Source organism: Mustela lutreola, chromosome 3 (assembly GCF_030435805.1).
Source record: "Mustela lutreola isolate mMusLut2 chromosome 3, mMusLut2.pri, whole genome shotgun sequence".
Lineage (NCBI taxonomy): Eukaryota > Metazoa > Chordata > Mammalia > Carnivora > Mustelidae > Mustela > Mustela lutreola.
Genome location: NC_081292.1, coordinates 162,375,879 through 162,664,236, shown reverse-complemented (window position 1 = coordinate 162,664,236; position 288,358 = coordinate 162,375,879).

Sequence of the window (288,358 nt, the reverse complement as noted above, 5' to 3'; positions counted from 1 at the left end):
TCATCATATATTCCAGATAATTTTCATTTTTTTATGTTTATTCCACTCATGTGAATTATTTTTTTTCTAGTCGCCGTGTTTTTATGTTTACACAAAGCAGCTGAGTAAGAAATTAACACTTCCCGTTAAATATAGTGGGGTGAATTTCTAGCTTTATATCAACCTCTCCCAAAGCCCTGCTAAGACCCAGAGCCTCTTCTCCTGCTCAACAACACAAATTTTAAAAAGGGCTAAACAGTGCTGGGCTGGAACCAGTTATCACCTGGTTCAAGACCCATTGTTAAATATTCAGGTCTCTTGAAAGTCATTGTTAAACTATCAGTAACTTGAAAATAGTAACAGTGAGAGTATGCTCCGCTAAAATTAGCAAAGGCTACAAATCAGAGCTTTTTCTTTTTTCCTTTTCTTTCTTTCATTTTGCCAAATAGCCGTTTATCAGCACAACACGAAACATACCCACAAGGAAAAAGACCATCAGAAAGAGAAGACATCAGGTGGGAGTTACTGGTATGAATTCAGAAGCTAGGAGATACATATTAAAGTGATCACTGACTTTGTGGACTGAAGGAAAGAAGGAAAGCCTTCACTGGGGGAAGGTCTACCTCCCCTTTCCCCCAACATCCCCAAAAAGTCATTCAATGCAGAAAACTCTGGAAAGGTTTATGTATTGAGGACCTTGGTCCCCTACGAAAGTAGAAGCGCAAAGTAGGGCTGAAAATAGGAAGAAAGGTTATTAAAAGAGAAATTGGATCCTTGTGTCCCCTTAACTTCTACATCCAACCCGGCGGTCACTCCTCCCATAACTTGAAGAAGAGAGGAGAGCCTAAATATGACGGGCTACAAACCGTGGTGCCCCAGGCTTCCTGAGACTTGAGTGATGTGCTGTAATGAAACCAGAGGAATTAAGTGATGGTTAACACTCTGACTGGAAAGACCTGAGCCATCTTATGCTCAGCTTATAGGACCCTAGCAAACAGATTTGATATCGAAGGACCAAAGGCTGAGGACATTGCCCTCAGGGGTGGACTGAGTTAATGATACTCCCCATTCGGGCTTTCCCAGTAATGGCCTGGTGCCCCTTATAAGCCCCGTGATGAAGGCCATGGCAACTTCCACTGATGTGAAAACCAGAGTTTCTAATCAGCATCTACTCTTAAAAACTTCACTCTGAAAATGTCAACTGACAACCAAGAATCAACAGATATTACAGGAAACACTGACAGACAAGGAAATGACCCCCCCACACACCAAAACAGATGAAAAAAGAAACTGGAGGAAACAGAGACCATGTAGAGATTAAGAAAATATTTCAAAATTAATTTTCTCAGAGCTGCAGAAAAAGGTATTACATCCGCGAACAAGAGCAGGTTATGTAAAGGACCTTACGAAGGAAAAAGACAAGATCTTTGTAATTAAAGGTAGGATAACATGACTTAAAGTCACCAGGAAATTTAAAAGCTACCATTGAAGATAAATCTCAGAAAGCAGTAGCAGATAAAAGGAATATAAGAGAGAAAAATTATAAGAGATACAGGATAAAGTCTAATTTCTGAATAATCTAAGCTCTAAAAAGGATGAACGGAACAAAACAGAATGTGAAAATTGTCAAATAATGAGCACATGAATATTTCCTAGAATGAAAAATGAATGAATGTTCAGATTGCTAGCATCATGGATTCACACCCACAACTGAACATACTCAAAGGCCCATGTTTGTAAACTACCAGCATGCTAGGGACAGAAGCTTCTAGAAGGAACTGGCGTAGGAGAATGGGAGACAGTGTTAGGGCTACAATTTCATCAGAAGCTCAAGATCCTTCTTCAGCCTCTGGGGGTTGCCATGGGAATCCACTTTCTTTCTTGCAGCTGTAGCTCTCAGCTTGCTTCTTCAAGGCTGGCAGGAGAGTACACTGCTGACCACCAGAGTCTCTTTGAAGTGAATCACTTGGTTAAGACAGACACTCTCAGGATAATCCCCCTTTATTTAAATCACAATCAACTGATTCAGGGTGCTGATTACCTTGCCATAATCTTTTCACCTTGCCAGGCTGGCTAACAGACTGATAAGAGTGACACACATTCCGTCCCATTTACAGTTCTCATCACACTCAAGTAGGGGGAGAGAAGACCAGACTGCAGGATGTACAGGGACCTCCAGGGCCGTCTTCTGCCCACTGCACCTGGTTTTAGATTCTTACCTACAGGGGTATCTGCTCAGAGTCAACTGCAGAACTTTGGAACCCCCAGGAAAATAGAATGGATTACTTTTCTGGTATTGCACATGTTTTCTTGTAATTTGCACTGAGTTTTTTCTGTTTCATATAATCTAATGATACTCTTATTCTCTATTTGAATATATATTCCAAATTTCTATGAAAAACTGAAATTGGGAGAGAAAAATCCTAGGATTTCAAATCCTCAAGGCCAATCTCTAAGGTTAGTTTCTCCAGGATCTGCTAAATAAAGTTTTAGTTCTTTTAAAATATTATTGCATATGCCCACCAGCCTCCTCCCCAATAGAACAGCTGTTCCTGAAAAGGCAAGGAATTCATGCTTAGATATTATCTGAACAAGTTTTCCAAAAGAAAACATTGCAAAATAAAGCATCCACGGTGGTGACCTTTTCATTTCTTTAAGGGCAACAGTTCATTTGAATTAGATAGACATAATTTGTTTTTGTGAATAAGCAATGGCCGACAAGACCTACATCACTGTTGAAATCCATTGTTTTTAATACTAATACCAGAACAAGTTCAATGTTTTCCCTCTCTGGAGGTACAACGTCTGCCAGTAGTGCTTTGTACTTAAGCACTGAAAGAAGTAAATTTTCTTGGACTCCTAGAGCAATAATCTTGGAGGATTCTGATTCTTTTAGAAATGTGCCTGGAAAAATAGTGGATACAAAAATAACAAAAAAATTTGGAGGGTTTACAGGCCTTGGACAGCACCTTGAATCCTGCCTGCATTTTTAAATATATGCAGACAAATTTATGCTAAAAAGGAAAGATAAAAAAGTAAAGGTGATTTTTGAAATTCGATTTTAGAAACACATAAACAGTATTTTTATTATTTTGAAATCAAGACATATATACAATTTTCACATTGAAGGAAACTTCCCCATTTTCAAGTGAATTCTTTTTGGAATACAAATACTTACTTTTTGTCTTATTTGTTTAGAAATTTTGAGGATAAATTTTTAAAATGGGGTGTATGCAGTATAAATAGTTTAACAGTATGCAGCGTGTTTTATGAAAAGGCACAGCCCAGCTTGGAAATTGTGATTTCCCAGCTCTAATGAGTGGAAATTCACCACACTTCTACTCTAAAGTGGCATCACTTTTCCAAAGGGGGGGAATGATAAATGATTTCAATAACTCTTAGTCTGTTCTTGGAATGTTTCATAAGAAAAGGTAAATGAAGTTTGGAAAGAAATTGCCCTTATGAATTTCAAAGAGTATTGCTAAGCACTTATTCTGAATTTCCTTTTGTTTCATTTTCTGTTTTTATAAAATCTTCTGGAAGAGCGCTGCTAAAATAAACTGAGTTCTAATCAGCTATGTTTCAGCTTAGATATATGCTCATAGTCTCCTTAATTGGCTCTTAAATCAATTCGATTTTATTTTTTATTTAGATTTTATTTTTATTTATTTTTTTCTAAATATGTCTTTCTCTAATTCTAGATTATTCCATTTTTCTCTTTCATACCAGTCAGCCCATTTCAGAAATAAGATTTTTTTATGCTAGTTTCCCTCCTTTTTAAAACTCTTTGTGTAATTTACAGCATTCAATAGTTACTAAAATTGCAAGTCTGATCAAGAGAATAACTAAGTGGTGTGGTCTAAGGGGCAGTATATTTAGCATAAGATAAAGTCTCCAAAATTGAACACTTGGATTCTTTTAAACACTGGTAGCAAAGCTACCTTAATATGCTGTTCTCTACAGAAAATTTTTTTATACTTAATTAAAGTTCACTCCTTTTATTTGGTTTATTATAAAATAAAATTAATCATCCTAAGATAGACATGTTAGAATTTTTAGACAGTGTGAAAGCCTGAATAAGGAAAAAATAAATGCATAGTAGTGATAATTACCAAATTCAAAATAGCAATAATTCTTTTTTTTTTTTAAAGATTTTATTTATTTATTTATATGACAGAGAGAGATCACAAGCAGGCAGAGAGGCAGGCAGAGAGAGAGAGAGAGAGGAGGAAGCAGGCTCCCTGCTGAGCAGAGAGCCTGATGCGGGACTCGATCCCAGGACCCTGAGATCATGACCTGAGCCGAAGGCAGCTGCTTAACCCACTGAGCCACCCAGGTGCCCCAAAATAGCAATAATTCTTATCAGGAAGTTAAGTAGGTACAGTTGGGGAAGAATATACAGGACATTTGATGAACTTGATAAAATGTTATTTTTTACTTTTATGTATTTATTTTTAAATCTTTAAATTTATTTGAGAGACGGAGAGCATAGAGGGAGAAGCAGACTCTGCTGAGCAGGGGGCCCAGTGTGGGGCTCGATCCCAGGACCCTGAGACCATGACCCAAGCTGAAGGCAGACTGAGTCACCCAGACACCCCCCAATTTTTTTTTTGTTTTGTTTTCTCTAGTACCACATTTTGTATGTGTTCTAATATAGTGTAGTAAACTTTTTGTAAACACACACATACACACCAGGAGTCGGCAAAGCACATAAAGCTTAAAGTAGCTCTCCTTTCATTGCATTCCTGCAGATCACACGGAGCAAAGCCAGGATTAGGACACACAAGCCATGTGGCTTCATTATCTCCTACATGAAGATTGCGGTGGTGCTATCTGAAGGCAGTTATTCGGCTAAAGCCCAAGAGGCCACCACCTGTGGGGGACGGTTTCGAACACGAGATGAGGATTTTACTCGTCTAGAAGCATAGAAGCACATAAGAAGAGATTACTCAGGTGGGATGGGGAAGTAGAGAAATCTGAGCTCTCTCCCTTTTTACTCTCTCCGGCTTGGAGGTCCAGCAGGATAAACAGCCTCGGGTGCTAAGGGCTAACATGCCGTCTTCTATGATAAACCAATCCCAGAGCTATGAAGGAGGGACTTTCCTAGAGCCACTGCTTTTTTTGAATTGTCTCATTAATCTATGTAAATGTCTAAGGCGCATTACCTACTTATTTTCTTTTGCTGTCTTAGAGACTATAGTATTGTTTATTTTCTCACGCCCCAAGTTCCTCAGAGCCTAAAGGTGAGGTCAAGCCAGATCTGAATGTCTCTACATTACTTGAAGAAGTTTATGTCTCCACCTTATTTGGGTAATATGGTTCAATTTAATTTCTCTTATAAGAAATAACACAAATAGGGTCACCTGGGTGGCTCAATGTGTTAAAGCCTCTGCCTTCAGCTCAGGTCATGATCTCAGGGTCCTGGGATCGAGCCCCACATCCACTTCCTCCTCTCTCTCTCTGTCTACTTGTGATCTCTCTCTCTGTCAAATAAATAAATAAAAATCCTTTAAAAAAATAACACAAATAGATTTTAATAGGTGTATTCCTGTTGTGGAAACTTGTGGATAAGGAGATTTTTGTGAGTGTAACAAATTTATCACATACTACTCAACAGTACTACTCAGGAAAACATGAAAGAATAACCACTATTTATGAGGTGAAAAATTACACAAATGAATATTTAAAGAGAATTATTTTTAAAATCCTTTACAACTATATTGGTGGTATTGACTCCAGTTCTTCTAAGTAAGTTGCCAGAACTTGTCAGCCAAAACTTCCTAATGTAGTGTAGTGTCATGAACTTCCTAACCTAGTCAGTGGGGTTAATCTGAAAGTTTAACCAGTCTATTCATGACAGGCAACCTGTAAATGACCCAGTTAGAAAACCTATACTTTGTATGTAAATTGAACAATGGAAAATTTGCCATTTCATTCTATTAAGTCGGGATAGACCCAAATAACGAAACTGTAGTACAGCAGTTCTTTCCTATTTAAAAACCAGACTCTCAGAAGCAACAAATAAAATGGTAAAGAGACCACAGTCTAGTACAGATCATCTGTTCATTTTATATTTTGCAATACAGATTATCCTCTCGCCAAATGGGTCATGTAATAGTATGCATTAGTGTCGAACTGTCGAAAGAATTACACAATCTTCATTCATTCAATTCCTAATTAGAGTTTGGGGGGAAAAAAAAAAAACTTCTCTAAATGCTCATATTTTATAATGTAGATGGTTATCCTGTGTTAATGAACACTAAGGTAACAATCAGATTTCTTAAAGAACTTGACTTAATAAAGTTTTTCTTTCCACCAGGCATCTGTGTAAGAAAAGTCATTTTATTTCATTCTTAAAAGGACTTCATGCATGAGATTGCCACTTCACTGTGTATTTACCAAACATGGTCCAGCTTTTTTTTTTTTTTTTTTAATTTTTTATTTTTTATAAACATATATTTTTTATAAACATATATTTTTATCCCCAGGTCTGTGAATCACCAGGTTTACACACTTCACTGGAGGCTTAAATGGTCCAGCTTATTTTTAATCAAGGTGTTGGGCGAGGTAGGTCAAAGGGCTTATAAACTTCCACATAAAAGGTAGGATGACTTTTCCAATTGTGACATTAGAGAAGTGTCCCACTCTCAAGGACTAAGTGCCTTCCACTGAAATTTCCACCATCGGTGTGTACTCTTATGCAACTCGGTTAATGAGAGAGCATTTCCCACTTAGAATTATGGGAAAGGGAGTTCATGCTGATTTAAAAGATCACAAATCACAGACACCTAACATTTTAAATAAATTTCATCTTTCCTAAGCACTTTTAAAAAGTATATATTTTATTTATTTGGGAGAGATTGAGATCACAAGTAGGCAGAGAGGCAGGCAGAGAGATGTTTTGTTTGTAAGCAAAACAAAACAAAAGGAAAAAAACCTCAGAAAGTCAAGCAGAGGGATTTATGGGGAAGGATCAACAGTATCTCACAAAACCCCAGCGCGGGATGAGTTTCTCCCTTCACAAATACTTAATTCTTTCTTTCTGCAGACTCATTCTCACTTTTTCTCAGCCAAGCGTGAGAAAGCACTCCTATCCTGGAGTGTTAGAAGGGACTCTGGGAAAGTTGTCTCGAGGAGTTTGTGCCTGTCCCCTTCCGCTTGCTACCTTGAAGCAAGCTTTCTGCCTTAGGTCAGACTATCAGATAATCTACTCCAAGCCTGTCAGCTTTCAGTCTAGACTGAATGATCTAAACTGATTCTAAATACAGCATCCATTTTAACATATCTGTATGTTGCCTGGCAAGGTAAGAAGCTAGAGTCTTTAGTTCTTATATAGCTAAGAATGCTCCGCTTTTCTCACACTTGGCTTTGGGGACACGGGAAAATATTAAATTTCCTTTAGTGTTATTCGTACTATGTGAGTTTTTTGTTTTTGTCTTTTTCTGTAAAGATATCTTTACCTACCTCTCTGTCTGTTTGTCTATCTATCTATCTATCTATCTATTGTAGTTCCAGCTTTGGGGCTAGGAAAGTCATCTTTAACCAAGTCAATGATTCATTTATCATTACTCTCAGCACCCAGCAGAGGTTAACCAGTCTCTGGGTCTGAACGACAATTCACCAGAGAATGGCTCAAGACCCATTTTGGTTCTGGGGAACATCTCTGTTCTAATTAACCATGGTCCATAGTTGAGCCTGTGGGCCCTGTAGGCACAGGGTGAAAGCAGGTTCCTTAGGAAGGGGAGGAAAGATTGGAAAAGAAATTTATAGGAGTATCCTCCAACCAAAGAAATCCTACCACCTAGGCCAACAGTTTTCGATTTGGGCTATGTATGAGAATGACCTGGGACATTTGTTAAAAATGCAGATTCCCCCCCACCTCTGGAACATAACCATTTGTGTTGAAATAATGAACACAACACATTGGCACTTGAGAAAAAACATTTATCTTTTCAGCATAAATAGGCACTTCTAAAATAACATCTTTTAATTCCTAATGGGACCAATGACGTGGGAGTGGCAATTCTTTACATTAAAAAAAAAAAATGATACATGAGGTGACGTTGTATTAAATTGAGTAAACAGTCTATGCGAAGTAACCCAAAGCTTAGTTTCAGGGCTGCTGTGATTTGATTTTTGCTGGTGAATATTGTTGTTTAAAATTCAAACCATCTTTCATAAGACATTATCTTTAAAGTTCAAATTTCCTTTATTATAACCCAAGAGCAGTGAGGAATTATATCTAGCTGTGGGCAATATGTACTTCTGGTGCATACTTTTTTGATGTCGTGATGGTGTGTCAGCTTGGAAATATTGCTTTATAGCTAAAAAAAAAAAAACATGCCTGCTTGTTACAACGATTTAAAAAAAAAAAAAAAGATTTCTAGGCCTGTGCATTCCTGGACAACAAAGTTAGTTCTAGAATTAATAATGTCCATCATCTACATAAAGAACCAAAGAACTCAATCAAGTAAATGTTAAAATCATACATTCCTGTGATAAGATTTGAAGTAATCCCTTTCTAATGTATCAACACACTGCCAAAGATTATGCAGCTATGATCTAGAAATGATGGAGTCAGAAGAGAAACTCAGGTCATCTGTTTCCCAAAGTTCATGACCTCTGTGTCCTGGTAGGCTGCTTTCTCAGGCATTATTATTATTTTTTTTTAAACCTTAACTAGCTTCTCTAAAACCTCTTCCTTAGACAATATAAAAGGAACCACTTATGACATTACTAATTATTAAACCAATGTGGATAAATCTAGGTCCCATTAATATTAACATATGACTCTGCTTGTAGGAAGCAGTGCCACAGGTATACTTGGCCAAGTTGTTTTTCTAAGCCTATTGGCTGAAAATGGGTATCATAATGGGCTCTGTCTCCTTAGGTTTCCTATAAGGATTAAATGATATAAGATGTATAAAGTGCTCTGCATAGATAGTGGCAGGTGAGAAACAGTCAATCTTGGTTGTTACTTTTTTACTTACAGAAACTGGACATTACATAGTAATAATGTGTCCACTTGCACTCTGTCACTGTATATGTTTTTACCTCTGGATGAGTAACAGATTTATTAAAAACCATTCACTGATGTTATAGAAACTTCAGACTATAGTTACCATCAACTTATCCTTTCCTCTAAAATATTGTTTTTACAGCTCTTCCTTCTCCAAGGATAGCTAGGTAGAAATGATAGCTGGACAGATATACATGAATTAACACATAAATACATAAAATGAATGTCTACAGTACAATTAATTATCATGCAGCTTTTCGTGCAACATCTTATGCTTTTCTAGGTGTTTGCATACATATTTTTAGGTGACAATTTAAGTATTTTTCCAGTGAAAGGCATATACATTTCGGGTTACTGTTTCTCTTCTTAAAAATATATATTTAATGGCTTTGTACATCCAGTCCTGAAACCTTCACCAGACCTACTTAAATTTTTTTGTGTGTGAATGGATCCTTGGACCCTGCTCACAGCTGAAAAAGTTGGAGAGATTTCTACTCTGGAAGGAAGCAGTGCCACAGGTATAATGGATACGTAAAGCCTGTTAGGCCTCTCTAAAATATTAGAATGGTGGCTCTTCAACACTGCCTTCTATTTCTGTGCTCCTCTTCCCTCTCCAAACACATCTTCTTTCCAGGAGTCCCTCTCCATGGCCTGTCCCCCACCCTCTTCTCCAACACGCTGAGGTGGTTTCTCTGTTGTCTCCCCTGCCAGTGACTAGCTTTCCACTTGTGCAAAGGATCCAAGGGAAAAGAAACCACAGTCTACCCACTCGCCTTCCCAAACCAGCTCTTAGTGTCTGGTAAAAAGAATACATAATGTTCTATCTGCTACGATTATTATTTTGGAGCCATGCTGTAAGCATTCCCCTTCAATCTACACCATGCAGAAGTGGGGGGGGGGGGGCGCTGTGTGAACTCCAGCCTGTGTCTTTGGGGCTGCTCAGGCATCAAAGGTTGACTTCACAGTGGCTTCCCCCACAGGGCTTAATTACAGGGTGAAGCATTGCCATGAGGACCAGTGTGTTTGCATAGAGCCTTGTCTACCAAGAGTCATAAATGTGACACACAAGCTCTAAAGTTTCCTAAGAAGTGTTAATATTTAAGAACATGTTAGACCCAAGAATCAGTAAGTCAGTAGTTTTACTTTGAACACATCTCCAGTCGGTTGTGACATTGTTCAGTAAATTGGCAGCCTATTTGCTGTTGTTTCCTCTTTCTGAAATTTAACCTCTTGGAAAAACAGCCGTCTGGGCTGTTACATGTCTCAACATAGGCCACCAGCAAAGACCTCTTAAAGTTGTTTTCTTTTATCTGGAACATGAATTCCCCTCTAGCAACTTTCTTTCCTCCTTTTAAATCATTTTGACAGTGCATCTTTGCTGCGTGCAATTTCTGGGCCCTTTGAAAAGCTGGGGGCAGAGGATTTAGAATGGAACATCCTCTGTTGGGATTTCCTTCTGCTCACATTGTAAAGGCAGAAAGTCTCTCAAATTTCCATGCCACGAATGGACCTTTTTTAGCTGGTTAACTGATATTTCATTCCATGCAATAGTATATCAAATGTCAGAATTTTCGATCTTGTCTTTTAACGCATTCAGACTCAGAGTTGGCTGTGTGTGAATAATCAACAGTAAGAGAGATAACCACAATGATTAGTCATTGGTGTAAATAATATATAATTTAATATGTCACAGCTTTATTGCTTTTACAATGAACCCCAAAGTTCTCCATTTCCAAGTGGATTCAGGGGGAAATTTTTTTGGGAAAGAATCGGTTTTGAAAAGACATCAATTCTAGGGTTTTCAGACCCTGAACAGGTTTCTCCATGCAACACAGGAGATCTGGAAATAATAATATGAAGACATGATATTTCCAGTGGATTAAAATTGCTTGATGTCTTTCTCTGCCAGAAGTAACAAACTATATAGCTAGTCAAAGTCTACTTTTTTGGCTTTCAGTCTCAAATTTCAGTTGGTAGAATTCCGCAGAGAGACTTTGTTTGGAACAATCAACCATGTTGGTAAAGCAATGTTTCGTTTGGAAATATACAGATTGCTGCTTCAAACTGCTTAATGAACGGGTATGTGTGTTTCTACAACATTTTTTAAAGAAAAGTAGAAGACAGGAAATACAAACCTACATATTAAAGAGTTCTGCCAAATGAAGAGCTCTGTACTTTTTTTGTGAAGAAATTCTCTGCCAAGAGTTTGCCAAAACCTGAATGCAAATGAACATCACAGCTTCTCACAAACAAATCAGGAAATCCTGTGAATGGATGCCCAGTGTTTTCATGTGCATTGCCAAGCAATCACTGCCCACTGGGTAGAGATAGAAGAGGACTAGGTTGTGATGCCTATATATGGGTGTAGCAATATTCTGCAGCTCAGACCATAGTTTCATAGCTATGATAATCCCTCATTTACAAAGCTTTTGATAATTTCCTTAAATGGTGGGCAAGTAGCAGTCTAGACAGAGGGGGATTTTATAATTTCTAGTTTCTCGTAGAAAAACAAATGTTGGTGCCTCTTTTCTGAAGCCCAGGAAATATGGATTATAATTTCTTTTTAATCTACAGTCAATTCAGTTTTATTTTGGGGATAAGAAGCTAGAAAATCCCAACTATTAGAACATCAACTTTATGGATTTTTATTTTTAAAGCAGTACATAATGAGACAAAAATTAGTAAAATATTTTTGAAGCCAGATTTTCATTGACCACAATCTAAACACAATAAATGTTATTTCCCCGGTACTTATTTTGTGATAGACAGTACGCTTTAAATACTTCCTGTAATTTTAATATTTTGGAGGTCTCAAATTATTTGGCTAACCCATGACAGGTCTAGATTTTGAACAGAAGTCTGTCTTACTCTAAATTATGTGCTCTTGATGACTATATTTTAATGATTTCTTTATGTCAATACTAAGGCAAAGATTCTTGCTTGACTCAAAGATATTTTTTAATTCCACTCAACTTCATCCATAGAACCAAATCAGTATTTATTTTCAAAATATCTCTCATACCTTCCTTATCATGTCTCATGCTATTGCAGTGGCAAAATTCCATCCACTATCTTCAACCTTAATCTGACCCAGAGCCAATGAATGAAAGGTATAGAAACTACAGCCTCTTTTTCTTTGCCTATGGCAAACATTACCAACAGAAAATGGCACCCATCTTCCCACAGCCAGCCTCATCCTGTATTCTTCATGACAGTGTTCTGGGAAACTAGACAGGTATCTAATTTGCACCCCACCAAAAAAATATATGTGTGTGTATATATATATATATATATATATATATATATATACATATGTATATATATATATATATATTTGCCATCGAGGAGTCATCTCATCCTTTGCACTGTTACCAGAAAAATCTCCTTAAAATACTTTTTAAAAACAATTTCACTGTCCTGATCAAAATTAGTCAGTGGCTCAATATTGCCTACTCCCGAAAATCAGATCCCTTAGCTCCTCCAAGATTTTTCTAAATGTTCTTCTCAGCCTTTTCTTCCCTTCTCTTTAATCTTCTACAGAGATTTTTACCTCTCATGGCCTGAATTTTGCATTCTCCTCCCCTTTGTATGTTTTTTCTCTATCTAAGAATGTTGCTTTCCTGTTCTGCAGTGATACAATTGTACCAATAGTTTTAGGTCAATCCTCCAACTATTTTGAAACTAACTGATTTCTTTTTCCTCCAAATTTTCAATAGTAGAAGTTCTCTAATCTGATGAGATTGACCAGTAGTAGCTAACTGGTCCATCAACTACCGAAAAAAAAAAAAAAAAAAAGAATGAAAGAAAGCTTAGGGAAAGAATCATAGTCATGATACATATATTTCATAAATATTCCAATATAAAACTTAAAAAGCTATACATTAATTCATAAGCTTTTGGTATAGGACCTTTTTTATCTTTTTATTTTTAGAAGGAATGAAATCTTTTTTTTTTTTTTTTAAGATTTTATTTGTTTATTTGGCAGAGAGAGAGACAAGAGAGAGGGAAAATAAGCAAGGGGAGTGGGAGAGGGAGAAGCAGGCTTCCCATTGAGCAGAGAGCCCGATGTGGGGCTTGATCCCAGGACCCTGGGATCATGACAAGAGCCAAAGGCAGATGTTTAATGACTGAGCCATCCAGGTGCCCCAAGCCTTTTTTTCTTTTTTTTAAATGAAGTGTCTGCGAATAGAATTTTACAGCATCTCTCTTTCATAGAACACATCCCTAATGCATCCTCCCTGATTCCCAGTTTGGTTCATTTGAAGTGAAGCAGGGGCACCTGGCTGGAGCAGTTGGTTAAGTGTCTGACTCTTGATTTCAGCTCAGGTCATGATCTCAGGGGTCATGGGATTGAGCGATGTGTCAGCCTCCAAGTTCAGCTGGGAGTTCGCTTGACATTCTCTCTCTCCTTCTTCCCCAACTTGTGCCATCAATCAATCAATAAAAATCTTTAAAAATAATAAAGTGAAGCAAGAACCTTCCAAATATTGTGAGTGTAAAAACCTCCTACTTCTGTGTTCTTCCTCCCTAATCTTTTAAGTTTTTGTTGTTGTTGTTTGTTTGGTTGGGGTTTTATTGTTGTTGTTGTTTGGTAATACTTCATTTGTTAACGATGGTTTCTAGCCATTTATACTTAAGTCTTTATAAAGCAATCAGCTTCATTTCCATACAAAATCCCACACCTGTCTTTATGCTCCCACATTTTATTGATTTAATTTTGTGATTTTTAATAACAAGTACCACTGACATGTGGAACAGACATGCTTAGACAGCATAGTACTCAACTGCAGATATCCTAGAGGGTGGCAAGCTCACTGTGAACAGGGAGCCTGCTATGGCAATGTATTATCCTGAGTGGATAGAGAGCTGAAAGTCTTCCAGAGAGCTAAGTGAATGGTAAAGAAAGATTCTTCTCATTTATATTTATATCTATCATTGCTTGACTCTGATGATACCCAGCTTTCGAAGGGGAAGGGGTGGAAATTGTCTTTCTGTGTAGACTGTTGTGGTTGGCTATAGAGGGCAGGACAATTGTTTAAGAGTCCCCTAGATTCTTCCTCACAACAAATCATACTGACATTATAATGAAAATAGAGTATTCAATAAATCCTTTTTGCTGATGAAACTCATCTGGCAAGGTAAAGTGAGAAAACTTTCTTGAAATCCACAAAAAAAGGAAACGCTCTGGAGGTCTACACCATAAATGAACATAAAATCATTTAGGAAACTAAGGGTGCGGTTCCTATACTAAAATTTTGAATGCAGATTTTAAATATGGATAAAATTTTAAATATGGATTTAATGCAGTGCTCAAGGCACAAAATAAATTAGCGATAAATGGGGTAATTGTTTAAATAAATACATAGGAGTTTACACTGAAGAATTTAAATAATTTTCTAGAAGCTCAAAAATTTTAAAAACCTTTCTGTTTCCATGATCCAGGATCTAGACACGTCACTCTAACATTTCAGCTTAACAAAAGGAAGTGGAAAGGATGGGAGATTGGCCCGAGGTCACAGAGCAAGTGATCTAAACATAGCCAACCAACCACAGGGTACCCAAAATGTTCTTAGTCAAAAGACTTAAAAGCTTTTTCCCCAAAATAACTGCTTCAGTCAAAGAGAGAAGGATAATTGCTACTTCTACAGACAACAGAAGAAACCAGCATCATTTCATCCCAGAGAGCAGCCTTAAATGGCCACCCACACACTCCATCACGTTATTTATCTCCTCCAGCTGTAAGACCCTCTTCTCTCTGGCTTCCCATTGACCTACAAAGAAGACACTAATGAATAAACAAAGTCTCAAACAGATGCAAAGGCGGAATGCATAAAAAGTGCCAGTGCACTTTAATTGAATGTCTGGGTCTGCTCTTCCCTGCTCACTGGTGCCACAGTCAAGGAGCCACGCCAGCTCTTCACAGACTGTGGTGGCTCTATGGCCAGTAAATAGCAGGCTGTGTGGGACAGGAGACCTCAGCTGGACCTTCAAGGGTCCTCAGTTTAGGTGACCACAAACACCAGTGAGGGTGAATTTGATTCCCTTCTTTTTGTCTCACCAGCAAACTGTTGGTGGTTCCTGAAGGTGATCATGGTTGACCAGATGTATGGTTATGTCAAATGCTTACTCTCGACAGAGCACTCTCAGGGCAGTGGACGATTCATCCATTAGAGATGCATTTCTTTAAGGCAGAGGTCAGACACTGATGGCCCATTCAGCCTTCAGATGGATTTTGGGTAGGCCACACAGCTGTCTGTTTAGTCATTTGAAAAAGATGGTCAGTGTGTTCAGATGCGGCATTTGCCAAGTTCTGTAGCGTAAATACTCTTCCAGTGTCTGATTTTAGGCCACCAGCATGACATTCACAGACGCGGAATTGGGAGGAGGGGTGCGGTAGCAAGCCATTCGCCATACTATCGTATCTCCATCATACACCTATAATGGAAGTAAAGAAGCTAATGTGCGTAGGTTACAGTAAAATAATTACGATGAGCTTTGAATATTTATTATCTTTGTTTAATTTGACTATAAGTTTTTATAATTTAAATTTTCAAACTAGCTGTGTTTAATAACTAGCTTTCAAAATTCTTGAAAGCCCCCCCACCCCCCAGCTCTCGTGGGTCAATGCGAGGCAGCTGCAGGACCACCTGGAATGGCATATCATGACCACAGCAGCCACGGCCACAGTCGTTCAGGCTCCGGAAGCTGGATCTGAATCCCAGCTGGTACATTTACTAGCTGTGTGAGTTTGCATAGCCTACTTAACCACACAGAACCTCAATTTTCTCAAATGGAAAAATAAGCTGATAATGTTTATTTGGTGACTCTCTTGTGAGGAGTAAATAAAAAATATATGTGAAGGGCTGAGCACTGTGTCTGACACATAGTCATCACTCCGCAAAGAGTGACTTTGACTCGAGGTAGGAATTACTTGATTAGATTTGTTTTGCTCTACCTTGAAAATCTGCCATGGGTACCTCAAATAAATGAGAAATTTATGAGTAGAAGAAGGAAGGAAACCAGGGAGATGGAAAGACTGGATGGTGGGTGATACAAGGGCATTGAGAAAGAATGGGAACAAGATAGGATCAAAAGACACAAAATAAGGATGAGAAAAAGAAACTCAAAAATGCAGTTGCTTTTCTTAGGTCGAACAGTGTCTCGCTCTATAATCCATTAAGGATTCATTATCAATTTCTCATGAAGGCTGTCTAATTTCTGCATAAATTACTGAAGTCATTTCCTTGAATGGACAGTGCCCAGTATCAAGCCATCCCATCCTATCCATTTTGTCCAGAAAATTCAATCAGTAGTGGACGTGTGACCCACACCCAGCCAGTTAGACAGGCTCTCAGCTTGAAATTTGGAATTGATACCCAGAGACTGAAGCAAGGTGGTGCTGGGAGCTGCTGTGCTGGGCAGCTCTGACTGGTCATGAGGAAACAAGGCAAGGAAGCCAATCCGCAGAGGTGGAGAAAAGCAAAGTAGCAAAGCAGAAGTAGAGCTGGCTAAGAAAAGGAGCCAGGAGACCGGTGACAGCTTTTCAGGTCCTGTGAAGTTTGGGTGTCCCCCTCAAACTTTCTTTCTATAAGATGAACCATTTTCTTTATGATAAGATTCCTTTACCTCAACAAGCTGGAATGGGTCTCTATTCCTTACAACCCAATGATTCCTGACGAGAAGATCTCTGCCCTTTCTGTGAAAATGTACAAAATCACAGTAGATTGTAGCTTGAAGAGATGAGATTCCAGACCCCTCGGTCAATGTATGATCAATTTCAACATTGCCCAGAGAAATTAAATGACTTGCACTGAGTCCCATATTAAACAAGTAATAGAGCTAGTCTACAGCATGGTTCCGCTGGGTCCCCAGCAGGGCCATGGCCCTCAGCAGTCCTTTAATGGTCTGCTTTCAGTTTGGGATGGGCAGCACACTCGAAATCCTCTTGAGAGTGATAAATTCTCAAAGACCAAATCTCAGCGTCTCTTTTCATGGATAAGGTCAAAAAGAACAGAGCAGAGCAAGAAGTTGGTCTACTGAGAGGCAGGGTTAAAACACCGGCTTCTCGGTTTGACTGGCCCCTGTTCAAATCCTGACAAGCTATGGGACTAGGGAAAGAAACATGGCCTCCCTAAGCACCAGTTTCTCCTTTGAACAATGGAGACAAAGAAAATTATCGAATTTACAGATTCATTGGAGGGGTAAATAAATTCATGAATGTACTTAGCATATTCCTCCCACCCCCCACCTGCCACGTAGTAAACATCCCCTAATGGTAAGATTGTTCTTGATCTTACTTACTGTCATTTGGGCAGGTAGGAGTCAGGAACCAAGCCCAGTGGGTTCTGTGTCATTTTACCTTTGGATGCAATGATTTCTTTCCTTAACATAATGATGTGAGTTTATATAATTTCCATGACTTAAAGAGGTAGGTGTATACATTCAGCAACAATGGCTACACATGCATATTTCTACCTGATACAAATCAGCCCTTCAAAAGTAGTTATTTAGCAAATCTTTTCTTAAGGATAGGAATGACTTCAGTCCAGAATATCATTGAGATTTCATGTGCTTTGAAAATGGAAACTTTTGGGACGCCTGGGTGGCTCAGTTGGTTAAGCAGCTGCCTTCAGCTCAGGTCATGATCCCAGCGTACTGGGATCGAGTCCCACGTCCGGCTCCTTGCTTGGCAGGGAGCCTGCTTCTCCCTCTGCCTCTGCCTGCTATTCTGTCTGCCTGTGCTCTCTCTCCACCCCCACTCTGATAAATAAATAAAAAAAAAATCTTAAAAAAAAAAAAAAGAAAGAAAATGGAAACTTTTATACTGGGTGGTTAAAAATGTAGCACTAAATGTAATAAACCATGGATGCTAAGAGTCAGCATTAAAAGCAAGCACTATGTTTCCTAGTGCTCCTATGAGGCAGAGCTAACAAGAATTACTAAGCCAGCAGCTCAGATCAGGAGACAGTATGTAAGCACAGCCACACTTCATTAATGCAGAAGCACCAAACTGTTTTCAGCCAGAAGCAATGTAGAATGCAATGTAATTAAACAAGTGGCGATGGATCAACCTAGGAACTTTACAAGTCACGATTACAGCTTCAAAATTCCAGGATGCAGTGTTTATTAGCAAAAGCATAGTAATCTAGGGCAGCAATTCTCAAGCTTCTGTGGCATAAGAGTCAACATGAGGAACTTGTAAAAAATGTGTTTTTTTGGATCCAACCACTGGACGTTCAAGTGCAGTGGATCTAAGTGCTGAACAGTTACCTCTACTATTTATTTATTTATTTATTTATTTATTTTTTAAGATTTTATTTATGTATTCAACAGAGATCACAAGCAGGCAGAGAGAGGAGGAAGCAGGCTCCCCACGGAACAGAGAGCCTGATGTGGGGCTCAATCCCAGGATGCTAAGATCACAACCTGAGCCAAAGGCAGAGGCTTAATCCACTGAGCCACCCAGGTGCCCCTTACCTGTACTTTTTTTTAGTCGAGCCTTCTAGTAATTATAATCCAACTAATCTTAGCATAATTCACTCTGAGAAACATTAACAAAGAATCTTAGATAGAACAACTTAGTTTAATTTATTTATTGGATAGACTAAGAGAGAGAGACAGTGAGTGAGAAAGCACAAGCAGGCAGAGGAAGAGGGAGGAGCAGACTCCCCGCTGATCAGGGAGCCTGATCAGGGGCTCGATCCCAGGACCCTAGGATCATACCCCAAGCCAAAGGCAGATACCACCCAGGCGCCCCTCAAGTAACTTTTTTGACAGGAAGGAAACAAAATTCTGCATCTTCTCCGCAGTCCTAGAATGGAGGCATATCAGACCCTTAAAGAAAAAAGAAAAGAAAAAACAGAACAGCTCAAACTATGCAAGTCTTTTCAATTAGCTGTACCCTGACTCTCACTGAACCTTAGAGGGCAGGTTCTGTGGGAATACCAGGTGTTAGCGTTAGCTCAGTCTGTCTCAAGGGAGTCAAATGACTCATGTGGAACAGCAGAAGCATAAAGGAATCTGAAGTTCAATGAATCATCCAGTAGACAAGAGAGGTATTTTTCAATAACCTGAAGATATAAATAACCGAACACACATTTCTGCAATAGTGATTACCAGGGACTTATTTTAAAAACATCTCAAACATGAAGGGATTCTAAATTTTAGCAGTAATATGCTTCGCCTGATAGACTCTTGCAACAATTACCCAGCTAAAGAACACAGCAGCAAAGCGGGTCTCCAATAGTCACCCGATGGCTATTTCGGACATTCGAATTCTAATCTCATCTCTGATGTCAACTCACTCTGCAATTTGTGGCAAGTCAATTCACTTCTCTGGATCTCAAAGTAGTCTTGATATCTCAAAAATTCCTTTCTTTTCCAACGATCCGTAATAAAGTGCTTACTGTGTGCAGGAACTGTTCCCCACTCTTCACTTAGAAGTCAACCTAGTTAATCCTCCCAGTCATCCTGTGAAGTCTGTGCCCAGACTTGAAGGCCTCCTATTTTATGGGCAAGAATACTGAGGCACAAAGAGGTTAAGTAAGTGGCCTAAGGTCACCATGCTGGTTTATTTTATTCGTCAGCTTGATTGGGCCACAGTCCCCACATATTCCGGCCAACATGACTGTTGTTTCTGTGAAGGTTTTTGGATGAGATTTACACTTGAATTGGAGTAGAGCAGATTACCCTCCGTAATGTTGCTGGGCATCATCCAGTCAGTTGAAGGACTGAATGGAATAAGAGCTGATCTAGAAGCCCCAGGTTGCCAGCAGACCGCCTTCACGATTCTTCACAAATCTACAGCACCGGGTCTTCCGGGAGAGCCAGCAGACTGCCTTTGGACTTGAACTGCTGCTCCTTCCTGAGTTTCCAGCCTGCCAGCCTCCCTTATCAGATTCTGGACTCTGTAAGACTCCAAAATTGTGTTAGCTAATACATTAAAATAAATCTCTTTGTACCATATGCACATCCATCCTCTTGGCTCTGTTTCTCTGGAGACCCTGACAAATACAGTCACACACTATGCTACTGCTACTAGTGGTAGAGCCAGGTGGGGGCCCCAGGCAGCCTGGCCCCCCAGAGGGAGGATAACAAAAATTCTAGAATGTCAGAGGTTGGCCAAGCATCCCTTCTATGAATCCAGAGCTATCAGTGAACACACACTTGTAAATAAATTTATTCTTAAATTTCCACACTGATGACCTCACTGAACTGGGCATAATAAACCCAAGAAATAGGAATCTCCAAGCAGTGATACTGAAGAACCTAACACCAAACATATTTGATTACAGAAAATTATGTGTTTGCGGCACATCCCTAATCTCTCAGAGTTTGATTTTAGCAAGTAACTGCCATCTTGCAAAAATTCCCTGATTAACAGGAAACCCCCCCCCAAAAAAAAAAAAATTGGCAGAAGATAGTCTGACCCAAAGTGACCATTTGGGGTTTTTTTTGCTTTGTTTTATTTTGTTTCATTTTTTCCCCCTTTATTTGTTAACCTTGCTCTCTCTTCAGTAGATGCTGTCCTGGAAGATTCTTGAAAAACTTGTAGGTGGCAGGTGAATTTAAAACTGTTGCTATAAAATTTCATCTCATTTAGTTCAATTGAATTAAGTGATAGGAGGCCCTTACACTTTTTTTGTAATGGGTACATATATACCAATAATTGTTTCTTTTTCAAGACCCAAACTGAACTCTTGACCCTTAAATAAAGGTGACCTTGGAGACAGGGCTTCAAACTAGTCCAAGAATGGACATCATCAACCAATCAATCATCACCACTATCCAAATATCTAGTACGGAGAGAAAAAGCCATCTTCTCTTCACTAGGAGTTAGTTTTGGGTTTCTAGGGAGAAATCAGCAAAAGTTTCAGACACTCAAGAGAAATCCCTGCCTTCAAATGTGCTCAGGAGTAAGGCTTATGGGGCTTCACTGGTGGGGGTCAGCTGTCTCCACCAGGTATATCTGGTTTAAGAACCTGAAGGCTGATAGCTCAGGAAAGACAGGGCACTCCTAAATAAAGGAAACATTTAGCTAAGGTTCAAGATCACCGGGCTCTTTTTTGGTTTTTATACAGGAGTCAAATGTTGTTTATAACTATACCCTGACCCCGACTATGAACTCTGAAACTTAGGTAGCCACGGAGAAAGAGGGAGAGGAAGCATGAGCTGTTCTGCTTAAGGCAGAGGCTAAGTCATTGTAGCCAAATTCAATCACTGCAGGAGAGACAGGTTTGGAACACTTGGTGCTTCCTTCCTTCCAAATGTCTAGACACCCAAAAGAGTGTGCAGACTTGCCTCTGACCATTCTTGTTGAAGGCCTCTCTGCACATAAAATATCACCAGTTATAGGGGTTTGTTTGTATTATCTTTGAACTTGATGTGTATTATTCTACCTTTGTCAACATCCATTCCCACTTTCTATAAGCTTTAAACTCTCCCAGATGCTGAGCAAATGTGAATTCTTTGAAAGGCAGCCGGCCTCTGTAATCTAGTGGCACAATCACTACTCCCTCTCCAAATTCTGTTACTGTCAATTTTAAGCATGCATTGTCTGGGGCATTTTATATGCTGTAGTTGAAGACAGACGCCAAACGTGTAAAAATGTAACCTTGACCGACCGCTATCGGCGTCTATGCTGTTTAAAAAGGAAAATGGGACTCTCAAGGCTGAATAGTTATCTGCCTTTCACAATCGCTATAGTGCTCCAAAGTGTATGCTCCCGATGTCAGCTCTTTAGTTACCTGTCAAGGAACTTCCCATTAGGCATGTAGCTTCCAGTACATTCTATACAGAATATAGCCAGATCTTTAAGGATGTTGATATGGATATTAAACAGAGGAATCATGATCAAAGCCATGCGTTGTTTACTTTTTCTTGGCACCATAGTGTGACCAACCTCTGCAGACTTGACATGGGCATAAAACAAAACAAAACAAAAAACGCATGGCTCACGTGACTTCTGTGGAGATTTCGATCTGCTTCCTTATCCTCAAACCTCTGCTGTACTTCTACTACTACTATTATAATTTTTTCTTTTTTATCTTAAGCTCTAAGCATGAAAGAAGGAGGGATAGTCACAAACAAATGAGAAGAAAGAGAACAAAGCTAATGCAGAGAAGCAGTTTCCTGGTCTCAATAGACATTTTGCAACAGGGTTTTGTGTATTATTTATGAGGCTATATTAACAGACCAAGGGAAGAAAGAATATTTTTTAAAAAATCAGATAATTTTAGAATACATAGGGTGGGCCTAGGGAAAATATTATCAGTTTCTGTCCAAAGAAAGATCAATAACCTACTTTTAAAGGAAGCTTTGGGGGAAAAAAAAAAAAAAACCCAACTCTGTATGATATATAAACTTCCTGAAGCTTCCTAACATCAATGACTCTGTCTCTATGCCGGTATTTGCATTGATTTTCTCCCATTCTTTGTTTTCTTTTTAGGGGGTCTTTTTAATGAGCAATTTCGTGCAGTTTGGCCATGTAATAGATCTAATTCTGCTGATAAAGAAGATTGAAAATAAATATGTTTCTAAAAATCCAGCAGAAACTATTAAATCATTGATGAACCAAATAAAAACCACATCATATTTTTGGTTTAATTACTTGTTTAAGTTATGTGTGAGACTTACTTCTATAGGAGTTGAAAATTTTGATTAATGAAAGCTGGCCTCTGTGGAAAAAAAGAACTTAGCTGTTCCATATGCCATAAAAAGGCTTGATTGGAGACTGAGAAGACTATAATTTTTCCCTTCCTGGAAGAAAATGTGAAATTCTTTCCACAGCTTTTAGACTCTGATCGTGAAGCTAAAGGAATTATGCTCACATTCCGGATTTTTCTTCGTGTGAGCGCAGCCGTTTCAGGGTGGATTCATGACAGGTGGAGGCAGGCAAAGGCTACAGTATAAACTTCAGACTCCTGAGCTTACCCCACTCCTCTGAGTAATATCCCACTGGCCTAACACACCATTATTAACAAGGTAGCGGGTCTTTAAATCTTCTGAGTCTTCAAAAGCTGAAATCATCGGTTAAAAACTAGTTTGATCAAAGCTTTGTGTGAAAGGAAAAGGGTGTTTAAAAAGAGAAAACTTTTTAGAAAAATCATCATTTTGCCTTGGGCAAGCTCTGGAGCACTAACCTGCTCAGCTATCCTCTTGGAGTTTAGGAAACGACTAACTATGTTTTCATCTCAGATATAGGCAGGTGGTGGACTGCATTTGATCTCTCTATGCCCTGATTGGAAGCAAGCAATTTCGAGAGTCTATTCCAACTGTAATCCAGCCAGTGCCCAGGAAGGAGATGCCTATCGAACTCCTCCACATTCCGGATTTCTTCACTGCCCATTACTGGTTTGTTGGACAAGGAGGTGTAAAGTTGGGAGGGGAAAAGGGAGCAGGATTTCATTGGACAGAGCAGAGGGTTGTCTATCACTGGAAGAGATATGATTAATATTGCCTCTAAGTATGTTCTTATCCCAAAACACTGCGATGAGGGAGTGATGGTGGATGGGGAGTGTGGCTGGGAATATGGAAGGTAAGACCTCTCAAGACTTGAGGGAGAAGGGGCTCCTAGGGTGGCTCAGTTGGTTGAGTCCCTGCTTTGGTTCATGTCATAATCTCAGGGTCCTGGGATCAAGCCCCACATCAGGCTCCTTGCTCAGCGAGGAGTCAGCTTCTCTCTCTCTCTTTCTCTCATTCAAATAAATAAATAAACAAATAAGATCTTTTAAAAAAAAAAAAAAGAAAGAAAGAAAAAAGGACTTGAGGAATGGATCAGCTATAGCAGTCCTAATATTTGCCAAGCGTTACACTATATACTGGGGATAGAAACATAAGTGGGCTTTCCTGCCTTAAATAATGACAGTATTGTCAGAGAGACCTATATGCAAATAGATAACTTTGCAAACATATACAATGTGTGTGATGATATTTAAACTACAGAAGAAGTACAAAGACAGGAGTGATCACTTCATTGCCTTGAGAACAAGTTCAAAATTCTCATACATTAAGGTAAGAATCTTTATTCAGAATGTACAGTTGACAAAAGATCTTAATAGTAGATATGCTGTAACTTTTTTTTTAAAGATTTTATTTATTTATTTGACAGAGAGAGATCACAAGTAGATGGAGAGGCAGGCAGAGAGAGAGAGAGGAGGAAGCAGGCTCCCTGCCGAGCAGAGAGCCCGATGCGGGACTCGATCCCAGGACCCTGATATCATGACCTGATATCAGCGGCTTAACCCACTGAGCCACCCAGGTGCCCAATATGCTGTAACTTTTATCTGGACACTAATGTCCTCATTTTTGAGGAGTAAGTTATAATATTGGGGGGGCTGTTGTGCATGCACTAAGTGAAAATGTTGATTGAGCAAATGTTTTTCTTCCTCTGCTTCCCGGTCTTCCTAAATGGGCCAAATTATCCTTAGATCTCTTTGCAATTACTTCCATTTGTGGGTAAAATCTGAGTTTTATAGGCTTATGCTGATAACTAAGCTGGGATAAGTGAAGTGGGAGCCATACGGATTCATAACTAAGATATGTAATGGATTGCACAAAATCATACAATTTTTTGTTCAATTCCTTGAAGAAAATATCATATGCAAGGGAGTCATTTTTTCATCATCCCAGCTGAGAAGAAATTGAAATAAATTCTGAGAACATGGAAGAAATCAAGCCAGTTTATAAAAGGTCTTTGAAAAATCATTTGCTCCTTGTTATTTCTGACGCAGCACAAACACCAGAACTGACATTTGTAGAAGCAAGTGAAAATAAATGACAAAAACTCCAAAAAAGAAATAGGAGATTTCCTTAATGAGGAATGTGTTATCAAGCATATCCTACAAAGGGAATAAAACAGTGCTGTTGAAAAGAACTTTCTGTGATGATGTAAGTGTTTTGTATCAGTGCTTTATCATCGACTCTGTTCCCTATGCTGTGCCTTTTATTCTGATGATTTATTCATGCCACAGCTGGAAGCCTGTACCTCTCACCCCCTTTCACACATTTTGCCCACGTTTTCCCACACCCTCCCTCTGGCAACCATCAATTTGTTCTGATTCTGGCTTTATTTTTTTATTCACTTGTTTTGTTTTTCTGAATTCCACACATGAGTTAAATCATATAGTATTAGTCTCTTGGTCTGATTTATTTCACTTAGTATAATACCCTCTAGTTCCATCCAGTTGTCGCAAATGACAAGGTCTCATTCTTTTTTTATAGCTGCATAATATTCCACTGTGTATATGACATTTGAATAGTTACATTTGGCTAGTGGCTTCTGTCTTAGATATCCTAAGTCTCAAAAATAGCACTAACAATAAAGAGTACTGAACTCTATTCCGAAATCTTTCACAATTTTATTACTTTTCATCAAATATTTACTTTGTATCCCTATTCTCTTATCTCTAAAATAGTGCTAACAATTTACAGTCCCGAAGTAAAGATGTCAGTGACAATATGATTTGACCTGAGCTCCTTAAATATAGAAGTCTTAGTGATAGATTTCTAGTCCAAGATATAAGAGATTTTGAGATCGGAAATTTTATAGAATTACTTTAGGTAACATTGTTATAGAAATGATTATGAGAGGCTTTACTGATCAAAAATTCTGAAAGGTGGCGCCTGGGAGACTCAGTGGGTTAAAATAAAGTCTCTGCCTTGGCTCAGGTCATGATGCCAGGGTCCTGGGATTGAGCCCTGCATCGGGCTCTCTGCTCAGCAGGGAGCCTGCTTCCTCCTCTCTCTCTGCCTTCCTCTCTGCCTTCTTGTGATCTGACTGTCAAATAGCTAAATAAAATCTTTAAAAAAAAATTCTGAAAGGTGATAGAAAGATAGACTTTTATGTGATTTCAGCTAAATATAATAGAAGATAAATGAGGGAGCAACACACTCTGATTGGGAAAGGTCCGGAGCACTGGATTTGGGCTGACAGGGATGGGGCAAGGAAGGAAGGCCATCCTGAGCATAGCAGCACAACATGAGCAAGGCATAAAGATTGGGACAGGTTGGGGCCTTGAGGGCTTTTGAATTCATCTGGCACAACTCCAGTATAGTCCATTATGATTAGGACTGATGAGAAAGGAAGACTGACCTGATTCTTCTGAAGGTCCTAAAATGCTTACTCAGGACTTGTATTGTTATTCTACAGGCAATAGGGTTTGTGAAACTAGAGTTTCTGAGTAAAGGAAAAAATAAGATCAGATCTGAGATTTGGAAAAAATACGGTGTCAGTGCTAATGAACTTGCATAAAGATGGGAAGGAATGAAGACTAGGTAGAAGGTTGGAAGGGGTCAAGCAAAAGGTGAAGATGAACTAGGATTCTAACAAAGGGTCAGTGAAAAGGGGAGGACTATGGTTGAAGAGAATGCACAAAATTTGGCGACCTGACAGATGTGGTTGCTTAGGGAAAGACAAAGGTAACTGAGAGGCTTTACATCTGAGGGAGTGAGTGATAATATTCATCAAGCTATGAAAGGAAGGCTTGTCAATTTTGAGTTAATAGTTTGAAGTCCACTTAAAGATGAATCAACTAATATAGAGATGAGTCTGAAGTCTTCAAACGGGTATTGGGCCAGCATCTGAAAATCAACATATCCAAACCTAAGCAGGCACTGATTGGATGTCCAAATGGGTATTGGGAATGCAAGTCTTGAGTAAAACTGAGAGATCAGCAAGAGAGACGTGATTCATCTGAAAAAAAATGATAGTTTGTTGGGAAAACATCATGTAGCTCCCAAAGGAGGATAAAGTGAGATAAAGACTCTTACTGGGAGTTGGGGGAAATTGGAAGGGGAGGTGAACCATGAAAGACTATGGGCTCTAAAAAACAATCTGAGGGGTTTGAATTAGCGGGTGGGTGGGAGGTTGGGGTACCACGTGGTGGGTATTAGAGACGGCATGGATTGCATGGAGCACTGGGTGTGGTGAAAAAATAATGAATACTGTTATGCCGAAAATAAATAAAAAATAAATTTAAAAAAAAAAAGACTCTTACTTTGGGGTATGAGTCAGCAAGGGAGATTGAAAAGTCAAAACAGAGTTTGGAGAAGAACTCAGGAATAACATGACCAAGTTAAGATAGAATAGGTCTCATGCAAATACCAAAACAAGTTGTTAATTATTCTCCACATGAGTAGAGCAAAGATGTAGAAGCTCCATATAAACAGGCCCTGTTTGACAGAGAGATGAATGTCTGTGGTTGGGCAGGTGGGCAAAGTTGCAGATGCCTTGGACACAATAAAGGAAGCATTCCCTACGGTGTGCGTTACTACACACTGAGGGGAAGAATGAGGAGTGGAGCCAAAACTCTACAACTGAGGCTTTGGGATGAGCCTGTGATAGTTACCCACAGTGAAGTATGATCTAGGAACTGCTGCTGCTTTCTATATAGACCCTGAACAAGTAGCTTCAACTCTCTGAATCTCCATTTCCTCTCATCTGAAAGAGGTACAATTATAGGATTCATAGGACAGTTGTATCGGATGAGATGATGCGCCTGGCATGACCGGGGTTTGGTAAACGTTAGTGTACTTCCTGTCTTGCCCTCTTCACAGTTGCTCTCAGGTGTGGCCAGCTCATTTTAATGTGTCATTTGAATGCATCTCAAGGTACTTGGACCAGATCCCAAGCTCCTGGAAAAGGCCAATTTCATCTCATCCAAGGCTTACCTCACCATAGTGCTTTATACCCTTAAATCATCTCAATTCCCTGGAAATCAAAATTGTTTGAGTCAATGTCACTGTATCCAGTTTGAAGCTTGTCGATTCTGGCTTTTAGGGCACAAAATTTTTTAAAAAAGGAGGGGGATGGCCCAAGTAAGTAATTATCCATATCACAGAAGTTTGGAATTAATCCATCTTGATATCCATAAAGCAGCAAAGCTATCAGCGACTATTTTCCAGGAGAATAGGAACAGGATGGGGGTGTGGCCAGAACTGAAAATCTTTTTTTTTTTTTTTTTTTAAGTTTTGCTTGAGTGGTCGTTCAGCCTGGATAATTCAATGAGGAAAAATATAGGGTGTCTGGGTAATCGAAACTGATGCCTGCTTGGTGGTTAGAGAAGAGAGGAGACTTACAGGTTGGGTTGATCTGTCAGTCTGATTTGTATTTCTCCACCGCAGGTTAAATATAAGTATAGATTTAAAAAGGTATGTTCAAAGCTTATAGCTGAAATTAGCGCTTCTCTGTAATGAGAGAATGAGCTCAAAATATGTGATTTACTTCAGAAAATTGACACATCAGGGCCCTACACGAGCAATCTTGATTGGATGATTTATTGATTCATTCATCCATTCATGCAAAAAAGTATTGAGCCATACTGTGTTCCACTCCACTTACTAGGAGCTGGGATAAGGTGTGGATTAGACCCAACAGTGTCCTTGTTCTCATGGAGTGTACATTTGAGTACGTAAAATTGGCATTGTAATGGTAAGTAATGGTAACTAAGAGAAGAAAATCATAATGGACACACACCAAGGGGGACTATCAATCTTGTGGGTGTAAAAGTGATAATAATAAGAAATAAGACTTGTAACGGGGTACACTATGAACTGCTCTAAAAACACTTTACATATGTCATTTTATTTCATCTAATTACTTCCACTTAACAGAGCAAGAAACTGAGTCACAGAAAGTTTCAGTAATTTGCCAAAGTCACATGGTCAGTGTGTGGTAAAGGCAGGATTTTAATTCGGGATATAATGCCTAAGGGCCTATGAGCTTAATAACTGCAAATTAGAAAAACAGATACACCTAAGTAGCCTACAAAAGTGATCTATTTCTTCTTGTTTTAGGCCAAGAAAAGGCACAGAAATCCACTTTTTAGTGACTTTTCTTTTTAAGTCTGATTTATGAGATTGTAATTGGCAATACTTTGACAGCCACAAATCTGGTATTTTTTTACCTGTGTTTCCTAGACTGGATCTAGTCTTAGTGTCTGTCTCCAAAGTCAGACTGCTCGTCGGGCGCTAGCGTGCTCCATCACCAGTCTCTGGCCTGTGTTTGTTCTCATGGGAACAAGACGAGCAACAACAGTAGCTGTAGCTCAGAGCACAAAAGAGAAGATAAGCCGGAAAGATAGACGGCGTGAACCTCTCAGCCTTTTCCAGCCTTTCCCACACCTGGCTGGTGCCATAGAGAGGATGCAACCTGAGGCTCAAGCATAATATCAATGCCCGGTTGATGCTGCAGAAATTAACACCCACCCTTCCGGAGACGCTGCAACAGGTGCTTCTGGGGCTTAAGTCACATCCCAGGATCCACTTCTGACTCTAGGGCAGTTGTATGGGCCACTCAAAGCACGCTCTAAGCTTTTTTGCCTCTGGGCTTCATCACATATAGGCATTATATCCCGAATTAAAATCCTGCCTTTACCACACACTGACCATGTGACTTTGGCAAATTACTGAAACTTTCTGTGACTCAGTTTCTTGCTCTGTTAAGTGGAAGTAATTAGATGAAATAAAATGACATATGTAAAGTGAAGGAAGCCTCCTCAACCTAAAAAGGAAGTTGCAGCTGGGGAAAGCTCCCAGGGGCAACATTCAACCCATGAGGAGTGCATGTGCAAGTTTATTTAAGTCTGCACAGGTAAGTAACAAAGAACGATGCATATTTAAAGATATATGATCCTGCATAGGACTGCCAAAGAAAGGGGATAGGCAATAGAACAATACCTATTCTGACATTGCTAATGCAAGGGAATTAAGAGAGACTTTCAAAAGGAGTAGAGGATTAAGGACATTGTATAAAGCTATATAACGGTAATCACACAGAACAAACATGAAAATCTTACAAGTTTCAAGAATAAAGGTACACACATAGCAGGGGAAATACAGATCTTAAAGAAAACCTTATAAAGTAAGAAAGAAAAGAGAGATGATCATCTAAAATGTTACACATACCTACAATCAAACATTATTTTCATATTAGTAAATGTACTAAGGGGAGGGGCACCTGGGTGGCTCAGTGGGTTAAAGCCTCTGCCTTCGGCTCAGGTCATGATCCCAGGGTCCTGTGATCGAGCCCCACATCGGGCTCTCTGCTCGGCGGGAAGCCTGCTTCCCTTCCTCTCTCTGCCTGCCTCTCTGTCTACTTGTGATCTCTGTCTGTCAAATAAATAAATAAAATCTTAAAAAAAAAATGTACTAAGGGGTAGATTGACCTATTAAAAGAAAAAAAGGGTTTTATTGGAATTACAAAGCTAAACTCAATTATATGCTTTATATAATACATACTTCAAATGATTCAGAAATCATTGACAAGATATGGGAACACGCACGTGACAAAAATGTAAATTGGTGGAAAAGCAGGGGTCACTATCTTAGTATCTGAGAGAATTGAGAGAAATCTCATTAGATGACAGAATTATGGGCAACTTAAATTAAAAATGAATTTTGCCACGATATTTAGCAGTTATGAATACCCATATACCAAATAATCTAACATTAATAATTTCAAAGCAAGTAGTACAGGAACTGCAAATAAAAATAAGAAGAATCACATTAGGAGAAACAGAATCTGATTTAGTATCATTCTGTAATACAAAATTAAAGAGAATAAAATAAAGTAAGAAAAAAAAGAGAGATATTCACATAAAATATACGTATCACTCAATCCTTGATCAAGTTTAACAATTAGAGCCCAGATGTCCATCAACCGATGGATGGTAAAGAAGATATGGTATACATATACAATGCAATACTATTCAACCAACAAGAAATGGAATCCTGCCATTTGCAACAACGTGGATGGAACCAGAGGGTATTATGCTAAGTGAAATAAGTCAGAGAAAGACAATTATCATATGATATCACTCATATGTGATATTTAAAAAAAAAAGCAGAGGACCATAGGGGAAAGGAGGGAAAAATCAAACAGGATGAAATCAGAGAGGGAGACAAACCATAAGAGACTCTTAATCATAAGAAACAAACTGAGGGTTCCTGGAGGGGAGGGAGAGGGAGATGGGGTAACTGGATGCTGGACATTAAGGAGGGCACTCGATGGAATGAGCACTGGCTATTATATAAGACTGATGAATCACTGAACTCTACCTCTGAAACCAATAATATATTTTATGCTAATTAATTGAATTTAAATAAAAAATAAATTTTAAAAAAGGGGGAAATAATTAAGGATATGGGAGACCTAAATAACATAATTAATAAGAAAATTCTACCCAATTTTTAACTCTGAGCACAGACCATATTTTTCAGGTGCTCATGGAATAGTCACGAAATCTAGCCATAAGAAAGACTGGATAAATTTGTAAAAGTAAACAATAACAGAGGCAACATCCTCTGATACCATGTAATAGTACTTAATGTACAAATTAGGTAACAAACAAAAATATAATGGTACTTCTAAATCAGAGATCTCTTCTTAAACCAACACTTGGAGCAAAGATTTGAGTACGTAGTACAACTATGGATTTGGTTAGATGGCAGTGAAATCTTAGGTCAACCAACAAGAAAGAATACAAATGTGTAAGTTAAATATCCAAATAAAAAAGCTAGAAAAAAAAATCAAAACAAAACAAAACAAATGAAAGCAAAAATAATTAAGGGAGAGACAAATGTGAAGGGGATTAAGAGGTACAAACTTCCAGGTATAAAATAACTAAGTCACAGGGATGAAAATTATAGCATAGGGAATGTAGTCAATAAAAAAAGTAACACAAGAGGGCACCTGGGTGGCTCAGTGGGTTAAGCCGCTGCCTTCGGCTCAGGTCATGATCTCAGGGTCCTGGGGTCGAGTCCCGCATCGGGCTCTCTGCTCAGCAGGGAGCCTGCTTCCCTCTCTCTCTCTCTGCCTGCCTCTCCGTCTACTTGTGATTTCTCTCTATCAAATAAATAAATAAAATCTTTAAAAAAAAAAAAAAAAAAAAAAAAAAAAAAAAAAAAAGTAACACAAGAAAAGCCTGGGTGTCTCAATTGGTTAAGTGATCAACTCTTGGTTTCAGCTCAGGTCATGATCTCAAGTTCAGGAAACTGAGCTTGGGGAGCCTGCTTAAGACTCTCTTTCCCCCTCTTCCTCTGCCCCCACCCTCAACCCTGCTTGTGTGATGCATGCACACATTCTCTCTCTAAAAGACAGTAAGATAAATGCAAATATCTCTATTAAAAATTGTTAATAACAATTATAAAGTGACCAAATTCATGAGTTGTTTCTTAAAATAGTCTATAAAGTATGAGTATATTAGCTAGCATAATTATTTAAAAATGGAGAACGTAAAAATACATGAACAAAAAAACCACAATGTGGGAATAACCAAAGAGTTTATTAAAAGAAACATGAACACAACTTAAATATTTTGTAGTTCAGTTTGAAGAGGTTAAGGGAATAATGACCATCCAAAACTATCAAGTTCAAATCCCTAGAATTTATAAATGTAACCTTATTTGGAACAAGGGTCTTTGCAGATATGATTGAGTTAAAGATTTTGAGAAAGGAGATTATCCTAGATTATTCAGATAGGCTCAAAATCCAATGACAAGTGAGCTTATAAATGGGGCACTGAAGAGGAAGAGACAGAGGGGAGGCGGCAATGTGGCCATGAGGCAGAGATTGCAGTGATGTGGCCACAAGCCAATGAATGCCTCTGACCAACAGAAGCTGTATGAGGCGAAGTGCATGTCTTCCCCTGGAGCCTTCAGAGGGATTACCGCCCTGGGGCACCATGCTTTCAAACGTCTGGCCTCCAGAACTGTGACAGAATAAAATTTATGCTATTTTAAGCCTCTGAGTTTATGATAATTTGTTACAGCCGCCCCAGAAAATTCATATGTGTAGAATTCAATGTATGAACCTTAAGTGCACAATTCTCAATTCATTTTTAATGTATTGTTCCAATTTCTTCCATTCCCTCTCCTATGCCACCTACTGCCATTACAGTCTCACCTTTGAGCCCCAAAAGACAGCACATGCCAAGGCCCTGGGGCAGGATAGAAAGTGGCTGGTTTGAGGAACTGGAGGAAAGCCAGTATGTCAAGAGCCTGGTGAACCACACGGCACCTAATGAGGCTTTTTCCTGATAAAAGAGTTTCTACTCTAAGAAGACTTCTGGTACCAGCTATTAAAATAATATAGATTTTAACTCATTTTCACATCTTTCATCTGAAGTGGTACCCCAAGGTCTGGCTGAGCTAGATCATGAAAGAATCAATGATTCACACAAAGGAGAAAGAAATAAGGACAAATTAGCCAAGCAGAAAGACTTTTTAGGTATAGAAGAAAAGTAGCTATGTTGACTTTCCATTCTTCAGCCCCCAAATGGAATTAAAACACACACACACACACACACACACACACACACACACATCCACACACACACACATCAGTGCTACAACAGTGCTGATGATCTCCAAAACACTAACAGTTATTTTAACATCTCAACACACTCAGTGTATTCAAATAAAATGGAAAGAGTTAGAGCAAATGATTGCTTCTGACTGTTTTCATTTCATTATTTGGCTGTTTGCATTATTGTACACTCAATATTTTTGTCATGGATTATTAAAAGAAATCAGGAACAGCTGCTGTCGGCTGTAGGATTATTTGTTTGAAGTACCATACCACTCCTCTTAAAACACTCTCTCTCCCCCTCTCCCTCTTTCTCTCATACACACAGACACACACAGACACACACAGACACACACACACACACACACACACACACACAATTAGCAATAAACCATGACGGAGTAGGCAGTGAAGAAAAATATCTAATCAGAAATGATCTGCATCTCAATCTTGCCCTGACTCCAAGATAAATACATCAAGTTTCTAAAGGACAAAGAATTAATAATTGTTTCCATCTCCTTCCTTCCTATGCTCTCAAAATAAAGGATACCTTTATTGTAGTCTAAGATTTTGTCGAATCTGGAAGAACACCAAGCCCGCTTCTAAATTAACAACACAGAAATCAGTTGCTTTCTTATGTACTAACAATGAAAATATAGAAAGGGAAATTAGAGAATCGATTCCATTTACTATAACACCAAGAACCATAAGATAGTTGGAAATAAACCTAACCAAAGAGGTAAAGGATCTGTACTCAAGGAACTACATAATACTCATGAAAGAAATTGAAGAAAACACATCTTGAAGAACAAGATGGAAGAGTATTCCATGCTTATGGATTGGAAGAAAAAAAAAATTGTTAAAATGTCTATACTGCCTAGAGCAATCTATAGTTTCAATGCCATCCTGATCAAAATTCCACTGGCATTTTTCAAAAAGCTGGAACAAACAACCCTAAAATTTTTATGGAACCAGAAGAGACCCAGAATTGCTATGGAAATGTTGAAAAATAAAAACAAAACTGGGGGTATCATGTTGCCTGATTTCAAGCTTTACTACAAAGCTGTGATCACCAAGACAACATGGTGCTGGCACAAAAAAGACACATAGACCAGTGGAACAGAGTAGAGAGCCCAGATACAGAAACTCAACTCTATGGTCAAATAATCTTTGACAAAGCAGGAAAAAATATCCAGTGGAAAAAAGATAGTCTCTTCAATAAATGGTGCTGGGAAAATTGGACAGCTATGTGTAGAAGAATGAAACTCAACCATTCTCTTATACCATACACAAAGATAAATTAGAAATGGATAAAAGACCTCAACATGAGGCAAGAATCTCTCAAAATCCTAGAGGAGAACATAGGCAGTAACCTCTTCAACATCGGCTACAGCAACTTCTTTCAAGACATGTCTCCAAAGGTAAAGGAAACAAGTGAAAATGAACTTTTGGGGCTTCATCAAGATCAAAAGCTTCTGCACAGCAAAGGAAACAGTCAACAAAACAAAGAGGCAACCCACAGAATGGGAGAAGGTATTCACAAATGACACTACAGACCAAGGGCTGATATCTAAGATCTATAAAGAACTCCTCAAACTCAGCACACACAAAACAGATAATCATGTCAAAAAATGGGCAGATGACATGAACAGACACTTCTCCAAAGAAGACATACAAATGGCTAACAGACACATGAAAAATGTTCATTATCATTAGTTATCAGGGAGATTCAAACCAAAAATACATTGAGACACCACCTTACAGGAGTTAGAATGGCCAAAATTAACAAGATAATAAACAATAAGTGTTGGAGAGGATGTGGAGAAAGGGGAACCCTCTTACACTGTTGTGGGAATGCAAGTTGGTGCCGCCACTTTGGAAAACAGTGTGGAGATTCCTTAAGAAATTAAAAATAGAGCTACCCTATGACCCTGCAATAGCACTACTGGGTATTTACCCCAAAGATGCAGCTGTAGTGAAAAGAAGGGCCATCTATACCCCAATGTTCATAGCATCAATGGCCACAGTCACCAACTTGTGGAAAGAACCAAGATGTCCTTCAACAGACGAATGGATAAAGAAGACGTGGTCCACTGGGTGTGGTGCATAAACAATGAATTTTGGAACACTGAAAAAAAATAAAATAAAGTTTAAAAATAAAACAAAATAAAAAGAAGATATGGTCCATATATACAATGGAGTATTATGCCTCCATTAGAAAGGATGAATATTCAACTTTTGTACCAACATGGACAGGACTAGAAGAGATTATGCTGAGTGAAATAAGTCAAGCAGAGAAAGTCAATTATCATATGGTTTCACTTACTTGTGGAACATAAGGAATAACACAGACGACATTGGGAGATGGAGAGGAGAAATGAGTTGGGGGAAATCCAAGGAGGAGACAAACCATGAGAGACTGTGGACTCTGAGAAACAAACTGAGGGTTTTGGTGTTGGGGGTATAAGGGGGTGAGCCTGGTGGTGGGTGTTATGGAGGGCACGTACTGCATGGAGCACTGGGTGTGGTGCATAAACAATGAATTTTGGAACACACACACACACACACACAATTTAATTAATTAATTAATTAGCAATCCAGTATTATTTTTCAGTGTCCACATCTGCCTTTTGTCACTTAGAACTGTCTTGTTTTAAGTAGTTGTTTAATGAGACATATGATAATTCATCTGGGACAGATTATTTCTCCTACATAATTCTGCAGATGTAACTACTCCTCCTTCTAATAAGAGCTTCAGCTTTTCAGATCCAGAATTTTCAGATCAATATTATCTTTTGTGTTCTGGAATGCTAGGATGTAGTTCCAGGAATTTCTGTTACTTATTTACTACCATTTTGAAGGTGTATTTGGAAACCTAGATCCTTTCCCTTCAATATAGTTTGATTTTGATTATAAGTATGTATGGGAACATGATTTTAATTAAAAAAGAAATTGACTACATAATTAGATTCTATAAGATGTTTCAGAGACCTTCATCTTCATCACCTTACTTCTGATATGATTTTATGAAGATGTGGAAGAAATATTATCACATTTTACAAATAAGAAGTGTAATACACATTGAAATAAATTGACTTGGGAAAAGCCACCGACCTGGATGGGGAGACTGGAAGAGAGCAGGGTACCTTGGCTCCTTACCCAGGCTTCTCTCTACTTCATCATGAGGCTCTGCTTGCAGATCCCACCCCATTTTACCATTTCTGTATAAGAAATACGTGCTTGTGCTCATTTCACATCTGAGAGAAACTTGCCAGGTAGCACAGGGCATGGGACTCATTGGACAAGCAAATGAATTGTCAATAAGAGAAGACACAGGAGATAAAAGTGACATCTGTCTCTTTTATTTAGGTATTTATTGAATGGTTTTATGTTCCGCAAGCTTGGCTTGGCACTGGGAATTGAGAACGGGACAAGCAGACACAATTCCACAACTAAATGAATTGAGAAGCTTGTGGGAAGAGTATGAAATCACAGTCACATCAGTAACTATATAATTAAAAATAGCAAGGAGTTATGTCAAAGAAAAGTGCAGGTTTTACAGGATATATATATATATATATATATATATATATATATATTCAAGTCTGCAACCAGGGGCAATTTCCCAGAAGATGTGACATTTAAATTGAAACCAGGCAGCAAGTTGAAATAAAGGGACTTTAGGCAGCATGTGCAAAGGCCTGCAGGAAGAAAGAAAGTTGCGGGGCGCCTGGGTGGCTCAGTGGGTTAAGCCGCTGCCTTCAGCTCAGGTCATGATCTCAGGGTCCTGGGATCGAGCCCCGCATCGGGCTCTCTGCTCAGCAGGGAGCCTGCTTCCCTCTCTCTCTCTCTCTGCCTGCCTCTCTGTCTACTTGTGATCTCTCTCTGTCAAATAAATACATAAAATCTTTAAAAAAAAAAAAAAAAAAGAAAGTTGCATGGGCAAGGAACCGGAAGAAGGCCAATGTGTAGAGAGCGTAGAGAGCATGGGGGACGGGGGTGGGTGGTACCTAACGAGGCTTCGGAGGTAGACCCAGGCCAGTCCATATGGAGCCTTGTGGGCATGTTACAAATTTTGTGTATTTCCAAAGTGAGATGGGAAGCCACTGAAGAGTTTCAGGGAGGGGCGCCTGGGTGGCTCAGTGAGTTAAAGCCGCTGCCTTCGGCTCGGGTCATGATCTCAGGGTCCTGGGATCGAGTCCCACATCGGGCTCTCTGCTCGGCGGGGGGCCTGCTTCCCTTCCTCTCTCTGTGATCTCTTCCTCTCTCCTACTGTGATCTCTCTCTGTCAAAATAAATAAATAAAATCTTTAAAAGAGTTTCAGGGAGGTGAGTCATGTTTCCATGTGTAAACCAATCATTATAGCTGCTAGGGACAGAGAGGGTGGAAGTAAGGAAGAGGGTGAGTCAGGGGCTCTTTCAGTAGAAATACTGTAATGATGAAATAGGAACACACAGGGGGCTCTTTCAGTAGAAATACTGTAATGATGAAATAGGAACACACACACACACACAGAGTTCAGTGGCTCGCTCAAACTAGGGAAGCAATAAATAACTAGTAGTTTCCCTCTTCCTTTCCCACGTGACTTAATCTCATTTTGCTAACTTTCATAATCTGAGCTCTCAAATATCTTGAAAGATACCCATTTTGTCCTTTAGCTATAGCTGATCTCTTTCTTAATGTCAAGCTTCAATCCAACTGGGTTTCACAACCATGCCAGGCTCAGTTTTTTTTTTTTTTTTTTAAGAAAACACTATTTTTAAAAGCTCACTTTTATCTGAAGCTGTACATATCTCAGGGACATTCATATCACATATGATTTATGCAGAGACATTTTGGTGGCTGGAGATAATATCCATTTGCCGGGATCTTTGGTTGACTTACAATGATGCAGGACTCACATTTTCACAGGATCCACACTTCTTTCTATTGGACATTTTCTCAAGAAGCTGTCTGGTAACTTTGACTCCGGATCAGTGACAAGGATGACAGAGATTGTTGCTATGGTAGTTCATGCATACACCAGCTGAAACCAGCCGGGAAGAGGGTCCCAGAAAAATAAAATGTGACTTAAGAAAATAATTCTCTTTCCACTTTGAAAATGACATGGAGGAAATCTGTTCTCTGATTTTAACAAGTGGGATTTGTAAGAGTCATCATTTTAAAGCATCCCACCCCCACTCCCTTCTTCAGGGTTGAGTGGATGGATGTGGCTTGATCTACAGCATTTGAGCTTCCACAGTGATCCTTTTCTCCACTGGGTGTCTCTCCTGGGAATACGACAGCTTTGGGCCAAAAAAGCAGTAGCCATTAATTGGACCTTGGTTACTGAGCACACAGATGAAGAAAAACATAGCTAGAGATTGTATTTGTTTTCCTGACACATGCCAGGTCAGATAATTGGGTTGACATATAATAAAAATAAAGTGTGGAAATAATACGTATTTCCCTGGAAATACGTATTATTTACAAAGTTCACTCAAATGGGCATGAAAAAGCTTCCACATGATGCTCTCCGCCTGAGAGATGAGATTTGTATTAGCGATTTAGTGGAGAAATGCATATCACACAGATTTAGAGGAGCAGTGTCTCTCCATCTAGAAAAGAAATCTTCCCTTTTCCTCTTCCGTTGGCACAAGAGGAACAGCGGGGTGTGTTGGCTTTGTTTGAGCGTTTGCTTTCCAAATGGTTGTCACTCAAAGAAAGTCTTCCTTTTCTCGAAGAAAGCCTACTTATACATGACCAGCCTTCTCACTGGAATTCAAGTTCACAATCTCTTACTCAGAATTCCAAAATTGAAAATTCAGAAACTATATGTGTTTTTGTAAGTTTGGCTCTAAAGCTCACTGAGTGTCAAAGTCTGACCTAAGGTTATTAATAAACTTTACCCTACTAAAAATATTCATTTCATTGCAAAAATATTAATATATTTGTTATGTGGTACTACCTAATGTTCATGTACATATCTATCTATCTATAGATAGATAGATATGGTATTCAGAATATAATTATATTTTTTTCCAAAACCTAAAATATATATAATTTTGTCCAAGAGTTTTAGACAAGGGAATGTGGATGTGTGCCACAAGGAGCAGAAAATTCAGCTTACAACGCCTGACCACTTCCTAGCATCTATCGTTTCAGAACAGTCCTTATCCAAATGACTTGAATCATTTCCTTGCTTTTTCAACCAGTTCAATTTGCTCATGGGTTACTAAAGACAAGAGTCAAAGAATCACTGTTTTAGAACAAGCGGACTAATCTGAATTTTAGACTCTAAATATGCCATCTTCATGAAGCTATAATATCCAGTAATAAAGACAATAACAAGAAGATTACTCATTCATTCAATGAGTATTTATTGAACACCTATAACAGAATTGCAACATGGAATAATAGAAAAAGAATAGAGCTACAAGTCAGGGGACTTGGGCTCTAACCGGTTTACCATCTAAACCAGTTTGGCAAGTTATTTAACTTCTTGAGTCATTTAATGCTCATTTATAAAAGAAAAAAGAAATGTTTCCTCTGACTTCCTCTTCAGACATTTGTAATAAAAAACTTTTTTTAATTTAAAATAATATTTGTCATAATTAAATTTAGTAATATACCAAAAAGGCACATTTGTACATTTTATTGACCTTATGTACCATATAAAGAATTACTATGCCCAGGGCATGAGATTGTATGGGTATGCTAGGATGGGTAAAACACATTACCTATCCTCCAAGACCAAACCGACAGAGTAGTAATATGTGAAGTTACAGGACTATTGCAGACTTTTTTTTTTTTTTAATCACTCATATCCAGAGCCAAGAAAATTAGGAAGAGAAGCTTCTCTGAGTCCTTGCAAGAAAAATATGGAAGGGGGAAGGCAGAGAGAAACATTTGGAAGGAATTTCATTTAAAACAGCTGCCTCGCTAAATCCCTGTTTCAAATAGCCTGTTAGCTGATCTGACTTAAGACTTTTTTTTTTTTTTAAATCAAGAAACAAAATCTGTGGGGTTTGCTAGTTTAATTCATTTGCACATTCCACACAGCTACATACGGCAGGCCTGGAATGATCAAGTTTCCTTCAGCTTTATCGTAAATCACAGAGATTCCAATGTGTCCTTCACAGCTTTAAGTTTTCAAAACCATCATGACTAGTGAAATATTTATTCTAAGACTTACAGCCCACTCGCAAGGAGTCACGTTCCTCAGAAGAGAGATTCTGACAGAAAGCCCATCGGGAAAGCAGCTGGAGGCCCCTGGCCCCCAGCCCCACCGCCTCCCTCCACTGTTGGCCTTCACATCTGCCACCTTCAGGTTACCAAATGGCATCCCTCATAAACTGTGAACACAGGCTTTTTGCTCAACTTGACAGCTTTCAGTTGGAAACTAATCAAACTTTAAGGATTCTACTTAAGAGCAGAGAAAGGCTTTCTCAAGGTTTTATTACTTTGTAAAGTGTATTAGGTTTCAAATCAATTTAATTTTAAAAGAGAACCCAGTTATTTTTACTAGATGGTTTTAAAGTTTTCGCTAATCTATAAAACCAAACAATCACAATTAAGAAGCTCTTTCTCTACAAATGGGATGTCGGCCAAGTGTTTACAGACAGACTCGGTCGCACACATTCTCTGTGAAAGCAGCAGTGATCCAGATGGCGAGGGGGCTGGACTTAACCCAGAATGTTGTCCTTACCTATTGAAACTGACAGCCTGGGGAAGGGCCCTTTCGAAGATGGCTATGGCACTGTCTTCCAGCGTCCTCGGCAATGGGACTCGGCTATTTCTCTCATTAAGAAGTGAAGGCATTTCTCCTCCTTTTCCATGATCTGTCCTTAGAGCTAATTTTGACCAACGGAATAGGACAAGAGGGACACTGCCAACTCTGAACCTAGGTCTTACGAAGGCTTGCAACTTTGGCTTTTGCTCTCTTGGACATTGATTGAGACTGTCATGTAAGGAGACTTGTCCAGCTCCTTTGATAATGACAAGCCACACAGATTCCAAGTGGCCCAGCTGACAACCAGTACCAACTACAAGGCAGGTGAGGAAACCCATTGTGTTCCATTAGGCCCACGTGACATTGTAGCTAAATGCAACCATGCATGTAAGCCCAGATGAAACCAGCAGAAAACCCTCCCGGTCAACTAAAAAAATCATGAGAAATAAATCATTGTGGTTTTAAGTCCTACGTTTTGGCGTGCATTTTAAATAATAAAGAGATAAAGGAAATATCTCCATTCTGGTTTGGGCCTTGCCCCTAATGAGTTGTGTGATGTGGACAAGATATTTGATTGAGTCTATGTATTTTAGCGACCTCACATTTAAGATGTGGAAATGCTTGTTACGCAAAGCTGGAGTCCCTTCTTGCTCCAATGTTATGGGAACTTCCCTCAAATTTGCTAGCTTGAATCCCTGAGCTGTGAAGTTGTTTCATCAAGAATGACCAACAGGACAAATCTGAAAGATGGATAGACAAAGTGGCTACCTTGGGGTAAAACAATATGCTTCAAACACGCAGGCAAACAAATATAATAGTTATTTTGTGCCTCATTGATATGTAAATTAGAAATTTGTATTTTGAGGAAAAACATGGGGTCTGGGCAGCCAAAGTCCAAGAGAAATAGAATCCATTTAAATAATCATTTCTCTGCTTTGTTCACCATCCCTGTGGTTGAAGAGCCTTTTGTAAACGAGTGTGGGTAATGATGAATGTCACAATACAAGCTGGTTGTTACCACGGGTCATAATCTGTTTGAACCTGTGTATACAGTTTGGATAAGTCAACTGTAAGGAGCCAAAATGGGGCCATCTGCTTCCTTTAAAATCCCATCTAGTTGTTCACTTCAGCACTTTTATGAGCTAACTTCCTCTCTTGCAGAAACTCTGCATAATTGGTGATTTCTGATTGCCTGCCTGAAATTCTCTCTTGATGGTGGTTGTAATCATTGCCTGATGGCAACATTTCATTCTCCAGCATGTGTAGTCATAATTATTTCAGAGTCCCATGTAAAGTTAATCAACCCTGAAGAAGATTCCCCGGATGTCACCATGAAGGTAACATCTAACACTTTTGCTCTTTTACTTTGTTTGATCTCAGCTGAATAAGTAATCATCTTCTGTTTACACAACTAGCCTAGCAAAATTGGACATATTATGTGAAATGCAATCTGCATCTTTGGCAGATATCTACACCTGGTTATTGATATGTGCTGAATGTCATTATCAAAGAAATGGGGTTATTCTGAATGAAAGAAATATGCACAAAGTAATGTATTTCATTTTTTTAAAATTGTCTAGGAAGGTTAAGTTAAATGAAGTATTAGCAATAGCTGCATTCCCTACTTCTTTCTCAGATTTTTCTTACCTGCCGTGACTGTTACCAAGAAATGTTGAACTGAAAATCTGTGACATTTTCTATAATAAGACAATTTCAACACTGACATAACATATAATCTCAAAGATATTTCCAGCTTCAAATACCTGCTGCTATGGCAACTTTCAAAGAACTCACTTTTCACAATATTTGGCTATACTGAGAGCTCTTTAAAAATTTACTAACTTTTCCAAAACTCTCTGATAGGAACTAGGAAAATGTTTATCTACATGTTAAAAATATTTCTGTTCATTGTAAGTTTTGTCAACTTGTTTTATAGAGGTTAAACTCTACGGGATGAAAAGCAAATAAAGCAGTGTTGTGAGAAGCAAAATACGAAATGTGGGAAAACATTACATCAACATTGAGGTTATGATGTAATTAAGGCCCACGTGATTCTGGGTTCTAGATTGCAAAACAGGCTCAATACATGTCAACTGGTAGGATTTATATTAAGTTTTTCAAGGCAGTTTCATTTACAAGGGAGATTAGCCCTGACCCACAACTTTTTCTCAGAAGGCATAGAGCAATTCGGGAAGAGGCAACAGGTTATAAAAATTATAAGGAAATTACTGATCCACATGAGCCACAATGTCGCATTTGAATGGCACTGGGCAGCATCCACTGGTGGGACAGTCCATTTTCTCTGCAGTGGGAGTTTTCTCTCTCATCCCTTTGAAGGAAACTGTATAGTTTAGGAGAGGAGGCAGTCACTATGCTGTCACTGCCCCGATATGGCTGTGTTTGCCTCCAACATTCACAAGAGATCAAGCCCAAGAAAAGATATTCCAGAAGACTTAGTAGTCTCCATAACTTCTAAAGAAAAGCATTTTTGTGATGCCTTCTGCATAGTAGATGAAGCTTGTTGTACATAAATGTATCAATCAGATGGAAAAAATTCACTGTGGGGAAACTTTCCCCATCTGAGGAAAACTTAATGGCAATCAGCTAAATCCTATCTTGATGTCCTTCCTTTCAAGCTTCTAACCCCCACAATAAATCCAGATCAGATATAATAGTTGACCTTGATATTTAAAAAATAGAAAGGGTTTATATGATGTATGTATAAAGTCATTATAAAAAGACATGGGCTTTAAAAAGAATTTGCTTTATAAACAGAATCTCCATGATTTTTCTTCCAGAGTTCAGGCAATGTTATTCATTATCTGTGAATTGTTACTACGCTAGAACTGAAATTGAAATGAGTTGAAACAGAACCAAAAAAGTCTTTAGAATGTTCCACTTTTAACACTGTTTAATAACTTCCTCTTCATGCAAAGCCTGGCCTCTTAGCATATTCACATTTCCATAATACTGATAGCCAGTATAAACCTGCAAACAAAAGCAAAACACAAAACCCACAAAGGAGCTCAGACACAGAAGGCGGGTTCTAGTCTCAGCTCCTTCACTTCGCACACTCTAAGTCTAGGTGAAGCTCCTAGATCACCTCCTAAAATCAGAGATCTTCATGGCACCAACTAGCTTTCTGTTAGAAGGGATCCAAGATATTGTCTGGTCCAGTGCTATCCTGTTAGAGACTGGAAAATTAACGCTGAGAGTGGATAAGGAACTTGCCTGAGATCGCACGTTTACTTTAAAGAAGGGCTGGGACCCAAGGCCCAGTTTCCGGGCATGCTTTTCTCATCCATAAGATAAAGAGGTGGCTTGGATGTACTTGAACATTCACTTTATTCTATTAGTTATTTCTGCACACATTCAGTGCTGGAAGAGACCACAGGAGGTGGACATCATGGTGCCCCTGCTCTACTTCCTCGTTCTACCTAAGGGGAGTGGGGAGAATGCAAATGCACATTATGTACAGGCAACTCCTTTTTGTACCCCATTACTGCTGTAGTCAATGCCCAGCAGGCTTCTCCTGAATATTCATGAGAGATTAACTCATGAAAATATAACCCCAGCATCCCAGGAACAGTAGCCAGAAAAGCCCTCATTAAAATTGCATTTCTGCTTATGCAAATGGCTGGTTTTGCTTCAGAAAGTGGCCCGTCCATGCAGGGTATGAGTTTGCACCATGGCTAAGTGATGGATCATGGATAAGGGAACAAACTTCCGCTTTCAAACCTCTCTGGCAGGAGTCGGAAGTTATAGGACAATATAGTACAGAGAAATAGTTGCCCCTTCCCCCCAGGTCCATTCTACCTTTTTTAGTAATAAAATCCTTGATTTTTAAATAGGCAGATAACCTCTTAGAATATAGACTATAATTTTCTATGTTCCTAGCAGCTCAGTATAATCATATGATCAACTTACAGCCAGACTTTGTAGGGTTTCTCAACATTTCTGCCATCAACAATTTAGGTCAGATAATTCACTGTTGTGGTCACTGTCCCGGGCAGTGGGCAATGTTTAGCAGCAGATACCTACCTACCAGATACCAATTCCCCCGACCTTCATGCTATCCCAGTCGTGACAACCAAAAAGATCTTGAAACATTGTCCAGTATGTCCTGAAGGCCAAAATGTTCCCCAGCTTAGAACCAATGAGCTAAAGGAATATAAGTGGTAGCGTCCTGTTCTACTTCCAGCAAGTATCCTTAAATGGTTCATCCTTTGCTCCTTCCTCTGTCCTGCTGTGATAGCTCAAGCTTGAGCAGCTATTCTGCTCTGAGGAATCACATTATTAAAAACAGAAGGATAACAAGATAGGAGGAGAGAACATGCCTTAGATATGTGGAACCACCCAGGCCTTAGATCTGTGGAATCACCGAGTAGCCATCTCTGGATGTGTTACTTAAGAACAGCATACAGGTCTATCTCCTTTACATTATGGCTATGTTGGATCCACTGAAGAAGACACAATTCCCATACCTTACCTTCAGTTTGTAAGGGCCTATTCAGCCAGAGCGGCCCAACCCCGGTTGAACTGCCATTTTGTTGTTTCTGCAGTAAAACTTAAATTGACCCTGCCCCCCTCCACCCCGGCCCACGGGAATTTACTTAAAAGCAAGTCCTGGAAACCAGTCCCAGGTAACAAAGCCCAAATACAAGAATGAGTCAGGTCAGGTGGAGATAACAGCCCAAATGCAGGGATGAGTCTTGTCAGGTGGAGTCATCCAATCAGCAAAGCGTGCATACTGTCTCCCTAGTTACCAAGGAGTATGGGCCCTGCCCTTTGGGCACCTTTTGGGCGCCAATTCTGACCAAGGTGATAGGCTGGTTCAAATATCTACTATAGGGTAAATTGTAATTTAGTTGGTCACCTAACATGACTGTGCAGCTTTCTCTGTGTGTTACAATTTCATTGGCTACCTGTGTGTGGCCAGGCTCAACCACATGGCCTTTGCCCTTAAAAGCTAGTCTGTGAAACAGAGAGAGGTTGCCCTCTCTGTAAGTGGCACGGCCCTGAACGGTCGCTTTGATTCTCAGTGCTTCGTGCGAAATAAAGCTTTGCTTGACCTTCACTTTGTATCAGTCTCATTCCTTTAATCATGGACCCAACATTGGGGATCTAATAACTTATTTTCTGTAACACAGTAATCTAAAGAGGGAAGTATTTATGTTCATAGTTCAGAAACAAATGGTTTGTCATTAAGGAATCTAAATTTAATGCCACTTCTCCCCTCAAAGAATTTTTTGTAAGTGAACTTGGAGGTGCGCAGATGTAGATCAGCGATCCTCAAACGTGGCTACCTATTAGAGTCACCTGGAGAGGTTTTAAGAATCTAATGCCTGGGGTACGTCTCAGACAACTTCTAGCAGAACCTTAGGGAGCTGGACCCAGACATCAGTATTTTAGAAGCTCTTCAGGTAGTTCCCAGGCCCAGCCAAGTTTGAGAACCACCCATACAGAGCATTTTTCGAGTTCTGTTTGTAATTAATTAAACGTGGTTGCTCTTATTTGCCTTGGAAAGGTAAAGCATGTGTTATACTCTCCATAGGAGACATTCTTTTGCAAGATACTATGTTTCCACTCCTGGATATACTCATGTTCAGGGTGCAAATGGCGAGAGGGAATCAGTTATAATTTTGTACCAGTCAGCAAAATATGGCTGGTGAAATATTTTGATATCTCATATTGCAGAAAATAACTGAGTTCATTAGAGGTAAACTCCTTCTCCCTATTCCCTCAACTCACACACATATACACATACAAACGCACACTTAATGTAATCAGTAAAGACAAATGGATGACTTGGAAGACGCTAGTTTTGCTTTGATTTAAAAAGTAAATGCAGAGTATGAAAATCGAGTGAAGCCCCCTACAGTTGTGTGTTGGGCTGTATTGGGTTTAAATGTAATTTAACACCAAACTAGACTTCTTAATTTCTATCAGAATAAGCAAAACAACTCAAAATGGGGGTCGGGAACCAGCCATAAGGCAATCCTGGAGTAAGTCGAGTCTTTAACACCATCAACCACCCCCTATCCCAGTGATGAGCACCTTGACCAGGAGAGCAAGGACAATTGATATTGTTATTTCCTTTCTTCCCATTATCTTTAATGAACAAGCCCTATTTCTTTTCCAGTGTTTATTGCTAAAGGGCTCTTAATTAAGTCGCAATACGTGAGGGATCTAAGAATTACAATAGACCATCATCACAGAAACCATTTTCCAATAATGCGATTCCTCTTGATGCCAAGGGAGGTAAAAAGGGTGACAAGAATCAAGAGGAAAAAAAAAAAAAAAAAACCGATTGCATCCCTACTATAAACCAGGCCCTGTGGGAGACAATTTATTTGGGTTATACCAAAAGATGATTTCAAAGAGGTATTCACCTAGCGATATGTTTATGAGAGTCACAGCAGACTGGGGGTGAAATAAACCTGAAAGATCATCTACAGGCAAGAAAACTGGTGGCTTTTCCACACTCATCCGGGAAAAGCTGGGACAAAACTGGGTCCAGAATAATGATCTCCTATGTCAAGCTGGGTGTTCTCAGTCCCTGCCTCTCTTTCCCCGCCCACCCCCACCCACTCACAACTTACAAAATCCAGCCCCCTGGGACCTCTCATCTTGACCAAGAAAAGAATAGGAAAGTAGGTCCAAACTGCAACACGAAAAGATTTAGGTAAGATGCAGACACGTTTCCTGGTGCTAGCATCTGCCTGTCATAACAGGAAGTTGTGGAATAGCCTTTTCCAGATCTCTTTCAAGATAGAATTCTTTATCATCCACTTATGAGATTGAAGCACAGTAAAGCCTAAAGATAAAGGGCAGATGATCCAGTGTGATGATTCCTTGAAAAGTCTGTAGCATCTAAACTAAGTACAGAAAATGTCCAGAGTTCTGCCTAGACTTAATTTATCTCTACTGGCCTGACACTAGTTAAAGATGACCTCAACAGAGTCTATACAAAACTAATAAAAGTAATAGCGAATGTTCATTTTACATTTGCCAAAGGCAAGCACTGTCCAGGGCACTTTACGTGTCTTTTTATTGCTTTCATTTTATTTATTTTTTTCCCAAGATTTTATTTATTTATTCGTCAGAGAGAAAGAGAGAGCACAATCAGGGAGAGCAGCAGGTAGAGGGGGAGGCAGGGAGCCCCACTCAGGACTCGATCCCAGGACCCCGACATCATGACCTGAGACAAAGGCAGACGCTTAACTGACTGAGCCACCGAGGCGCCCCTATTCTCATTTTATTAAAAAAGAGGTTTAAGTAACTTGCTTAAAGGTCATGCAGTGCAGGGGCTTCTGGGTGGCTCAGCTGGTTAAGCAGCCAACTCTTGATTTTCACTCAGGTCATGATCTCAGGGTCCTAGGAACAAGGCCTGCATCGGGCTCTGGGCTCAGCAGGGAGCTGCCTTCAGCATTCTGTCCCCTTCTGCCCCTCCCCTGCTCCTCATTTGCTGGCCTCCTCTCTCTAAAATAAATAAATAAATCTTAAAAAAAAAAAAAGGTCACTGGCAATGCAGCCCGCAAGGGATGGATGCAGGCTTCAAAGTCACATACTCTGTATTCAGTTTGGACTTGACACTGCTCTGCAGTTCTGCCTCCTAGCTATGAATTCTGTGCCATAAACACAAAGACTACTATTAAATAGTACCTATGTGGTTCTAGAAGAGACATGTGTCCCAATAGCATGAGATCATTCCCAAAATCACAGTAACATACTTTTCAGATACACAATAACATACTTTTCAGCCTGTTAGAGTGAAGAAGACTGTGGCGACCACCGTTTGTACTGTCCTGCTAGGGCTGTGGTAGTACATTCCACCCGTGGCCTTTAGCCGGCCAGCACCCGCGGCAGGGTGATCCTACAAGGACCAAACCTTGTCTTTTTTGGTTTGGTTTTGGCAGTTGGCTTGGTGGGCACTGCAGAAGTGAACCTCTGAGAGGGTAAAACTGGAGGTGATAGAAATCTACAGAGATGGCAAGAAGGGTTCTCTGCATATCGAAGGCATCCATTTCTAGGTAGCCTCAGTCTGGGCCCCCTCTTACCTGGCTCACAGAGAACTGGGACTTACTGATAATTGGTAAGTCCAAGGTAAGCAAATAACAGAGATATTTATAGCTCATTTAATGCGCTTCCTTCAACATCTGCTACTGCTGGTGAGATTGGGAAAGGCAAAGGGGGTGCACAGACTTGGCACCAGCGGGTAGACTGGACAAAATAGCTTTAAATCTTCCTGTGAGCCCAGAGTCCTATAAGCCTAGAGGAAATGGAGAATGAAGTTAATAATGCAATAAATTCTGGGCATGACACAGCAAAACAACAAAAACAACCCCATGCAACACTTAGGAAACGGAGTGGGTATGTTTCCATAATCAATGATCTTTCATCGCTGTCAGTGTTTGTGAGCCGTCAAAGCTCATGACGAAACGATGGAAAGCTCATGCACTTCAGCACCATTTTCCCGAGCTTACTGCCTTACTGATTTAAACACATGTTCCAAAAGTGCTAAATGAAATCCTATTCCCAAATTATGAAACTAAATATTTTCCTTAGACATATCTCACATTGCTCTGTATGCCATGGAAATTTCCCATGACCCTTGGAGTCACCTCCATTTATTTGTTCCCATACACACTTCTTCTGGGATGTAAGACAATCCAGTGGAAGGCTAACGTATAAGTATCCGGTAGCATGTCCAACAAAGCTGTTATTTTATCAGGAAGAAGTGAAAGCTCATTTCAGAAACTGAAGCTTCTCAGGAATGGAGTAAATGGTTTGGTAGACATGACTTGAAGACTATCAGAAAATTAAGAGTATTGTTTAGTTAGGAGATAGGAGTTAACTAATGTTTCTAAAATGCCTGAGTTTTAGATCAAGAATTTCAGCAACTTGATGCATTCAAGATGGAGAACTCAATTTAAAAAAAAAAATTGCACCTACACAGAGTTTTCACTGTAAGAACAACGAATGGGTTTGAGCTATTATATTAACAGGTATCTAAAGATAAACCAAAGAAGGAGATTGCATTTCAAGCAGTTAAATTTGGTTTAATTGTTGATTGCTTGTCAGAGGCAGAGGCAGAAAATTAATTAAAGTCAATACTCAGTAGACTTAGTTGCTATTAAGTAGCATTTGGAATCTGATTTAATTCACCAAGTGACTGATGGAAAGAACAACAGTCTAATTTTTCAAATCAAGCAAAATTTATTATTTAACTCGCTGATAAATGTTTAGATCTAAATGAGCAGAGAACATGAACAGGCACAATTGGCAAAACTAATTTAAAATCCACAAAGACCCACAGTAATTATCAGAGCAAGTGACAATGGTAAATATTTCCATGACATAACAGCAAGGGGTTATTTTCCTGACTACACCCATTTCAAGCTATTCCAATCATTTACATTCATCCTGTGTCCTCTAAGTAGCCAGCCTTCTTTTTCTTTCCCTTTCATTTGCCTTTTTACTTCCTTTCTCTCTTGTTACCTTGAGAAATAAAGGAATTATTTCATCTCCATGCTAGAGCGAAGAAACCAGATTGAGGGAAATGCTAATAACTATAACTTACTTGGTCTTGGGGGAGAGGGGCTGTTGAATCGGGGGTAGAAAACATTTTAAAATATTAGTTCATGGCTTTCATCCTTATTAAATTCTTATTTGCATATAACATGTTGGCTGACAAAAGTATCTGTCTTCAAGACTCTCTAAATGTCCACATCCAAATGTCTGAAATATTCTTCTAATGTTTTATGTGCTGAATTTTACTATTCCAAATGTACTTCATCTTTGTCTCGTTATTTCTGCAACTATTGCCCTGAGAATGTACCATGGACAAAAACAACAAAGAATACATAGATGTTCTGAATTTCAACACTAAATTTTCTATTTAACTTGAGTGCTGTTAGTGATGAGTAAAACATGTATGCAATTCCTATTTTTACGACTTTTGGTCCTGAAAATATGTTATAATTTTTTATTTCATTTTACATGATGAAATTATACTCATTCAGCATTGAGTTTTCTTTAGTATATTTGATTCTGTATTATTAGGTGACATGGATTTCTTGACTATTGCTTGTTGAAATACTGATCTATAGGAATGTAGGTGCCATATATTATTTCCTCCTCACCTCTCTTTACTATTTATCTCCATTATTAACCACTGCTAGATATGTTGCAATCTTTGATTTTGTACATACAGAACCACTTGCCACCCTTCTCCACCTTATTCTCTGCCCCTTGACAGAAGCTGGTCTATTGGGACTACATCATTAGGGTCCCTTGCCCTCCATCCATCTTCCTATTGGGTTTGGATGCTGGCAGGAGATCAGCGAGCCAAAAAAAAAAAAAAAAATGTTGAGGTGTTTGTTCCTTTTTGGATATGCCATTCTTCATCACACCCTGGACTGACAGAAAATCAGCCTGATGTATTTTCATTCATTTGAATACTTTTAAAATACATGATAATTAACATTTATCTAGTCCATGAATTTTCTACAAAGGATTTGGTGTATTTTTAAATAATGCATCAAATAGACAAGATAAAATGAAATTAATATTGTTTGGATAAAATAAGGCAAAGGAAAAATAAGGGGCAAGGAATTCAATGGACCAGGAAATCTATTAGCATATAAAACGGAAACCAAGAAATCCTGTGCATGTGCTAAACTTGTCTTTGAACTTACTAGTAGTAGCCAAAGCAAAAGAGGAAAAAAAGTTGAAAAAGCAGGTTATAGAAGTACAACATTCTTCATACCTAGAACAGAGAAAATTCCATTAAGGAAAAGAAGAAACTGTAATGTTATAAATGGCAGCTTTAGCACATTCTCAATGACCTCATGAATCAGATGAAAATATGTTTTCTAATACCTTATTCCCCAAAGCATCAAAATGTTACTGTCTGACCTCTATGATTTTTGCTAAGAAAAATCAGTATATAATGTACTAACAAAATGATGTTTCCAGTTTTAGGGGGAAGGAGGGCAGGAGTGGCTGGTTAGGGAAGTAACTTTTTTTTTTTTAAGATTTTTATTTATTTATTTATTTATTTATTTATTTGATAGACAGAGAGCGATCACAGGTAGACAGAGAGGCAGGCAGAGAGAGAGGGGGAAGCAGGCTCCCCACTGAGCAGAGAGCCTGATGTGGGGCTTGATCCCAGAACCCTGGGATCCTGATCTGAGCTGAAGGCAGAGGCTTAAACCACTGAGCCACCCGGGCGCCCCGGGAAATAACTTTTGGTGGAATGATGAGCAAGTTTAGAGTAATATGATACTTGTCCATTTTTTGTTTAAAAACATGTTCAAAATATTTTAAAAATTGTTAGATACTATCAAAATGATCAGGCATCAAGATAAACAAAGATAGGCTGAATACACAGTGCATTAAAACTACTTATTAATCAACCCAACATTAAAATGATCATAGGCAAAATTGTGGTATGGGATTGTCATATAGATAATGAATTAAGAAAACTTAAAAAGCATTTTTTCCCTTAAAAATTTGCAGTTATTACCACAGCCTACAGCTAATCTAGACAGTTAACACTTCTAGAATATAAACCTGTACTCACCATATTCATAACAGAGGCATATAATGCTTTACAATATAACACTGTTTTAGCCCCACTATATTTGGTGACATGGACACAGTTATCCTTATTTTATAGATTAAGAGAATGAGGTACAAAAAGGTGAGGATGGCATATGGAGGAGTTCAAAGGAGAATCCAGAAAGTCTGCCCTCTTTGATCTAGAATCTGTTTACAACAGCATGGCTTATGACTCTATGCTTAAGGAAATTAGAAAAGAAAATCTGGGTGTGGAACAACAATGTGCAAAGAAAAGAACTGAGTATATAAATTCCAGCGAAGTTTAAGAAGAACTTTAGAAACCATTTAATCAGAAAAAAGCCGGGGGGAGCTATGTAGTCCAGCTTCACGTTTTTTTACAGAAGCCCCAAAATAGCTGAGACGCAAAATGGCTTCTCGTCATGGCATTTCCACTGATTTGTAACACTCATCTCTAAGGAATACTAACCCAAATGAGAGAATCCCTCACTTAAATATATATAAAGCTTTGAATTAATGAAGCTGGCAACATTGAATATAATTTTACACTACTTTTTTAATTAAAAATAATCACAATTCATTCCCCTACTGGGTCCTGAACTCAAGTGGCAATGTTCCCCCATAAGCCACAGTTCCCAAACTGCACTGAGATGCCCCAGAGTTGTACAGGGAACTCACAGGGGCTACAGGGGGTATTTTAAATTTTGGAGGGAAACACAGTAATAATTAACATCTGTCGACACAGGAGAACTGCTAGTTTGAGGGAGTTCAAACTTAAACATTAGATCATGCTATATTTCTTTCAATGATAGCTTATTATTATAAAGCTGAGTTTTTGGCAGTTGCCATAATAAAAAGTGGATGTGGTGCCATAATTGATGGGAATCCAAAATAAGTGATTGCAACGATTCCAAGATTTGAGAAGCGGTGCCATACCCAGCAGGTGCACACATTACATTAGCAAGAATCGTGGCTACAGGGGCGCCTGGGTGGCTCAGTGGATTAAGCCTCTGCCTTCAGCTCAGGTCATGATCTCAGGGTCTTGGGATCGAGTTCTGTATGGGGCTTTCTGCTCATCAGGGAGCTTGCTTCCCTCTCTCTCTCTACCTTCCTCTCTGCCTACTTGTGACCTCTCTGTCAAATAAATAAAAATCTTAAAAAAGAAAAAAGAATCGTGGCTACATAAGAATGAACTAAGATATCTTTCCTTTCACCACACTCGTATTCTTTTTCAAAATGGCTAGCGTATTGCATGGAGCACTGGGTATGGTGCATAAACAATGAATTCTGGAATACTGAAAAGAGATTAAAAAAATAAAATTTTTTTAAATGGCTAGTAAATTGTTAAGACATAAAATTAGTTAGTTTTGACTCGACTATTTAAATAAAGGAGACCATTAGGTTTTTCTTGTGGCCTTGGAGTAATTTAAAAAATCTCCTGAAATACTAAGGTCACTGGAACAAGAATGTTTGAGAATCTTTCCCAATGGGTAAGAATGTGGACTCCAGACTTGGAATCCCAGCTTCATAACATATTAGCTGTGCCACTGTGAACTTAACCTCCGTTCTTTACCTGGGACCATACTGGGACACACCTCAGTAGGGTTATTGTGTGCATTCATTAAAAGTCAGTTTATGTAAGTGAGGGAGATGAAAACCAGGTACAGAGCGCGTGTTCTCTCTGTAAGTATTAGCTCTGTAAGCAATAAGCCTTAACCACAGTCAGTCTGGTTGCCCTGCACCTGCTGCTGCTTCGGTCAAATGCAGATGCCATGAGGTTAGGGCCCTGTGCATGAGAGCCCATGAGCTAGGGACTTCTCCTCCCCCATTCTTTTTCTAGTTTATAGACGAGGAAACATGCCAGACATTTTAGGAGACATTTCAGCTAGGGTTGAGTGCTCTCTTGGTCACAATTTCAAAAAACGTAAGGAACTCAAATGTCCACATGTATTTCCAGGAGCTCTTTATGTGCCCCTTGGCTTCATAAACAGCTGAAATTACTTCAGACCCTGAAGCTAGGGTGGCAGAGTGAGGGCCTCTACTGATCATTCCTTAGAGAAAGCAGACTTTAAAACTATTACCCATTTCTACATTCCAAAGTTAACCTTGGTTTTATTCTCTCTGGATCTTTAAAGTGACTCACAGCTCTATTTTGGAAAGGTCTCATCGCTTACATTGTGTTTTGTCTGATTTCTCCCTGTAATGATAAGTTTCTAGAGGAGAGGTTGATTTTAATTTCCCTTAAAAGTTTCTTTAGTCCTAATAATTACTGTGTATCTGTTCTTTCTCCTGAAAGCAGCATCATGCCTTTCAGGCAACCAATGTTTCTGTCCCAAACACTACATAAAATAGGGAACGATACATTCTGTTTAGGAATATGTAAATTAGGATGAACTAGGCTCTGGGGATGAAGTGTACACTTGTCGCAATGAGCACTAGGTAATGCTGGAGTTGCTGAATCACTGTATTGAACACCTGGAACTAATAAAACACTGTGTGGTAACTATACTGGAATTAAAACAAAAAGATTTAAAAGATGACTATGCAAATTAATTATGGCAATTCATATAGTAAATCATGGCTTTAGAAACTTTTCAATGACACTCCAAGACAATACAACAATAAGTAAAAAGCAGAATGCAAAACTACATGTCACTATGATACTAGTTTTATAAAAATAGAAATTAAATATATTTGTATATATGCATAGGAAAGTGTTTGAAAGGAAATGTGGCAAATATCTTGGTTATATCTGGTGGGAGATACTCACGGACTTCTTTTTTCCTTACATTCTGGGTTGGATATAATTATTTTGACAGAAGGAAACAGAATCTACAACTAGTATGGCTTAAGTAATAATATTTTATTGTAACACGTATCTGGAGATGTGTGATTCAAGTAGTTGGTTGAGTAGCTCAATAATGTAAGCACTCAAAACAATACTTCTGAGTTTTCTGGGCCTGCCTCTCATAAAGCAAGGTGCCTATAGCAGCTCCAAGCTTCATATTACCACATGACAACATTCAAAGCAGGAAGGAAGGCACAGCCCTTGGGATCAGCCCTTCCTTCATTGGGGAAGAAAAGATTTCCCAAAAGCTTCTCACCCCTATTTCACATTGGCCCAAACCAAGTCAGATGTCCTTCTGTGGACATAAGATTACCCCATATGACACAGGTCAATTATGATCCAACCCAGGAAGCTAAGGCGCATAACCACTGGGAGAAAACCAAGGTTGCATCACCAAAGAAGAGGAGGAGAACTGCCCCAGGATGAGCAATGAACAGTATGCCCTATATCCCTTAATATACTTCCTGAATAGACAATCATGGTCAAGTATTTTATCAAAAAAGATTAATATACAAATATATTTATACATATTTCATTAAATATATAATAGTTTAATATATATTAATATAAGAAATAATAAATATATAACAACATAAATTAAAATTAAAATAAGTAATAAATAATATAAAACTAATATATAAATATGTGCTATATAAATAAAGCAAAAGGCAAGAAATACCATCTCCAGTTCTGAAACAACCCATTTTAGATTAAGAGAAATAGAACACAGGAAAATATGAATATTGTTCATCTTCTACAGGTACATCTACAGGTACACCTCTCCTACACGGAGAGGAAAATTCTGCGATTCTATGCAGGACACTCAGCCAATATCTGTGATCAAACTGGTTCTTATAAAAAACTACAAGAGCTTGAGCATCTCAAGGCTTGACAAAAGCTGGCCCCCGGATAAAAAATACTCCCAAAAATTCTGAAGGAAAGTGCTACTTTCCAAATACTAACATGACAGGAGAAAGATCTCTCAGGCACAGTAGACTGTCGTCTGAGGAGATCAGCTCACTGGGCTGGCGAAGCCAAAAAAGATGAGCAGAGTGCTGGGTGTGGTCAGAAAACACTGTGCAAGTGCCTTGGAAAAGAATAGGGCAGGGAGCACCAGTCAACGGACTTCAGAAATAGACAATGGACACCAAGGTAACTGACAAAAAAGGGTTGAGATCATTAGTAAGGTTCACAATAGTTTAGAAATTTGTTTCTATAAAAATGGTGGGCTAGAAGGAAGACTATACTCCAATTCCAGGATTCTAGAACAATAAGCAGCCCTAGGATTGGCCATGACTTACAACTTTATAAAGGACTGAGAGGCTGGCTCGCATGATGGCCTCCATGACCAGAGAAGGAATCAGTCCCAGAGAGATGCCACTAAAACCACCAGATGACTCGGAGAAGCGAAGGTGAAAGTTGGAAGAGAAACCACGGCCAATGATAAAATGCTCTTAAGCCAGATCTTGTCGGGAGGGGAGAATATCAAAATAGAATGAGATCGTAAACACAAAACTAGAAGAGACAAATTATGTAGTCAGAAGAAAAGTAGGACCATATGAAAATCTGACAGGCATTACTCTTCTAGTTCACAGCTTTCATTAAGGCAGAGGTTCCTGGCTTTCCTCCTGCACTCCAGAGCATTTCAAAGGCACTTTCCAGCAGCATCTGAACCACAGGAGGGAGGCTTCAGATCATTTGATGAATGGATGGTGCACAACTGGGGTTGGTTAGGATCATAGTTCTCATTTTGGTTTCTGTTTTAAAAACAACTTTTCACAGGGTACCTATTATTTGTTCATTTAATAAGTGAAAGCTATACTGTTGCAGTGACTATTCAGTGTTGTGAGGCTAGTGTAACAATAAATCAAATTTCCTGTTGAGGGCCAGAATCCAGAGGAAAAACCCAATCACACCCAATGAGGCTCAGTCCATAAATGTTCATGCAGCAAATGTCCAAAATCACATAGGGTCTTATTAGAGTTCTTCCCTGGCCTCTTTGTGACCAGAACTAAACATAGGGAGGGCATTTAATGTTTACAATGAGAAAGTCTACCACTTCCTACGAGCTCTGTCACTCAAACAATTGTTTATTTATTATATTTATTTGTTCTCTATGAGAAAAGTAGCTCCCCAATTGGCTTATGGAGGTAAAATGAAAAAGGGAGAACATGTTTTTGTCCTGTAGAGACTTAAAATCTAATGGGGGAAGACATTCCTGCCATGTAATTAAAGAAGGCTTAGAAGTATATCATGGAATTCAAATATGTCCTTTTACTAAGCTCATCTTAATGATATACAGTATATGTACATGTGAACGTTTGATTTCTTAAGAAGTTCCTCATGTAAGTCCATGGGTTTGGATTTGTCTAACATATAGACTATAGCAAAGTACTTGCTCTAAGAAACCTATCAGGAAAATGTGTAAAATAATAAAATAAATGAATCAGTTTATAAACCAGGCATTTGTGTACTTATTCTCATATAAAACCTCAACCAGAATTAATCCTTTTATTCTATTTGAACATTGAAGCATAAAAGCAGTAAAATTAATGGCATGTGCATGATAAGGTCTCATGACTTGAGATTATTGTCAAATTGTCCCAACAGATGTTAGTTAATTTTAATAATCGTGGAGATTTTAATAATTATTTATTTGGTTGATTGGACAGTGTGTATGGTAACATTAAACTGGTAATATTAATTATATACTTTAATTATTTCTAGGCTCTTGTAGCTTTTATTGTTACCTGGAATACCATGAAAATTCAAGATATTAATTAAATGTGAGCTTTGATATGCTCCCCAGGGCAGAGACCTTGTGCAGCATGTGCTTATAGAAGATAATAACAATTAATAATACAAATAATGAATTATGCTAAAATCGGTTAAAAAACAATGACTGATTTTTTTTTTAATTTCTCAGTTTAAGAAATTATAAAACAATTCCTAGTCATTAGGTTAATTAACCACTACTCTGATTTAAAAAGACAAGAAGGGGAATTAGAGATACAAAGAAAAAGATGTGTTCAAGGGGTGCCTGGCTTGGGTCCGTTAAGTGTCTGTCTGACTCTTGGTTTCGGCTCAGGTCATGATCTCAGGGTCCTGGGATCCAGCCCCCTGATGGGCTCCACCCTCAGGTCAGAATCTGCTTCCTTTGCTCTTCCTCCCCCGCACATCCTCCTCTCTTCTCTCTCTAATAAATGGATAAAAAAATCTTTGAAAAAAAGAAATGAAAATGTATTTAACAAGAATAATTAGTAAGCTAATAAGTATTTTGCCAGATAAATCTGAGATATATAGTATCTCATGTAGCTATATAATTATAAGTAGTTCATAGGGAAATACCCAAAGCTTGGTCTAGTGCAATCAGATGAAATTATTTCACTACCACATTCTATGATGAGAATTTTCAAAAATACAGAAGACATTGAAACATACAAAAATTTGAAAGACTTGTACGGCAAATACCAATATACTCATCATCTAAATTCTATCAAATAATATAATTTTATGCCTGAAAGACACATGAGAAAACATTAGAAAAAAGAGGAGAAATCACTCAAGGTGGCAGTTAAAAAAATAAACACAGTGAATAATTGTCGTTTATAAAAATAGGAAAAGAAAATTAACCATCAGATCCCATTCAAAATAAATGTTAAAAATATCAAGAAATCAACAAGATATACACAGGATCCATGTGAAGAGAAATATTTCTATTCTACTTAGTCACATAATGGAAGGCTTGAGCAAATAGAAAAACATACAGTTGTTCCTGGGGCGGGGATCATTCTCCAGTACAAAGATGTATATTCATCCTAAAATAATGTTGAAATTATTTGTAATCTTGGTTAAAAAAAATGAATTATTTCTATAAAAAATATTTTTAAATTTATTAGAAAGAATAAACTCATGGAAAGTAAAGAAAAATGTAAAAACCTAATAAGGGGAAGAATAATATACAAAATGTTAAAATATATTAAAAAGAGATAATGTTTAAACAATGATACAGGTATAGATAAGGAAATCAATGAATGAGAATGGGAAGCCTGGAATTATATTCTTAGAAAAATGGAAATTTTTATATATGTTAAAATGGATTTTCAAAACAGTTGGGGAAAGATGTACTATTCAGGATATGTTGTTGGTTCAAATGTGTAGGCATTTGAACAAAATACAATACTTGCTCCTTACATCATAACAAATTCTAGAGGGAATAAAAGTTTAAACATGGTTTAGAAGTGTAAAACCCTGAGGGAAAATAAATGAACTCTTTTTTGGTAATCTTACACTAGGAAATACATTTCTTAGCATGACAATAAATTCGTAAGTATACCAGAACCTACATAAGTTGACCACTAAAATTTAGTAGTTATTTAACAGAAAACATAAATAAAATAAAACAATAACATAATAGCCTGGATAAATATAGTTGCCACACATGTGACTCTTAGGGGTGAAATTGAACAAAGTTCTTATAAATTAATAAGAAGACAAATCATCCTATAGGAAGTTTGACAAAATATATAAGGATGCAGAAAACCAAACAAACATTGAAATTGCACAGTCTAGCTCATAAACATAACAAAATACATTGCTTAAGTCTTTTAAAATTATTTTTATTTTTTTTTATTTTCTAAAGATTTTATTTATTTACTTGACAGACAGAGATCACAAGTAGGCAGAGAAGCAGGCAGAGGCGGGGGGCGAGGGGGAGGCAGGCTCTCTGGCGAGCAGAGAGGCCGATGCAGGGCTCCATCCCAGGACCCTGGGATCAATACCTGAGCTGAAGGCAGAGGCTTAACCCACTGAGCCACCCAGGCGCCCCTTTTCTAATTTTTAAAAAAGATTTTATTTGAGATTGAGGGAGAAAGAGAGAGAAAGTAGGTGTGTGTATGAATGGGGGCGGGGGCAGAAGAAGAGGAGGAAAAATATCTCAAGCAGACTCTGAGCTGAGCCCAGAGCCTGAAGCAGGCTCCATCTCATATCCCAAGATCATGACCGGAGCCAAAATCAAGAATCAGACACTAAAAGAAAAAAAAAAAAAAATTCAGACACTAAACAGAGTGAGCCACCCTGATGCCCTTTTAAACAAGTAAGTTTAATATAAATTGCACGATGGTTAAAAATTAAGAAAATTTAAATGTCCTCGTGTTGCCCAAAAACACATGCTAAGGGGAAAAAGTAAGTCATTGAACAGCATGTGTCGTATGAGATAGATTATGCAAAGAAAAAGTACATATATTCACATATATGCATGTTTACACATGGACAGAAATATGTCTAGAAGAGCAGGACCAAACTCTTTATCATGTCTCCATCTCCAGAGCGGGAGGATAAATAGTAGGGAATAGAGTTCATGGGGACTTATTTTTTTTACTTTATACAATTTTATACTTTTGAGTTGTTAAAACTTAGCTTTTTACTGTTTTCAGATGATTTTAGATTCATAAATTGTTTTAACACTGAGCATTTGGTTTATATAATACAAGAACTTTTTAAAATTCTGAAACATTTCAAGAAAAAAAGGAAGAGAATAATAAAAACAATTGGGAAAAAAGAATCAACTCTATAGCTTTTTTAGTGAGAAGACTGCATGTTAATATTACATGCTTATTGTATCCTAATGTATCTGAGTTAACTGTATAGTGACTTGTATATAAATTTTCATTACATTGGGTGGGCCCCATCATTTTCAGCTAATAATTTTTTATCTTCATAAAGTCCTCACTTAAGAATTATACCAGGCATTATTATAGATAGGTATCTGGAATAAGAGGTCCCTACCTGCCAACTGTGGTTGAGATTCTGTTGCTCAAAAAGAGAGGAACAGAGAAGTGCTCCTATAGCATGATTCTTTCTTAAGCCCCATTTATGACTGGCTGGACCGCACCTTCACCTTACAGCAGATATTTATTAGAGGTTATTATTGATATTCACAAGAAATACCCTTTGCCGTGTACTTAGTACGTGTCAAAGGTGCTCTGAACTCTTTATATCACTAATTTGAAACTCATTAACCATCCCATAAGATTATTATTCCTTTATTATTTTCAGTGTGCAGATAAGGAAAGTAGTTAAGGAGGGTCAGTAACTGCCTTGAGGACACTTGACTAGAATAGAGCTCATCTCCTAAACCAGGAATTCCTAATTCAAACATTCACACTTTGCATCTATGTTATACTCAGGATAGTGGGGTACCTGGTGATGGGAGTAGGAAAACAACTGTTGATATATGAACTTTAAGGATGACTATGGAGAGCTTTGGCAAATTTGCACAGAGCCACGGCTCTTCTTACATTTCTGCTCAATTTCAAAGCTTCTGTAGCCAGTCATGGTGGTGTTTACCAATGCCCAGTGGCTGGCAAGGGCAACAAAAAAAGCTCCAGAGGAAAAAAAAATTCTTGATAGTAAGAAAAAAATAAGAACGGTGATATGAAACATGTGCTGAGTACCTGAACATCAGAACCTGCCTTGGTCTTATTCATGTTCATTGGAAAGTGCTTCTGGGAATACAGATACTTGGGAGCAGACACTATCTTGGAATGGAATGCCCTTGGATGAAATGTCAAGTCTTGAAATCTTTTGGGCCTGGGCAGAGACTTGCATCAATGGAAGGGACTCAGTAATGAGTTTCAGATTCACGCAGTTCAGCTTCGGGTATGAATGGCACACATTGACATGCTGCTTGAGACATGGCACCAGACCTCTTTTGTTTGGGTCTTTAGATGCCTGGTGGTTCTCTAGCTTGTCAGCAACAGTCATGATAAGATGGGTGGGATCCCCTCTGTGGCAGCTGGTCTGTAGAGTTGGCTGATGTTCTTCAAATCTAGGAGAGGGTGGGGGCATCACATCCCAGGGGCAATCACGTGCAAACAGAACCAACACTTTGATACATGGAAGTATACCCTGGGTCATACTTGGAAAGATCAAAGGGGGACGTATCTGGAGGAGGGAGCTAATCTGGACTAGAGTTTACTCAGTGATGCACTCGGGGCAAATGATTCATAAACCATGTTGTAAAATAGCATGCCCCAGATACATTTTCCACAGCAGGATTTTTGAAGGCACAAAAACTGCCCTGCAGAAGATCTAAAGTGACATTTTTCCAAAGAAGACATATAGTTGGCCAAAAGGTACATGAGGGGGTGCTCAACATCACTAATTATCAGGGAAATACAAATCAAAAGCACAGTGAGATATTGCCTCATACCTTTGAAATGGAAATATACATTGGCAAGGGTGCGGAGAAAAGGGAACCTATGTACATTCCTGGTGGGAATGTAAATTGGTGTTGTCCCTGTGGGAAAGAGTATGGAAGTTCCTCAAAAAAAAGAAAAAAAAGGAAGAGAAAAGAAAAAAGAATTACTGTATGATCCAGCAATTCCACTTCTGGGTATTTATTCAAAGGAAACAAAAACACTAACTTAAAAAAAAACATATGCACTCCCACGCACATTGCAGTGTTATTTATAATAGCCAAGGTATGGAAACAACCAAAGAGTCCATGGAAAGAGGAATGGATTAAAAAAAAAAAAATGTGGTATATATACAATGGAATATTATTCATCCATAAAAAGGAAGGAAATCTTGCCATCTGTGACAACATGGATAGATCTTGGGGGCATTATGGTAATTGAAATAAGTCAGGCCGAGAAAGAAAAATACCATATGATCTTACTTATATATAGACTCTTAAAACAACAAATTCATAGATACAGAGAACAGATTGATAGTTGCCAGAAACAGGGGTGGGAGGTGGGCAAAATGGGTGAAGGAGGTGAAAGGTACAAACATCCAGTTATAAAATAAGTAAGTCTTAGTGATGTAATATACAACATGGTGACTATAGTTAATAACACTGTATTACACATCTGAAAGTTACTAAGAGAGTAGATCATAAAAGCTCTCATGATAAGAAAAAGAACGATAATTATGTATGATTATGGATGTTAACTAGACTCCTTATAGTGATCATTTCACAATATATATGAGCAACAAATCATTATGTTGTATCCCTGAAATTAATATAATATTATGTGAGTTATATCTCAATTAAAAAAAAAAAAAAAAACCCGGTCGCTTGGGTGGCTCAGTCGGTTAAAGCCTCTGCTTTCGGCTCAGGTCATGATCCCAGGGTCCTGGGATCGAGCCCCACATCGGGATCTTTGCTCGGCGGGAAGCCTGCTTCCCTTCCTCTCTCTCTGCCTGCCTCTCTGCCTACTTGTGTCTACTACTACTGTCTGTCCAATGGATAAATAAAAAAATCTTAAAAAAAAAAAAAAAAAAACCTGCCATAGATTGGGGCACTCTCCTATACATTTTGAGGAGAAAAATGGTATCTGATAGTCAGGAAGTGTGACTATTGACTTAGTTCCCCAAAATGAAATACATTTCTAATTTGACAGAAGTTCCAGAATATTGAACACAATGGAAACATCGCACAGAAGCAAACGTAGGTGGGATTTGACCTAAATCATGAAGACACTGGCAGATACTGAACAGTAAGTAAATAACAGCCACTGCCTAGCATATAATATGGCTTACGGAGTGAGGGTAAAGTGGCAAGTAATTAAAACTCATTTCCACCATTGAAGTATAAATGCCCCCATAGGAAGGATATTTTCCAGCAGGCCACATAAATCTGAAGACTGCTTTCACAACTGATATACTCCTTTCTTCCTAGCATTTTCCACTGAATCGCAGTCTGAAGATCTGATGCGACGATTCCTGATTCAAAGCCTGCCCTGGCAAGTAAGTCACGAAAAGTGAAGACTTTCAGGACATAGGTGAGCAAAGGAAACAAAGCCTCCAAAGACTCTGACGATTTATGGCATGATTGGGCCTGTCCCTTGTGTCCCTGGACACTCACTGTAACCTGCTACACTCCACACCTTCACAAGCATGAAGAAAGCTAGTTTGTTTTCATAGTTGACTAATGTAGAGAGCAGCCATCCCAAATATAGAAGGGATTTACTAATTTAACTCACTTCCTGGGGTTACCAAGTGTTGACCTTAATTGACCTTAACGCAGGTTTAAATTTTAAGTATCTAGCCTTTGTCTTTCACCCCTCACTTCCTTGTAGCCCAGTCCTTATCATCATCAGTACGATGAGATTCCACTATGCACGGAACATCTCCCTCTGTGGCAAGTGCGGTGACAAATATACCCATCACACCCAAGGTAAAATGACCCATTGTGAAAATCTGGTCACACATGGGGTATCCACATCATAAATACACACAACATGGACATTCTTTTTGACAATACTATATACTTTTTTTTTTTTGGCTTGTGTAAGTCTCTCATAGAACCTTGATTGCTTTCTGACCTTGCCTCCCCCTCCATCGTATCACATTTAGGGAGACATCCTCCAAAGTGGAATTGTCAAGCATTATCGTATTTCCCTCAAGATTATCAGGGCTTCTGTTATCCTGGCTCACATCAACCCTATGAAGCAGTCTCATCTTCTATTTTCTACAGCCCTCTGCCCCAGAGTCTCTACCTCTCTACCCCTCAGCATTCTCTTCTCCTTGCCATCTACCTTGCCATCTTGAGTCTCCGAATCTTCTATCCTGTACTGCCATGTGAGCCCAGGCTCCCAGGCTCCTGGTCCAGGCAGCGACCCCGGGGGATTTACCTTCTTTTTTAATCCATTTTCTTATGAAAATTCGACTTCTAACCTTCCTCAGTGGTAGGAAAAGCAAAGTGTTCAAAGGTGGGGAAAGATATGAACACTAGTCAGGCTAATGATTGTTATCCTATACTACTCATTTGGGATTTTAGATGTTATTTTGTTGATAATGTTGTGGAGGGTTTTTTGTTCATTTAGTTTTGGGCCACATTATTAAGGTTACTTTGCAACAATTGTTCATTTGTGGGTTTTCTCAGAATATCAGCCTTTTTATCAGCCTATGTTAAATCTTTAGGAACTATAGCATACCATAGGAGTACAAGATATTGTATTTCTTTTGTCCTGTATAAATGGTTTCTCACTAGTTTTGCATCTGAGTTGTTTTGGTTTAGAAAAAAGTGTAATCCTGTCCCTTTGGAAATACCTCTTCCAACTTCGCTCCTTCTTTTCACTTTGTTGGGTCCCAGGGTTGCTAACGAACTGCATGCTTAGGTCGCATAATGCAAATCATTCCCTTAATGGCTATAGATTTCACATGGAGAACTCAGACATATGTTTCCCATTTTTCTCCCTTTTATGCCGCATACTTGTGCTGAATAGTTTTATTGGTAATGGGGGAGATGCCAGAATATTTACAGGATCGTGGTCATGGGAGTGTGCTGTTATTTGGACTATGTCTGGATAATGCCAACATAATCAATCAAAATGGAAACATTTGGTCAATGAAGTATTTTTTTTTAAATGATTAGCATAATGCTAACAGATTTGGCTATTGAACCAAACTTACAGTTATTTTGAGACCATACAGAAACAAGTTTATTAGCAGAGTACCCTGTAAACATTTCTATTTTTAAAAAATAAAAAAACTTGTCAGAATTTTGTGTGTTGCAACATCGCTCAGAGTTCCATGTCTAGTATGCCACTGCTATTCTGAAAGAGACACAAACAGATCACTTAACCATGCTGTGATTCGTCTTCCTCCTTTTTTAAGATGAGCGTTACTTAATCTTTATTTTTAGACATCGTTGAGAATATAATGAAAGCTATCAACCCCCCTCCTCAGTAAGTACACCTATGAAATATGCAAATGACCCCCAAATAACATAACAACTTCAAGCTCAAAATGATATAACAACTTCGGGTTTAGGGTTTTCTTAAGAACCCTTAACGACAGATGATCTTTAAAGACTTGTTTAGCTTAAAATTGTATGGTTCATGAATTTTCCCTTTCCAAGGCTGAAGGACTGGACTGTTCCCACTCATTCCTCCAACCCAGTTTCTCTGGTGCCCAGTATGGGGGAGTCATGGATATGCGGACACATTAGGTCTTGTTGCCATACTAGTAAGGCTCCTTTTCTTGAGGGGAACTCTTAAAGAATCAGGCTATGTTTTAGTCCTTTCTAAAAACCATCCAGGAATGACTGACAAGCACCACCTTCTGGAGAAAATGTGTAGTTAAATGTCAAAGTTGACATCCCCAACACAGCTGTGCTGTTCTCCTGTACCCACCATCAAATCTCTTCCCTGCTTCGACATCAGTTTGACCCCACATTTCTTGAGCAAGTCTCATGTTCCTTTATCATAACCGATGGTGAATCTGTCACCGGTCTCTGGGAGCCTTGAAAGTTAAGTCTGAAAATTAACTCTGCTCCTTGGAAGAGTTCTACTTTTCATTAGAAATCTCTGCAGCAAAGTGCCGGTCATTTAAAGACATTACATACATATATGAGAAGCTTTATGTCAAGTAACTTAAAAATGACTTATTAAAATGTTGGCGAAGTATTAAGAAAAGAGACACAGTCTTGGTGAACCGAACAATGATGAATTAATGAAAACAATGCTTCAACCTCGCCCCATGCATAAGGAAGCATTGAAAGGGTATCTGGCTTAAAAGTCTTACCTTAAACATGTAAAAAACATTTTTTGGTAAATAGTTAAACTTGCTTTTTCATGTGCTTGGTACCTTTTTACACATGCTTTGAATTTAATTGCAAAATGCAAAAATTTTAAGTAGCAGAACTGCCAGAAAATTGAGCCATCCGTGAGTATCTTTATTATATCTTTATATCTTTATTATATCTTTATTATAGCTCACACACTTAATTTTACATTATGATTTTTATAGAACCCCTTTTGGTCTCAATTTTGTTTCTCGGGTTCCCTGGGGTCAGACCAATGCTGACAGCAACCATTTGCCTCATAGGAATTCCTGAGAGAGCTCTGTAAAAGTCTGTTCGGTTGCCAAATGGAGAGACCCTTCAGCCATTCACATCTTTTGGGTTTTAATCTAGACAAGCAAGAATGATTATGTTTCCTGAGAGATTAAATTCTTTAAAGCTCGCTCATGATGCATCTTAGAAAACTTTTGAGAGTCGAGTCAGCAAGTGGAATATTCCTTCAGACCTATCATATCCCAGAACTGGGTTGGTTTTCCAAGGAGATAAATGGAGTACAGTGACGTTTACTGTGGGGGAATTGCTGAAACGAACCCTTGGAAATAGAGACTCTGAATACGTTGATATCTTTCTCTTGGCATTTTTAATGAAAAAGTAGGCGTTGATTGTTTACTCCCAGACAAACTTTCTATGTCCTACACCTAAAAATCCTCAGCCTGCCAAGTGCTTTGCTCTTCCCAAGGGGGCCATTAGTCATCCTGTAGAATTATATTTATTTTTTTAACTTACTTTCCAGATGGACATATGCATCGTTTCATTAAAGCCAAATGTGGTTTATGAAATTCAAGAATAATAATTAATCATGCCAGTGAGAGCACTTGAGTGAGGCAGACTGAGGGTATTTTCAGAAAAATCGATAATACAAGTAGAAGTGGCTACTATCGGAAGGGTGCTTATTATATTCTAAGCATTTTTTTTTTAAAGATTTTATTTATTTATTTGACAGACAGAGATCACAAGTAGGCAGAAAGGAGGAAGCAGGCTCCCTGCTGAACAGAGAGCCCGATGCGGGGCTCGATCCCAGGACCCTGAGATCCTGACCTGAGCCGAAGGCAGAGGCTTTAACCCACTGAGCCACCCAGGCACCCCTGTTCTAAGCATTTTTTGTGTATGAATGGATTTTAAATAAATCTTACACAGTAAAAGTTATTGTTCCCATTTTATTTATGTATTTTTTAAAGATTTTTATCTATTTACTTGAAAGAGAGAATAAGCAAGAAAAAGAGCACAAGCAGGAGGGTGGGGCAGAGGGAGAGGGAGAAGCTGGCTCCCCTCTGAGCCGGGAGACTAATATGGGGCTCAATCCCACAACCCTGAGATCATCACCTGAGCCAAAGTCAGACACTTAACCAACTGAGCCACTCAGGCACCCCTATTGTTCCCACTTCATAAATGGGGAGATGGGTCTGTGAGTGCTATGAATACGACCTGACTCCACCTCTGTCCTCTAGAGTCTGCGTACTTTCCGTTCTGCAACACTGCCTCTTGCAGTTAAGTATTCAAATCTGGCAATCTTAAAGCCTTACCAAACTGCACGGGTTCTTTAAGACAGATAACTGGAAAGTAAAGAATTATTAGAATTCTGCATAGTTTACGCATTAACAATATTTATCTTTAATTAAGTAATATGCCTTTTTAGTAGATGACAAATACCTTTTAATTGGTACTATTCGTCAATAACCTCAGATTTGGGGGGGGCTGAAAAATCATAGACATAAACACACCAATATATAACCCATTGTATCTTTAGGAGTCCCTAGAACTACCTTTAGGAAAAGTACGGTGACAAAAAGGGAATCGTATGTGCAGGAAACTGACAGTGCACAGAACAAAGCAAAGGCTGCTAGACCAATCCCAGACAAAGCACTGGTTCAAGACAATGAAAGCAACGGTAGAGACACTTGAAGTCATTTCAGAGAAAAGAAAATGCCTTCCATCTATTGGGAAGAAATCCCTACCCTACTCCTGTCAGCATGCATTTGGGAGAAGTGTTGATAATTACGTCAGGTCAAATTGTGGAGGTTGTATTGTTTTAAAATCGAGACCTGGCCAAAGAGAAGGAAATCAGCCGCATGCCAAAAACCAGTCTAACACTGGGTGCTCCTGAGAAGAAACAGATGTAAACACAGAAAATTGTTCAAATTTGCCAGCAGAACCTATCAGTCCATCAGCCAGCAGTCAAAGTCTAGAAAATAATCAGAAATCTTTCCTATAAACAAAAGGAACTGGAAAAGGGATGGGAAATGAACATCCAGGTTTGAAATGGCTGGGGAAAGATGTGCTACACATTCAGGCAGAACAAAGACACATGTGTCAAAGACGGGCGTGGCAAATGCTGCAGAGAGGGGCCAGGTGCAATGTCCTTCTGTGAAAGGATCTGGGCGGGGACCATATAGACTTGAAGAAGAGAGCGTGTGAAATTAATAGGCAGCGATGCCAGAATGGTTCACGCACTTCATCACAAACAATGAGGAAATGTGGCTGAAATGCATCCGTGGGAATGGCCTGTAAAACCTCTGTGTGCCTGTTTCTGAGTTAAGAACACAGACTGTTCTCGAACTAGAAAACAAAATACAGTTTTGTTTTTGTTTTTGTTTTGTTTTAGTTGCGATATTTCATGCTATAAGGTTGTAGGTTTCAGTTTCCAAGTTTACAGCTCAAAGACTGCCTTAGGTATTCTGGTTTGGTTCTAGCTACATGTTCAGAATTGCCAGGATTCCAACGGAAACTTGGTTAAGAAAAAGATCAACAAGCCTTTTTAACTCGTTGTTTAAAATTCAAAAGAAGAATTACTTAATAAAGTTAAACAGTCACATTAAAAAGCACTTTAAAAAGATGTTATAAAAATATAACTAATAAAACTGTGGCCTATCAAAGCATGTGTCAGACACAAAAGAAACATCCTGAGAGGTATTGAAAAGTAATTGAAAACATGGGGGAGTCTCTTGAAGGTCTGCCATTCACAGCACAAAACCAAAACTTCCTAAAAACTCTTTCTCAAGAGTTCACAGAGCAGAAATGATGCCCTAAGTAGTTTTCTCCATATATGATCACACCACAATTTGTAATCTTAATTCACCCAACTTTGGGTGAATATGTGCACATTTTGTTGAATTTCATTATGGAATCCTGCTGCCCCTGATCCTGCTGGGGGTGTGGCATAATTCACGATATGTGCATCATACTGCCCTTATAAAATCTGAAAAAATCATGCGTTCTGAAACTCACCTGCTCCGAGAAGTTTTGGAGAAAGGCCTGCAGACATGCAGTTTGCAAATTTTGTCTGAACTTTAATTCACGCAAAAATAGAATATAATTGGTCGTTAAATTTAACTTTTCCTCTCATCTTAGATTTTCAGAGAGAAAAGTGCTGTCGCCTAAAGCGGATGCTAAACCACTTGTGCAGGACACACTTGGAGACTGTGATACTTACTCTGTTGTGATTAGCCTGTCACCCACCTCCAGGCTATAGAAGATATGACCAAAAATTCATTTGAGAGCTAAAGGGATTAATAGTAAGATTTTATTTTATTTTATTTCATTTTAGAAAGATTTTATTTATTTAAGAGAGAGAGTGAGAGAGCACAAGCAGAGGGAGAGGGAGAAGCAAGCTCTTTACTGACCAGGGAACCCGACGTGGGGCTCCATCCCAGGACCCTGAGATCATCACTGAGCCGAAAGCAGACGTTTAACTGACTGAGCCACCCAGATGCCCTAATAGTAAGATTTTAAAGGGAGAATTGTTGGTGTGCTGGACATTCATTCTTCCCCCACTTATGAAGGGCATGAGGGCCACTTACCCTTCATCTCAATCCAAGTGAGGGATGGCTTTAGGAGGAACTCTGTGAGAGAATCTGTCCTATGAACACCTAGTCAACTGGAATTTGACTCATTCCCAAAAGGATGTTAATGAACAAGGCTCTCTCTAGAGTTTCTCCTTTTTGTAGCAGAAGGAAGGGACAGATTCAAGGTAGAACCAGGTACTTCCATAATGGAAAGGAAAAGGAAAAATTTTCCTTGTGGTCTACCCTGGGATGTCCTTTGGGAAGGACATCCTTGGGAGGGCCTCTGCAAGGGTGTGGAGACCAGTGGAGAGAGAAGCATTATTCAAAGTTTGAGGGCTGCCAGCAGGTGAAAGGGTGAGTCAAAAATACTCAGTGGAGACTCGTATTGGAATACTGTACCCAGAGGTCTCCAGTGAAACGTTTCCAGTCACATTAGACCTTTTCCGACCTTACATATTTTAACTGGAAATAGGAGAAATCTAGAAAATAGGAGATAAACATGGAGTATGTAGCAAGGATATCAAAAAGAGACCGAATATACCTTTTTTTGTTTTGTTTTTTGGACGGCAAGTCTCCTAGTCTGAAGGAGGCCCAACAAGGCAGAGACTTAAAAGTTGTACAAGAGGATAAAGCCGATATTGCTCTGGTTTAAGCATTTTAACACTGGAGGCAAGAAGAGACTACTCGTTTCAAGGTAGGCACGTGAATAAGTGACAATAAGCAACATCCCGTAGGCTCCCCCTACTCGGTGTATGTGGAGGCTGCCTGCAGCTCCGTGTTGAGGACGACGAGAGCTGCGACCGGTGGGAAGGCGCTCTGTGACCACCTAGCGTGAGAAGCAGGAAGTGGAGGAAAAGCCTGCCACATACCTTTCATCTCTAGTTTAGGGAAACGGTGCAAATGCACTTGATGTTCTCTCTCTGCCCTGTGACAGTCCTTGATGAGAGAGGGATGCACACACAGTAGGCATTCAGCACATTTGTGTTGAATGAACATAACATGACTAGTGGAGCAGATCTACATACCTCATGTTTGAGAGGATTCTTTGCACATCTGACCCCAAGCTTCTGTTGAAGAGGAAATTGTCTTTGATTTGTGAGTGGAATAGCCATCACTGCCATGACATGCATACGGTCAAATAGGTCCCGTTCAGTAGAGACCCATGTTCCCGTGGACTAGAGGAATTATCACTGAACGTCAATTCCTAACTTCGTGACCATGATTTACCTATAAAGCTGACCCAGTGATTTACCAGTAAGACTGGCCTAGTCTTTAGACAGAGTCCCTAAGACAAGGCAACCACGGTTGGTTCTTCAACCAGAAGCAACATGTAGTGGTTGGGGTTTCTTAAAACCTCGTACTTGGGGCGCCCGGCTAGCTCAGTCGGTAGAGCATGAGACTCTTAAAACCTCGTACTTGGGGTGCTAGGCTGGCTCAGTCGGTAGAGCATTGCCTCTTGATCTTGGGGTCATGAGTTCAAGCCCCATGTTAGGTAGGGAGCCTACTTAAAAAATAAATAAATAAATAAACAAGCAAGCCAAAAAACTCCATCCTTTATGGCCACCACTAGCTTGCTTTGGGAGGCTTGGGAGCCTCTCTCTTCTGATTTACACACTGACAGACCAGTGCCCTGAGTGTTGCCGGAATTACCTAAAGGGACAATTTCCTTCTCTCTAATCCATCCTTACCCAGTCATCCCGTTTATCTCCCTAAAACAGTACACTGTCCATATTTCTTCCTGCTTAAAAAATATTCAGTAGCCGTTCACTGCTTAGCAAATGAAATCCGAAATTCTTTGTCCATTATTCAAAGACCTCTATGAATGATACTGGCTCAACTTCTGCTCCTCCCATCCTGCCCACGTGTAATCATGCCGCACTCCCTGACTATTTCTTATGCCTCTTCTTTCTTTCCTTGGCTCAGGATATTTCTGTTACCAGAGATATACTGCCTCCTTCCACCTGTTCTTTCTCTATCATTCAAAGCCTTTCTCAAAAATTTCCTCCTTCCTCAAGTTTTTCACACCAAGCCTACTGGCATCCACAAATAAGAAATTAGCTCTCCTTTACTTGATGTCATTTTTTTAAATAGAAATCATCATATATTATCTTACAATTTACAGTAAAATGGCCAATCTCCCTACTGAAAATTTACTTTTCAAATAAATTCAGTTTTTTTCTTTTTGTTCTTTTTAAAGTTTCTTATGCTTGGCACAACAGGGTTTGTATATAGGGTAATGGATAAATATTTAAAGAATAAATTAATGTTCAGCTGCTAAAAATGTTCTAGGATTAGGTAGAGGTAGTGATTGTACAGTATTGCAAATGTAGTAAATGACATGTCACTCTTCCCTTTTAAATGCTTAATTTTATGTTGCTGCAATTTCACCTCAATAAAATCTTTTTAAAAGAATGAATTAATGGGGGTGCCTGGGTGGCTCAGTAGGTTAAAGCCTCTGCCTTCAGCTCTGGTCATGATCCCAGGGTCCTGGGATCAAGCCCCACATCCGGCTCTCTGCTCAGCAGGGAGCCTGCTTCCTCCTCTCTCTCTCTCTCTCTGCCTGCCTCTCTGCCTACTTGTGATCTCTAACTGTCAATCAAATAAATAGAATCTTTTTTTAAAAAAAGAATTAATTAATGATTGAATGAATTATTATACCTTTCTAGCATTTAGTGGGCAAACTGTTATCACTTTTTCCTCTCTGCTTCCATCTTGCAGAAGAGAGCAACAGGAACATGTCAATGTACGTGTGTATCAGCAGAATGAATATGTTCTATAACTAACTTCTCCCAATTTCTCTATCTTCTGGCCAGACTACCTTTGCAGAGTGGTGGCTTCTGTGACCCCACAGTCTCTGGTCCCGAGTGAATGGATGGGATTCTTCTCTATATTCCCCATCTCTAAACTGACTGAAACAAGCCTTGCTGGTCTCCAGCCAGACTATCTGAGGGAGAAATGCATCGTCTAACATAAAAATGGAGAACAGGTTTGTATCTGCATGTCTCCTTAGTCTGAAAGAAAGTTAATCCCAAGATTTACAGACAAAGTACTTTCCTTAGCTACAGGTGCAAATCACTGTCACTTAGAAATCCTCCTGCATAGAAACACATTCTGGGAGTATTTTATCTTTTATCACAGAAGACATTTTAAATGACATTTAAACAAAAATGAAATAAAATGGAAAAAAATAAAATAAATGACATTTAAACAAAAAATTTAATGGGGTCTACACAAAGGCTTGTGAGTGGAGCCATTTCACCCACAATGACATTCCAGCCCCCACGAATGATCCTTCCTCGAACGTTGATGGCATTAGATAAACCCATGTTTTCCGCCTCCATTTTCTCCCCTCTCTAATATACCTTGCAAAATGTCACCAGATTTATCTTGCTCACACACTTCCCAATCCAGAAACATCACTATTGACTCATTACTTACTTTAAAAAGCCCTAAGTGCTTGGGTCAGTGGTTGTTAATGTTGGCTGCGCTTAGAATCACCTGGTGAAGGTCTTACCTCTGCTGACGCGTGGCCCATCTGAATTAGAAGTGCTGTGCAAGGAGGCATGGGGATAGGGGTTCTTTTTAAGGCGCCTCAGGTGATTCAAATGTACAACTAGCGAGGCACCATCTGAGATAACCTTTCAGGAGCTCTGGATCAGAAATGCACAGGCAGAGGTGGGGGATGTAGGATAAGAAACGAGTAAGAAAGAGAAGACAGACTAGTCACCACGGAAGAGAACTGAGTCAACAGGGATGTCTCCTGCAGATGCTGTGGGTTTGAGACAGATAAGAGTTTGGACTCTGTGAGTACACGTAGAAAATGAGCTGCACCCCAGCCCCTGCCAGTTACAGTCCCTTTGCCGGCTCTCTATCGTTTCTATTGGTACTGGAAGATAGCTGGAAGAACTGCCAGCCATACAAGCTTTTATGGGTTCCCAGCATGTCCTGTCTTGGCTGGCTGCTCTTCCTACTCCGGACCCCTGTGTCCCACCCTAACCCTTCCTAGGGGTCTGGACCTCTGACAGGCATAGATGCAAGAGGGAGACTTTATTCACTGCTGATCCACCCCTGCCCCCAACATAAAGATAAAGAGGGCAACAATGTATAATCTGCCGTAACCACTCAATAGGCTCTTTCCTCCCTGGGGCAGGATTAGGTACAATCTGTGTCTGTGGTCTCCCAGACTGGATCTCTGCCCCAACGTGAAACAGAGACTCTTAAAGGATATAAATGACGCTGTCTCAATGGCAGACACATCTGGTGCCTTCCAACTCCTGTCAGGAGGCACTCATGTCCAGGTTTTGCTACAAGACCTAGGGAGGGCTTTATCGAAGCACTTTATGACCGTGCTTTTTGAAAATGTTTCCCTCTAGTCATCATTATGAGGTTATGGATTAGGTAATGTCTTGAAAAATGGCCAGAGGGCCAAAGTGTCAGCTTTACAGCTCACATACCTGAGAATAACAATGCGGGTTTATTATTTTTATTCAACAATATCTTTGGAATGTCTCATAAACAGAAATTAACAGTGACACCCCTGTCTCTGTACACAACCCTAACCAACACATAAAGCTAAGGAAAGCCAAGGCCATGACTGAATACTTTCCAGAAGTCCTCTCCCTAATATCTTGGTCGGGGTACATTCCTGGTCTCTTTTGCCTCAGCCATCAGAGCCAACTTCAGTTCCCCAAGGTTTGCTAAAATCCATAGATAATCCCCCACTTTATATATATATGTATGTATGTCTACATACATACATTTTTTTTTTCTTAAGAATTTCAACCTCTCTTCCCATCTCTTCGCTTACCAAAATTTCCGAAAAGCAACAGAGATAGGACTTGGTATATCTGGCTCCAAAGATAGAATGATGGGTTTGAAATGTGACAATGCTGGCAAAGAAATGACAGAAGCATTTTGAAACCCCATACACACTTTTAATTCATAACTTTTCTTTCTTTTTAATCTAAACTTTTATATGTGTGATCTAATTCTAATTGCTATGTTTTAGAATTTCAGAAGTTATTAACAAACGAAAAGACAACATATTGTCTGCATGGTCCGGATTTAAAAAGCATTCATTTGAGGGGCGCCTGGGTGGCTCAGTAGGTTAAAGCCTCTGCCTTTGGCTCGGGTATTGATCCCAGGGTCCTGGGATCGAGCCCAGCATAGGGCTCTCTGCTCAGCGGGGAGCCTGCTTCCTTTTCTCTCTCTGCCTGCCTCTCTGCCTACTTGTGATCTCTGTCTGTCAAATAAATAAATAAAATATTAAAAAAAAAAAAAAGCATTTGTTTGGGTTGGTCCTATACAGGAATCACTCCAGCAAACATTACCCTCAAACACAAAGTCTAAGTGCTCGCTGGGACAGCAGGTACACTGAAATTGTAACAGGACAGACATGATTCACACAGCGCCTGGGCAAGGATGACATGCAAATACAAAGTCTGATTGCTTTTCCAGAACAACGCATTCCAGATATTTTAAACCAACTGATATTAATCAACAAAATATAAATTAAGCATATAGTAGATACAAAATAATATTCAGGGTTTGAAAAATATGAAGTAGTACTACTGTAGTCCTAGATTCTCTAAATGAGAATTTCCCGGGACCCTCAATAAAACTGCGATAATGCTTTTCTACTACGCTAACCAAATTACTCAATTTCATGAATGTCTGTCTGCTAGAGGTTAGGAATTAGATTATACCCTTTTTTCCTATACACAATGCCTCATGTAAGTAGCTGATTCACATGAGGTAATTAATATGTTTGTTGAGTAAATGACCACTCATACAATGTGTGTGTACCTACACCCGCACGCACACACACACACACACATAACACGCAATAGGTATTTGTGTTCAATGCATATACATATATACATAGGTATGTGCAATATTTACATACATGCACATAAGAAATTATTTATGTGAAATTGTGTGTGTGCGTAAAATTAGAATGACAAGTGTAGTATAAAATTTCCATCATGCCAGTGTTGAGAAGACAAGGCCACAGCCAATCTGTGCTGTGATGTTATAGGACAAGTGGTAATCTACAGAGAATGTAGGTGGGAACTGGTTTAGTCAGTATTTCAACCACATTCCTGGCATAATAACGACCTTTATGGCATTTTTGTGGACACCTTTTTAAAGAGTTTTTCCACGAAGGAGATTTTGGCTTAGCTGCTTTTTCATGAGGTCCTGAAAAGACTGTATAGAAAAGAAAGATAACTTCCATTCTAATATCTATTTCTGTATTACATAGAAATGTGCAATAAAACATGTGATATATTTTTTATTACCTGAATTATATATTCCAAGGTCCAAAGACTGAAAAGGAGGTTTCAATTTATTGTTTCCAGCACTCTTGAAGGCCAATGTCCTTTAAAATTTGCACATTATGGGAATGGAATATGCTCAGGGATCAGCTGGAAGTTTAACAAAGGAGAACTCTGCAGCTGTGGCTACTCTGGGCTTGAGCTCAGCAGGACAGGATAGGTCCCCTTCTGGCCATTCTGTAAGTTCTGATGAGCTCCCCAGAGAGTCACAGATAATACTCCCTGTCCTGACCAAGTTACATTTGGATTTGAAGCCAAATGACGCAGATGAACAGTAATAAGATCTTACATTTGCACAGCACAATATTATCTGCTTCTCACTGCAGTCTTTTGAGGAAAACTACTTGTCTTTAGGTTATAGACAAGGAAACCAAACTTCGGTGAGGTTTAGGGGTATGAGATAATAAAAATCACATAATTGATCTTTGCCCCCGGTTCCTGACAGAGCTCCTAAAACCCTTGTAATTTTCTAAATGATATGAGCACCAGGATCATATTTTGTTTGAGTATTTGTTTTAATTTTTGATTCCTGACACTGGGCTTTTAAACCCCTTGGACTTTCCTCAGTGATAGGAGTGGACCTTGTTCTAATGCGGTGACTCTGAGAAGACTCCTGGATGGTTCCTGGATGAGGCTGGTCACCAGAAAGACCAAGCCACAATTAGAGGCCTGGAACTTTCCACCCCATCTTCCCATTCTCCAGAAAGGGAAAAGGGGTTGGAAAAGATGTTTGTGATAAATCATGCTTACATGATGAAATCTCCGTTAAAAATCCCAGAAGTGGGTGGTTGGGAGCACTTCTGCTGCTGGATTGGTGAACACACGGAGATGCTCGGAGAAAGCATGGAAATTCCGTGGCCCTTCCTATACACCTTGCCCTCTGTATGCCTATCTGGATGTTCACATGTATCCTTTATCATATCCTTTTATAATAAGCTGATAAATAGTATATAAACTGTTTTCTTGAGTTCTAAGAGCCACTCCAGCAAATTAATCAAATCTAAGGAGGGGGGTTGCAGGAACTGCCAATTACAGCTGATCAAGCAAGAGCACGGGTAACAATGTAGACTTGCGATTGGTATCTAAAGTGGGGGGACACTTAACCCCCCTTTAACTGAGCCCTTAACATGGGGGACTGGATGCTATCTCCAGGTAGATAGTGCCAGAATGGACTTAAATTGTAGGGCATCCGGCTGCTATCACATAATGGCTTGGTGTGGGACACCCTCCCCCACATAGCTGGTGTCACAAGTGTTGGGAATGTGAGGCCAAAGAAGAAACTCGGAGGAGGACTGGGTTCTTCCCTACTCAAGTGGCTTGCGAGAGCCCACAGTACAAAAAGGTGAAATTGGAATTAGAACCTATAGACCCGGCCAGAGGTAGAGAGGTCAAGGATAAAAGTGATTCCAGGCCCACTATTTCCTGGCTATGTGACCTTCTAAAAGATTCTCAAGCTCTCTGAACTTGAACAACCTCACCAATAAAGTAGAATAAAAATCTCTCACACTGTTATTCTGTGGGTGAAATAATGTGTGGAAAACAGTTTTGTTGACAGCAAAGTTATTACTCAAGGTTCATGTCATATTTACTCTTTTTCTCCCTGCAAATGGTAACAGGATAGTTTCCTAGCAGCATTCAGTTTTTGAGAAACAGGTAGAGAATCCATTCTCTCTGTAATTCTGACTTCTCCAAAACTCTCAGCCAAAAGCATTCCTAACTCATTTAGCAGCAGAGTCTTACCTGAACTGACAGGCCTATTTATTATTTTGTTTTCCCCTATTCGGTATGACTATTCATTTGTTCCACAGAAGAAATATCAATATAATTATAAGGTTACAAGTTGCTGCCTCACACCTGTAGGACGTGTTCTGGGATAATTGCTAACACAGCACATCATCTTTCTAAAACTCAAACATCCTGTACTCCAATGTACATATGACCCTAGAGATTTTGGAGGCATCATGGGGCATGTAATATGGAGTGGGGCCCCAGTGACCCAGCTTACAGACATCCCAATGACAGGACCCCACAATTCTGGGTGAATTTTGCTGGTACGTCAGAGGCTGGGTGATTCTGATGTCAACTACAGGTTGGGTCTGCTCCTGAGGAGACTAAGGACAGCCTCACAGACGTCACACATTTCTAATCCCACACTTCAACCTGATCCCTGGTCCTGAAACTAAGGAGGCTATTTGAATGATTCCTCTCATAGCAACACATCCGAGTGCTAGAACCGGAAGCCATGGTGGAAAACGGATGTGCAAAGACGCCTGGGCAACACGTGAGTCTGGATCCCTGAACTACCGCTTACCGGCTCTGCACCTGTGACAGGATTACCAAGATCTGTAAATCTGATCCTCTCATCCTTAAAGTGGGAATTTAAATAATGTATCTGAGGGCTGGGGTAATTTTTAAATGGCACAGTATATATAAAAGTGCTTTCTGAGGTGACTGCTTAATAATAGGTGTCCAGAAAAAGGGTAGATTGATTCTGTTTTCCTCTGTTATCATGTCCGTGGTATTTCCATTAACAAAAATTTCTACCATAGGGTATTTGTGACGTTTTCTTCAAGTTGCTGATTTGTTGTGGTGGTAGTATGTTAATTGAAATAGCTGAGGGTTGTTATTTATTTATTTTTTTTCTGAATCCTGGTCTGGATTTGTGCCATGTTTAAGTCCAGAAAGTTGCATTTCTGGTTTAATTCCAATATTATTTTGCCAAGCTTTTTTTTTTTTAAAGAAAACAAACTATTTTAATAATGTATGAGGATTATAATGCACATGTCTCACAGTTTGCAGGACACAGAGCAAAACACCCATAAGTGATAAAGTGTGTTTATTGTAGGTCAACTAACTGCATTTCTCAAACCTGGAATATATGAAATTTGATGGCTAGCTCTAGTCTGTAGAGAACTATGGGACACACACTATATCTTGGCTATGACTCATTCTGAAGTTCTAAAGGCTGGAGCACATGATAATAGCAGATGAGCTTTGGCAGGACTAAGGCACTGAAATTTTTAAAGAGGTCTTGAGTCAAAAAGTTCTCTCAAAGTTTAATTACAACAAGTCATAAATGCACGAAGAGAGACTCCCTCCGGTGCTGGAGTTTCTCCCAGCTGTTGTGTTGGGCAGCGCAAGAACTAACTCTCAGGCTTTTGAGGAACCTTGTGGCAAGGTGCTAAGTGTTGCTCTTAGGCTCTTTTTCTCGAATAAGGGAGCATACATTGCAAAAAGAAGGTGTGCATGTCTGAGAAGTTGGTCTTTAAGTCAATGGAGAAATGAAGGACCATTCAGTAAATGGTCCTAGGACCAACAATTATTATAAAATAAAGTAAACCTCACTAATGTGGATCTCAAGAAATCAGTGTCAGACAAAATTCAATTTCACATGAACTTTAATGTGAACAGGAACATTTTCATAAGAAAAGATGGAAAACTACCATATGACCTCAAGACAGGGGAGTCTTAAACAAGGAAAAAATGCAGAAACCCTAAAGGGAAGTATTACCAGATTTTACTACATCAAAGTTCAAGAAGTCTATGGAACAAAAAGTACTAATAAACAATATTAGAAGACAAGCCACAGACTGGGAAATGATTATATCAGCATATAAGTGACAGAAGATTAGTACCTGGATTCTAGAGAGTAGTTCCAGACATTCGTAAGAAAAAAAAAAAAACTAATGGCCCAGTAGAAAAATGGAAAAAAGATATGAATCCCAGAAGAGGAAACACTGACCAGTAAATACATGAAAAGATGTTCACTGTGACAACTAATACGGGAGATGCCAATATAAACAGACGAGGCAAAAATTTTCAAGGCTCATATTGCCATATTCTGTTGCAGTGGTGAAATGACAAATCTCATGTGTTGTTGAAGGGCAGTCTGAATTAATAAAGCTACTTTGGCATCATCTCCTGTGGTTGAAGATGACCCCACCCATTTGCCTGGGAATTCCATCCTAGAGCAGGACTTCCCACCAATGGTGCCATGAGCTCTGCATGGGTCATTCATGTATAGGGACTCTGATCCTGGAGGTTTGGGAACAGATGGGGAGGGAAAAAGCCAGTCAAAAAATTGTGTATACAGCAGGGATGTCCGTTATCACTACTACTATTCAACATAGTACTAGAAGTCCTAGCCTCAGCAATCAGACAACAAAAAGAAATTAAAGGCATCCAAATAAGTGTCAGGAAATAAAATAAATGCACAGAAATCAGTTGCATTTCTTTACACCAACAACAAGACAGTAGAAAGAGAAATTAAGGAGTCAATCCCATTTACAATTGTACCCCAAACCATAAAATACCTAGGAATAAACCTAACCAAAGAGGCAAAGAATCTATACTCAGAAAACTATAAAGTACTCATGAAAGAAATTGAGGAAGACACAAAGAAATGGAAAAATATTCCATGCTAATGGATTGGAAGAACAAATATTGTGAAAATGTCTATGCTACCTAAAGCAATCTACACATTTAATGCAATCCCTATCAAAATTCCATCCTTTTTTTTTTTTTCAAAGAAATGGAACAAATAATCCTAAAATTTATATGGGACAAGAAAACACCTCAAATAGCCAAAGGAATATTGAAAAAGAAAGCCAAAGTTGGCGGCATCACAATTCCGGACTTCAAGCTCTATGACAAAGCTGTCATCATCAAGACAGTATGGTACTGGCATGAAAACAGGCACATAGATCAATGGAACAGAATAGAGAGCCCAGAAATAGACCTTCAACTCTATGGTCAATTTATCTTCGACAAAGCAGGAAAGAATGTCCAGTGGAAAAAAGACAGCCTCTTCAACAAATGGTGTTCAGAAAATTGGACAGCCACATGCAGAAAAATGAAATTGGACCATATCCTTATACCACACATGAAAATAGACTCAAGATGGATGAAGGATCTCAATGTGAGAAAGGAATCCATCAAAATCCTAGAGGAGATTACAGGCACTAACCTCTTCAACCTCAGCTTCAGCAACTTCTTCCTAGGAATATCACCAAAGGCAAGGGAAGCAAGGGCAAAATGAACTATAGGGACTTCATCAAGATCAAAAGCTTTTGCACAGCAAAGGAAACAGTTAACAAAACCAAAAGACAACCAGCAGAATGGGAGAAGATATTTGCAAACGACATATCAGATAAAGGGCTAGTGTCCAAAATCTATAAAGAACTTATCAAACTCAACAACCAAAGAACAAATAATCCAATCAAGAAATGGGCAGAGGACATGAACAGACATTTCTGCAAAGAAGACATCCAGATGGCCAACAAACTCATGAAAAAAATGTTCCACATCACTCGGCATCAGGGAAATACAAATCAAAACCACCTCACACCAGTCAGAATGGCTAAAATTAACAAGTCAGGAAATGACAGATGCTGGCAAGGATGCGGAGAAAGGGGAACCCTCCTACACTGTTGGTGGGAGTGCAAGATGGTGCCACCACTCTAGAAAACAGCATGGAGGTTCCTCAAAAAGTTGAAAATAGAGCTACCTTACGACCCAGCAATTGCACTACTAGGTATTTACACTAAAGATACAAACATAGTGATCTGAAGGGGTACATGCACCCGAATGTATATAGCAGCAATGTCTACTATAGTCAAACCATGGAAAGAACCTAGATGTCCATCAACAGATGAATGGATAAAGAAGAAGTGATACACACACACACACACACACACACACACAAATGGAATATTATGCAGCCATCAAAAAATGAAATCTTACCATTTGCGACTACATGGATGGAACTAGAGGGTATTATGCTTAGTGAAATAAGTCAATCAGAGAAAGACAACTATCATATGATCTCTCTGATATGAAGAAGTAGAGAGGCAACGTGGAGGGTTTGGGGGTAGGAAAAGAATAAATGAAACAAGATGGGATCGGGAGGGAGACAAATCATAAGAGACTCTTAATGTCACAAAACAAACTGAGTGTTGTCGGGGGTAGGGGGGTAGGGAGTGGATGGTGGGGTTACGGACACTGGGGAAGTTGGGGAAGGTATGTGCTATGGTGAGTGCTGTGAAGTGTGTAAAACTAGCGATTCACAGACCTGTACCCCTGGGGCTAATAATACATTATTATGTTTATAAAAAATTTTTAAAAATCACAAAAACCTGTGTGTGTATATATATATGTATATATGAATATACATGTGTATCATAGATATTACAATACTATTTTTATAAAAAGTAAAAACATACAAAATGTCTAAAGATTATGCATGCATATTGTACATGTATAATAGTATAAAATATGCTCAGGGAAGATACATGCCAAATGCAGTGATGGTTGGAGTTACCTCTGAAAGCGGAGAGACGAGAAGCCAGCAATACACAGCGGGGCTTCAACCATATCTGTAATAATTTCTTTCCTCCAAAAAATGACACAGGTATGGCTGATGTTAGTATTCAATAGGTTTGCATAGTGGATACACAGGACTTTGTTATATATTCTGGCACATTCTTTTATGTGTGAAAAGTTCTATAATATATATTTAATGTAAAAATGCTGCTCACTTGATAAACAATTCACTTTGTGTCTATAAAGGCAAACATTTGGAAGAACTGGGAAACTTCGGAGTCCCTGGGATTTTGGCCTCTTCTGCGGCATGATCAAAACCTTTTGCTAAGCATGATACGCTCTAGTCTCACAAAACAAACTGAGGGTTGCCGGGGGGAGGGGGTTGGGGAGAAGGGGGTGGGATTATGGACATTGGGGAGGGTATGTGATTTGGTGAGTGCTGTGAAGTGTGTAAACCTGGTGATTCACAGACCTGGGGATAAAAATATATGTATATAAAAAATATATGTTTATAAAAAATAAAAAATAAAAATAAAAAAAAAAAAAAAAAAAAAACAAAAAAAAAAACCCTTTTGTCATTTCACTTACTTTTCCCAAGTTTTACCTCAGAGCATCAAACCACACATTTTCAGAGGTAGAAAAAGGACGGGCGTGGACGAGCGGCAGCACGGAAAGTTTCCGCCGGCCCACAGCTGTCTTCCAGCTCTATAAAGAGTGCTTTGTCCCGCTTCCTGCCCCATCGCCACATCCTGGAAGTCCTGCCGTTTCCTCCTCTGACTTCTGGGATGTGCTGGGGCAGGGCAGCCGTGAGGATTGTCATTCAAACAGGGCTGCAGCTGCTGAGCGTCTTGTCCCACTCCCTAATGCTAAACAGCCCTTTGAGTCTTTTAATAGATTCTTGGAGGAGGAGGAAGTGGAGGCTGAGGTTAGCTTGCTAGCTTGTGTGCCTGTCTCAGCCGGCTTGGCATCTGGCACTAAGCCTACCATTTAGTTAGATGGTATTGTTTTCTGTTGCATAGGCACACATGCACACAGAGCAGGAGTTCAAGCACCTCAAACTAGATGTCTCCATGCCCACAGGTTATGTTGCCCTGGCCAGAATTATATTTAACCACACGCTGGGGTATAAGCTCAAAGTACACATTCGTTGGCATCTACTACCATGTCAAAAGAGGTTCAGTTTGTCTTCAAGCTGGCAATAGGGCAGAGATAGTAGGTGAAACTTCCTTCAAATAATTTCTACTATTTTTAACGAAAAGAACTTGCAGAATGTGGTAAAAGGATCAGTTCAATCAATTCTCTCTCACACAGAGGATTTGGGACCTTTCTTGGGGGTGGGGGGGGCTTGGTGGACCATTAGGGTGATTAGAATGTCCAAATATCTCCTTTCCCAGACTCCTAATGGTGACTAAAGCATAGAACTCTGACCAATTTTTCCACCCTTACATGGTTCTCTTCCATGCTGAAAGCATCTTAAAACCCATCAAGATCTGCCTTCTCATTCACTATAGTAAGTCTAGAAACTTGAGAACTATTAGATCACAGTTTGTCAAACTATGACTCCAAGGGCCATAACTGACCAGCTGCCTGCCTTATAAATAAAGTTTTATTGGAACACAGCAATACTTTTTTATAAAGATTTTATTTATTTGAAAGAAAAAGGGAGAGAGAGAGAGAAGGAGCAGGGGAAGGGGAAGAGGGAGAGGGAGAAACAGACTCTCCCCTAAACAGGGAGCCCAATGTAGGGCTTGATCCCAGGACTTCTGGATCATGACCTGAGCTGAAGGCAGACGATTAGCTGACTGAGCCACCCAGGTGCCTCAGTAATACTCATTTCTGTACAATTGTCTGTGGCTGTTTTCATGCTAGAATGGTAAGGATGTTAGTACAGAGAAGAGAGTAGGGACCCAAAGCCTAAAATATTTACTCTCTTGCCCTTTACTAAAAAAGTTTGCTGACCCCTTGGTAATAGAATCCCATAGCTTAGAGGACTGACTAAATTACATGTTATGGCCAAGAAATACTAGGTCAAAAAGATACGTAAGTTCAACTTATACCAAGGTTATACTAGAGAAGCAGCAAAACTTGGAAACAAATATGCCCACCTCATTCATTTATTTTTTACAAAGTTAAATAAGTACCGCTCCAGAAAGTAGTCCTTTCCTTGATTAGAAATTGTTTCCTGTTGACCCATTACCATTCTCCACAACACCAACTATGTGATACCACAGAACTTAAGTTTCTCTTTGACTCATCCTCTTTATTCAAGCTGTGGTTGCTTGCTGGACTTGTCACCCCACACTTGATGGCTAGAGGCCAAGATGACCCTGACACTGGCATAGCCCAGAGTCTGGGGAGGCTGAGAACATATGATAAACCTGCCCTTTAAAGGGCAACACAAACAAGCTTCCCCAAGCTCTGGGCCACAGGTACCTCACCGGTCTATGACTACTACTGCTCTTTTGTCTTACAAGAAGATTCAGACAGATGCTGACTGGACATAGAAGGCAAATGATCACATTTTCATTCTGTGAGTTCCAAAATCACCTGAATGATGTAAGAAAAATGACTATCTTTAAGAACTCCCATCCAAAACTTCTGTAGTTAATGTTGTTGGTTTCCAGGTAGATTGTAATTACCAATATTATGTGCACAACAAGGTACCTGACAGAGTTAGCTAAGCAAAGAAAAATCTGCTCTGTGTGTTTGTTTCTCGATTTGTTTGCTTGGTGCTGACTAAAGTGAAGGCCAGGAGACTGGAAGTCATGGGCAAGTCACTCGCCTACTTGGGGTGTCAGTTTGACTCTGGAAATGAGTTTGGAATAAAGAACAAGGAAACGCTCTTCCTAGTTTAGAAAGATATAAGTCAAGCAGAGAGAGTCGATTATCATATAGTTTCACTTACTTGTAGAGCATAAGGAATTACATGGAAGACATGGGGAAATGGAGAGGAGAAGAGAGTTGGGGGAAATCAGAGGGGGAGATGAACCATGAGACTGTGGACTCTGAGAAACAAACTGAGGGTTTTGGAGGGGAGGGGAGTAAGGGGTTGGGTGGGCCTTGTGGTGGGTATTATGGAGGGCACGTATTGCATGGAGCACTGGGTGGGGTGCATAAGCAATGAATTCTGGAACACTGAAAAGAAATAAAATAAAATAAAGTAAGGCAGTTTCACAAGTGTTGTTGTTATTATTATTATGTTGTTATTTCATGATTTGAGATATCCTGCCTCTCTTCCATACTTAAATGCTATTGGAAATGCTGGAACCAGCTTGGCAGCCTTGCGATGGTCTAGAAAGAGCAGGTCAAAGTGTGATTCTTGTTTTCCACCATGTCCTTCTTTATAGCAGAGGTATTGCTCAAACAACAGAGTATGTTAGGGCTTGGATTGTCTTTGTTTTCTAGTACTAACCTGTGCCCACCACTTACTCCATCCTCTCTCTACAGTCCTTCCAAGTAACCAGCCTCAGTTAGTTGATGCTATAGGCCTAATATTAGAGCAAAGCTAAGAAACCCTGGGAGACAGCATAAAAAAAAATCTCCAGCCTCAGTGCACCAGACCTTGCTGAACTAAAGCCAAATTCTGAGAATTACAAAATAGCCAGTAAGACATTGCTGCCTGCATGAGTCTTAGGATCCTTCCTCCCCTTCCACTAACCATGCTCAGTTAAACTTTGGTGTGGCCTTTTCTTTCCCAGGTGGAGTCTTTGTGGTGTTAATCCTGGCAGAGTCTTTGTGGTGAAAACCTCAGACTCTGGTCTTTGTTTTCAGAATCTCTGTGCTGAAGAAATCCACTGTTTCCGACTGTGTAGACATAGGAATGTAGTTTTGTGGCTTACAGTGTGTATTTCTGGGGCAAGGCTTGGGGTGCATGAATTTGTACCAAATTTAAGTGATGGATGGGATGTGGAAGGGTTAGGATACACTCTGTTGAGTCTTTTCCAAGTTGCCAAATATTTTTTGTAAAGCCCAAGAGTACAGTCAGGCTTGGATTTCCTTTCCCAACATTCTCAGCTGGTTGCATTTGTACTTCTGTGGGAGTGTACCTGAGTGCTTGGATACTGAAGAGTTGGCATAGAAATATTCTCGGACAATGATGAAAGAAAGATATAAGATCTCCTGCCCAGAAGCTGAATTTGATGTGGAAAGAAACTAAAATCAATTCCCAACTTGCCCAGTAATATTGTGCTGGTAAAACAAGTCATCCAAACCTGAACATTTAATGATTTTAAAGTAATTTTGGAGCTCCAGAGATTAAGCATAGGAGCCAACTCTCAGAAGGCATGGTGAGATACTAAATCCTACATAAAATTAGAATTAAACTAGAAAAACATTAATTCTTGTACTATTGCTTCCTAATGGGTTAGTTTATTCTACATGCCCTGAAAGAAAAATAATGTTATACTTCAGTTAGAAAATGGTATAAGCTGCAATGCACATGTGTCTTGCCAAATACCAATTTTTAAGATATTTTTGAGACCTTAATAAAATGAACTTAAGTAGCACAGAAAGATGTTTCAGAGTGTAACAGTTAAGCAGACACCACTGAATTGTTTTGACAGACTTTTGTTTGGGGATAATAATTTCCTAATTTATTAGGATCCAAGAAATACTCATCTGTTTCAACCAAATAGCTCCCTTTTATCATTCTTAAATGCCTCCTAATATTGAGGATCTCAGTGTTATTTCATGGAAAAAATAGTACCATCCTTATGGCCTCTATAGTTATGATAGAATGAAAAAAGAGTTGAATCAGGAAGATAATAGTGTGATAGATACCACTGGTGTTTTTGTAGATCCCACACCCCACTCCACCTCACTACTATCTTTCCTTATTCACAGATCTCTGACTTTGTTCTGAGATTTGCAGCAAGCATGGGTTCAAGGATAGAGACCATCCCTGGCCTAGAGATGATCTTGATTGGTCTATGCCAATCACAGTAGTCTTAATCACTAGATAGTCATTGGTTTAGTTATGAATATATGCTCTTACTCTGGGCTTTGCACAAGTATTTGTATAATCTCTTGGGAGTGATTGCATAAGTCTTCCTTTGCTAGAAAAAATAAACCCACAGTAAAGTCTGTTTCCTTTGCTGGAACTCAGTATTTAAGGCCAGCTCTATAATTTGTGGGGCTCACTGATGAATGGATAAAGAAGAAGTGGTATATATATTCAATGGAGTATTACTCAACCATCAAAAAGAATGAAATCTTCCATTGGCAATGACATGGATGGGGCTAGAATGCATTATGCTGAGCAAAATAAGTCAATCAGAGAAAGACAAATACTGTATGATTTCACTCATACGTGGAACTTAAGAAATAACAGATGAACATCTGTTGGGAAGAAGAAGGGAGGAGAGAGGAAAACAAGACATAAGAGGCTCTTAACAATAGAAAATGAGGATTGATGGAGGGAGGTGGATAGGGAATGAGCTAGATGGGTGATAGGCTTTAAAGAGGGTATTTGTTGTGATGAGCACTGGGTGTCATATGTAAGTGATGAATCATTGAATTCTACTCCTGGAGCCAATATTGTACTATATGTTAACTCACTAAAATTTAAATAAAAATAAAGATAATAATTTGCGAAGCTCAGCAAAAGCTTAAAATGGGAGGATCCTTGTTCCCTTCCTCACCTGTCTCTCTCCACTTGCCATGGTGTCTTTTACTTGCTATTTTGGCATGGGCAACCTCATAGACATCTGAAGCCTCTCCCTGCAACTCAGCATGCAGAGCTCATATTACCCTTTCCCTGACCCTACCCACATCTATGCTCAGAACCCCACTGGAGGCAAAGGGTGGCAGTATTTTGGGCAGGGGCCAAGCAGCAGATGATCTAAAACCTGTTGAACTCAAATGGTGAGGCAGGACTGCACATGAGTCAAGGCTCCAAGCCCTCAGTCCTATGCTCCTTTGTCCCATTTAACTTCACTTACAAAACACAAATCCAAAGTAAAATTAAGAATTTCAAGATGGTGACCCCAGAGCATTAGCCCCTAGGCACGGTACTTTTCTGAGTCTAGGGCCCCAACCAAGCATACTGACTGCATGCCCATGAAGCTGGCCCTCATCTTTGTGTCTGCATGTGTTACCTGAGTCTGTGTCAGCCATCTTGAGACCATGAGAGGAACATGGATGCCAAATTAAAGAAGAAAGACAAAAAGCACCTAGGTCTTTAACACTATTAAACTACTAAATTAACCAACCTTGAAAACTGCCCAGACTCAAGAATTCTTACTATATGAGATAATAAATCCCTTGTTTTATAGGCCACTTTTACTTGTGTCTTTCATTCGTCACAACTGAAAGTATTCTGATAGGAAAAATGACACATTGATGAAAAAAGTGTACAAAGGGACAAGAACAGTATTAAGCTGGAGAGTTTTTATCTGATGTTCAAATTTATAGCCAGTCCTCTAGTAGAATGCAGTTTTTGCTTTTCCCCAATCACTCTGCAGGGCATGAGAGGGCCAGTGTGTTCACTGGAACCTAAGCATAGACAATGCCCTCACTTACACACCACCCCCTCACATTCCTCCTCTCTTAGAGGACTTAACAAGTTCAAGTAGGGCAGATATTGGCAAACTATGACATGGGATAAACACAACACCCACATTGATTTTTAGGTGCGCAAGAACTGAGATAATGGAAAGAGGTTACTATGAGCTTCAGGAAAGTTTGAGGCAAAATTATAAAATAAATGAGGCTTGTTTTAGGCCCACCTACTCTCTTTATGATAGAAACCCTTCCCTAGGTAAAGTTCTTAGATTCTATTCTTGGTCATTCCTGTTGTCAGTGTTAACTAAAAATTCAAGGTGACATCTTACATAAAGGTTTGATTGTCTGGCCCCTAAAGTTCCTTCAGACTTGTTGGAGTTTTTAATGATTCTTCACTGGCTACTCTGAGTGTTCCGTTCTACAAAGAAATCCTGGGACAACAGATTTTTGGAGACTTCAAGAAGTTCCAAATCCATAAAACTCTTCCTTGAATTATAGGGTTAAAAGAAGAACCAATACCCTCTGAAAAAAGCAGCTTCAGCGAAAAGGTATGAGAGGCAGATCTTGAGGGATTTGTGCTTGATAACATACCTGAAGGGAAAGCCACTCTATCTAAGAGATCAGCAGGTGTGCTGGCATGGACGGCTTCTCTCTGCCTGTGGAAGTGGGATATAACCCTTAGAAGCTTCCTCACCCCCTTTCTCAATGTTTAGGCATTAAGCATGCTTTTTTAGACGTTTCTGGAGATAAGAACAGGTTTCTGCAAATTATGGGGCATTTTTCTACTTTCATAGCTTACACTGGGTTGAATAGCATCCCCCTAAAATTGATGTTCTCATGGAAATTCAGAACATGACCTTATTAGATGTAAGTGTACTTAGTTAAGATGAGAACATACTGGATTCCAGTAGACCCTAAGTCCAATGATTGGAGTCCTTATAAATAAGAAGTTATGTGAAGACACACAGGGAAGATGGAGATAGACTGGAGTTATACTGCCACAAGCCATGGAATACCAGAAGCCACCTGAACCTGGAAAGGACAAGGAAGAAATCTTCCTTAGGGCCTTCAATGGGAGCATGGCCCTAACAATACTTTTGTCTTGAAATTATAGCCTGCAGAACTGTGAGAGAATACATTTCTGTTGTTTTGCCCCACCCAGTTTGTGATAATTTGTTATGGCAGCCCTAGGAAACAAATACACAGGTAAACAATGCAAGCTCGTCTCTCACTGGGGCCACTGACTAAATAGAATGATAAGGCTTGAGAGGGGACCACTGCCTGGGCCAGGAATTTCAGAAAAGAAAATGGAGGAGGTACTTCCTCAATAAAACATCTACTAACAGCATTGGGGAGCAGGGCTCACCTTTCCATCTAGAAAGAGCCCGTGAAGTGAATGCTACTTAATTGGATGTTGTCTCACAGGTCAGCAGTCCAGACTGCCAGGTGCTCACACATACGCATCTGGGTTTCTCCCACTTCTACCTTTCCAACACAACCCTCTGCCGAACAACGACAGATCCCAAGGCCCTTCTGTCTGAACCAGTGAGTTTGTTCAGTGACATCAGACAAGAAGGCTGATGCTGTTGGAAGGTCCCTCCCTAGTAGATTAGCAGCACGTGGGTGAACAACACTCATACATTATTCAGAGGGGAAAAAATGTGGGCTTTGACTGAACTTTGAAGGCATCGGCAGCTATTCCAGAGGAGAGAGACCTATTGTTCTGCTTCACAGAACACAAAGAGCAAGTGGAATTCCTTACAGCATAGCTAATGGAGTGCGCACAGACGCTGCGATGAACTGGCCAGCGGACATCTTTTATGAGCTCTGAGATCCTGTGCAGCGAGCCCTACTGCTCGTCAGAGGAAGGATGTTCACACTTTTTCTACTTCTGTAAGGGCACAACCCAGTGATACCAGGGTCCGGAGTTTCTGGAAGATAAAATGGTGTCATCTTTGGAGCATGTACTTGTCAACAGAACCAAGGTCCCTCAAAAGGGCAACCAGACAGATGAGGTTGGCCTTTATGGTGCTGTCTGGCAGATCCTTCCCTGAGAAATGGGAAGCCCTTCTTACAACATGGAAAAAGAAGAAAAATGGTTGTGAAAATCACTTTTTAAAAAGTTTCACACCACATATTTCTTTGAAACCAGAAAATCATTTTCCAAGAATGGAAGAAGGAAACTCTGACCAAAAGGATCAAATGAAGTCTAATAGGGCCTCAGTCCAGAGCATGTGCAAGGGTTCTGCACTTATTCCTGGTAAAGGTTCTTTTTCAGTAACTAAACTTTAAATATTCTGTGGAAAACTTAGAACAAACCCTGATAAGGATATTTATGTATACCCTATGTTACTGTTCTGGATTTCAATAAAGACTGAGTGGGGGGCTGGAGTGGAGAGAGGAGGGAGAGAGAGGATGATCTTGTTTATATCCTCAATCTGTGGATTAAACTGATCTTCCATTATTAAATCTGCTGGATTTCAACGTTAAAAAACTGATTTATTAAGAAAAAATTTGTTGATAGTAACAATTCAATTTTTAAAATTCTGTTTTCTCACAGTTAAGTACTTATGATGCTCCAAATTTAAAAAGTACAATTCAACTCCTATAATACTTACAGAAGACATTAAAATTACTTATAAACTTATTTAACAATATCTATAATGTTTAAACTTGTTCTGTAAAGTACATTTTAGGAATTAGGCAATATTTGGGGAAGCTCCATGAATCATTTCAGGTTCCAGATATGCCTTAATAAAAATCTTTAACAATTTTAGGCATAAAATTTATTTATACTCAATAATTCATCCAACACTAAAATCCTCACTTATTCAACAGATATTATGGAGCTCCTACCATGCTCTAAATACTGGGTTGATAAGTAGGGACAGAAACAAGATTGGAAGAGATGAAGCCTTCATATGAATACGTGAATTAGGAAATATGTTCCTAACATTACCAAGTATCTCTCAGACTTCCTCTTTGATGATATATCCAAACTTTAAATGCTGAAAGATAAATTATTATACTAAAGCAAGAAGTAGTCATTATCAGAATTTCATATACAATTTTTCTAAGAACACAGTTTGTTTGATTTCTTAAGTCTTATATAATTTTAAGTTGACTACTCTGGATAGTCATAAAGTTAACAGACAAGCATTTAACCTCCATATTGTGTGGACTCATATTCATGCTCAGTAGTTTTGATGAATAACCAGACAGCTCTTGGCCTCAGTTTTTTTTTCATCTGCACAATGATAATAATGACCTGTACCTCATAGGATTGTGGGGTGATGATTAAACTATTTAATAGAGGGCTTGGAATAGTTCCTGGAATGCAGTAATGTCACAGAAACATTTCTATTTTATTTTTTAAAGATTTTTTACAGTTGAGACGTGGTTTCAATAATACAATAAATTTAGGGTAAACAAGCTGTTGTGGGTAAGTAGAAAGGGTCTCAGTTTCAGGAGACATGAGGGTGAATCTTAGCACTGCTGCAAAAAGGTTTGGGCTTATTTTTACTGTGAAGCTAGAGTTCATGGATCCCCTTTCAAAGGAAGGCAGCCTGCTTTCTGCTACTCATATGACAAATGAGGGAATTGAACTACATAGTCTCCAGTGCCCTGTACATCTCTAAAATTCTGTGACACTGTGATTCCAACGGGACCATAATTCAGGCCTGGGAAATATTTGGGGAGTGAACTACTTGGTTAGAAAAGTATTTCTTCAAATGGTATTTGTAGATATCATTGAAGGAAGCTCCTCCCACTGAAAATTACTTCTATAAATTAAAGCAAGGTAGTACAAGATGTTCAGGCTGGTGAAATGAATTTTTATATTTAATTTGAACATTCCAAATAAACTCGTTAGAAGAGCTTAGGGGTGGTCTGAATGAAGAATTGAGAAGATGTTGTGATAAAGAGTGCCAGATGTTTTTTGAATTCTTCAAGGTGTTTTGTATCTATTATTTAATTTTCTCTGCCTTGACTGTAACTTTTTTAGAAGAGCTCTGCACAAGAAACCTGATATTCCAGGTTTTCCATCAGCTATATCATTGCTCTCTGAGGAGCAGATTACCTAGATCTTTGGGTCAACTTACTTATACGAATGTCTTTCTCTTGTGAGCATTTAATTTTTTAAAAAAGTTGCTTGGGAAAAGTTCACTTTCAAATAGCCAAGTTGCAGTTATATAAAGAAATATGAATTACACATCCAAGCACAGTCTTGAGACTTAGCAGCCTTTACAAGCAGCAGTTTTATTTCCATACATAGATTTTTAATCATTGGCACATCCTACTCAAAAACCATACATTGGGGACTATATAATTATTTGTAACATTACCATGGTATTTAGATATATACAAGCAAACACATTGGGCTAAAAAGAAACATACTTGTGGGATGACAAAATATCTCACATTGCCTTGAGATTTTCTTATTAAAAATACTTAAATTATTGTGACACATTGGGGACACATCTAAAATTTCAAGAACTTAAGGAAATTTCAGTTTAGTAGTTTGGGTCTACCTTGACTGACTATCATTGTGCCTGCAAATTCTAACAAATAAATTGTCAAGTATCCATCATGATGATGAAAGGAAATATCCAATAAAAGGAATCGTCAATTCACTGAGTATATATCACCATACTTCTATCTTCTATCTTGGAAATCATTCAAGTAAGATAAAATTAAATTCAGCCATTTTGCCAACATTTAAACATATATATGGAACATCTGGTATGTGCTTTTACCATTGTAATATCTCCTGGGTTAAGATATGGCATTTGTCTCTGGTGGTTTTTTGTTGTTTGTTTTTGTTTGTTTGTTTGTTTGTTTGTTTTTTAAATGTGGCAAGAGAGGGCACACATAAACGCACAAAACAATCCCTCCAATTCCATTACTATCACCCTGGCCCAAGATGCCATCATCTCATCCCCAGATTTTTTTTTTCATGTCCTTTTTTTCCCTTCTTTCTCTCTCCTATAATCTTGTTCTGCATAGAAGTCAGTAACCATCCATTGCACTTAAGAAAAAATCCACACTATTTAGCCTTGTCATGGAGGGTGAGGGAGGGACAGAAGAGGAGGAGAGAAATCATCATGCTATTGCCCTAGCTTCATAGTTTTCAAATTCCTACACAATCTGGGCCTGCCTAGTGCTCATAATTACACTACCCACGATCACTTCTCCTGTCCAGGTTGCAGGCTATCTTCTCCCACCAGAATTAAGGTCAATGAGAGTGGGTGTCTTTACCTTTCTTGCTCTCTGTATCTGTGATGTTTAGAACAGGGTCAGGCATGTAGGATGTACCCAATTAATATTTCTTGCAAGTAATGAATGAATAGGAATGTATTATACCCTTTCTATATTTTGATATGTGAAATTTTCAAAATGTGTGCAGACATTAAAAATAGGAGAGCCTTTCATAAGACTGTCACACATAATATATTCAAAAAGAAAATTTTTTAAAAATGAGATGGACAGTTAGCATAGGTATAATTCCCAGGAGGTTGAGACTTGAGTTGAGTTTAGAAAAACAATTTGAATTTTAAAAGGTGAACAAAGAGATGAGGGATAACATTCTAGGGAAGTAAAAGACCAAAAGTGAGCCAGGAGTGTGAGTAGGTGGATTGGTATAGTCGGAGGAAGACATTAAAAAGGTGAAAATGATAGACCCAAGCATTCAGGCTAAGGAAGAATAGAAACCAAAGTGTGGTAAAGAATGGCCAAACTATCAAAGGCCTTGAAAAGATTAGCAGAGGATATCAGAATTTATTAAGTAGGAAAACAGGGGATTAAATATTTGGGGGGAGATAAGCATCATGACAAAACTAGTGTTTAAGGAAGTTTCCTCTTGTAACACATGAAAGGTGAAATAAAGAAGGTAAATACTCCAGGCAAGAAGACTTGGTAGCCAATGCCAATATATATTTGGGAATAAGCTGAAAAGAGCCATAGTTAAGTTACAAAGATAACGTGGGGTGTGTGGGAAATGACAAACCAAAGAGGACAAAAAGAACTGATGATGAAAATTTGGATAAGTGAGAAGGGAGAAAGGCAACCAAAATAAGAAGACACCATGCACACTAGGAAACTCTTCTATCCAATAGGAGACTGAATAAATGTAAAGCCATATTGCTTAAAGGTCAGCATTATATACCCAAACATAAGGATTTCCTGTGTGCCTCAGTTTTCTGTGTCTTTCTCTGTATTTGGACAAAGTGAAAGTATGTCACTCTAGAACAGCAAACTGATGGTAATGAGAGGGGAGGTGGGTGAGGATGTGTGAATGGTGATGGGGATTAAGGAGGGTACTTGTGATGAGCACTGGGTGATGTACGGAATTGTTGAATGACCACATTGAATACCTGATACTAATACAATTCTGTACGTTAACTACACTGGAATTAACATAAAAACTTAGTAAATAAAAGAATATGGCTCTTTCAAAACCTCTCTGTGAGATACCCATATATATTTACATTTTTCTTTTTTTATCAATCAACAAATAGTTTCAACAATATACTGTGTACAATGAGCATCCATTAAGATATCTTCCAAGCACCTTTCTATGCCTACTCCATTCATAGAAGAGGGTCTTGCTGGTAATACCTAATTGGATACTGAAGTGGATTCCTAACTCAAAGTGGTCCAATCAGAAACCTGCCTTGAGACTTTTAAGCAGCACACAATAAAGAGAAGGGATCTGACACATGTTCATTCTGGAACTTCAGAGAAAAAGCTCATGAATTTGGACCAGATTTGTCTTCATCCTTTCTAATACTTCATTGTCCAAGTTTTGTTTGATGTCTTGGAGTCTACCCAATATATTTCTTTTGTATTTTCTTATCTTTCAAAAAAATCTTCTTCTGGGTTTTTTTTTTTTAAGATTTTATTTATTTATTTGACAGACAGAGATCACAGGAAGACAGAGAAGCAGGCTGAGAGAGAGGAGGAAGCAGGCTCCCTGCTGAGCAGAGAGACCAATGTGGGGCTGGATCCCAGGATCCTGGGATCATGACCTAAGCTGAAGGCAGAGGCTTTAACCCACTGAGTCACCTGGGCACCCCAAAAATCATCTTCTGGTTTCTATTGCATATGACTCAAAGAAATTTAATCAATTCCTAGAGTAAAATACTTTAGAACTTGTATCAATTCTGGATGCAGATGTTTCCAGTCGAAATGGTAAAAGAGAACAAGACAAATGTAACTTGGGAGCTTGGAAAGAAAGTTTGCACATTAATAAAACTCTTCACAAAATTCATCTAAGGAAGGCAAGCAACACTTGACTCATGAACACAGGATTAGATTTCTGCTTGCCTTTCTCCTACCAGAGAACTGATATTTTTGGTAGGGATATTTTCTTGCATTTCTCCATCTTATCACCTCCCTCCTCAAAGGGAAAATTCTAAACATGGAGGATCAGCTGTGGTCCTATTTAAAAAGGTAGAAGGGCGGTATGCCATTATAGGAAACTGAAAAACTGGGGAGGACAAGATGATATAAGTACTTACAGGGTAGGTTAAATTACCAGAAATAACATGTGAGTTGAGACAGAACAGCTTAACCAAAGGTATTGCTGGCTTCCCCTGGTAATTGGGATTCTAATAGTACAAATGCTTAGCAGGGTTGCACACCCACTCTCCTACAGGTTGAAAGCATATGAAAAGAGCAGTCTATTTTTGTAAGTGGCACCCAAGGAGATTTCTACTTAGTTCAGTACTTCAGTTCATTAACAAAAATACTTTTGTGTTACGGTTGATTGGCTTTATGTTCTGGTTTGCTTCAGAGTATTTTGATGTGCTCACTGAAGCTCACTAAAAAAGCTCTTTTAAAAATAAGCATCAAGGGGCTCCTGAGTGGCTCAGTCATTTAAATGTCTGCTTTCAGCTGAGGTCATGATCCTGGGGTCCTGGGATCAAGTCCTGCGTCAGGCTCCCTCCTCAGCCGGGAGTCTGCTTCTCCCACTGCCTCCTACTCTCCCTGCTTGTGCTCACTCTCTCTGATAAATAAATAAATAATCTTTAAAAAAAAAAAAAGAATCAGTAAGAGGGGACTAAGAGTATTCCTTCATTTATCCATGCATTCAAAAATATATATTATGCTGTCAGATATCCCGCTAGAAGTGATTTTATAGGTTGTTTTAAGGATGCAGTTGTTGTTTGCATGAATCTTGCTCTGGTAGAGAGTCAAACACCAAACAAAGAATGGTATAAAAATAAGACTACAAATCGTGTCGTGTCAACTGAATGAGGAGAAAATATGGGGAAAAGGAATCTAATTTCCATTAGTGAAGATGATCAAGGAAATCTCTGAGAAAGACTTATTTGAGTATGGAAGACTGGCTGTGCCTTAGCCAAGAAGAGGGGAAACATGGGATGGGTTTGGAAGCAAGAAAATGGTACTCCAGAAAAAGTGAAATGCATGCGCAAAGGTCTTGTGGGAAGAAAGAACTCGGTGCCTTTGAACAAATGAAAGAAAGGGTCCAGAGTGGCTGCCGCACAGTGAGGCGGGTGTGGTATGGATGGGCGCCTGGGTGGCTCAGTGGTTTAAGCCTCTGCCTTCGGCTCAGGTCATGATCTCAGGGTCCTGGGATCCAGCTCCATGTCAGGTTCTCTGCTCAGCAGGGAGCCTGCTTTGCCCTTCTCTCTGCCTGCCTCTCTGCCTACTTGTGATCTCTGTCTGTCTATCAAATAAATAAATTAAAAAAAAAAAAAGAGTAAGATGATGGAGGTCCTTATAGGAGAGATTAGGGACTTGGGTGTCCTCTTCAGTGTGACAGGAAGCCATTGAAGGGGGTGATATGAATATCATTTAAATGTTGTAAAGACTATTCAGGCTGCTGTGTTGAAAATGGGTGTTGGGGCACCTGGGTGGCCCAGTGGGTTAAAGCCTCTGCCTTCAGCTCAGGGCATGGTCCCAGGGTTCTGGGATCGAGCCCCACATCGGGCTCTCTACTCAGCAGGGAGCCTCCTTCCTCCTCTTTCTATGCCTATTGTGATATCTTTCTCTCTATCAAATGAATAAATAAAACCTTAAAAAAAAAAAGAAAGAAAGAAAAGAAAATGGGTGTTGTAGATCAACAGTAGAAGCAGGGAGACCAGTTTGAAAGTCAAGGCAGTAATCCAGGGGAAGTATGAGAAGCTAGTGACTGAGCATGGCCATTGCAAAATGACTGGAGTTTTGCTTTATCTACCTTAAAAATTTGCTGGAATCTACCTACTGCTTGACTTGGAAAACTACTTTAAAAAGGCATAGGTAGGGGTGCCTGGGTGGCTCAGTGGGTTAAAGCCTCTGCCTTCGGCTCAGGTCGTGATCCCAGGGTTCTGGGATTGAGCCCCTCATTGAACTCTCTGCTCAGCAGGGAGCCTGCTTCCTCCAATCTCTCTCTCTGCCTACTTGTGATCTCTGTCTGTCAAATAAATAAATAAAAATCTTAAAAAAAAAAAAAGGCATAGGTATAGTGAAATGGCACAATTTCATCCACAGTGCTTCTGTTTGAGTATTTTATTTTGCATTTAATTTTTAAAAAGCTTAAAAATTCAAATGTGCATAGAAAAGAAAAGAAAAAACTACATAGTTTAGATACATACCTCCACATGTATTTTTTTTTAAACATCTATTAATTTGAGAGAGAGAGAGCGATAGATAGATGGTGGGGGAGGGGAGGGGCAGGAGAAGGAGAGGGAAATTCACACAGATTTCACACTCAGCATGTAGCCCAACACCGGACCTGATCTCAACCCTGAAATCATGACCTGACCCAAAACTAAGAGTCAGATGCTCAACCAACTGTGCCACCAAGGCACTCCCAAATATACACATGTATTTACCTAAAATATAAAATCATATTATATGAACTATTTTGTTACTTGTGATTTACAATTAACCTGTCATAAACATGTTTCCTTGTCAAGATCTTCAGATCTTCATGCTTCTAATGGCTTATTGATCTTCTTACTGTATGAATGAATCACAATTTATTCTATAATTTTTTACTGATAGGCATTTAGATTGTTTCTAATATTTCACTTTTACAAATAATGCTGCATTTTCATTATTATAAATAATGTTTCAGGGTACATCTCTATGTATTTCTATACACATTAAAACACAGTTTTAGGGACATTTTTATAAAATTAATTACTAGGAATAGACTTGCAAATCCCAAGGTTTGGGGTGCTGGATGTGAGGCTCAAACCACTTGCCCCTCGGGGATATACTCCACATTTGTGAGATCCTTTCTGCTTGTGGGTTGCCACACCACAGGTAGGGGTTTTGGTGCAATTGCCTCTGCCTTTCCCATTTATCTCCACGTGGCTTTTTGATCCTTTGTTGTGAAGGAGCTGTTCAGCTAGTTTTCAGGTCTTTTTCAGAGAGAACTGTTCTATATGTAGCTGTAGATTTGGTGTGTCCCTGCATGGAGCTGAGTTCAGGGTCTTTCATTAACACCATCTCAAACCCTCTCCTCCCTGAACATTGCACAGATTTTCAGAATGACAATATTAAACATGCTACCCCAGGGCATCCACTTGTCTTAAAAACACGGACTTCATGTCTCTCTTCTAAGACCAGGAAAAAAAAATCTGCTCTTCCATAATCTATTTTGGTATTAACTACAAGCCTGTTATCCCACTTACTGTCTTTTCCTAGCCACCCTTTCCTGTCTCCCCGTTCCTCTTTCCCTTCCTATGAAAACACTTGGGACTTATGCCTCCACTGTCCCAGATCAGTTATTTACATAGTCATGTGTGGCCCATTTTATTGTGTTTCCTAGTAGGTTTTGTGTTTTCTTTTTTAAAGATTTTATTTATTTATTTGACAGAGAAAGATCACAAGTAGGCAGAGAGGCAGGCAGAGAGAGAGAGAGGAGGAAGCAGGCTTCCTGCTGAGCAGAGAGCCCGATGCAGGACTTGATCCCAGGACCCGGAGATCATGACCTGAGCCGAAGGCAGAGGCTTAACCCACTGAGCTACCCAGGCACCTCTCCTAATAGGTTTTTATTTTTATTTTACGTTTCTCATGAAATCATCAGTAACCTTAGATGAATAAAACATGTTCTCTATTTTTGGTATAACATCCTCTATTCTCCATGACCAGGACACACACACAATCTAGAATAGTTCTCTGTCCAGAGATAATCCCAGAAGACGTAGCTGCCTGACTTTACTGGGGAACACCAGGCAGCTGCCGTGTGGGACACATGAGAACAAGGCTATGTATGTGTTTGTCAATGGTGACGGCCTCCAATACCTAAAGCAGGACACAATCAATATTCAGCAGAGTCATTTCTTTGGCAGCCGAAATGAAGCTGCAGGAATCTTGCGGTCACGGATACATACTTGGATTCTGCAACTGTAAATTCACCCACCCACCTGCATAACTCAGTAGAAACAATTCCCCCAGCTTCGGAGAACATCCCCCTCACCGTGGGTCAGATAACAAGGCTTCATAAGTAATGAGAGATCGAGAGAGTTGAATCCCAGGGATAGAAACCTTTAGCGGCAGAGTGTAATTACAGGAGTCAGGCTTATGTGTTGCTCTTGATTATTCATTTTTTTGCCACTTCTTATCTCTTTCCTTTGTCTCGCCACCACCAGACAATAAACTGTTTTATTTGAGTAACTAGAGAAGGCGACGCTTTGGTGCATCAAAAGTTCTCTTCCCTGGGTACTGCCACCATGGTTTCACAGTTAATTTGGATTCACAGATATTGTGCATTTTACCGTGTGTCCCTGGAAACACGTACCTGCGTGAGTCACAAAGATATTCAAGATCTTGCAAGGACAGGGGCATCCTTAGGAAAACCAACACTTCGTGTAAAGGGTTATACGTACAGAAAACAAACTGAAACTGTTCTGACCATACCACATACCTTCGAAATTGTTAATCTGGGGGAAAAAATCTTGTGATTTATTTACTTTGTGTCACTCACACAAAGGTGAACCATGAATGAACCTTCTCCCTGTGCCACTTAGTTGATGTTTCTTGTTGTTTGGTAATCATATAAAATGGGGGTTCATTTTCAATTAAGCAGTTTCCCTGTGACAATAATGAGTCTATCATTGCTTTTTAATTTTCAACTGGAATGTTCTCATCAAATAAGGAGGCCATTGTCCAGAATACGGAATTGTCCCTTCCTGAGATTCTCTTAGATTTCATTGGAAATGAGTTCCTCCAAACACTGACCCAGCTCAACCCCACTTAGTTTCTCAGAGAAGATGAGCTCATATCCTGGTGGGGCGGCACTCTGCATGGTACAGTCCCAATAATATGACCATTGCTTGTGTATAAAATAAAGCTAAGAATTTTGGATTGCACAGCTAGCTAACAGAGAAGGGTACTGTCTGTGTGGGAAACACTACATGATTCATATTTTCTTTGAAAAATTAAAGTCATATTTCTTTGATGTGTCAACAGTGATGACTGAAAGCAGATTGCAGAGTCTTTGTACTCAACTAAAGGGAGAAAGTGTCAGAGAAAGCAGGATAGCGAATGAGAGACTTAGTTCTAAGATCAAGCAGGAAGAACAATATTGCCAGAAAATACACCTAAACCAAGTGCACAGTCCTTGGAATGTTCTAGCAGCATAACCTCATGGCGTGAGAGAAGCAACAGTAAGAGAAAAATGTGAACAGAAACCCTTACTCTTGTTTAGCTATGAAAATACATGAATGGAGGGCACTGAGATCATCTGAATATTTGTGTGAGGCAAGAAAACAAGGACACACATTGAGGGAGAGAACAGGCAGGAAGAGGAAGATGCTGTTCCCAAAATAATCTGGAGCCATGACTGGAGCGCTCTATTCAGACTCTCTTGTCTACGCTTCCCTTCCTCTGTCATCATTCTGCTGCGATCACATCAGCAGCACTTCAAAGAGTTCAATCTCAATTTAACCCCATGCCAAACATATATCACACTGGCCAAAATAAGAGGTGAGAAAAGGAGCTATATGTACAAAATAGTTTCTCTTGATTGATTAAAAATAGAAAGTCCCATTCTATTATCCTTGAAGGGATGCGAGTAGCAAGTGGGAGGTGGCTGTCTTCTCAAGTTGGAGAGAAATTTGGGGAGGTGGTTAGAAGGAAGAAAGGTGATTCACCCTTTTCTTTAGGGCAGTAGCCCTCTAAATGATCTCTGCTTCACCGATTCCCATAGTTTGGGGTTCTGGCCATGTCAGCTGCTAGTTCCTTCAAGAGCTCAGTCACAACACTTTACTCCCCTAATGGATGTTTCACCAGCAGGATTTTGGAAGCTACAGTGGACATGTTACTGAACACTCTGGGTCCTCTTGTCAGTGATGTTGCACTCAAGCCAAGGAAGGGACAGAATCTGGGAGGGGCTCAGGGAAAGCAGCTCCACTCACTTCTGCATCACTGAGCAGACACTAAGAGAAAGAAGAACCCACTGTTCCCTCTGGGACTGCGCAGAATTCCCAGCCTTCATGAGGAACTCAAGATGTTCCAAGGCAGCCACTGCCCTGCTTCTAAACAATGCACCCTTTCTCTAAGAAGGCTCTCTCAACTCTCAAAAAAACAGGGCTGTTAATATTAATAATCAGTATTATTAGTATTGATTACTAATATTAATATGGGCAGTCAGAATCTTGCCAGAGAGACAACGTAACTGGGAAAATGCGGCAAGCCGAATGTGGAACTTGCAACTATGGTAATGTGGTGAATCTGCAGGCATTATATCCAACGACAGCGGCTCTGAGAGGAATCAAATGTAATTTCTGTGAAAATAAAATGAGTGGCGCTGAGGAGTGGATGCCCCAGCATATCACCAGCATAGAGCCATTCTGGTTGAACAGAGTTAGAAAGAACATCTGGCAAGGCTCCCTCCAGTGCCTTTCAGGAAGTTTTACAAAATGGTAGAGGTGGGAGCCATCCCGAGGTAGAGAATATCATGCTGACAGACCTAGCGTTGTCGGCTTGCAAAGACCTCATGGAATGTGACAGGCTGGAAATCTAGGTGGTATAATGAGGCACGTACACAGTATTTTCAAGGGTGCTAGCAGCTATTTCATAGCTCTTTCCCCCCAAGGCAAGTAAGGTTCCCAAATTCATCTGTCTATTTTCATATATTTTCTTTTTCTTCATCGTTCCTCCCCCTCGATCAGATGCACTGCCATTCAGTGGATTGTGCCAGATTTCAAATATATACATTCCTCAAGGAAACAAAAGATACTCAGACTTCCTGACCACTTGAATGGAAGCGAACATCTTACTAGAGGACATATGATCAAAAGTGTTGTTTTCTAAAGGTAGTCTCAAGTGAGATTTACTGCTTGCTTTATTTGGGAATTATATTTTGTTCGAAATCATCAATGTTGTCTTGCATCAACACTTTAAAAATTCTCCTAATTAAAGTAACAAATCATCAAAGTTCATATAAGACAAGTACATATAATGTCTCTTATTTTAGAAATGGGCAATAGAGAATAAGATCGAAGCGGTAAATCATAAGGATAATGTGGACGGAACAGGAGTTATATAATTGAGATGTCCCAGTTTTCTGCAGACGCTGACCTCAATTACACACAGAATAAAATATCAGAGTTTGCAGTTTCCCTGATGTGAAATTAAGAAAAATGTTACAGATAAATGTAGAAAATTTTATGCACATATATATAAAGGGAAACGGAAAAATCATGAAGTTCATCTTTTTATTTTATGGACGGTCTTTCATATTTAGCCCTGGCAATGAACCGCTTTTATAAGACAATACCACACGAGGCTATAACTCTTTTTTCTAAGTAAAGTTTCAGGTCATCTAAACAACGTTGGATTTTGTCTTTGCACAGCAGCTGGTAGTTGAAGGAGACCCATGGCCTCTTTAGAATTTTAGGTATCCTCATACTTTGTGGGGAAAAAAGCAGAACTTAGTACAACGGGCAAGAAATTTTGAGTTAGTAGATCCATTTCCTGCCCTGTGCATTTTCTCCAGCTCTAACAGGAAAACCATAACCCCTTTCTCATATGTGCTAGCTGTGAGGAATTTTCTGAGCCGTCTCTGCCTTATTCACTCTTCCTCTTCTCCTTCCCTCTCCTTATTGTCAGTTTTGCTCTCTCTTGTTCTCTCGTCCTTGGGACCTATATTCTGAGGGCAGCAAGAAGTTCCTTATCAGAAACATTCAGCCACTGCCTCATGGCCCAGGAAGGGGGACTTCTAGTGAGCATGTGCAGATAGTTGAACAAAGACAGGAAAGCAGGAGATGTGTCTTTGGAGATCTTCCTGCTAACATATCGCCAGAGCTTTGATACTGAACTTAGACCCCAGGATGAGCCTGACTGCTCCATTCACCTGAGGTTCTGATGGACCCTGGGTTCACTTTGTCTGGCCCTCAGGGTGCTACGTCTTCCTGAGGATTCCCTAGAAAAGGTTGTACACAGACAACGATGTTTTGTAGGAATATTATACCTCCTGACCTCTCATCTGGAGTGTAAGAGACAGTCATGCTTGCAGTGTACATAATTAGCCAAAATGTAAGTATTCTAGAGATAAAAAATAATCATATCATCATCATCATCATCATCGCTAATGTTTTACTAAGTTGCAGGTCCAGTATTAAGCACATGGCATTCACTACATTATTCAAAACATCAATATTCTGAGACAAGGAGCATCATCATCCCCAAATCACAATGGGGAAGCCTCCATTTTCCCCAAGCTCACACAGGCAGAATGTGACCCCAGGCCCTTCACCTCCAGATCCAGCACCTTAAACCACTGTACTCTTAACAACCATGAACTTCTCTTTCATGCAGAAAAACCAGCCTGCTCACTTTCCACTTGGGGACTATCGTGATGCTAATTTGTACCAAACCATTCCCATCCTGTTGGCATTGTCTGAGGCAGCTGACATTATTCAAAACATCAATATTCTGAGACAAGGAGCATCATCATCCCCAAATCACAATGGGGAAGCCTCCATTTTCCCCAAGCTCACACAGGCAGAATGTGACCCCAGGCCCTTCACCTCCAGATCCAGCACCTTAAACCACTGTACTCTTAACAACCATGAACTTCTCTTTCATGCAGAAAAACCAGCCTGCTCACTTTCCACTTGGGGACTATCGTGATGCTAATTTGTACCAAACCATTCCCATCCTGTTGGCATTGTCTGAGGCAGCTGTCAGCCACGGTACCTTCTATAGCCCCTCATTTCAGTGATGCCAACTCCCCTCTCATTCCTGGCTTTGCTTAAGGTTTTGCCCTTTCTTCGATTTTTCTTGAGGTTTGCCCTTTCTTCGATTTCACATTCCTGCTCTTTTTGCCTCCCTCTCTGATCTTGAAAAGTCCCCTGAGTTTTGCTTTGCCTTCGAAAGCTATCTTCTGGGACGCCTGGGTGGCTCAGTGGTTAAGCCGCTGCCTTCGGCTCAGGTCATGATCTCAGGGTCCTGGGATCGAGTCCCGCATCGGGCTCACTGCTCAGCAGGGAGCCTGCTTCCTCCTCTCTCTCTCTCTCTGCCTGCCTCTCTGCCTACTTGTGATTTCTCTCTGTCAAATAAATAAATAAAAATCTTTAAAATAAAAAGAAAGCTATCTTCTTTTGCAACACCTTTGTTGCTGCTGGCTTCCGAGAAACCCAGTCCGCCCTTTCCATTCCTTTTAACTCGTCTCCTAACATTCTCCATGGTAACAATTAAAGGCTGGGGAAGCACTTTACAATTTACAAAGTACTGTTAGAATGTGAGCTGTTAATAATTAATTAAAACATCATTATTCTGAGCAGCAGATACAATCTGAATACAATCAGGCCATTTATTGCTGATACACAGCCTGAACCGAGTTTAAATTCTGTTATTACCACTTCCTGTATGCTTGTACCAAAGTAAGTGACACACACTTTCTGGGCCTCCGTTTTCTTCTGTCTAAAATGATGATAATCACGCTTACTTCCCAATGTGGTTGTGTAAGATCAGACTTGATATAAGATGCCACTCATAACCAATGTTCACCAGGGCTACTAAGGGTCTGGCCCCATGCTAGGGACTATATCTGGTGTGTTTGGACATTAAGCCTTTAAAGAGGTAATTAATGCTAAGTTAGTTCTTAGGGATGGAGCCCTGACCCAAAGGAATTAGTGTCCTCACTGGGAGAGAGTCCCCTGCTGTGTACTGCACACAGAGAAGATGGCAACCATGTGCAGCCAAGAAGAGGGCCCTCCCAAGAAATCAAGTCCACAGGCACCTTGATTTTGGACTCCTCAGCCTCCAGAACTGTGAGGAAATTTCTATCCTTGAAACCACTCAGTCTCTGGTATTTTCTTATGGCAGGTGGCGCAGGCTAATACAACACCTACACATGTTACCCTACATAGAGATAAAAGGGCCTCTAATTACCTTTGTTTACAAAAAAGAAAGCCAGAGCTCAGAGAGATTATGTAAAATGCTTAAGTCCCCATGAAGCAGCAGATGGGGGATTTGAACTTAGCCCAGTCAGACTACACGGCAGGGGTCTTAGTCACATCCTGTATTTACTAAAATGCACCAAGGTGTCCTGCAGTGTTCAAAGAAGGTCCTCTCTTTCCCCAGAATATCCAGCCCAGTTGTGTCTGTTGGCCTTTAACAAGAACTGAAGGGCTGCCATTTTACCAATGCAACCTCAAGGCTTCCATAAGAAATCTTTACCTTTTCTGATGTATTCCGTCCAAATGTTACCTACGTGGGAAACAGTGAAATGATAAGGAGTTTTCTCTCATATTTAAGAATGCTTTAAAAAAAACTTTATAAAAAATAAATCACCAATTTTAAATTTCTATAAATGTGTACTGATTGTCCCTAAGAAATCTGTTTTAAAAATGTTTAAGGGGTGTCTGGATGGTATAGTCAGTTGGGGCATCCAACTCTTGGCTTCAGTTCAGGTCGTGACCTCACCGTGGTGAGAGTGAGCCCCACATGGGGTTCCACACTCAGCACTCAGTGCAGAGTCTGCCTAACACTCTCCCTCTCCCTCTGCCCCTCCCCCTACTCTCTCTCTCTCTCTCAACCTCTAAAGGAAATAAATAAATCTTTAAAAAAGAAACATTATTTACTATTATTTTTTTGCATTGCTTTTCTTAGATAAAATTTGATACTGGGTAATCTGACAACATGTTAATCATAGTATACTTTACCTGAATTTAGACATTGCTCAGATTGGCTGGTGTTCTGATACATATATTTCCAGCAGGTAACTCAGAGCAGTAGCACTCAATAAATATTTTAAAATAATATTTATAAGTAATATAAATTTTACCGACAAGTTAATTTCAAAAAGGAATACAATGTCACATCTATATTATAAAGAAGAATTTTTAAAATTTAGAATAATATAATTATTATTTCAATGTGATTTCCATGGAAAGCAAAATGAAACAGATGTTTGCTTCTCTCCATAAAATTGCCATGAATTTGACAGATACAAATGTGTTACACAAAGAACCGAATATCATAAGGGGATTATCATCAGTGAAGGAATTTCTAAAATAGTAAACAACTCTTTGTAAGGTCCAAAATAAACAAAGAGCAAGAAAACACAAGAGAACTCATTCCTTAATTAGCAAACATGAGTCAAACAACACAGGCAATTTGCTCCCATCTTATGCCCAACCCCCTTCTCAGTTGGAGGTGGGCTGATTGATGTTCTTATCTTGTTGATGGGCGAAGACACAGATGTAAGAGCAAAGCCAGGCATAAATATAACAGGCAGTTTATTTAGGGGAACAGCGGGGAAAATTTGGATTATTCTACTGAGGTCATGAACCAATAACCAACTACTCAGGAGATTCCTGGAATTGCTGCTGCTGTTCCGGAAGTTCCAGCCATCCCCAGAACCCAAACTGTCTCCCAAAATGCTAAGTTGGAGCAGACAGTGCCTGAAGGTAGAACCATACTCCATCTAAGACCTGGACGTATTTGGATTGTAGATCTTGCATTTAAGCCAATGGAACCATCACTTCCCAGATGACTGTACAGTTTTACCTTGGCCATTTAATTAATTTACAGTAACATTACCCAGCATTTTATACACTATTGGCTTTTTAGACTCCACTTATCATGCTATTGTGGAGTTTTAAGTGAAATCTTCTCTTGATTTGTATGCTAGTTTCATTCTTGGAAAATCCAGTGTGTATTAAAACAATGCAAAACTTTATGCATATATGTCACTCGAGTTAGGTTCTAGCTTGAGATCATTTTTAAGATGAATGAAAAAGGGAATAAGTTTATTCCCTTTTTGAATACCTGGAAGTAATCTCAAAAGTCCTGTGGGAGCCAGAATAATTCTTTGTTGTATGGGATTATTCCCACATATTGCTGGATGCACACCATCACTGGCTCCTACCCACTAAATTCCAGTAGCTTTTTCCCGCAAACCCTCACTGGATCTATTAGATAAAATTCTTTTTAGAATACAGTATTTCCTGGGACATCTAGACATCTCAGTCCGTTAAACGTCAGACTCTTCATTTTGGCTCATGTCATGACCTCAGAGTCATGAGATCAAGTCCCACTAGGGATCCTCGCTGGGGTGCTGGGTGCTGGGCATGGAGCCTTCTTAAGATTCTCTCTCTTACTCCTTCTGCCCCTCCCCTGCTACTTGTTCTTGTGCTCTCTCTCTTAAAAAAAAAAAAAAATACAGTATTTCCTCCTTTGGGAACCACTAATAGAAGTTAATAAAACATTGGCTTTGGAGTTAAGGATACCTGAGTTCTAAGTTGGACTTTGGATAAGCTATTCAAATTAAGATGGCTTGGAGTTCAAGTCCATAGTAAAAAGCCCCTTGAAATACTTGACTCAAATACCAACTCTTTTACTTAGAAATTGAATTATTTTCTTCATTTAGCCAATTTCACAACTATCTATTATGTTCTAGGGCCTTTAATAGATAGTGTGTGTGTGGGAGGGGGTGGATGGGGAATGAAACATGAGATAATATATCCCTGCCTCTGGGAAGGAACAGGAATTGTGACAGAAACATATATGTGAACCTATTACTGCAACAACTGGAAAAATATTTTGTTAGTCTAGAGCTGCCAGAATAAAACAAATTCAAGATAGCCAGTTACATTTGAATTCCAGATAATACATCATTTTTAGTATAGGTAGGGCCCATATGTTGGAGGTATTTGAATTTTAGAGAAATTTCCAATGCATAAAATGCTTATATGAAAAAATTATTTGTTGTTTAATATAAAATTCAAATGCATTTGGGTCTTCTGCACCTTATCTGGCAACCTTGTTAGTGACTGATATGATCAATGTATTAACATTACCTCATGCCCATGCTTAGCTGAAATACTTCAGCAATAATGCAATCACTAACATATAGAGACATTTAAAGCCTAATATACCTTTATGTATAGATGAGAGTTTGTATTTAAAATATGGCCCATTTAGTGATCGCTTTGACAGCATATATACTAAAAAAATGGTCCATTTACAGATAAGAGGGCTTACTAAGCAAACCTAAAAGAGAAATGGGACTTGGAATTTTAAAAAGAAGTTATTTTATAAAAACACATATTTTTAAAAATCTTAACTGTGTTTTTTTTTTAAGATTTTTATTTATTTATTTGACAGACAGAGATCACAAGCAGGCAGAGAGGCAGGCAGAGAGAGAGAGGAGGAAGCAGGCTCCCTGTTGAGCAGAGAGCCGGATGTGGGGCTGGATCCCAGGACCCTGGGATCATGACCTGAGCTGAAGGTAGAGGCTTTAACCCACTGAGCCACCCAGGCACCCCTAAACTATGTTTCTTAATCTTGGAGCCCAAGGCTAGGTTTCCTGATCCCTTTGAGATAGTATACTTTTTGTGTGTCTCTTCACTTTTCTGGAAAAAGGGATCACAGATGCTGTCAGAGTCTCAAAAATCTTAAAAACCCAAACATGTTAGGAATAACTGAACTCAAAACAAAGTTCAGAAACCAAGGAAATTTCATTCTCTTCCACAAACATTTTCCAAGAATTTCACTCCTTTTATTGAAAGTCTTTATTCCAGAGAAAGGTTGCTTAAGCAATGTAAGTCCTTGGAAGAACCAGATAACCACCTTATCATTCAACGGTGTACAGAAAGGATGGCATTTTCAATGACTAAAGCACTTTCCTTCGAAATTTCCTTTTCTTATCTCTATGCTAAATGAAATAAAACGGATAGACTGTACAAACAGATGGGTGATTTTATTATTTAAGCATTATTCTGTTTATGCTTCCTAAGTTTTTATTACCTCCGTCCTCAAATACTGTTTTTTTTTTAATTTTTATTTTTTAAGGGGCAACATTACTATTGTTCATTAAACAGCATGATGACTAGTCTGTCAGGGTGTTAATGGTCCTAAAAAGATCACCACCTACTCCTATATACTTCAGTAATAAAAATTCTCTTTCACAAAAATTCTATTGTCCTAGTAACTTCTGTTAATTTCTCTAATTGAAAAATAGAACTAATACTGCCTGTTCTGAAGGTGTCAGTTCAGGCTTCTATAACAGAATGCCATAGGTAGACTATGTGGTGTGAACATCAGCAATGTATTTTCGTGGTTGTAGAGATAGGGAAATGGAAGATCAGGGTGCCAGGCAATGCGGTTCCTGGTGAGAGCCCTCTACCTGGCCTGCAGATCGCTGTCTTCCCGTACCATTAAGTGGCAGAGAGAGATAGAGACAGAGAGACTGGGAGAAAGTAAGCTCTCTGGGGTCTCCTCTTGGAAGGACATTAATCCCATCACGAGCTCCACCTTCATGATGCAATCATTTCCCAAAGGCACCACCTTCAAAACCACCACATTGGGGATTCAAATTTTAACATATGAATGGGGGCAGGCACAACTATTCAGTACGAAGTAGAAGGCTACTGCACAATAAATCTGTGAAAGGGCTTTAGAAACTTTAAAGCACCGCATCAACTGAAAGTGTTGAAACTATAAGGTATGAATAAAGTCAGATGAACAGTACTAACAAAAGCAGCTAACCTTCATTAAGTGCTCATTTCGTGCAAGTCATTATATACATCATCTCATTTAATCTTCAGCTATGTCTGTGATGGCACTTTCATTATTATTAGTAATAGAAAATACCAACAGACAGAGTGATCATACCCACATCATGTTCTCTGGAAAGGATAATAATGTTAACAAATTTCAGACATGTTTGACCAAGCCAGATTACAGGGAAAATTACAAAAACATTAGGAGTGAAAAACTTGTAAAATCACAGGATGGCAAAGATAATAAGAAGCTTGAACTGAGGGCTGCTCAGTCATAATCCATGAATGAACCCGAAGGAGATTACTTCACAGCTAGATACAAATTAACAAATTCAGGTTGTAGAGAAAGTGGAAAAGAAATGCCAAATGAAAGGACCACATTTGTAACAACTGTTACCTCTGAGGGGGCAAAGGAGACGGAGGTCTATGACCTTGCACTTTGTATGCATTAGCGGCTCACGCTTAAGCCTTCTAATCAGGGGCATACATTCAGATGCCAGTGTTTATTTCTAAAACACATTCAAAGAGTTTGGGCAACCCTGTTCTGTAAAATATAGTCTCGGCTAAATTTTAGCTGAAGTCCTTTCTTCTAGGACTGCTACTAAAATTCAGCAAAGCACTATGTGAAATGAGGAATGGAAAAATTATCACAACACAGTTCACAACATTTGAAAACAAAATTAAATCCTCTGCTTAGATGTGGCAGGAAAACTTTGACTTTTTTTCAATCATCTGAATTGAGTTATGCCTGTCTGGAATTAGTTCATTTGTAAAAACATTCTTTAGTGAATAGATAAATTCCTTATGATCTGCTGGCATTTGTAGCTCTGAAAAAAAAAATTACTCTGTCCTGGGCATAATTATTTAATATTTATATGTTCTTTTTCTCACATTTGCAGGATGTGCTTTCTGATGACTTTATGAGATACAGAACAGTTAATTGCATATTTACAAGGTGCTTCAGGAGAATTCCCAGCTCTACGCTTCTCCGTTACAATTACCATCGACTTCTGGTAGCTGTAGGAAAAGCTGTTTTTTGCACAGAACTTATATTTTACGTGCCTTCTATTAACATCCACTAGCTGTTAAAAGCACAAATGAGTAGAAACATTGTGGGTAAGGTTTGGGGGCTTGTATGGGGTGGGGAAGAAACTATTTCAGTCAGGTTCACTCAAGTAACCCTCTCTGGAAGACAGCTTTTCCACCTTTATGATCTGTGATAACCCAGAATATTAATTTGCCTGCATAAACTAAGTGACATTAGTGTTCACAGTGGGCCAAAGGATAATCAAACACTGATACTTGAGTGCTAAGAGAGAAAATATCTATTAAACACTTAAACTCTGTGACAAGCACTTTACATGTATTTTCCTAGTCTTTATAATAACCTCCTAGAAAAGATCTCTTACACCTCTATTTTTATGAACAAGCAAACTGAGGCACAGAAAGGTTGCACAACTTGCTCAAGGTCACATAGTTAATAAGTGGGGGAAATCTGAATCCTCTAGGGTCTAACCCTAAAATCTCTACTTACAGTTCTCTGTCAGTATGCATCAGAATCACATTACTTCCTGTATCCAATAAATTCCCCCCACCCTACACTGGTCACATGCACATCTCAGTCTTCTGAGATGATTACATGACAAAAGTACCACAAGTTCAGATTAGCTTTGAAGACAATGAATGACGTAGAACATTCAGGAAAAAACAGTACCAGGTGATGTCAATTGAGGCTCATGAGTTGTGACAGCCTACACAATACCGTATGTGAGGCATTAGCTTACTGGAATGTACATATAAGCTTCCTGGCCCTCAGCCATCCTGTATGTTTTCTGTTTTGCTCACCTCATTGCAGATGGGCTCATTTTATTAGGGGAGATGCTCGAGTGTGTAATCAGTAACATGAAAACAGAATGTGGCAGCTGTCTAGATTACAGAAGTTCTTACGTGGCCCATGCATGTGTCCACAGATACACAGAACCCAAGCATAAAAGCATCAAGACAATGCATATTGCTCAGGAGAAATTTGCCAATTAACAGCACCCCCTCTAAAGTGCCAGGGAAGGACACCTGGGTGGCTCAGTCAGTTAAGTGTCTGCCCTCAGTGGGTCATAATCCCAGGGTCCTGGGATCGAGCCCCACATCGGGTTCCTTGCTTAGCAGGGAGCCTGCTTCTCCCTCTGTCTTGCTGCTCCCCCCTGTTTGTGCTCTCTCTCTGACAAATAAATAAGATCTTAAAAAATAAATAAATAAAATGCCAGGGAGTTGGGTGCCAATAGAGATTTAGCTGCATCAGGTCAGACGCTAATGGAATGACTCATGTAAGAAACTCAGCCAGGGTCCCAGCACCTCTCGAGTGCATTTATTGATGGTGTTTATTTTAATACTGACACCTCTGGTAGAAGTATTATTTTAGGATGACAAGTAAGAAATACAGCACAAATGTAAATGGAATGAGATTGACATGAAAATAAGCCTTATATTCTAAGTATCTTGGAAGGATTATTTTCTTTAGAGAGGAAGAATTTTAAGTGATGACTTCAGATCAGCAAATCAAGGCTTTGCCTTCCAGAGACTATAGAAAACCCCAGACATGACATTTTATCTTTTACATGTGTAGATATAATTTTAAGAAAGTTTTTATTAAGTTTTTTAACTCTAATATAGTTAAAATGAAGTGTTATACTAGTTTCAGGTGTATCATACAGCGAGCGATTCAACAATTCTGTTCATTACACAGGGCGCATCATGGTAAGTGTACGCTTCACTCTCATCCCCCTTCCCCTCTGGGAACCATCAGTTTGTTCTCTGTAGTTGAGAGTCTGTTTCTTGATTTGTCTCTTTGTTTTGTCTTTTCTCCTTTGTTCATTTGTTTTGTTTCTTAAATTCCCCATACGAGTAAAATCACATGATATTTGTCTTTCTCTGACTTATTTCACTTAACATTATGCTCTCTAGCTCCGGCTGTATTTTTAAGCTGTGTGTGGGTATATTGTGTGTAGGTGCATCCAAAACAAACAAACAAACAAACAAAAAATCCTTTAAGAGAAGAGAGGAATGAATTCCTGTCAACCAACTCAGGGAAACTACAGCATAAACATTACGAAACTTCAGATCATCTGATCAATAATTTTTCTGAAATAAGAAACAGTACATTTCACACTAAAATGCACAACGCAAACACACTCCCTGCAATGCAGAACTTGTTTAGAAATTCAACTTGGACACTATCCAAGAGAGCTGACTTGCTGAAGTTAAAAACAAAAACAAAAACAAAAAAACCAACAACCCTGCATTGAATAGGTTTGGCTTCCATAGGCAATCTATGTCCCACGATGAAAACGACTGCTTCTAAAGTGAAATTGCACACTTGAGGATGACACTACAGTCAGCTGAATATGCGGGGATGACTGAGAAGACTTTCCACCTTGCAAATACATTTGGTTCGATTTCCAAACTTGACCTATTACACTGCGCACCTTGTCTCAGACTGAATGACCACTGTTTTCTCGTACCTCTCAGATCCTACCTGACGTTGATCTCGGCAATTCCATGAGGTCTGACCCAACTCGCTGAGAAAGCTTAAGGCTATTGCTCTTTCCAATGCCAGAAAATGCCCCAAAGTAGGGCAGCCTAACACTCCTCCTGGCCCCCTGCCTCGACTATCAGCTCCCTCCAATCCATCTTCTATACTTGCTGCCAGAGTGATGGTTCCAATATGAAAAATCTAGCCGTGAAACCTTGGCTTAAAACCCTTAAAATGCTTCCCTAGTGTCTACAGAGTAAACTGTGAACTCTTTTCCTTGGCATACAAAGAATTTTAAGATCTGGCCACTGCCTAAATGTCAAGTCTCATCTGTCATTTCCTGCCTTGCTCTTTGCAAGCCAGCAATATTGAACTACTTAGAGTTCTCTGAACGCACCAGGCTCTGGGCTGGCATCCTGCCTTTACACATGCTCGCCCTGGAACAGCCTCCCCTGCCTGTGTGCCTGACAGTCATTCCATCGGGAAACCTCTATTAAAATGCTGCCTCTGCTGAGAAGGCTTCCTTGACTCCCCCCAAAAAGCCTGCTGTGCCACTTTTCTGGTTTATGCTTACATTTTTATAAAAAATTTTTTAAGATTTTATTTATTTATTTGACAGAGAGAGATCACAAGTAGACAGAGAGGCAGGCAGAGAGAGAGAGAGAGAGAGGAGGAAGCAGGCTTTCTGCTGAGCAGAGAACCCAATGCGGGACTCGATCCCAGGACCCTGAGATCATGACCTGAACTGAAGTCAGAGGCTTAACCCACTGAGCCACCCAGGTGTCCTATGCTTACATTTTTATCTATCTTTTTTAAAGATTTCTTTATTTATATGAAGAAGAGAGGGAAAAAGATCAGGGACAGGAGGGGCACCAGGAGGGAGGAACTCATACAGACTCTGTGCTGAATGCTTGACCCCACAACCCTGAGATCATGACCGGAGCCGAAATCCAGAGTCTACCGCTCAACTCACTGAGCTACCCAGGCACCCCTGCACTTACTTTTTTAAAGGAAGCATCCTATTGTTTGACGCTATCTCTCCTTCACTTGTGTTGAAGTTACATGAGGGCAGGGACAACATCCTTCCATTTTTCATCCCCAGCATCTTGAATACTGCAGGCGCAGAGTGAGACTCAATGCACATGGCTGAATGAATGAACGTGACATAGGTCTCTCCCCAAGGGAACAAAAGAACAGTTCAGTAAACAGAAGCAATTCCAACTTTTTTAAGGACTTGATTTGGATACACGAGGCAATGCTTCCAGGGGTCTACTTGGGTCGGTTTCTTGTGCTCTCCCTAGTAACCTAACTCTCCAGAAAGATCATTTTATAAATGACAAACAGCCCCTTGCTAAGCACTCCACAGCCATTTCTTTGCAATGAAAGTTTTTAGGGATAACATCCAGTCTGTCCAGAGGCATCTGATAAAGTTACTTCCAACAGACCACCAAAACCCACCAGTACGTCCCATTCTCTCTGAAATCACCACTGTCCATTACCTCAGTGATGAACAGGAGGCAGTATAGCGCAGTGGTTAGAAGTGCAGACTCTAGGCATTTTGATGGAATCTGGACTCTGCCACATGCTTTTTAAGCCTCCATATGAATCTGTAAATGAGAGATGCTAATAGTACCAGCCTCAGAGCATTGTTGTAAAGACTAAATAAATTGTGTTTATGTAATAATTGCTTGGAATAATGTTTGTCAAGTAATAACATATTACAGTGTGGTTATTGATATTATTATTTTTTTAAACCTACCCTATTCATCCTGACCTTTATACAATCAGGCAATAGCAGCCCTGCTTGGCATTGTCATGGAGACCTCAAATGAGCCCAGCCTCCCCCAACGCTGAAAGTAACAAATAAATATCAGCCACAGATACCCAAAGCTACATGCAACAATTGCTTGTGATGAAAGGAGAAAACCAGCTCCTGCCCAGCAGACCTATTTGTCAACAGACAAACAGATCATGGGGTATCTGAGAATGTTAGAGAAACTTAAGTCACCCAAAGGACCAGCATCCCCATCCTCTCTTGAACTCTTGCCTGCCACACTGGCAGAGTCTCTAGCCCAGAAACTTGAAGCTTGGAGAGAAGATAGGAAACTGTATTAGGATGAAAGATGATACCACAAGAGCCATCTATCTGCACTCAAAGGACAGCCAGAAGCTGAGCTGTGGGACCAGCTCTGTTGGGGCCAATGAGATCTGGGTGAGGAAGACAAGTGGCAGCACCAAATGGGGATCTCCTGGGCCAGCTTCACTGCTGGCTCTTTGTGATCTGCCAGAGGTCAGCAGCTTGACCTTCTACAGTGTTCTTCCCCTGACTTTTTTTTTTTTTTTAAGTGGTTCTTGGTTTTGTTTTCTTCCAAAAAGAAAGTTTTTAACCTGGGAACAACAACAAAACTCTGGGTGTCAACAAGCTGCTACTTTGATCTGGCCTCAAGTCTGGCCTCAAAGTCTTGGACCTTCAGCTAGAACTGGATCTGGCTACTGGCCCTCTGGGACTAATAACTTGTGTTGTGTCTTAGAAACCTAAAACAAGAAAGAAAGAAAAGAAAGAAAGAAAGAAAGAAAGAAAGAAAGAAAGAAAGAAAGAAAGAAAGAAAGAAAGAGAAACTTAAAACTTGGGGGCACCTGGGTGGCTCAGTGGGTTAAAGCCTCTGCCTTCAGCTCAGGTCATGATCCCAGAGTCCTGGGATCGAGTCCCTCATCCGGCTCTCTGCTCAGCGGGGAGCCTGCTTCCTCCTCTCTCTCTGCCTGCCTCTCTGCCTTCTTGTGATCTCTGTCAAATAAATAAACAAAATCTTTAAAAAAAAGAAAAGAAAAGAAAAGAAATCTAAAACTTGGTTCACAAACTCTGCTGTGGCTTTCCCTCTGGCTCTTCAAACCCATGGTACCTCAGGGAGAGAATGCTCAATAGTGGTCACTCAGACCTCAGCCAGAAGAGTCCCAGCATGGTCACCACGTCCTCACCCACCAAGGACCTGAGGAACCGGGGAGGATTGCAGGTAGCAACTGACTCGCAAATAGAGTGAGGCGTGGCCTCTTGCAGATGCCCTAGTGTGACTTATCATCCCAACCAACTTCAGAGTTGGCATTCACTTAGGGAAAAAAAAAAAAAAGAAAGAAAACAAAATAAAAACCCTCCACAGAGGCCTAGAGATGGACAAGTTTCTTTAAACACTATCAATATTGGGCACAAATGGCTGTTTCTTTTGTAGTTCTTCCAGGTGAGATTTTCTGAGCTTTTCCTCATTATGGGAGTGGTAAGAAGCTTGAGAATATGGGCCTAGGAGAAAGTTCCAAGGTGGCAAATTTTTTAAATGGTACCAGTTCCATGGCAGCTACACCTTCAGCCAGGTGCTCAAAAGGAATTCGTGTGTCCAAGCCCAGCTCACGAAGGATCAGGTCTGGTAACTACAGTGAGAGTGTACATCGCATCGACTCCTCTGGGAACCTTCCCCATGAACCTACCACAGTGGCAGGTCTCATCAAGAATTTGAGCGTACTGAATTTCAGACAACACAATTTTCAGACACCGCTATTGTTTGGAAGTTTGGAGTTTCGCACATTTGGCCTATGAGGAGTCTGTTCAGACTGAGGTGCTAAAACCTCAGTGGGTTAAGTCCTCTGCCTTTAGCTCAGGTCATGATCTCAGAGTCCTAGGATCAAGCCCCGCATCAGGCTCTCTGCTCAGCAGGAGCCTGCTTCCACCTGCCTCTCTGCCTACTTGTGATCTCTCTGTCAAATAAATAAATAAAATCTTATAAAAAAAAAAAAGGAAATCTAAAACTTGAAAACTTGAAAATCTAAAACTAAAAAACAAGGAAATCTAAAACTTGAAAACTTGAAAATCTACAACTAAAACTTGATTGGAAACTACTTTAAAGGTACACTCTTGGACCAGGTCCAGTTGATCCATTGGCTACTGCTACTAGGTCTAGCATTACAAGTCCAGGCTGCATTATTTCGTATTGTTCTTGAAGATCTTCATTTAGGCCTTCCTGGACTGATGTGCCAATGCCAAGGCTGATGCAGGGGGACAATATAAATATATCCAGGAAAGAAGACCCAATTTAAGTTACAAATCTATAAATTCCATCATGTCCCAGAATATTTATACCAGTTTCACATTTAATATTTTATACTATTTTTAGAATTTTGTGTCTGAGCTTCTAAAGCCATTCTCCTGTTAAAATGTTTTCTTTTGTTAGTGCCTTGAAAATAATGACCTAAACATATTTCATTCCGAGTTTAATAATAATCTTCTAATGTTTTGCCAAGGGACCAACTTTCTGAACATTAGATGAGAATTCTGTCCATAATTCATTCCACTTCATTCTATCATATGCTTAGGTTCAAATAATTTCCAAGTATTGAGATCCATCCTGGATGAATCTAAAATCCAGTCATAAAATTTAGATGCCTGGAAATTTTGAGTAGAAGTGAGAATTATAACCTAGCAATACTCTACATCTTGATTGTTGCATACTATTATCTCTCATACAAATTGGCTCAGTATGTACACATCCATTCCAAAATGACTCATGTAAATGTGATAAGGCCAGGTGGTAATCTAATTAAAATTTAGAAATGAATTGGCTTGATATTAGATTGTACCTCATAACAGACAGAGGGAAACACAGAAGAAAGATTCAGCTAAACGTTAACTAAAAATGAAAAGGCTTCAGAAGATTACAGTCATCCAGTGTTCTGACTTAGTCCAAATTAAATTGGAGTAAATAGTCAATAACCTTTTTGGTTTCTTCAGGGAATATTTTTTCCAAGAGGATTCTTGGCTAAAGTTCCTAATGTTTTTTCCTAAGGCAAGTGTCATTGCTAATTTTATACAAATAAATTTGTGAAAACCAAGTCTTCAAATTCTGAAAATTAATAGAATTTTATAAAAAGAAAACTGTTTACAGAGATTCTCCACAAAAAGCTACCTCCTGAACAGGTTATTTACATGAAACAATTGAAGACATCAAAAAGAATTCAGCCATTTTATCATTAAATATCATTAAATAGAGCCAACCTATTAAAAACAAAGCTACTAGAACTGCCTACTCATAAAAGGCATTTTCTATACACCTCTTTACCTAAAATCAAAATATAAAAGGTTATGGATGAATTATTTGACCACTCATTTGGAGTTAGAATCATCTTACTTTCCTAACCTGTTAGAGCCAAGACTGAAGTCCCTTCCATATGGTGACACAGAAGTTAAAATATCTGAAGGCAATCCAGTTTGACCAAACAAGCAATGGCGGCTAAATTCCTGTGAGAATCTGACTTAAAATGAGTCTGAACACAGAAATCCCAAACACCTTATTAATTTCTTTATGTTTGTTTTAAACATAATTCAAAGGAACATAGTCCCAAAGAATCCTTTATTCTTCCTCCCCCCCATTTCGTATGTATTTTGTACCTAGCTTGCTCATCTAGCTCAGTTATAAAGATGTTTCCAACTCAACACACATGGGAATCTAGCATACAAGAAAAGTGCACTTCTAGTTAGTAAGAAAATATATGTTATTCAATAAATGGTATCAAAATAACAAGCCATTTGGAGTAAAATAAAAAGATGGATATCGACTCCTTTCCTTAAATTACTTCAAAAATTAAAAAGGATGAAAAAGAAACTATGGATGATTTTTTATTACCATTGAATGGAAAAGGTCTTTAGATTAAAGACACTCAATCCAAACTGTATTAAATTTTACATAATCAATAGAGTGATATGCAACTTTAAATCATTTAAAATAATGATTATTTTTAACTTTTAAGTCTTTAACATATAAAGAGTTTTGACCTATTATAAGCCATAGGAAAATAAACAGGCAAACAGCATGAATAAAACTATACACACACACACACACACACACACACACACAAACATCAAGAAGGGGATCACTAACATAAAAACATGCTGAGGCACCCTTACAATTAGTTGAATGCAAATTAAAATGAAAAAAGGATACTACTTTTTACTTAATAGTCTCCTAACTCAGTCTGATGACAGAGTTTTTACTAATCAGAGCCGCCATGTTTTCCAGGTTGCACACCCTTAGGAGCCACCATTCACACAACATTGTAGATTGCACATTATGAAAGCCACAGAGAAAACAGGCCACCTCAAACACTATTAATAACATCACAAATATATACATCAGCGTCTTAAATGCTCCAACTTTAGAACTTAGAAAACACTTCATCTTTAGGAGACTATCTTAACTGAGGACAGTCTTGCAGTCTACACACTGCCACATCCACAAGAATTAGGTAAATAAGTGACCCCTGATTTGGATAGCTTCCCACACATACATGTGTGTGCCAAGCACATTCACTGCTTCAAAATTTGGAAATAACCAAAAACCTGAGGAAAAAATATGTCCTCTGACCAGGAATTCGTTTCAATTCCTTATGGTACAAACACTGAATATAGTAAGATGCAGCAATTAGAAGAATGATGTCATATGTCTCTGTACAAGCTGACTGAGGGGAGATAGCCTCAGGTATTTTTTTAATGAAAAAAAAATCAAAATTCAGAGCAGTGCAAATATATGCTCTGATTTGTATTTTTGGAACATGTGAGTCTTATATGTTTAAATATAAACATTTAAAAAGCAAGAACTTTTTCAGGAAAAAAGCAAAAGGAATTTACTAACCATGGTTGCCATTAAGAAACTCAGAGTCCAGGGCACCTGGGTGGCTCAGTGGGTTAAAGCTTCTGCCTTCAGCTCAGATCATGGTCTCAGGGTCCTGGGATTGAGCCCCACATCTGGCTCTCTGCTCAGCAGGGAGCCTGCTTCTCCCTCTCTCTCTGCCTGCCTCTCTGCCTACTTGTGATCTCTGTCTGTCAAATAAATAAATAAAATCTTAAAAAAAAAAAAAAAAAACTCAGAGTCCGAAGTGTAAAAGAATACGTGTTTATCAATGCATTTGTTTCTGTGTTCTCTGAACACGTTTTTAGTACATGTCTTACCTTTTAACAAAATAAATAACTTCATAAAAAGCAAATTCAATTTCCATCACTCAAATTGAAAAGATAGAAGATTAGTCCTCATTGGGGGTCTTAAATTACAGAAGAGGTAAGGTACATTCCACAGTTACCTCACTGAGCCTGATTATCCTTCCAGAGAACAACAAAGCACCATCCCCACCAGCGTAGGCACAGTTAGCAAGGGAGGGCCAGAGAAAAACCCGTTCAAGTCAGTGACTGAACTCATAGTAAGCTAAAGCAATTAGGAACAAAACTGGTTTAATGTAACATTCCTGAAGCAAACGTTTCCATATAAGTCAGTCTTCCACAATTCCAAAATCACAAATCACTTGTATTTAAAATTTATACATATAAAACCACTCTTCTGTGATTTGCAAACTTTGGGCCATAAAACATTTTTTAGAACACAAAGTAAGGATATGAACGCTTCTTTTTCTATTCTTATATTTATAGACACCCCCCCCCAATAAGGTTTCTTGGATATTTAAGAGATTCTATTAAATAGCTTTTAAATATTGGTTGATTTATTAAGTACTTTGTGCTGTTGGAATAAAACAATGCCAAAGTCTCAAAATTTGGAGGTCTCCTTAACTCTCCTAAAGTAAAACTCTTCTTTACTTATGTAATTATGATGTCATCAACTCAAGTGTATTTATTAATAATAAGAATAGGAGAACAGGTAGGTAGGTAAGTACTTGGGGGAGTGAAAGGATGGATGCATAAATAGGTAACTCACACCAGTGAAAAAAGCTTTACCAAATGGGATCATACTCTTGCTGATTTAAATTAAAATACAATTTTATTCCTTTTGTCTTTTTCAATCTATAGTCAATCAAATAAAAGAGTAAAAGAATTACGGAACTTTAAATACATTTTTCCTAACACCTGTATTATTTCCTAAAATACTATCTAAAGTACAAGAAAAGGTAAAATGATAAAGAATACTTAAGGCATTGCCACTTATTTTTTTTTCAAACTGCATTTTACAACTTTGGATATTACCATTTATTGACTTTGATGTTAAAATAAGAAATTGGGCATACTTAGTCTTTCTCACATGCATCTTCCAGATTTTTTTTCAAACATCTTACCATTTTGCACTGTCCAGATTTAGGACATTATTAGTCTTCAAACTTATTTCCAACAGTTATATTGTCCTTGTGTAATATATAAGTAGAGGTAGCACTTACCTCTTATATTCATTTCTGAGTAACTACGTTTGCTATATCCTCCGTTGTCTTTTATTTATCGAGTAGTGTTTTCATAAGGCCGCAGAGATCCCACATTTCCTCAGGACTTAGATTAAGATATGTTTCTCTGAAGGACAGCTTAGCCAGAATATAACATATTTCTATCAGATATTTTTTCCTCACAGTATTATAAATAATTCTGTCTTTTAGCAAGTATGAAGTCAAATCAGAGCTTTCCTCCCCTTAAAATGACACCTTTTATTTCTGCCCTGATGCCCTGAGTCTCTCCTAATATTTGCAGTTCAGAAATTTTTGCCACAACGGTATCTTGGTTTTTATCATTTTGTGTGAATTTTCCTGTTCCTATAATATTCTTTAACCCTCACTCCTGAACTTCCTTCATTTCAGGAAAGTTTTCTTCTACTTTTATCTTAAAATATATTCAAAGTAGTTTACATATCTTACAAATATCTGTAGATTATATAGGCTTCATTCTGTTAGATAACCATCACCTGCTTTCCAATCTCCTAATCACTTTTTCAACCGGTTTTCATTTAATTTTTTCACATTTGATTAATCCTACCCCCCTTACTCACTGCTAGATGCTCACCTCCTAAATGTTTGTTCTTCCAATTTGGCCTCTTCTCCGTCTCTCTGCTAGTGAATTCCTCGTTATTGAGGTGGTTGCTTCCTGCTTTTTGTCCAGTTTTTAGTTGTGGCCCATGAGAGAGTCTGAGTGTGGTGGACTTCTCCAGGTTGGCCCCCACTGGAGTATGGGGATGTTCTGAAACCACAGAAAACTGTTGGTCAAAATATTTCCTCTCTTTCCTATGATAATTACTTACATAATCTCAATCTACTTTTCTGTTTCATTTCTCTTCATTTTTTTTCCCCTCAAGTTTGTATATATAAGTTTTTTTTTCCCCTGACTGTTAATCATCTTTGAATGATAGCGGTACCAGGTACGTGCTAAAAGATAATATGGTAAGATTAGTGGAGGCAGTTAGAGGAAACTGCAATTTTCATTCAACTTTTTGTACCTCAAATTAGGATTTCTGTACCAAAATGTTCCATATTCAGAGACATACATACTGTATCATGTGCCTAGAATAACAGGCACTCAGAAAGCAGAAAAAACAATTTTAACCATTTAGAGAGCATTTTCTACGTATTGGCTGTTACGTTAAGTGGTTTCTCATTTACTTGGTACAACAACACTCTAAGCTAAGGATTTTCATCCCCCTTTACGGAATAAAGAACTAAGGCTTGTAGCCGTGTTAAAATTGGTCTATGGTGCCAGCAAGTTAAGTAGGAGAGCCAGGACATCAACCCAGATCTTCTTAATACCAATTACTGGCTCCTGAACACTCCCTCAAAATATGCCTCTGGCTTCTTCTTATTTTTGTGCAGAATTTGACAATAGAAGGACACTAAGAACTCTCGGTGAATTCACTTTGTTAAAGAGAAAAATACCACAGTTTCTGGAAAGGAGAAGAATCACTACTGAAAAGGAATCCTGAAAACACTCTGCATTTTTATCTAAGGTTAATCACTTTCTGGAGGAAGCTTTCATTGACACCAAATCTCAGTTCAACCGAAGGTAAGCTTCTCTTTTTTATATTCTTATTTTATTCTGTATTTTTATCTTGTGGTATTTCTCAAGAAGAATCAGTGAAATTTAAGGAATAAAATTGATGTGTTTAATGTCAGTCTTTCTGAGAGGGAGCTTATCTTGTCTTCACAGTATTTCCTCAACCCAGGAGACTTTCTCTTCCCACAGTAGTTCCTTCTTTTAATTGAATTAATGAACCACTTAAAATGTCACCAGCTACAAACACAAACAAACAAAAACCACACAAAACAAACAAATAAAACCCAGAATGTATGAAGGAAATCAGCTAAACCCAGTGTATAATTTAATATTCTAAGAAGGCAGGACATAGGGGAGTCTCAGACATGTCATGTTAGGACTCCCATGCTGCTTCCCTATTATCTAGTTCTTTCTTCCATAATTTGTCAGCCTTAGCTTGAGGCTGGTAGTAATATACCTACTATATTTCAGAGGTGACAATGTCCAGAGGCAGAAAAAGTTCTGTGTCTTCAATGTTTATCTCTCAGGAGTTAGAAATATTTCCCCTACACCCTTCATGGTCTTCCCCTCAATTCTCTTTGGCTGGAAGTAGGACATATGCCCAGCTCTAAATAGATCAGTAGTGAGAGTAATGGGACTATCTTTGGCTTTGATAAATCAGATTTTGCCCCTGGTAGATGAATGGCCAACTGCTCCACAGAAGGAGGAATAGTGGTAGGGATGGGTCAAAGAAACTTGAAATTTGTTCTCCATTTGTGCCCTAATGACTGGCAATGATGGGAATATTTAGAATTTTAAATTAAGTGGAGTCAACACAGGTGAAGCCCTGGTGGGAGAATTCTCCAGATTCAGGGCACCAACAGAAATTTTTTTAAAAAGTTCTTGAGGATTTGCAAAACAGTATTTAATTATTTATGGAATTCAAATAAACTAAAGTTTAATGATTTCCCTGGAATCTTTAGAGAATCTTCAAAGACTAGAGTCTAGCAATTATTGCCACCAATAATTAGCAAAAAGCACTGGGAGCGCCCACTGATTCTGACCTCTTCCGAATTATCTTAAAAGTAAGTGCCCCATCAGCAGAGCTTCCGCTGACTGAGCTAAAAACTTACTTTGTGTTCTATTTCATCTGGTAAACTAGATCCTTATTCTAGGGCAGGGAAAAGGGTAGACCCAGCAACTGTTGTGTGCCAATTAATGAGTGAGGCTGCTAGTGTGGCATTTAGAGACGTTAAGGTCTGAATTGTGCCCACCCCACCCCAAACTAAAGTCTCAGCCTCTAACTGTGAATTTGACTGTGTTTGGAGATGGGGTGATTAAAGAGGTACTTAAGGTAAAATCAGGGCGCCTGGGTGGCTCAGTGGGTTAAGCCTCTGCCTTCAGCTCAGGTCGTGATCTCAGCGTCCTGGGATCGAGCCCCGAGTCGGGCTCTCTGCTCAGCTGGGAGCCTGCTTCCCCCTCTCCCTCTTCCTGCCTCTCTGCCTACTTGTGATCTCTCTCTGTGTCAAATAAATCAATAATTTTTTTTTAAAGAGGTATTTAAGTTAAAATGAGGCACATAGGGCAGATCCTACTGAAATACAAGCACTGCCCTCAGAACAGAGGTTAGGACACAGACGTGAGCAGATGCAAGACCAGGTGAAGACACAAGGGAAAGAAAACAAAATGCAAGCCCAGGGAAGAGGCCTCGGAAGAAATGAACTCTGTGGACACCCTGACCTCAGACTTCTACCATCCAGAAATAAATGTGTTCTTTAAGCCACTCAGCCTGTGGTATTTTCTTAGGGCAGCCCTACTCCATAAATACAGATCTACAGGATCCAGAGGCAACCTCGCAGGGAGAAATTCCGCACTCCTTGAATGACATTACTCCTGTTCTAGACTCTAGTAGCTTAGCCACTGGAGAGAACAGAGCCTAATGTGATGGAATATGGAAGGTTCCATGGGACACAGATAATCTATGTTTGGGTACGATGGGACTAATTAGATGAAAAGTTCTGGTTCCGAGAACTATGTTACATGTAGCAACCATAGACCATGAAATTTATTCCCTGAATTCACTTAATGTAGTCACTGGGGAGGGAAGTTAAGTAGCACGTAGGGAGGTAGGATCAGGAAGAGTCTTACTACAACTGCAGCTAATCATTCTTTCATTTATTTATCAAAAAAATTTTTTTTTGCTTTTTTTTTTTTGCTTATTATATGCTAAGCACTATGCAAGATGTAGGCAATATAATAGTAAACAAGATGGGTTTTCCTTAGGATATACAACCTAGTGGAAACCAGAGTAATAAGGGCTAATTACTTACACTAATAATTTGAAAAAATCTGATTTATCAAAGCCAAAGATAGTCCCATTACTCTCACTACTGATCTATTTAGAACTGGGCATATGTCCTACTTCCAGTCAAAAAGAGTTGAGGGGAAGACCATGAAGGGTGTAGGGGAAATATTTCTAACTCCTGAGAGATAAACACTGAAAACACAGCACTAAGTAAATAGACAATTACAATAGTGTGATATGTGCTTCATAGGACATATATCCCAGTACCTATCTCCTTTGCAGAGAGGAGAATATAGATGACCGACCACAATGGGCTCAGAGTTCTAGGTTTGGTGGCTCTTGTTGGAGCTATAATGGTTGGAGCTATAACATCGTCTACTTTCCATCCAGTGTTTCTTGAATACAAGACAGGACTTACCAACAGTTTCAGGTATTCCCATGAGTCAGAATAATACCCAGTTCCCAAAGTTCCGCAGATGATCAGAGGGAGGTGTACTATTACACAATAGGAGGGATTCGAGCATGGAGCATCCTGCAGGATATAGACCAGGCAATACAGCCATGCCCCAGGAGCTGATCGTCTTTGGCCACCAGGACAACCTGTTAGCTGGTATTAGGTATAAGCAAGAAGCTGGCTTCAAAGTAATTCAGGAGAAGACAGCTGATTTGAGAACTCCAATGATGGGGCTGAAAACTAGGTTCAAGAGCAAAAGGAGAAGAAGAGTATTAAGTAATGACTTAAAACTGACCCAAGGTATGCAGGACAAAACATTCCCATATGATAATGGACATCACAGTCCCCTGAGCAACCTGTTCACACCCCCATGCCTGGACCTCACCACCAGTGGTTCTGATGTGGCTGCTTCATGGCTAGCCTGGACACTTAGATTCTTAAAGAACTCAGTGGGGGATTATAATGTGCATCCATAATTTGAAATTGCTGGATTACGAGGATGGAAAGCTAAAGGCAAGTGGATTGTTATCAGACATCCAGGTGCATGGGTATGTGCCTATGTGTTGAGAGGAACAGAGCAGCAGAAAGACCTTTGCTAAGCAGAATAACTTCAATACATGCTTCTCTGCTGAGAAGGGGAATAAGTTTTGTTTGAACAAAGGAAACTGAAGAGGATTCCAACTGTGCTAAATATCTGTATGTAGAAAAGTTGGCTGCAGGGTCTCTTAGGGAAGTCAAAGGAAATACTAATTGTATCACCATAGCAACAGTGCGCCTAATTCTGTCTCTTCCTTACACTAACCCTTGACGTTCAAATCTTTATATGTTCCCTGTATAAATAAGCACAGACCTCATTATGAAATAAAAACCATGCTTTCCTTTCTCTCCTATTCTATTGAAATCTGTGTAGAATATCTTTCAGTTTCAAAATCAAAGCCTTTTTTCCTAAACAAGAGCTAATGATCAGGTGGACTGAATCTACCTCTGGTGGCAGAGGCTTACAAGAAAGCCTTTTTCCCTGAAGGGTGATAATGTTGCATGGCGAACAGTAGGCTGGAAATATGCTGTCCCAAGACCCGTCCATTTCCTAATTCCTAATCTATGAATATTACCTTATATGACAAAAAAAAAAATTTTACTTTATGAAAGAGATGGAATTAAGTTAAGAATATTCAAAGGTGGAGCTTATCTTATTATATCTAGGAGGGCCCTAATGCCATCCCTATGTCCTCATAAGAGAGAAACACAAAAATCAGACACAAACACACAAAAGAGGAGCAGAGGGTATGAACACAGAGGCAGAGATGTCAAAGAATGTCAACAGCCATCAGAAGCTGAAAGAAATGTGATGGATTCTCCCCTGGAGCCTCTATAGGGAAGGTGCTCTCGCTGTTACTTGAGTTTAGATTGCTAGCCTCCAGAACACTGAGAGAATAGATTCCTATAATTTAAAGCCACCCAGTTTGTGGCTTGTAGCAACTCCAGGAAACTAGCATAGATTATGATAACAGGAGGTGCAGTGCCTACTGTAACAATAATTAGAAATTTGAAAGTGCTTTGGAATTGGATAATGGGTGAAGGCTGGAAAATGGTGAGTGCACGATGGAAATATTCTAAGTTGACTTGAACAGGCTGTTGGTAGAAATATGGACATTAAAGATACTGCTGGTGAGGGCTCAGAAGGAAGAAGCACAAGAGAGAAAGTTGCCATATTGTCGTGAACAGAATTTGGTAGAAATATGGACATTAACGGCACTGCTGGCAAGGATTCAGAAGGAAATGGGGAGTGCTCTATTGAAAAGGCGGCGGGGGGGGCGCCTGGGTGGCTCAGTGAGTTAAAGCCTCTGCCTTCGGCTCAGGTCATGATCCCAGGGTCCTGGGATAGAGCCCCACATCAGGCTCTCTGCTCAGCGGCGAGCCTGCTTCCTCCTCTCTCTCTGCCTGCCTCTCTGTCTACTTGTGATCTCTGTCTGTCAAATAAATAAATAAAATCTTAAAAAAAAAAAAAAAAGAAAAGAGGGGTACAAATGATCACTATTATACAGTTCCAGAAAACTTGGCTGAACAGCATCCTACAGTTGCATGGAAAGCAGAATTTATAAGTGATACACTTGGATATCCAAACAAAATCTTGAAGATGTGGTCTGATTTCTTTTTGCTACTTATAGTAAAATGAGAGAGGAAATAGATAAAATAAGGGGAAACACTATTAAGCAGAAAGGAACCAGCACTTGATGATTTGAGAAATTCTCAGTCTCTCCTGATTACAAATGATGCCAAAATGGGAAGATTTGTTATTAGAAAAACATGCTCTGGAGAGAAGACTAAAGATGTAGCTGGACAACCTTTAGATGAAAAGATTACATGTGTGACTCGTGGATCCAATCAGTCATCTCAAGGAAGCCAGGTATCGAGATGGGATTATCCAGGAAGGATGCGCAGAAGGCCCTCATGTTTAATAGTATGAATAAAACTGTAACATACGCTAAAGACCCAACAAAGCTTTTGAGAAGATTGTATCAGAAGAAATTGTCAGGTTGGCCTGAAAGAAACAGAGATATAACAACATGAAAGAAGGACTGCCAAAATTCTACAAGCAGAAAACAGGCTGATAAAACTAGCCAGGTGCAAAGGTGTGCCACCGTTCAAGAACAAGGAAGAGCCACCAGAAGGATGGAGCCATAGGTGCAGAAGGCTACCAAGTTGTGTCCCCAAGGATTATTCTGAGGCCTTGAAACCGAGTAAAATTTGCCCTTGAAGACTTCAAACTTATTAGAACTTTATTCCTTCCGTTTTCTCCCTTTGAGCATGAACATGTGCACAATTGTTATACCTGTCCCACTACTGCAGTTTGGAAACAAACTATTTTCTAGTTTCATACCTACAGGAAGAGAAATTTTGGCCCAGGATGGATAATATCCAGATTCTCACCTAAATCTGGTCTAGGTGATTTAAATGGTGAGACCGAGATTTAGATGAGGATTTGGGACTTGAGTGGATCGTGAAATGGGTTATGACTTTGATACTGGAATAGAGTGCCTATATTTTGCATGTGGGATAAATGCAAATCTTTAGGGGCCAGAACGGTAGTAAGCTGAAAAATGACCCCCTGAAAATTGTTGACTTCCTGGTCCCTAAACCTATGAATGGTACCTTACATGGCAATACAGTGAACACTGTATTTTACAGAAAAAAAAAAAAAAGTGATGAAGTTAATGGTCCTTAGAGGAGAAGCTTACCCTAGATTCTCTAGGTGAACCCCAAATGCCATCAGAAGTGTTCTTGTAAGAGAAGTCAGGGGGCTTTGGGTAAAAACACTGCCTCCTCCCACCTGCTTTTTTTCCCCAGGCTACCAAACTCCACCATCTGCTTTGAGATAATTGGATAACCTTTTATGTTCCCCGTTCTGTAATGTTAGTCACCTGAGGAAACCTTGCACTCCCAACTCACCCCTCAGCTCCCAGAATCAAATCCACAACAGGCTCTGTATACCTTCCTCCTCAAGTTTCCAACACTTGAATCCCTTCCAGTGCTTTCTGGAGAATTTTCACTTTAGTGATCAAGAAAACCCTCATCCTCAAATTCTTCCAAAAGTCCTCTTCACCTTCTTGCTCTGAGATCGGGTTTCCATTGAGGACTCCCTCTTTGACCCCCTAAAGTGACAGCTATTTTCTCTCCCACTTGCTTGAACCATGGGCCCTAGAAGTGGACAGAATGTTATTTTTGCTCCTTATTCTGCTTCCAGACCATTTTTTCTTCCAACCTTCCTTTAAAACCCCAGCAATGCACCCAATGTCATCAAACTCAACCACTCATCACCTCACAGATTATCCCTCTTATTTCTGATGACTTCAGCTGCTGGCTGCCTATCAGACTTCAAATACTACATACTTTTCAGTACTTTCAGTACCTGCATTCCAACATACTAGGCTTTCAGACCATTTATCTCTTGTCTGCAATGTCCGGGAAGGTATACTTTGTCCCTACACAACTTCAGCTGCTCACTCCCACGCTCGTATCTATGCTCTGTCATAACCAAGAATTAACTGCAACCCCTCTATTGACTCAGTTTTAAGCACCCCAATTTCTTTTTTTAATTATTTTTTTATTTTTTTATAAACATATAATGTATTATTAGCCCCAGGGGTACAGGTCTGTGAATCACCAGGTTTCCACACTTCACAGCACTCACTATAGCACATACCCTCCCCAATGTCCATAACCCCACCACCCTCTCCCAACGCCCCCAACCCCCAGCCACCCTCAGTTTGTTTTGTGAGATTAAGAGTCTCTTATGGTTTATCTCCCTCCTGATCCTATCTTGTTTCATTTATTCTTTTCCTACTCCCCAAACCCCCCACGTTGCATCTCTACTTCCTCATATGGAGATCATGATAGTTGTCTTTCTCCGATTGACTTTTTTGACTAAGCATAATACCCTATTGTTCCATCCATGTCATCACAAATGGCAGGATTTCATTTCTTTTGATGGCTGCATAGTATTACATTGTGTATATATACCACTTCTTCTTTATCTGTTCATCTGTTGATGGACATCTAGTTTCTTTCCATAGTTTAGCTATTGTGGATATTACTGCTATAAACATTCGGGTGCATGTGCCCCTTCGGACCACTATGTTTGTATCTTTAGGGTAAATACCCAGTAGTGCAATTGCTGGGTCATAGGGTAGCTCTATTTTCAACATTTTGAGGAACCTCCATGCTGTTTTCCAGAGTGGTTGCACCAGCTTGCATTCCCACCAACAGTGTAGGAGGGTTCCCCTTTCTCTGCATCCTTGCCAGCATCTGTCATTTCCTGACTTGTTAATTTTAGCCATTCTGCCTGGTGGGAGGTGGTATCTCACTGTGGTTTTGATTTGTATTTCCCTGATGCCAAGTGATGTGGAGCACTTTTTCATGAGTCTGCTGGCCTTCTGGATGTCTTCTTTGCAGAAATGTCTGTTCATGTCCTCTGCCCATTTCTTGATTGGATTATTTGTTCTTGGGATGTTGAGTTTGCTAAGCTTTTTATAGATTTTGGATACTAGCCCTTTATCTGATATGTCGTTTGCAAATATCTTCTTCCATTCTGTCCATTGTCTTTTGGTTTTGTTAACTGTTTCCGTTGCTGTGCAAAAGCTTTTGATCTTGATGAAGTCCCAGTAGTTCATTTTTGCCCTTACTTCCCTTGCCTTTGGTGATGTTCCTAGGAAAAAGTTGCTGTGGTTGAGGTCAAAGAGCTTGCTGCCTGTGTTCTCCTCAAGAATTTTGATGGATTCCTTTCTCACATTGAGGTCCTTCATCCATTTTTAGTCTATTTTCATGTGTGGTGTAAGGAAATGGTCCAGTTTCATTTTTCTGCATGTGTAAGCACCCCAATTTCCTAATGCATTCACCTAATTTCCTTCTGCCTTATCTTTGTGCCCTGACTGCAGTAATCCTTCAACCCTCTGGGACCTCCAATCCAATGATTCCAATTCCTTTTCATAGGACCTCACCCCTTGTGTTTGATATATGTCCCTTGGTCTCCTGACAGCATGTGCTGTCTTCTTTGCTCATGCCTGCTCATCTCCCCAGTTTCTTATTACTGGAATGTCAGAACTCAATCCTTGTAGCTTTTTCTTCTCTACCCTTGCATCCTTGGCTGCCTTCCCACAGATTCCTCATTAGGCCTTTCCTCTATGCTTATGTGAAAATAAAAAGATCTCTAGTGTTTCTTCTTCTTCTGATAAGGACACCAATCCTATGGGATTAGTGTCTCACATTTATGACTTCATTTAACCTTAATTACTCCCTTAAGGCCCTATCTTCTCCAATCACATTAAGGGTTGGGCCTTCAATATAAATTTGGAGGGAACTCAATTTAGTTTATACTGTTGTCCACCAGGAGAGGCCAGTGCTTGGAGAAATTGAAAGCCCTAAAAAGAATTGCTCTGCAGGGTCAACCCCACTTGTTAATTAAGACTCACATGAAGCTTTTCAGTTCATGTGTCATTAAGTGTCTATCTACTTGCAGATCTCCTCCACCACCCAAACCAGTATAATCCCTTCTGGGAGTCAGGACTTCCTTGACCTGTTTGCATTGGTGTTACTACTCAGGGAAGAGATGTTTGAGGTACTATTAACTACTCGGCTCTAATTTTGTGTCTTGTGAACCCCTGCATCTCTGCCCTCACCCAGGGGCAGGAAAAGAGCAAGTCCTCATTTTGGATTTAGGAAGGGAATGGTCTGATGAAGCAGAGTCAGGTCTTTTACTCCTAGGCTTCTCACACTGGTGCAGCAACCCTCTGGGGGTTCTCACAGATGCTTGAGCTGACAAGAAAACATGAGAAACGCACATGCTTCTCACTAAAGCACACATTTTCCTTATTATAAGTCACTTAAAACACGCTGTGATGTCAAAACGAACTTTGGTTCATTTTCTTGTGCAAGCAAAATTTACTTAAACGTTAAAGTGAAGGGTGTTTCTTCAGACACCATGGTTCCTTACTCTCCCCAAGGATCTCTGTTAAATATGGGTCATCCCTGCTCTATTAGGTAATACCAGCTGCCAGAGAGAAAAATACAGAAGATACTTAACATTTATTCACAGACCCATGTAAAGAAATGTATGTCCAAGCTCAAGGGCAATTATGAGGTCATATAGAAATTATTCCTACTGCTTTCTTTTAAAATCCAAACAAAGAGAATTAGACAATGTATAGGAACCTTGTAAGCACAGCTTTGCCAAGACTATAAAATGCAAAATGCAAAGGCTTTTAATTTATAAAATGAGATTAGGTAAAGAGCTCCTTAATGTTTCACAAAATTAGTTGCAGATGGTAGGGGCTCCTGAGGTCTCCTGGGTCAGCTCTCCTGACCCTGCACTGATGTTTTAAAAATATATACTTCTGTCCAGATTCAGGAATAATATCTCAATGACTTGCCCTAAATTCTGTTTCCATGGTTAAGTACTCCTGCTAATGCTAATAGACATATTCCCACATCCATCCTCCATTACCTTCTGCACATTCCTCCTTTGTTCGGCTGCTTCAATGTATTGTGGCAAATTCCTAATCAAAAATTATTCTGCTGACATAACCTATGTATAACCATATGTAAAGTCATAACCTAGGTGTGTTTCTTTCTTTGACCAGATAGCTTGGCTCATTTTAGAAATTCACTGTGGAATTCTTTCTTTGTTTTCCAAAGCTCTCAGACTGACTGGCAGCTTACTGTCATTCACACTTCATCTTCATTGTCTGCTACAGTGATTTTAAACAAGGTTCTACTAGATCAGAAGGACTTTGTTTATACTGCAGCAATATGATTATGATTCTTAATCACTGACCCTCAAGCATCTCGAGGACACACTTCGACCGTGTGAGTTGAATTTATGCATCTTTTGTCTTGCTACAGAAAGTGGCTTTGGACAGCTCCCTCTCTTTCTAACTACTGATTTCTGTGCATTTTACATTTTGGATTTGTCTTGAAAATAGACTCACACCTTCACATCTACTTCAAAATCTTTTCAATTTGCCCTCTGACTGTGTTTGATCATGTTTACTCCGAATTTGACTTCCAGTTGTCCTTGTTATTTATAAAAATCAAGGAAATGTTAGCACTTGGCGTTTACTGAATTCCTGCTATCAAGAAGAACTTGATTGATATACTCTGCCTCAAAGTGTATCTATAAACAAATAAAACACCTTACAGGCCATACCTGTGTACTTATCCAAACTACCTCTGGCTATCTCTTACACACACGGCAGCAATGAATGGGAACTGCATCTTTGCCATTCAAAATTATATCAAGGGAAGAATTTGAGGTGATTTATGATTTCTTGAAGCTGAAGGCTTTGCTGAAATGCAGAATACAATTGAGAAACATGACTTTATCAGTCATGGCAAGCACTGCCTTCCACAATTTAAAAACAAGGGAAAAAAAGAAAAAACAAGAAAGAAATTTTCACCTATAACAAAAATAAACAATTTAGGAAATAGGAAATGCTCTTTAAAAATAACAGTTGATGCACAAAGCAGATGTCAAATACTTAAAGAGATCTAGCTTTATCTATAATCCAATAAGGTATTAATTTATACAAGCATAATGTGGAAAAACTTATAAACCACCAAAGACAAATCCAAGTAACATTTTGTTACATTTAACATAGTTACATAAATCAGTCTAAACTGTAATTTTCCTTCAGAAATTCCCAATGGCAAACTGACTAAAACTTCTTTTAACATCACTGAAACCAGTTTAAAAACTCAGGGTGGTATTACCATATATGAAGAGAATTCAGTGATGATTTTAAAGAAATATAATTGGCAGCTTTTGTATGTGTTCATGGCATCAAGGATGTATTTCTTTTTTTTTTTTTTTAAGATTTATTTATTTGAGAGAGAAGGAGAGTAAGGCAGCGCATGAGTTGGGGTGGGGGGAGTGTAGAGGAACAGACTCCTCACCAATGCAGGGCTCAATCCCAGGACCCTAAGATCATGACCTGAGCTGAAGTCAGATACTTTAATTGATGGAGCCACCCGGGCACCCCCAACAATATATTTCTAAATTTTGCTATTTGAAATAATTCTCAAAAGGTATGACCTAGGAAGTTGAGACTATCTCAGTGCACATAACCAGTTTGTTGGTATAAAATATATCACTAGGAAAAGTCAGCTAATCTCTTTTACAAACTAACAATCCAGCAGGAAAAATAATTGGACAGAAGGTTTGAGGCATAGCTCAAACATAAAACCCAAAATATACAAAATGATGCTAAATTTCACTAATTTAACACAAATTAAATCAATACTAAAATATTACTTTAAAAACATCATCTTTGCTAAGTAATATTTTTTTAAGTACTGCCAAGGTTATAGCCAAAACAACTCTCTTATAATAGTAGGAAGAGTGTTAACTGATCAACTTCATTGAAAAGAATTTGGCAAAATCTAGCAATGCAGAATAGATACATATCCTAGGGCCCAGCATAGATTCATGGAGTGCAGAAAAAAATAAGGGTGCAAATATTCAATGTAGAAATATTTGTACTTAGTAATGCCTTTTCTTTTCCTACAGATGAATGCCCGAGGGGAGACCAATCCAAATGCAATAAACAACCAAACAAATAAGCAAATAAAAAATGTTAAGTCCTTCATAGGATGAGCATTCTTCAGCAAATCTCTTTCTGCGAATCTGGATGTGCACACAAATAAACACATACCCACCTTGACCATCAATCTCTTCTCTCTGCAGAATGACAGACCTACCCTAGCTTAGGGCTGAGTCAGTGTCTTAGTTGGGGCTCCGTACCTTCTTCTATCGCCCTCAGCATATTTCTTTTATGCTTTGTGCTTGTACAGATCACACATGACTGTTGCATTTACTAAGAGTCTGGTTATGAATGTTTAATAGCTTTCCATCCTAAATGAAAATCAATCTGGCCCCTGTAGCTTGTTCCTCATTTGTATTTCTGTCTTTGTGCAGATACAAAGGCACGGAGACAAAGATATCCAGCACAAGAGAATTGCAAATTCATATGTCACAGAGGCCAGGCAAATAAGTTAAATAAATGATGCAGGCCAGAGGTAAAGAGAAAAAAAATGAAGAATTTATGTCCCTTCTTTTAGGCAGAGACTAGTCAGGTCCAAGTTGGTTTTGGAAAGTAAAAATATAGGTTCTGTGTTACCAGATCCTCCAACTGTTCAAAGATACAAAATATGCAGATCTGTATATTAAATCTCTTAATTTCAAAGGTTGGCAACTGATTTAACAGATAATTTTAACTCCCCTGCTTGGGCTAAACCAAACATTTCTGCAACCATAATTAGCCCCTGGGCTGCCAGTTGGAAACTTCTGCTCTGTACACTATGGAAACTGCTGATAAAGAGAAAACAATTCTCCTTGGGATTTAAAAAAAAAAAAAATAGGAAAAAAAATCTCATCAAAATACTTGGTCCTCGTAAAACAGCAGGCAGAATTCAACAGTTCCTTAAAAGAACACGTGTGGAAGAGTAATTCAGTTGCCATTCAGAAGACAGTCACTCCAGGAAGCCCACCAGACCCTCTGCATCTTGGGCTTGATGCTTGTCACCTACTGCCAGTGTTTAATCAGAAGTGGGATGGCCCTAGACCAGAGGGCCATCTTGGTAAGTAGCTGCCCTAGATGACCCTTCCACTTCTGTCATTAAAGAGCCTCTCTTTTCTGTTGTTGCTTTTATTTTTTGCTTTTAAAGACTTCTACTTTTTAAATACGCTTGTGTATTTAGAATTCTTGCTGAGAAGCCATCAACAGCTTCTTTGGAAACAACCTAAATGTCTAAAAGTAGGAAAGTAGTTAAGTAAAGTATGTTACATACATCAAATGGAATATCATAGTGGTATTAAAATCAATAGTTATAAAACCTATATTGAAGATGAAAAGTGTTCAAAGTGTTCAAAGTTAAGAAGTAGGATATTTACAGGGGTGCCTGGGTGGCTCATTGGGGTAAGCCTCTGCCTTCTGCTCAGGTCATGATCTCAGGGTCCTGGGATCGAGTCCCACAACGGGCTTTCTGCTCAGCGGGGAGCCTGCTTCCCCCTCTCTCTCTGCCTGCCTCTCTGCCTACTTGTGATCTCTGTCTCTGACAAATAAATAAGTAAAATCTTTTAAAAAATATAACTTAAAAAAAGAAGTAGGATATTTACAATATGATTACAGCCAACATGAACTGTATAAAGCATTAGCTCATTAATATTACTATAGTTGTTTTAAGGTAGTGGGATTAATGTTCACTGTTTTCTTTTCTCTAAATTTTCCATTATGGAGTCATATTACATACATTTTAAAATCAATATTTAAAAATAGACCCCCTTTTTCAGTATTGTGTTTGTAAACACAGGGATTATCACTTACATTCCTCCTTTTTCACCCTTTCCCGCAGGAACCCCAGGAATCTAGGGGTGTTACTAGTAAATATCTTTCTGGGTAGAAGATAGAAGAGCCTCTCTGATCATCTATTTTTTGTATTCGCACATCTGGATTCACAGAAATGTGAAGTGGATGAGAAGAAACTCCATAGTATTAGATTTTCAGATCTGTGTTTACCCACAAACTTGCTCTGGAGTGGTATAATCCACATTCACACCAAACACCAGAGGGTTCCCACATTAGGGGAGGAGAAATCGGGTTGCTTTAATAATTTTGAGAGTTTCCTAACTTTCTGTTTCTAGGTGAAAGAAGCAAATTCTGATGGCATCTGTAAAAGGTTGTGTTTCTCTGCAGGAACACAGGTAATATTCCTAAAACAACTTAATCCCAATAGACAGAAGACATAAGGGCAAAAGAATCTCAACAAAGTGAGCTCCTAACTCATGGTCTTTGCGTCCTTTCTAGCCTGCTTCAAACACTGAAATTCAGTAAACAAAGAAAAGTTTCTTTATAGCAAAAGCCAGATGATCTGCCAGTTTAATGTTACTCACATTAGTTTGGAGAGAAGTTCATTTGCACTGGGATGGCAAGATTCTATGTATAAATTGTTTTGAAATATGTGTGTTCCTATGGGGATTTTTAATTCATTGAATAAAATCTAGGCCATATTCTGAGCACTGCTTCCAGATTAAGTTACTATTCATGGCAACTAATTTGAGGGGAAAAAGAAGAACTAATTCATACTGAGTATCTGCAGTGCCCTAAAATTTTATCTACTTCCTTTAATGTGCAGAACAGTTCCACTTGGTAGGACCATTACCTTAATTTTATAAATGAGGAAATAAGATCAGGGCAGTCAAATAACTTGCCCAAGGGCAAACAGCAAATCCATGGCAGAAACAAGATTCAATTTCAGATCTATCTGATTTCAAAACCCATCCATGTTTCAGCGTATCAGCCTTCTTTGACTGAAATCTATTGAAAACCTGCTCTTAATTAAGAAATCAAATTCTTTGTTCAGAAATGTAAGATGGATTTCTGAACCCCTTTTCACATGCATCATGTCAATATTTTGGAAAGTACATCATGCTGAGTTGTTTTCTTCTTAAGTGTTATGATTTGTTGAATAGCCAGTAAAAATCAGGCGCCTATCTCATTTGCTGCTTTAAGCAACAGTTTCCCAAGTGAATGTTCTGGAAGTGTTCCCGGTGGAAGGGACTAAAAACTTCCTTCTATCCTCTTGAGCTCTGTGGCAGGACCTCAGATTTCAACGGACATATCACACATTAAGAGCAAAAACAAGCATACACACTTACTTACTATTTTTTATATGTATTTGAGAGTCCTCAGAAGACAAATGAAGACCTGAAGAAGCTGCTGGCTTAAAAGCTTCTGTACCTTTCTACACAAGGAAAAATAAATTGTGGGGATGTGACAGGACAAAGTGGCTTGAGCTCGGGGCAGTAAATTGTGGGACAGAGAACAGGAAATGCATGAGGGAAACAGATCAAGGGTGATTTTAGTAGGTCTGGTGGCACAGGTCTATCGGCAGTGTTGACTCGGTTGACACGATGTTGTCTTTCTAGTAGAGGGAGGGCACTTTTCTCATGGGAAATCTTACGATCGACCTGCTTTTAGATAGAAAGGGAAGAGTCCTTCTGCATCTGCAGTTTCTCAAGTACCTTCAGCTAGAAATCGGCACTATGCCGAGGCACCGTATTTTTGGGTGGCATGTTCGGATCCCCTTCACTAGTTTTTGTTTGTTTGTTTGTTTTGCTTTTTAGAAGTTGTGCCAGCAGAACATGGCTCTACCATTTGTGTCTGATTACAAACAAGTAAGACAGTGGTTAATTCAGGGTTTCGGAATACATTAAAAGCCAAGCAAATAAGGAAAGCCAGTCTGCTTAGCTTTGCCAGGTGTTCTTCTTCTTCTTTTTTTTTTTTTTTAAAAAAAAAACAAAAAACAAAAAAAAAAAACAAGGAGTTAGTATGGTAATACCCCTGGCAGAAGAGACAAAATCCTTACAACTGGAATCTAGGCTGAAAATGATTATGAAATACAGATGTGGCCATATTTCCCAGAGCCTGGTTCTGGTTGTATGTAATGCTCTACTTCCCTCCAGAGACAATGTGTACTTGGCGAAAAGAAAAATTTCACCCAAGTTATCTTAAGTGGTTAGTTGCTACAGCACCATTTAAAAATTCTTTAAAAACTACTGGAGCAGTTTAAAATTATATCTATATGGTTATAGATACAGATACAGGTAGAGGTAGAGATATAGATACTAATGCAGAGCTAGAGTTAGAAACAGATATCACTCACCCACACACACACACACACACACAAATGGGCCCAATAATTTGGAAGTTACCTCTTACTTTCAAAGACGATAGTATTGGCATATTTAAACTAGCCAAGGGAGGCACCTGCTTTACGATGATAAAGGGGGATTCTTTCTTTTTTTGTATTTTATTTTATTTTTCTTAATTTAAACTCAAGTAGCCATCATCAGTTTCAGATGTAGTGCTCAATGATTCAACCATTGCATGTAACCTCCAGTGCTCATTACATCATGTGTCCTCCTTAATGCCTACCACCAAGTTACCCTATCCCCCTCCCACCTCCCCTTTAGCAACCCCCAGTTTGTTGCCCAGAGTTACGAGTCTCTCATGGTTTGTCTCACTCTCTGATTTCTTCTCATTCAGTTTTCCCTCCCTTCCCCTATGATCCTCTGTGTTATTTCTTATAGTCCGCATATGAGTGAAACCATACAATTGTCTTTCCCTGGCTTATTTCACGTAGCATAATACCTTCCAGTTCCACCCACATCAGTATAAATGGTAGGTATTCATCCTTTCTGATGGCTGAGGAATAATCCACTGTATAGATGAGCCACATCTTCTTAATGCATTCATCTCTTGAAGGGTATCTTGCCTCCTTCCACAGTCTGGCTATTGTGGACATTACTGCTATGAACACTGGAGTGCAGGTGTCGCTTTTTTTTTTTTTTTTTTTTTCGCTGCATCTGTATCTTTGGGGTAAATACACTGTACTACAATTGCTGGGTCATAGGGTAGCTCTATTTTTAACTTCATTTTTTTAAAATATTTTATTTTTTTATTTGACAGAGAGAGATCACAAGTAGAGAGGCAGGCAGAGAGAAGGGGGGAAGCAGGCTCTCTGTTGAGCAGAGAGCCTGATGTGGGGCTCCATCCCAGGACCCTGGGATCATGACCTGAGCCGAAAGCAGAGGTTTTAATCCACTGAGCCACCCAGGTGCCCCTTAACTTCATTTTTTAATTGTGATTTAATTTATTTGTTAGAGAGAGAGAGAGAGCAGAAGCAGGGAAAGCTGCAAACAGAACAGTCGGAGCAAGGCAGAGGAAGAAGCAGGCTCCCCGCTGAGCAAGAAGCCTGATGTGGGACTCAATCCCAGGATCCTGGGATCATGACCTGAGTCGAAAGCAGACACTTAACTGACTGAGCCACCTAGATGTCCCTATTTTTAACTTCTTGAGGAACCTCCATACTGTTTTCCAGAATGGCCGCACCAGCTTGGCATTCCCACCAATGGTATTAGAGGGTTCCCCCTTCCCCACGTACTTGCCAACATTTGTTTTTTCCTGTCTTTTTCATTTTAGCCATTCTAACTAGTGTAAAGTGGTATCTCATTGATTTGTTTTGATTTGTATTTCCCTGATGAAAAGGGATGTAGAGCATTTTTTCATGTGTTTGTTGGTGATTCCATAAGGGTCCATAAAAATGACTTCTAGATCATGTTTAGGATGAAAGGGTCCTGCAGTAAGGATCCTAGAACCTCAGTGAGGTGGATAAGTGCATCAAATATTGCCCGTATGCCAACTCCTTTGTTGACAAATACAGTGATAGAATTATACAGGGAGGTATATGACAATCATTTTCCACCCAACACTTCAGAAATTAATCTACGCGTTCCCATGTTTGGCAGATGGCAAGTACTGGTCATTCCCTGCACCTCACTATATAAATGAGCAATGGAAGGCATTTATCTCTGAAAATTTTGATATAAATAGCTACTGAAGCTGGTCACCAATTAAGAAGAAAGCTCTTCTGTTGAGCATATCGAGGACCTGACTTCATCCAGCATCTGATTAAAAATAGACTCATGATGGCCCTGGCATCTTGTGGGTTCACCGTTATCAATGCATTTTTTCTCATTATGTGGATTAACAGTTTTGCCAATATTCAACATTGTAAAGCAGTTACTACTCCCCAAATTGTATGAAAGCTTAACAGCTTTGTGGTCATACTTTTTGATCCTCAGAATCCTGTCTGCAGCCTTGGGATTGGCTTCCTGTAATATCATCAAAAGGTACATATAGTTCAGATTACCACACCATGAGCTATATATATAGCAAATCATGTTTAAAAGCAGTATTGTTAGTAATCATTCCTAAAATCCTTTAAGAACAATTTTCACTGTTTAGGTGTTCTGGAGTTGGGCCTCCTAAATAAAGGATACAAATAAACAATAAACAAATATAAACAATATTTGAATATTGTTTATTCAATAAGTGGATTCTGATATTCCCTAGTGCCAGGAAATCACAGGCACTTGAATCCTGGCTCCCCCATTCTTTGGAATTTATACCTTTCTAAACATGCCTGAAAGTCTAAATCAAGACTTATTCTTCACTGGTTATTTCAACCTGCACAGACTTTGTAATTGTCTTTATCCTATAACCATTACTCCTAGAACCATTTCTTTGAGGCACGTAATCAGAGACTGCTTCCTGTTATCACTTAACAATTTATATATGTCAATTTAGCGTTCCTAAGATTGCAAGTTCCTTGAGGTGAGTTTCTATAAACTTCTATTTTTTGTACCACTTTGTCACTACGCACACTCCTAATTTCACAGTATATGCTAAGTAAATAACAATTAAAATTTCATCTTTTGGGGGGGCTTGGGAGAAATAATAAATCCTCACTCTTCTTATTTGGAATAGTGAAAAAAAATGCTGTATTGGGATGTTGACAGGAACTCTCTCTATTGCCTCGAAATTGGTTCTAGAGCATGGATTAATAAAAATTTTCCTCAACAATGGGACCAGACTCATTTCTTCAGGGCTTAATTAAAGAGAACAAAAATCTACTGAACCAACTCTCTTTGTCTATCATCTAACAACTAATCATTTATGTATCATTTATCTGCCCCTCACTGATCATCTGTATTTGAAAAAAATTCAATTATCTATTATTTCTCAACTATCCATCTGTCTATTTCTATCTAAAGACTCAGACATGGAGAGAGAAGAGGAAGTCTTTAGTTTCTTTGGCCTTGGCCTCATGGGCAATGCTCTATTAGTCTTCAAAGATTATCTCATTCTTTCTCTAAAGTGTGAGAGGTGTATGGATATGGGACTCCAAGAGAATCTCTTACAGAGATTGAAAGATGCCATCAAAAAGGGACTCTGCATTTTATTTCCCATTTGGATACCTGCCTAGTTGGTAGACTAGCCTGAGCCTGTATGAGGAGGAGAGGAGAATTAGGAGGAGAAGGAGGAAGGATGATGTATCCATGGGATCCCATGAAATGTAGTTGGGTTTGAGCCAGCATGTTGACACTCCATCTAGGTCCTAAGAGTAAAAATTTGGGGAGTAGACTTCTGGAAGAAGGATATAAAGTAGAAAAATAGGTAACACTAAAGCCAGCTTTTCTCTGGAGAGCTATGCAGTTGGGAGGCCTTGCAATGGCTTCCAAGGAGCTCACTCTTGTGTCCATGAGAGCCAGCACAACACGGCTGGTGCCATAGTCCTGACACCTGGTCATGGCTGGTCAGAGAAGAGGTGACTATTGACAAAACAAGGACCATGACAAGAGTTGGGTAAGTTTGGGAATATTCACTATTTTCTTTCACTCTCCTCCTCAACAGTATCAACACAGAAGAACAACACTTTGCAGCAAAAGGTTGAAGTTGTGTCCCAGAAACATTCACCCACACACCCACACACACTCTCACACACACATTCTAAGCAGTGACTATCCCAGCTGAAGCCTGTTCTGGAGGTGGGGAAGAGATGCATTTTCAACTAGACTGACTATTGATAATGTCCAAGATGTTAGGGGAAAAGAAAAGGGACTTGACTGAGTACAACTGAAAACAATGATTAGGGAAAAAAGTGTTTCATAGCTGTAACTTACTATGTAGAACCAGACAGGTTTTTTCTCCTTCTCTTCCTTCTTTCCTTCCTTCCTTCTCTCCTTTCTGTCTTTCTTCTTATTATTTTTCTTATCTTTTGACAAATGTGTTCATAAACATTCAACTACAAGGCTTTTCATGAAATCTGGTTGTCACTGCTAGGGCCTGAAGTCTGTTAGAGGAACCAGAAAACATTGTCCCAGACTGGTTCCCCAGAAGCAAATCAGAGAGGATGATTCACATTTAAGTGATTTATCAACAAAGTGCTTCCAGGGAAGCTAGTCAGGGAGTGGGAAAAGGAATGGGGAAATCAGGCCAGAAGAGAGGAGCAAGAGTGATCTCAGGCATGGCTTCGCAGGAACCTGATCCTGCAGAAAACTAGGGCCTGTGGATTCTGCCTCTGATCATCCCCATCCTAGTCAAGTGGGCTGGGACTGTCCTCCTCCTACAGCTGGGAGTCACCAGTTAAGGGCCACTCCTCAAGGGGGGTGCAAAAGAGGGCTCCAGGAGCCCATAAGCAGTCCTCTCATGGGGAAACAAAAGTTGTAAAAATGAGGTCCAAGAGGATCTGGACAGACAATCAACATTATCTGCTACACACATTTACCCAACATTATTGTGGAAGAGTACTTGGAGAATGCCGGACCATGGTATACCTTGATTAGCTGTAAGCTGTGTCACATGTACACACACACACGCACACACCCATGAACATGCACATACATGCATACACAGACATGCATAAACACACATGCATGTGCACACACGTGTATGTGTGCACATACACATATGTGCACACACATGCACAATGTTACTACTAATAAAATATAAACACTTGTAAATGTTTTTAACTAACTTGTTTAGAATGTAAGGTTTTCCCTATCATAATATCACTCTTACTTAGCAATCCCACGTGCTTCCTTTATTGGGAGAGAAAGAGTTGGAGGTACAGCTAGAACTGAGAATGGCAGGGAACTCAGGACTGCCTCATTTCTGCTGCAATTCACCCTCACAGGCTCCTGCTACAGTACTGATGATAGTTGTGGCAATTAGAAATGACTTAGAGCTTATGAGTTCTGGTTTTGTAATTACTTCGGATTTTAAAAAAACTTATCTGTGAATAAATGTGGTTTTGTTTCTAAATAGGCCTATAAGAAGGTATACTGCTTGCTGGAAAAATATGCCAGAAATCATTACTGTAGTAGATCCCAGCAAGCAGCCTGGCATGGAAGTAAGGCAGTATATACTAATGATTAAAAGTGTGCAGTTAAGTTGCCTTGGGTCAAATCCTGGTTTTGCTAGTAGTAAAATGTTTTTCAGTGGACAATACGATTAATTTTTTACACTTAAATACCCTCTTCTATAAATAGGAATGAGACTGGCATTTTATCAGGCTGTCGGAGATTAAAGGACATAACGTGGGAGGAGTGCTTCGACATGGTGCTACATAGAGTAAGTGCTCCATAAATGTTCATTTTTATTAAGAACATGGTTTCAGGAGTTGGAAAGGCCTACCTAATTCTATATTTGTGTCCTTAGACAGGTGAGCCCAAGCTCTTCTCAGTAAAGTGAAGATAATATTAGCATGACTGGATTTCCGTGGGGATTAAATGCATAATATATTAAATCACCTGGCCAATCTGGGTCCAGAATAAGTGTCACTTCCTGTCCTTTCACTGATTACACAAATATTCTCCACACACGGAGGAGAAATGGCTGTTACATCCTCAGCACGAACATGTTCACATTCACTCTTTCATTCAGTCTCTTTTGCATACATACATACAAAGGGAAGCCTGCTTTAATCTTTGGACTTTGAGAAGGTGACAGCAGGGACCATTCTACCTCCAAGAAGATTTAATGTTAGAATACACTCCCTTAAAGTAAACTGAGATTTGCATCCATCTAAATATAACCCTGTTTGCTCCTGAAGCAATATAAACTTGAACCGTTCTTGACTTAATTCAGTTGGCCAACAGAACTAAAAGCTTTCCCTGAAATTAAGAACATACTAGAAGAGATGAAGTGTTCAGTAGCACATTAGGTGGGGTGTTTCCTGTGCCTTGACTATAGCAAGGCTTCAATGCCATGGAAGCCAAAGTATTCCCAGAATAGTCCAAACTGTCATATTCCCTTCAAAACTAGGCTTCGGAGTCTGCTCTAAAGCTTCTGGCTAGTCGATCCTCAGACCTCATTCTTCTTTTGGTGTCCAAAATAGTCTGGATTTTATTAACCAGATTGAGTTGAGGTTGGGGTTGGATGATTACACACTTCCTTCAGAAAATTGTTTAATTGGGGTTGAAGGTTGTTGCTTAGAGTATGAAGCATAAAATAAGTCATTTGTTTTATTCTCAATTACATTAAGATCTTAGAACAAAACATTACACAGGGAGCAAGTTCAGGGTCTCTATTCAAATTATACGGGCAGCCCCGTGAAAAGTGGACAGCCTCTGTGTTAATGACTTCCAGCAATAGTGGAACAGGCAGGAGAGTGAAGGTACGCTTCCTGGTTCATCCCTGTCTTCCAGAATACCCACGTTTATTGCAGCATTATTCACAATAGCCATGATTTGGAAACAATTAAACGTCCATCAATAGGAAAATGAATAAATAAAATGTGGTATATACATACAATAGATTTATTGCACCTTAAAAAAGAAGGAGATCCTGTAGTATGCAACAACATGGATTCCATTTAAATGCAGTATATAAAATAGTTAAACACAAAAAAGATAAAGGCCACAAAAGCAAACAGAAATATATAGGAGGATAGCAAACTAAAATGTTTCTATGTAGCGATGGAGACCATCAACATAATGAAAAAGCAACCTACAGACAGAAAATATTTGTAAACCACAAAGCTTATAAGGGGTTAATATCCAAAATGTACAAGGAACTCATACATCAAAATAAATAAATAAATGAAAAACCCAGTATAAAAATGGGCAAAGGACCTGACAGACATTTTTCCGAAGAGATACACAAATGGCCAAGAAATACACAAAAAGGTGCCAAATGTCACTCATCATCAGGGGAATACAAATCAAAACCACAGTGACTTATCATCTCACACCTGTTATAACATCAAAAAGCAAATAATAACAAATGCTGGTGAAGATGTGGAGAAAAGGAAACCTTTATACAGTTTTGGTGGGAATGCAAACTGGAGCAAACAGTATGGAAAACAGTATGGAGGTTCCTAAGAAACTAAACACAGTACTATAGGATTCAGCAATCCCACTTCTGGGTATATATCCAAAGGAAACAGAACAATTATGTCAAGGAGGTACATATTTACTGCCAAGTTCATAGCAGTAGTACTTACAATAGCCAAGGTATGGAAACAACCTAAGTGTCTGTCACGTCTTAAATGGGTAAAGAAAATGTGCCATCTACATACAATAGGATATTATTCAGCCTTAAAAAAGAAAGAAATCCATGAAACTGGAGGGCATTGTTCTGTGTGAAATAAGCCATGCAGAGAAAGGTAAATACTGCATGGTACCACTTGTATGTAAAATCTTAAAAAAAAAAAAAAAAAAAAAAAAAAAAAGTTGAATTCATAGAAAAAGAGTAGAGAAGTGATTGCCAGTGGTGGGGGTGGGGAAATAAGGAAAGGTTGGTAAAAGTCCACAAACTTTCAGTTATAAAATGAATAAGGTCTGAGGATCTAATATATAATATGGTGACTATAGTAACATTATATTGTCTAATTGAAATTTGCAGGGAAACAAGAACTTAAATTTTCTCACCAAGGGGAAAAAAGGGGTTAATAAGTGAGGTGATGGATGTTAGTTAACATGGTGGGGGAAACCCTTTCACAATGTTTGCATATACCAAATCTTTACATACTCCACTTTAAATATCTTACAGTTTTGTCATAATACTTCAATAAGGTTTAAAAAAACAAAACAAACAAACAAAAAAACAGAAAAAGATAAAGAAGAAGATAGTGGGAGGAGTGATTTTCAAAGAGACATATTCCTTAACCATGCATTATGAAAGCTATGAATCAAGTGTTGGCTACTTACAATCAGGCTATGGGTGGGATATGGTGTTCAAACCAGAATGGTAAATGACATAGAAATAGGGCAACAGGAAGCACTCAGCCTTTGACCGAGTATTCCCTACTGGACACCTGCCTAGCACCTGGTCCTACCTACACAGGGCTTTGTGGAAAGGCAAGGATCCTGTTCTCTGTGAAGGTACCTCCCAGGGCAGATCAATAGAGCACATGAGGTCCCATGAGGGTTCACAGAGCCCATTTTGAACACAGTGAACAGCAGCCAGTCTGGCCCTCAGTGTCCTGCCAGACAGTATACTAGTTGGAACTTGAAGATGAAGAAGAAGTAGGGTGATGGTGAGAGGTAAAGGGCACAGTTGTCCTGAAGAAAAGGTAAGAAAAAGCACAGAAGTGATAACTGCCTGATGGCGAAGATCTCCAAGGAACTTTCTGGTGTCCACATGGAATGTGAGACAGGAGTCCAGGCCAGGAGGTTGAATGACTGACTCTGGGAGCTGATGATGAGATTTTAAATGGTCCTAAAGGAACACTGGAGAGGCTTTAAAGGGCCTGTCCAGTAAGGAATCTTCCAGCAGCAAATGGCCTTAAACCTAGCTCAAATGAATGTATTGGCTCTTGTAACTAAAAATGTCAAGGGAAGAGAAAACTGAAGCAAATTAAAAGTTTAACATCACCACTACCACTGCCCCCCAAAACTAAACACCATATAGAAGCAGAGTGGAATGGTGGTTGCCAGGAGATGGGTGGAAGGAGATACTGGGAATTGTTAATCAAGGGGTGTAAAGTTTCAGTTACGTAAGACGAGTAAGTCCAGAGGTCTGCTGTACAACATCATGCCTACCATTAACAGTACCATAGTGTACACTTAATAATGTGCTGAGGATAGATCTCATGATAAATGTTCTTACCACAAAAAAAAAAAAAAAAAAAAAAAAAAAAATGAAATCTCTATTGAAAACTCAACAAAAGCTTCAGAAGAGGTTACAAGGAAGGCCACAGCAGGGACCTCTGCTCTGCACTCACATTTTCCTCCTTTTTTCAGACAAAATGGAGTGGTTTGACTTTCTTCCATCCACCCTTTCAATTCCTGGTTCAGTCACAGACATCTAAACATCTAAAGCTGTGTCGTAGGTCAAAGATAGGAATGCACATTAGCTGATTTTCTTTCCTTTCCCAGGCCTTGAACAATCTCTCCATTTTTTACCTCCATGATAAGAACAGGAAGGTAAATGAGATGACATCTTTAAATTCCAAGGTTGCCTTGTCCAAACACACATACACACACACACACACACACACACACAGGTATGTGGGAACTTCTGATCTACCTAAAGTGAAGTGCTTTTGTGCAGGCCCAGTTGTTCCATCGAGCATACAGCAGCCTCAAAATGATTTCTTACTTCTATTATTAAAGTGCAGTCTTAGTCTGCATAAAGACGTAAGAAATCTTTCTGTCTCTAGAATAATTTTTGTAATTGTGTTCCCATAGCCATTTGTCTTTGTTTTTTACTTTTTCCTCATAATCCTCTTGCCAACATCTATTTTAAGGAAAGTGGAGGCATCATAGACCATTAGGTGTTGGAAAGAGTCTTGGAGACTTTTTGTCTAAGAGTCTAAGACCCAGGAAGGATAAAGATTTACATTCAACATAGTCACACAATTATTAGCAACAGAACTGCTTTGAGATGCCAAGGTCTTAGGGAGTCCACTCTTCCATCCAGACAGACCCTGGCTGTTTCATTTGACTGTGTCACAAATTGGCCCTTCTTTTGCTGATGCAGCTTTCTATAGCCTTCCCTGATCACTCTTGATGAACGTTCTAGGCACAGAACATCTAGGTCTCTATTGTCCTCCCAGACATCTAGTTTTTTTCTCTCTCATTTTCTTCTGTTTTAAGGCTGATAAGCCCAGAAATCACATCATGCCTTCTCTTCCAGAAAACACATAGCCTTTTCTCCTGAGAGGCACCCTGGCCACTCAGATGGAATCCATCTGTTTTCCTACTTTTTTCCTGTTCTTCTGCCTTCCTCAAAGCTGCTCCTACATTCCCTGTCCCTTGGTTTCTGCCTTTCTTAAAACTCTGCCACAGTATTTCAGCATCCCCACGTCGTCACCACTAACTTTGCTTTGAAGAAAACTAAGAGGATGGTCAGGAAGTCTTAAATTCCCAAACCTTACGAAGTTCTCCCAAGTCCTGTTTCCAATTAAGTTGAAGTTAGTTAGATTCTAGTTTTTCTTTTGTATCCCAAGAATGGAGTTTCTCAAAGGCCATCCTGATTTTTCCCATTTTCTGCATTTTGAATAAGGCATGCCTACTCCTTCTCCCAGAAGCCTCCTTTCTCCATACATGGGACCAAAGAAGAAACTGGAGCAGGAAACAGGGTGCTCCTTTTAATGTACATATCAGTATTCTCAGTGAGTACAGACGCTGTGCTTTTAGATAATTTCCATTCTCTTCACTAAAGGAAACTAATAGTTTTATCTTCCTACATATTTTGAAAATAAAAGATTCTGATTTTTAAATGGGGAAATGGAGCATATCATACTGGATATACAAGCAAAGTCTAGGTTCCAAGCAGTTCTGCCACAAAGCAATGTAACTTTATTTAAACCATTATTTACTAAGTCTGTTGAGCTGGCGCTGGAATCTCTGGAATCTAGGCTGTCGGGGTATCTTAACATCCTCAGCCATACGGGCCTGGAAACATTTGTCTACTATAAAGGCAGCACTGCTGTAAATGTTTCCTTCCTTATGATCCCATATACCTGAGCCACTCCTTCAGAAAATAATTTCTCTACCTGAAATGTTTAGTCTCATTGGATCCATATTTTCTACATACCAGACATTACATATCCCAGGTATTATTTCCACTAAACAGAGACATTTGGATGAAACAACATATTGGGGAGAGAGTTTCGGACTGTAAGTGAAAAAACTCTCAACTCACACTACTAAGGCCTAAGCAATTAAGGAATTTTTGTTCCCCCCTAAGGTAAGCAGTCCTAAGCCAGAGCGCCTCTAATCCTGATGGATTCATCAGCTCTGTGACGTCATCTACAGTCGGGACTCTCTCCATTGTTGTTCTCCCAGCCTCAGCATTACCACCGTGTCAAAGGCCAGCTGTTCCCAAGGTCACACGTACGCCATGCAGATATGACAACGCAGAGCGAAAGAAGAGAAAGGTCTCTTTTTAATAGCGGAAGTCATTGTTTTTCTATCAACCCCTATCAGGAAAAAAATCAGACCCTCCATAATCAGCTATCACTGCAGGTTGATAATTGAAGAAGCAAAGTTCAAATCTCAAAAAATAACTGATTCTTAGTATCTTACTGGGCCGAAGGTAAGCCAACTCCTTTCACATTTTTTTAAAAGATTTTATTTATTTATTTGATAGAGAGATCACAAGCAGGCAGAGAGGCAGGCAGAGAGAGAGGGGAAAGCAGGCTCCCCGCCGAGCAGAGAGCCAGATATGGGGCTCAATCCCACCACCACCCGGGACCATGACCTGAGCCAAAGGCAGAGGCTTTAACCCACTGAGCCATCCAGGTTCCCCCTTTCACATTCTTTTAGTCATGTTTCCTTAATTATCAATATAGGGTCTGATCTCCTCTCCTGCCATGACTTTCTCCTTTCTTCTACTTGAGTACCACAAAGTTCTTTCCTGTCATTGGCCACGAGGCAATTCCTTTCCTTTTTGTTTTAATTTATTTATCCGAGAAAGAGAGGGAGAGAGAATGAGCAGGAGGAGAAGCAGGAGAAAGAGGGACAGGTAGACTCCTCATTGAACACGGATGGAGCCCAATGTGGGTCTTGATCTCAGGACCCTGAGATCATGACCTGAGCTGAAATCAGGAGTTGGATATTGGACCACCTGAGCCACTCAGGCACCCCTGGCCATAAGACAATTCTTAGAGGAGGTCTTAGCTTGTACCAGTGTACAAAAGAAAGTCTATAATTTTGATATCTTAAAGAAGTGGGACTTGATGAATCCCTAGCTACTGGCTGGTAGCTTCCTTCATTCTTCATGCTTCTCACAGTGAATTCTTAGGAAACAATAAGGTCTAATTAAAAATTCTTAGTCTGTGGTTTAATTTCTGAGTAAATGATAGAGCACAAACAGAACCGAGGCTGTATCAGCAAGAAATGAGGAGAGGCTATTTGGTCATCATCCAAGAACACTTGCTGTACGTATCCCATTACCTGAGCATTAAGCACACAAAGTTAATCAGTTCCTTGAAGACGCATGCTCATACCCACTCATCTATACCTCCATGCACTGCCCTGAACTCAAGTGAGTACTTGGTAATGAGGAAACAGTGTGTTACCCTTCTGAGGCCCCAGCAACAAGAATCTCCAAGAACTGCTGCCCATTAGAATGAGAATACCACTAAAAATTACTAGTATGTATTTATATTGTCATTTATTCTCTTGGGGTTTAAATAACACCAGCTTTAATTGTGCAAATATCATATGCTGTGCAGCTATAATTAAGATTTAATTCAGGGAAGAATATCCCAATCCAAGTATTTGTAGCATAAAATATATATTTAAAAAAGAAAAAAAGGGGGGACACCTGGGTGGCTCAGTGGGTTAAGCCTCTGCCTTCAGTTCAGGTCACGATCTCAGGGTCCTGGGATCAAGCCCCACATCGGGATCTCTGCCCAGCAGGGAGCCTGCTTCCTCCTCTCTCTCTGCCTGCTTGTGATCTCTCTCTTTGTGTCAAATGAATAAATAAAATCTTAAAAAAAAAGAAAAATGACCCAGATACAGACCATTTTTTACCTGGTTCAATCCAAATGGTTTGAAATTTATTGGCACAATCCACAAATCTAAAAGATTTTGAGTCTTAAAAACATGAAAGCCCCAGATGGTTTTATTGTCTCTGACATCTTTCCATGATTATATTTTGTCAGAAAAGTCACCTAAGAGCATAGATAACACTGATTTAAGTCAGTCCCTTCCAAATGTGTCCAAAAATGATTGAATCAAAGAGAATAATACAGCAATAGTAAGTTGATGTTTCATTATGAAATTCAAGATGATCTGCATACTTCAATAAAACTTCAGGGCCAGAAATAACTGAAGTGGTAGTGGATTGCAGACAATGGCTTAACTTGATCCAAAAAATTATTGGGTAAAAGATGGTTTAGGGATGATTCAGATGTTACTAGCTTCCAAATACTTACACTTAGAAAAATGGAAAATCTACGTACGCTGTTTATCCAAGCCCACCTGGCTGTCTAAAGCTGACAGCCTACAAACCAAAAGGGAGTGTTCCAGTGATAGAAGGAAATTAGAATTTTTGTGGGTTTTACACTTTTTTTCAGAGACATCTGCTTATAGTCATCCTTATAGACTCACTATTTTTATAGTTTTAGAACAACTACTTTCAATTTGGGGGCTGAAGCATGTTTTCTTCCTTCCGGCCAATCTGTATTTTGAGAGAGTTGGGCAAAATGCTAAGTTTATATTAAATAAATTGCTCACTAAGATAGACAATCATAGTCAAAACTGAAAAACAGGATTCATTTGCATTCTCCAGAGTCTCCAGAAAATTCACTGTTTCTCTTTTCTATGTCTTCTTTTAATTTTGGCTAGCCAGTTTTGCTCTCTTAGCAAAATCTCTTCTTGAGGACAGACATACAGACACATACACATGTAATACACACATAATGTGTATATACAATGATGTTAGTCATTTATACCTTAGTCTTAATGGATGTTTTCATTGAATAGTCTTTTAATGATTGCAAATTAAAAGGCTTTGCATTTTCTGTAAAATCCAAACATTTCTGGGCCTCACCAGTTTTTGGATGTAGGGTAATTTAATCACGATCACAGATTAAATATATCTTGTCCTCATCTGCTAACAAGGATCTGTGATCTCCTGCAAATTCTTCTCCATCTGCCCCATCAGCTCTAGCAGGTTTTTCTATGTGTTCACGAACTGGTTCATCAGCCACAGTCACCACTGGACTATGTGGTGTTTTCTACATTCCTCCTGCCCTGGTCTAACTCATCTTGGTCAATGTCCTTTCCTCCTGGGATTCTGGCATGCCTAACCTCTGCAATGGTTTGTGTGGCCTGCCAGGAGATTCCCAGTGCTATGCTGAGGGTCTGCTGCCAACGGTGCCAAACTTTGCCATCCTTGAGGAGCTTAAGAGTATGTTGTCATTTGGGTAGAAAGGAAATGGTTCTCCCTATTATTGAGACACACTATTTCATTCAGAAATCCTAAACACAATACCTACATTAGCCTTATTTCTCTTCTTCCAGTGCACCCACTTAGCATTTCCCTCAATTTCTTCAGTTAAAATAAATAACCAAGGTCGCTATTTAACTGGATTCTTGCAGTTAGGCCCTAGAGGGAGTGCCTTCTGTCCCTGGGGCATTTATCATCCTGTAGGAATACAGGTGCAAAACATACAAAAATTACTGTAGTAAAAGGACTGACATGTGATTTTAAAGTAGATATGTGATTTGTGGCACAGTAGAGGAAACAATGATTTATGGCTTATGGGGCTCAAGATTTGAACGACAGAAAAGCACTAAACAAAGAAAAGTGGATCAGCAGCCCACTGAGAGTGGACTAGAAGGAACAGAGGTAGGACATGCAGTGTTTACAGGGCACACTAGGTTCTCTCATAGGGGATCAGGGTCACTGAAGGAAATACAACTAGAGAACTCAAGCTTTCCTCTGTGACAGTTATGTTCATTACATTCTGTGCCATGTCCCCAGCTCAATGGAATTTGAAGTTGATGGTTCAGATCAAAATCTTTTAAAAAAGAAAACCTGGTTTTCATGTGTGCTTATTTGTATTAGAAAGAATGTAATCACCAGAAACTGCCCAGAACAGATTCCTGGTGATTTTTGGATACTTGAGGATGTAAGACTGTGTTTTCACTTATGCTTGGTGGAAAGGTATGACTTTGGAAATGAGAGTAGGATTTATGTAATGCATAGTACAGTGCTTTGCCAATGGTGGGTGCTCAGTAAATATTCAAAGAAGAAAGGAATGGCCATAATAAAAGATTTTGCTTGATGTGACCATGGCTTGCAAAACTGTGCTCTGCAAGGGATTTGGAACCACAGAGTATCACCTAGACAAGGCCTCCTTCCCCACACTTCCCTACACATATACATGCCCTTCAACTAGAACTTCACTTTTATATATTTTATATATAAGGGCTCTGTGTGAGATTTCCTTTAAAGGAAAGAAGGATTTCATGATTTATAATTTTTGAAAATGATATGCTTACAATAATTAAATTTGGTCCCCTGAAAAGGGACAAAGAACATTTTAAAAATTCCAAGGAAACTGTGATTCCAGAAAGTGCACTAACTTGATTAAGAAAGCTTTAAAGTAATATTTTCAGGACAGATAGGAAAAGAAAATATGGTGGGCAATAAGAATGACATATAAATAAAAATGATTATACTAGATATTCATAGTAACAGAAAATAATAAATGCTCATTTTGTCTAATTTTTATAAGCTACCCACTGAACAAATGTTTTAAACAGTTTAAATTTTAGATTCTAACAAGTAAATATGGTCTTATGTAATGCTCACATTTTGTAATAGACATTCATGAAGAAGAATGCAGAATGAGAGAAAATCATTTTTAGACAGAAACGGGTCTACTAATAGGGGAATAATTAATAGTATTATACACCACATGTTATACTCAAGAAAAATCTCTGAACTTGAAAATGGAGATTCATGTACAGAGAACCTTGTAAAAGTGTACTACTGGCAGCTGGTCAGATGGAAGCCTTGATCAATGCCCTTTTTGGGGTGGTTAGAAATAAGGTAATAATACATTAAAATGAGTACGAGGAAGAAGCCTGGGAAGAGGATAAATTCTACAATGGGAGATGTTCAATAAAGGTAAAAACCAGATGGAAATAATAACCATATTAAGATTAGGTTGGCCTATGGGAAAGAATTTGGAACAAGACATATAACCACAGTGTAAGTTGGGACCATAAATAAAATTGAATATAGAATGGAAGAACTATCTTGGTGAAGGCTAAGCCAACTGCGGGACTGGCTAAATGCCATTTATTGTGGGAATTTAAAGGATAAATCCTGAACAAAGTTTCTATAGTTATATTTTAATAATCATAATAATGTATAATAATGATAAGACACTTAATGCATCATTTGCAAACTAACTTGTTATTAATAAGGGAATATAATATGTTTTGTCGATTAAAGATTTTTATTTGGAACATGCACATTGCTGTTCATCTTTCAAGTACTATAATAAAATACATAGGGATTATGCTATCTTGTGTCCTAAGAAGGCGAGTCATGCTCATCTCCCTCTATGACAGTAACAAATAAGGGAAAATAAATGTCACTTCTGATTGATAGTTGTCCTTGAGAGTCTTTAGGCAACATTTATCAAGTGAGTTGATAAAAATAAAGGAACAAGGAAATAAATTCCACCATAATTATGAACCTAGTGTTGCACATCAAGGTGCATTAATGTAATAGACTTGGTCAACAGCCTAAAATATTTGGCTACTGGCAGGAAAGCGAATCACTTTGCCAAAAAGTTTTGCCAAGATTTAGGAGCAGAATATGGATTCTTTCATATGATACAAAGAAGGGGTTTTTAATATGAGCTCGATTAACTTGGGACAGATCCCCCAACCCCAAACCACCCATCACTCTTTTTATCTGATAGAAGAAATCCATTCATAAAACCATTTGGCACAGAGCATGTCTTTCTGAATTGGGTCACTTGACAAATATTTTCAGCCACAAAAATAATGTAAAACTTTCCATTAAGGCCTTATGGTCAGCATTATAAATACTGTGTATTTATAATGGAGACATTTTGGCTAAAGGGACATTCTGAACAAAAGATTGGAGAGAGACAATTCTGAAAACGTCCTTTGCTGATGGAAGTGATTCTGTAGGCTAGAATCAAAAGTAACAAAGCCTTCTAAATTTTTAAGCAAACCAAAACCTACAGACATTTGGAAATACCACAGAATTTTTTTAGAAACTTACTTCCCCTCAGATAACCTAAAAATGAAATGTGGATTCATAATCCCTATTTTGCTGATCTGCAGGCCTTATGAAAGTTCATATCCTTGACTCGAGAGCAAGGACATGAGATGATATAAATCCCACCTGAAGACCTTGGAAATTCTCATTGAAACAAATCTACTCTCATCTAGCTAAACCTGTGATGGGAGTTCTGATTCCATTGTTCTGCTATGCCAGACATTTTTCAGAGTTTCCAGCATTTGTTGACAAAGAAATGAAAACTCAAAAATGATTGTCAAAAGATGATTTTCACAGTCATGTTAGTTCATTCTACAATGTTTACTTCTTATCCAAAGCAAAAAACTACCTATGCTCTCAATGAAATTCAAAGTTCAACATGATTTAAGTTTACATTTTAGTTTTATACACAATTTATATTGCTATAATTTTTAAAACAAGTAGCATTTTTCACATTAAAGTTGAGAAGAAGAGAGAGGTTGTTTTGTATTCTGTCTCCATGAAGGAAATGAATATCCAATGCAATAAAGAGACAGTGTGAAGTTGTGTGAGTGTGTGTGTGTGTGTTTCCAGAAAAGAAATAACTTTCGTAAGGTTCTCAGAGATTCATGACCCAGAAAAGGTCAAAACTACTAATAAAGAATTAATTCACACTCACATCCTAGGTTGAATAAAATAATTCAGCTTAGTAATAAATATTCACTTGAGCTATATACAACTGCCAATGTATAACCATTTTTAACCTACAAAAACAGCAATAGTGTAAGACTCAGCCCAATATCTTAGAACAACTGGTAGGAAGCATGAAAAATGAAGGTAGAAAAACATGTTGGACCCGGAATCAAATTTGAAAGAAATATGGGCATTCTGAGGTTTGGGGTAGAAAGTTATTGCAATGTAAGAGAATGAGGATAAATATAAAATACTATACTGAGGAGGATAAACAACATTTTTTCAAATACAGCATAGCAGAGCTATTTCACCATGCAGGTGAAACCCCAAGGATATAAATGACAACAAGCTCCCCGTGAGATAATGACATGGCAGTGTTACTACAAATGCTAACACAATCTTAGCATTAGGAGAATCAAAGACGTTCACCAAGTACTCTCTTCATGCAAGACTTTGTCTCTGGTATTTTTAGATTTATTTTCTCATTTGGGTCTCACAATACAACTTTGAAGTAAGTATTAACGGCTCCATTTTACAGATGATGAAACTGAGCATCAGAAAAGCCACAATTACTGGTCCATAGCTAGTGTCAGTGATGGAAAATGTAATAAACATAATTATTAATAGTAATCATTGATAAAATTTACTGAGTTTTCTGCAAACAAGGAAGTATGATGAAACACATTATACTATCATTTCATTTAATAATGATAGTGATATTGAATAACTCCTTTAGGTAAGTATTATTTCCATTTTACAAATGAAAAAAACTGAGGTTCAGAGATTGTAACTAGCTTGAGAAAGGTCTTCAGACTCCAGCACCAGACACAAAAGCAACAGCACAGACTGAGTATTTAACTAGCCGCCATGACTAAGAAAGGTCAAATCCCTTATTTTACCTACATCTCCAAATAGCTTTCCTTCTCTGATGAAATTGTGACTGATACATATGCATAAACCTATCTGTGTTTCGGGTTATAGAGAACTTTATAGAGATTATATGCCAAAATGTGAAATGGCTATGTCTGAGAAGCAGAGTTTGCTATGAGTTTTGACTTCTGTTTGCGCATATTCATGCTCTAAATTTTTAACAGTAAACAATGTATGTTTAGTTGAGGCCAAATAATTTTTACAATAAAATAATTTTTAATCCTCCTCATTAAAAAAGTAGTGTAACTGAACCCATGAATTTGAATTCAAAAGTGGTACCACAAATGCATGCAAGTTCCCCAGTACTCAGATACGTCAGTAAAGTGTGTGGGAAAAGGTGATAAAAACTAAATTCTGCATTTAAAAAGCAAATTAGGGGAGCCAGAATAGTACTCTGTCTTGTAAATGCGTCAGCCCAGGGATACTATTTCTTTCTGTGAACACTCGGGAGATGATTCTGCCTGAGTGGGAGGTGGGCAGGAATCAAGAGTGCCCATGCTGCTCTGCAGAGTGTGGTCAGACACCCCCGCAGGCTGGGGATGGGGACGTTGCTGCCTTCAGTGGCTACTTTTCATGCCAGAAGCAAAGCAAGGTAAAAGGCAAACTGTAGTGACACTTTCCAGGTGGTGAACCTGAGGGTTGTGCTGGAAAACATACAAAAGGAAGAAGTAGACATGAAAGAGAGAGTCTGGTAAGAAGTTCAGACAAAAGAAGGAAATAAGGTTCGGGCAAGAAATGGGCAACCAAGCCTTTGGGGGTGAGACAGGAAAGATGGGAACAAGAGGAGAAGCCAGAAGAAAAGTAGGAGGAACAGAGTGATCCACCTCTCTGATCACACATCCTCTCCTGACAGAATGAAAACCACCTCCTTCCTGAGCTTGTCTCTTTCACCTAATTCATCTCTCACTTTTCTGGCATTCCTTCTCTCTGCCATTTTCTCTCTTGCTTTGTTGCATATCAAAATCCCTTTTGTCGGGTGCCTGGGTGCGGCAGTTGGTTGAGCAACTTCTTTCAGCTCAGGTCATGATCCTGGAGTACCAGGATTGAGTCCCACATTGGGCCCCCAGCTCAGTGGGGAGTCTTCTTCTCCCTGACCTTCTCCTCTCTCCTGCTCTCTTTCATTGTCTCTCTCTCAAATAAATAAATAAAGTCTTTTTTAAAAAATCCCTTTTGTCTTGTGAAGCCTAAATAAGACATAAATAGGACAAGAAAGCAGCTTTGGGAAGAGCAAGGGGAGAGGTAAAAAGGTTGTGAAGCTGTAGCACATGCCTCTAGTGAATCAGAAATTTGTGTGAAACTACAAAGAAATCTTATGCGACAAACAGAAACTCTGGCAGGGCTTGAGGCATTCCTGAATGCTAGTTCAATCTATGGCTGCTCATTTGAGTTTCAATTATTATTTGGGCTGAAAGTTGGACATGTTCATAAGCATGTGTTTAATAAAAACAGACCTTTCATTAGGAATGAATCTCTTGACAAAAACATAATCTTAGCATGTGTAAATATATATATATATGCATATGTGTGTATCTGTATTTGGAGGTTTTAAAACTAAGATGATAATTGAGGACAGGGATCAGACAACTACAGACAACTACAGCCAAGGGGTCAAATCCAGTATTTCCCCCATCTTTTTTTATATAAACAATAGCTTATACTTTTTTAAATGATTGAAAGAGAAATTTTAAAAAGTAATATTTGTGGCACATGAAATCTACATTTCAGGGTCTAAAAATGAAGTTTTATTGGAAGACAGTCACACCACTCTCTATATCTATGGCTGCTTTCACTCTGCAATGGCAGAGTTGGCAGTAGTAGGAGAGACTCTACGGCCCACTGAACGCAACATATTTACCATCTGGCCCATTGCAGGAAGTTTGCCAACTCCTGACTTAAGGAATTGTTTACCAAGAGAAAGTGCTTTTTCCTACATTGATTCTTATGGCCCAAAAGAAATAAGGTACTTCCAAAGGGCCAGGATGTCACTCTTACCATGCGTCCCCTTAGATTCCCTACTTTCTTTTCCCAGTTATAGTGCTGTTCCAGAAAAAGTAGTCCATAGGTGTGTTAGTCTGACTTTATTTCTAAAAGATTTTTTTTGACCCATAAACAACAGCACCCAGACTATAACCCTGGTGTTATTGTCTCTATTTGATTTTTTAAAAATGGTAAATGAGTGAGTGAATAACAAATGAGTGTAAGTGCCAAATATATTCTATTTTTGATTTTCATGTTGACACTTATATATCTGAGGACTGACACATCACCAAACCAAGATGGGAAAACCCACCTTCTTCAGATAAACATCCTAGGCAGGGGAGGAGGAGTCAAGATGTCGGAGAAGTAGCAGGCTGAGATGACATCAGGTAGCAGGAGATCAGCTAGATAGCTTATCTAAACATTGCAAACACCTATAAATCCAACAGGAAGACCGAAGAGAAGAAGAACAGCAATTCTAGAAACAGAAAATCAACCACTTTCTAAAAGGTAGAATTGGCGGAGAAGTGAATCCAAAGCAATGGGAAGATAGGCCGCGAGGGGAGGGGCCGGCTCCTGGCAAGTGGCGGAGCAATGGAGCATAAAATCAGGACTTTTAAAAGTCTGTTCTACTGAGGGACATCGCTCCAGAGGCTAGACCAGGGTGAAGCCCACATGGGGTCAGTGTGGCCCCAGGTCCCACAGGGTCACAGAAGGATCAGGGGTGTCTGAGTGTCACAGAGCTTGCAGGTATTAGAACAGGGAAGCGGGCTACAGAGACAGAGCCGAGAAGTGAGCTCTCAGCTTGGGGTTACCTTGAACCGGTAGCAGGCTCGGTGAGCTCGGAGTGCTGCGGGAGGTCAGGCAGACAGGAATTATTGGGCGCTATTCTCTGAGGGCACACTGAGGAGTGGGGCCCTGAGTTCTCGGCTCTTCTGGGCCAGAGACTGGGAGGCCGCCATTTTCATTCCAGTCCTCCAGAACTCTACAGAAAGCATTCAGGGAACAAAAGCTCCCGAAAGCAAACCCAAGTCGATTACTCAGCCTGGCCCCTGGTAAGGGTGGTACAATTCCCTGGTAAGGGTGGTACTGTTGAGAATCACTACAACAGGCCCCTCCCCCAGAAGATCAACAAGAAATCCAGCCAGGACCAAGTTCACCTACCAAGGAGTGCAGGTTCAATACCAAAGAGAGGAGCAGAATTCCAGAGGAGGAGAAAACAAAGCATGGAACTCATGGCTTTCTCCCCATGATTCATTAGTCTTGCAGTTAATTTAATTTGTTTTTTCTTTTCAATTATTTTTTTCTTCTGCTGCTGTTTTATTTTTAAACTTTTACCCTTTTCTTTTTTTAACATTTTTAACTAGTTTATCTAATATATATATATATATATATATATATATATATATACATATATATATATATATATATTTCTTTATTCATTTTCTTTTTTTTAATTGTTTCTTTTTTTTCCCTGAACATCTTTTTATCCCCTTTCTCCCCCCCCCCCCACGATTTGGGGTCTCTTCTGATTTGGTTAAAGCATATTTTCCTGGGGTCTTTGCCACCCTTTTAGTATTTTACTTGCTCCTTCATATACTCTTATATGGACAAAATGACAAGGCAGAAAAATTCACCACAAAAAAAAAAAAAAAAGAACAAGAGACAGTACCAAAGGCTAGGGCCCTAATCAATACAGACATTGGTAATATGTCAGATCTAGAGTTCAGAATGACGATTCTCAAGGTTCTAGCTGGACTCGAAAAAGGCATGGAAGATATTAGAGAAACACTCTTGGGAGATAAAAAGCCCTTTCTGGAGAAATAAAAGAACTAAAATCTAACCAAGTTGAAATCAAAAAAGCTATTAATGAGGTGCAATCAAAAATGGAGGCTCTCACTGCTAGGATAAATGAGGCAGAAGAAAGCATTAGTGATATAGAAGACCAAATGACAGAGAATAAAGATGCTGAACATAAGAGGGACAAACAGCTACTGGACCACGAAGGGAGAATTTGAGAGATAAGTGACACCATAAGACAAAACAACATTAGAATAATTGGGATTCCAGAAGAAGAAGAAAGAGAGAGGGGAGCAGAAGGTTTATTGGAGAGAATTTCCCTAATATGGCAAAGGGAACAAGCATCAAAATCCAGGAGGCGCAGAGAACCCCCCTCAAAATCAACAAAAATAGGTCCACACCCCATCACCTAATAGTAAAATTTACAAGTCTTAGTGACAAAGAAAATCCTGAAAGCAGCCCAGGAAAAGAAGCCTGTAACATACAATGGTAAAAATATTGGATTGGCAGTAGACTTATCCACAGAAGCCTGGCAGGCCAGAAAGAAATGGCATGATATACTCAGAGCACTAAACAAGAAAAACAGGCAGCCAAGAATACTATATCCAGCTAGGCTATCATTGAAAATAGAAGGAGAGATAAAAAGCTTCCAGGACAAAGAAAAACTGAATGAATTTGCAAACACCAAACCAGCTCTACAAGAAATATTGAAAGGGGTCCTCTAAGCAAAGAGAGAGCCTAAAAGTAGTAGATCAGAAAGGAACAGAGACAATATACAGTAACAGTCACCTTACAGGCAATACAATGGCACTAAATTCATATCTCTCAGTAATTACCCTGAATGTTAATGGGCTAAAGGTCCCAATCAAAAGACACAGGGTATCAGAATGGATAAAAAAACAAAACCCATCTATATGTTGCCTACAAGAAACTCATTTCAGACCCGAAGACACCTCCAGATTTAAAGTAAGGGGGGTGGAAAACAATTTACCATGCTAATGGACATCAGAAGAAAGCAGGGTTGGCAATCCTTCTATCAGATCAATTCGATTTTAAGCCAAAGACTATAATAAGAGATGAGGAAGGACAGTATATCATACTCAAAGGATCTGTCCAACAAGAAGATCTAACAATTTTAAATATCTATGCCCCTAATGTGGGAGTAGCCAACTATATAAACCAACTAATAAGAAAATCAAGGAAACACATCAACAATAATACAATAATCATAGGGGACTTTAACACTACCCTCACTGAAATGGACAGATCAACCAAGCAAAATATCAACAAGGAAGTAAAGGCCTTAAATGATACACTGGACCAAACGAACATCACAGATATATTCAGAACATTTCATCCCAAAGCAACAGAATACACATTCTTCTCTAGTGCACATGGAACATTCTCCAGAATAGATCACATCCTCGGTGGTAAATCAGGTCTCAGCCGATATCAAAAGATTAAACAGTATCCTTCTAAAGAATGAATGGGTCAACCGGGAAATTAAAGAAGAATTGAAAAAAATCATGGAAACAAATGATAATGAAAATACAACGGTTCAAAATCTGTGGGACACAACAAAGGCAGTCCTGAGAGGAAAATATATAGCAGTACAAGCCTTTCTCAAGAAACAAGAAAGGTCTCAGGTACACAACCTAACCCTACACCTAAAGGAGCTGGAGAAAGAACAAGAAAGAAACCCTAAGCCCAGCAGGAGAAGAGAAATCATAAAGATCAGAGCAGAAATCAATGAAATAGAAACCAAAAAAACAATAGAACAAATCAACGAAACTAGGAGCTGGTTCTTTGAAAGAATTAATAAAATTGATAAACCCCTGGCCCGACTTATCAAAAAGAAAAGAGAAAGGACCCAAATAAATAAAATCATGAATGAAAGAGGAGAGATCACAACTAACACCAAGGAAATACAAACTATTATAAGAACATACTATGAGCAACTCTACGGCAATAAATTTGACAATCTGGAAGAAATGGATGCATTCCTAGAAACATATAAACTACCACAACTGAACCAGGAAGAAATAGAAAGCCTGAACAGACCCATAACCAATAAGGAGATTGAAACAGTCATTAAAAATCTCCAAACAAACAAAAGCCCAGGGCCAGACGGCTTCCCGGGGGAATTCTACCAAACATTTAAAGAAGAACTAATTCCTATTCTCCTGAAACTGTTCCAAAAAATAGAAATGGAAGGAAAACTTCCAAACTCATTTTATGAGGCCAGCATCACCTTGATCCCAAAACCAGACAAGGATCCCACCAAAAAAGAGAGCTATAGACCGATATCCTTGATGAACACAGATGCGAAAATACTCAACAAAATACTAGCCAATCGGATTCAACAGTACATTAAAAAGATTATTCACCACGACCAAGTGGGATTTATTCCAGGGCTGCAAGGTTGGTTCAACATCCGCAAATCAGTCAATGTGATACAACACATCAATAAAAGTAAGAACAAGAACCATATGATACTCTCAATAGATGCTGAAAAAGCATTTGACAAAGTACAACATCCCTTCCTGATCAAAACTCTTCAAAGTGTAGGGATAGAGGGCACATACCTCAATATCATCAAAGCCATCTATGAAAAACCCACCGCAAATATCATTCTCAATGGAGAAAAACTGAAAGCTTTTCCGCTAAGGTCAGGAACACGGCAGGGATGTCCATTATCACCACTGCTATTCAACATCGTACTAGAGGTCCTAGCCTCAGCAATCAGACAACAAAAGGAAATTAAAGGCATCCAAATCGGCAAAGAAGAAGTCAAATTATCACTCTTCGCAGATGATATGATACTATATGTGGAAAACCCAAAAGACTCCACTCCAAAACTGCTAGAACTTATACAGGAATTCAGTAAAGTGTCAGGATATAAAATCAATGCACAGAAATCAGTTGCATTTCTCTACACCAACAGCAAGACAGAAGAAAGAGATATTAAGGAGTCAATCCCATTTACAATTGCATCCAAAACCATAAGATACCTAGGAATAAACCTAACCAAAGAGACACAGAATCTATACTCAGAAAACTATAAAGTACTCATGAAAGAAATTGAGGAAGACACAAAGAAATGGAAAAATGTTCCATGCTCCTGGATTGGAAGAATAAATATTGTGAAAATGTCTATGCTACCTAAAGCAATCTACACATTTAATGCAATTCCTATCAAAGTACCATCCATCTTTTTCAAAGAAATGGAACAAATAATTCTAAAATTTATATGGAACGAGAAAAGACCTCGAATAGCCAAAGGGATATTGAAAAAGAAAGCCAACGTTGGTGGCATCACAATTCCGGACTTCAAGCTCTATTACAAAGCTGTCATCATCAAGACAGCATGGTACTGGCACAAAAACAGACACATAGATCAATGGAACAGAATAGAGAGCCCAGAAATAGACCCTCAACTCTATGGTCAACTAATCTTCGTCAAAGCAGGAAAGAATGTCCAATGGAAAAAAGACAGCCTTTTCAATAAATGGTGCTGGGAAAATTGGACAGCCACATGCAGAAAAATGAAATTGGACCATTTCCTTACACCACACACAAAAATAGACTCAAAATGGATGAAGGACCTCAATGTACGAAAGGAATCCATCAAAATCCTTGAGGAGAACACGGGCAGCAACCTCTTCGACCTCTGCCGCAGCAACATCTTCCTAGGAACAACGCAAAAGGCAAGGGAAGCAAGGGAAAAAATGAACTACTGGGATTTCATCAAGATCAAAAGCTTTTGCACAGCAAAGGAAACAGTTAACAAAATCAAAAGACAACTGACAGAATGGGAGAAGATATTTGCAAACGACATATCAGATAAAGGACTAGTGTCCAGAATCTATAAAGAACTTAGCAAACTCAACACCCAAAGAACAAATAATCCAATCAAGAAATGGGCAGAAGACATGAACAGACATTTCTGCAAAGAAGACATCCAGATGGCGAACAGACACATGAAAAAGTGCTCCATATCACTCGGCATCAGGGAAATACAAATCAAAACCACAATGAGATATCACCTCACACCAGTCAGAATGGCTACAATCAACAAGTCAGGAAATGACAGATGCTGGCGAGGATGCAGAGAAAGGGGAACCCTCCTACACTGTTGGTGGGAATGCAAGCTGGTGCAGCCACTCTGGAAAACAGCATGGAGGTTCCTCAAAATGTTGAAAATAGAACTGCCCTATGACCCAGCAATTGCACTATTGGGTATTTACCCTAAAGGTACAAATGTAGTGATCCAAAGGGACACATGCACCCGAATGTTTATAGCAGCAATGTCCACAATAGCCAAACTATGGAAAGAACCTAGATGTCCATCAACAGATGAATGGATCAAGAAGATGTGGTATATATACACAATGGAATACTATGCAGCCATCAAAAGAAATGAAATCTTGCCATTTGCAACAACGTCGATGGAACTAGAGCGTATCATGCTTAGCGAAATAAGTCAAGCAGAGAAAGACAACTATCATATGATCTCCCTGATATGAGGAAGTGGTGATGCAACATGGAGGCTTAAGTGGGTAGAAGAATAAATGAAACAAGATGGGATTGGGAGGGAGACAAACCATAAGTGACTCTTAATCTCACAAAACAAACTGAGGGTTGCCGGGGGGAGGGGGTTGGGGAGAAGGGGGTGGGATTATGGACATTGGGGAGGGTATGTGATTTGGTGAGTGCTGTGAAGTGTGTAAACCCGGTGATTCACAGACCTGGGGATAAAAATATATGTATATAAAAAATATATGTTTATAAAAAATAAAAAATTAAAAAAAAAAAAAAAAAAAAGATTGGGATCATTCCCTGCATATTTTCAGACCACAATGCTCTGAAGGTGGAACTCAATCACAAGAGGAAATTTGGAAACAAACCAAATACATGGAGACTAAACAGCATCCTTCTAAAGAATGAATGGGTCAACCAGGAAATTAAAGAAGAACTGAAAAAATTCGTGGAAACAAATGATAATGAAAACACAATGGCTCAAAATCTGTGGGATGCAACAAAGGCAGTCCTGAGAGGAAAATATATAGCGGTACAAACCTTTCTCAAGAAACAAGAAAGGTCTCAAATACACAACCTAACCCTACACCTAAAGGAGTTGAAGAAAGAACAACAAAGAAAACTTAAACCCAGCAGGAGAAGAGAAATCATAAAGATCGAGCAGAAATCAATGAAATAGAAACCAAAAAAACAATAGAACAAATCAATGAAAGTAGGAGGTGGTTCTTTGAAAGAATTAATAAGATTGATAAACCCCTGGCCAGACTTATCAAAAAGAAAAGAGAAAGGAGCCAAATAAATAAAATCATGAATGAAAGAGGAGAGATCACAGCTAACACCAAAGAAATACAAAGACTTACAAGAACATACTATGAGCAACTCTACGCCAACAAATTTGACAATCTGGAAGAAATGGGTATATTCCTAGAGACATACAAACTACCACAACTGAACCAGGAAGAAATAGAAAACCTGAACAGACCCATAACCAGTAAGGAGATTGAAACAGTCATCAAAAATCTCCAAACAAACAAAAGCCCAGGGCCAGATAGCTTCCCAGGAGAATTCTACCAAACATTTAAAGAAGAACTAATTCCTATTCTCCTGAAACTGTTCCAAAAAATAGAAATGGAAGGAAAACTTACAAACTCATGAGGCCAGCATCACCTTGATCCCAAAACCAGACAAGGATCCCATCAAAAAAGAGAATTACAGACCAATATCCTTCATGAACACAGATGCGAAAATTCTCACCAAAATACTAGCCAATAGGATTCAACAGTACATTAAAAGGATCATTCACCATGACCAAGTAGGATTTATTCCAGGGTGCAAGGTTGGTTCAACATCTGCAAATCAATCAATGTGATACAACACATTAATAAAAGAAAGAACAAGAACCATATGATACTCTCAATAGATGCTGAAAAAGCATTTGACAAAGTACAGCATCCCTTCCTGATCAAAACTCTTCAAAGTGTAGGGATAGAGGGCACATACCTCAATATTATCAAAGCCATCTATGAAAAACCCACCGCAAATATCATTCTCAATGGAGAAAAACTGAAAGCTTTTCCACTAAGGTCAGGAACACGGCAGGGATGTCCATTATCACCACTGCTATTCAACATAGTACTAGAAGTCCTAGCCTCAGCAATCAGACAACAAAAGGAAATTAAAGGCATCTAAATTGGCAAAGAAGAAGTCAAACTATCACTTTTTGCAGATGATATGATACTATATGGGGAAAACCCAAAAGACTCCACTCCAAAACTACTAGAACTTGTACAGTAATTCAGTAAAGTGTCAGGATATAAAATCAATGCACAGAAATCAGTTGCATTTCTCTACACCAACACCCTAGGCAGGAATAAAATTAAGTCTTAATTATTCAGCTCCTGTTTTATATTTTCTTGAATGACTAAAGTCTTTTCTAGATATTGAGCAAATATTATGCCAAATGAAAATATGTGACAGCTTTCACAAGGACCTTGAGAGCATCATGTTTTAGCTCAAAGCAGGAGGCATGGCCATAAATCAGCTTCAGTTTCAACCCAGAAAATTTCTGTAAAATTTCCACAACAGAATATAAACAACTTGGAAAAAATGTTGCTTAACTGTGTGATTTTCATGTAGTTACAAGTGTAGAGAGAAGATTTCAGAAATCTCAGAAATAATGGACATTTACAATGACAGTCTTTTCCAAAACCTAAGAGAATACTTCACTAAAATTCTCTTAATGAGTTACACAGGAAATCTTATTAACTCAGTATGTTAAGTTCAACTAGAAAAATATGTAAGTAATATTTTTTCTCTTTTTGAAATGGTAAAGATTCAACACAACTATAGCATCAAATACTTTGTCAGCGGCCTTTATAAAGCTTTCTTTTCTATATTCACATTTATTGGGTTTTATGTAGATGAGACCATTGTTTTTATAAACAATGGAAATTGAAGCATGATGTTGATACTGGGAAATGAAAGCCAAAGATATTTTTTCCCTCAATGCATTTGTTTGTTTTCTAAACTGATTGCTCCATGGCATCCGTCCCTTAGAACATTTAGGTAAGTAAAATAGCAAATCCACTAAGCAATATTAAAATAATCAGAATTATAAAAATCATGAGTGAAGCTAAAGTGGAAAATCTGATGCTGTGTCTCACCCAGATAGCCTCAAAATACAATACTGCTAGAAGCTGAGTCACCCCCATTAACCACGAATCTTCCAGTTAGAAATTTGGAGGTAACCTTTTGTGTAACCGGTACAATATTTTAAAGTAACCAGTAATTATATAATTTATAAAAGTCTCCATTCATTTGATCAAAGCTACTCAGAGGAGGCAGGGAACTCATGTAATGTAATATAATAGGCTGATTGTATAAATGGCTTGGCTACACCACCGCTGTTACCATTTGCAGAACAGTAAGTAATGGTTTAGCTCAGTCTAAAGCTCCTCACTTAGATCTTACACTGCTAGTTCAGGTCAGTCTAAGACAACCAGTTGATGATGTCAGATGCAATAGAAAAGTGACATCCCTAGACCCTTACTCAAAATCAGTGTGAAACAAGTTTGTGTTTCAATCCATCAAAAAGAAAATTGCTTTCAAAAGCGAATGGAAGTGGACAGAAAGATGCTGCTCTAATTTGAGAGGCCCACTGATGACCTCCTCACTCAACTGTTGACTCTGTACACAGGGGGTTTGGTGGAGATGATGTCCTATTTTATGTAGAAAGTCATATCTAGCTTCCTTCTTACCATTAGTCCAAGTACTGCCTTTGCAAACCTTGAAACTATGACGTATGGATTACACGCTTATTTTCTGATTTGGCACACACTCTAACTCCTGCATTTAAAAATACATATTTATCTCAAATTGTATTATTTATTATTATTGTATTATTTACAATTGTACAAACCACCAAGAAGATGTCCACGATGATACAAAATAATTCTTAAAAACTAAATTGGAGAACAATTATTCCTTCTCATTTTGCAAGCCACTATTTAAACCTACCTGCTTCATAACTTAAGTGTGTCAAATATTAGCATAATGTACATAATTACAAGGTTTGGTTTGGTTTTGATTTCAGAGAGAGCATACCCAAGGTGGCACTGGGAGAGAGGCAGAGGAAGAAGTGGTTCCACACCCAGAGCAGAGCCTGCGATCATGACCTGAGTCAAAGTCAAGAGTCAGATGCTTAACCGACTGAGCTACCCAGATGCCTCTTCAGTGTTTTGTTTTGTTTTTTTTTAACTGGTTTTATGATTTAGATATGGTAAGTGACAATTTCCATGGAAAGCTAGTTTGTTGATCACAGCAGAGGGGGCACCTAACACCACAGGGGATCTCATGGAAAAGGAGGAGAAACTAGTCAGGAGGCAGAAGGAGAGGGAGAAATTGTGAGCAGGAATCTTTTGGGAGGTTTCTGCAGGAAAGTACAGGTGAGGCAGGGTGAAAAGACTTGGAATGAGTTAGGCTGAATAATTTCAGTGGCTCTGAGGCACAAGGGCTATTCCTAGTTTTCTGGTATCTGCCCATGGGGTAATTAGGGCAGGTGGATGATAAAGAAGACAGCTGGGGTGTGGGCTCTGGATTGATTGGTTTGTATTTGAAAAGCACCCTCACTGGCTTTTCCCTATCTATGTCCAGGAATATCTTTATTAGGAATCAGCTAGCCCTATAGCCCTAGGTTCAGCAAGGCTCTGATGTCAAAGCATCAGAATACAGAAAATAAAAGATGTGGCTAAGATAAGTATTCACCCATCTTTACTGCAAACTGTAAAATACATTTTTTTACTATGAAAAATGGTTTGATTCCTATTATTACTGATATGACTGAGACAGTTCAGCGCAAACTTCTTCATATTATCTTTCTGACCTGCCAACTCTTTTGTATCTTCCATCATTTTTATCTCATGTGTCCTGACTCAGAGGAAGAATCATCTCTACCCTAATTGTGAATATTGGTCTTCATCTCACTGCTTTAATGCCAATTCTAAAGCAATTTTTATGAATAATTCTCTCTTCAAGTACATTTTGAAGGTTCTTATTTTCTCATCTCTATAGTCCCACCCTCTTATGTTTAGGTCTTTGCCTAAAATCTTTCCCTCTGTAGGGCTGGCCCTCCAGGCAATTACCATAGCACTCTCTTTTTCTTCACTGTCAAAATGCTGAAAATTAGTCTAAACTTGTGGCCCCTAGGCCTTGGTTTTATTTCTGAGCCCCTTACATTCTGGTTTCTGCTCCACACAGACACCTGGGGTGTTTGTTTGTTTGTTTGTTTGTTTGTTTTTGTGATCAATCCAGCAAAATTTTCTATCCCTTAAATCCCCTTCTTTGTCTGTAGAATTTGTGGTTATTGGCCTCTTGCTTCAATTGTCCTTTCATCTTTAATTTTGTGGCATCAAATGATCTAGATTAAACTGCTAGGTCACTTCCAGTATCTTCTCAGGGCTTCTCCAAAGCTCTCTACTTTCTCAAGTCCAGAGTCACACTGCCAACCACCCACTCTAGGCATTTGTCCTGGAATTTCTCTTCATGACCTTGAACTTAATCTGTCTCATTCTGGTTACAGCACCCTCTCATCTCAATTTGCTCCTTCTTTGGTCTTTGCTTCCTATCAAAGTTATCACCTCCCCCTGGCTCACCATGTTAGCATCATCTTTGCATTCTTTAATCCCCTTCATTTGCCATGTTATACCATTCGGTGAATCTTGCCCACTCTGCCTCAACAAGCGCCTTCACGCTTGCCTCTTGCTTTCCATGCTCACAGTTGTCATCCCTGTATGAGCCGTTATTTACTGGCACAAACTCTTGATTTGTCTCTATGTGTTCAATTCCTCACTTTTTAGTAATAATCTATAAGGAATGTTTTAAATTCCTAGCATGTTCACAGCCTCACCATTTTGCAATTTGCCATTTTCAGTCCTGCAGGGGTACTTTCATTCTGTAACCCTTACCCTAGCAAATAGTCTTTATAAACAAAAAAATCAACCCTAATTCTCAGACTCATGATACTGGAGAAATTATCAATGAAAATGATAAAGCGGATGGTTGTGACGTTCTCCAAAGTCCTTCAGCCCTTGAATCATTCATGTAAACTTTACTTCCTGCTCCCTCCCATGACTGCTTGTGACAGCAACTGATAAAACAACAAGCAGCAGGCAGCCTCTGGGTTTCCATTCTGACTTCAGTTCAAAAGAGAGCAGACTTGGCCTCCATTCTTGCTTGTTAGTATTATAATAATGCATATTATCCCATTCTTAAACTGACCAATGAATAAGTAGACAGAAGTCATTTTGAATTAATGCCAAAGAAACTGGAACCAAGAAGTGAAGAATTTAACTGGAGTCCCTGCAGTTTGGGTTCTCACCAACAGAGCTCCTGTCAATGACGCCTCTTTCCTGGTTGCAATTTAGATGTCACAGCAGCAATACGGCAACAGTGATGGGAAGGAGTGGATGCTCCGAGCAACCTGCACAGTCTGCTGAGGTCATGACTGGCCCCTGATCGCCCCTTGGTATACCAGGTGTCCTGTCGTAACAAGGGCTCCTTAGTTATAAAAAATAAATCACTTCCTAAGTGACATGTGGTTGGGATTACTAGCTTTTGTCTTTGGCAAATTTATACTGAAGGGAAATCAACCCACATGGCCCGAAGAGGAGGGAATGGGAAATATTCTGACACTGACATGGCCCTCATCTTTTGGCAGCTTAAAATGGAATGATGGTTCATTTTATGTATCAACGTGACTGGCCACAGGGAATGCACATTAAACATTATCTCTGGATGTATGCGTAAGAGGGTTTCTGGATGAGATAAGCATTTGAATTGGACTCAGTAAAGTAGTATACCTCCCCCAGTGTGGATGGCATTATGCAATCTGTTAAGGATGTGAATAGAACAAAAGGTGGAAAAAAGAGGAATTAGCCTGTTTTTTGCTGCCTGTCTCTCTGCTTGAGTTGGGATATCTCTCATTTTCTCTGGCACTGAGGATTTAAACCATTGGCTCCCATGGTTCTCAGGTCTTTGAACTGGGACTGAATTACACCACCAGGCCTCCTGGGTCTCCGGCTTGCAGATGGCTGATTATGAGACTTCTACACGTCCATAATCATGGAGGTCAATTCATCCTAACAGATTTCCTTTATGTAAACAAAATACATTTACACTGCATGTAACATAAATATATTAAAGTAAAATTATAATTTTACAAATCTTCTACTGATTCTGTTTCTCTGGAGAAGCCTGTCCCATATAGATGTAATAGAGAAAGGACTATGTTTTTGAATAGAGATCCCTCTAGGAGCCATATTGAGTGTCCGTGTTAATGCACTCTACACTGCCCCCTGCTGAGCTGTCAGTTAATGTTCCTATAGCTCGGTGGCTGGTCTTTTACCAAAGAGCCCACCCAACTTAACATAGCCACTTCACTCTGGCATTCGAGGCCCTCCTTGTTGTTAAAATTCTTTTGATACCCTAGAGTTTTCTAGAAGCCCTTATATTAAACTCACAGTAGATATGATCCCTCAGTTTGGGTAGACCATTTTTACAGCCCTTTTCTTACTCTATAGGTGAAGGAATAGAAACATACTGCCTATATGCATGCAGGTATCACATGATGGCAAAAATCGTGTGCTTTAGAGCCAGACTACTTGGTTTCAATGCCACCACCACCAATACTTGTTGTGTGACCTTGGGAAAACTATCCTCAAAACGAGAATGATACTAATAGCACCTACCTCACAATATTGGGTAAAAATGAAAGAAGTTGATAAATGTAAAGCTTTGAAACATCACACAGTGACATGTACCTCAAGAACCTGTCACAGTCCTCCATCACCTGGGAGAAGTTTGCTTTCACATCTCAGGTGTTTTCTCCCCAGTCCCCAAAACTGGGCCTTGGCCATCATCGGGGTTTTGCACAGAAGACATATGGCAAGGTCAGCTTCCAAGCAGAAGACTGAGTCATCAAAGGAAGTTGCAAGATGGGGAAGAAAATCGGAGCACTAGAGGTGGGTTCAAATCTGCATGTGCCAGGTTGTTCCAGCTCTCAGAACCTCAGCGTTCTCACATATAGAATGAGATTGTTGGGGCACCTGCATGGTTCAGTGGGTTAAGCCTCTGCCTTTGGCTCAGGTCATGATCTCAGGGTCCTGGGATCCAGCCCCACATCAGGCTCTCTGCTCAGCGGGGAGCCTGCTTCCTCCTATCTCTCTGCCTGTCTCTCTGCCTGCTTGTGAAAGATTGTTGTAAAGAGTTGAGAATGAGGCCGGCCCTTATGGTATAACTTCTAGGGCTCAGGGAGAGCCTTCTCCTCCTCAAAGTGCTTAATAAAACAAGACATCCCTTTATTAGAAACTAAGATTGATTCCATGATAATGTGGTCTAACGTTCTCTTTATCAGAAAGCAGGACACTCTGTGATATAGACTCATTCTCTATCTCTCTGACCAAGAAGCCTATTTCTTGCTATTCACCTGAATATTCCTTTGCCTCTCATGAAACTACTATTTAAACCGCATTTGCTTTCCATATATGTGGCCAAATTCTCATGTTAAGATTTTTTTAATTAAAAAAAAATTCATGCCTACCTATTATCTTAGAGAAGATCTAGCAATTCTGTTAATTCTGAGAAATGCAGTATTACTTCTGGCATCTAAATAGCACTCTTGAAATAGAGATTTCAAGACATATTTTCATGATTCCTCACGACCCCAAACAGTGTGTTACTGTTGAGATGTTCTCTGAGAACCAGTCCATAGTCAGTGACTGCTTTTCTAAAACAAAATCTCTGTGACCTCAATGTGACCTTTCATGTCTATAAGGCAGATACAATCCAAAACGCTCAAAGTAAGCAAATATACAACACACACACACACACACACACACACACAGAGCTTCATAACTAACACTATCTGTAAGAAATTAGGCACAACTGGAGTGCCAGGAGTATGCTCTGACTTTTTAAAACAGTTACTTGAAATTCTGGAGCAGACACAGCATGCTTTCAAAGCTCATCACTTTGCAGAATTTAAAAGGCCTGGAGTTAGATCTTGACACCCTCTATGGTACATGCTGAGTTCAGCTCTTTATTAGAGCCATGGGTATTGATTTTGATCTTTCCATATTTTTAATGTCATCTTGATTTGGATACATGGGCTCTTGTGTCCTGAAATTGATTAGGACTGATGTTAAGAAAAATTATTGAGAAGGCAACATTTATTTTTATTGGCCTTTCCCATCTTTTTATCAGCATCTTTTCTCCAATGCCAGCTGCTCACACACCAGGTTTCTCAATGTCTTCATGATGTTTAGGGCCCCCATTAATACTGGGCCATCCTCCCTGGAAAATAGCTCATGTTACAGCCTTGTCAAATTTATCCATTGAGTGTGGCCATCTCTCAGCCCTTGCTTAGTGACAACTAACCACTATGATTTATGCCATCCATTCTGATTGGTTAGTGAGTACTTGTCTTAATCAGCTCAGGCTGTTAAATAACAAGATACCATAGGCTTGGTGCTTAAACATTTATTTTTTATGGTTCTGGAGGCTAGGAAGTCCAAGGTCAAGGAAAGCACAGATCTGGTATATGGTGAGAGCACTTCCTAGTTTGAAATGGTCATCTTCCTACCGTATCTTTACATGGCAAAGAGCAGAGAAAGGGGAAGCAATTGTCTCTCTTTTTGTAAGGGCCCAAGGCCATTACAGGGCCTCTATATTCATGACCTCATTGCCTCCTAAAGGCCTCCCTTTCAAATACCATTACATTGGGAATTAATATGAATTTCAGGGCAAGACAAAAGCTCAGTCCACTGCAATACGACTCCCTTAATGAGCTTTTTCTCTCCCTTCCTAGAATATTCTTCATTCTCTGCTCCTTTGAAAAATTAAACTCATCCAACTCAAGTTAATTTCTCTGAATTGTTCTGAATTTCTCCTAGGAAAAGTTACCCATTGTTCTGTGCTCCTATAATACTTTGTATAGATAGTCTATGTTATTGCTTACAAGACTTTATTATTTTATTTTTAAAATTATTTTCAGGGTTTCCATGTCCTTCTTTTTCCACTAAATGCTGAAATTTTCAAAGACTAAAATGTCAGCTTTTTTGTTTTTTTGTTTCCACTACCAAGCACAAAGTATGGCACTTTGTAATTGTTCAATAAATACCTATTGAAAAATATATACATATATATGACTATAATAATGTAATTTTGAAGTCCTCTTGGTACTCCTAAGCTATCCAGTCTTCGAGAAGTTAAAGAGAAAACAATCTGTTATTGATCCACATTAAAGGACACTATAGGCAGATCATTTTCCTCAGAAACCAGTCTGAGGACAACGGCATGCTCAGAGTCATTTCCTTTTGTACCACACATACTTTATCAAAAACCTTGGAAATGACAGAGTTCACAATCACAGATCCCTTTGCTCCAACCTTGTTTCTCTGATCAGAATGATTCTGTACTGTTGCTCTTTTGTACCAAAGAAAATTTAGCTGTACAATGTTTCCATCCAAGGACTTGGTATCCCAACTTCCCTGTGAGTCAACAACAGATTCTTAAACAAGGCAGAGAGGATATATTTATCATAAAATCTATTCACTTGCTGAGTCTTTTGTCCTTTTGGAAAATGACAGCCCCCAGGGACTCTGAAATCCAGCCAGCTAGAGGGCAGAATGTTTGGGGGCTGCAGGCCTTTCTTCAGTGCCTCCTCCAAGGCACGTCACATCAACAACCATCTAGGCCACCATGCAGTGTAGGCTATGACCAAAGACATTCCACAGACTGAAATTACATGTCAAACTCAGATGAGAAGAATCCATGGAAAATGAGATATTCTCATCATTCATACAGATGAGATTACTTCCCAGAGCAACAAAAAGCAAAAGGATAATGCACCTTAGTCTCTCATCAACAAAATTGCCTTATTCTATGTCTGAACGTGATGAGAAGTGCATGATGAAAGATATTTGTAGTGGCCTTTACTGGGTATTGTTTCTTGTTGCTACAGAAAACGATGTTAAATAGCCACTTTTGTTATTTTTTGTGGCCCAAAATATGTAATCACAAATGTAAGATCTAGAGTTTTGTGGGAAGCCAGACACATGCTAAGTTAGCCATGAAAAACATTGATCTTCTTTGAACCATTTGCCTTGGCAGATGTATTTATATAGCTCCTAGATATTTCCAGAAACAAATATAACATGTTGAATTTTGTAATATTTAGGATTGTGGCTAAGAAAGACACAATATAGGTAAAGCAAAGGAGAAAAAAAATCATCTGACTTTACCAACATAGTCTAGTTGATCTCAACCCTACCGTTTATTTCCTCTGCTTCTCTTATTTCTCTCCTCTTCCAGATGTCTTTCTTTAACTAATTACTTTGTCTGCATGCTGATTCAGTTAGCTTTATTATCTGATTCCATATGTTTATAATCTTTTGCCTGAAATACTTCTACTTGAGTTTTTACATCCCATTTACTAAATGTCTTTAATTAATTCCTCCAGCTATACTCTTAATCCTATCCTCTCCTAATTTATCCAAGACCCTGCCATCAATTATTGTCAGATAACAGCCATCTGGTTTTCTCCCCTGGCATATTCTGCTTTGCCCCAAATAGGAAGATGGCAGCCCGAGTGGTCAGATCACCCCACAACTCATTAGCCACGTACAGAATTTTGTACAAGTGAGCTTAATCCTCTGAACAGCAGTTTTCTCCTCAATTTCATCTATTTTGTTCACTACACCCCAGATAAGCAAAATGTAGAGGGTTCCCAAGGAAGAAGCAGGCACTCAGGACTGGTGTTTGAAAAGTGTCTCACCATAGCCCTGGTATACAACAGAACTCCAGAATGGGTGTGTGATGCTCAAGAGTAAACCCCCAAATGAGGCTTTACTCCAAGACAAAATGGCTGTTTGGTGCACCTGTGTACTCCAGGCTATGTTTGCCCCACAGAGGCCCCAACTTGAGCATGACCAGGAAGTGGGAGAAAGCTGCTAGGTCAGAAGATGCGTGAAGATGGACCTAGAGACCTCTAAACAATGACCCACCTGGGCCCACCTGAGCACAAAGTGGAGGTCACACATCCAGGGAGAAAGAGGTACAGGGATACATGCCCAACTAATATGACATTTTCTCTTCCATGAGAATTTGAAGTAGAAATTACATTGAGTTATAAACAATATCAATATCATCTGTCTCTCGACTCTTGGTCCCTTCAGTGGTTTACTTCAGTGTCATATTATTCCACTCGCATCAGTTTACTGAAACTGTTGCTTCGGGGGTCAATGACGGCCAGCATTGATGGGACCAGCATCCCTCTCTCTGTCTCATTCCAGGTGGCCTCTTTACAGATGTTGCTCTTTTTGGAGTCTCCCGCCAACCTCACTTCCCTAAAACATTTCTTTTCCCACTGCTGTTTCTCCATGTTCTCAGGAATCTCTTCTCTTTTCTTCTTTTGGAACAGATTTTTTTTTTTTTTTAAACTCTGCAGTGTCTCAATCCAGTATTGTTCTCATCCATATCCTGTTCAATACTCCTTCCTCACTCTTCATTTTCTCCCCAATAATACTACATACCATTAGGCTTTAGTTGTCACCTTTACCCATGGCTCTCAGAAATTCTAAAACATTAAAATAACCTAAGAATACTTTTAGAAAACAGATTCCTAGACCCCATCCTCCAGAGACTCTGACTGAGTATTCTGTGATAAGGCCCAGGAATCTTCATTTTTACAAACACCCCAAGATGAGTAACTCTGATGCACAAGTTCTCACATCACATCTTGAGATATACTAACCTGTCCTGTACTCATGGCTTCCAAGTCCAAACCACAGGTATCCTGATCTGCCTCTTGACTTCTAAGTGGATATTTCCATCTAGCTACTTAATAGACTTAAAATGTAATGTAACAGTAAGAAAGATAAATTTTAATTCATCCCCCCATTTTATTTCCTTGTTTTTTTTTCCCCCCCCCTGTGGTAAGTCAAGATAGGTTTGTCATCTCAAACTAGAGATAAGATATTTGCTCCCTTCTTCATCTAGAAAGTCATCCAGTCCTTTTAGTTTTATCTCCAAAGTATCCATTAAATCTATCCTTCACCTCTGCCTAATTTAAACATCCATGGTTCCTTCCTGGGCCATTAAAATCCTCTCTGTCTCCCTTACCTCCTATCTTCTCTTCCACACTGCCAGCAGTGTTTTCTAAAAGACAGAGCCAAGCAGATCAGTACAGAGCCAAGCAGATCAGTACAATGCTAAAGCAAAACTTGAAGTGAGAAAAATAAGCCTTGGATGTTTTCTTGGCTTACAGAATTACTATTACCTTAGTATAGCATTCAAGAATTTACCCAGCCAGAATCTAACCTCGATTCCAAACACCTTCCTTTCAGCTTTCCCACCAAAAACAATGGCAAGCTCACAGCTCCCCTCACTCCTACCATGCTGCCATACTTCAGGCATTCTTCTCTGCCACTCAGAATGCCCTTTACCCCCATCTCGGTATGTTGAAATCCTTTCCAAACGTCAAACCACACTTCCCACTGAAGTACATCAAAGACAGTATTTTAAACTGACCCCATACAAATTCTCTAATTGTGAGGATGTTTTTAGTTATTCATCAACCAAATATTTGTTGAACATCTAGGATATACCAGATTTTTTGTTAGGCACTAATCATTCAACAATGAACAAGTCAGATTGTGTGTGTGTGTGCATGTGCACACGCGCACGTGTATAAGCATGCACACACGCATTTGGTTATATGCACGGAGAGATAGGAGAGAGAGTAGGGTGTGATTTGAAGGGAGAGGGAGGAGTCCTCTTTCAGAGAGCACTGTGAATTGGCTGGCTCAACATTAAACCCAATCAACACTTCCAGGTACAGACTAAAGCTAATGGGATAAAATCTGCAGGCATCATGTAGGATAAGACTGAACTGTTATAATAAAAAGACCAAACAATAATCCAGAAACTTAAGGAAGATTTGAGGTGTTTTTTTTTCCCCAGTTATGTAATCATCCAAAGTGGTTAAATGGACTTGGCTCCACACAGTCATCCAGGAACCCAGGATGTACCTCTATATCCTTTGGTATTGTCATCTGCATAGTTGAAGCTGGGTCAGGTTCCAGCCAATAATGAATTAGAAAAAATGTGGACAAAATCTGACCATTGTCTTAAGGTGTATATTGTTTTCACTTACATTCTCAAGGCAAGAACACAGACACACACCTACATACAACTATAGAGAAGACTGAAAAACATAGTCTAGTCATGTACTCCAGAAGAAAATGGATTATTTTAGTCAACAACAGCATTTTTCAAAAAGCATTTCCTACAGTCTCTCATAACGAGATTTCAGATTATCATCTTAGTCTGGATACTGATTCATTTCAGGAAAAGAACTTACTATGTTGCTCATATAGAGTATGGCAAAGGCAGCCTGGTTCTGGAACAGGCAGGGATTTCCTGATTCCACAGGTAGTTTCCTCCTTTGGCAGACTTCTAGCAAAGGCTGAGGTATCACTCTGGAACCAACAGCCATGAGGAAATATTTCTGACTGTATCACGAAGTTTCTGATCACGGCAGAGGCAACACCTTCCCTGGCCCAGTTCTATCACATGGATTTGGGAATGCTTCCTGGAATCTCAGCATAGGGATCACATAATAACTCTTTGTCAGCTCAGATAGAATGGATTCTACTTCTGGCAAGTGAACTCTAAGCAAAACACTCTCTTCTTTTTTACTTTTAGCTTTATTGAGTTATAATCAAAATTTAAACTTGTAAGATGTTTAAAGTACATATTGTGGTGACCTGACATACATATACATGGTGAAAATTCTGCCCATCTAGTTAATTAACCCATCTATCACTATATATATGTATAATGTGAGTCTGAGAGAGAGAGAGAACATTTAAGCTCTACTCTCTTAGCAAATTTCGATTATCCAATATAGTGTTATCAACTATGTGTCACTATGTGTTTACATTAGATCTTCAGACCTTATTCATTTTATAGCTCAAAATTTGTACCCCTTTATCAACTTCTCCCTACTTCCCCACCCCATTTGAAAATCACATTTATACTCTTTGTTTCTAGAAGTTTGACCTTTTTTTTTTTTTTTTAAGATTCTAAATATAATAAGTGATACCGTTCAGTATTTGTCTTTCTCTGTCTGGTTTATTTCACGAGCAATACGCTTTCTGTTTCCAAAAACCTGAAATCTCCTTGGACATCTCTGGCTTACATTTTCATGATGCACATATAATTTACATTGAGTTCCAAAGCACATTTACTAAGAGATATGACAGTATACGGATCCCCAAAGGGAATAGGAAAAAAGTATTCATTTTTCTAATATTTCTAAGATCCCACTATCAAACATCAATACCGAATTGCAATTTATTTTGTAGACCCCCAGGAAGATCTGTTATGTCAGGGGCAGAAAGGATCCAAGGTGCGTAGTGAGTGGAGCCACAGCCATAGCTCCACAGCAAAGTTCTTTTACACGTATTTAAATTTTAATAAAAATGTCATTTTTTATTTATTTTTTATTTTTTTTAAAGATTTATTTATTTATTTGACAGAAATCACAAGGAGGCAGAGAGGCAGGCAGAGAGAAAGGAGGAAGCAGGCTCCCCGCTGAGCAGAGAGCCGGATGCAGGGCTCGATCCCAGGACCCTGGGATCATGACCCGAGCCGAAGGCAGAGGCTTTAACCCACTGAGCCACCCAGGTGCCCCAAAAATGTCATTTTTTAAAAGATTTTATTCATTTATTTGACAGAGAGACAAAGAGAGAACACAAGAGGAGTCGGGGGAGACAGCAGGCAGAAGGAGAGGGAGAAGCAGGCTCCCCACAGAGCAGGGAGTCTGATGTGGAGTTGGATTCCAGGACCCAGAGAACATGACCTGAGCTGAAGGCAGACACAACCAACTGTGTCACCCAGGTGCCCCCAAAATGTCATTTTTATACAAGGTGAAGAATTTAGGAGAAAATAGACTGATGTGTGCATTTTACTTTTAAATCCATCAAAAAAAAAATGGAATGAGGAATGGATAGAAGAATAGGTAAATGGATAGATACATGGTAAAACAAGAATAGTAAATGTTAACAGGGTAGAATCCAAGAGGTATATATGTGGATGTATAATGTCAAATTATTTCAGCTTTGCTGTATGTTTGATACTTTTCATAATAAAATGTTGGAAAAAATATTGTTCATTAAAAGTAATATGCTTCTTTTAAAAAAGTAATATGCTTCTTGCAAATATACAAAGAGGATTAATACATCCTAAGAAAAAGTAATAATTTTGTCTTTGACTTATCTACTGCTCATTTAGGATGTATTCATTTATAGTTTTCCTTATTTAATCACAAATATAAAACACTCATAAACATAAAGATTTAATATCAAATAGGATGATACTATATTGTATTTTGTAAACTGTTTTTTCATTTTATAAATGCATCATGGATATCTTTCCAAGTCAATTTATATAGATCTATATCTATCACTTTCAAAAAGATGTACAGTATTCAAAATATGGACTATCTAATTTGTTCAGTTACACAGTTATTGACAATAATTGAGCCTGTCTCCAGTTCTTGGTTGCCAAAAGCCATGTGATAAATTTCTTACGCATGTATCTTTAAACACTGGTATTTTTATATCTAGTAAATAAGTAGTTAGAAGTGGAGTTGCTGTTTAGATGGGCATATATATTTTAAATTTTAATTAGCTCTGTCAGATAACTTGCTAAGAAGGTTGTTTATAGCCCAACCAAGAGTGAATAAGAATCTCTTTCCCCACAGTCTCACCAGCACTAGAAATTACCACTTCTGGGCATTCTGATGGTGATCATGGGATGTTTTAGGATTTTCTTCCAGAAGAAACAAGACTGAAGAATGAAGGTAACTCCAGAATAAATGGTTTACTAGGACCACACAGTTTATCAAAGCAGGAACAGGTAAAGGAACTATGGATTTCTAATTTGCAACATTTACTTCCTTTGTTTGAACCCAGCCTGAAGACACTAAGTGACACTTATGCTGATTGTTTTCATTTTTTATCAAAATAAAAATGTTATATTTCAGCCAAATTCAGTTCTTTTCATCTCTTAGCTTCCTGATATTTTAGTTCTATGGCCCTAATGATAGGCAGTATGGTCATATACAGAGTGTAAAATACAAGTGATACTTGAGTGTTGCATCAAGTGAAAGGGGTAGAAGTCCAACATGCCCTCCTCTCATGCTGCTTCCAGAAGCGAGGGGCGGGGGGGGGGGTGCAAAATGATGATATTAATATGGAGAATGATCATTAAATGTACCATCTGCTTGGAACAGAGCTTCCAAGCTCACATTACAAATGTAGGCAAATCTCTCCACTTACCTGTTTGCATTTTCCTTACATGTAAAATGAAACTTTCACATGCAAGGAAGCATGTTGTTGGTCTTGAAACAAATTGTGGCCAAGTCTCTAGATAGTAAAACCTTATTGGAAAAGTATCTATCCTATGGGGTATGTGGGTGGCCCAGTTCGTTAAGCAACTGCCTTCAACTCCTGTCATGATCCCAGAAACCTGAGATCAAGCTCTTCAGAGGCCTCAGTGGAGAACTTGCTTTCCACTCTCCCTCTGTCACTCCTGCTGCCCCCAGCACCAGGCACTGCTCACTCTCTCGAATAAATAAATAAAATCTTGAAAAAAAAATCTATCCTACAAAACGAGAAAAAAAACAAACACTTGGAAACAAGTCCTATTACATAGTATGTCTTAGTCTGATTCTGCAATATTTGAGTAATTATGTTGCATTATCCTGCATTATTTATTTTGACAGTATTTTTTTCCATAGGATGGAAGAAGCTAGTCAAATACTTCATAGCAAATGGCTAGGCAATTTAAAACATGTGCTCTTCCCCCATAAAGTACATAACCAGTCCCGACTCACAGATTAAACCACTGAAAATTTTTATTTTTATAGAACTCCTTAGTTAAAACATAAAGGGACCTATATTATACATCCTTTCTTCTCTGTATTGGCCAGAAGGGTTTGTTTGTTTTTGTTTGTTTGTTTGTTTGTTTGTTTAATGTGACCTGGTTAGTAAATTTTCCCAATGTCAGAGAAGCATAGAACCAATAGTAAGTAATGGCAGGCCCTAAAAATTAATAATAATGCTACTAATCAAAAGGCAAACTAGTTGTTGAAGGCTTTGAATGAATTAAGGTGGAGGAAATAATTTAAAATTTTCAGGTAACTAAGCACAGTTAGTGTTGACCGTGGCTGTTCTAAGACTTAGAAAGAAAAAAAAGATTCACTTTTCTTTAGGCCTTATCTTCAAGTTCTCAGGAACCCGTGTCTAGAGAGTACCCAGATCTTTCCAAATGTTCTGAATCAAGCACTCTGCAAAGAGAGGATAGCAATTTAGCCAGAACCCAAACCCTAAGAAATAGATCTCTTTATTTAATCACTAAAAAACTGAAAACTTAACGTTTATATGGTATTAGCTCAGTATATTGGATCAGTGATCTTCAAGATCATGGTCATTTACTATGCCACTTGTTCCCATGAAGTAAGAATAGGTAGACCAGGGCTACCTAGAGCTCAGAATCATTTTTTACCCTTCCTTCAACAAGCACCCCTCTCACACACACAAAAACATGAATTCTGGGAAAGCCCTGGGATAGTCAGTTTAGTTTAGCTGTTTTTTTTTTTTTATTACGTTTCTTAATTTTAATTCCCATATAGTTAACATACGGTGTCATATTAGTTTCAGGTGTACAATATAGTGATTCAAAAATTCTATACATTATTATTCGGTGCTCATCAGCTCTTCCAAGTCTTGTCCTGCTTTTGGACTATGGTTAAGGAGACAGGCCTCTCAGGATATCCTTAGTTAAATCGAGCCTTTTGGTTCCTAACTGAGGGTGATTGGATCAGTGGTCTTCAAGATCCAATCACTGAGGGTGATTCGGCAATACCCAGAGTCATACTTGGTTATCACAAGCGAAGAGAAGGTATACCATTGGCATCTAGTGGGTAGAAGCCAGGGATGCTGCTAAACATACTATAATGCAGAGGACACTCCCTCTCAACAAAGAATTGTCCAGTCTGTCAGTATGTCAAGAGTGAAGAGGTTGAGGAACACTCACCTAGCCCACAAGAGCTAGAATGTCACTGATAGGTTTAGGGCCAACATATATTTAACTTGATCATCACGTTCTCCCTTCCTCCTTCCCTCCAAATATGGGAGACAAGAGTACTCAGTTACCAACTGGAATGATTCAAATACTGAAATCACAGCTACCTCCTCTTTAGAAATACAACTAGTTGGCCATTTTTGAAATGTCTTAGTATTTGGATTTTTTTTTTTAGTTGAATGATTAAGTTAGGTGAATAATTCCAGCTTAAAAATTCACTTTGGACCATAACTATTTGAGCTGGCCATGTTAATATATTATTTTGCAACTCAATGTGATTAACTTAAGTACCCTCAGTTTAAAGTTATCTCAGGTTAAAACAAAACAAAACAAAAAAATCAAGGAAAGTGTTCAAGCCAACCATAAAAATGGATTCTAGTTTCTTTGTACACATGTAAAAGATACAATTACTTATATTTTTTGAATGTGAAGAATCATTTAGGAAAATTTTTTATTTGGTTGGACTCTGTGGATTGATTCAACTAGGCCAAATGGCAAGAACCAAAGTCCATGTAAATTTGTGCCAAAGGCAAAAACAAGGTATTCTCTGGTCCAGATAAGTTTCTACTTATACTAAAAAAATAAAATAAAATAGTTGTAAACATTGACAACATTTGTGACATGGCTCATATGTGAAAAGGGCATTTCCTCTATATTTATGGAAAGAATGTATCATCTGAATCTTGCAGGTTTGGTCTTTGATATAAAAGGAAAGTAAAAAAATACTTTACTGTCTCAAAGAAGCCTGGCTTTTAAGCCAGCTACCTTACTATAAAAATCCTACCTGGATGTCAGAAGTTGGAAAGTAATTATTTCTTCCTCTTTACAGTCTTAAATTATATTCCTGTTATTATAGTCTTGAACCACTCCCACAACCATCCAGTACTAGCTACATAATTTTTGGTATTAAGTACAAAATGAAAATATGGGGTTCGGGGTTCCTTGTTTAAAACTTACTAAGAATTTCAAGATAATGACCAAAGAGCATCAAACCAAGTATGAGGCCCTTCTAAACAACTACATGTTACTTGGTTATGAAGCCACCTCAGCTTCCACCCTACCCCAACTGCTTCTGGTGAGGTCAAGTCACCGCTATGCCATTTCCAGCTATTACCTGACAGGGCCTCCCCATTCAGTAAAACACGTTCTGCAAGGCACAACGAAAGGGCATTCACGTCAGAGGCATTCTCTGGAATTGTGTGGCATGCCACCTGCATATTCTAATGTGCCAACCCTCAACGCTAGTTACACAAACTCTACTCTTCTCTATTTTAGCAAGGAAAGTCATAATACATAACTATTACTTTGTCGTCCCCCCACAATGAGGAAGGATTCAGTTGATCTTTAAATTCAGTGACTCTTCAGTCCTTCCCCTTGTGATTAGTCACTACAGAACTACAGAGAGTGTTTTGCATTTATGACACTATAGTTGAAAAACCATAAGAAAATTCCTTGTATTTCTCTCATAAACAGAAATACAGATCATGTTTTTCCTAAAAGTTTGAAACATAAATTTTAGAAGATTCCCATGACACGGTCACCCATTTATAGATGGTAGTTCTGTCATGATTTACATATTACTTGAGGAAACACTAGGGTCTATGGGAGATTTCCTGTGTCACCTAGACGGAGTGCCCCATGAACACTGAGCCAGCACATATTTAGAGAAACAATAGAGCTGAAAGTGATCTAAGAAATGATCTTTTCCCATCCTCTCCTTAGATAGATAAGGAACTGAAAACTGGGCTTGCCACAGGTCCTATAGGTAGATATTGGAAGAGTAAAGACTACACCCCAAATCCCAGGGATCTTGATTTCCAGTATAATCAGATTATAATGCATATGCTTAAATCAGACCCATCTTGAAAGAAACATGATAAATGCTTATGTCAACAAGAGAAAAATCAATGTCTTGTGAATAATGGCAACTGTGACTCAGATTTGATAGATGACATGTTAGCAGTTACCCTAGTCAGATCCTGTGAACTCATACTATCGCTACGGCACCACTGCTGGAAATGGATGCTGTTTGTCACTGCAGTATATTAGCACCTTTGTTAAGATTCCTTATGTGTTGTCACTGAAAACCCTCTCTCTTCGGGTGTTTATAACAAGCTCATAAGCATTCCGTTCATATCCAGATATCTGAAGCATTAAAAACTATCAGCAATAAAAAGAATTCAGAAATATTTGCTAATAGTTCAAAACGATCTCAGGCACTTAAAATATTTTATCAAACAAGAAAGGGAATGTTTACTGTCTTAAATGATTTTGCAATGTATTTAAATTTGAAAATCATCACTAAAGCCCAAAAGAAACATTTTATTCTTTCTATATATACAACAACCTGTCAGAATTATTGCTCTCCAAAGTGATTTCACTTTGTCACTGTCTTTCTTTGTCAATTGGAGTGAATATACCTCTCTCCCATGGTAACAGGGGAGGACATTTCTTATCACCAGAGCCAGGCTCTGTGAGTTCTAAATGTAACAAAGTAAAGTTTCCTTAGAAGCTCGTGTTGTGCACCACCTCAATAATACAGAGCTAATGGTTTTCCTGCCAATTCATGACTTTCTGATATTTTTTGTCTCAAAAGGACTGTAAGATTCTTTCTTCTGAAAAATATTAAAACTGAATCTCTCACAAAATTTGGCCATCAAATCAACATCAGATACCAAGTAATCTGATACCTTCTAGTTCTAAAAAAGACATTTGTGATTTTTTATAAAGGCTAGTCCTTCTCTTAAGATGACATAATTGAAACTTGGTGAGCCAAAACGACTTTCAAAAAGCACTGCTATAAGATAATATGTAAAACAGGAATAGTTTTTAAAGCCGTATATCAGACATTTCCTCATGTTAGTATAGGCTGTATTATTGTTCCAATTCTTCACACCTCCTGTATCCATACTCTTTGTCGTGTGATTTTGCGATTCTGTCCCTTGACCTTGGACTTGACCATGCAACTTATTTTGGCCAATGCAATATGAGCAGAGACAGTTTTCCAGTTGTTCCTTCCCACTTTTTCCATTGCCATAAGAAGAGCTTGCTCCGGCTAGCCCATGTGAGGAAGATGAGTGACAGCTGAGAAGAATAGAACCTCCTAAGTGACCCACAGAGAAACACTGAAAAGCAGTGTGGCCCCAGGCTCTGCTTCTGCAATCTGAAGCTGAGCTGCCCAGCCAAGCCCAACCAAGGTTAGCCAAACTCCCAAAGTCCTAGAGATACATGGGTGATAACGATTCTTGTTTAAAGCCTCTGAATTTTGAAGCAGGTTCTTACTCAAAAGTTAATTGATTCATTGGCCTTTCATTATGAAAACCAAGAACAAGACTAGCTAAAAATATATATGTGGGCATCTCTTAAAGTCCAAAACGAGGCCCCCCAAAATTCCCCCATCTTAATGTATTATGTTTAGCATCCTCAAATGCAGAGGAAAATACTTCTATTGGAAATGAGAATAGATGAAAATGGTCCACATTTGTTGAGTTTGCTGAGAAAAATATGGCTTCCCATCTCTGCTAAAGTAGTAATTTCCAAAGTTTAGATACTCTGGAAATGTTTCTCTAGAGACCAGTGGTTCTTTCCTGCTCTGGAAATTTAGGTAATTTTGGTAATCTGCATCTCTCACTTAGAATCACAGTGCTAGTTCCCAAAAATAAGATGTTTGATTCTTATTTAACAAGATGGACAAGGCAGTCAATGGATAACTTCTATACTTTCAGCTTACTAAATAATGGATATTTTTTATTTTGTTTTGTTTTAATGTTTAGAGCAGAAGCTAGCAAATACAAGTTGGGGAAACAGAGACCTTGGATGCTGAATAGCTCTCATGAATACTGTAAACTTTTGACTCGAATATCAAAGTAATTTCAATTGTAGTAATATTTAAATGATTGAAAGAAAAATAAATGGATTAGGACAATACATTCTTACATCATGTCTGTTGGTTTCCTAAAGCACTTTCTAACTAAAATATAGATGCTTTCCCACAAGCACAGCCTCCCTAATGATTTATGACAGATTCTTAGTCTGAGACTTGCTTTGAGAATGAACTCAGGATGTTTACTCAAAAAGGCAATGGTGCAGACTGAACAAATAGCTAATGAAGGTAGAAATATTATAAATAATTTTAAATATTAAGTATCTAAAATGGATTATGCTCTTGGAAACAAGTAACTATTTTTCATTTGCTTCCCATACAGTAAGCAAAATGGCTGTAGAGGTTTAAAAAAAAAAAATCAATGTTTCATTACCTGAAGACCTTGCTGCAGATTGAGAATATTTTTCTGCTGTTGACATCTCATTAAGATTATTTAACAACTAAGCAATCCATTTGCCTCCTTGGTGCTAAAATTGATATATTTTTCAAAATACAGTCTAGAGTTTTCAGAGAAAAATCCATAGATTTTTTACCCAATGTCAATATCTATCACTGAAAGGTGTGAATAAAATGAAACAATAAATGTGTTGAGTCAAGAAAATAGAAAATATATTAAGCAATAAATAAAATCTTTCCTTAATGATGCTATTAAAAGTGGCAAAGACATAACATGAATATTCTTTTATAATGAGATTATTTTTTAAAATACCACTTTGCATTAATTGGATATTGATAATATATGTGTTTTATTTTATAAGCATGAATAGAAAGCATTTTCTTTGTTGTTATCTTATTTTCACATGCAGAGAACAGAGGCACTTCCCAGATTCTTTGAGACAGAAAACAAGATTTCTCTCTTTGTTCATTTTTTACATAAATTCAGGCTAACAGAAAGGTTGTTAAGAATAGTACCCAGAATTAGAATTCCTATGTATCCTTCAACCAGATTATCTAAATGTTAACATTCATCATATCTGTTTGATCACCTCAACTCTTAATATATATATATTAGAACTGCTTCAGGGTAAATTGAAGACAAGATATTGCATACACCCTGAAATATTTCAATGTATGTATCCATAGTCACAGTACAATTGTCAATGTCAGGAAATTAATATCAATAAAATACTATCAAATAATCTATAGAACTCATTCAATTTCACCAACTATCTCAACAAAAGAGAATCTCAGGGTATGCATTATATTTAGTTGTAATATTTCTTTCATTTCATGGATATTTTGAAAAAGTACATCTCATCATTTTGTAAAATGCCCTCAAATTGGGTTTGCCTAATGGTTCCCTATGATTAGATCCAACACATGCATTTTGGGGCCAGAACATCATAGAAGGGATGTTCTGTTCTTCTAAGTACAACATATAAAGAGGCACATGATGTCAGCTTGTCCCACTGCTGGTGATCTTAATTTTGCTCATTTGCTTCAGGTAGTATCTGTTGAAGTCCTCTCTGTAATGGTACAATTTGGGCCTTTTAATTAGTAAGTATCTTGGGCAGGTGGGGTGCCTGGACGGCTTAGTTGGTTAAGTGTCCAATTCTTGATTTCGCTCAGATCATGATCTTGGGGTCTGAGATTGAGCCCCACTGAGCATGGAGCCTGCCTGAGATACTCTCTCTCCCTCTGTCCCCTTCCCTCCTACTCACACACATGCCTGCATGCGTCCTGGCTCTCTATGAAAAACAGAAAAAAAAAAAAGAATCTTGTGGGAACACAGGTTGAGGCTCTGTAAATAGCCTGGTACTTTTCACACTTTGAACCACTGCTTCATATTGCTTTATATTATTTTTTTAAGATTTTATTTATTTGAGAGAGAGAGCTCCCATGATCAGGGGGAGGGGCAGAGGCAGAGGGAGAGAATCTCAAGCAGACTGCACTGAGCACAGAACTCCACACAGGGCTCGATCTCACGACCCCGAGATCATGACCTGAGCTGAAACCAAGAGTTGGCCACACAGTAACTGAACCACCAGGCACCCAGTACGCACTGCTCTTTGACTGAATCAAATATAATTATGAAGACTGACAAATGGAGACTTTTGAAATTCCATCCCACTCATTGGCTGGCTTTCTACTGTTAGAAGAGCTTTTCCTTGTTCTCCATGCATGTAGAAACGTGTCTGTATGTGTGTTTCTTTGTGGGAGTCATGAATTCTGATTTTATTCAGTGGGTTATAATGCTTACCTCTCATTATTTAGATGATCAAATGGTCCCAGATTTGGCCTTAGTGAGCCACTTCGTGTTGGTTCCTATGTCCTTTTGACATATCCTTATTTCTCTGAGAACTTTATTTTATGGCACACACAAAAAATGTCCCTTCCTTAGAACTAGCCATTTCTTTAAGGAGCCCTAGTTACTATTAGAGGAGTATTTAGAAAGCAAGATTTGGCCTGTAGGTAGGTCATCACTTTTAGGCACTCTCAGTAGACAGAGCTAAGAAGAATACTTAAAACACATGCATGCAGACATCCACAACTATTTATCTACCTTTTTATCTCGGCATTTCTCATCCTCACGATTCTGACATTTTGGATCAGATAATTCTTTGCTGGGAGAAGTGGGGGGAACAGCACCGTCCTCTCCATTGTGGGAGATTTAGCATCACCCCTAGCTCTTCAGTGGATGCCAGCAGCATACCTCACCTCCCAGATGTGAAAACCAGAATAGCTGGAGCTTGGTAGAGGGAACTGATTTTAAAGGACACAAGAGAACTTTATAAGATTATATATATATTTTTAAAGATTTTATTTATTTATTTGAGGGAGAATGAGTGAGAGAGAGCCTGAGAAAGGAGGAGGTCAGAGGGAGAAGCAGACTCCCCAAGGAGCTGGGAGCCCAATGTGGGACTCGATCCTGGAAGTCCAGGATCATGACCTGAGCCGAAGGCAGTTGCTCAACCAACTGAGCCACACAGGTGCCCCTAAGATTATATCTTAATTATAGTGGTAGCTCTAAAGTTCTCAAAAGTTGAAAAACTATACTTTTGGAGGGTGAAAATTTTCCATATGAAAGTTATACAACCATAAACATGAGTTAAGACAAATCTCCGTAAGATAAAAAGAGCTACTACTTTAATATCTAGATAAGTAAATTGAGGCTAAAAAAAAAATCTAAATGGTCTGTTAAACACCACGCTGGGGGGAAATGGCAGAGGCGGTGCTTCAGTCCAGATCACTGAACTCTCGTCTGAAGCTGTTCATGATATTATATGTTTTAATCCAATAGCATATTTATGACCTTTCTTCATCAATACTGTAATAAAAAGAGGATTTAGACTTGAAATGTGTCCTTCCACTGGAGTCATATTATGTTCATTAGAACAACAGGTAAAAGTTGTAGCAAATCGACTTTTAGATCAACATAAAAACCTACTTGAACAATGAGGCCTTCCTGAAACAGGCTACTTATTGATAGTGACCAGATAAAAGCCAACAGGCCAGAGAAAGTAGGGCAGGGGAGGAGATTGAGGAGCTTGAATATACTCACAGTGGCAGCAGCTTGTCTCTAATTATCCAGTCATCACTCCTGCTTTATAAAGAGGTAAAAGACATGTATCCACCCTGATAATGTGAAGTATAGCCCTAAGGTCTGTGAATGTTGCAAAGATGAAAAAGACATAACTGCTACCTTGAAGTTGCATATAATATAATGATATATATATATATATTTCATTATATCATATATATTAATAATATTAATAATTAATAATATTAATGATATATTTCATTATATCATATATATATTATATATATATATATCACTGCAGAAAGTGATTGCACAGGTGATGTCCTAAAAGCAAATACACAGTATAATAGAGTTAAATATACTTATAAGTATATACTAAATATACTTAAATATACTCCTTTATATAGCCCATATAAGGAAAAGTAAAGATTACTACCATCTCCATCAACAATATAAAACACTTGTGCAAATTGTGATAGACATTGGGAAAAATCTACAGATAATGTGTACTGATTAAAATTAAGCTAATTTAATTAACCAGAGGTGGAACATAAAGCTTTTTCTCACTATTTATGGATTTCATTTTAAATCATTATGTAAGGGTGGTAGGATTAGGTGGTTTGAGCCTTTTGGGTATGACTGTAAAGTATTTTAACTTTAATGCCTATAGGATAAAGAAATGCAGCTAATTACTGTGTTTATAAGGGCAGGGTAAACATCCACTGGGCTGGGACTCAACTAAAGCCTCTGAACTCAAGGACAGAATTTAGTCCAGATCATTTGAAATAACAGCATCCTCCCTCATAATTGTAAGATCAATGACTGACAAGATAATTAATATATCAGGTAATCAAGGTAACAGCTTTTACAGATCTAATTAGAGTATATTCTGTTGCTTGGAATACATGCCAAAGGTGTTAAACTAATCTTCTGTACTTAAAGATGATAGCTGAATCTTAGGAAACTAATATGTATAAGCTGTATTCCTCACTTCATAAATAGTAGAAGGCAATGAATAAATCAATATTAATTATGATTATAGTTTTAGAGCACAGTAAGGATGAAGCAACTATCCTTTTAGAAAGAGCATCAGTTTGAATACCTAAAACCCAATCAACTATCTGACTCCGTGTCACTCATATCTTTTCAATCTAACTTTTAGATATGTATTAGAGACAAATTCAGGATACCTGCAAATCACAAAGCTAGTCTGGTCACCAACCAAAATGTTTGTCTATGGCAGCTTAGTCTCAGAATCACATAGGCCTAGTTTGAAGTCTGTGCTATGAGATGTAGACTTTTGACAACTTTTACAGTAAGTATTTTTGCTTTGCCTGCATACCATGTCTTTGGGTCATAGTGCTTTCATTTTCCTTTGGAGAGTCCTCCTACTCTGTTAACATACAGTCTGGGTAGGACTATAGAATTTGTATTTCAAACTTGCTTGTTACAGACTGAGTTCAAGGCCAAGATGGTCAATACCTATACATCATTCCTTGCAAAGTAGTAACATGTCTAAAGATGAGAATGTGAGCCAGGCAAAAACAAAAGGAGTACCCTCCATGGTTAATATAATTGCTAAGTCAATGGTGGTCATTTTGCTACTGAGCCAGCATACACGTGAGAGTTAAGCCACCAAACAAAAGCAGAACTCAGGCTCTATATGTAGAGAGAAACAGAGAGAGCTCTAATAACATTGCTTCAATTTCAAACCTATGTGTGCCAAAAAGCTAGAATGACCCATCAAAATTCCTAGTAAAAAGATCAAAATACTCATTTGCTTAAGCAAGCAACAAGAGAATCTTGAGTCATACAACCTGCCTAGTATTTCTATGCCTTGGTTTCCTAGTTTGTAAAATTGAACATGAAAGTTACCATTTTACAGAATCATTGAAATTAAAACAATTGCTGTTTTACCCCTTTTAATATTTGTGGTGATTGTATGAAATAAGTGTTAATTTTATCTCCATTTTAAAGATAGGGAAAGTGAAGCTTGAAGAGGTTAAAGAATTTGCCCAAGATCTTTTATTAGTCAGGGTAATCAGCATTGATTAACATAAAAATATCTCTAAATGCCCTATAATGAAGGTGTCTTTCTTTCTTATACAAGAAGAAATAGATTATCTAAACAGGCCTACATTGATTAAAGAGATTTAATCAATAATTAGTAACTTTCCTAAACATTAGAAATCATCAGACCTAAATGGTTTCAAAGGTGAATTCTCCAAAATATTTAAGAGAATATATCTATTCCCTACATTCTCCCTGAAAAGATGGAAACAGAGGAATATTTCCTAACTTGTTCTTTTTTTTTAGCACTTTTTAAAAAAGACTTTATTTATTTATTTGACAGAGGCAGACAGAGTGAGAGAGGGAACACAACCAAGGAGAGTGGGAGAGGGAGAAGCAGGCTCCCTGCTGAGCAAGGAGCCTGATGTGGGGCTCGATCCCAGGACCCTGGGATCATGACCTGAGCTGAAGGCAGACACTTAATGACTGAGTCACCCACACACCTCTTCCTAACTTTTTAGATGAGGGCAGATTGCCTTAATATCAAACCAGACAAAGAAATTACAAGAAAACTACATACCAGTGTCTCTCATGAAAATAGATGCAAAAATCCTCAACAAAATATTTGAAAACTAAATACAAGAAGGTATGAAAAGAGTTATAGAGCATGATGTATTAGGATTTGTCCCAGGGATGCAGCTAAGTACAATGTTCAAAAATCAACTAACATAATCCATTATCTCAACAGGCTAAATAAGAAAAATAACATTATTGTATCAACAGATGCAGAAACAGCATTTAACAAAATACAATACCCATTCATGATTTTTTAAAAAATTTGGCAAACTAGAATAGAAACTTCCTCAGCTTGATAAAGTACATCTACAAAAAATCTACAGCTAACATTATACTTATTGGTGAGAACCTAGTTTTCCCTCTAAGACAGGAAGAAGAAGGCAAGGATGTTCTCTCTTTCCAACATTTTGGTGGAAATCCTAGCTAATGAAATAAGACAAGAAAATGAAATAAAATGTATATCGACCAGGAAAGAAGAAATAAAAATGTCTTTGTTCACAAATGACATGATTGTTTAAGTAAAAAGTCCAAAAGAATTAATAAAGAAGACTCCTGGAACTAATAAGAAATTAGTTGCAAGGTTGCAGAATACAAAGTTAATACATAAAAATCAATTGCTTTCCTATATACCAGCAATGAACAAGTGACATTTTAAAATTTAAAACAATTCCATTTGCATTAGCACCCCAAAAAGAAAATACTTAGGTGGGGCGCCTGGGTGGCTCAGTGGATTAAGCTGCTGCCTTGGGCTCAGGTCATGATCTCAGGGTCCTGGGATCAAGTCCCGCATCGGGCTCTCTGCTCGGCAGGGAGCCTGCTTCCCTCTCTCTCTCTCTCTCTCTGCCTGCCTCTCCATCTACTTGTGATTTCTCTCTGTCAAATAAATAAATAAAATCTTTAAAAAAAAATTAAAAAAAAAGAAAATACTTAGGTATAAGTCTAACAAAATATAAGATCTATATGAGGAAAACTACAAAACTCTGATAAATGAGAGAGGGGAGGAGGAAAGATTGCAGAAAAGGAGGGGACCTGATTTCATCTGACCCCTTGAATTTAGCAAGACAACTATCAAATCATTTTGAACACCCATGAATTCAACCTGAGATGTATGAAAAGAATATCTGGAACTCTACAAATAGAGAAACAACACTTTTTGCAAGACAGGAGGACCAAAGAAGTCAATCTGAGGGGATATGGAGGGAGGGCACATAAGTAAGCCAGTTGCCAGAAAGTGATACAGCCATGAAGCACAAAATCAGAACACTTAGAAATCTGCTCTAGTGAGAGACATCCCTGCCTGAAAGATGCTCAGGTGGTGAAAAGGGGCAGAACTCTAGGTAGGACACTGTGGTCTCAGGATCCCAGGAGTCACAGAAATAAGGAGGTACTTGAGCCAGTAAAGTTCCCAAGGACTGCAGTAAGGAAACTGGTTACAGTCAGAGAGCACAGGAGGGGGTTTTGAGCCTGGTTCTCCATAAACTGCAAGCCACACCTCAATTAGGTAACAAATTTATGAGTGGGAACCATGCAAAGAACAGGAACACAAGGCCCCCTGCTTTCCTCTGGGAGGAGTGGATCAGGTTTGCACAGGACCGGGTAATAGCTCTCAGGGCAGGGGCCCTATAAAGGACAGTAATGATGATCCTCTGTCTTCCCCCAGGAGAGACAGAGTGGGTGCATGCACAGTTCAGGGACCATTCTCTTTGCCAGGGCTCTACAATCTGCAGTAGAAACTTAAGACCTCCACCTTCCATGGGGATGATCTGTGATGGTGCACACAGCAGGAGTCTGCAGAGTTTGACACACACAATCATGAACACTGTTTATCCCTGAGGGTTTAGTGAAGAGAGGGGACTGCAATCTTTCAGCTCTGGGGTAAAGACTGGGGTGCTGCCATTTTAATCTTGATCCTCTAAAGAGGCACAGAAAACCTTCAGGGAAAAAAAGCCACACAGAGGACCAACTTACACTGAGCCCAGCCCTCTGGCAAGGGGTGGTACAACTCATCCCAGGCAAAGGCAACTGAGAAGCAGCAGAGCAGGCCCCTTCTCCAGAAAACCAACTGGAAGAACAGGTGCACAGCAAGTTTATGGACCACATAGGACTGTAAAACCCCAATAGTAGGGAAAATAGTATACAGAATTCATAGAACTCAAGTTTTTTTCTCATGATATGTTTATCTTTCAGTTTAAAATTTTCCATTTTTTCCCCATATTTTCCCCTTTCAACTAGTTTCATATTTTATCAATTCTTTGTTTGTGTGTTTTTTTTTAATTTTTTATTTTTTATAAACATATATTTTTTATAAACATATATTTTTATCCCCAGGTCTGTGAATCACCAGGTTTACACACTTCACAGCACTCACTAAATCACATACCCTCCCCAATGTCCATAATCCCACCCCCTTCTCCCCAACCCCCTCCCCCCGGCAACCCTCAGTTTGTTTTGTGAGATTTGTGTGTTTTTAACTTTCATTTTTATATTTACATTTTATAGATATATTCTTCATTTTTTAATTACTTTCACTCTATTCAAGTAAGTAAATAAATATATATATATATACATATACATATATATACACATATGTATACATATATATATAATTTACATTTCTTTACAGTTTTGGGATTTAGTGTCTTCTAACACACAGACCAAAATATACTCAGGAACAAGTGGATCACCCTGTTTTGTCTGCCCCGTGAGATTATATTCTCTCTCCCCCACCTCCCTATCTTCTTTTGCTTTTTCTTTTGCTTTTATTTTTTGGTTTCTGACCTCTTTGGATTTATCTAGTGTGTACTTTGCTTGGGTCATGATTGATATTTTTTATTCTTTTCACTCATTCATCCATTCCTCTCTGGGAAAAATGACTAGAAGGAGGAATTCAGAACAAAAGTAACACCCAGAGGTAATACATGCTTCCACAGATCTAATCAACATGGATATAAGTAAAATGTCAGAGATGGAATTCAGGATAACAATTAGAGTTACTAGCTGGGCCTGAAAAAACATAAAAGGCATTAGAGAATACCTTTGTGCAGAAATGAGATCTAATCAGGTTGAAGTTAAAAATGCTCTGAGGTGCAGTCTAAATTAGATGTCTAACAATAAGGGTAAATGAGGCAGAGGAGAAGTGACATAGAAGACAAGATAATGGAAAGGAAGGAAGCTGAGGAAAACAGAGAAAAACAACTAATGAGGAGAGACTTCAAGAAATAAGCAATACCACAAAATTAAACAATATCAGAATTATGGGGGTTCCTGAGGGAGATCAGAATTATGGGAGTTCCTAAGAGAGAAGGCCAGAAGGTATGTTTGAGCAAGTCACAGCTGCAAACTTCCTTAATCTTGGGAAGGAAACAGCCATTAATGTCCCAGAGGTAGAGAGGACCCTCACAAAATCAAGAAAAATAGATCAATATGCCATCATATAATAGTGAAGCTTGCAAATTTCAAAGAAAAAGAGAAAATCCTGAAAGCAGCTTGAGACAAGAGGTCCCTTACCCACAGGGGTAGGAACATTAGACTGGCAACAGACCTATCCACAGAGACCTGGCAAACCAGAAAAGGATGGCAGGATATATTTAGGGTACTAAATGAGAAAACCATGCATCCAAGAATACTTTATCCAGCAAGGCTATCATTCAGAACAGAAGGAGAGACAAAGAACTTCCAGGACAGACAGAAACTGAAAGAATATGTGACTACCAAGCCAGCCCTGCAAGAAATATTAAGGCGGATCCTGTAAGCAAGGAGAGAGCGCAAGAGTGACACAGACCAGAAGGAAACAGAAACAATCTACAGAAACAAGGATTTTACAGGTAATACAATAACACTAAATTCATATCTTTTAATAGTTACTCTGAATGTAAATGAGCTCTTTGCTCCAATCAAAAGACAAAGGGTTTCAGATTGGATGGAAAAGAAGACCCATCCATATACTGACTATAAGAGACTCATTTTAGACCTAAAGTCACCTCCAGACTGAAAGTGAGGGAGTGGAGAAAAATTTACCATGCTAAAGGAACTCAAAAGGAAGCTGAGGTAAAAAACTTCATATGAGATCAATTAGATTCTAAGCCAAAGACTGTAGTAAGAGATGAAGAGAGAACTATATCATACTTAAAGAGTCTACCCATCAAGAAGATCTAACAATTATAGATATTTATACCAGTAATTTGGAAGCAGCCAATTACACTAACAAATTAATAACCAAACTAAAGAAATAATACATTAACAGTAGTGAACTTCAATAGTCCACTCACAGAAATGGGCAGATCATCTAAGCAAATCAATAAGGAAACAGGGCTTTGAATGATACACTGGGCCAGATGGACTTCACAGATATATACAGAGCACTGGCATCCTAAAGCAACAGAATACACATTCTTCTTAAGTGCACATGGAACTTTCACATACTGGAACTTTCACAGAATAGATCACATACTGGGTCACAAATCAGGTCCCAACTGATACCAAAACACTGGGGTTATTCCCTGCATATTTTCATATCACAAAGCTTTGAAATTTGAACTCAATCACAAGAGGAAATTTGAAAGGAACTCAAACACTTGGAGGTTAAAGTGCATCCTACTAAAGAATGAATGGGTCAATCAGGAAATTAAAGAAGAATTTTAAAAAATTTCATGGAAACTAATAAAAATGAAAACACAACTGTTCAAAACCTTTGTGCTACATCAAAGTTACTCCTAAAAAGGATGTACATTGAAATACAAGCCTCTCTCAAAAAGAAGCTCAAATACACAAGCTAAACTTTCACCTAAAGGAGCTGGAGAAAGGACAGCAAATAAACCCTGAACCATGCAGGAGAAGAGAAATAATAAAGGTTAGAGCAGCAATCAATGAAACAGAAACCAGAAGAAAAGTAGAACAGATCAATGAAACTAGAAGCTGGTTCTCTGAAAGAATCAAAAAGAGTGATAAACCTCTGGCAAGACTTATCCAAAAGAAAAGAAAAAGACCCAAATTAATAAAATGATGAATGAAAGGGGACAGATCACAAACAACACCAAGGAAATACAGACAATTTTAAGAACATATTATGAGCATCTATATAACAACAAATTAGGCAATCTGGAAGAAATGGATGCATTCCCTAGAAACTTAAAAACTACCAAGACTGAAACAGGAAGAGGTAGAAAATGTGAGTGGATCAATAACCAGGAAGGTAATTGAAGCAAAAACCAAAAACCTCCCAAAAAACAAGAGTCCAGGGCCAGATGGCTTCCCAGGGGAATTATACCAAACATTTAAAGAAGAAAAAATAATATCTGTTCTACTGAAGCTGTTTCAAAAATAGAAATGGGAGGAAAACTTCCAAACTCCTTCTATGAGGTCTGCATAACCTTGATCCCAAAACCAGACAAAGACCCCATCAAAAAAGTAGAAATACAGACCAATATCCCTGATGAACCTGGATGTCAAAATACTCACCAAATAACTAGCCAATAGAATCCATCAGTACATTAAAAGAATATTCACCAGACCAAGTGAAACTTATTCTTGGCTACAAGTGTGGTTCAAGATTCACAAATCAATACATGTGATAGGTCCATTAATAAAAGAAAAGACAAGAACTAAATGATCCTCTCAATTGATGCAGAAAAAGCATTTGACAAAGTACAGCATCCTTTCTTGATTAAAACTCTTCATAGTGTAAGAAGAGAAGAAACACACCTCAATGTCATAAAAGCCATCTACAAAAAAACCCACAGTGAGTATCATTCTCAATGGGGAAGAACAGAACTGAGAGCTTTTCCCCTAAGATCATGAACATGACATGGATTCCCACTCTCACCACTGTTGTTCAACATAGTACTAGAAGTCCTGGCCTCAGCAATCTGACAACAACAACAAAAAAGAATTCAGATTGGCAAGGAAGAAGTCAAACTCTCACTCTTCACAGATGACATGATACTCTGTGTGGAAAACCCAAGACTCCACCTGAAAATTGGTAGAACTCATACAGCAATTCAGCAACATGGCAGAATACAAAATCAATGCACAGAAATCAGTTGTATTTCTATGCACTAAAAATGAGATTGAAGAAAGAGAAATTAAGGAATCGATCCCATTTTTAATTGCACCAAAAACTGTAAGATACCTAGGAGCAAACCTAACCAAAGAGGTAAAGAATCTGTACTATAAAAACTACAGAACATTTATGAAAGAATTTGAGGAAGACACAAAGAGATGGAAAACCATTCCATGCTCAAGGAATGGAAAAATAAATATTGTTAAATTGTCTATGTTACCCAGAGCAATCTACACATTCAGTGCAACGTCTGTCAAGATACAATTGCACTTCTCACAAAGCTGGAACAAATAATTGTAAAACTTATATGAAACCATAAAAGACCCTGAATATCCAGAGGAATGTTTAAAAAGAAAACCAAAGCTAGGGGCATCACTATGCCTGACTTCAAGATAGATTACAAAGCAGTGATCAACAAGACAGCATGGTACTGGCACAAAATGAGACACATACTTCAATAGAATAAAATAGAGAGCCCAGAAATGGACCCTCAACTCTATGGTCACCAATCTTCAACAAAGCAGGAAAGAATATCCACTGAAAAAAGAACAGTATCTTCAATAATGATGCTTGGAAATTTGGACAGCCACATGCAGGAGAATGAAACTGGATCATTCTCTTTCACCATACACAAAGATAAACTCAAAATGGATGAAAGATCTCAATATGAGATATGAATCCATCAAAATCCTAGAGGAGAACACAGGCAGCAACCTCTGTGACCTCGGCTGCAGCAACTTCTTGCAAAACATGTCTCCAAAGGTAAGAGAAACAAAAGCAAAAATGAACTATTGAGACTTTATCAAGATAAAAAGCTTCTGTACAGCAAAGGAAACAGTCAAAAAACTAAAAGGCAACCTACAGAATGAAAGAAGATATTTTCAAATGACATACTAGATATAAAGCTAGTCTCCAAGATCTATAAAGAACTTACCAAACTCAACACCCAAAAAAACAAATAAACCAGTCAAAGAATGGGCATAAGATATGAACAGACATTTCTCCAAAAAAGACCTACAAATGGCCAACAGACACGTGAGAAATGCTCAACATCAACTTGTCATCAGGGGAATACAAATCAAAATCACAATATGATACCACCTTACACCAGTTAGAAATGGCTAAAATAAACAAGACAGGAAACAACAAATGTTCGCAAGGATGTCGAAAAAGGGGAACCCTCTTACACTGTGGAAGGGAATGCAAGCTGGTGCAGCGATTCTGGAAAACAGTATGGAGGTTCCTCAAGAAGTTAAAAATAGAGCTACCCTACAACCCAGCAATTGCACTACTGGGTGTTTACCCCAAAGATACAGATGTAGTGAAATAATGTTCATAGCAGCAGTTTCCAATGGCTAAACTGTGGAAGGAGCTAAGATGTCCTTCAACAAAAGAATGGACAAAGAAGATGTGAGATAGATATATAGATATAGATATAGATATAGATAGATATAGATATATACACATACACACACACACACACATATATATATATTACTTAGCCATCGGAAATAATGAATACCTATCATTTACATCAATGTGAATGGAACTGGAAGATATTATGCTAAGTGAAATAAGTCAATCAGAGAAAGACAATAATCATATGTTTTTAGTCATATGTGGAATACAAGAAACAGTGCAGAAGATAATAAGGGAAGGGAAGGAAAACTGCATAGGAAGAATTCAGAGAGGGAGAAAAACCATGAGAGGCTCTTAACTCTGGAAACAAAATTGCTGGGTTGCTGAAGGAGTAGTGGGTGCAGAGATGGGGTAATTTGGTGATGGGCATTAGGGAGGGCACATGATGTGATGAGCATTGGGTGTCATACACAACTAATGAATTATTAAACACTACATCTGAAACTAATTATGTACTATATGTTGGCTAATTGAATTTAAATAAAAGAAAAAAAGAAAAAATTCTGATAAATAAAATCAATAAAGGATTAAATAAATGTTTATGGATAGAAATACCCCATATTGTCCAGATGTCAGTTTTTGTCAACTTGATCTATATATTCAGTGGAATCAAAATCCCAGACTTATTTTGTGGACATTAAGAAATTCATTCTAAAGTTTATATGGAGGGACAAAAAATCAAGAATAACCAACACATGGTGGGAATGCAAGCTGGTGCAGCCACTCTGGAAAACAGCATGGACGTTCCTCAAAAAGTTGAAAATAGAGCTACCCTATGACCCAGCAATTGCACTACTGGGTATTTACCCTAAAGATACAAACATAGTGATCTGAAGGGGCACGTGCACCCAAATGTCCACAATAGCCAAACTATGGAAAGAACCTAGATGTCCATCAACAGATGAATGGATAAAGAAGAAGTGGTATATATATACAATGGAATACTATGCAACCATCAAAAGAAATGAAATCTTGCCATTTGTGACGACATGGATGGAACTAGAGGGTATTATGCTTAGAGAAATAAGTCAGTCAGAGAAAGACAACTATCATATGATTTCCCTGATATGAGGAAGTGGAGATGCAATGTAGGGGGTTTGGGGGGTAGGAAAAGAATAAATGAAACAAGATGGGATCAGGAGGGAGACAAACCATAAGGAACTCTTAATGTCACAAAACAAATTGAGGGTGGCCGGGGGAAGGGGGGTAGCGAGAGGGTGGTGGGATTATGGACATTGGGGAGGGTATGTGCTATGGTGAGTGCTGTGAAGTGTGTAAACCTGTGATTCACAGACCTGTACCCCTGGGGCTAATAATACATTATATGCTTATAAAAAAATTTTTTTAAATTAAAAAAAAGAATAACCAACACAACACTAAAGGAGAAGAACAAAGTTGGAGAACTAACACTACCTGACTTTAAGACTTAGTATAAAGTTTGTGGTGCCTGGGTGGCTCAGTGGGTTAAGCCTCTGCCTTTTGCTCAGGTCATGATCTCAGGGTGCTGGGATTGAGTCCCTCATCAGGCTCTCTGTTCAGCAGGGAGCCTGCTTCCACCTCTCTCTCTCTGCCTGCCTCTCTGCCTACTTGTGATCTCTCTCTCTCAAATAAATAAATAAAATCTTAAGAAAAAAAAGACAATATAAAGTTATAATAATTAATAAAAACAGTATTAGAGAAAGAATAGACAAATAGATTAATGGAACAGATGATTCACATAAAGATAGTAAACTGACTTTGACAATAGAACAAAGACAATAGGGGTGCCTGGGTGGCTCAGTGGGTTAAAGCCTCTGCCTTCGGCTCAGACCATGATCCCAGGGTCCTGGGATCGAGCCCCACATGGGGCTCTCTGCTCAGCAGGAAACGTGTTTCCCCTCCTTCTCTCTCTGCCTGCTTCTCTGCCTGCTTGTGATCATCTCTGTCTGTCAAATAAATAAATAAAAATCTAAAAAAATAATAATAAATAGAACAAAGACAATAAAATGGAACAAAGATAATTTTTCCAACAAGTGGTGCTGGAACAACTGGACATGCACATACTAAAAAACAAAAACAAAAACAAATACAAAAAACCCCATAGACCTTAAACTTTTAATTAAAACTAGCTAAAAATAAACCACTTACCTAAATGTAGAACAAAAAACTATAAAACCCCTAGAATATAACACAGGAGAAAATCTAGATGACTTTGGGTTTGACCTTGACATTATTATATGTAACGTCAAAGATATCATCCATAAACAAAATAACTGATCAGCAGTACTTTATTAAAATTAAAAATTTCTTCTCTGTGAAAGGCAAAGAAATAGTGAAAGAACTAACCAAAGACTGAGAGAAAATATTTGCAAAATACATATTTAATACACATCTAATAGCCAAAAGGTACAAAGAATTCTTAAAAACTGAACAATAAGAAAACCAACAACCTGACTGAAAAATGAGCTAAAACCCTTAACAGATACTTCACCAAAGAAGATATACAGGTGGAAAATAAGAATATGAAAAGATATTTGACAACAAACTCCTCATGGAAATGCAAATTAAAACAACAATGACATATCATTTCATGTCTATGAGAATGACCAAAATCCAGAACACTGACACTATCAAAATCTGGTGATTATATAGTACAACAGAAATTCTCATTTACTGCTGGTAAAAATGCAAAATGGCACAGTCTTTTTGGAAGACAGTTTGGCAGCTTCATTCAAAACTAAACATATTCTTACCATATAATCCAGCAATCACACTTCTTGGTATTTACCCAAAGGAGGTGAAAACTTACATTCAAACAAAAACATGCGCATAGATGTTTGTAACATCTTTGTTCATAACAGCTAAAACTTGGAAGCAACCAAGATGTTCTTCAGTTGGTGAATGGATAAACTGTAGTACATTCAGACAATGAAATATTATTCAATGTGAAATGAGCTATCAAGCCTTGAAAAGATATGAAAGAATCTTAAATGCATATTATTAACTGAGAGATGCCATCTGAAATAGTTATTATATTATAAAAACAGTATTAGTGAAAGAATAGACAAATAGATGAATGGAACAGATGATTCACATAAAGATAGTAAACTGACTTTGACAATAGAACAAAGACAATAGGGAGACTGTGCCATTTTGCATTTTTACCAGCAGTAAATGAGAATTTCTGTTGTACTATATAATCACCAGATTTTGATTTTGATAATGATTCCAATTATATCACATCCTGAAAAAGGCAAAACTATGGAGATAATAAAAAGATCAGTGGTTGCCAGAGGTTTGAGGGAGGGATAGATGATCAGGCAGAGTACAGAAATTTTAGGGTAGTAAAAATGCTATAATGGTGGATACATATTATATTTGTCCAAATCCATAAAATGTACTACACTAAGAGCAGATCCTAATGTGTGAACTATGAACTTCAGGTGACAATGACGTTTTAATGTAGACTCATCAATTGTAACAAAATGTACCACTCTTGCCAGAGATGTTGATAATGGGGGAAACTATACATGTGTGGGGGATTAACTTTTCTATTAACTTAAAACTTCTCTTAAAAAGTAAGTTTTTTCGTTTTTAAAAGGGACACGGTCGGACTGTATTTAGTTCAAGTTTCTGCAATTCTTAAAATTCCCCAATCCTTCACAGAGACCTTACCTTTTGTTATTTTGAGTGTTACCATTTATTAGCAAAAAGTGAGCCAATGATGAATAGTCACATAGAAAGACTGGAAATTACTCTATAATCCAAAATCTTATAAACCCAGTCCAAAAAGAGATCTTTTAATATCACCATTTTAGGATACTACTACAGCCCTTCTTATATTCAATTTATTATAAGTAAGATGTTCGCATTTCTAATCCATGGACATTCCTATAAATACACACATACACATTTCAACTTCCCAGTGCCTACTCAACTTTTGCCACATTTTCCCACCAAAAGCAGTCCTTGAGGGGACATCCCATAGATCAAGAAGAAAAAACATTCCACTGAGTTGAATTCACCCATATGAGATGATTTTCTGCAATAAGTAACACTTTCAAATAACTATTACTTGTCATTAATAAAAGTTCTTTTCTTTCTTTTTTTCTCCGCCCCCGCCCCCAGAAGGCAACATTCTTCTTCCTTCTTTCCTTCTTTCTTTCTTTCTTTCATCTATTTATTTTACAATCTGACACACAAAAAAGATTTTTTTTTCATGTGAGAGAGAAAGCATGAGCAGGAGGAGGGTCAGAAGGAGAGACAGAGGGGAGCCTGAAGCAGGGTTTGATCATGAAGTCCTGAAGCAGGACTTTGGGATCATGACCTGAAGGGAAGTCAGATGCTCAACCTACTGAGCCACCCAGACACCCTAATAAAAGTTATTTTTATGACTGATGTTTCATATCTAGAAATGTAATTGATTTTTGGTCTATAATTTCATTTTATGGTTTTGTCTTTTTCATAACGATTTTATCAAGTTTATGCTGGTTTCATAAAATAAGTTAAAAAAAAGTATTCCCTCCTAAATGAAACAAGATGGGATTGGGAGGAAGACAAACCATAAGAGATTCTTGATCTGACAAAACAAATTGAGGGTTGCTGGGGGATGGGGGTAGAGAGAGGATGATTGGGTTATGGACATTAGGTATGTGCTACGGTGAGTGCTGTGAAGTGTGTAAACCTGGCGATTCACAGACCTGTACCCCTGGAGCTAATAATATATTACATGTTAATTTTTTTAAAAAAGAATAAAATATGATACAATTTTTTTAAAAAAAGTATTCCCTCCTCCTATGGTTTCTGAAATAATCTGGGCAAGATTTGTACTATTTCTTCCTTAAATATTTGATAGAATTCTTATTAAGGCATCTGGGTCTGGAGGTTTCTTTTTGGGTAAATTTTAAATTATAAATTTCATTTCTTTAACAAATACAGGGCTGTCAATGTTTTCTATTCTTCTGTGTCAACTTTTATTTCAGTTGTGGTTTTCAAGGAATTTAACCATTGCATAAACTTGTTCATAATATTTCATCATTAGACTTTTCTTTCTTATAGGATTTTTTCATTTCCAAAATTATTAATTTGTCTCCATCGCCTTTCCTATCCTCTACCTCCCCTTTCTTCTTTTTTCTCTTCTTTTTTCATCACCTTTGCAAGGATTTATCAATTTCATTATTCTATTTAAATAAGTAACTGAATTTTATTGATTTTTTAATTTTGTCTTTTTCTTTCATTGATTTCGTACTCACCGTGCCTTCTTTTTATTTATTTGGGTTTAATTTACTCTTTTATTAGCTAAGAAGCTAATAAATTTTTCTTTTATAATATAGGCATTCAAAGGTAAAGATTTCTTTCAAAGTTCTGCTTTAAATGCAGCCAATCTGGGGTGCCTGGGTGACTCACTTGGTTAAGTGGCTGCCTTCAGTTCAGGTCATGATCCCAGGGTCCTGGGACCAAGTCCCACATTGGGCCCCCTGCTCAGCAGAGAACCTACTTCTCCCTCTCCATCTGCCTGCCGCTCTGCTTACTTGTGCTATCTCTCTGTCAAATAAATAAATAAATTCTAAATATAGCCACTCTGGAAAACAGTATGGAGGTTCCTCAAAAAGTCAAAAACAGAACTGCCCAGCAATTATAATACTAGTTATTTACCCAAAGGACACAAACAGACTTATTTAAAGGGACATATGCTCCCCGATGTTTATAGCAGCATTATCAACAATAGCCAAATTATGGAAAGAACCCAAATGTCCATCAATTGATGAACAGATAAAGAAGATGTAGTATATATATACAATGGAATACTACTCATCCATCAAAAAGAATGAAATTTTGCCATTTGCAAGGACATGGATGGAGCTACAGTGTATTACACTGAGCAAAATAAGTCAGTCAGAGAAAGAAATACCATATAATATAGCTCATATGTGGAATTTAAGAAACAAAACAGATGAACATAGGGAAAGAAAACAAAAAGAGAGAGTAAAGAAAACCATAAGAGACTCTTAACTATAGAGAACAAACAGGTTTTCTGGAAGGGAGGCGTATGGGGGATGGGCTAATGGGTGATAGGCTAAATGGGTGATGGGTATTAAGGATTACACTTGTGATCAGGGCTGGTGTTATATGTAAGTGATGAATCACTAAATTCTACTCCTGAAACCAGTATTACACTATATGTTAACCAACTAGAATTTAAATAAAATCTTGAAACAAAAAAAATAAATAAAGAAAATAAATTTGATCCATATTGAGTAGATAAAATTTATATCAGTCTGTTCAAATAAATTATAGCCTACACACACATTTACCAAAAAAAAAAAAAAAATGACTTAATATTACTTGGGGGAATAATTTTACATAGGATAAAAGTATGCATATTTTATCCAGTCTTATATTTATACATAGCTTATATGAAGATTTGTAACAAAAAATAAGGGTAATTATATGTAATATATAAGCAATTAATATATATTAAAAACTTACTTATGTTTTTATATATAAGGTGATCACTTGTAAGCAGCATATTTTTTTTCTTTTAATACTAATCATATGTGTCATTTAAGCTTTTAACATTTATATGGAATATGATTATTGATTCTTCAGTTTTAAATTACTGGTTCTTAATTATAATATTTTTAATTGTGCTTAGACTACCATTATGATATGTATTTTCTTTTTTTTTTTTAAGATTTTTTTTTTTTTGACAGACAGAGATCACAAGTAGGCAGAGAGGCAGGCAGAGAGAGAGGGAGAAGCAGGCTCCCTGCTGAGCAGAGAGCCCGATGTGGGGCTTGATCCCAGGACCCTAGGATTGTGACCTGAGGCAAAGGCAGAGGTTTTCACCCACTGAGACACTCAGGCACCCCTGATATGTATTTTCTATACCTTCTAGTTTGTTCTTTCTTTTTCTTTTAATTTACTTCTTTTGGGTCAACTTTTTTGTTAATCAGTTTTATCACCCCATTTGTTAAAGTCTTTAGCTATATCCCATTGTCTTAATATTTTAATGGATGCTTTTATGATGATACTATGCATCCTTTACTCATAATAATCTAACTTTAATATATACCATTCAAAAAATATGGTGTGAAAAACCTGTTATACTACAATTCAGCTACCTCCTTCCTGTCTTTTGTGCTGTTGCTGCCATAGGTGGTATTTGTAAATATAATCCCCCAAAATCATAATTATTTTTGCTTTAAATAATTGCCTTAATTTTAAACTTTAAGTTTAATTAAAAACAAATACTTACACATACATTTTCCATCACTCTATTCCTTCTACAGATCCAAGTTTCTGGATCTATAGATTCCTTTAGCTTGAAGAACTTCCTTTAATATGTCTGTAATGGTCTTTTGCTGATGAGTATGAACTTTTGCTTCTCTGAAAACATGCCTTCAAACTTCGGCTATGCACATAATTATCATCAGAACAACTTAATTTTTTCTCAAATACCTTAGAAATGTCACTCCGTTTTCTTCTGGCTTTCATTTTGTTTCTGATGAGCAATCAGACACAATTTGTATACTAGCTCCCCTGTATTAATGCGTTCTTATTCTTTTGCCGATTTTAATATTTTTCTCTTTGTTTTGGATTTTAACAGATTGATAATTGTGTGTGTGTGTGTGTGTGTGTGTTCAAGTGTGTGTGTGATATGTGGCATGGTAGTTCATTGAATGAGAAGCATTCAGTGAACTTCTGAGAACTACGGGTTCATTATTTTAATTAAATTTAAAAAATCTGGAGGCACCCGGGTGGCTCAGCTGATCGACTGTCTGACTTGATAGTAGCTCTGATTATGATGTCAGGGTCGTAGGATCAAGCACTGTATCATCACACTCAGAGGGGAGTCTGCCTGAGATTCTCTCTCTCCCTCTCCCTCTGACCATGCCCCCATCTTTATAAAATATAAACAAATAAAGTTTTAAAAATTTGGAATATTTTTAGGAAGTTCGGAAAGAACCCAAATACATGGAGACTAAACAGCATCCTTCTAAAGAATGAATGGGTCAACCGGGAAATTAAGAAGAATTGAAAAAAATCATGGAAACAAATGATAATGAAAATACAACAGTTCAAAATCTATGGGACACAACAAAGGCAGTCCTGAGAGGAAAATATATAGCGGTACAAGCCTTTCTTAAGAAATAAGAAAGGTCTCAGGTACACAACCTAACCCAACACCTAAAGGAGCTGGAGAAAGAACAAGAAAGAAACTCTAAGCCCAGCAGAAGAAGAGAAATCATAAATATCAGAGCAGAAATCAATGAAATAGAAACCAAAAAAACAATAGAGCAAATCAACGAAACTAGGAGCTGGTTCTTTGAAAGAATTAATAAAATTGATAAACCTCTGGCCAGACTTATCAAAAAGAAAAGAGAAAGGACCCAAATAAATAAAATCATGAATGAAAGAGGAGAGATCACAACTAACACCAAAGAAATACAAACTATTATAAGAACATACTATGAGCAACTCTACACCAACAAATTTGACAATCTGGAAGAAACGGATGTATTCCTAGAAACATATAAACTACCACAACTGAACCAGGAAGAAATAGAAAGCCTGAACAGACCCATAACCAGTAAGGAGATTGAAACAGTCATCAAAAATCTCCAAACAAACAAAAGCCCAGGGCCAGACGGCTTCCCGGGGGAATTCTACCAAACATTTAAAGAAGAACTAATTCCTATTCTCCTGAAACTATTCCAAAAAATAGAAATGGAAGGAAAACTTCCAAACTCATTTTATGAGGCCAGCATCACCTTGATCCCAAAACCAGACAAGGATCCCATCAAAAAAGAGAGCTATAGACCAATATCCTTGATGAACACAGATGCGAAAATTCTCACCAAAATACTAGCCAATAGGATTCAACAGTACATTAAAAGGATTATTCACCACGACCAAGTGGGATTTATTCCAGGGCTGCAAGGTTGGTTCAACATCTGCAAATCAGTCAATGTGATACAACACATCAATAAAAGAAAGAACAAGAAGCATTTGATACTCTCAATAGATGCTGAAAAAGCATTTGACAAAGTACAGCATCCCTTCCTGATCAAAACTCTTCAAGGGATAGAGGGCACATACCTCAATATCATCAAAGCCATCTATGAAAAATCCACCGCAAATATCATTCTCAATGGAGAAAAACTGAAAGCTTTTCCGCTAAGGTCAGGAACACGGCAGGGATGTCCATTATCACCACTGCTATTCAACATAGTACTAGAAGTCCTAGCCTCAGCAATCAGACAACAAAAGGAAATTAAAGGCATCCAAATCGGCAAAGAAGAAGTCAAATTATCACTCTTCGCAGATGATATGATACTATATGTGGAAAACCCAAAAGACTCCACTCCAAAACTGCTAGAACTTGTACAGGAATTCAGTAAAGTGTCAGGATATAAAATCAATGCACAGAAATCAGTTGCATTTCTCTACACCAACAACAAGACAAAAGAAAGAGAAATTAAGGAGTCAATCCCATTTACAATTGTACCCAAAACCATAAGATACCTAGGAATAAACCTAACCAAAGAGGCACAGAATCTATACTCAGAAAACTATAAAGTACTCATGAAAGAAATTGAGGAAGACACAAAGAAATGGAAAAATGTTCCATGCTTCTGGATTGGAAGAACAAATATTGTGAAAATGTCTATGCTACCTAAAGCAATCTACACATTTAATGCAATTCCTATCAAAGTACCATCCATCTTTTTCAAAGAAATGGAATAAATAATTCTAAAATTTATATGGAACCAGAAAAGACCTCGAATAGCCAAAGGGATATTGAAAAAGAAAGCCAAAGTTGGTGGCATCACAATTCTGGACTTCAAGCTCTATTACAAAGCTGTCATCATCAAGACAGCATGGTACTGGCACAAAAACAGACACATAGATCAATGGAACAGAATAGAGAGCCCAGAAATAGACCCTCAACTCTATGGTCAACTAATCTTCGACAAAGCAGGAAAGAATGTCCAATGGAAAAAAGACAGCCTCTTCAATAAATGGTGTTGGGAAAATTGGACAGCCACATGCAGAAAAATGAAATTGGACCATTTCCTTACACCACACACGAAAATAGACTCAAAATGGATGAAGGACCTCAATGTGAGAAAGGAATCCATCAAAATCCTTGAGGAGAACACAGGCTGCAACCTCTTTGATCTCAGCCACAGAAACATCGCCAAAGGCAAGGGAAGCAAGGGAAAAAATGAACTATTGGGATTTCATCAAGATCAAACGCTTTTGCACAGCAAAGGAAACAGTTAACAAAATCAAAAGACAACTGACAGAATGGGAGAAGATATTTGCAAACGACATATCAGATAAAGGACTAGTGTCCAGAATCTATAAAGAACTTAGCAAACTCAACACCCAAAGAACAAATAATCCAATCAAGAAATGGGCAGAGGACATGAACAGACATTTCTGCAAAGAAGACATCCAGATGGCGAACAGACACATGAAAAAGTGCTCCATATCACTCGGCATCAGGGAAATACAAATCAAAACCACAATGAGATATCAACTCAGCACGAGTCAGAATGGCTAAAATCAACAAGTCAGGAAATGACAGATGCTGGCGAGGATGCGGAGAAAGGGGAACCCTCCTACACTGTTGGTGGGAATGCAAGCTGGTGCAGCCACTCTGGAAAACAGCATGGAGGTTCCTCAAAATGTTGAAAATAGAACTGCCCTATGACCCAGCAATTGTACTACTGGGTATTTACCCTAAAGATACAAACGTAGTGATCCAAAGGGGCATGTGCACCCGAATGTTTATAGCAGCAATGTCCACAATAGCCAAACTATGGAAAGAACCTAGATGTCCATCAACAGATGAATGGATCAAGAAGATGTGGTATATATACACAATGGAATACTATGCAGCCATCAAAAGAAATGAAATCTTGCCATTTGCAACAACATGGATGGAACTAGAGCGTATCATGCTTAGCGAAATAAGTCAAGCAGAGAAAGACAACTATCATATGATCTCCCTGATATGAGGAAGTGGTGATGCAACATGGGGACTTAAGTGGGTAGGAGAAGAATCAATGAAACAAGATGGGATTGGGAGGGAGACAAACCATAAGTGACTCTTAATCTCACAAAACAAACTGAGGGTTGCTGGGGGGAGGGGGTTTGGGAGAAGGGGGTGGGGTTATGTACATTGGGGAGGGTATGTGCTTTGGTGAGTGCTGTGAAGTGTGTAAACCTGGCGATTCACAGACCTGTACCCCTGGGGATAAAAATATATGTTTATAAAAAATAAAAAGTTTTTTTAAAAAAAGGGAAATCCATTTAGGTGAGCCTGACCTAATTACACAAGCCCTTTAAAAGCAGAGTTTTCTCTAGTGAGCGGTGGAGGAGAAAGTCAGATTTCTGGCATGAGAAGGAGTTGGAACAAGGTTCTTGGCTTGAAGATAGAAGGGGCCTCATGGAAGGGACCTGAGAGAAGCCTCTAGATGCTCTGAATAGTTCCCAGCTGACAACCAGCAAGGACATGAGGACTTCAGTCCAATAGCTGCAGGAAATGTAATTCTGCCAACAAGAATAAGCTTGGAAGCAGATTCTCCCCTGTAGCCTCAGAACAAGAGCTCAGCTCTGCCAGCATCTTGATTTTGACCTTATGAGACCCTGGCCAGAGAATTCAGCCTTGCTGTCCTGGGGCTTTCACATGAAAGACTGTGAGCTAATGAATGTATGTTGTTTTAAGCCATTAAGGGTGTGACAATTTGTTATACAGCAACAGAAAACTAATATAGCCAAGACATAAAAATGAACTACACTACCAAGGATAAAGGTGGTTTGGGTAATGGCCACCTGTTGATCTGAATACAGATGGCATGAAAAATTCCACATTTCAAAAACTACTAATCTCTCTGGTTTACTATTCAAAAGTCACCCGATGGGATGATCCAAAAATTATCTTGACCACATGCTGTCTAAAAAATGCTTCTCACAAATCACTACGTATCTTTTTTCATTCTCACGCATTACACATAAATTTATAATCAGCGGCATAAATTGTCAGGAATCTAGAGTGACACTCGCTGTCTAAGGGGTACTGAAGCTAGAGCAATGGGAATTACCCCTCAGTAGCAGAGGATGCAAAAAGTAAACTTGCTGGTACATGATGGGAACTTATTAGAAGTTCACTCACAGAAACTGAATCTCTTTTCTAAAGATTAAAAGAATCCGGTTCTTATGGACCAAGTTGACATCTGCGAGTACATATGTATTTTGCATAAGTGTCAGAGTGTTATAAATTCAACATCTGCCTTCACTTGTATTGAACAACATTCTGCTTTTATCTAAATTGTTTTAGAGGAAGTTCCTTATTGAAAACCCAGGAACACAGAGTCATTTTTTTTTTAACATTTGGAAAGCACGTTTCCTTTTTAACATCAAGTTGTAGCTGTAAACAGTGGTCTGAAAAAAACAAATGCCTCCTCAGAGCCTTGTTCACAAAATTGCTTACCTAAATGTTCTCAACCTGCCACTAAAACAGCCGGGTGGTTAGGGATGGGGACAAGAGCAAAGATTTTGGAGTCTACAAGATGTAAGTATAAATGCCAACTTTACCAATTATCAGCTGAATATATAACACCTCTGCATCTCAGTTTTCTCATTTAAGAAGGAATTCCCTTTAGAACCAAGATGAGGATTAATCTAATTCATTGTACCTGTGTTTATTAGTATTTTTTCTGAAATCAAATTGTTTTGATCTCACTAGCTCATTCCAAGTTTCACCAAAAAATTCTTCAATTGCACTTACAAACTATTTTCTCTTGCTGTTATTTATTCAGAACCCGTTGCTTTTGTCAATAGTTCCTTTTATTCATTATCAAAGAATGAATACTAAAGTCGCCAGTATGAGTTAAGGACACTATCTCTAATGATAATGACCTCCTACCTTAAAGTAAATTTGAAGATATTTTAAATTTAATCCTCTAGTTGTAACGGGGATATTTAGCATTTGGACTGAAGGTTTCATTGGTCCAGAACAGAGGGACCATATTATATTAATAACTTCTTCTGTAATTCAGTTATGTAGCCACTTTCTGCCAAATTCTATTCAATAGTAATCACTGTTCCAATGATATGGTAGTATTCATTTTCCAGGCTTTACAATGTCCAGCAAATGTCCTTTTTACACATGAAAACCACACTCACCAAGCTCTACCTCATGAGTCTAAACTAGGCCATTCAGTATTTTATAAATTCAAAGCAAGACTCTATTATTTATTCCAAATGTGACAGCATAGCTTTAGAGGTGGGCAGCCTCCACACAAATAATCTGCTGATTAGTAAGAGTATGCATATCAGAAGCCAGCAAACTCCAATTTGCATTGAATGCCAGCTGCATAACAACTTATCAGAGAAGCCCAGATAGAAGGGTAAAGAAATATCCCTTCCGTAATTATGAGCATGTGTATGCCAGTGTGAACCTGCATTAGTATGACTGAGCATTCTGGGATAATAAGTTAATGCTATTAAGATTCATTACATATTCCTAATATGCATACCAATGCTTCTTACTGGTAATATGTTAGATCCCAAGCTCCAAGTCTGTGCGGACAAACTCCAATGAGAATGGAAAGAGGTCGAGCCGGGAATGCCAGTAGATGTCCTAATAAGGCTTTGCAACATTTTGGGAAAGATTCTTTTGGTGATTGTACATACTGCTAATTCAGTATTAACATCGGGTAATCTTAATTTTCATTAAAAAAAAAAAACTTTGCTGTTTTGGATGTTGATTTCTAAGTTATTTGTAAGAATATAAGGACAATTAATGTTAAGGGAAGAGCTAATTGATGAGGGCCTACTTTGGCTTCAGACCTATTTTATTTGGCTAAAATTTAAACCTGAATGACATTAGGTGGCACTTGTACTGCCTGTGGCTTATTGCTTTCTTTTCTTTTCTTTTCTTTTTTTTTAAGATTTTATTTATTTATTTATTTATTTGAGAGAGAGAAACAGGTAACGACAGAGATATCGAGAGAGAGAGCACAAGGGGGAGGAGGGAGAAGCCGGCCTCCCGCTGAGCAGGGAGCCCAATTCAGGGCTCAATCCCAGGACCCTGGGATCATGACAGGAGCTGAAGGCAGACACTTAATTGGCTGAGTCACCCAGGTGCCCCTGGCCTATTGCTTTTACACGGGATTTATTCATTTACATTTTCTGACTGGTCCCTGAAGCCAATGGAGCTTGATGCTCCAGTTCTAAATGCAGATCTACTTGAGAGACCAAATGTTTTCTTCAGAGACAGACCAGGCAAGTGAACAGGACTCTGGATCTTTTGCCCACTTGTTTATGTCAGACTAAAAAAACACAGGTGCAGGATCTTTTTGACATGGGAGAGTACAGCATAATGGGAAGTGTCTTGATTTGGGAGATAGGAAGTAGAGTTTCATTCACCTACTCATTTAATCATTCAGTAATACAGATGATCAATATGTATGCCTCCCCCCCCCACTTTTTTTTTTGCAAACAAGTCCTAAGCTTTATCATTAACAGAAGCCTACGCGGTAGATGAGCATGCCTACCATGCTGTCATCTGCCTGCAGGATGCCGTCCACTGTCAGGCCCTGAGCAAACAGCCACTGCATGGCGCCTACTGTCACCTGGTCTTTGGTTTGGCTGGAGCGCATCAGTGACAGCAGCACCTGGTACCTCCATACCTTTGGGAATGCGCTGGGGTCATAGCACGGTTCAGACCCACCCCCTTCCTTCCCAGTCCTCATGGTACGAATGTTCACCAGCTGCTGCTGCCTGTCCAGGGTACCCAGACTGCCCACAGGGTACCATTACTGGGATACTACAATGAAGAAAATAATAATACTGATCTCCTAAGACTGTTGTAAGGAATCAATTTGATAATGCACATATATTGGGTACAAATCTTCTTTTCAGATTCCCTTGACTGCCTCCATTTGTCTTTCTCTTGATCGGCTCCTCACCAAGCTGCACAATCTCTTTGTGGTTGGGTGAAACCCACACCCTCGGGTTCTGGCTTGCTGAATGGACACCACGCTGCTGGATAATCCTACCTGGAAGTGTGAGAACCTGAGCTTCCAATGGAGTAACTTTCACCACTGAGAAATGAGATATGAAACAAGATGAGACAGATAATTCCTCCTCTTTCTCTCTTCATGGACTGCTTCTGGCCCCCCAAAGCCCTATTTTGCATCTCCACATAAAAGGAATTGCAAGAGGTAATTTCTAAATGAGCCAAACATCTCTAAAATTCTATAATTTTATGATTCCATTTAGAGTCTCATGTCTGAATAGGCTTCTTTAGAGGGGAGAAAGGAGTTACCATTTGTTGTGCTGAAAGTTTAGTGCCAGGCACTGAGCAATTTACTTTATATACATTATTTAGTTTTAAAAGGCCCTGAAGGCAGGAATTATTTTCTCTAATAGTGAAGAAATTAAGGCACAAGAGAGTAATAAATTGTCAAGTACGCACAACTACTAAGAGGCAAGCAAAGGTGAAAAGCCAACTGCTATGTCTAAAGCCCAAGCTCTCTCCCACTGAAATTTTAATCTCCTTCCCCTTCTCTTCCTTCCTCCAAAAAAAAAAAAAAAAAAAAAAAAAAAAAAAATCTATTATTCAGGAATCATTCATTGACCCACAGCTACACAAATTTAATACCCCTTCAATTATTTACTTTTTGTGCCTGTGGTCAAACATCTACTAATTTAGAGCTATAACAACTAGTTTAAATAGTGCATGTAGCTGTGTCAAGGGTAACTGACAAGTTTAAAAATTCCTTAACTTAGTACATCACAATACGCACCACAATTAACTTCCTGGATACAGTTCAACTCGTTCGATGTTTCATTCATTGTAGCAATAACATCCAGCAGTGTCCATTAACCAGCATATCTGTGCTTGCAAGTACCACCATAAAACTATTCGCAAGTAATTCTCACACTAAAGAAAGGCAAAGGGTCTTTTTTCATTTTCAAAGAAAGCTTTTTTTTTAATATTCAATTTCACTCTAAGCATAAGTTTATTTTATTATATTTGAATAATTTAAAATTGGTAATGCATACATGGACTAAAGTAAATCTATCTAACCAAAAATATGAAGTTATACCAATATACCACTCACTAACTTTATGAAGCATGACATGAAATAGAGAATTAAATCAATGTTTTTGCGACACAAACAAATTGAGCTCAGTTTTTTAAATCACTAAATTATCAATATAATCAGATATTAACAACTTCTCCATGATAAAGCTAAACACTTCAGTGAGGGGGAAAAAAAGGTTTACATTAAGTATTAAACATAATGAAATGCTATCCTCAGGGCATAGCTTAAGTAAATGTCTCAAAAGTAAAATAATCTTATATATCTGTGCCTGTTTCCTACACATAATTTAATAATTATGATTCTAACTTAAAATTGATCTGAGTGCTGACTGGTTAGAATACTCTGAATATCCTAGTTAAAATATTTGGTTATTGGAAACCTTTATAGTATTGCAGTTTTGACTTAGTCCAATCATCTAAAAACCCTCGGGGTCAAAAACTTGTAAGATAGCATGGAAGAACAGAATGCAGATAAGACAGAAACATGGGTAACACATCTATGGTGCTTCATGTTTAGTATAAAGCAAGGAGTCTCATTACTAAACCAAATAAAAGCTTCCAAATGACCCCATATGGTCCCCAGAAGCTCAGCCAAGATTTCTAGCTCCATCATCTATGATGATGCAGAGTTTCTACTGAAATGACCTCCAAATGGCTGGACACCCAGATACAAATACTCCACATCAAGGCAGAACCCAAATTTAGTCTTTCACTTGGCGGGAGAAATAGCACAATTATTTTTAAAGTGTTTTCTTTTACCCAAGGCCTTCTCATTACTGCTCTACCCATGGCTAATAAATGTGATCAATATCTGTGAATTTTTTTTTAATTTTTTATTTTTTATAAACATATATTTTTATCCCCAGGGGTACAGGTCTGTGAATCGCCAGGTAATATCTGTGAATTTTTTTTTCTTTTTTTTTTTTTTAAGATTTTATTTATTTACTTGAGAGAGAGACAGTGAGAGAGAGCATGAACGAGGAGAAGGTCAGAGAGAGAAGCAGACTCCCCATGGAGCTGGGAGTCTGATGCGGGACTCGATCCCGGGACTCCAGGATCATGACCTGAGCCGAAGGCAGTCGTCCAACCAACTGAGCCACCCAGGCATCCCATATCTGTGAATTTTTAACAACCATAGTTGAAAACAAGAAGGAAGTCTAAAGCAGGTGAGGTCATCATTAGGCTCACACATCCCACCTGCCTATCCTCCCCAAGCTCCTGCATTCCGGAGTCCTTTGGTTTCCTGCCAGTTTTATAAAGATATCTTATTTCAGCCTCCCACTTAAGTAGTGATTCCCAGATCAAGCTGTTGTATGACACAATATTAGAGGAGCTGATAGGTTATTTATTCATATACAAATAGATGTAATGAATCATTTACTCATCCAGTTATTCAACAAACATGTGCTGAGTGTCTCTTTAGCACCAGGCACCATGCTAGAAAAATATTACCATCACCAACTTAGTGAACACCATAGTAAGAAAGATCGACCCTTACTCAGTTATCCACAATCCCACTTTGTTGCATTTTTAAAGATGTACTTTGTAGATTGTTAACCCAAAGATGTAGTAGACACTGACTAAAGAATTTTAAGCAGAAATATACATATTTTAAATAAAAATGACTCTCCTAGAATTCTCAAATCCAAGGGTACATACCTATTCTCTCTATGTAGAAAATCGGCCTTGAACTTCACATACAAATTGTTCAACAGCATGTTAAATGGAACTTGTCCCATTACCGCGGAAGGTTTTTTAAGATTTTTAATTTATTTACTTGAGAGAGTGAGAGAGAGAGAGAGAGCACATAAGCAGGGAGAGAAGTAGACTCCCCACTGAGCAGGGAGCCCAATGCCGGACTTGACCCAGGACCATGACCTGAGCTGAAGACAGTTGCCTAACTCACTGAGCCATCCAGGTGCCCCTGTTACCCTAGAATTTGAGATTAAGTCCTAAATGGGACAAAAAGCAATAAATTGCCATATATTATAAAAAGCTGCCAAATAAGGGCACCTGGGTGTCTCCATCACTTAAGCGATTATCTCTTGATTTCTGTTCAGGCTATGATCTCAAGGTTGTGGGATCGAGCCCCATGTTGGCTCCATGTTCAATGTGGAGTCTCCTTGAGATTCTCTCTCTCTCCCTCTGCCCCTCCCCCACTTGTGCACATTCTCTAAATCAATCAATCAATAAACAAATCAATAAATAAGTAAAATCTTGCCCCAAAAAGCTGCCAAATATATCTATTTGAATTAAGGGTTGACAGAAATCAGTCTTCACCTCCGACTGAGCCTATATAAATAACTGACTAGCAATTCTTGGGGGAACAATTCAAACTAAGTAGTTACCAGGTCTTGGACACATTTTGACTTTTCTTCTCTCAATGGGGTGAAGTTAGAGAGGACTCTCCACTTTTAAAGAAAGTAGGGAAGGTTCTGCAGACTACTCATGATAATTAGAAGGGCCAGAAAAAGATGCCTCTTTCCCTTTGATGTGAGTAAGCTGCAGTTCAAATGCCACTGTGAAAACATTTTGGGGAGACTTGACATGTGTCCCTTGGTTTTGGAGGCAACAGGGCATCTTGAAACTGGAGAATGCCTCTGCCTTCGGGATTCTGAAGATGGAGATTGGCCAGAGCCATTGTGCCAGGGTGAGAAGGGGGAGCAGTTGAGGGAGTAGTGTGTGCTCTGATCATTTAGCAAGGCCAGCTCAAAAGGACATCACTAAAAACCCAAGCCATCTGGAAAGTCCCTGTATTGGTTTCCTATTACTACTGTAATAAATTCCACCAACTTCATGGCATAAAACAACACAAATTTATTCTCTTAAGTGTTCTGCAGGTCAGAAGGCTAAAATGGGTCTGTAGGGCCACCTTCATTCTAGAGCTCTAGGGGAGAATCTGTGTCCTTGTCCTTTCTGGCTTCTACAAACTGCTTACATTCCTTGGCTCATGTTCCTTTCCTACATCTTCAAAGCCAGCAGTGTAGCACCTTCTATCTTCTCTGACCTCTCCTTCTGTCCTTATCTGTTCTCAATATGACTCCAACCTTCCATCCTCCTCTTACAAGGACCCTTCTAATTACTTTGGATCCACCTGGATAATCCAGGCTAATGTCCCCCATCTCAAGATCCTTAACTTACTCACATCTACAAAGCCCCATTTACCATTAACATTCAGATTCCAGGGATTAGGAAGCAGATCTATCCTGTCCAAGGAGGCAGCTTGTTGGGTCATAGGGACCCCGCATTAAGAAACTTGGAGTTATAATACTGGGGTGGGTGCATCTCAAATGATTGAGGGCAACATGGCCCAAGTCAGAGCTCTCAGAGGACTTCCAAAGTACCACATAAATATGTCCCATGAGGGATCCAGCAACTGAACCTCTGCCCTACAGAGACAACGTTGAATCCTAACAAGTCAAGGGTTCCTTTAGTCAGATTTCTCCTTCCCCTTGGATGTCCCAGGGGTGATATTTGGGGTTGAGGTGAAGGACGACGAGAAGTGAGAGAATATAACGAGCCCGGCCCTCTGGTCAGTCCTAAGACAACAGGAAGTGAGAGGCTATGAACTACATGTGAGATCAATTTAGACAACACTGAAACTTTTACTACCCCAATGGGAGTCTCTATTAATAAGGTGTGACTCTGCTAATACTGGAAAAGCATGAATTCTGCCAGCAAGACAGCCAAGGGATAGGGAAATAGAAATCCAACAGAGTCTGTTGGAAGAGTAAGGTTGGAAAATAATTAGGCCCTTTCCTATTTGTAGAAAACAGATTTCATCCAACAGAGTGGTTCCAATGGGTTTTTCGCATATGGAGCCAAGTCTGAGGCTTTTGATACATATATATATTTTATGTCTTTCTGCCTCTGATTTCCTATGTGCACCTGCCTAGAAGCACTTTTCATCTCAGCTGCTATGAGGTCCGCCACTCCCATACTTTGCAGCAAACTGCCCATTCCAGATCCGCCTATACTCCTAATTATTCAGAGCCTGCCTAATTCTCTAAATGTATCAGCTGGCACTGGATTGACACCTTGTATGTTGTTCAGCAGCTGCTACACTGGCTTTGAAATTATTTCAGCCTGGCATTACAGAGATAATCTGTCACTAATGCAAACTTGTGTATTTACAATATTAGAATCGCTGTCTTGTTATTTTTTCATTACTACTGTATTTTCTGAGGCTCTCTCATTACCATGTGTATTGTTTCATTATTTACATTTTGAATGCTATTATCTCTAAGGCTGTCAGCAGAAGCATTGAGATAATGACGCTATGGGAAAAGAATTATCTAAATATGGATCTTCCTGCTTATGCTCAAATAAATTATTGTCGAGCTCTTCAGATGCTTCTTCTGGGTCCTCATTAAGACACTCATGGCCTCGGGGAATTATGGAGCATCAGCTGCCTTTGTCTAAGGGTCTGAAGGTACAGAAACAAAACTAGAGATAGAGAAACCGATCAAGAATTGAAGGACGTTCCTGATAGTAAGTAGCAGGGATGTGAAACATCCAATGAAATATGTATTTAACAGCAATGGCCTTGAAAGAGAATGGTATTTGAAAGTCTGAAGGTAAAACAATGACTGAAATGAAATGTTGCAGGTGTTTTGTTTTGTTTTGATTTAGATATTGCCTGTAAAAAAAAAAAAAAAGAAAGAAAGAAAGAAAGAGAAAGACAGACAATCTCCACGGGACCTTACCACGTGTCCTGATTTTAAAAGCCTACCATACAACTATGCCTCCCAAATTTCTATTTTTATCTCTGACCTCCCCACTGAGCTTCAAATTCAAATATCCAATTGCAAATCTGACATTTACACTTGCCTGTCCACTGTCAACTCAAACATAATATGGCTAATTCAGAGCCTTTTCTTCCCCCAAAGCCTTTTTCCTCTCATCCCCACTCCTCCGGTCTTAGTTCATGCCATCACCATGTACTGCATAAAATCCAAGACACTTTCTTCAACTCCTTCTCTTCTGCCCTCATGCAGTTGGTCAAGTCCCATAGCTCTGTCTGCAAGGTACAACCTGAGCCCATCAGTGGCTCTCTGCCTCCATGGAGACCACCCTTGCCCAAGACAACCTCATCTTAATGTGCACCACCTCTCACCAGAGGGGCCAAGATTCCCTCTTGGATCTCCACCCAAGGCAGCTAAACCTTGTCTCTCTTCTGCTCCAAGTCCTGCGGCTTCTCATCACACTTCGAATAAAATCTACACCTTGTGCCATGGCCTGCAAAGCTTCGAGTGATCTGCTCCTGGCCACCGTTCAGATCACGTCTCCTCTCATTTTCTGCAGTGTAGTGGCATTCTTCCAGGTCACTCCTGCTTCATGCTCCCTGCATATGCTGACCCTTCTGTCTAGAATATTCTACTTCCAGACCTACACATGCATGGGTGACTGCTTCTCACTTAAGTCTCTTCCAAACTCCTCAAGGAGAACTTTCAACTCCTCAGGCACTCTCCCTCCTATCTGATACTCCTTCATGGTACCTTTCACACTCTAAAGCATCTTGTCCATTAATTTGTTCTCCTATTACCGGTTTTATCCCACTAGATGAGAAGCTCCATGAGGGCAGCATCTTGTCTCTTCCGTTCTCTCCACTGAATATCTATGGTCAAGTTTGGTAGCTACATCATAGCACTTCAATAAATATCCATCAATAAATGAATGATTGGAATTCAAATTACTTGTGATTCAGTATCAGAGGCCCACACTGCCAGTCTTCTTTGTTATACCAGATAGACTCATCTCTGGCTATCCTCCTGCATGTACAGAGGGATCCAAGTTGGAGACTTCATTTCCAGGTGGAGGGGTGGATGCTCACTGCCTTTTGCAAAGCTAGCATCTCAGGCTCTGTCCGACCACTTCACCACTTGCTTGTTACCATCATAGTAAGAGATGTGTGTTCCAGCTCCTGTTCTAATGTGGGGTAGTCCTTGCCATTATCTCTGCTACTAGAGCCCAGAACCTCCTTTCTGGAATGCTTCTCTTTGGTAACATTATCTCTCCTGACCTCTCTCTTTGAAGATTTCCCAGCCATAAGCAGATTAGATATACTCTCTTCAGGTCCCAATAAGAATGCCAGGTTTACTGGAAAGACAGAAATTTCTGTTTTGATACTATTGTTTCAATCCTTTTTGATATACTGTTGTGGTGATTGAGTGTAGAATTTAGCTATACATTTTTGTTCTTTTTGAGAGGGGTTATCTAAAGGGAAGAGAATGAGTGGCCAAATTCTTCTCAAAAAATATTTCTTGAAGCCCTGCATTCTCTACCACTTAAATGCCAAAACAAACAAAAAATGTGTGTCCTTAGGTACTAGGACAGGTGTCACCCACATACAACCCATCTGTTTCTCCACAGATAAAACAAAATATAAAAAAATAAATAATTGATGCCACCTCCTCAACTCACCAAGATCCCCAAAGAGTGGAGATAATGAAGAGTTACTAAACTGTTTTCTTGGGAAGAAAAAATGGAATACATATCATACTTCTGAAGGTCAAAAAGTAGGTCAATAAATGCAGAACAGCTAATCTTAGGATAGTAACAATACAGAGGAATATAAAATCTGACTCTTCAAAAGATACAAATGAACTTAGTTTCACAACTTAGACATCTGTAAACTATCAATAGAATTGTTTTATCTAAACATGTCAATTTCATGGAAAAGTACAATAATTCCGTGATTTGGGGGCAGATCTACATTTTTTGCAGTAGTATCACTGCTGTTAAGAGCTCATACTTAGTTTGGTGCTTCCTATGGGCCAGACACTATTGCGTGTGCTTTCTGGATGCTCATTCCCGCACCCCTCACGAGTCCCTCTGAGCTGGCTAACAGTGCATGTCTAGTTACAGCAAAGAAACAGAAGCACAGAAGGATAAGCCATTGCCCGCGGGTAGATTGTTCTCAGTAACAAGCTGGGGTTCAAACCCAGGCTATCCTTGATTTACTCACCACACTAAGCTACCTGTACCCTACTGCTGGGGGTGGTAATCGGTGACATTTACTGAGCCCTCCCACTTTGCCATGCACTACAGAAAGCCTGCTGCAGGTTTTCTATCACCTCATCTTTCCAACAATCCTAAAATGGAGGAACTATTATTATAACCATGATTTTTTTTTTCTTCCACGTTGAAAAGAACTCTATTGGTTTCTTTTTTTCTTGGTTATATAAATAATACCTGCTTATTACTAAAAAAAATTTTAAACACTACAGAAAGGTATGGGGGAGAGGGGAACTCAGGATCACCTGCCACCCAGACAGAAACCTGCCTGCCTCTGACGGCCCGCGGTCACACACCTTGCACTTCTTGCATATTATAACCATGATTTAAAATGGATGATGGTTCGATTTTGCAGAAAGTTTCTCCCATACGCTCATTGCTAGAAACAGCTTAGGTTTTGTTCAATTTTGCAAGGCATGAGCAGCCACTGGCAGCTCAGATCACTGTTTTCTTTAGTAGACCCGCACAACGGCTACAACAAGAGAATTGCCAGGTACATTTCATTTCCACTTTTTTAATGTAACCTCTAATTTTTGCATCTAAAAAACCCCTTAACCCTTTGTGTTTTTGTTTTGTTTTGTTTTGTTTTTTTAAGATTTTACTTACTTATTTATCAGAGAGAGAAGAGAGAGCGCACAAGCAGGGGGAGCTGCAGGCAGAGGGAGAAGCAGGTTCCCCACTGGGCAGAGAGCCTGATGCGGGGCTTGATCCCAGGACCCTGGGATCAGACCTGAGTCCCCATATTGATAATAAACAGACACAGGGAAGGCACGTGAATAATATTATGTAGAAATCAAGCCTAGATGTGGAACGAAAAATCTGTATATTGGCAAAAAATCATAGTGGTAATCAGTGATCCTGCTTATCCCTTCGATGTTTGGAAAGTTCCAGTCATTATTTTTGCAATGAGTATGGATACTACGTAGTACTTTGGTGTTCTCTGCTTTTGAAAAAAATAAAGTCTTCGGTTCACCTGGTGAACTATTTATCAATTCTTAAAAAAAAAAAAAAAAAAAAAAGTTATGTGACCGCAGATGCTTAACCAACTGAGCCACCCAGGCATCCCAATTTTTAACCATTTTATTCTTAACTGAGGTAGGCATATTTTTAAGGTGATGCTCCTGAGTCTTTCTAGCTGTGAAGTTTTCTATCTGTGACGGTATGTTTCTCATTCCAACCCAGCATTAGGGCTGAACACTACAAAAGAAAGCTTATCTCCACCAAGAAGGCTCAATAATACCCCAATCTATGAGGGCAGCAAATCATAAAATAGGATTCCCTTCATCAGCTACATTAATCAGACCATATAAAAGAAACACTAACACAGGACTTTATAGACTCAAACCAGTGAATCCTTTTCAAAGTGAGACCTATAATGTTCTTTTATTAGTCCACAAATAACAAATGTAATGAAGACATCAATCTCATTGGAATAGTAAAGAGATCTCTAGAGCCAACAGAAGAGAACTGGGAGTGCCATCAAACAGCGTAATGGTGATTTCGCATCCATCCTCATTAATGGCAAAACCTGCATGCCTAATTAGGGAGGTAAACTAATACAAAAATTGGGACTTATTACTTACAATCAAGAGTTAACACACGTTCCTTATGATCTGACAGGCACCGTTCTGAACACTCCAAATGAATTATTCCAAATGAATTATTCCAAAATAACACACAGTGGGGGGGTACAATTACCATCTCATCTTCCAGATTGGAAAAACTGAGGCTTAGACAAGCCAATTAAATTGTGCAGGTTTATAAAGCCTGGAAGCAGCAGAGCCAAATCATGATCCTGCATTCTGGACCTTACATATTTTTAGTTAGTTGTGTTTTATCAGCCCTTAGTGACTTAGAGTTGTAACAGCACAGGCCGGCCACACTGAACGGTACACAGTTCCCACAGCATGGTCGACACCTTCTCACCTCGGCACCTTTCCCCCTGCAAGTTCTCCCTGCCTGGGCTATCTACCTCTGCCAACTCACTTTCTTTTTGTAAGATTTATTTATTTATTTATTTGTTTGTTTATTTTAGAGAGAGAGCACGAGTGAGTGAAGGGGAGGGAAAAAGGGAGAGGAAGAGAAAGAATCTCAAGCAGACTCCATGCAGAGCATGAGACCAAGGTGAGGCTCCATCCCACAAACCCGAAAAGATCATGGCCTGAGCCAAAACCAAAAGTTGGACTACTAATTGACTGCCCCACCCAGGGGCCTCTCTTCCAACTCATTTTTGCCTAAGATTCAGCTTAAGTGTCACCTTGGGAAGGTTGCTACTATGCCAACCACTCCTGTCCCAGTCTTCTGCCGATGGCATGCTAAGGCATCCTTTCTCCATCACATACGTGATCCCTTGTGTGCAATAAAAAGGAAACAATGGAATCAAATTGGCAACCTAGAGTGAGAAAGAAAACACAGATATCCAGAACTACCATGGTCTTATATGGACAAAAAGAAAGCTACATTCACCTAACTGTGGCTAAATACCTTTGATTTTTTTCAGTCACTATCAGATAATGTTTACACTATTTATCTATTTTACAAATGCGTAGGGGTGAAGCTGTAATGAAATATGCATCCATTATTTATTTGAGCCTTTTGAGAGTCCATGGTTCCTCCTTATTTCAGTCCAATTTAATTTCAGCAAGCAAAAAAAAAAAAAATCATATTATAAAGATAAGCGAAAAGATTTTTTCCTTTCCTGGTGTAGGAGGAAATCAACTATATGGAGGTCTCTGAAAGATAAATAACATCTCCACCTCTTGCTTTTCTTGGCAGGCTTGTGAAATATTTATTGCATTTCTTTCTAACGGCTTAAAAGTATCTTTCTCCTCCAGAGAATATTATCCTATGACCCAACGCATGTCCCACTGTTGCCTGCTTCAGCCGTGCTTGTATCTCCTGCCCCTTCGCCTGACCCCTGTCTTTCAGTGCTGCCTTTGGGTTAACTTCTTCTGACAATTTCTGTTGCCTTTCGTTTAAGCTGTTACATTCCATATGGCTTCCCTTTCTTTGATGTGGCCCAAAACATTTTATAAACCACAGAACACAAGCTCAACAATGTAATAGTTCACCTAAGAATCTCTGCAGTATTCTAACCAGGGCAGAGCTTAGCATAACTCTAAGAAATGGAGAAAACTTAGACAGAGGGAGAAATCCCCATCCGTGTATCAACTCAATGTGTAAAGGAAACCATTCCTCAGAACCATATGACTACTTTTCACCTGTGGACAAATGTTAGAGCAAACCAACCACTGGGGATATACCCAGTGACAAAAAACAGACAAGCTGACCACTGATCATCAGTTAGTGAGCCCGATTGGAGATTCAGATTTGAGATTCAATGGCAAATTGATCCAAAGCAGATTTAAAAAAAAAAAAAAATCCCAGAACTAAAAGCAAACAGATTCAGAAAATGATTTTTAAAAGTATTCGTTATTCACCCATCCTCCCCCAACTGTATAAGAGAAGTTGAGCATCTTCAAGGGAAACTTTTTGAGTGAAGCTAATAGGACAAAAGAGACGAGAATAAGAAATTGTCTGTCTTTGTGACAAATACTGGTGAATGTTGAAAATGAAATGGATTCCTCAACTGAAGATGAACGACTCCGCCAGCATTCACAGACTTACTTTTGTATATAGCTAAGTGAGACAGAAAGAGAAAGAGAAGCAAGAGATAGGGTGGGAGAACTAGGCTCCAGGGTGCCAAAAAGCCGTGTTTAATTCAGTTTGTACAGCTGAGCTACCGAATATCCTCAAGCAAGTGTCCCAACCTCTGTGACCAAATGGACTCATCAGCTGGGCAAGGCTAATTAGGACCATCCACCGTCCCCCACCTAAAAAGCAGAGTTCGTGTTAATTAACTCGGACATTTTTAACAACCCGAGCTCTACACACAAAAGGTGAAAAGGGTATTTCATGATTGTTAGCAACTACCTGTGAAATTATTTGTCAGAATGACCAAGACAGATCTGCCCCTGGGAAAGATCTCCCATGCCACAGCGCTGACCACACATTGTATGTTTTTAAAGAAAAGTATCCCTCTCATTCCACTCTCATTTCTTCTTCTGTCCCTCTTTCATTCTTGTCTCTTTCTCTCTCTCTCTTTTTAAAAGATTTTATTTATTTATTTGACAGAGATCACAAGTAGGGAGAAAGGCAGGCAGAGGGAGAGGGAAGCAGGCTCCCTGCTGAGCAGAGAGCCCAATGCAGGGCTCTATCCTAGGACCCTGAGATCATGACCTGAGCCAAAGGCAGAGGCTTAACCCACTGAGCCACCGGGCGTCCCTCTTGTCTCTTTCTCTTAAATACTCTTGTTCTGTAAGATTGTCACTATCTTTTATGATTTTATATTGTCTTCTAAAAGCTAAGAAGTGAGTTGTCGTAAAATTTGATGTCCCTCCTTCCACATTTTCCCCATCCATCCAAAACCCCAACAGATACCTTGCATCTCTTCTTCCTCTTAATATTTTCTGGTCATGTTTTATAAGTTTTAAAAAAAAAAAAACCCTCTGCTATTTTCTACTAATCCCATGAAACAGATTAATATGGATGCATTTTTACATAGCTTTGGCATCTAATTCTGGACAATTGAAAAGAAGAAAACTTGAAGATTGACTTCAACGTCTTTTTTGTGTTTTAATGATTACACACACATGCACACACAGGGGATACTAAAGAGCTAGCTTTATTCTAAAGTAAATACATTATGAAACTATCTCACTGGATGTAAGCCCTTATGTTACCTGGGGACTGTATTGCTTTCTCTCCCCTCAAGTGCTTGTGAAGAGTAGTTCTCCTGTGATCCGCAAACATACTTCACCTTCTCTGACTTTTGGAGAGTTCCTAGAGTCTTGTGTTTTAAAAGGTTAGGTTAGGGGTGCCTGGGTGGCTCAGTGGGTTAAAGCCTCTGCCTTCGGCTCAGGTCATGGTCTCAGGGTCTTGGGATCGAGCCCCGCATCGGGCTCTCTGCTCAGCAAGCAGCCTGCTTTCCTTCCTTTCTCTCTGCCTGCCTCTCTGCCTACTTGTGATCTCTCTCTGTCGAATAAATAAATAAAATCTTAAAAAAAAAAAAAAAAGAAAATAAATAAATAAATAAATAAAAGGTTAGGTTATAGATCAAAAGTGTACCGCAAAGTTATTAGCTTAATCTTTGAACCAGAATGGGCTATCTGGTGTCCAGTTCAAAATTTAACAGTAATAGATATAACAAGTCTAGGGGAAAAGGGAAAACAATGAAGAACAAAGAAAACTTTTCAAAAAGTATTATTTGAATAACTACTTTATATAAAACCTTTAGATATTACTAACTGAAGATGTTTTAGGATAGAACAAACTAGAAATCATAACTATCCCCACACCACAGTATGTAACCTTGGAAATTAAGTTTGAGGAACTCTGAAAATTATCTTACAGGAATCCCTTTAAAATGTCATCATTATCCATTTACTATTATTTAGAAATAATAGTAAATTTACCTGTCATTTAAACTTTAATTATGAATTTGGCTACTCTGTTCCAGGTTCTATAGTAGGTTCTGGGAATAAATCAATGAAAAGATGGCATTTTATCACAAGTCCTTACAGTTTAGCCAGAGTGAAAGACAAACATGTGAATAATTTTAACACCATGTAGGAGTACACATCTACAGGCTTACCTTTGCCGATTTATCCAAGCCACAATTAGAAAGGGCACAGGAATAAGAAAGGGAAAGGCAGGGAAAAAAGGTCTGCAATGCCACGTGTTTGTGAAAGAACGAGTGTTTTAGTACACTTAGAGCATGAGTGTAACAGCTCACATGCACAGAGCTGCAGAAGAAAGCACAGAACAGAGCACAGGGAGCCCTGAATGATGTGAGAAGTAATTTTTACTGCAGATAATGGCAGGCCATGATAATATCTAAGCAGTGAAGTGATCAAATCTTGTTAGAGTTGCCCTTTAGAAAGATCGCTCTGGAGACAATATGAAAGAGCTATGTGAGAGACTGTCCCTTGAACACGAAAGATCCAAACATATGGGTTTTTATTGACGCCTCCCTAAAACTCACAAAAAGGAAACATGTAGTAACAATGGTGTGAAGCCAGGAAAACAAACAAAAGGGGGGAAGGAAATAGATTTTTGCATGATACCAAATCAGTGGAAGTATTTATGTAGTGCAGAAAAACCTGAAGTCTAAATGCCTACAGGGAGAGACGGTAATGAGCGTCAGAATGATTCGCAGGAGAAGGCTAGACTTAGTAAATAGACCCAAGGAGTTTGAGATGGAGGGGGTTGGAGAATGACAGGGCTTAAAATAGGAGGGTTGATTTCAAGATTTTATGAGGAGTAACTAGATCTCAAGTCTCCACTCCAGCTCACACAACTAGGGAACTCTGCTCCCAACCTGAAGGAAGAGCAACTGTTTATTCTGTAGAGAAACAGAAGTGGAAAAGCTCTAATATCAGCACCACAAGATTTAGTAAAGAGTGGACATGAGATCCATTTAGAGAACAGAAAGGAAAAAAAAAATCAGTGAAATTCTACATCCTAAAGAGATGAGAACTCTCTGATTCACAGAATACTGACTTCTTTCTGGAGAAACTAGCTAGCCTAGAAAAAACAAATGCAGATATTGATGGTTAGGACTTTCCAATAAACTGCTCAAATCTACCACAAAGCCAAATCAGTGATAATAATCTCTCTCTACAACACACACACACAGACACACACACACATGACGCAGAGTTTTCATATGACTTTTACTGCCTCAATCTTATGTATGAACAGAAAAGCAAGAAAACTACACATCCAAACATATGACAGAAGGCTCCTGCAAAAAAAGGCAGGAAATAAAGAAAGAAAGAAAGAAGATAATGAGCAAGAGAAAACAGAATTAATGGAGGAAATATGAGAGAATACTTCACAATGAGATTCTATAATTTATATCCTAAGATAAAAGGTATTACACCTATGAAATAAGAAAAGAGCTTATAAAAATGGAACAGTATGAGAACATCAGATTAAAAATTCTGAGAATTAGGTAGAATAAAATTACTTAAAGATAAACCTAGAAAACTGTCCCAAATAAAAACCAAGACTGTAGATGGAAAAAGAGAGAGAGAGAGAGAAAAAGAGTACTGTGGAATACAGAGAGATTTATATTAGAGATACAATAGCATTTCCCAAAACTGAAGAACATGCATTTCTCAACTAAAAGACTTATAGGAATACTCAAGAAAATAGCTGAAAAAGACCTATACCAAGTTACACTATTGTAAAATTTCAAGTGCAAGGGATATAGAAAAAATATATATCTTTCAGAAGAAGAAAAATAAGTCACAAAGAATGAAGAAGGGCAAAATGTGATCTCATTTATTTGTAGAATCTAAAAAAGCTGAACACATAGAAACGTAGAGTAGGATGGTGGCTGCCAGGGTCTGGGTGTGGAGAAAATGGGGAGATGTTGGACAACGGGTACAAAGCCTCAGTTTTGCAGGGTAAAGAGGTTATGGAAATCTAATGTACAGCCTGGTGACTATAGTTAAAAATACTATAATGTGTACTTGAAATTTGTTAAAAGAACAGATCTTTAAGTGTTCTCACAAAAAAATAAGAGGTGATGGATATGTAAATTAGCTTGATCATTTCACAATATATACAGATATCAAAATGTCACTACATTGTACATCTTAAAAATATGGCATTTTTATTTGACATTATACTTCAATAAAATTGGAGCTGGGGAAAAAGAAAAGACCAATCCTGAAAGCAGATGAAAGGAAATCAAGATTGGAGCCAAAATCAGTAAAGTTGAAAACAGAAAAATAATAGAGAAAAATCAATCAACTCAAAAAGAGATTCTTTCACAGGATCAAACAACTAATAAACCTCTATCTATATTAGTCAAGGAAAACAGAGAAGATTCAAATTAGGAGTGACATCACTACAGATAATACAGATGTTGAAAGAAGAGGGAATATTATGAACAGTTTTACCCTAATAAATTCAACAACGAAGTTGACATGGACAAATTCCTTGAGAGATACAAATTCCAAAGCTCACTCAAGAAGAAATAGATAACCTGAAGAACACCACATATTAAATATCTTCTTACAAACAAAACTCCAGGCCCAGATGGCAATACTGGGGAATTCTACCAAATATTTAAGAAAGAAATAATATCAGTTCTGCAGAAACTCTACCAGACAACTGAAGAAGAAACAGCTTTTCAATTCATTCTGTGAAGCAAGTAGTATTCTGATATCAAAACCACATCAAGACATTTCAAGACAAGAAAACTATCTACCAGTATCTCTCATGAACATAAATATGAAAAATTTTAATAAAAATTTTAGTGAACTGAAAGCAAAGTATAAAAGGTATAACACATCACAACTGAGTGAGGTTTATCCCTGGAATGTAAAGCTGATTTAACATTTAAAATTATCAATAAAATTTACTACATTAATAAGCAAAAAAGAAAAAAAAAACACATGGTCATGTCAATCGATGCAACAAGAACAATAGAAAAAATCCAACACTTTTCTGATATAAATTTTCAGGAAATTAGAAATAAAAGAGAACTTCCTTGAGAGTATCTATGAAAAATCTACAGCTAATATCATAAGTAGTAATGAAAGGCTAAAATCTTCCTCTTTAAGATTACAAACAAGGCAAGGAAGTCTGCTCTCCTTATTTTATCCAACTTTGTACTAGAGGTTGTAGCCAGTGCAGTAAAATAAGTAACAGAAATAAAGGGTATCCAAATTAGAAAAGAGTAATAAAAGATGTGTTTATTTAGAAATGGCATGGTCATATGTGAATTTACATCGAAGCCACTAGAATGAATAAATTAGTTTAGCAGGTTTGCATGATATGAAATCAAGACTTCAAAAAATGAGCTGTATTTCTATACACTAAAAAGCTCAGAAGTGGAAACTTTTAAAAAATACTATTTATAAAATATCAAAAATATGAAATACTTCAGTAAATATATTAAAATATGTGCAAGACCTTTACACTGAAAAGCATAAAACAATGCTAAGAGATATTAAGGAAAACTTAAATAAATGGAGAAGTAAATTGTATTCATGGATCAGAAGACTCATTGTTAAGTTGGCAATCTCTGAAAATTGATCTACAGAACCAATACAATTCCATAAAAATCCCAAAGTGTAAAATTTTTTTGGTAGAAATGAAAAGTTGATTCAAAAATTTATATGGAGGGGCGCCTGAGTGGCTCAGTGGGTTAGGCTGCTGCCTTTGGCTCAGGTCATGATCTCGGGGTCCCGGGATCGAATCCCGCATTGGGCTCTCTGCTCAGCGGAGAGCCTGCTTCCTCCTCTCTCTCTCTCTGCCTGCCTCTCTGCCTACTTGTGATTTCTCTCTGTCAAATAAATAAATAAAATCTTTAAAAAAAAATTTATATGGAAATACAAATGACTTAGTATAACCAGAGCAATTCTAAAAGAATGAACAAATTCTTAGGACCTATATTACCTGACTTCAAGACTCACTGTAAAACTACAGTATTAATAACAGTTTGGGGAATAGCTGGGTGGCTCAGTGCGTTAGGCTGCTGCCTTCAGCTCAGGTCATGGTCTCAGGGTCCTGGGATCGAGCCCCGCATTGGGCTCTCTGCTCAGCAGGGAGCCTGCTTCCCTCTCTCTCTCTCTCTGCTTGCCTCTCTGCCTACTTGTGATCTCTGTCTGTCAAATAAATAAATAAAATCTTAAAAAAAAAATAACAGTTTGGGCTTGGCATAAATATAGGACAGAACAGAGTTCAGAAATATAATCACAGATATGGACAACTGATACAAAACAAAGGTTCAAAGGAAATCCAGTGGAGAAAGAATAGTCTTTCCAAGAAATGATGCTGGAGAAAACTGATTTTTGACAATGTTCAAAGAATAAAGGAGAAATGAAGAAAGGACAGTATTTTCAATAAATAGGGTTGGAAAATTAGATAATCATATGCAAATAAAAAATAAAATTAGTCCATAGCTTGCACCATATTTAAAAATAAAGTCGAAGTGGACTATAGATTTCAATATAACACTAAAACTAGTGTTATAAGCCTTCTAGAAGACATAGAAAAGGTTTGCATGCTTATATACTACACAAAACATCATTCATTAAAATACACACACACACACACACACAAACGGAAGCTTGGGTGGCTCAGTTGGTTAAGCGACGGCCTTCGGCTTAGGTCATGATCCTGAAGTCCTAGGATTGTGTCCGGCATCAGGCTCCCTGCTCAGAGGGGAGTTCGCTTCTCCTCTGACCTTCCCACCCCACCCCTCATTCCCCCTCTCTCAAATAAATAAATAAAATAAAAAATAAATAAATAAAATCTTTTTTAAAAGTACACACACACACACACACACACACACACACACACCTCATCAAAACAGACTTCTGTTCTTCCAGAGAAATTGTTAGTGAAAAGGTAACCTAAAGTACCGAATTAGAAAAAATATTTGAAAATCAAATATCTGCTGAAGTATTTGTATCCAGAATATATAAATTACTTTCATCACTCAATAAGAAAACAAACAAACAAACAAAAAAAAAAACTAATAGAAAGTGGGCAAAAAATCTAGAGACACTTCACCAAAAAATGTACCAGTGACAAGCACATGAAAAAGTATTCAGCAACAATAGCCATTAAGGAAAATTCAATCTAAAACCACAATGCAGGGCACCTGGGTGGCTCAGCATCTGCCTTTGGCTCAGGTCATAATCCCAGGGTTCTGGGATGAAGCCCTGCCTTGGGCTCCCTGCTCAGTGGGAGTCTGCTTCTCCCTCTGCCTCTACTCCCTCTGTTTGTGCTCTCTCTCTCTCTCTCTCTGTGTCAAATAAATAAATAAAATCTTAAAAAAAGATAATTTAAAAAATAAAACCACAATGCGATAACACTAATATCTATAATTAAAAGAACTTCCCATACCAAGTGTTGGTGGGAATATGAATTGACTGCTAAGAAACAATTTGGAAGTTTCATAAGAAATTAAATATACACTTACCTTATGACCCAGTAATTCTATTCCTAGGTATTTACCCAAGAGAAATGAAACCAAATACCCCAAGACTTGTACATGAATGTTCATAGCGGCTTTTTTAGGTAATGGTGTAAAACTAGAAACAACCAAAATGTTCATCAATATGTGAATACCTAAAGTGTAGTTTTTCCCTACAATAGAATATTGCTCAGAAACAAAAAAGAACGAATTACTGACCCAAAACCATAGATGAATGTCAAAGTGACTACAAGTGAAAAAGAACCCAGAGCATATATAGTGTATGATTTCATGTATATAAAATTCTAGAACATGTAAACTAACCTATAGTGATCTGGGCAGTTCAGTGGTGGCCTGGGTACTGATGAGGTAGATGGGGCCGAAGGGAGGGATTAAGAAGGAACGCAAGGGGGCGCCTGGGTGGCTCGGTGGGTTGGGCCGCTGCCTTCGGCTCGGGTCGTGGTTTCGGGGTCCTGGGATCGGGTCCCGCGTCGGGCTCTCTGCTCGGCGGGGAGCCTGCTTCCTCCTCTCTCTCTCTGTCTGTCTCTCTGCCTGCTTGTGATCCCTCTCTCTGTCGGATAAATGAATAGAATCTAAAAAAAAAAAAAAAGAAGAAGAAGAAGGAACGCAAGAAAATGTTTGTGGATAATGGATATATTTACTTTCTTGATTGTAGTGATGGTTTCACAGGCATATAAATATGTCAAAATGTATCAAGCTGTATATTCCAAACCTGTGCATTATATCTTATGTCAATTTAATTATCTTTAAAAATTTTTAAAGACCTTAAAAGTAGAAAAAGAAAATTGAGTGAAAAAGTTTTTATTAGAAAAAGAGAAGTCTCAAAATGAAAAGAACAGGAAGCTGTGACAATATTCAAATTAAAGGTAATGTCTTGTACAAAGGATTTAGCAAATGGAATGGTGAGGAGTAGACAAATTTTCAAATATTTATTGAACTTTAGTAATCAGGACTTGGTATTTCCTAGGTGGGTTAGTAGTGTGAAAAGATCAGTAAAGAATGATTTCACATTTGGGACCTGGGAATTCTAATTGCCTGGGACACAAGTACAGGAGCAAGAATTAGCATGAAAACATTAGGAGTTTAATTTTCATTACGCTGAATTTAAAATACACACGTATAGAAATGCCCAAAAGGTAGCAGTGTAATGGGTCTGAAGTTCCAAAGGTTGAGCTAGGACTTTAAATCCTCACCAGACAGTTGATAACTGAAGTATTACTTGGTGAGATCACCTAAGAAAAGTTGAGATGTTATTTAAATGCTGAGGACCAAACCCTGAGTACTATGTGTATAGCTAGCTGGGCAGAGCAGAGGATTTCACTCTGTCAATAGGAATTTATTTTGATAATTCAACTTTCAAAACATGTGCTTAGACATCAAACTTCATCAAAGTCAGAGAACTTTCAAATCCAAAAAATCAGTCTACAGTTCTCGCTATGAATTGGTAGACATTACCAACAGAATAACGCATTCCACTATTAGTTGTGAGAAGCAATAGTTTTTAGTTATTACTTGGGAAAACTCTATGATGGACATTTGGTCATGCGTGCAATTCAACCCCCCCCAACATACACAAAATAACATCTGCACTTAGAATAATTCTCAATAAATGGCTCTCATTTAGACTTTTCACTAATTATAGCTGTTAACAATCATGTGATTAAGAAGAAAAATTAGCAGAATTCCACACAGCATTTTTAGCCTCATAAATTTGAAATGAGAGAATTTTCAACCATATTGCTGTTAATATTTAACCTGCCCACACCTGGTATAATAGTCCAGGCAACATTTAAGCAGCACACTTGGAGTTATTAATACCAGCTTTGACTAGACCCAATATAATGACTTACTATTGTTCATATTTGCTGAAATAGAAAAAAAACTAATCAAGTGACAAATATATAACTGTGCTATTATGCTTCCATGAAAGATATTTCCATGGATATTGAAAATATTGAATAGAAAAGCTATAATTTGGGGCTTAGGTTTAAAGCTAAATATGAAATTCTAAGTAAAAGCACAAATAAATGATTAGTAACCCATTATATATTAACTACCAAGAAATACATCCATTAAAGCTCATACATTTCATACCTAGCAAAGTCCTAATCAGATTTAATTAACTCTTATTTTAGAAATTTCTAACAAACTTGGTTAACTAGTTTACTGCCTTAAAGCAAATTAGAAGTAATAAGCTGGCTGCAGACAGGACCTCATTTTGAGACACGCACATTAATGGCAGCAAGCTGTGATGACAGATAAAAAAGAACGTGAGAGAAAAAATGCTTTAGAAAGCAGAAATCAGAGCTCCAAAAGCAGACCAGTCTGTGGCCATTTAGTGTGAAGTAAGCAACCTTCTTTAGTTCACTAGCCTCTCTGATGGAGGCACTAACCTCTGATGATTATATCATCACCAAACAGTTAAATATAGTAACAGTATATGAAATTAATTTTTAAAATATTTTAATAGAGTTAAAATTGGTTAATAGTTACGATCCATTCTTTACAAATCTTCTTTATGCTGTTTGTTTTCTAATAATGAATGTTCTCCCACAAAAATAAAACTTATTCATAAGTAATAATGTATCTCTTCAAAGACTTCATGATTTCAAATAAAGTACTTGTCCATTGACCCTCAGATGATCTCTTTGTATTATTCAGAACTCCTTAACTTCTACCTAACATCACAGTTATTTGTGTAGAATTGTTTTAGCTTGTTAGATTATTAGCTACTTGAAGATAGAGAATAAAAAATCAGACCCTCTAAATGCGCCTGCGTGACTCTGTCAGTTAACCAACCAACTTTTGAATTCAGCTCTGGTCATGATCTCAGGGGTCCAGTCCTGCATGGAGCTCTGCACTTGGTGCGAGCCTACATGATATTCTCTCCCTCTCTCTCTCTCTCTCTCTCTCTCTCTCTGCTCCTCCCCCCAGCTCACACGCTCTCTCTCAAATAAATAAATCTTTTTTTAAAAAATCAGACCCTCCAGGCGCCTGGGTGGCTCAGTCAGTTAAGCATCCGCTTTTGGCTCAGGTCATGATCTTGGGATGGAGTTCCACATCGGGCTCCTTGCTCAGCAGGGAGCCTGCTTTTCCCTCCGCTCCTCCCCCTGCTTGTGCTCGCGCGCTCTCTCTCTCTGACAAATAAATAAAATCTCTAAAAAAGAAATCAGACCCTGTAATTCATCTTTGTATCATGAGCCCTCCAACACATTCTATAGCACCTACGATGCAGAAAGTGCTCAATAAAGAAAAAGAGACACTTAACGTCCCTTATCCTTTTAGTCACAATAAATAGTGTCAAAAGCTACATTTCGATAACACTGTAAAAAGTAAAATCACTTAAAGAAATTAATATATTTAATCTCAAATTCAAGTTTACTGAGAGAAAATCAGTTCAAACAGGCGAATGAAGAAAAGTATAAATTACTGAATATCCTTAAGGAATTGTAGTGTAGACAGAGCTATTGCCACTTATTAATAAATTTTCAAAATGTACAGATTGACATTTTTTGTTAATATCATATGTCATAATAATTTTATGGTCTCAAGTAGATTGCAATTTGCAATTCATGTTGAGAAAATGCTTTAAAACAAAGTAGTTTTATGGTACTATGCTCCCTTGCTAAATATTTTTAAATCCCTAATTAATGGGGTCCAAAATAAATTATTTTGCCCTATATATATCATAAAGCCATGAGTCTTCATTCTCTAAGGCAATTTCTATTTAGTTTATTTTATATTCAAGAAATTATTAAGCAGAATATTTAAACTTTTGAGAGACATTTATATAAATATGTCCTAACTCCTATCTTATAACACTTCTTTTTGAAGAATATTTTCATTATCACTATATTATATTCATGGTCAGGTTTAAGGCTCAATCACAATATATTTGACATAACTTAGGATTTATTCAGAAATAAATTAAAAGTTGAACATCCTAAATAAATTGATAAATTATCAAGCATTTTTTGATGCTTGTAGTAAAATGCTATAAAGAGAGAGAGATTAGATTTTAGTTAACAAGAGAATGCCATCTGACTGTAGTGTGCAACTTTGATATCTCGGTGTAGTTTTGGGGTTATAGGAAAGGAGATGATTTCTGAACAGACAAATCCTCAGGATTCAATCACACTGGAAGATTAGAGGTTTCCTGTGTATAATAGGAAGTTTTTTTTCATATATGAAGGAGGGACAACTGGTAAACATAATAAACATTCTAGTGTAACTCATGGAGGAAAGTAGATAGCAAGATGTACAAATGTCAGAGCTGAATCAGTTTGATAAGCAAATAGCCAATCACTTGTTATTACTTTTTTTGCTTGTTAAATCCAATAAGCTCTTTTATTAATGTAACAATATAGGTGATCCTGTTTTGAAAAGATAATTATTTGAACAGGGCATTCACTCACTCATTCAATATTCAGTGCCTAAAATGTGCCAGTCGTTTGTGCCAGAAGTAGAAATACGAATATGACATTCTTTCCCTTACAAACTGTACTGTCATCCATGGGGGAAAAAAAATAGTTGAAAGCTGGACTTTATTAAAATTCAAAGTTTCTGCTCTGCAGAAGATAAGGTCAAGAGAATGAGAAACCAAGCCACAGACTTGGAGAAAATATTTGCAAAACACAGATCTAATAAAGGGTTATTATCTAAAATATACAAAGAATTCTTGAAACTCAACAATAAGAAAATGAACAACCTGATTAAAAAATGAGCAAAAAAACTGAACAGATACCTCACCAAAGAAATATGCCAATGGCAAATAAGAAACATATGAAAAGATGCTCAACATAATATGGCATTAGGAAAACGCAAATTTCAACAACACTGAACTAGCACCGCATACCTATTAAAATGGCTGCAATACAAAACAGTGACAACACCAAATGCTAGCAAGGATGTGGAGCAATAGCCTTCCCCAAATGCAAGTCAGCTGCCTGTCACTTGAAAGGCCAATCCTCAAGAGACAGGTTTTGCCTGGAAAGGAATAGGAGCTTTATTCAGGAGGCTAGCCACCTGCAGAGACAGACTCTTCTCCAAAGGCCAACTCCGAGTTTTCTGCCTGGCGCAGAGATTTTTAAGAGGCTTAATCAGTTAAGGAGTGCAGTGGTCTGTGACATTTCTTGATTACATTCGGACTTGATGATGCCAGGTCCAGATTTATCACAGTGCTCAGAGGTTGTGTAAGAAGTTCTAGTGCCTTGGTACCCAAGGGCTGTGCAAGAGTACTCTGTTCTTTCTGCAAAGGAGGGCAAGGTCTATAGACGTGCAAAGGAAGGTCAGTGAAGTCACCTGTGTGACTTTAAAAAAGAAAAACATTTTGGAAGAGATTTCTGGGCTAATCAGAAAGCTCAAGTAGCTTCAAACAAACCTGCTGGCCTCTGTGGCCTTGGAATGTTCTGGTCCTTCATTCCCCAAGGCCAGCTGTCTACAAATCTCAAAGAAAGTAAATTAGTTCTGTTACAGATCAAGGGTCTTAAGTCGGCAAGCAAGGAGTGTGTTAACTTGAAGCAAGTTAACCCGTCAGACCAGTTAGAGTGCTGTTACAAAAGGAATTCTCACTCACTGCAGGTAGAAATGCAAAATGGTACAGACCGTTTGGTAATTTCTTACAGAACTAAGCATATTCCCACCATGTGATCCGGCAATTATACTCCTTGGTCTTCATGAAGATGAACTGAAAAATCATGTCTGCATAAAAACCTGCACACAGATTTAGAGGGTTTTACTCATAATTGCTAACACTTGAAAGCAACTGAACTATCCTTCAGTAGGTAAATGAATAAATTGTGACACACCCAAGCAATGAAATATTATTCAACACTAAAACTAAAAGGGTTTTCAAGCCATGAAAAGACATAGAGGAAACTTCAACGCATATTACTAAGTGAACTACATATTGCATGATTTCAACTCTGTGACATTCTGGAAAAGGCAAAACCATGGAGACCATGAAAAGATCAGTGGTTGCCAGCAGCTATGTGGGAGAGAAGGATGAACTGGCAGGGCAGATCTTTAGGGAAGTAAACCTATTCTGTATATTACAGTTGTGCATATTTAACATTATAGATCTGTCAAGACACACTGAATGTACAACACCAAGAGTGAACTCAAAGATAAACTATGGACCTTGGTGATAATGATCTGTTAGTGTAGGTTTATGGATTATAAGAAATGTGCCCCTCTGGAGAATGCGGGTGTTGACAGTTTTGGTTTTAAAAATATCATGTTTACACTAATCAAAAGAAGGATGAGTGACAATATTAGAATTAGACAAGATAGGATTTTAGAGCAAAGGAGTTTAGCAGGGCCAAAGAAAAAGTCATTTCATAATGGTAAAGGGGCCAATTAATCAAGAGGAGATAAGAAGGTTAAACATTTGTATACATAAAAGCAAAGAATCAAACTACATGAGGCAAAAACTGATAGAACTGCAAAAAGAAAGAAATCCAAAATTTTAGTTAGACATCTTACCACCCATCTTCAATCACTGATAGAACAAGTAGACTGAAAAACAGTAAAGACATAGAAGATTTGAACAGCACTGTCACACTTGATCTAACTGACATTTATAAAGCACTCTAGTCAACATCAACAGAATATGCACTCTTTTCAAGTGTACACAGAACATGTACCCAGAGGAAATATATTCTCGTTTGAGGAGAGTTGCATTTTTCTGCATGTGTATGTAGTATGATTATTTGTGCTGCTGCGACACAAAGTGAGGTAAAGAGAGGGTTACGCAGAGAGAAGTCAGAGGTCGGAGCTTGATTCGGAAACAATGGCCAAGGAACTTTATGAGGCCAGAAAAATTTAATACCCAATTTCAAGTTATCTGTGTTGTATATGCCCCTTCTCTACACTATGTAACCCCAAATCTCAGTGAATTTTTTGTATTCACAGCTGTCTCTGGTGAGCAGGAGGAGGACAAGCAGGGCATAAAATAGAGAAGGAAATGCTCCCACCTCTGACTTGAAGCCAGGGCAGAGATAAAGCAGTCTCAAGACTCAGAGTAATGGGAATTCAACAAAAGCAGGAAACGGGAGTCAGAAGTGACTAGCACAAATCTATTTGCCAAAATCCTGAGGGCATTGGACTTGCCATAAAACATAGTTGCAGAGTTTGACCTGACCCTATCCCATCCTGAGGCTGAGGAGCAGGGTGACCCCAGTGAACATCTGTGTTACATTTTTTTCTCCCCCCACCCATCACCCTAAGAGAAAAGAAACAGTATAAATTTAACTTCTGTTATGAATGATTCCAAAGCCCTCCACCTAGAAGGCGAAAGTGGCTACGAATAGTTTTTAAATAACGATTCCATTACCTACCAACCACCCAGTTTAATTTGAGCATAGTATCTCAAGAGCTACAGCAACAAGCTGATGAGAGCAATAAGATAAAAATGAGAAACGATGCAAGATGTGTGCAGGGAGGGAGAGCAGACATGTAGACAAGGACTTACTTTTCAAAAGTGTGCCTGGGAGGTAAAACCCAGGTGTTTATGTCTCTCTGCCCCCATATATTTAACATGTTTCAAATGATAGTATATAGGAACAGAGAAATGCTAATCGAACTTTTTGGCTAATATAGGCAGAAGGTAAAAGAAAGCACGAGTTTTAGATAGTCATAGCGAATTCAAACTGTTTTAAAATATCTTCATAGAGGGGGAGGGTTTGGGGACTCAGTCACCTAGAGAGTTCAAGGAAGATCTTTGATCCAAATTCTATGCATTTGAATTTTTGAGAGATGCCAAATCTTGGTACCACTTGTCACATCCTACGAATCAATTTTCTTGGTGTGAACTACAAAGTTCCTTGGCCTCGTTCCTTGGACCGTAAGGCTGCCCTGCAAAGAACATCTGCATCATCCAAGACCCCCATGATTAGCAGCTGCAGTGGGACAGAGGTGACCGTGAACCCAGCTCCCAGAGCGGGAAGGATCTTTCAACAGTCTGAAATCAGCATGCAACACTCTTCTATGCCCAGATCTTACTCCAAAAGGTGGTGACATTTCCTAGATTACTCACATTTGTTCCTCTGGAACCGGACATCATGCTCCAGAGCTTAAGAAGGCACTTCATATAGTTGTAGAATCGGACTGAGGCCACACTCAAAGAGTATGAGCACGTCTGAAACACAACAACAACAACAAATGTTTATGATCTTCGTCATGACTGAAGCGTCAACCACTGCCGGGTGGTAATAAATCAGGTGTCCTCTGAGAGATGGAGTTGTGATCTTTCCCAGCTATCAAAGCAGGTTAATTCTTTAAGCTCCAGAGATATATGGTCAGGAAGGGTAGTTAAGGTTACAGAGATGTAGGAAAAGCATTTGTGAGGGTTTTTTTCAGCACAGTTTGTAACAAAGTTCAAATTGTAGGCCAACCTGTGAGGTAAGCAGACAGTTTTACATATGACCTCCTTTCTCTTTCTGTGCCTTTTTATCATCCTTTCCCAGCACTGACCCCCTATTCTCCTATTTCGCTACAGCCCTCCTCCTCCCCATTCCTCGGCCTTCGCCTAAATAAGCCAGAGCCACACAGCCAGCAACCAGATGATACTAAACATTTCCTATTTTAAGAGAGCAGTTTGGTGAGCATATTTTTAGCAAGGTGTTATGACTGCTAAGAACTTCATGTGTTACCCCTCTCAAATGTCTCTGCAGTGGGAGAGTGTCTTTGCAGTGGGGAAAAACCATTTTTATCTTAATTCAAGAGAATGCATGAAAATGGTGGTATTTGAGCAATCAATAAATGTGGATTTAAAAAAAATTTAAAGAGGAAAGCCATGTACTAAGGATTTTATTCAATATAAACAATTTTTGTTTTCATTGAAACTAAGTAGGAGGAAAAGAAAAGCAATTTGTTTGATGTGGTTCTTTCTACTGGCCTTAAGACATTTGATTCAGAAGAGCATTTTCAGTGGAACAGTAAGAAATCTAAATCAAATGTATAGTAATATCACTCTGAGTTTTACTCCATCTCTATGAAAACTGCACAGAAGCTTGTGTATGTGTCTTCCTTATTCAACATTCACAGAAAATATAAAACACAATGTATCTTGAAAAAAAAAAAAAAAAACCTAAAGCAGACATGCCAGAGGATTCTCAATTTCCCCTTTGCTTTCAATTGTGGCTTTATCTCCCATTTTCCTCTCCCACCCACACTTTTTTTTCTTTTACTTTTTGCATTACATCACCTACCCCTGAACCTTAACTAACCAACAGACCACAAGGCTTACAAAAACACAGCTCTGAGGAATTACAACTCTGACTGTTATCAGACAGGATGGCACCAAAAATCCTGAGCCAAAAACATGAAAACCAGAACAATCTCTAACAGCAAGTTTCGTAGCAATTAAAGATAAAATTGCTACCTTCGCCAAACCACAAAGATACATATTTCCCTCACCTCCTTACCCTGTAAAAGTTCAACTCTGATTCAACTGCTGTCCATCAACTAAAGAAAGTTTTTAAAGTCTATTTAATTTTATTAATTTGGGTCCTCTCTCTTTTCTTTTGGATTAGTTTGGCCAGTGTTTATCGATCTTACTGATTCTTTCAAAAAACCAGCTTCTAGTTTCATTTATGCATTCTACTGTATCTCTAGTGTCTATCTCATTGATCTTTGCTCTAATCTTGATTATTTCCCTTCTTCTGTGTGTATTTGGCTTAATTTGTTGTTGATTCTCCAGTTCTTTAAGGCTTAAAGGCAGCTGGTGTGTTCTGGATTTTTCAATTTTTTTGAGGGAGGCTTAGATGGCTATGTATTTCCCCCTTAGGACCGCCTTTGCTGTATCCCATAGGTTTTGGAACGAAGTGTCTTCATTCTCATTGGTTTCCATGAATTGTTTAAGTTCATTGATTTCCTGATTGAGCCAAGCATTTTTAAGCAAGGTGGTCTTTAGCTTCCAGGTGTTTGAATTCCTTCCAAACTTTTTCTTGTGGTTGAGCTCCAGTTTTAAGGCTCTGTGATGTGAGAATATGCAGGGAATAATCTCAATCTTTTGGTATCAGTTGAGCCCTGATTTGTGATCCAGTATGTGGTCTTTTTTTGGTGTCAGTTGAGCCCTGGTTTGTGACTCAGTATATGGTCTATTCTTTTTTTTTTTTTTTTTTTTTTTTTTTTTATTCATTTGACAGAACGAATGAGAGAGCACAAGCAAGCAAAGCAGCAGAGGGAGAGGAAGAAGTAGGCTCCCTGCTGAGCAGGGAGCCTGATGCAGGGTTCTATCCCAGGACCCTGGGATCATGACCCGAGCTGAAGGCAGAGGCTTAACCCACTGAGCCACCCAGGTGCCCCATGTGGTCTATCCTTTTGTATCAACAGGGATGGGACTGGAAGAGATTACACTGAGTGAAATAAGTCAAGCAGAGAGAGTCAATTATCATACAGTTTCGCTTATTTGTGGAGCATAAGAAATAACATGGAGGACATGGGGAGATGGAGAGGAGAAGGGAGTTGGGGAAAATTGGGGAGACAAAACATGAGACACTGTGGACTCTGAGAAATAAACAGGGTTTTGGAGGGGAGGGAGGTGGGAGGTTGGGTGAGCCTGCTGGTGGGTATTATGGAGGGTCTGTACTGCATGGAGCACTGGGTGTGGTGCATAAACAATGAGTTCTGGAACACTGAAAAGAAATTAAAAATAAATAAATAAATTTTTTAAAAGTCTATTTGAATACTTAATTTCTTTTGTAAGTCTTCATGTGAATGTTAACATTTAAATATAAGCTTCTGTGCACTGAGTAATAAAAAGTCACATACATAGCAGGTTTTCTCAAGAATGCTTGAGACCCACTTCATTACTCCCTGGGGTCAAGATATCAGGTGGGGCAGCAGGGTTTGACTAAGGTGTATCTGCTCATAAGCAGGTAGATTAATTTCTCTCCTTCATTTGATTCCTCTTTCCCCAATTGCCTTATCTTTGCAGCCCAAGATTATATCAAAAGGTAATTTGCTATGGATTCTTTGAGATCATTTATAAACCACTCCCAGACATAACAGATCTACAAAACCTCCTGCTTAAAACAGAGCAATCAATCGGCTTATTCTTAAGCTATGACCAGTTGCTGAATCTGCATGCATGACATAATTTTTTGCTTGTTAAAACTCCCTACTTTATTTTGATGGATTCACAGATTCATGGAGTTGAAAAGGAGACTATGAAAGTCATCATTCATTCCAGCAATGCTACTTCCCTCAGAATATATGCAGCAATAATAGCATCTTTCCACTGCAGAATATGTTTTACAATTTACAAAATATATACAAATGCACTCTCTCTGGTGTATGAACCCAGACATAGAGAGACATTCAGTCTCTCCTTAAATACTACCTATAATGGTGGGCTCATTATGTTTAAAGCTGTCTACTTCTCTGAATGGGAATTATGCCAGACAGGAAGAGTAAATGTAGTTCCTTCTACTGATAGCTGGGCCTCGGTTGTTCCAATCTGTCACCTGCACAACTGCAGGAAATCCAGTTTTCCCAGAAAATTCCTGAGACTATGTGCTGCGGTCCTTGCTCTGGGATGTTTCCATAGCAGTTCCAGACCATTTCTACCAACACTCTACTCTCACCTCAAACTCTGCCCCCTCACTGTCAACAATGGAACTGGATGCCTTCCCTACAAGGTCAGCCTAGAAACCTGTGCTTGCTTACAAATAACACGTTTCTGTGTTTTATTATTCCTGTTATTTATTGTATTATTATTCCTGGTCTCTCAGAGAACTTGCGGCAAGATTGCTTAGACACAGAAGTGTTACAGCAGAATGGTTCTTTTGATTCACACACGCAATCCCTTTTCCCTTAGGACACTCACAAACAGCCAGAATGGCGGGTCAAGACAAAATACAAGATTACCACCAATGGAGAAACTAGGCTTCTCATTGCTTTCGAGCACGCGGACCCAGTTACTGCACCTGGCCACACTCTTTTTTAACGAGCTATTCTCTCGAGGGGCCAACTTTCTCTTTTCTTGTAATCTGACTTCCACAGAGCCACGTCTATCAGTAATATTTTTTAAATATGTTTGAATCCTGGTTTTGGACAGACTTAAACGGATGAGGATAATTGGATACTCAGCGGTAGAATCACTGTTTGGATTGGTCATGAGAAATCCCAGTGTCTGCCAGGCCAAGACTCCTTTATACATTTCTTCCAAAATAAAAAATTCTAAAAAATTAAACTAAACTTTAAGAAATTCGACATCTTATTACCTCTTTTTCTTCCTTTCATTTGAGGTTTGCCCTCTGGAGAAGACTTCCTCCTTTTCAAAGTCTATTTGAATCTTAGATACCTAAGATCACGTACTCCTTTCCAGCCAAAAATACCAATTCCTTCCCATTTCTTATAGGCAATTGTAGTGGATCATTAATCAGGCTAGATCAGCTTAGTTTGCTAAGGTAACTTTTAAAATGCAGAGCTCCAGGGGCAGTCAGTAAAGCAACTGGCTCTTGATTTCACCTCAGGTCATGATCTCAGGGTTGTGAGATTGAGCCCCACATTGGGCTCCATCCATGCTGAGTCTAGAGTCTGCTTAGGATTTTTCTCTTTTTCCCTCTCCCTCTGCCCCTCCGCACACTTCTCTCTCTCTCTCTGACTCTCTAAAAAGATCAAATAAAAAGTAACATGCGGGAGCTCCAGCTGAAGTCCAACTGCAATTAGGTAGAGTTGGATGTGTCCCTCCCTTAATCTGGGTACCATATTTCTATCAAAAAGTCCTAAGATGGGTTCTCCTGCCTAACTTTCAATAGTAGGCAGATACTGAACTAATACTTTTGAACTTCACAAAGGTTAAACTCACCCTAATCAGACCATACCACTCTTAACATAGTTCTAGTCAAAGTTACCAATGACATTCATTTGCTGAATCTAGTGACCACAGACAGGCAAGACTCCTACATCCAGCGGCTCACTGGCCAACCCCACTCCTGGGTACCTCAGACTTAACATATTCAAAACGTGGAATTTAAGAAACAATACACATGAACAATAAAAAAGGGCGGGGCAAGAAAGAAAGAAAAAGGAAAAAAAGGAAGAGAGAGGGAAGCAAGCAAACCATAAGAGACTCCCAAGAGAGAACAAACTGTGGGTTGCTGGAGGGGAGGTGGGAAGGGGATGGGCTAAATGGGTGATGGGCATTCAGAAGGGTACTTGTGATGAGCACTGGGTGCTATATGTAAGTGTTGAATCACTAAATCCTACCTCTGAAACCAATTTTAGCATTTATTAACTAACTAGTATTTAAATAAAAACTTGAAATTTTTTAAAAAGTGAAGCTATCGTTTCCTCTGCTAATATGCCTCACCCACAGTCCTCGTCACCAGAACCTCTCAGTTATTCATAACGTCTTCTTTCCGGTTGCTCAGGCCAAACACCTTGGTGTTATCCTTCAGTGTTTTTTTGTTTGTTTGTTTGTTTTTGTTTGTTGTTTATTCATTTGACAGACAGAGATCACAAGTAGGCAGAGAGGCAGGCAGAGAGAGAGGAAGGGAAGCAGGCTCCCTGCTGAGCAGAGAGCCCAACTCCGGGCTTGATCCCAGGACCCTGAGATCATGACCTGAGCCAAAGGCAGAGGCTTTAACCCACTGAGCCACCCAGGTGCCCCTCAGTGTTTTGTTTTTGTTTTGTTTTGTTTTGTTTTGTTTTTTTCACACATCTTGTCGAATTCAACAGCAAATTTGGTCAGTTCTTCTTCTTAAATATATCCAGAATTTTTGCAAGCACATCTTATATTCCCTCTAGCCTTGATGTGATTCAAACCACCTCTCACCTGGCTTTGTACAGTGGCATCCTAACTGGTCTCCATGCTTGTCAACATGGTAGCCAAAGGATCCTGTTAAAACACAAGCCAGCTCATGGCACTCTTTTCAATATCCTCTGACCGCTTGGCATCTCTTTCCAAGTAAAAGCCAAAAAAAGTTTACAATTGCCTACCTAGCCTGGCAAGCCCTGCCTTCCCCTTCCTTCTCACCGCTCTTCCCTTACTCTCTCTGCTCTGGCCATCCTGGCCTCCTTGCATCCCTGAACACACCAGGAACACTCCAGGCTCAGGCCTCCTGGAATGTTCCTTCCAGAGATAGCCACAGGTACTATTTCCTCACGTCCTTTAAGTTGCCATTCAAGTATCATGTTGTTTAAAAAAAAGAGAGAGAGAGAGAGAGAGAGAAAGTGAGCAAGTAGAAGGAAGGAAAGAAACGGAGTTCTAAAGGACCACTACTAAAAATTGTTTCCCAAAACAGGCAAAACTCAATTGTTTTTCTACCATAAAACCCATGAGGATGCTTTGGTATTTCAGGATGAGAAGTATTTTTTTAGAATTTTTTAGGATTCTAATTAAAAAAAATAGCCCCAAGCATGTTTGATTTTAAACTTTTTATTTTTGTGATGGCATTCCTGTAAATCTAAAGTTTATCTTTTCTAAAGTGTTCTTTTAGGTGATTTTATTGGCCTAGATTCCCTCATTAGATGCCCACTCTGCACCCTTGGAGGTTACACCCTTGCCCAGTTGCTGTCCAGCTCTTCCTGCCTCCAGACTTTTATGCACACTAGTACCTCCACTGACATCTTCCTTATCTACATTCATATTGTTGCAATTCTTCATATACTCTGTGGCCCAGGTCTGATGCTACTTCCTCCATTAAGCAAGCTTTCCTCTGATCTCTGCTGCAAAAAGCACCTCTACTTTCTGAGAACTCAAAGCGTTAATTTGTACTTCTTAATGTATCTGTTCTTGTGTGTATTCTTTTTATGGGACTATGTGCCCTAAATGGGTATTAAGTGTTTCTTGACACTATAAGCTATATTTTATTTGTTATTTTATTCCCTGTAGGACTTAGAAGTACCTCACATAAAGTGTAATTTCAATAAAATGTTCGTTGAATAGCTAGCTAAAAATGGGATGATTAAGAAGTACATTAAGACACATTCTTAAACTGTCCCTTTTAAATTATTGTAGACTTATTTAAAGGTATCATTATTACCTTAAATAATAATATTAATGACAATAGTACAGGAATTGCCTCCAATCATTTTGAAGTCATTATTTAAAATGTTTTCATTATTAAAAAAAAATCTACTACTAATATTTTGGGGGGCTTTTTATTTTCAGCTGTGGTTGCAAATATATAAAACATATATTAAATGTTTCATATGTCTGTATATATTGAAGATGGATTTATATGAATAAATATTCAAAGACCTTCATCCTCCACAAAGAACATGCACATATGCACAAGTTGTATTTTCTATGTAGTCTTGTGTTTGTGTATTTGTGTATCACATAACTTTTCAAGTAGGACTATTGATCGAAAATGGGAGTAACTAATATAAAAACCCCTAGGCATTTCCAAGGACCAGAAATCTTTGAAGTACTCCAGCAAGAACATATTGACCTCTTTTGGGAAAAGGATTGTGTGCGGCAATCAGACATGACTATCTAATGTTGAAGATCAAAGGGTATTGACTGAAATCTGCAGTTGCCATAGCTACTGAGCCCTGTGAATTTACTATAGTTCTCTTATTACAAGCACAAGATTTATAGTTAAGACCCGCTTTATTGACTGGAGAGGTTATCTGTTCACTAAATCTGGGAGTTTACTGTAATGATTTTCGGCCCACATTGTTTCGCTAAATTGAATTTGATTCAGTGAAATTAAAATTAAAATACAGTGTTCTCAAGGCACACATTCATAATCTACTCAAACTCCACCAATCTTTTTAGGATGTGAAAATATTGAAAGCAATTCCTATCTTAGAGGAAAAGAGGTTTATGAAGCACTTTTTCATGGGGCAAGTTCTCAGTTGACTGTAGCACCTGAAACAGATGTTCAGTGGGGAGGCTGACAAGTAGAACCAAGCCAGCACATCTCAAATGGCCTCCCACAAAATAGCTTAATGCCTTCTCCCTGGTGACACCAAGTGGATTTCTGAAGCTAGGTTTTGAATCCTAAAATCTAAGTCATCAAAGTATGTCTGGTTATCTGAAGCCACTTTCTGAAAGGTTCCTTCAAATGAGGATTTTTAACATAATCCTACATTTGGCTGCCTTCTCTATAATTGATGTGGTTCTCAATTTATTTGGTCTATTATTCTAAAAACCATTTAATATATTCACCTAATTTCTGAATAGATATTTGCCTGTTGGGTCACTGTTCGCAAGGAGCTCTTTTCATAACTAACTGAGTGGTTGACCAGAGGACAAATGGAGAAGAAGCCAGTCAGTCGCTGATGTTGCTGAAACCAGTCAGTAACTCTCCAGCTACTTGCTGTGGGAGTAACTGAAATCACTCCAAATGACAGTTGCCTTTACAGGCATAAATGCGCCCTTCTGTTGATCTCCTAGGGCCTTAGGAGAAAGAATCTCCAAAACCTTTCTTGTTATTATTCTGGAAATAAAATATGCAACAAGAAGACCATCTACATGGAAGTCCAAAAGTGTGATCCTAGTAACCCTGTGAATTCTTGGTCAAAGCAGTGAGCTTCAGTTTCTTCCATGAGGAAGCAGAAAAATGAACAGTTTCTACCTTGTGGTGTTTTGTAAAGATAGAATAAATTATATGAGGTGCAGAGCTAAGTGACTAACGCATAAGCGCTCAGCAAAGTTAGGTTATTTTTAGGACATACTACTCTGCTAAAACGTTTTTAAAACTAAGAAGAGAAAGGAAATATGAAGAAAAAATTCTTGTGATTCCAAATATCATTTTTAGAAGATACAAGGGGTCACTTCTAAATTTATTGTACAATCCCCTCTTTCCAATGCACCAGTTACCTCTGCATCAAACCCAGGGAAAAGCCAAACTGCAGTTTTCATACCAAGTATACCTATATAAATCAAGAAAACACATGAAAAAAAAAAAAAAAACAAAGTTGCTATTGTAATATGCAGAAGTGAGAGCATGCATTCTGTTCTACTGAGAATTAATGTTTCTCAGTTGTTCTTATTCTGAAACAGCTTCGTTGTAATTTGGCAAGACTGAGGTATGTGGGAGTTTTTTTTCTGGTTGGCCCAAGGACAATTTTTATATGAGATAGAACAATAATTGCTGGCCAGAGTATTAAGGCCCAGAAGATAATTAAATAATGCAAAAGGAACAAAGTGGGATCCACAAGCTGTCTTACTACTTCCCAGTATCTTGCTCTGCAGAGAACTCAGATGGCTACTCAATGGTTTTATTGTGTAATCTTGCTGTGAACAACATATAAACTATAATATAACTGGGGTTTTTAATCTAAACAAATAAAAATTTTAAAAGAATTAAACTATGATGTAGCTTCCAAATCTTCCAAGTTAGTTATACTGGAATAAATGTGTCTTCTCTGAAGTGCTATAACTTGGGTCTGTGAGTCCCAGCCACGAAGAGAGTTAGGTTTTTATATCTTCTCCTCTTACATTAAAATGGAATGTATTGGTGACCCCAGAGTTTATGTGCATTGACTTATCAGGAAATGCCTTCTAAGTAAGTTCAGACATTTCCTAAGTAACCTTGTAAGGTTATCAGTGATTTCACATATTAAGACTTCCCCAAATTTGTACTCTTTTTAATTCTAATTTTATACATTTATACATGCTTGTTATAGAGTAAGATTTAAATTCTTTTCCTTCCCTGAAAACAGAATTGAAACTGCAGCATAGAGATTCCAGTGATCAAAAAATAAGCCTGGAGAAACCAAAGCAGAAAGAATTGAAAGTGAACACTTCCAGCAAATATCTTCTTTGAAACCTAAAGTTTAAAAATACTGCCAGGAGTATTTTTTTCAGATTGTTTAGATAATCAAACAAGGCCTTATCGAGAAAAATAAAAATGAGATGAGAACATTCCCATAAATGGCTCAAATGGATCCAAAATGAGAAAGATTGAAAATACTTCATTAATGGTGCACATGGGTGGCTCAGTCAGTTAAGCAACTGCCTTCAGCTCAAGTCATGATCCCAGGTTCCCGGGATAGAGCCCCGAGTTGGGCTCCCTGCTCAGTGAGGAGCCTGCTTCTCCCTCTCCCTTTGCCTGCCTGTCTGCCTGTTTGTGCTCTCTCTCTCTCTCTCTCTCTGTCAAATAACCAACCAAACAAACAAAAAACCTTTAAAAAAAAAAAAAGAAGAAGAAAATCATTCATTAATATATTGTTTTAGAGTAGTCATTTTTCTATTGAAACTGAATTCAAGGATATAAAGAGTTAATAAGACTGTTCATATATATACATATGTACACATATACATATGTACACATATATTAAGCCACCCGTAAGCTATATACTGAAAGGAACTGAATTGTGAAGAGGGGTGAGCTCTTCCTCCTGGATCTGGTTAGTTATACTTTCATCCATAGGTGGAACTGCCACGTCTAGGCATGGTTAAGCAGAGTATCTTGCCTCTCAAAGGCCAGGGAGAGGGGAGACTTGATATGCTGGGGAAGGAGAAGTCCACAAAATTTTAGAAATCTCATGAACCTGCTTGAAGGACTGGAATCTAGAGCAGCTTCAAATGCAGAAATAGTTCCTCTCAATTGCCACTGATGCTACCCAACAAGTTCGTCGGGGTTCAGGATGATCAGTGCTGAGTTGGAAGGCAAGGAAAGATCTCTTGCAGTCCTAATGGTGCTTAGATCCAAAGTCTTACCAGAGACATGGCTGTAATACACATAGAACAGATTTTGCCCTGAGGACATTTCACACTAGAGGTGAACTGAACTTAACAAAGTTGTAACCCAGCCTCAGATCTAGGTCAACTTCTGGCTGGATAAAAAAAAAAAAAAAAAAAAAAAAAAAAACATTCTCTGTCTCTAAGTATCTGACAAAGGAAAAAGAAGGACCTCTCTGGAGAAAAGATTTCTTCTATGTATCTATGCATCTATGGGCCTTTCAAACACAGTGTCTGCCATACCATTTAAGAATTATGATAGTTTTTTAGGACAATATGACCCATTATTGAGATCTTAAAAAGAAGTTTATCGAAGCAAAACCACAGATTGAATGTAAAAATTAACCAATAAGAATTTTTAAATAGTTTTTTAAAAAATTAGAGGAAAAGATGGGGAACTTCAGCAGAGAAATGAGGACTCCACAAGGAAACAAATGGAAAATCTAGAAGTAAAAATACAATACCTGAATGATTTGTTGGATGGGCTTAACAGTCTGTATTCAGTAAAAGAAACAATTAGAAAACTCATAGACAGGTCAATAGAAATAATATTAACTGAACCACAGAGTTGAAAAAAGAACTTCAGAGACCTATGGGACAATAATTAGTGGTCTTATAGGTGTTTAATTAGAATACTAGATAGAGAAAAGAGAAAATCAGGCTAAATAATTATTTGAAGAGATTATTGCTGAGATTTTTTTTTTTTTTCAAAATCAATGAAAGATCAAGCCACTGCAAAACTGAAGAACAACTTGGGATAAATGCTAGGAAAACCATTCCTAGGTATATAACAGCCACAGTCCTTAAAACAAAAAACAGAAAATCTTAAAAAAAAAAAAAAAAGTGACATCAGGGCACCTGGGTGGCTCAGTGGGTTAAAGCCTCTGCCTTCAGCTCAGATCATGATCCCAAAGCCCTGGGATTGAGCCCCACATCGGGCTCTCTGCTTAGCGGGAAGCCTGCTTCTCCCCCTCTCTCTCTGCCTGCCTCTCTGCCTACTTGCAATCTCTGTCAAATAAATAAATAAAATCTTAAAAAAAAAAACATCAAAATATCACAGTACATTTAGAGAAACAATGATAAGAATTAGAGCTGACTACTCATCAGAAATAATGGAAACTAGAAGAAACTGGATTGATATCATAAAGTGCTGTAAGGGGGGGAAATAGCAATCTAAAATTCCAGACTTCATAAAAACATCCTTCAAAATTGAAAGTGGAATGAAGAGATTTTCAGAGGAACAAAATCTGAGGCAATTTGTCACCAGCACATGTGCACTACAAAAAATACTAAAGGAATTTGAGGGAAAAGGGAATTATTCCAGATGTAAGCCTTGAACTTCAGAGAGGAAGGAAGAGCCCCAGAAATAATACAATGCTATTTTTAATTTAAAATAATCATTTTTTTTGTTGTTAAAGCAATAGCAGGTATGTATTATGGGGTTTATAAGATAGATGTACAGAAGTATATGAAATGAAATTATTTGCCGACACAAGTAACAGAGAAACAAATAATTCCATTATGGTGATTCATAGCTAGACATAATTGTGCTTTTAGTTATTCTGTTGACAAATTGACTTTTCAAATATATAGGAATTCATATGCCAAAATTTTGCCACACAAATAATATGGGATTTGAACTGTCTTAGAAAATTATGAAACTGTACCCCAGTCTGTTGTTACTCTAATGGCTGTGCCGTCTTCCAAACAGTTCATAGGTTTCTTAGGTTCATTGGTTGGTAGGGGGAGAGATGTAAATGAGGTGACAGCTAAGAAAGGGGTGTAACTTGGAAGACCTCAACAGTCGGACTGGGCAGTTGAGGGCTCCTGAGAGCCCTGGATTTGGGATGTGGCAGGACCAGATATGTGTTTTGTGAAGCTGATGAAATTTACAGTCTTGAGTGTGAAGGAAGGCCACCACTTTCCTCAAGAGTTTCCCCCCAACATTCCAATTCTTTGAATGGTAGACATTCATTTTTATAAACCCAATTTCCCTTCATTTATTCATAATTATCATGCACTGGCCCATTCAAACCTCATAAACATTTTTTTTTTTAAACCCACATGGTTGTCCTTATACCAAAAACTTCCATTCGAAACTCAGACTGAGTTTCCAAGCTGAATGTTTTTTCTGTTTACATTACCTACTTCTATAAAAAGTTATAGAGTTCCTTTTCTTTCAGAGACGCATTTAGTCATTTAACCTTTTGAGTTTTATATGTCTTTGATGTCATCAATGTCTATTGTGATGATTTCATATGTGGGGTGATTTCCTTAGAGATTCGAGGTCTCCTTTGAGCTTTCTCTCTCCATCTAACTCCTTCTCGCCCCTGCCTGTTTACCTTGGGTTGTTGAGTACTTCTCTTCTGTAGGTTTCTGTGGCTCTTCCTGTATCATCCCGTGCTTATTCTTTTCTTCTTTCTCCCTCAGTTTCCCTTGGTTACAATATCCTTTCTCAGCCATTAAAGCTTTCTTCTTATATAGACTTATATATTTGTTTCTTCTGAAACAAATATATCTAATCTCTCTTCCTTACCAAGAACTTCATATTTTATTAACTATTTTTAAATGATTTTATTTTATTAAATATTCTTTAAAAATAGCTTTTATTTTATTTTATTAAATATTCTTAAAAAATAGCTTTCCAGTATACCTCAGATGCCTCTAGGCTTTCTCCTCTGACAAGACTACATGTCCCCGGCACAGGCCACACATTTCTTTTTTATTACCATGGCACTTTATGCTTGGTCAGGTTTCTCAGAGTGGCAGGTGTGAAAGGAACTATATGAATTTGACCCAATTTACTATCCTTAAATTGTAGTCTGGAATGCCTAAAAGCCCCCAACGTCTCTGAGACCAAAATTGTTTTCACAGTACTAAGACATTACTTGCTTTCACATTCCTCTTCTCCCATGAATGTACAGGGAGGTCCCTGAGGCCACTTGACATGTGGTGACATCATTGCTGTACTGGCTAATGGACTGGGTACATGTGTATTCTTGTTTAATCTCTAAAATTTTCAAAGGTAGTAGGCTTAGGGTATAAACACTTGTGTTTTCAGATATTTATTTATCTATTCCTCAGTATTTCCAGTACTCTCTTGCTAGCTATCTTCCGTTAGAGCTGTTAGGATCTTTGTAAACCCTTTAATCAGTAAATTATCATGTATGGAATTCTAAAGTTCTTCCTGTCCCTATGTGGAAACACAATGACAAGTACATACATTTTATGGTCTTGTTTTGCAATGATATTTCAAAATTGTTTTCAAAAGCTTTCTAAACTTTTAAGTTTATTTAATGGTGTTTTAAGACTCAAAAATATTTTATTATAAAATAAAAATATTCCATTTTTCTTCTATTTCAGAATGGATCAGTGGCTTAAGCGGTGGAGATTAAAAGATAAAGTTTCTCAAGCCACAGCTGTATTGCCTATGATTAAAAGATGCTGACAATTATGAAACTGACATTGGAGAGTTAGTTCCCAGACACACAGAAGGGAAGAAAACACTCCAGAGAGGTTGAGGAAAGTGTAATTAAGGGGAAAAAAATAATAATAACAAAACTATCTTTATCACAGCTCTGTAGATGTTGATAATTTACCTTTATGTATCATATGCAACACTGCGTTTAAAAAAATTTTTTTAGAGAGAGAGAGAAAGCAAAAGCACAGGAGCACATAAGCATGGGTAGGGAGGGGCAGAGGGAGAGAGAGAATCTTTAAGCAGACTCCACACGTTAAGCATGGAGCCTGACGCAGGAGTGGAACTCTTGACCTGAGGTCATAACCTGAGCCGAAATCCAGAGTTCAGACGCTCAACTGAGCCACCCAGGCACAGCAACACTGCTTTTTTTTTTAAGATTTTATTTATTTATTTGATAGACAGAGATTACAAGTAGTCAGAGAGGCAGGCAGGGAGAGAGAGGAGGAAGCAGTCTCCCTGATGAGCAGAGAGCCCAATGTGGGGCTCGATCCCAGGACCCTGGGATCATGACCGGAGCTGAAGGCAGAGGCTTTAACCTACTGAGTCACCCAGGCACCCCACAACACTGCATTTTTAAATGGCATTGTGGTGCCCACAGGGTCATTTTCAAACCAAATATTTAGAGTTTAAAGGAAAAGCAATTACATATTTTAAATGCCCAAACCCAAAATCAATACATTTGTAAAATACTGTAGAAATGAATTAGTAGAGAACTAAATTCATCTGGAGCAATGGCTCTCAAACTTTCTTTAGTGGGCATTTCAAACACTTTGGATGGCTCTTTTGGGGGCAGGTTGCAGGGCTCCAGCTTAAGACTTCCTGATTCAGTGTGTCTGAGGTGGGACTGGAGAGTTTGTTTACCAGTTGGTTCCCAAGAGAAGCTGAAGCTCTGGTCTGAGAATCACAATCTGGGAATCACCAATCTAGAGCAATGATTCTCAAATTTCAACATGCAAAAAAAAAAAAAAAAAAAAAAAAAAAAAAAAAAAATTGATTAATTAATTAATTTTAAAAATCCTTGGAGAATTTAAGCCAAGTCCTGGGTTCCTGCCACCCCCTACTCTAGAGAATGATTGACTAGGTCTGAGTAGATCTGAAAAGGTTACAAATTTCAGAAGCTCCCCAGGTGATTCTCATGACAACACACAAAGGACTTTGCTTCAGGTATTTAAAAAGCTCCGCAGGTGATTTAAACATTCACTCAGGGCTGAGAACCAAGGCTTTGGCACTCTCAAATGATCTGGCAGTACTTCTAAATGATTTGGCAATACTTCTAAGCATTCCACATTTTTTCTATCCTTCCCCTCCACATCTGGAGCAGTTGGTCTGAGGCCCGCCCACAGACCACAGCCCGACAGTATATCTGCCCTACAACCTCCTCTTCCCACCCCCACCTCAACAACCACATCCATCTCCCCACTATTGGTTTGTAGGCATCTGATCCATGCTAAACCATAAAGCTTGGGAGTTATTAGCAGCTCTTGCCTACCCTGTGAACGAACCTTTTGTGCAAAAAACAAAAACAACAACAACAACAACAGCAACAAAACAAAGGTAAGGAACAGAAGAATAAAGATGTCCCACAACAAAGTGAAAATACGAGTTTTAGAATCCCTGGATACAGTTGTTACTGAGGCATGGGTATAATCTGGTCTATTTCTGATGAGACATCACATAGCTTCCCCCCCAAATCTATACTTTTTGTTTTTGTTCTTATTTTTATTTTTGTTATTCTCATTTGATTTAGAGATCTATAACTTGCAGTCAAGAATTTAATGACATTATAGAAACACAAGTAACCCCTCATTGACAAGTCCCAATCCCCAGGACAGCATTTAAAGGAGGGCAGATATTTCGTGGATTAAAAAAAATGAGGCCCTGAATGGGTTAAGAAACTTGCCTGAGGTCACATAGAAAGATAGGGCCAAAAGCAGAAATGAAAATAGTTAATTGGTATCTTTTTCTCACACTCCATAGCCTCTCCAAGCATGAATTTGATTTACCTAAAACTTTCAAAGGCAACTTAGTAGCTTCTTCAAAAGTAGTGTGCATAACAGACTATTGGGTATTTACCCTAAAGATACAAATGTAGTGATCCAAAGGGGCACGTGCCACCCAAATGTTTATAGCAGCAATGTCCACAATGTCCACAAACCATGGAAAGAACCTAGATGTCCATCAACAGATGAATGGATCAAGAAGATGTGGTATATATACACAATGGAATACTATGCAGCCATCAAAAGAAATGAAATCTTGCCATTTGCAACAACATGGATGGAACTAGAGTGTATCATGCTTAGCGAAATAAGTCAAGCAGAGAAAGACAACTATCATATGATCTCCCTGATATGAGGAAGTGGTGATGCAACATGGGGGCTTAAGTGGGTAGGAGAAGAATCAATGAAACAAGATGGGATTGGGAGGGAGACAAACCATAAGTGACTCTTAATCTCACAAAACAAACTGAGGGTTGCTGGCAGGAGGGGGTTTGGGAGAAGGGGGGGGATTATGGACATTGGGGAGGGTATGTGCTTTGGTGAGTGCTGTGAAGTGTGTAAACCTGGTGATTCACAGACCTGTACCCCTGGGGATAAAAATATATGTTTATAAAAACTAAAAAATTTAAAAAAAAATTAAAAAATAAAATAAAATAAAACTGGCAAATGGGAAAAAAAAAAAAGTAGTGTGCATAGAAATCCTAAGCCAAACATTGTGTTCACAAATGAGAATTTCCAATGATTATTTAGTTATTGCCAATCTAATGAGTTAGACAATACGTTTGGGCTTGGCGGACAGAGCTCTCTAGGATCTGTCCTTCTTGGTTTCCACCGGGAAAAGTCACGTGCACTAATGGCTTTCTGGAGAAAGAGTCCCTGACCTATTGAATAGTGTACCCAAGTGTACGGTTAATGTCTATGGAATCCACAAGCTGGTCACAATCCTTGCTGAACCACAGCTCAGGCACATGCCTTGACTTTTATGGCACTTGAATAATGATCTTCTACTTTAAAGAATGTAAGAGGTTTTAAAAATTCTGGTCTTATACCAAGTTTTTCCACTTCATGTACAAGGAATTCTTTACCCCTATCTGTACGAAAGGGTAGAAAGAAACCATAAAGAAAGACAAAAGAAATTCTCCTCGTCTATACTTTTTCTATCTTCAAACATGACCTACTGTGTGAGATGCTGGACATATTCAAATGACCCCATCAGAATTTTCAGTTGCCAAAGCTGTCTTCTGAAAGCTGAACTTCTGTTATAAAAGAGATGTATAGGAAAATGAATGGATTCTATAAAGTTACTAGTCATTTTCATTAATCTAAGTTTTCCAGATAAAATCTCAAAAACCCTTAGAAAAATGTGCTGTAAAAAAATCCCACAGCGATTTTAAAATGAATACGCTGAGCCGGGGTGGCTCAGTGGCTCAGTTAATTCAGCATCTGCCTTCTGCTCAGGTCATGACCTCAGAGTCCTGGAAAGGAGCCCCGCGTCGGGCTCCCTGCTCAGTGGGAAATCTGCCCTCCCCAAAACAAATAAATAAAATATTTATAAATAAATAAAGAAATAACATGAATACAAACACAAATTCCCGCAATCATATACCTCACACACAGAAAGAACAGTAGTGAGATTTTTACCTCCGGAATGATGAACTTTAGTGTAGGCAGCTCAAAATACTGGGTGGTATGTGTAGATTGGAGTTTGTCGGTTATAGAGAGAACTAGAAGCTTTCCCAGGGTGGGGGCAGCAGGGGGTTGCATGCCTCAGGCCCATATTCCTGGCTCTTGGCAGCCTGCTTCACTGGCTGTTATCTGGAGACACCAGCTCTCCGCCACATGGGCCTCTTGTCTGGGCTGCTCACAACTGGCACCTTGTTCCCCTCAGGGCAAAAGTTTTAAGAAAGAACAAGAATGCACCCCCAAGCAGGAAGCTGCAGTCTTTGTGTTCCCAGTGTTGGGAACAAAGTCCTATCCCGTCTGCCCTATTCTCCTCACGAGAAGGGCCTCACTCTGAACGCAGCCTGCGTTCCAGAAGAGGAAATGATACAGGTGAGCAAACACCAGGAATTAGAGGTCACTGAAGCTCTCTTAGAAGCCACCTATCCTAGAGTTCTTATTATTCTAATAGTTGAGGAAACTGAGGTGTAGAGGGGATAAAGAACTTGCCCAAGTTCATCTGGCTGTTCTGTGATGCAAAAGAAATTCATTCCCAGGCTACTGGAGCTCAGAGGTCGAGTTCTTGATCAATATTCAATAGAAAAGAAATGCAATTTAAGAAATTAACCTGTTTGATGCTAGCCCCTTTAGCTGACCATTTCCCCTTCCGCAGGAAAAGATGAACACCAATGAACGGCGGTACAGATTTATCAAATGTACTGCACTATTTAGATATGCAGACCTGCACTGCTGCTTTCAATATATTTTTATACAGTTCAGTACCTAGCAATTCTCTCAAGTCATCGCTCCTTCAGGTCTGTTATACGAGTTGATAAAACAAGAAATGATTGACACATGTATTTGTATGTTTTTATGGACTGGGAAGTATGTATTTGGCTTAGGGTTATTATGAAAGGAGAATATAGGATTTTGCACAGGGTTAGCTTTATTAGAGAATGGTTACAAACACCCAGCCCCAACCTAGGTGTTGCACTACCGTTGAAGAGCACAAGTTTTTTAATCTCAAAAAGAAAGCAAACGCAGAACTCTTAAGAGGCTGTGACACCATAGTCATTTATATAGGAGATACTGATATCCTGATATTTCTTATATAGGTTGAAATGCTCACCACGAGTGCAATGTGTCCAGAGAGCAAGTAAAGAAAGGACTTCCTAGGTGCAAGTTTTATCACAATACAGGAGTTGCCAATGGGAGAACCAGAGAGGCCTTCCGACCGCTGCGTTATCAGTTCAGTCAAGCCGTCTATGCAAACCCAATGGTCTGCATCCCAGTCAGCATAGCAGAATTATCCAACTGTCTCCTCTCTCCCCACTGAATGTGTCACAGCTGAACCAATACATCGCGGCTTTCATCTTTATATATCACTCCTGTGGAGAAAACTTCAGCATTACCTACAGTCTTAAGATACTCACCTGCATTTCTTTAACACCAAACACATTGAAAGCTCTTTTAATAACTGTTTAAGAACTGCCCTGCGATTTTATGAACACAGGGATGGTTTGAGCTTTGGATTTTTCATCTTTATATTGATTGCAACCAGCTGGTAACATAAGTGACAAAATTTGGAGAGACAGGTTGTCTTGTTCACACTGTACTTCATTCAGCAAAAAGAGAAAAGGGTATATCAGTTTTTTAAGATGAGGATTCCTTATGGGATTTCCAGATCACGAGCATCTAAACGTTGAGGGTTATTCTTTAAATCACACTTTTGTTTTTCACATATTCATGAAGCTGTCTGAAAATCCAATTTGTGCTGAAGAATATTCTCATCATAGAAATTAGATAAAAATATTTTTCATACTTGTGAATCTGGGTGTATTTAATGACCCCTCATGGACGACTAATGAGGTGAAGGAGAAAAAATGTATTTCTCTTTAGAGAATGATACTAATATTAGTAAAGAACTTGATGTGATTGTACCTCTTGTTATAATCCACTTTTCTGTATTTGCAACACACTGCTGTATCTAATGCACCAAGTACCATTATTTGGAAAACTGTGTTATTTATTCTCAGTAAATTTCAGAGTAACCACCTGTCATCATTCCATTTGAAAATTACAAAATGACAGTATCTATGAACTGCATAGCAAGTCTTTACCATATAAAAATAAACATGAAAAATTAAATAGTTTAGTTAGCTATAAACATTTTTAACATAAATAGCCAAATGGCATATCTTCAAATAATCATTTAATTTTAAATTTTAAAAAAATCATATTGAATTTGTACAACACAATTAAGTAGACCTGACATTACCAGGGCTTGGGGACAAAGTTTTTTCTTTTCAATCCTTCTTGTTTTTATATTGTCTGTTTTTAACTTTCTGGAGAAGAGCAAATTGGGATTACTGAGCTTTGAACTAGCAGAAAAGAAAGAAGGGGGATTTATGTGGTGACAGAAGCCAGAGGTGAGTTTTGTTACTCCTAACCTTGACCCTGCCCCTACTTATTGGTTTGCCCTCAATAAAGTGTGAGGACACTGTCAATGATTCTCTCCCTTGAGTTACTTGTCTTTTAATCATCCAGCCTTATATTCACCATGAAGAAGAGTAACATGTATTGAGTGCTAACCGAGCGCTTGGCACATGCTCTAATTTTTACCACTACAATCTCAGGGGGTAGATGGTAGTATTATCCTCATAACTATAGAGGAGAAAAGTGAGGCTTCAGAGTCAAGTAACTGGTCCAGTTTCATAGAAGTAGTGACTTGGCTGGAGCTCACTCTGTACGTATACTCTAAACTTGCTCACATATTTTTGAGATGGTCACTGGGGACTAGGGATGTCATCTGTGAGTCACAGTGAATGTTATTAAAAGGGAAACAAAGCTCTGATTTTAGGTTCATTTAATTAACAAACTATTTTACTCAAATATTAAATTCTAACATACCTACTCATACATTGCAAAAAGGTGAGTAGTATTCAGCTGAATTACAGTCAGTAAGATGACACCCTACCTACAGGGCTGCCTATGTGTTCTTTAAGAGTGAAGTAAAGCAGGGGAAAAAATTTTTTTTATCATATTTAAGTTTACCCATTAATCTCTACAATGAGATTCTCTATGGTTTGAATATATACAATAAGGTATTTATTTATTGAGAGAGAGAGAAAGAAAGAAAGCACAAGCTGGGAGAGGGAGAAGCAGACTCCCCACTGAGCAGGGAACCCGATGGGGGACTCGATCTCGGGATTCTGGGATCACGACCTGAGTTGAAGTCAGACTCTTAACTGAATGAGCCACCTATGTGCCCCCACAATAAGGTATTTTTTAATTGCATCATTGTGTTTTCTCAACACAACATCTAAACCAAATGGCATCCCTATTATGAGTAAATCCTAACTTCACCCTCTCCACCAAATTATTAAAAGATTTGCCATACTTAAAACCATTCAGAAAATTTTAATGTTTGCTTGCTTTGGTGGGGGTGGGGTGGGGATTAGATCAGGTAATATTTCCATAAGTATGAGTGTTTTTGTTTTCCTTAGTTTTGCTCTTTGTCAGCATTTGGTCCACCTGCCTGATCAGTAAGCTGTGAATGAAGCCAGAAACCTTGCCTTATGGCTTTAGTTATGGTTGAAAAACACAACAATATTTTCTATTTTACAAAACCTGTCGCTTGGTCGAGCACACGCAGCCAAACTGCTAGGACTTAGCACTGCAACATGGCAGGTTCCTCTCATTCATTAAAATGATTTCCCACTCTTTTAAGGAAAGAGCTTAGACATTAAAGACAAATGTTCTATTTCTCTATGTAGACTTTTTTTTTTTTTTTAATCCTCTGTTGTTTACAGCCAAGATTCACGTTCTTGGCTCTGGAGTCTAAACTACTCACTCTCACATTAAGTTGTTTCAAGACAGGTGCTCTACATTTGTTTCCTAGGATGCAAATAGCCTGGGCATGTGGTGACTGAAACTGTAACACCAAGGGGATTTAGTTAGATCCACAGAGCTTGGCAAACATTTTCTTACAAAATGTGTGTAAAGATCGCAAAATAATGCTTTTTTTCTTCTTCTTCTTCACCTCTCACCATTAGACAGCTTTTCAGGTTGTTTTTAGGCAACTTTATTAAAAAATTGAATCAGTCAGAATAAATGCATAAAAATTGAGGTCAGAGAATATCTTTCAGATGAATCTGAGAATACATCTTCACATCCATTTACATGCGTTAACTGACGAGGGCACAGCCACTCATATAGACAAAAGAGAATGGGGGTGCCTGGGTGGCTCAGTGGGTTAAGTTTCTGCCTTCGCCTCAGGTCATGATCCCAGGGTTCTGGGATCAAGCCCCACATCAGGCTCTCTGCTCAGCGGGGAGCCTACTTCCTCCTCTCTCTCTGCCTGCCTCTCTGCCTACTTGTGATCTCTCTCTGTCAAATAAATAAATAAAATCTTAAAAAAAAAAAAATGAGAAGGAAAGATTTTCTTTCCGGAACATTGGATCTGGGGAAACACTGAGGGACAAAGCCATAGTACTGCTTTGTATTCACATCCCAGTTCTACTTTCCGGAGCATTTTCACTCGGTATTGTCAGGCTTGTGTCAGAAATCCAGAGAGAAATGGAAAATGATGATTACTTCATTTCCCTTACAGATTAGTTGCCAAAATTTTTTTCAGAGGTTGTTCAGTGGGCGACAAGAGTAAAATAATGTTTATAATGCCCAAATGTTAGAATCTTAGGGACTATCACCCAGAGTCACATTAAAATAAAAGGTGTTTGGAAAGTACATTGCTATTCTAAAGAAAAGGCCACCCCTCCAACTCTGATCGTAAATAAAGTTCTGAGAATGGAATAGAAACTGTCTTTTCCTTGCATTTAAAGTGAGATTTTTCATCATGTATGTGTTTTCATTAAACTTTTTGAGTGACCTCTACTTTTATTTTTTTTGGCCTTTTGTAAATTTTTGTTTATTTAAATTTGCTTTGAGTTCTTATTTATGTACCTATGTACATTTACATACATATACATGGGATATACATATACACATATCATTTATATGCACAAATACGTATAGATGTATTTGCAAGAAATGGTTCCACAACCACTTCCCACTAGCAAATGAAAACATTATTTCAAAAATTGTCTCTGTAACCTGTGAGCACTTTCAGATAGTGCTTTATTCACTCATTATTTGATCATGTATCAACACTAATGAAAACTAGATAAAACTCCCTAGTATGTACCATGCAAACTGTGAATTAATGGTGCTTTTCTTTTTTTCTTTTTCCTTAAAGATTTTATTTATTTATTTGCGGAGAGAGAGAGAGAGAGAGATCACAAGTAGGCAGAGGGGGAGGGGGAAGCAGGCTCCTCACCAAGCAAAGAGCCGGATGTGGGGCTCGATCCCAGGACCCTGAGACCACAACCTGAGCCGAAGGCAGAGGCTTAACCCACTGAGCCACCCAGGCGCCCCAATGGTGTTTTTCTTGAAGATGACAAGAGAATATTCACTGTAATTGAAGCCCCAATATATAAAAGTCAACAGGACTATAGGACACAGTTCTGTTAAAAACAAATTGTTATAAAGGACTGGGTAAAAGGGAGACAATTTCCTTGCAAAAGATTTTACCATTAATCTAAATAAACTGATCATACCAGCATCAGACTCATCCTGGATATCTTCCCATCTCTCTCTTTTTTATGAGCTGAGCTCTAGCACCACAAAAGGTCAAAATCTCACCTTCTCTTTTTTATGATCTAATGAAATATTTATCTTCAGTAATTCTCCAGCTATTGAGCACACATAACCTAGCTCCCCTCCCTCTCCTTTTTTCACACTCACTTTGGGTACTGAGTTTATTTATTGAAGTACACATTACAGACTCTTTTCCCAGCTTTATTGAGATGTAACTGACATATAACATAAGAATGCTCCCCCAAGCAGGAAGCTTCAGTCTTTGTGTAACCCAACGCTGGGAACAAAGTCCTATCACATCTGCCATATTCTCATTTGAAGAGCCTCACTCTGTTCAACCTACATTCCAGAATAGAGAGGACACAAGTGTGAAAACACCAGGAGGCTTCTTCAACTATTTAAATAACAAGAACTTGGGCGCCTGGGTGGCTCAGTGGATTAAGCCGCTGCCTTCGGCTCAGGTCATGATCTCGGGGTCCTGGGATCGAGTCCCACATCAGGCTCTCTGCTCAGCAGGGGGCCTGCTTCCCTTCCTCTCTCTCTGCCTGCCTCTCTGCCTACTTGTGATCTCTCTCTGTCAAATAAATAAATAAAATCTTAAAAAAAAAAAAAACTTAAAAAAAATAAATAAAATAAATAAATAAATAAATAACAAGAACTCTAAGAGAAGCAACCTGTATGAGAGCCTCGATGACCACCACCTCCTGGTACTGTATTTCAATAAATAAACTCAGAACCCAAAGTGAGTGTGAAAAAAGCAAAGGGAGAAGAGCAAGGCTGTGTGTGTACAGCGTGATGATTTGATATACATATATATTGTGAAATGATTACAGTATGATTAGTTAACACATCCATCACTCCCTGCACTTGTGTTTGTGTGTGTGTATGTGTTTGTGTGTGGTAAGAACTTTGAAGATAGGCTTTCCTGGCAACTTTCAAATATATGATACGATACTGTTAACTAGAGTCAACATGTAATACATTACATCCCCAGACCTTTTCAAAATCTTATAAATTGAAATATATAGCCTTTGACCACCTTCACTCATTTTCCCTATCCCACTCCACCCCCACCCCTGGCAATCAACAATCAACAAACTGCTCTCTTTTCTATGAAATCTGTTGTTTCACATTCCACATGTAAGTGAAATTACACAGTATTTGTTTTTCTCTCAGACTTAGGTCACTTAGTATAATGCCCTCAAGGTTTATCCATGTTGTTGTAAGTAGGTAGAATTTTTTTCTTTTTGGTGGCTGAATATTCCACCCCATATATATTTTAATATAATTCATTAATTAGTTAGTGACTTTAATTATTTTATCAGTCCTGCTTCTTTGGTCGGGCTTGCTGGTTAGTAGGGACTAGAGGCTGTGTACTCAGCAGTTAGGGCTACACATTTGCTTTCCTGCCATGGTGGGGCCGGTTAGATTAGCCAGCTAGGGATCCAAGCCAAGCTGAACTGCCCGCTGAACCTCCCAACCAGATAAGGGCACAACTGCAGAGCCACTAGCTGGGAAATCTCCGCTCAGGCACACAGCAAGGAAGAATGCAATCCCCCCAGACCCGAGTGCTGGCTGCGGTAAGCCCCACCTCCTTCACCCTATCTCCCATCCCCAGGGTCTCTAGGAGGCAAGGTCTGAGGGAGCTTCTTGGGAAGCAAGCACAATGCCAGGGGAACTTGGTGTTCACCTTAGATTCCCTCCCCCATTGGAGAAACTGTTGGCCCAGGGGCATCTTTTTGTGGCTCTGTGCTGGCCTGGGGGACAGGAAATGCCATCGGAGTGTAGCAGCTCCCCTCACCCACCTAGTGCTCTCTTCTTGGGTCTCTGTTGTCAGTCTCACCCTTGGATTTTAGGATTTTCTCAATGGGGTGTTGTCTATGAATTATCTAAGGTCTTCTTGTGAGGGGGACTGAAGTTAGGAACAACAGAGGATGCCATCTTGATGATGTCATCATCTTTATTCTTTTTTTTTTTTTAGATTCATTCATTTATTTTAGGGGTGGGGAAAGGGGCAGAGGGAGAGGGAGAGAGTCCCAAGCAGACCCTGCACTGAGCACAGAGCCCCACACAGGGCTCATCCCACACCCCAACATCATGACCCTCGCCAAAACCAAGAGTCAGAATCTTAATTGACTATGCCGCCCAGGTGCCCCTCACTCTTTTGCTGTAATCCATTGGTCTGTGTCTTGCCTGGATGCCCAGCTAGGCCTGTCCCTCTCTGTGTTTCTTGTGTGCACAAAATTATCAAAAGTAAATAGAACCCAGATGATTCTTCCCTCCTTTCTCAGAGAGGGAGGGCAAGCTGAGCTCTAGCACCACAAAAGGTCAAAATCACACCTTCTCTGAACACCTGGACTCAAGCTGAGGTACAGCCTCAGGCCCCAGCCCAGAGCTAATGAGAAGGCAGGCACTTAGAAAGGCCAGAAGTCAGGCAGGCTAGGAGAGAAAGCAAGAATGAAGACCACTTCAAGGGAAATAGGAAGTTGGTAATGAGACACACCTCAGAGCATTTTCCTTTTACCACAGACACATACCCCACCTTCTGACAACAGCCACGTGGCTTCATTCCTCTTAGCACTTCCGAACACACCACACATATAGACTGCAGATAAGGGAATAGAACACACTTCTTATGAGTCTAAGCCATTTTGAATAATCAGTAAGTTACCTTATATTTATTTTTTTAAGATTTTATTTATTTATTTATTTATTTGAGAGAGAAAGCACTAGAGAGGGAGAGACCAAGCATGAGTGGAGGTCAGAGGGAGAGAGAGAAGTAGGATCCCCACTGAGCAGGGAGCATAATGATGAGAGGCTTGATCCTGGGACCCCAGGATCATGACCTGAGCTGAAGGCAGACGTTTAACTCACTGAGCCCCCCAGGTACCCCTATATTTATTATTTTTAAGGTGAACTTAGCATTGAAATTCTGGAAAGTTTAAGAAAAAAACAGTTTTGATAATTTCAAGGATTTGGATATTAACTTGAATTATCTGAATACATAATAGATATTCAATAAGTTTATAACTTCCTTATTTTAAATTCAGCAAGTGAAATCATATATCTAGGTATCTATTAACTACTAATAGTAACTACCCAATATAAAATAGTTTATAAAGTAGGAGGTTTTCTAATCTTTCAAAACAAGCATTATAAAAGAAGTCTCTTGCAATCAATAATCTCCATTATTTTTATCAAAAGAAATGAAAAATATTTGTAAGATGGGTGCTTTCTACATTTTGTTTTATTAGAAGTTCTGGCTCAGAGAGCTGGGGGTCTTGTACCACCATCCAGCTCAGTTAAATGTTTAAGAAATGAAGTTGAAACTAGTCCCTCTGAACCTAGCAGTGCTCAGATTCTTCACGGAACAATTTTATTGTTTCTCCTTAACATCATGGAACAATTTTACTAAACAGTACACAGTATGTTTTTCCTCAAGATTTTAAACATGTGAATAATCACGTTGGTCTTTGCCCTATCAGATTTCTGATGTGAATCTCGCCAAAATTTTATGACTAACACATATTTCTAAGCCAGCGTCTAATCAGTATTATGTAAGCTATAATACAACCGAACTCAAACCAGAATATTTTTAAACTAAAATACATATCTTCCCAAAGTCTTATCTGTTGGGAAAACCAATGTGTACATTTAGTTGAATTCATTCTTTACACCAGATGTATATTTATTTCAAAGTCAATATATTTTAAGTCAACCTTCAAAATGCTTCTCTTACCACTTTGTTATGTTCTCACCACAGTATATTATTTAAATGATACTCCATTACTAACTTTGTGGGTACAAGAGGATTCCAGAAGAAAATAGAATCTTTCAAAATTAAAGGTATTTAGAATCGGCCAGGATCAGAACTTTACAAAAATAGAAATACAGGCATTCACACAAGAAAAACAATTACCCACACATCCCATTTTCTTCCGTAATAAAATAGATTAACAATGAGTCTATTTGTCACTAAGCAAATGGGAAGAGACACAAAATAGCCCTTATGCTTTTCTATACAGAAAGCCATGGATTCTGTAACTATGTCATTCTCTCTCTCTCTCTCTTTTTAAGGAGATGGATTTTTTTAAAAGATTTTTATTTATTTGAGAATGAGCATGCAAGAGAGCATGAGTGGGGACAAGGGGGAAAGGCAGGCAGAGGGAGAGGGAGAAGCAGGCTTCCCGCTGAGCAGGGAGCCCAATGCTGGGCTTGATCCCAAGATCCTGGGATCATGACCTGAGCCAAAGGGAGATACTTCACAGACTGAGCCACCCAGGGAGCCCTCTCTTTCCTTCTTTTTAACCACAAGTTGTTATCATCTGAGTAGTTCTCCAAAGGCTAGGAAAGTGAAAAAGATGAGGAATTTTTATAGTTTATATTTTTATTTCTTAAGACAGTGGGTATACTTGTCTCATTGTGGAGGAACTAAAGTAAAACCAAGAGAAACAATGATGCCTGGCAATTACTGAGCATCTATTATATGCCAGACACTATCTTGGACTCTTCACATCTGTTTCATTTGACTCTCCCCACCACCTTACAAGATAAATGGCAGCTTCTATTTTTATGGAAAATCAAAATCAAACTGAGTATCTGAAGTCAAGGAAATGTTGGAGGTGGACTGTTAACTGGGGCCACCTGTTCGACCTCAAAGACCCTACTTCCTCTTCACTTTGTAATCTTGACTGTAATCTCTATACCTCTCTTTAAAATATGGAACACGAGGGCTAGCTTTGTAGCATGACGCAATTTTGGGGTCCAGGACATTTTCATATCCTCTTAAGACATTCAAACAACAAAAGCCAAAAGAATTCCTATTTCCTGTTCCTGTTTTCCAAGTATTCCAAGCTTCTATTCACAGTACCAAAGCCTCACCCCCTCGTTAATACTGGACTAGGATTATCACATTCTCTTGAGTTCAAGATTCCTGCCAATCATTCTCATACCTGGCACTCACTCCTAAGAACACTTTCCTTGATCCTTCATTTCTGGGGTAGACATCTACACATTATTGCTACAATTTTTTTACTACATTTTTGGTTAAGGATCTCCTTTCCTCAATTGCAGCACAGTTAGCAGTCTTGTAGCTCTTTCCCAACAAGTTCAGGGGCAGAATTAGTCCCCTGAGGGGCTGTTTTGAGTAACTATTTTTCTCAATTCCCAAAAGGAGCGTGTATGGCTAATATCGCTCTAGGTGCAAGAGAGATGAAATAATTTCTTACGTTCGATGGGTGTCTTAGGACACTGGGATCTAATGCCCTCAGAACCCTATTGACAAGACTGGTAGAGTGTCTTCTATTTAGTCTGTGTCCATTCTGCATACTCCCCTAGGATCATAGCATTTTCTCAACTGTCAGGAAAATATTTCAAAATACCTCTGGGTTTTGTTTCCTCCTTTTATTCCTGTAACTTTTTACTTCACTCAGTTAAGTACACTGTACTCATAGCCTTGGCAGAGTCTCATGACAAGATGCAAAAAAGAAGAAGTTTATAAGTCCCAGAGCGGGAGAGGATTCCACAGTATGGATAACATGTCTTGGCACGGCAGGTGAGGGATGAGGACCAGGGCAATAAAGCTGTTGCCCCCCCTTCCCCAGAAAAGGAAGTGCCTCTGCTGGGTTCTGAGCAGAAAGGAGGGCAACTACTGATTCTGAAAGCAGAGGAGTTTCCCAGCCCAGGTTCTAGACCCTGCATCTGTGTGTGAGCAAGAACTAAGAGAGAAAAGGTGGCTTGCAAAGGCGGGGCTATTAGAAGATTTGCAAAATACCTGGCACCCCAAGTGTTATCTGGAAGTAGGAGAGAGGCACTCTGGGCCAGTGGAATGGACATCCCATCAGCTATGTCTGTGAACCCCCAACCAGTGACTGCCTCACCTGTTCCCAACAAACCCTAAATCTTAATTTAACACAGTGTTAAGATACCAGAACTCATGTAAAACTTTGTGGAGGCAAGGATGTGAAACTCCAGGAAAAGCCAGGATTAAGTTCCCTATTGATGGAACAGAATGAGGGCTGAAAGTAAAAATTAAAACAAACAAAAGTAATGCCTGAGTTTTGCACCAAGGTCATACCCATGGTGGTCTTCAAAGCAATACCAGAGTGTTAAAAGGGCAGATCTACTTGATTTGTTTTCTCATATATGATTAAATTTCAACTTAGACAAGTAGTTCGCCACAGGAGTAAGGGGCAGGCCTGGGACCTGAGTCTTCCTGGTTCAATTTATATCCTACTTACATTTTGAAAACAGTTTTACTGTTATAAAGTTAACCAGGGCTCGTGAAAAAATATGAGATCTCAATGAAAATCATCTAAAAATCTCACCTTATTGACTACCCTTAAAGACTTACTTATCTCTGTGGATTCTTAGCTTATGGATATATGGATACACCTTTATACAGGTGAGATGGTTCTCTAAATATTTTGAAACCTGTTTTCCCTCCCAGCAAGGCATTGTGAACATTGTTTCCATATCAATAAATTAGATGTACATTGACATAAATAAATATATACAAAGATACAAAAAGGGTAAAAGATAACCTGGCCAGGTAGATGTATATGTGCATTTTTAATTCAGTTCTATAATTACTAAGTGCCTTTTAATGCCAAACATCATGCTAGGAATTAAGAAAAGAGATGAATAAAATACAGATGCTGCCCTAGTGTAGGTCCCAATTTAGTAGGGGAAGCAGGGAAATATAATCAGAATAGTGTCACCCTGAATATAATAGGGGTACAAAATATGGTCTGCTGGATAATCTGCACCTTTATTTGTATAGTACACGAATTATTGTTTCTTTCTACTTCTCTAGTTCCCATTACTATGATTTCTAAGCAGATTTTGCATACTGAGAGTCCTGTGTCCTCATTGAGTGCTTCAGACTTAGCTTTTTTTCTTTTTTTTTTTAAGATTTTATTTATTTATTTGACAGGCAGAGATCACAAGGAGGCAGAGAGGCAGGCGGGGAAGGAAGGGGAAGCAGACTCCCTGCTGAGCAGAGAGCCTGATGTGGGGCTCCATCCCAGGACCTGAGATCATGACCTGAGCCGAAGGCAGAGGATTAACCCACTGAACCACCCAAGCACTCCCAGACTTAGCTTTTAATTTGTAATAATTCTCAAATAATTCACTTGTTAGATGTTTATAAAAATATGAATAAGTGCACTAAATGTGTAAAATTCAATTATCATAATGAAGAAACAATCCCTTTCATAATTAAATGGCTAGAACACTCTGTTAGCCACTTCACTGTTGCCACTACAGACAAAATTAGAATGTTAGCAATGTATTGCATGATGCATTATCTCTGAGTATTATTTTGACATTTTGAAGGTCACTAATTCATGACATTCTGTTTTATGTAACCCAGAACAGTGACACTGATGAAAATTTCTGCCCAGCAGATCACAGAGGTAGCAGACCTATGATACTGATTTATGATATCTGCATATTGAGATGTATTCTATAGTTTCTGTATGCCTGTTTGTTGTACCTGCTCAACATGCACAGTATCTTGTTATATTTGAGGATAAAAAACTTATGAACATACTGTGACCTAGGAATATTTCCAGAAGAGAATTTATTAAGTAAAGTTTAAACTCATACAAACTGAATACATAATTGATGCACTTAGAATATGCAAAATAACTGTTTAGTTTAGATTAGGCTAATTGGGAAAAGATTTCTGGAGGAAATAAATTGCCAGTTGCATTTTGAAGTAATTAATAGATAAAAGCAAAGAAAAAAATACACATACAGAAAAACAATTCAAGACATGCAATTTATGGCATATTGGGTGGGTTAACTACTCTTCTGAGAATTGTCCATCCATTCTTTTATTCAATGGACATGCAATGAGCACAGTTTATACCAGGAACAGTGCCAGTCATGTAATACCGCATTCCTGTCTTTAGGCTTATGGTTTCATGGAGGAGATAGGCAAATAAAAATTTAACAGGACACAATAGGGTAAAAAAAAAAAAAAAATTTGATTCTTTTCCCAGAACTGTAGGATACTGGGAGGAAACAGAGAAATTAAGTTAGGAGAATTGGCTTTGGAGTGCCTACTAAGCATCAGCTAATAATGATGCTCATTGTTATTAATAATTATAATAATAATAATAATAATAATTACACCCCATTTCTCTCCTTCCTTTTTCATCAAGTTTCTCTAAAAAGAGGTCTGCATTTGTTGCTCCAAGACCACTCATACTGTAACTCTGCAGTAAGGCTTTTGGGCCTATACCTCTTATTATCCTATATAATCAGAAGTCCTCAAGGACTCCTTGGTTGCCCAGCCCCTAGGTCTTTGGTCATTCCCTGGATGACCTCTTTTTTAACCTTCACCTCCCTTCCAGAACACTTTCTTTTTTTTTTTTTTTTAAAAGATTTTATTTATTTATTTGTGAGAGAGAGAGAGTGAGAGCGAGCACAGGCAGACAGAGTGGAAAGCAGAGTCAGAGGGAGAAGTAGACTCCCTGCGGAGCAAGGAGCCCGATATGGGACTCGATCCCAGGACGCTGGGATCATGACCTAAGCCGAAGGCAGCTGCTTAACCAACTGAGCCACCCAGGCGTCCCCAGAACACTTTCTTGATATGCTTCCCTGTCACTGCAGAGACCACTGGGGGCTCGTCTCACTCAACTGCTTTCTTCCACCTCTTCAACGCAGCCATTCCTTCAATGCAGGTCATCACCTTTCTCATACATATTTCCAATCTCTCCTGACAGTGTCATCTGCTTGTATGAGCCCCATTCTATACAGGTGATTCCAAATTCTGTTTCTAGAATCCTGACTGTTCTTCAGATCCTCCAGGAACCAGCTTTTGCTGAGTAACTTCTACCTTGACATATTACCTAGGCAACTTCTATTAATCTTCCTTTTTTGTTTTCTGTATTTTATGACGCTCTGACATCTGGGGCCTTGCTGCCCAGGAAAGACTGCCCCTCCCAGGGTTAACTAATTCCTAGAGATTGAAAACAACTTGCCTTCCAGCACTCCTTTCACAGAAAAAACAACCAATTCCAAGTTTTTACTCCAACCTGCCTCCTATCAGGCTCCTGAAGCCCGGGACACTAGTGCCTTGCCCTATAACATCCCAGGACCAGGTACTAGAAACCTAGAAACTACTACTATATTCAACTATCCAATCCTAAGCCTACTTAGCTGCCTACTCTGTCTTGCCCATTCCTTCCCCTGAAAATAATAATAAAGGCTTTTGCCCGTGCTTTTCCTTTGTTCCTTCTGCCTTCTGACCAATCCTGGTGCTTTCCCATATAGGCATGCCGTGCTTCCTATTCCTAGAGATCTATGAATATAAAAACTTCTTCTGTGACACTCATTCTCATGTCTTTGTGTATTAACACACCCAATTTAAATAAAGCCAAGGTACATTTTAAAACACAACTGAGCCTATGCCATTGAAAATAAACTTCTCCTCCTCCTATACTGCCCCATGTTTGTATTAGTATCATGATTCTTGAAACCAACAAGAGCCAAACCTTCAGAGTCACTGTGGTATCTCCTTCTCTCTTGCTGCACACACATTATTGCTTACACATCAACTATTATCTCTACACAATTATATCTTCCTCTTTCCATTGACATGGCCCTGATGTGATCTTCCATTGTTTCTCACTGAGATTATGACAGTTCCCAATCAAGCTTCTTATTTCCTACTTCTCCCAGGTCCAATCCATTCTATAAAATGGGACCAGATTCATTTTCCAAAAGCTATCCCCAGTCATACCGCCCACCTGTTCAAAAACCTTCAGTGCCCCCCTAATTTCTCATCTACTGCATTAAAATCATATTCTTAGGCTAATTCAAAAGATAAAGTATAGTCCAAGACACGGAATAAGAGACAAGAGGAGCCAATGTCTTAAAAGCTAAAAGGAAAACAAATTAATTGGATGATTATTATGAGCATCTATTTCCATGTTCCATTTAGTTAAAATACTGCATTAAAGAGAAACACAAATAATCACATATCCCAGCATCATATTATCTGCAGTCATATTGCAGATAGAGGTAGAGACACTGCAGGACTAGGCAGTAGTTTGTTAAGGAAAATCCAAAGGCAAAGCTCAGTAGGGGTAAAAGGCCAAAGCCCCTCCTGCCTTTACTGATTCTGAAGCCCTCAGGGTGATTTTCGGGCTTTGCCTGTGTTCACTGATTCCTTGTTTATGGAAAACCTATCACTCTTCTCCAGTAGATACCTCACCATCCCTAAAGTCTAGAGACAATTTTATGTTCAAACTGGGACACTACAAACCTAGGCCAAAATTTTTAGTATACTCTCAAAACAGAGGAGCATCTGTTCACACACACAAAAAAAATGGCCCATGATGCGGTTTTCCATAGGAGTGTAGACTGACAACAGATTGTGATCTAACAATTTGTATGTGTTGTCACAACAATAAAACTATATTGAGTAATACAAAAATGCTTAAGTTCATTAAAGCAGGAAACATGCATACCATTACAGAGTATATGCTAGGAAAAACAAAAATTCCCTAGAACCAAGCAAAACATTTGTTTTCCTTCTTTCCTTGATATTCACTTTTTTCTCCTTAGCCAGACATGGGATATTATTGGTTATAAATAACTTGTGGTCAAGTTTCGGCTTTTATTTTTCTTTTATTATTATTATTATTATTTTACCAAGAACGGCTCTTTATTTCAGTCTGAATATGCAACAGCCCCTACCCCCACCATGTAGGCCCCTCCCTTCAACCCCAACTTTGCCCTGTGCATCTTCCATCCCCCCATGTGCCTCCCCACACCTCTCCAGAAGTGACCCTCCTTTCAGTAGGATCTGGCTCAGCCCAGAAGGTGGGCTTCAGCCTCTGAATTTGCCCACCAGTGGTTTCGATGGCCAAGCCCCCAAGCCCTGCTGGTCCAGGAGGAGGGACAGCTGCCTGCGAGCTTCCTGGTAGGGTCCAGCCTTGGCTGCCTCGTAGGTCTTCAAGGCCAGGAGTTGGGGCTTCCCGAGAGCTCTGGACACCTGGCGGAAGGCCCAGAGAAAGGCTGCCTTGCAGAGGTGGGAGGGGGGCCCGAGGCCAGCATTGGCCTTCATACGCCCAATGGTCAAGTCCACAACCTCAACATCGGTGTCCCCCAGGCTCCAGTTGAGGCTCAGGCCATGGCAGGTGTTGGGGGTAGATCCAAGAGGGTCACGTCATAAACTATGTGGATGCTGAGATATACACTGAGCCCATCCTGGGCTGAAAACAAAACAAAACATGTTCCACCCCCTCTTCCATCTCAAACTCAAAGACTTGTGATTTGCTTAGCAAACCACTGTTGCACAGCGTTGTGGCATTATATGACGGGGCAAGAGAGAGCCACAATGGAGAGGGGACAACGTAGAAATCTGGGTTCTGTGATTGTTCCGAAGGCTAGTGATGCCAGAAGTCTGTCCTGAGCAAGTTGAAACTCCACGTATTTTCAGAAGCCCACAGCTTTGGTATAGGTTCCTGCCTGCCATTTCAGGATTCAGGGATCACTTCCTGGAGTGTGCTAAGGAATTTTATAGTCAAAACAATTGTTTGAACATATGGTTACACTCTCCAAAAATGCAGCCTAAAAATTCAGGATGAACTTAAGTGAGAAGATTTAAAGCAGCAGGCATTCAAGTGTAGGGTTTTTTTTTTAAAAAATGTATTTTTACAATGATCTCATAGTATCAGAGCAGATCTCACTTGAGTAAAGAAAAAAAATGAGACTTTTCTCATAATTACTGAAGGTATTATTGCTGATTTTATTTAACTTATAAAGTTAAATCAGTTTATTTAATGGATTTTATTTAATTTAGGGCATTTCTCTCATCTCAGGCAGCTGTCTAATCCTATTTACAAAGCCAGATGTATGTTGATTCATAGTTTTAAAGAAAAAGAGAGAAAGAGAGAGAATACTATGCCAAAGGGATAAAGTCAGGTTTTTCTCGTTGTAGATTTTAACTAACATCAATCCATTTAATTTCACTGAGCAACTAGTATTGTGAAGATTACATTCAGTAAGGACAAACAAAATTAAAAGAAAATCATAACCCCTGACTTTAGGGTTTAGCGCCTAAATAGGAGACCTGTAGAAAAGTGGAAAGAAACTCTACTATATGGTGTAATCGACACTATGGTAAAGGACAACAGAGGGTCCCCTAGAGCACAGAAGAGGTACATCTAGGGAATTCTGGGGGAGGAGCTTCCTGAGTTTAATGTCTAAGGATATGAAAGAGTTAACCTGGTGAGCAGAGGAGAAGATGGGCTTTCCAGACAGGGGAGGAGCAAGTGCAAAGCCTGGAACTATATATGCGAGGGCTTCCACTTGGAGGTAAGGGGGGGAGGTGGTAGATGAGCAAAGAAAGGTTCAGGTCTCATCCCCAAAGCACTCCCAAAGTGCATGAGACTTGCCTGGGACATGTTTCCCAATGCCTACCCCATGGCCACGAACACATGCTTTTAAAATCAGATGTGCAGTGGTTATGAACCTTTCATGGTATTAAGATCCCTGGAGGAGCTTTTCAAAAACTATGTTTCCTCAGTCCCAGACTCAAAGATTGTGCCTCAGTAGTTCTGAGGTGGGAATCTGAGCACAGTATCTCCCCAAGTGATTCTAATGTTCAACCCGGGTCAGGAATCAACAGGGGCTGCTGAATTTTAACAAGCTCCCAGGTGGATGATTATGTTCATTACCTTTCTAGAAGTGCTGCCGTGAAGCCTGTTGAGCACAAGTTCAACAACTGTCTTCATCAAAGCAACTGTCTCCCAAGGACAGTCCCTGGACCAGTAGTATCAGCATGACCTATGTACTTCAAAATGCCAACTCCTAGGCCCCACCTAGAATTCCTGGATCAGAGAGTCCACATGTGAGCATGGGCTGTGCTCGAACAACCCTCCAGGTGACTCTGATATATTTAAGTTTGAGAACCACTCAGTAGAGAGAAATTGGTGTACTGGGTGTGTGCACTGGGAAAGAAGGGAAGGGGATGTCCTACACACTTCTCTCCCTAAGTTGAGAAGGTAGAACATTTTTATAATTTTTCTTTCTTGGAATGAGGCACATTTCTCCATGAACTGCAAACTAAGAAAAATAAAACATGACAAATGATGCTTTTAACTTGCCTGTTGCTGGTATTTGACTTTCTACTGGCCATCCCATCGCCTTCAGGCACCCACAGCTGATTATTATTTACAAGAGCCAGGAAATGGCAAGACTTTAAAATATAAACTCTTCATGAAATCCTAGGCATGTGTTTTCCACATTCTTACTTTTTCAAAATGCATTTGACTTGGTACATCACATTTTGTCTCCCCAGGATTTCCTTTAAAAAGCCAGGAAAGGAGTGTCTGATTTTCTTGAGAGAGAGGCATGGAGGTCCACTGTGGCCCAGGATTGGTTAATGCTTTAGGTGTTCTCAAATGTCTACATTTTTTGGCCAGTTCTTAGACACTTACATTATTGGCAAAGCAAGAAATGGCAATTAAGTTTCAGTGAAAAGCACTTTGAATTTTGATATTATCTATTATTTCTGGCTTTAGGTTTTCCTTTTTTCCTAGGGAGTCTGCATGCACTTTGGAATTGTAGAGACATGGTTTCAAGTAAGGGCACTGTAGCTTCTGGCTCTAGGCCTTTGTCAACGTATTTAATATTCCTGAACCTCCATTTCCTTTAGATGTAAAATAGGGATAATAATTCCCTCCCTCTTTTATTAACATGCTTACTAGGAGTAGATAAAATGAAGCATATGTCACATTGGAGCTGTTTAGTTATGTTCTCTTATTAGCCACCCTTTAACTGAACTGTCATAAGAACTTCTAGGTTGGTCTGGAACATTCTTAATTTTTTTCTTCTCTTCCCAGCGATAAGCCTGGCATAAGAAAAAGCATTGCAGTGGATGGGTCATCTCATGGGGCTAGCAAACTGTTCACAATGGAGACAGAGTCATATGAGTTAATTATAAACATTAATTCAGTTAATTCAACTCAGATGCCAGTGACATCTGGACATCTGACTTTGAACCCATCCTTTATCTTTTTGTTTGGACAGCTTCAAAAATATTTATAGAACAGATTTCAAGGCTCAGCCATGGATGCACCATTCCCTCAGTACACAGAAAACTGCAAGAAAGTGATCTAGAATGGGGCAGTTGGCTCTGGCTTGAGTGCATCTTCAGACTCAGCCCATGTTGTATACAGTTAGAAAGTGCAGTGCATAATTCTTTATCTGATAAAACACCTTAAAATAAAACTAATGGTAATACAGGGCCACAATCTGACAATTTGTGCGTGGAAACTGATGTGTTTTAAAAATGCATTTTTGGGGGCACCTGGGTGGCTCAGGGGGTTAAAGCCTCTGCCTTCAGCTCAGGTCATGATCCCAGCGTCCTGGGATCAAGCCCCGCATCCGGCTTTATGCTCAGTGGGGAGCCTACTTCCTCCTCTCTCTCTCTGCCTGCCTCTGCCTACTTGTGATCTCTATCTTTCAAATACATAAATAAAGTCTTTAAAAAATGCATTTTTTTGCTAATAGAGGTGATGTTGCTCGTTTACTTTACATTAAGTAATACTCTGGCAGGTTGAGGGCAACACCAGTAAACAAACCTAACGCCATTTCTGCAACTTAATATATTAGTATTCACATTAGTTAAAGGAACCTCACATTCAGCTCATGTTTTGCCATAAAATCAGCTCAGATCTGTTCAAGATTCATAACTATAAAAGAAGGAAACATTTTAGAGTTTTCGAACTTTATTATGGATAAACCACTGAGGACCTGTACTATATCTCCCTTTGGGGAGTTTTCAATCCTATTCAAAAATCCATACATCTCATGGGCAAGATCCAAAATAGTGTTTAAAACACTTGCTCAAATCATAAAAGGGCATAAATTATTTCAAATTCTGCTGCCATCCTTAAACTTGTATTGATAATACCAGAAATATGCATAAGTTATGGCTTTTAAGTTTACTGTGATGGTTTTAAGTTACTGGTCGGAAAAGATAATTATCAAGTTAGAATAAAATGTAGTCTGCCAACTTATTTAATAACGGTTTTCCAGGGTTGATAGAAATGAAATTATTTGCCAAGTAAAGAAAATAAGACTTCAAAACAATCACTGACATTCTAGCTCCTGAAAACTGTTGAGCAAGTGATCATGGACCATGATTCTTCCAGCCCATTCCCTTCTTCTGGTCCATTCGCCAGGTCTTAGAGGACTGTAGAGCTTGCTGGAGCAGTAGGGCAGTCGAATGGATGGGTGCAAAGTTTCCATGAGACCAAAATGAGAAAGAAAGTGTGTGAAAAACACTTTATGAAGAACACTTTTGGCTGTGTCTATTTTGGATTTTCCCAGGGATACCTATGCTCAGAATATCTTTGCATGTGATCTCATGGGCATTTATTCACTCAGTCTATTTCCTGATGAAGGGTAACAGAATATGCTAGCCAAAATGTGCCACTTTGGCATAAGAACTGTCTTGAGACAAAGGAGGCACAAAAAATCTCTCCTGCCCAACCCCTATTTATGTAAGAGCAGGGCACAAATTTTCAGAAGCATCTCTCCCTACCTCCCCACCAAGAAGGACAAATGTTAATCAGGGAAAGACAACTTAAGACCCTATCAGCCTGGAAACAGTACCAGAGGAATCTGCATGACAAACGTTTCTAACTAAACTTTATCTTTGCCCTTGGAAACCGAAAACTGCTGTCCTTTGTCCTGCCACCTTTTTCCAGAAATGTGTTATTCTTTGTTGATAATGCCATATAAGTCAAAGGGCTAAAGCAACCTCAAGTTAGTCATTTTTCCAGGGGTATCTCCCATGTATATATAAGGTAAACATGTTAATAAACTTACGTTTGCTTTTCTCTTAGTCATCTTGTATTATAGGATCTTAGTCAAGAACTCAGAAGGACAGGGGTAAATTATTTTTTCTCCCCTACACAGAAAAGAAAAGGTAACTTTTGTTGACCTTAGTAGTCAGCTCCCAGCTTATATGACATACGAATGGATGCTCAGTTAATACTACTATATTGTACTACTTGGGGGAAATGAAACCATATTTAAATTAAAAATGCTGTCAAAACTACGAATCCCAAATAATTAGTAAATTACTTCTTATTATTACATCATTTTGTATTATTCTACTACAAGAATATAGTAATACTTAAATGTTCTAGTCAGCTTTACTGAATATACTAATATGCATAATCTCTGATAATTGTCTGATCAACATCATGTAAGTAATGTATTTGAAAAGAGCTTCTTAGCCTCACCTGTCCTTATATGAAGATATGCAGCTGTTAATAAAAGGAAAATGAAGATCAAAAAGCATTCTACAAAAGACTTGCTTGCTTCATTGCCCTACCCTTCTTTGAATATTCTGCTCTATCAGATGCTTTTATTTTAATGAATGTGATCTATTTATTTTTGGTAATAGCATCTCGGGAGCATTTAAACCATGCTTGAGCTTCACAGTCTAGGCAGACATTTGACTATTTAGAAGGAGTGTATATGTGTCTCTAAAAAAGCCAAAGTATACAGTAAAAACCAATAAAGGAACTGGCTAAAAGAAACACGCATCAATCCTTTGGGCAAATGGGAGCATGGAGTGAAATTATGCTTTATCTACACATCTGGTTTGCTAATATATGCAAGGAAGGATTGTTTGAAATATCTTCTCTGTTATTATTTCACTTTGAGTAAATAATGTCCTCCATTCATCCAATTTTGGACCATGGTGGGGAGGGAGGATGTTGTGGGGTGGGAGAATGGTTGCAAGTGTGGAATGATTACATAAATAGGGAATAAGGACACAAAAGTATGGTTTTTAAATTTTCATCAATTTCATCTTTGATGCCTATAGGTTTCAATTTCATGATCAACAAACATTTACTGAGTGCCTATTATAGACCAGGCATTGGGTGAAAGAAGCCCCCACATACAACATGTGAATAAATTCCCCACCCGCATTGTTCTTAATGTATGATTGATTATATATTCCTTTCATAAATGCCATGAATTTCTAGAAATAAGGGGAAGTGATTTTGAGTGTGTTACTTTAAGTTCCAGCTCTTTGAAGCTATTAATATGTTTGTATTCAAACATGTTTTTCCTATAAATTCATCCTGCTTCCAATTGTAGCAATATCCATAAGAACATGTTGACTTCAGGACACATGGCTTTAAAGCATGACTATACAACAGGGTTTGGCACTGCCCCCAAAAGACCAGGAATATTTGGTGCAGAAGCCTTGTTTTTAAGCACTTCTTTATGAAGAGAAAGGAGGGGGCTAGTTCTTTGATGGCCTCATTCTTTCCCACAAACCCTAGCCACATGTTTATGCAGAGAACATAATGGAACACCTCCATCGTGAAGCTCTACCACCACCAAAAACAAATATTCCCACCTCTTGAGTTCCTATCACTTAACAAAACTGAAACAAATCTAATGGGTAAACACATTGGATCAACCATTATTCAACAGACACACGTTCTGCAAGGAAAGAGTCACAGTTAACTATTCAAGCACTTGGGACCCAGAAGGTTTAGCGATAAGCTAAGTGTTGACAGAATATAGCCATCAGTGTTCACATTTAGTATTTAAAAGCTGTTGATCAGAGACTTCAGGGCCCTTGAGATAAATGTCTTCTTAGAACATGTCTATAGTAGTTCATTTTCAATGTAATTTTTAGACCCATGAACAGAAAAAATTTTCCTTCTATGCTTCTCCAAAGGAGCTTTAAAAAGTCTACAAAACTAAGCAAACCACAAAACTTCTATAAATCTGTTTCCTGGTCCTGCTGGATATATAGAATAATATTCCTATGCATGGAAAGAACCTGTTGGTGCACTTGAGATTCATCCGCAATGCAGAGCAGGTTATTTACAGCAAACCAAGTCAGCCATTAGTCCTGTCCATTAACAAGTTCTGGTGACTGACTGGGGCATGGACCAAAATGTAAGTCCAGATCTTGGACCCAGGAGCCCCATTAAAAAACTAGCAGTTGTAGAGGTGCCTGGGTGATGCCGTCAGTTGGACAGAAAACTCTTGATTTGGGCTCAGGTTGTGATCTCAGCGTTGTGGAATTTAGCCCCACATTGGGCTCAGTACCTAATATGGAGTCTGCTTGAGACTCTCTTCCCCTGCCATTCCCCCATGAAATAGGTGGATAGATCTTAAAAAAACAAAAACAAAAAAAAATGAGTTACTAGCAGTTGTGTTACAAGGAGAGTTATGATATGCAGGACAAAAGGGTAACTGTGTTTGAGCACTAAGTCTTTGCTTCCTAGTCAAAAAATTAGGATAAATGCTAGGTAAGCATCAATAAAGGTATCCAACTTACCTTGGGTAAGTCACTTAACTCTCAGTGCTATTGTATCATCTCTAAAATTGGGACATCAATAGCACCTATATCATAGTGTTCATCATAATGATTGATTACTGTCTAGCAATCATCTTAGATGATTGATTACTGGCTAGTAAACATCATTACTAAGAGATGAGAGAGAGAGAGCTTATTATCAGGAAGTCACGCCACAAAAGTAGTCTGCATTCAAGTATATAACATCTGGAACATTCACATTACTTCTGTAAGTAAAGCCTT